General features: G+C 48.3%; 2 protein-coding genes and 1 long non-coding RNA gene across 4 annotated transcripts; 2 read left to right on the forward strand and 1 right to left on the reverse strand.

The window, feature by feature from the left end:
• Nucleotides 1-17,579: 17,579 nt before the first annotated feature.
• On the reverse strand, nucleotides 17,580-217,397 carry CPS1 (carbamoyl-phosphate synthase 1). The gene is given in 35 exon segments (XM_077324194.1): nucleotides 17,580-18,303; nucleotides 28,041-28,139; nucleotides 38,629-38,703; nucleotides 41,690-41,779; nucleotides 42,316-42,440; nucleotides 48,655-48,715; nucleotides 52,564-52,639; nucleotides 54,946-55,013; nucleotides 56,526-56,648; nucleotides 56,651-56,725; nucleotides 62,004-62,185; nucleotides 64,031-64,094; nucleotides 69,109-69,174; nucleotides 76,494-76,519; nucleotides 77,994-78,233; nucleotides 78,634-78,809; nucleotides 97,680-97,734; nucleotides 105,026-105,220; nucleotides 107,218-107,378; nucleotides 109,653-109,733; nucleotides 109,735-109,849; nucleotides 110,845-110,989; nucleotides 112,973-113,123; nucleotides 113,546-113,730; nucleotides 121,315-121,410; nucleotides 123,253-123,351; nucleotides 129,580-129,657; nucleotides 132,135-132,276; nucleotides 133,486-133,592; nucleotides 134,064-134,084; nucleotides 134,794-134,883; nucleotides 150,364-150,426; nucleotides 164,965-165,223; nucleotides 165,634-165,740; nucleotides 216,319-217,397. Coding segments are annotated over 35 exon segments (3,909 nt in total). The 5' UTR covers nucleotides 216,322-217,397; the 3' UTR covers nucleotides 17,580-18,093.
• On the forward strand, nucleotides 206,017-209,961 carry LOC143828603 (uncharacterized). The gene is made up of 3 exons (XR_013227757.1): nucleotides 206,017-206,314; nucleotides 209,120-209,227; nucleotides 209,801-209,961. It is a non-coding gene; the product is annotated as an uncharacterized LOC143828603 (long non-coding RNA).
• A 15-nt stretch (nucleotides 217,398-217,412) lies between the features above and the next one.
• LANCL1 (LanC like glutathione S-transferase 1) lies at nucleotides 217,413-243,572 on the forward strand. 2 transcript variants are annotated; one of them, XR_013227989.1, is made up of 10 exons: nucleotides 217,413-217,589; nucleotides 220,168-220,285; nucleotides 224,430-224,637; nucleotides 231,374-231,509; nucleotides 232,507-232,653; nucleotides 235,156-235,338; nucleotides 238,212-238,388; nucleotides 241,458-241,530; nucleotides 242,224-243,153; nucleotides 243,271-243,572. XR_013227989.1 is itself a non-coding variant. In XM_077319334.1 (9 exons), the coding sequence occupies exons 1-9, from the start codon at nucleotides 217,503-217,505 to the stop codon at nucleotides 242,298-242,300; spliced, it is 1,206 nt and encodes a 401-aa protein (XP_077175449.1). In that variant the 5' UTR covers nucleotides 217,413-217,502; the 3' UTR covers nucleotides 242,301-243,196. The 2 variants fall into 2 exon arrangements, 1 of the variants encoding a protein (XP_077175449.1); XM_077319334.1 differs by lacking the exon at nucleotides 243,271-243,572 and having other exon boundaries at nucleotides 242,224-243,196.
• The last annotated feature ends 16,681 nt before the right edge of the window (nucleotides 243,573-260,253 follow it).

The following is a 260,253-nucleotide window of genomic DNA, read 5'->3' on the forward strand; positions in this document are numbered from 1 at the left end:
ATGGACTTCAGCAACATCACTTATTCCAACAGAACAGAAGGAGAATTCTTAATCTCTCCGTCAACATGAAGGAGATATGTACGACATCTGTTGGGGCAGAGGTGGGGGTGGGGGGGAACAAGACCATCAGCCTGGAATCATGGGTAACCATCAAATTCTGTTCCCCGCATCTGTAGATTCCCTTGACTTAAATCCTACCTGGCAGATGGTGATTCGGCCTTCTCATGAAAGCCTCCAATGAAGAGGCTTTCATTTTTTTTGCAAGCAAGTTGTTTGATTTCCCCTTTATTCATAAGGCCAGGAACAGCAACACAAGAGGACAGAAAGAGCCCCTTGTGTCCCTGCATCCTTGTTCCAAAGGTGGATGATCAGGAAACTGAGAAACCGGTTGTGAAGATAGCAAACTGTTTGTTTGTTTTTTTAATCTCTCAGCAACTGATATTCAGGGGTTAACCTGTCTTTGAACATAAAGGTTCCATTTTTTATAATCATAGAATCCAAGAGCTGGAAGGGCCCATAAAGGCCATCTAGTCCAATCCTCTGCTCAATGCAGGATTAGCCTAAAACATCTGTGATAAGTCTCTGTCCAGCCACTGCTTCAAGACTACCAGTGAAGGGGAGCTCACTACCTCCTTAGGCAGCAGATTCTACTGCTGAACTACTCTAATGATGAATTTCCCAGCTGTTGCCTTCTCCCTGATTCTGCAGAGCAGGGGTAGTCAACCTGTGGTCCTCCAGATGTTCATGGACGACAATTCCCATGAGCCCCTGCCAGCATTTGCTGGCAGGGGCTCATGGGAATTGTCGTCCATGAACATCTGGAGGACTACAGGTTGACTACCCCTGCTGCAGAGGACCTCCCTGCCAAAGGGCTCTCGGCAAGCTTCCAGCTATCCCCAGTCACCCCCCCCATTGATACAAGCAAATTAATTGGGGGTGGTTCACATAAAAATTACACACACACACACATACACACAAACACCATCTCAGATAAGGAGCTCTCCTCTTACCCTGCCTCCTTTGCTGGGCCAGAAATGGAGAAAGGAGGGCAGGAGCAAGGGTGGGACAAAGCTGAGCAGCCTATAGCAGCTCTTACTCTTCCTATCTCCTCTCTGCTGGTTGCAGGCTGGCTTTACACTGGGAGATTGTGCATTTTAGGGTGGTGAATGCACTTTTTGGGATTCCCGAAGTCGCAACTTAAAATGGAAGAAATCGCAAGCCAGCTGCTGGCTAGCCTCTGGAGGTAGATGACATCATGTGGATGGGCCAGAACATGCCACCTACCTCCAGGGGCTCTCCAGCTACATTTCTTGCATGCAGAAAGTCTCTCAGAGTTCTCTTAAGGGGATAATCCCCATAAGCATTGCACTCACTGGCGGTCTTCAAGCAGTGGCTGAAAAGGTACTTATCATGAATGCTTTAGGTGGATCCTGAATTGAGCAAGACGTTGGACTAGATGGCCTGCATGGCCCCTGACAACTCTATGATTCTATGATTCTATCACAGTTATTCTCTGGCTCCTTTGATGAATTAGGAGACTGCCTATTTGGGTAACAATTTGTCTGCATTTTACTCCAAATCTGGTTTTCAACCAGAGGAAGTTCTGCTTTCCTGAACATTCTGCTAGCCTGGCGTGACATTTTCTGCTCATGGCTTGGGAAATGCCTATTCATTGCAAAGGGTGACGGAAGATCCGAGGCCCGCTTCTAGCAGAGGCATGGAGCATGTGGGACTTGAGAAGCTTAATCTTGAGTGATGGCAGCAGTTTAAGAAGCTGTCTTTGAATCTGAGGACGTCCCTCAGCAAGCGACACACCTGAGAGGTTCTAGTCTTTCCTACAGCGTTCGGTTTCAAAACCTATACATCTTAATAACACAGCTCTCCGTTGCAAACAAGGCAGGAAGGCTATACATCTTAATAAGGCAATGCAACCTCTCTTTAAAGAGAGAAAAAAAAGCTAACCTAGAAAATTTATAAAGTCATTCAAATCCTATTATAGACTTGCCGGCTATGCCCACTCTGCCACATCCCTGCTTATCATTCTGGGTAGGGCTGACGTTGCACATTAGCTTGTAGGTGCCTGCTCTCAATCAAACACCTCTGCTGCCTCCTGCCTGCCCAGCAATGCAGACAGAATCAGGCTGGTTGGCCTCCTTGAGGGGCAGTTCATTTATTTCTTTATATTTCGATTTCTAGGCTGCCCCTCCCACAAGCCTGGGGTGGCTTGCAACATATAATACTTTAAAACCATCTTTAACCGCTCCGCGGGAGCAGTATAAATAAAAGAGTAAGGGCCCTTAGGGTGGGCCCTGTCCGGGATGAGGAAGGGTGCCCATTGGCCACTTCCCCCGGACTGACAATCGTGGGCCCTCCAAATATCAGTCCAGCGCCAAGGGCCCAATTGCCAGCTGTGTACAGTGCGGTTCGCGATTGGTCCCTTGGCCCCGGGATAATGAATTGAAAGGCGCGAAGCACCTCCCGACCCGCCCCCCCCAACGTCAGCTACCTTCGGCCACCTTCGGCCCATGGCTGCCATTACCCGCTTACCCGCCGACACAGCAGGTAGGTGCTGGGCCTCGGCCGGGAGGTGGCGGGGGAGGGGGAAGCGCACTGGCCCTGACTCTTTCCTGGGCCCGAAGCAGGCTCCTCGGATGCCCAGGAGAGGGGAAAGCCCTTCCCAGCTGGCCGGCCAGAGCGATCGCCGGCTCAGAGAGCCACCAATCGCCCTGCCCGGCCAGGTGGAAAAGGCGGCTGGCCGGAGGGGGGGGGAGAGAAAGCCATTCCCAACTGGCTGGCCAGGGTGATCTTCCCACCCGACCCCATAATCCCTGCTCACCTCCGCTGCCCCGACCAACCCTCCCTCCTCCCCCCGTGCGATCTCCCCCACCCGTCCCCAACATCCCCGCTCACCTCCGCTGCCCCGAACAAACCCTCCCTCCTCCCTTACTGCCTTTCTTCCTTCCAGGATTCCCTTTGTCCGTCCGTCCGTCCGTCCTTCCTTCCTTCCTTCCTTCCTTCCTTCCTTCCTTCCTTCCTTCCTTCCTTCCTTCCTTCCTTCCTTCCTTCCTTCCTTCCTTCCTTCCTTCCTTCCTTCCTTCCTTCCCTCTCTCTCCTATCTGCCTCTTTCTCACTCCCTGTTTCTCTCCCTCTTCTTTTGTCTCTTTCTGTCTTCCTCCCTTTCTTTGTGTCTTTCTGTCTTTCTGTCTTTCTCCCTTTCTTCCTTCCTTCTGCCCATCCATCCATCCACCCCTCTAGCGCCCACTGTATTTTGGGTACAGCAGGCTTAATGTCTAGTCTTAAAATATAAATCATTTTAAAATTCTTAACATGTAGATTACCTCCTCCACAGCCCCCATGCCATTTTAATTATGTGGGACACATCCACTGCCAATTTCCCTATCATGGAAATGATAATGGAAGTGACGTCCATTGCCCTGCCTTAGGGGGTGCACCAGTAGATGGTGGCAGTGGTACTGCACTGGTGGCAGAGCATCAAGGCTCAGGCCTGGGCCCCACAAAGTGCTCTTCTGTGGTGTTGCCCGTATTTCCAAGCTGGTTCCACCCTCAGGAGAGCAGGACTGGCCTTGGAAGAGGGGAGCCGCAGCTGGCAGCATCAGCTGTGAGGCCAAGCTCTGAACTTCGCTGAGTGCTCTGCCACACTGCTGCTGGAGCCCCAAAGGAGCCCCACAAATGTCAGCCATGGGTGGAGAGCTGCCAAATACGGTGGCCCTCCTGTTGCAATAGGTAAGGAGGGGGGAGGAGTCCACTGGTCATTTGTGTTTGGGTTTCTGGGGGGGAGCTTTACCTTCCATGGCAAAGTTTATGCATAGCATGAATACGCATTGCCACATGTAAGTTTCAATTTTTAAAAAGCTAGGCCAACAAACCTCTGATTGGTTACCTCCATTGGTTGACAGGCCGTGGAGCGGCGAGTGAAAGAGTGCGATGCTGTCTCTTTTGCTTTATGCACAACATGTGAGGAGGTGAAAAAGGGGAGACACAGCAGCAGGAAGGCTTCAAAGTGTGGAGGGGAGAAATTGCATGATTTATTATCCCGCTCTAATTGGTAGGAGACATTTGACCTTCTGTGTGGAAATGGTCTGGCTCTTTCCTCCTGCTTCAGACAGACTCATATGGCCACACATGTTGATCTCTCTGAAGAAGTCAGCTGTGACTCAGGAAAGCTCTTCCCCTGCCCAAAATGTTGATAGTCTTTCAGGTATTCCTGGACTCTGGCTCTTTCCGCCTGCTTCAGACAGACTCATATGGCCACACATGTTGATCTCTCTGAAGAAGTCAGCTGTGACTCAGGAAAGCTCTTCCCCTGCCCAAAATGTTGATAGTCTTTCAGGTATTCCTGGACTCTGGCTCTTTCCTCCTTCTGCAGACAGACTCACAGGGCCACCCATCTTGATCTATCATTCCACAATGAAGTACATAGCTTGGCCAAAGTTTTCCAGGATCCATTGGGTTCCCTGGAATGCTATTTGAAAGGCACTGCTTTGCTAAAAGGAGGTGCTGTATCAAGACAAGGCAGGTAGGCTAATTTAGGCACTGGCTCATTTCCAACTATTAACGTTTTAAAAACTTGGGGGTGGGGGCAGGAAAATCTACACTCCCTGAACGAAGAAAATATTTGGGACAACAGTAAAAAGATAAGCCTTGCTGCCCTCCAGGTCTTTCTTTTTTAATGGTCGTTCTTTGCAGGTGGCTGGGAAGCAGAGGAATAGCAAAAGAGGGAAAGAGCCCTTAATATCTTTGGAGGACAACCGCGTTGCCTTCACCCCAGAGTTGTTTTGTTTTGAGGCTTTCACACATTAATGTTCTTCAGGTGTCGAGCCAAAAGCCCACAGGTGCTTTTGACATAATGCATATCACAACGTGGGGGGGGGGGGGTTGCAGCTGCTAAGCCTGTGTAGAAACTACACTGTACAAGAAAACATTCCTGGCTTTAAAAAATGAAACAAAACAGTCACAGAGTTCAGTCACGTTTACAGAACAAAACCTGCTACTGAACTCCTAATGCTCAAACTCAGTGGTCCCCAACCCCCGGTCCGGGGACCAGTGCCAGTCCGTGGATCAGTCGATACCGGGCCACGGCTCCTCCTCGTCCTCCTCCCCGGCTACTGCTCACCTTTGATGCTCTCTGGCGGCCGCCATGGCTGAAGCAGCACCCCCCAGTGGGCGGCAGGAAGTCAGGGGCGCCAGCGGGAAAGCAAGTGGAGCAGGGGCTCAGACGGTGGCAGCGACGTCCCTTGGCAAAAGACTACCCTCCCGGGCCTCAGTAAAATTGTCAAGCGTTGACTGGTCCCCGGTGATAAAAAGGTTGAGGACCACTGCTCTAACTCATGTTCTCCTGCTACATTTGCAGCCTTGACTCGGAGTCTCCCTTGGACTCTGAGATCTGGTGCTAACCGTAACTCAGGGATAATTTAAGTGTGGTCAGATTTAAGTGGGTCGCCATGTTGGTCTGAATTAGCACAACAAAACTAGAGTCCAATAGCGCCTTTAAGATGAACAAAGATTTATTCAAGGCATAAGCTTTCGAGTGCATGCACTCAAAAGCTCACACCTTGAATAAATCTTTGTTCATCTTAAAGGTGCTATTGGACTCTAGTTTTGTTAAGTCTGATCAGTTTGCCTGGAAAATCTCCAGGGAGACCCCTGAATGGAAGGGTTAAGGGTATAGTTGTACCCATAGTGAAAGTTAGAGGGAAAGGGCCATAGCTCAATAGTAGAGCATCTGCTTGGCATGCAAAATGTTACTGGTTCAATCCCTGGCAGTGTCCCCGGTGAAGAAGGACAAGGCCGCAGGGGGCAGGGAAGTCCTCAGACCCTGCCAGGCAGAGTAGGTAACAATGGTTCAGTGTGTATATGTCAGAGACTCATGTCTCCGCCCCCTTTTCTGGGGCTCCCCTTTATGATAGCATGCACTCGATGGTGAAGGTCTATGTGGTACAGAGAATCACTATCAGCATCCAAAGTTCGAAAGTATTTATTCAAAACAACATATTTTAGATCCTCTTTCAAACCACATTGACCTGATTGCAGGCACACAGCAGGCAGATAGAAGTAGTCAAAATCTCATTCCAAAGTCCAGATATCAGTTACAGCACACTCACAGCTCCAAGACCAAAGGGAAACCCAAAAGCAAAGCACAGGCCAGAGTCAGAGATGAGGGAATCAATCCAGAACACAGACTGCAAAGTTGTGGTCACTGTGAGTAGGGAGGTAGTTGTGAGATCCTGCATTGTGCAGTGGGTTGGACTAGATGACCCTGGAGGTTCTTTCCAACTCTATGATTCTGTGAAATCAGAAACTAACAGACATCCTGTTTCCAAATGACTACTCTCTTGTTTGCTGCTTTTATACAACAGGCTAAACACCTGTCCCAAACCAGTTTGCAAGCACTTTTCCCTTCCTCTTCCCACAACAGACACCTTATAAAGTAGGTGGGTCTGAGGGTGATCTCTACAAAAACAGCTCTCAGAAAACAGCCAAGGTCTGCAGCTGGCTGTTTATGGAGGAGTAGGGAATCAGACCCTGTTCTCCAGATTACCAGGGGTAGTCAACCTGGCAGGGGCTCATGGGAATTGTAGTCCATGAACATCTGGAGGACCACAGGTTGGGTCTCTGTGTATAAGAGAGGAGAGTGATAGTCCTGTCTAACTGACTAAATGTTCTTCTGGAGAAAAACAGACAGGAAGACTACTCAAAGGAGCAAGAAGCCTCCAATTAAGGCAATCAGGAGGAGATTATTTGAAAATGCTAGGAAATTCTCAATCTAAATATGCCAACTAGACATCTCCTCTGATGCCCCCTGTAGTTGTAGTCAGATTGATGGCTGAGGAATAGGTGTCATGTAATTGGCTCACCTTGCATATTCAGAATTCCTGGAAGGGGCTTTTGAGGCAATGCAGGCAGTCTTAGCAGGCAGTGCAATTCTACTTATATCATTATCTGAGGTCTATTAGTCCTGTGGATTCAGGGGAAAGCAACGTTTTCTCTCTCATGCAAGTGTTTAAACAAGAATGGAAATCATTAATCCTAATAATTTATGAGACAAAAGTCTAGGCTCCTTGACAATGAAAGAATTAACCATTACTACTTTTTCTCGATGACAGTGAAACAAAATTTGCTGAAGCACTTTTCCCCTGTTTTCTGCTAACGGTTCCTTCACTTGACATTAATATATCTTAACAGTCCTGTATCAGAGGGAGTATTCATCATTTATTTATTGCCTGGAAGGAAGCATATACTAATTAAAAATATATAGCTAGCTGGGTGTAATGGACAGACGGACAGACAGACAGACAGACAGATAGGCAGACAGACAGATAGATAATTTGTTAAACATTTACTGGGTCATATCAACCCACTCAAACATATATGGTCATATCACCCCCTTAAAATGGCCAATGAGGGGTCTGGAGGGGATGGGAAAGGGGCCCTGGGTAGGCGTATGTGCAGCTATGCTTCCCAAATATATTCTGCAGGATTGCTCCTGGGGTTTCTTGAAGCTGGAAGAATGTTTCAGGGGTTTCTTGAGAGTAAAAATGTTGAGAAAGGCTGCCTTAAAGACTAATATCTAAGTTTTCAGTCCATTCAGTTGCAGCTGAGAAGAGTACAAAGAGCTCCATCACATCTCCCTGGAAAGCATGATGCTCACATTCCTGTGCCAGATGGGAAATAGATTGATAGGCTGCACCACAATCACATTTGGGACCCTGATATTTTGCCCCACTTAAATAACAGGTCTGCACAACTGCTCAAGCATGTGCATATCCTATTAGCCATCTTCTATGCTTTATGTAGCAAGTCAAATCCTGCCGGCCTCCCACGGGTGTTTATCAGGTTATGGATACCAGGTGGAACTGACTGCATCTATGTTTGCAACAATCCCTGCCCTAGATCGAAATTTTGTGACTCCGGGATTTGTGCAGATCTTATTGCACAAGTGTTGGACATTTAGACTGGATAGACCCATGTCAGCCATGTCTTTGTGGAGGGGCAGCTCTCTGTTTTCAGTGTTCTTTCTCTATTCATGCAGAGGATCCTCTTCCCTTTGGAGATGTGGGGAGATGATGTGGCACCTTATAGGTCGCCAATAGTTCAGAGTGTCTCTAATACTCTGCTTATAGTTCTCAGGGTTGTAGTGAGTTGGACATTAGGCATGGATGATTCAGCTTGGATAAGCTGAAAAGTGCCCAAATCAATACTGATTCGGGTACTTTTCAGATGTATTTTTAATTTTTATTTATTTTTATTTATTTATTTAGATTTTTATACCGCCCATTTCTTTGCAGCTCTGGGCGGTTTACATTGAACATTATATAATACAAATTACATGGGACGATGTATAGTACCAACAGTATGTAACATAAACTTTCATAAACAGTATGTAACATAAGCCACATTATAAATAACAATTAACAGTAACATTGGGGGTTGATTATTTCATGGGGTGGTTCTTTTAATCTGGGGGTTCAGCAGCTGTTCTACGTCAGTCAGCCTCAAGTGAAAGCCTGGAGGAAGAGCTCCCTCTTGTTAATCAACCAAATCACAGAACCCCAAATCGATTTGGACTTGATTTGTCTGACTCAGTTTGGCATTGTCAAGGACCCTGCCAAACAGCTGATCCTGATGATCAGCTGCTTGTCAGGGTCTTTAATTGCCTCCTGGGCTGGCCTTCCCAGGTTGCATAGAGCTGTCCACAGCCTGGGAAGGGGAGCAAAGAGTTGCCAAACAGCTGATCCCCAGGAGAGTTTGCCAAACAGCTGATCCCCAGGAGAGTTCTTTAAATGACTACCCATCCCACCCAGACCCTTCCCAGGCAGCGGATGATCAATCTCTGCCGCCTGGGCAAGATCTGTGGGAGGAATGAACTGCCCTCCCCAACCCTATAAGAGCTGGTGGGCAGCGGAGATCGGGCAGGGTGAGCATTGGGTTGACATGTCCACCCCATGCCCACTCTCCTGAACTTCTGGATCCAGATGTAAAATGGAGTTCTTCCATCAGGCATTAGTTGAGGTCAGGTGGTAGAACATCGGTCCATTGAGTTGACAGGAGGGGGGGAGGAGAAGGGGGATGGATCGGGGTTGTCACTTGGGTTATTTTAAATCGCTGTATTTTATATTGATGTAAACTACTTTGAACTGGCTGGCCGGGAGTGGTGGTGAATAAATGCAACAACAAATAAATAAAATCCTGTGCCTAACTAAATTGATGCTTAAAGAGCTGGCTGCCAGCTTGATTCAGGGAGGGGAGGTGCGGGGACTGGAGGCATGCAGAATGCCATCCCCAACCAATCTGGGTCCTGTCTTATGCCAGGGAAGGGAGGTGCAAGGAAATGCACACCTGCCCTCACTGATACATTTAAAGAGCCAGCTTTGCATTGGGGAGGGGAGGCACAGGGAATCCCCGCCTGCCCCCCCAAACCCTTAATGAACTGGCTGCCAGCTTGTGCCAGGGAAGAGAGATTCAGGGAACCCCATTTCTGCCCTCCCCAATGTTCAAAGAGCCACAGGGAGGGGAGGCATGTCCGCCCTTCCCAGTCCTGGGGTATGGGGTTGACATTTCAGCCCCACGTCTAGCTCACCAATTCAAGTGCACCCCCCCAACATCTCAAGCCAATCCACAAAGAGAGGTCTCTTTCCAGATCAGCTGGCTGTCCACCTCCAAATCTGACAAACTGCTGATTCCTCGGTGAGACTTCTCTCATTGGGATCAGCTGTTTGGCAGGCTAGGAGGCATTTAAGGCCGTCTGGGTCCCTCTAATTGCCTTGGGGCCCATATTTACTCTGATGTTCATGAATCTCCTGAATCTAATTGCCTTGGGGCCCATATTTACTCTGATGTTCATGAATCTCCTGAATCCCTGTAACAAACCTGGGATTTGGGTGGTTTAGCATAGCTGAATTATTCCTGCAACCCCCCCCCCCCTAAAGTGTACTGGATTTTACTTTGGTGCACTTCACTATCAATGAACATTAAGTTTGTGGGCCTGAGGGGGGGGGGCTGTTGAGCCATACTGAAGCACACTAACAAAGCTACGTGTTGAAGTAGGCTCACCCCAAGTTGCACCACATAAATTTTGAAGGATGTTGATTCGTGTGCATATTTTTGCTGCTAAACTGGTAAGGCGGTGTTTGTAGCTCAAGGTCCTGTCCAGGGTAATGCCAAGGGACGTAGGTTCGTGGTTGTGTGTAAGCTGGGTGCCATGAAGGTTGACATTCAGTTCACAGTTGGCAAGATGGTTATTGAGACGGAAACAGGAGCCTTACGTTTTTCCCAGACTTCAGAGGGCATCGTTTCGAATTGAATCCTTGGACGCATGTTCATCTAATTGCAGCTCTTCACTCTATTGAGGCATCACTCCTAATTACCTCTTCACTGAAACAGCATCCCCTGTCCGTTTCTGGCAGTCTCAGGTTTGTTCGGAAAGACAGAAACACACACACTCTCTCTCTGTCTCTCTCCTCTCTTCCCTTCTCTTCCCCCCTCTCTCCCCTTTCTCCCTCCTCTCTCCTCCCTCTCTCCTCCTCTCTCTTTCTGCATAATCATCAATGTCCATGCACCCGTTTATTTGGAGAATGTGTATGCTGCCTCACCAGAGCCTGATCAAGGTGGCTCAGAACAGGGTTTTCAAAGCAAGAGATGAAGAGAGGTGGTTAACCACTGCCTGACTCTGCATAGTGACCCTGGATTTCCTTGGTGGTCTCCCATCCAAGTACTAAAACAAGGGCTGTCCTTGCTTCACTTGCAAGGTCTGATGAGATAAGGTCCTGGAAGGAGGACCTCATAACCAAGGAGGGATATAAACAAATAACCAATGCTTGTAGGGAGAGTGTTAGAAAAACTAAAGCTCCGGATGAGCTTAGGCTGGCAAGAAATGCTAAAAACAACAAAAAAGGGTCATTTAGTTATATTTAAGGTTAAGAAAAGTATAGGGAAAGGTAAGACCATTGCGGGATCCAGAAAATGACATTGTAACAGGTGATGAAGAGAAGGGTCAATTGCTCAATTCCTACTTCTCCTGAGTCTTCTCTTTTAAGGGGAATCATGCTCAACACAGCAAAATCATTTCACGGGATGAGGGAGGGGAGTTGTGGCCCAGGATCACTGGAGGGTTAGTCCATAAACATCTAGTTTCTTTAAAAGAAACCAAATCTTCTGGGCCAGATGAATTAAATCCAAGGATACTAAAAGAACTTGCAGACGTAATTTCTGAGCTTCTGTCCATATGTTCTTTGACCATTCTTGGAGAACCCGTGAAGTGCCAGAAGATGTAAAATGTAAAGTTCTGCATTTAAGTAGGAAAAACCAAGGCGTCACTATAGGATGGGCAAGACTTGTCTTGGCAGTAGTACGTGTGAAAAGGATCTGGGGATCTTAGTAGACCAGACACTGAAGAGTCAGCAATGTGGCTTGGTGGCTAAAAAGACAAATGGGATTTTGGGCTGTATCAAAAGAAGTATAGATCATGCAAGGTGATGTTGCCACTTTTCTCCACTCTGGTAAGACCTCACTTTGAGTACTGTGTTCAGTTTTGGGCACCACAACTGAAGAAAGATGTAGACAAACTGAGGCGTGTCCAGAGGAGGGTTAAGATGGTGAGGGGGTTAGAGGCCAAGTTGAATGAGGAGAGGCTGAGGGAGCTTGGTCTGTTTAGCCTGGAGAGGAGACGACTGAGTGGTGATATGATAGCCATCTTGAAATACTTGAAGGGCTGTCATAGAAAAGATGGCGCAGAGTTGTTTCCTGATGCCCCAGGGGGTCGGCCCAGAACCAATGGGTTTTTTTCAGATAAACATCTGGAAGTTCTTGACAGATTCGTTTCTCAGTGGAACAGGCTTCCTCGGGAGGTGGTGGGTTCTCCTTTGGGAGTTTTTAAGCAGAGGCTAGAGAGTCATCTGACCGAAATGCTGATTTTATGAACTTAGGCAGATGGTGAGTGGGTGGGCAGGAAGGGATGTGCCAGTGTTTGTCTCTTGTGGCCCTTCCTTGTGTACCCAGGGGATTGCTTTTCCTGCGGGAGCTTTTGGGATTCCACAGGGTCTGAAAAAAGGAGCTCTTTTGCCAGGCTTATGGTTGAGGCTGGCACGGTGAGGAAGATCTGATTGGGCTCCCTGATGTTAAGCAGTGGCTTGGCTAGGTGTCATCTGTTCTCCCTCTTCCCACTTCCTCTATTAAAGGAATAATAATAATAATAATAATAATAATAATAATAATAATAATAATAATAATAATGTTGTTGTTGTTGTTGCCGCTGTGGGATGGTAGGTGAATTTTCTCCAGGCCTGGCTGGAATCTGGAGATTTTTGCTGGGGGGATCACTTGGGTATGAAACTGGCGTCACTGTGGATGGACAGGTAGTTCTGAGTTGGACTAGATGGCTCTGGAGGTCCCTACCATCTCTGATTCTATGATTCTAATTTCTAGGAGGTCGCCAGAAAAGTGTCTCTCAAGTGGCTGCTGGATAATCCTCAGAAATCCTGGCCATACTACACACCCGTGCCACGCGATAACGAAATAAATCAGCCGTCCCAAAAGTGTGAGCCAGAAGAAGTTGAGCGCAGCAGAAAAGAGGGTGTGATAAAGAGCTGCCAGTTCCGCTTCTGACACATGTGTCAATCCTGACAGCTGCAGGTACTTGAAGACTTTTCTTTGAGCGTGCCTGACCCTCCTGAAGCCTGCGGGGGCCGTGGGAGGCAGAGACAATCAGCGTTCCCAGCGGCGGCAGGGAGCGGCCGGGTCTCTCATCAAGCCATCTGAGATGGCTTCACAAAAGGTGAGGGGGGGGGGGGAGACAAAAAAGCAGAAACGGCCACAGAGAGCAGTCAGATCTCTGCTACTGCAGAGCCCTTGGCGGTCTGGGTAATTAGTGGGATGATTACATATGGCTGGCGTGCTGATGGCACCTGTGCCTGCGGGAAACTTGGCACTCGTAACGGAATGGCAGTACCGGCGTGCAATTAGCAAGCATTTAGTGTGCATTCAATCCCGGCTTGCTGCTCAGCTAATTTCCTCTTTCATTGTACAAGAGGCTCCGGACACGGCCGGAAGGGAGGCTGGAGTACCTGCAGCTGTGGAGGTGGATCCAGGCAGGGGTCCGGGCAAGTTCCGTCTTCCAAGCGAGCAACATCGGCAGCCTCCGGAGGAAGCGGGACAGAAATGGGGGATGCTCCACTGTGATGCTCTGTCCAGCATGCTTAACAGATGGGGAAATGACATTGCTGAGCCTACGAGTACCTTGAAAGTCCCCTCGGCATTAATTACGGGAAGGCCAGCTGTGGGGGGTCACGGTGAGAAGATCAGGGCACCCATCTGGAGGATTTCCTGATGGCTTGAGCACTGCAGGCCGCAGCTTGGTGTGCCGGTTCAGAAGCAAGGCCTGCTGGAGCTTGTTGTTTCCTGACACCATTAACCTCCGGCCCCTCCAGACTCGCCCTCTTTGGACCTCTCCACGTTCAAAATTCCTCCTACCACAGGAAAACTCGCATATGAAAACTCCCATGAGTGGTGCTTACGTGCTCATGTGACGGCGCACATGCACAGACGCCACTGTCACTCTCGCTGTAGGGGGTGTGGAGCAGCATTGGAGGCGGCCAGAGCTGTGGCAGCATGGTGCTGGCCTCCTCCGCGCCACCTTGGTTAGCTCCAAGGCGGGGCGGAGGAGGCCAACGCCACGGCAACACCGCAATCCCCGGGGAAAGGCCAAATGACCCCCGCGGGGGCTCACTACCCCCGGGTTGAGAACTGCTGCTTTAAGCTGATCCTGCATTGAGCAGGGGGCTGGGCTAGATGGTATGTAGGGCCCTTCCCACTCTAGGATTCTAGGATTCCTTTATGTTCTTGTGATACCACTGGGGTCAGGTTAGCTCATGGGTCTTTGTAAAGCACACACACAACATGGCATTTTATCACCTTGTTCTCTAATAAAAGCTCTCTGATGTGGATTTTTGGTGGCTAGAAAAGCCGAAGAGTGACTCACAGCAGCTCTCCTGCACTGGGTCACCAAGCAAAGTAGGAGCTGCCTTCAAAACAGTGGGTCAATTGAGGGTGGAGAACAAACAGGAGGAAAAGGCACCTTATTACAGAAAGCTGTGAATTGTCGTTCTCTTTACTTGAAAGAGTCCCTGTCACCTTCATCATATTCAGTAGCTGAGTGACTGTGACATCACGGAAGTAAATCAAGCAAGGGAAGGCTGATTACTGTAAAGGAGAGGGCAGGAAATTCAGCAGAATGAGAGGCGGCAGGAAGGAAAGAGATAAAGAGCATCCAACAGTTCAGTGATGGGGCTGAAACAGACTTTCACGGGGATTTGTGAATGCATCCTTCATGAAGAGAGGCAGATATCAAAAAGGGGAAGCCACAGATGCAATGACAGGAATCCACGGGAAGAGTAACCGACTTTTTCTCCTCTCTGGAGGGAGTCTACATTGCCCTGAAAGGGGGAACATCTGGTTTGTTGGTTTAAAACCTGCTTGGTGTAGTGGTTAGGAGTGCGGACTTCTAATCTGGCATGCCGGGTTCGATTTTGCGCTCCCCCACATGCAATCAGCTGGGTGACCTTGGGCTTGCCACAGCACTGAGAAAGCTGTTCTGACCGAGCAGGAATATCAGGGCTCTCTCAGCCTCACCCACCTCACAGGGTGTCTGTTGTGGGGAGAGAAAAGGGAAGGTGATTGTAGGCCACTTTGAGACTCCTTCAGGTAGGGGAAAGCAGCATATAAGAACCAACTCTTCTTTTTCTTCAGTAATATCAGGGCTCTTGTGATACCACTTGGGTCAGGTTAGCTCATGGGTCTTTGTAAAGCACGGACACAACATGGCATTTTATCACCTTGTTCTCTAATAAAAGCTCTCTGAGGTGGATTTTTGGTGGCTAGAAAAGCCAAAGAGTGACTCACAGCAGCCCTCCTGCATTGGGTAACCACTGAAAGTGCATTATCCAACATGTACGGAATGGGCCAAGCTTGACTTGTTTAATCAGGAAGAGCCCGCTGTAATATCCAAGTAATTCTAATGGGTAGTTGGTTTTAATAATGAAGCCAGCTGGAGCGAACTGAAAACAATCTCTCCAATAAAAGAAACTGACCCTGCTCAAGATGCCTCCTACATGCTGTCTTTGACAGTGTCTGCATCTCTATCGCAGAGTCATAGAAACTGCTGAAAAGGACCTAGAAACTTTTATTGACTCCAAGATGGGGAAAAAGAAAAAAATGATCCCGTGACCAACGAGAAACTACTCCTCCCTGCAAGATACCTAAACAATGATGCATCAAAGCTATGCTGTCTACTCAAACTTCATAGAAACAGAGTGAGTAAAAGAACCGGGAACCCAGATATAAGCCAGTTTCGCAAGTCTTCCTCAGCTCATATACCAGTTACAGGTGACCACACAAATTTAACTGAGCACATAGCCTCTTAGACACGCTTAGACTGAACTACTTCTAGCACAGTTGAAGTCAACTGGGTTGGAACGTCAGTGATTGCAACATCACCATGTAGAAGAAGAAGAAGAAGAAGAGATGGTTCTTATATGCCATTCTTCTCTACCTGAAGGAGTCTCAAAGTGGCTTACAGTCGCCTTCCCTTTCCTCTCCCCACAACAGACACCCTGTGGGGTGGGTGAGGCTGAGACAGTCCTGATATCACTGCTCAGTCAGAACAGCTTTATCAGTGCCATGGCGAGCCCAAGGTCACCCAGCTGGCTGCATGTGGGGGAGCTCGGAATCGAACCTGGCTCGCCAGATTAGAAGTCCGCACTCCTAACCACTATACCAAACTGGCTCTCTATGATTTCTCTCTGAGATGGTTGGAGAGCAAGGGATCCAGCACAGGACTTGGCCCAGGTGCCCAGGCCTACTCTCCCCGCCCCCCCCCCCCCAAGTGCCTGGAGACTAGCGGAAGTGCCATGCTACAGGAGATGCTGCAATGCCATTTGCGCTGAGCCACTGAGATGTCGCTTCTGTAGCATAAAGCTGCAGGAGGGAGAAAAATCTTCCGCTGAATAACGCATTGCTAATTTATGTATTCGGGGATTTGCATTCTGTCCTGTCTTTGGTAACTTAGAACGGATTACATTGTGCACTGTAGATAAAATCCCTATATAAAATTCAAGTTAAGTCAAAGTTAACAACCATAAAACATTTGCATTAAAATTGACCACAGTACTTTTTCTCTGGGGAAGGGAGAAGGGACTGGAGTACAAAGTCTTAGCCTGGAGAGGTCAGGCAGAGACAGTAAGGGTGTGAGGTGTTACTTTTGGCCTGGCAGAGCAGCTGTGTCTTCCAAGCCCTGCAGAATTATCAAAAGTCCCACAGACAGGGGTCTCATGTCATCTGGCAGAGCATTCCCCCAGGCCTCTGCTTGAGGCCAGTTTGATTTCCTTAGGCCTGGGGACCTAAATCAGACTTTTCTGACTTGAATGTAGCATCCTATGGGGTGTACTGAGAGAGGCAGTCCTGCAGATACAGTCCCAGACTGTTTAAGGCAGCAGTTCTCACCCTGGGGATCGGGACCCCTTTGGGTATCGAACAACCCTTTCACACAGGTTGCAGCAGGGTGAGCAGCTTGGCCAGAGGGGTGCCACCATTGTTGCTGCTCCTCCTTCATGTGCCACACAACAGCCTTGCGGGGTAGATCGAGATAGAACGTTCATCTGTCTGGAGCAGCGGAAAAGAGCAAGATCGGCATGGTGGGTCAAGAGGCAGAAGTGAACTGAGAAACCCCGGGGAAAAAACAATTTATATACAATCCTGAACAATGGATCTTCACACCATTGGTCAGTTTGGGGCTAATTTCTGTGAAAGAACACTTGCATAGTTGGGGGTCACCACAACATGAGGAACTGTGTTAAAGGGTCGTGGCATTAGGAAGGTTGAGAACCACTGGGTTAAGGCTTTAAAGGTAAGTACCAATACTTTGAATCTTAGGATGTGCTGGCTACATTGCACATATGTGCCATATGATAAATAAATGCATTGGGGTTTTTATATCCCCCTATAAACGAAAGCATTATCCATGTATGGTCAGGCAATGCACCCGTCTCCTCTTCTTTCCGTGGTGGGGGGCTGCGGTGCCCTGGCAATATCCCCCCTTGGTGTGTTTGTTCCCACAAAAGAGGGGACAAAGTAACAATACCTGTGTGTGTAAGTTAGGAACCTAAAAGGTTGAACAACAGCAGAATAGGTATAAGTATAAAAAAAATTAAAATGTAAATATTTATTACATGTGCACATATAAAACTTTAAAAACATCAATGTATATCACGCTGTAATGCACAAATCCAAAACATTGCGACACATGGATAAATGACCAAAGCACCAACCACGTTTCAACCCTCTCTGGGGTCTTCTTCGGTGGTTTAAAATTTAAATGCACTCCTGTGATGTAAGGGGGAATATAAGGTGGTCAGCTATCTTGTAGAGCAGGGGTAGTCAACCGGTGGTCCTCCTGATGTCCATGGACTACAATTCCCACGAGCCCCTGCCAGCATTTGCTGGCAGGGGCTCGTGGGAATTGTAGTCCATGGACATCTGGAGGACCACAGGTTGACTAGCTCTGTTGTAGAGGCCCTCTCAGGGCCTGACTGTATTCTCATGTATTCTCATGAAACTCAGTGTGTGTCGGGGAGGACAGGAGCTGCAGTGGTGGAAGAAGAAAGCTAAGAGTAGGGAGAGATCCCTCATCAAGTCTAGTGGGTCTCCACTTGGATATTCTTATCCCCACTCCACTCATATATATTTCATGCTGCTGCTCCATGACCACAATACATTATTGATGGATTGAGCAGCAGACACAACTCCAAAAGAAATCTGTGTCTAAGCCCAGGGACTAGGCCTTGACTCACCCTTTCTCTTCCAGTAAACTGAAATGCCCGGCATGATTTCACAGGCAGTAAATTCTCCTGCCCCAAACATGGAAGCCAGAGATGAGGAGCGTGACTGGGGAATGTCACAAGAAGGCCATGATGCCAAAGAAGAGCGAGGAGGCCCTGAGATGGCTGCTATCCTCCCCCTCCTCCCGCCACTCTCTGCCACATCGGTCTCTGACAACATCGCTGCGTGGCACATCTCTCTCGCTTTTCAAAGATAAGTCACAAAGCAATTGCCAGCCACACTCTGTGTGCCAATATACAGAGGCAATTCCCGGTAAGATTCCGACAACCGTGCTGGGTTTGTAATCCTCCCACCAAGCACAGATGGTCTCCAAGTTTCATAGATACAGCCGCGTACCTTGAAACCTCGCTTCTGCAGCCGCCCAGCTTCATCAAGGATTTCAGGATGGAAGGACTTCTGCAAGAAAGATGAAGAGAAGTGGGTCCCAAGGCCCAGGTTTGAGGAGCAGACGCCCCTTTTGCAGCCACCTGTTTGCCCTGTGGGTTTTTCATCACCCGCAGTAAATCTCTGCGATTAGAGTGAGGCATGTAGGAAAGCTCTGAGTTAGCTGGAGACCTCTCCCACGTCCTGAAAGTGAATGCCACAGAAAGCTATAAAGGGCTTTACTATAGTTGGCAAGTTATTGTAGATTAACAAGCTTCAGAGCCACTGTTTGCCAGGTTTGTTTCTCAGGGTTTAGCACAGTAGGGGTCACTGGGCTACAAAACGTGCAAATTTGGAATGAAATTTTGCAGTCAGGATGGATCACGCATGATGGTCAAATTTGCACAAAAATGTATTCCTCATTAACAAAGTAATACCGGGGGGGGGGTGGATTTTGAAATCTGCTTCGTTTTGGGGGGGGGGGTCTGGGTTGAGGTGATGATGGAGGAGGACAGAAAGCTGGGTGTGCAGAAATGAAAGAACAGGCTGGTACTGAGTGGAAAAGCCCACTTGGATTTGAAACAGTTCAAAGAAACAGTCAAACCAAGGACGAATGTTTCTCCACTGCCATGAAAGCCCTGATTCTCCTTCCTTCCTTCCTTCCTTCCTTCCTTCCTTCCTTCCTTCCTTCCTTCCTTCCTTCCTTCCTTCCTTCCTTCCTTCCTTCCTTCCTTTCTTTCTTTCTTTCTTTCTTTCTTTCTTATCAATTGCTTTATTACGATCCAAGATCAGCACACAGACACATCCAAAAATGAACACTGGCCGCCACTCCCAGAATGATGATGGAAGTTGCCAAAATGAACAGAATAGGAACACCCTGAACCAGGTTACTGTCATGATAGGCCTTATTTAATAAGAGAGATTGTTTTTACTACTTGGTTAGATCATGGGGAAAATACTAACGCCTGCCTTTCATAAATTAACAAAGGTTTTACAAGAGGGAGAGAAATTAAGCAAAAGAGAGGGAAAGGTTGTTTCATTTTGCTGCAAAAGCCTAACTAACATTTTGCAAGATCTAGCTGTATTGGGTGCATAGAAAGGAAGAGAGAAAGACTGGATGATTGGAGAAAATGACCTGCAGGCTGGGTATTATTTTATCATCCATCAACATGCTACCATGCCCTACTCCGTTGCTGGCTGGATTTAGTGAGATTTAGTGGCCTTACCTGGTTTAGCATGATCTGTTAGGCAAGTTTGCTTCAGTTGCAGAGAAAGGGCCCCTTGTGGATGCAGCCAGATCTGCATTATTATTGTTGTTGTTGCTGGATTTATTCCCTGTCGATATCAGTAAAGCTGCCTCGCGATGGGTTACATAGAGATAAAACCCCACATTCATAAAATTAACAATTAAAATCTTATTCAATCCCCCAATAAAAGAATAAACTGGCAGCAAAAAAGATCCCACCCCCAAGTTCAAATAGCCCTCAATCCAACTGCATAGATGACTAATCTAATCTGGAAGGGCCCCTCTGATCTTCCGCGCCCTGGCCTCAAGCAAAAACCTGGTGGAAAAGCTCCATCTTGCAGTCCCCACGGAACCGTGAGAGCTCCTGCAGGGCCCTCAGTTCTTCCAGGAGCTCATTCCAGCAGGCTGGGCCCTGGACCAAAATGGTCCTGGCCCTGATTGGGGCCAGGCGAACATCCCAAGGTCCAAGTACCACCAAGAGATTAGTATCCGCAGAGTGCAACCTTGGCCTCAACCAAATGCCTGGAGAAAGAGTGCCACCTTGGAGGCCCTTCAGAACTTTGGGAGCTGTGTAAGGAATCACAGAATCAGAGTTAGAAGGAACCTCATGGGTCATCTGGTCCAACCCCCTGCACTATGCAGGACACTCACATCCCAATCGCTCATCCACTGTCACCTGCCACCCCCTTGAACCTTCACAGAATCAGCCTCTCCGTCAGATGGCTATCCAGCCTCTGTTTAAAAATCTCCAAAGATGGAGAACCTACCACCTCCCAAGGAAGCCTATTCCACTGAGAAACCACTCTAACTGTCCGGAACTTCTTCCGGATGTTTAGACGGAATTTCTTTTGAATTAATTCCATCCCATTGGTTCTGGTCCGTCTCTCTGGGGCAAGAGAGAAGTTTTTGAGATTCTGCCCTAGCAATGTTAGTTCCATCCTGATTTCACAAAACTTCCCCAAGCAGATCTGGGGATGCGATCCCAATAGGAGCTGCCCTCCCTGACCATGTCAGAAGGCTCTGAAGCAAGAAATGGATCCACCTATAGCTTTGAGGCAAGAACTTTGGGGAAAGCCGCATCTGGGTTCTGAGTGCTGAACGGAAAATACAAATATGGGTCTGGCCCGCTCCCCAGCTGCAGAAGCGTTCTGTTTCCTTGAGGTTCCGGTTCTCGCAGCAGCCTTGCAAACTTCTATCAAGCCTGTTATTGAGCTCTCCTGACATACAAAACAATGCTCTCTTCAAAAAGAAATTACACCTGTCAACATTCATGCCAGCTGCTGCAGATGTCGAAGCTGGGGACAAGAAAACAGTTTGCCTCAAAGAAGTAAGGAGTTACCAGCTTATTTACCGTCAACTATCAAAGAGTTCAATTTTGAAATGGATTTTCTCATTTCCTGTAACATGTTTTTGTGCGACTGTACAATTATGCTTTGAATACAGGCTCAGCCCCACAGCTGATGCGCAAAGCCATTGATTTTTAGGGAGCTGAACCAATTCAGCTAATATAAAAAGTATCGGAGAATTTCCTCAACCTGCTATTTCTGTAGCGTGCAAGCAGCTCTGACCTGGACTGAATGCGAAAGCAAGGGGGAGTCATCTGAGCAAGTCTGTTTTAGGGAAACCCAAATCCTGCACTTACCTATTTTAAAAATATGCCTCACATTCCAAGTGAACCCTTAAAAAGACAGATCAATTCTGGCGGGTCTCCATGATGATCTAGGGAAGCACGCCGAAGTTTGGGTCCAGGGTCACCTTGAAGACCAACCATGTTTTATTCATGGCACGAGCTTTCTTGTGCAAGCATTTCTGAAGAATCATAGGATCATAGAGTTAGAAGGGACCTATGGGATCATCTAGTCCAACCCCCTGCTCAATGCAGGAACTTACAACTCCCTGCCAACCCACAGGGGCACCAATTTCATGTCCAAGTGATCCCCTCCCCACCCAAAGCCATGACGCCAACCAACAGCCATGATGTGGGATCACTGAACACTGCCTTTCTCAGCCTTTCTATTCATTTTGGCTTCTGGCACGCTTCCGGTAGAGCTAACCTGTGAATTCATGGAACAGGAAAGACCTGTCATGTGCGTGATTCAACAGCGTATGAAGAATATTCTGCAGGGGGCATTGTGGGAGATGCGCAGGTCCGTTGGATCAGGAACCTCCTGGCATTTTTCAACTAATCTCCTCTTGGCTTAGATGGAGGCTTCCTCCCTGCTTGTCCCGCGAACAGACGGGATGAATGCCGAACACAGTCCGTTAGCACTCTCTCTCCACTTTCTATGCAAAGTTGTTTCTCTCTTCTAAATAAAACTCTCTCATTCTTTTAAGCCGCTTGGTGCTCCACCACCTGCATATTTAAACTCTGCCAACACAAATCACAGCTCAGCAGTTGGAATGTGCAAGACCTGCAGTGTGCATAACTGAGCAGAATATCAAGGATGTCCTGCAGGAGGCATTTGATGAACGGTATATTCAGCACAGATAGCAAAGGGCTTTTCTGATGGTTTGCAAATTACCCCCCTCCCCCAGTGTCCAGATTGGCTCAACAGAAGACTTCCTGCTTTTTGAGTGCACTTCCTCCCTGCTTTCCTCTAGGACAGGAGTTGAACAGAAGAATGACTGCAGACAACTAGCTAAATCAGCCTTCCTCAACTTTTTCACCATTGAGAAACCCCTGAAACATTCTTCGGGCTTCAAGTAACCTCAGAAGCGGGGTGATCATGCAGAATATAGTTGGGAAGCATAGCTGTGGACATGCCCACCTTGTCTGGTGCTCTGCTCACTCTGCGTATCCAAACGCTGCCAGTATCACTTGCAAGGGGTGCCTATGTGCTCTGGTCTGCTGGAAACCTTTGGCAGATTCCATGCAGAGGTGTGGGCACAAGCAGTCTGGCCACAGGGAGCGCATAGAAATCCCCCACACACAGGATCTCCATTTGCAGCCAAGTAAGTTTGCTGTCAGGCTTTGCTCTTCACCTCAGGCGTGCTTTTCTTCAAATGCAACAAACACATAAGGGCAACTCTGAACTTCTCACTACTCAAGACAGAAAAGGCACCGCCAAGACGCATTCCGGGCCCACGGACACCCAGAATGCACCCCCCACCCCACCCCAGGGTATGAGGCCACCAACAAATTGGTCCGTATTAGCTGCAATCCAAAAATAAAGCACTCCTTGAATGCTCTTGGCATTTTAGGATATTCAGCAGTTCCGCACCACAGATGTCAGGCAGATGCACATTTCCCAACAAGGATCACTAAATAGCCCAATCAGGAAAGGAATGAAAGGAGCTATTCAGCTAATGTGGCTTAATAGAAAATGCCGGGTGCCAGCCAAAGCCCTTTCATTAGCATCCTAAAACGGGCTCCCACCTCCTCCTTTTTTCCTAACAAAACAGTGTCATCTGAACTTCCTGATGCGGTGTCACTCTTGAAAAAAGGAGAGATCTCCTTGACCATGAAGTCCTTGGGTGCCGTCAGGACTGGATTGGATTCAAGGGTGCACAGAACAAGCAACGTCCAGAGGATTGAAGCACCTTGAACTGTATTGATTCCTATTGTTTATGCCCCACTTTTCTTCCCAAAGGGGGCCCTAAAGGCGCCTACATCGTTCTCCTCTCCTCACATCAACCCTGCAAGGTTGGCTAGGCCGAATGACTGGTCGGAGACCACCCAGCAAATCCCCATGGCCCAAGCAGGGGTTTGAACCTAGATCTTGCAGCTACCGGATGAACACACTTAACAACTTTTCTTTATAGCCTGTCCTCTGTTTGATCCGGTAAGACTCACCTTGCTGCTCACAGAGAGCCACACTCTCAACAACCACAAAACCAAAGTGTCACATTGGCTTCCATCTCTGGCAGGAGGCCTGCTCCTTACTGGAGGTGGGCTGTGTGTCTCTGCCGACCCCTTCCTCTGGCACAAGGGCTGTTTCAAGGTGGGGAACAACTGCAGATCACAAGCCCTTCAGGGTAAAGGCCTGGCACACTGGACGGTGGGAGGAGGGGCAGAGTGCCTGCCAGCGCTCCCCCACCCCAAAAAGGCCCACTGAGGTCTTTTGGGGGCTGCAGGGGGGAAAGGACTTCCCCCCAGCACCTCCTCCCCTGCCCCAAAATGCCCGCTGAGGCCTCTCCAGGCCTTGGCTGGTCTACCTGGGGTGGGGAGGGGGGTGATCTAGTGCCCGTTGTATTCAGATATACAATGGGCCTTTCTGCTAGTAATAATATAAAAGATGTAGCCAAGTAGGTACAACAGGCATGATGCACACCGATGGGGCAATCCCCCTAAAGACTAATGCCTAAGCTTTACACCCACTCAAATGTAGCTGGGGAGCATTCAAAGAGCTCTGTCACATCTCTCTAGAATGCACGCTGCTCACTTTCCTGTGACAGATGGAAATAGGGTTGCTGTCTGAGTTTCTGGTGCCAAAGGGCGCTGGGGTGGGTGGCGACCTGGGAATAGCCTTATAGTGAGGTGGGCTTATGCTAAGCTTTAGTTGCAGCAAAGGGTTTCAGATGCCTGCTTTGTTAACCTTCCATAAAAAGATTTCTTCAACCAAGAGTCTGCTTATTGGGGAGCTCAACTGCAGTGTGACAGTATTTAGGGTACGGCGGCCAGGGCACATGCCTTGGATGCCATACAGTACTTGAGGGGACCACTGGTGGGTTCCGTCAAACCTCCTTGGCACTAGAAGACACACATCCAGACTGGCTTATACCCCTGATACCCACCCTGGTGGGCATCAGGGACAGTTCAGAGGTGTGCACACTGGCCGCAGGTGGGCCAGCTCCCAGAAACTGTGGACCTGAGGCTGGGTGTAGAGGCCTCTTGTGATGGTGTGACAGCCAATGACTGCCCAGTGTGAATCCTTATGGTCTTTGCTCTGGATTGCGGGGCATCTGCACCCCAGCCCCCTGACCTGTTACTCAGCCCCCACCGCCCTCGCACAGGCATTGGTGTGGGCCAGCCCAGTGACTGCCAGTCCCCCCTCCCCCTTCCTGATGGCGGCAATGAGCCAAGGGGGCCATGGCCTGAGGTGGCCAGTCCCTCCACCATGCCTACCTGGAAGTCAGCGGGACTTCCAACACTGGGTGGTCCCACTTTCCAGGTGGGTATTTCTCTGAGGAGGCCCCACCCCAGCCCCTGCGTCACCTGCCCCAGGCACCAAATAGGGTAGGTGTGCACTGACCCCTTGCATACCTTTTCTAACCCCTCTCCTGTCCCTCCTTAGTCATCTCCTTGTTAAATGGAAAGTTCCCAGTCTCTCTAGCCTTTCCTCAGAGGAAAGGTGCTCAAACCCCCAAATTATTTGGGTTGCTCCTTCTCCTCCTTTTAGCTCTGCAGTAGATACAGTGGCCAGAACTGGGCACAGTCTTCCAAATAAGGCCACACCCCAGATCTACACAGGGGCTCTGCCATCTCAGTCCCTTCCCTAATAATCTCTGACATACGTTTGCTGTCAGGTGGGTGGCAGAAGCAGCAGGACAACGCTTGAGTCCAGTCCCACAAGGCTTTAATGTATGTGAACAAGAAGGCTTGCCTTATTGATTTGTTTGTTTGTTTTTGCATTTATATACCACCACATTCCATTCGGACTCAGGGCGGACTCACAATAAAACCATAAAAACCAGTATGACCCCATTGAAACCCGTTAAAAATTAACATTAAACAATGGACATTAAAAAGATGGCGAATACGGCATTCTAACCCTTCCCCCCCACTCTCCCCCTCTGTCCAACTGTAGGGGGCCAAGAGCCCTTTCTCATTGGGATCGAGGATCCTGATGTACCAGTGTGAAGGGATCCACCCATGGAGACTCCGGGACGCACCCTGGCCTCAACCATACGCCTGGTGGAACAGCTCCGTCTTACAGGCCCTGCGGAAAGCTGACAGTTCCGACATTTCACCTTGAATAAAACCTGGTTGGTCTCAAAGATGCCTGGCTGGACTCAATATTTGTCCTGCAGTTTGCCTTTTTCCCACGCGGGAATCCCCATAAATGAGTTGCAACGTGACGCCGCACACCGCTGGGCCTGGCGCAATTGGGGGCACTGCAGTCCTCCACCCACGACAGCACCCCTTCTCTCACTTGCATGCTGGGTCAGCAGGCAAATGAATGGACAAGAGTGAATCTGATTTGCATAGGGCTATTCATTCTTTTCTAGGCCTCCTGAACTGGACCCCAATGATAGATTCCTTACACCAGTGGTCTCCAACCCCCGGTCCGGGGACCGGTGCTGGTTCGTGGATCAGTCGGGACCGGGCCGCGGCTCCTCCTCGTCCTCCTCCCCGGCTGCTGCCTCGGGGGCTGCCCTGCCACTTTGCCGCCAGCTCACCTTTGGTGCTCTCCGGTGGCCGCCATGGCTGGGGCTCCCCCTCGGCATGGCACTGTATAGCTCTGCTGGCAGCGCCCCCCTGCGGGCAGCGGGAAGTCAGGGGCACCGGTGGGAAAGCAAGTGGAGCAGGGGCTCAAAAAGCAGCGGCAACATCCCTCGGCAAAAGACTACCCCTCCCCCGGGCCTCAGTAAAACTGGCAAGCATTGACCGGTCCCCGGTGATAAAAAGGTTGGGGACCACTGCCTTATACCCTTTGGGTCCCGCCCCCCCCCACCCCACTCACCCTTCCTCAGGCTCACCTCCTTGTGCTGCAACCGGTGGACCCAATTCCTACGCAGTGTCTCCGCGTCTGTAATAATCACTCACAGACTGGGAAGCTGGTTTTGTTTTTAATTATTTTCTTATTGACTTTATGCAGGGCGTAAGCTTATTACAAGCACAGCAGGGGGATTGAAAAAGGCCATCCATTGTTTTTATGAGACCCCTCGCATTTTCCAATCTCAGACGTAGTGAGGGATCATTTGGGGAACAGACGGGCAGGCCTTGAGGAGATTTATGAACGGCTCACACACTTCTGTATCTCCTGCAGCTTGTAATTACCCCGAGGCAGAGAAGAAGCATTGCGGGGAGAAGAGCGGCTTGCATTTATTTTATTTTGGGGCTGGAGGGGGTGGGGGGAGTTCCTGCTTGCTTTTATTGTTCTGAGAGGCATATTCCCAAGTCTTATTTCCAACTCCGAATGCATCAGGGTGTGCTTTGCTGCTTTGCAATGCAGAGGCCTCCCTCCACCCAGTTATTGCTTCCCATGCATGGAAGAGGTATTACGAATGACAATGGCCAAGAGGCGATGGCTCTCCTCGCCTGGGACAGCCAAAGGTGGAATCCGTTCAGTTTCCAAAGAGGCAAAGAGAAAGATATCAAAACCTCGTCAGACAACTGAGCTGGCACCAACAGCCAGTGGCTCCCACAGGTTGTGCCCTGTGTGATGCCTTTTGCCTCAGCCTGCAGCAGGGGAAGGTTCCTTCCCACAGCGTCAGGGAGACAGACAGGAACCCTTTCTGCTCTCTCTGGTGCTGTCCCTCTGAGTCTAGGGCTAGGTGGAGTCTCCCAGGGACACCTGCCTGCTTCCTGCTTCTTCTGCATCTTGCCTGCTTGCAGTGTGTGGGGGGGATAGAGATGCTTCCTAAGTCTCCCTCCCATCCACCCAGCAAGATCTGACTGTCTTCTTACCTGGCCTGTTTAGTGTTCCCTAATAAATAGCTGTTACACTAGTTTATTAACACAACTAGAGTCTGGGACTGCTTGCACACTAGCAATATCATTCGGATCTGCATTTTTAAAGGGACGGCTTTTCTGTCTTTTTCTGCATTAAAATTTGACCGTTCAGCCGCGGTCTCAAATTGCCATCTGACCTACAGCAATTTTGTCAGTCAACGCAGAGCCTAATCCAGGCCTGCGTAATGCAGAAATTAGTGCAATAGTGTTTTCCCCGTGTCCCACAATTTTGGGTCATTTGGCCTACCCCCTTCCTCTGCTGTCCTCCTGCCCCCTTCCTTTGTCCTCCTCTCCCACCCTCTATTTAAAAAATACCTTTAAAAAGGGGAGGGGGGTGATCACGTTACAACGCTGTTTCTAAGTTTTTTTTAAAAAAAAACTATCTTGCACAGTAGCATTATAACCCAGGGTTTATTTTTTAAATTATATTCAGGACACTTTGGGGGGAAGAGGGAAGGTGATCAAGGGCACAGGATGGTGTGACTAAAACAAAGGTCCAAGCTGTCACCATTTTGCAAAAGAAAAAGACCACATTTTTTGAAAAGGGGAAGGCAGCAACGCATGATGCTACATGCACTAGCGGCCCTCCAGATGTTCATGGACTACAATTCCCAGGAGTCCCTGCCAGCTTTCCATGGACATCTGGAGGACCGCAGTTTGACTACCCCTGCCAGCATAACAAAGCACTCTGCTAACTTTTCTGGCTATTGCAGGCCCGTGCCGCTGGGCCCACCACTCCATGTCCCTCATTAATGGCCACTTTCCCCGGTGAAGGAGAATGCAAGGAATGGGACTTTCTGCATGCAAGTATAGGTCCTCCTTTTGAGCAATGGCACTTCTCCACCCACTGCATTCTAGCAGGGAAGCCACCAGATCCCTCCCTGGTTTTGTTCCATCACGACAGCTCACTTGGATTTCAAGTAGGATTCCTTTCTACTGGACCTTAAATCCTGCCGAAAGCATTGCTTTCATGAAGGCAGCATGGACGTTTTCTCCAAAGCAGGCCACCTAAAAGGGGGCGGGGAGAGGGGAGAGTGGAAAAAAGTAATTCTGGTTTGATCCTTCCATACAGCCACATGTCTCTGCAGGCCTCTCTTGTAGAGGTAATGCATCCCCTATAGAATGCCAGACAAGTGGGCCATTGTGATAGTGAGAGATTAGGGCCATTCTGCACACATAGGATAATGCACTTTCAATGTGCTTTGGCAGCTGGATTTTCCTGTGCACTGCTAAAGTGCATTGAAAGTGCATTATCTATTGTGTGCAGACTAGGACTACGTTTCTCTCTCTCTCCTTTCAGCTGTGAACTTGAACTACTTGAATAAATGTAAACTTGCCTTTTTTGCAATATCCTTCTTGGGAGACTGATTTATTGCACTCAGTGGCACATTTCTATGACGGGGCAAATTCAGGTATCCCAATACTTGGAATCCAAAGCAAAATCCAGTCACCATTTGTTTGAAGGGAAGGAACAAAATGCTCTTGTTTAAGGAAAGCCTCTTGTTTGGAACCCAGCTGGGAAAATGGCAGATCGACACAGGCAAATCCTATATTTTAATTAAGCAATAAAGAAAGAACAAGCAATGCTTTACTCTCAAATAGCACACCACGGAGCTCCAGAAATAGATCCTGCTAGGAATTATATGGACACCAAGTACAGCTTCTGGTTCACGCAGTAGGCCTGTGTGTTGCAAAATGTTCATAACACTTAAAGTTTAAATAATAGCTGGGGCTGTGAACACCGCGCTTAAATCAGCACCACAGCCAGCTATGGCTTGCCTGGCATGAACGTCTAGACATTTCCGGAGGACCTGGAAACCCTCCAGAGAGCCTAACCAGAGAAATATCAGCTGCAAACAAGTCAGAAAGGAAGAAAACTAGAAATCTAGTAACATCTATCATTTTACTAACAGTTCCCTAGAAAAAAGCATTGCAACATCGTTAGTGGGGACAAAACAAAATGTCACAGGAGCGCATGTTAGCTTGCAAATTCTTCAGATCTCTTCAGTGTGTTGGGGTGGGGTGGTGCGCTGGAGAAGAAGGCCTGTGTTGTTTCAGGGTACAGAGGAAGGGCCACAAGTCTAGAACAGGCCATCTTGAAGCAGAATAGAAAAGGACTTGCCAAAGGGATTGGATGGCTCTGCACATTTTTAACCAGGTGTTTTCAAGAAGTACCAATGACTCTGGGGACAAGGAAGAAGGGGGGGCTGGCTTTGTGCAAATACAAAGGGCAGCAGTAAATCCAGTGCACTTCCAACACCAAGTAGAACATACAAGACCCCCTGGAAACCAAAAGTATAACAAATTCCATGTGTGCACATGTGGTACTGGGCTTGTAGTCAGCATGGTGGAACTAAAGCTGCCCAGGCCAGCCAAAATAGTTAGGGATATCAGACACCCCCCACCCAGATGAGGCAGGGGTCCCCTGGTGTTGGGTGCTTCTCTTGGCCATCAGCCAGCTGGCCAGATTGGGAGGAATTACCCCACCCAACAGGCAAGAAGCCAGAAATAAATGCAATGTGCCTACATCACCCCGAACTGATGGGGCGGGGGGACGTTCTGTTTTTTGGGCAAAACAGTATGGTGGAAGCTAATTACACCATAGAGGTTTTGCCCACAAATGATGGTGTGATTGTTTTGGCCTCCCTCTGTACAGGGTTCTGCCCTTAGAGAAATGGAGTTTGTTTAAGGCTGAACAGAGCTGGATATCTGCAGGTGTCCTGGCAGTCTCCCATAGCATTGTACAAATGGGTCGCCGTGTTGGTCTGAAGTAGCACAATAAAATCAGAGTCCAGGAGCACCTTTAAGACCAACAAAGATTTATTCAGGGTGTGAACTTTCGAGTGCAAACACTGGAACCTTCTGCACACCAAGCTGAGGCTCTGCCATTGATCCATAGCCTCTCTCCATGGCTCTCCAGGGTCACAAGCAGAGGTTTTTCACATTACCTACTGCCTGGTCCTTCTATATGCCGGTACCAAGGATTGAACCAGGGACCTTCTGTGTGCAAAGTGAGCCAAAGCCCCTCCATACTGGTGATCTCCCAGGTCCTGGCCCTTCTTCACTTCTGAGATCTAAGAAGATCTGACGGGATCAGGCTGCACAGAACTGCCTTCCCTTTCTAATAAAGACTTAAAAGGTAAAGGTAAAGGTATCCCCTGTGCAAGCACCAGGTCATGTCTTACCGGGCTGTTATTGAACTGGTGATGTTAGGAAACTCACAGGAAACTTCAGCTGCCCACTTCCACTGGATCTATTTCTCCAAGCCTACTGGCAACCTGAGCCCTGACAGCTTCCACAAATCCACACCCACTAAGAGCTCTGTGGGTCTTTGAAATACAGCCATAGACCAAGCGATTGTTTTAATAGTAGAGAAATTTTAGCCTCTCTTCACTTGTAAGCAAGAACTTCCCAATTCTCCTGCTTTACAGCAATTGTGAATATGGATCTTTTGAAGTCATAAAAGTTAATAATATCTCTTTTATGGCTAAACTATTATCTCCCTTCATCTAATGCACAAAAAAGAAATCCTCAGCCCTTGCCTGAACTCTATTCCTTTCACTCATGAAATCCTTCCCCTTCGGAAAGTCAGGAGGGGGCAGAAAATCAGCTTTTTCCACACTTAGCTAAGCTGAGCTCTTCGGTTTAGCTTTTCATTTATTTATGTGGGCTGTATTTTAGTCTTATTTGTATTGTGTTTTTAATTGAGATCAGTAATACTTTAGCTGCTGTTAGCCACCTCAAGACCACTTGGAAGCAAAAGAAGGCATATGAATTTTAATTATGAATAATAACAACTTTCTCTACAGAGTTTGTTTCTCTTCACAATAAAGCTATCTTATTCTCTGAGGCAGCCGGGTGCCTCTACTAGAATCATAGAATCATAGAAACACAGAATCGTATTGTTGGAAGGGATCTCCAAGGTCATCTAGTCCAACCCCCTGCACTATGCAAGACACTCACAACACTATCGCTCATCTACTGTAACCTGCCTCCCGTTGAACCTTCCCAGAATCAGCCTCTCCCTCAGATGGCTCTCCAGCCTCAGCTTAAAAATTTCCAAAGATGGAGAACCCACCACCTCCTGAGGAAGCCTGTTCTACTGAGAGACCGCTCTCACTGTCAGGAACTTCTTCCAGATGTTTACATGCATTTCTTTTGAATTAGGTTATGTCAGGCATACCTCCCTGGCTCATGTCAAGTTGGTTGTTTCTTTCATTCTGGAGCTGTACTCCTTAGAGGTTCTCCTTGCTGGACTTTGTCTCTTGGCAAGAGCCAGCTACAGACTGTCAGTCAAAGGGTTAAACTATTTGTTTACACTTGTTACTAGGGGGACAGGCAGAGTGGGTCAAATGGTCTGTTTTCAGATGTAAATTTCCTAGCTGCCCGGCCATGGCCTGAATCTGGTTTGTCATGTACAGAAGTTGGCAGGAAGAGAAAGAATTCTACTTCCTCCCATTGTTTGAGAAGCTTTCTGCTTTAGGCAGAGCAGATCCATCTTGAATCTCAACCATGTAGCAGCTAAGGTAGACAGCTCCTGTAATGAGCTAAGTATTTTCTTGTTTTTTGTCTTCCAGTTCCCTTAACCCTGTTTAGCTAGTAAAGTTTGTCGTTTTATATACAGTAAATCTGCCTCGTCTGGTCTCATTATCTTTACACCGCTCTGCGGTATAAATAAAGCAGTAAGGGGTGTGGGGATCGGCACTGTCCAGGATGGGGAGGGCAATGATTGGCCCCTTGGCCCCGGACTGACAAGTGGAGAGCCCAATTGGGAGGTGTGATTGGCCTCTTGAGCTGGGGCTGACCAGTTGGGAGGCGCAAAGCGCCTCCCAAACTGCCCCCCCCACGTGGGCCACCTTCGGCCCATGCCCGCCATTACCGCGCTGCCCGCCAACACACCAGGTAGGCCCTACGGCTCCAGCGTCAGCCTGTAGCCAATACCCAGCTCCTTTTAGTGTCTCAAGCCCATCAGTCCTTGCCCTTCAAGCAAAGCCTTCATTGTTGCCATAGGGATGATTATGCTGTAATGCTGAGTATCCTGCTAAATGATGTCACAAACATCTTCAGACTACATTAAGCTTGCCTACAGTGGTTGCTGTGCAGTCTGCAAAGACCCTCTCGGTGGCATACACCTTGCTGATATGGCTTATGCTTCCTCTTCCTTTGGATGTTCCTTGTGCCTCTTATGGGGCTAGCGGAAGCTCAAGGGCCTTGCCCTACCTCCTGCCACCTCAGAGGCAACATCATTGAACAGATCACTGAGGAACATTCTGGGCCTGGCATGGCATGCAGTTTTTGCTCAAGGTGGATCTCAGCCACAATCCCCTGGCGGTCATTCAGGATTCCTTTTTTTACAGGCTGCCCTCACTGAAGGTCCTAAACCTTGATGCCCCTGAAGTGACGACTGGGATCCTGGAGAACCTGCTGCAGACCTCTCTGCAGTTGAGGACACTTGTCTTGCCGAAGAAGCTGTCCTGCTGTATTTGCCGGATTCAGGAGGACATTGATGTTTTGGGTGACATTGTCAAGTTGGAGTGCACAGGGTCATGTGATAAAAATTTAACTCCGTGTGAAAAAGAAGAGCCTCTGATGCAAGAAATCACAAAGGCATTAGAAATGAGAAAACTGCTTAACATTTTGCCATGGCAGAGAGAACTGAACGCAACACTCTGGGTTTGGCCCAGAACTACTCCAGCTTAATTTCCAATTTTAACCTGTTAAATTTCATCAAACAGTTAATGCAGAAGAAGGCAAATGAGCCTTTGGACGTAAACGGGGCAGACAAAACTGAGTTAAAAAACCTTTTCTTTCTCACCAGTCTGCTGCGAGCAGCGCTGAAAGAACAAATTGTTGACCTCAACAAGGTCAGTACAGAGACAACTGTCCAAAATGAGCAGTCTGACCAAGTTTTAGGGAAGCCAACGAACGAGGCCAGGAAAAGGTCTGCAGATAGCGGGAGGAAACTAGCAGAAGGCCCAGAAGCTCAGTGCACCCTTCTGTTTCTTCAATCCCGCCAAGCAGCTCTTCCATCCTCTTGGAAACGCTCCATTTCAGACTCTCAGACGAATGTTCTAGAGCCAAAAGGCTCCATGGAAGTAGACAGTGAAGACCTCCCTAATGGTGAAAACTCTGTGGTAGTCATGAAGAAGGTACTTGGGTCACAGATACTGACTAAAGAAGAGCTGCTGAAACCGCTCCTACAGGGAACTACACGTGTTGCAGGAGAAATCTTGGCAGGTGACTCTGAACCCTCCTTGAATGAGCCCTCAACTCAGGGGACTTCTGTTTCTCCCCCTTCGGGCTTCTTTCCACGTCAAGATGACAACATTCAGGGTGAGGGTGAAGTCTTTGAAAACAAGCTGAACGAGAAGTTGACTGACCTCATCCCAAACACACCGGTGAGGAAACTCATCTCTCACATGATCCGCATCCTGAAAATAGATTGCACGTCACCCACACTCCAGGTGGCTTGTGTGAAACTCATCACTGAAACAGACCTCCTCATGAAACTTCTCAGTGGACGCATCAATGAAATCTCCTCCCTATGGAATATTTGGCCCTCCTTGGATGCAGCTAATATGACCTCAGCAAGCACAACAAAACTGGAGAAGCCTTCAGGCAGGCTAGCAAATGAGGGGATTCCAGCATATAGTTATGGACACAAGCTGCTCTTGGCTGTTTCAGGGACCACCGTCATTCTGATTATCTTGGCTGTTAGCTGCCAGCATTTTGCAGCCGAGGAACTTTCTGGGCAAAGAAAAGAAGCGCCTGCCAGATGAAGAGCTTCCCAGAACACCCTCTCCATTGAGGGATAAGCCTTTTTGGATCAAATATATATATTATAATCTGGATGAACGGGAGAATAACACACTGGACAAACTGCATGATGAAGAATACTTGGAGGAAGTGGATCTGACCAGTTGGTGCATGGGAACCCCACCGTTACGAGAGCCCAGTGTTGAAGAATTTTTATTTGAATCAATGTTGGAACAACGGATTCCCCCTGTTACTCCACCTCCATCACCAGCAGAACTTGCTCCTCCTCCTGCACTACCTCCACCACCAACACCTTCTACTCCTTCTGATGTCCATTGAGAAAAAGAGTTCAGGAACAACAGAGGCCACCAGTCCAAAAGCAGCATCTTCAGCAGCAGATGAAGACAGAGAAAGCTCTGCTGAGAAATCGGAGAACCCCCCTTCAACAGAAGTTATGAGTGAAGGACCAGAAAGTGGAGAGGGGGATGATGGAGGTGAAGGTGAAGAAGATGAAGAAGATGAAGAAGAGATTGACTGATCTCTCTCAAGTTTCAGTGTTGCTTCTATTAAACATGTGATTAAAACCCACCTCTGACATAAAGTGTTTTGATTGGGTTTGACCGAAAATCTGCAGTCATGTTTCCATCTGTAGAAAGAGCAGTCATTCATTATTTATAGATTTGTTTATTAATATTAAAATGTTTTTATTGCCCTTCCCTGTGGGCTCTTATCTAATAAGAATGCTCCTGACTTCTGAGCCCTTCATTGTGAAGTGAAGAAATAGATGAGCCTTTGGGGAGGGCGGTATATCAATATAATAAATATAATAATAAATAAATATAATAAATATAATAAATAAATGGAGTGAGGAGCTTCTTGCTGCCTATTCTCTAACTCGATAATTTTTTTCAATCCAGTAAGGTTTAGCTGTTTAGTTACCTAGAAAAGCCATGCACTTTACTGTGGAACTGAGTGATCAGAACTAGGTATTTATACAGTCCAATCCCTTGCAGACTACCCTAAATGCATTGGATTGGAATCCAGCCAGTTCATCCCCTCCACCTGCCAGAGAAGGCCTGCTGATGCACTTCCTTTTCATTCCATTGTGGATCCTGCTTATTTCAGATCAATTTGAACTCGGGTCTTTCTCTGTCCCCCCCCCCCCCCAATGAAACTGAAAGTGTTCTGCACTCGACTGTAGAAGCTTAGAACGTGGGGGGGGGGGGGAGACAAACACAGCAGGAGTCTCTTTACTTGAATAGAGGAGGATTGGAGACAGCAAAGGAGGGGGGAAAAACCAAAAGGGAAATCTCTGATGAGAGAAGTTAGGGCTTTTGGAGTACAGTCACTTTAAGGGAAGCCTTGCAACCAGGAACCAGGAAGACTTTGAACTGACGCCCTGGCCAATCAGGGAAGACTTTTTTGTTCAGCATTGGAGGCATGAGGCAGAATTATTTCGCAAAGAGCTGATATCTGCACTCATCCTAGTGCCAGTTTTTCAAATATTGAGGCTTATATCAACTCCAGGATACTGTGGGGAAAAAGGTAGGGTCACCACAAATTAATCATGCTTGTTGCAGAGGGGAAATTTAAAGTGTCCAAAATCAAAATACAAATCGAATTCAGTGTAGATGGGAGGGATTAATTCAAACTGGAACTGGTTAAAAAGCCCCGCGCAGAATACACACTGGTGTTTTGGGTGGGCAAAGTGATTACCACTCTTATCCAGCAGAAAAGTTGGTTGGATCTACTGGGTAACTCTGCTTAAGTTTCTACAATTAATGATTCAACTGTAGTATAGTGCCCTAACCTCCATAGCTCAGGTTACTTGATTTTGTCAGATTTTCTGAAGTTTATAATTTAAGGATGAGAATATGAAAAGATGGTCAATGGGTAGGAGGAACAGGAACAAAGAATATTAAAAACACTCAAGTAATACCTTCAGTTATCAAGACTTAAAATTCACAGAGTGGTTGGGTGAATCTGAGCAGAAGTAAAGATCACCATGGGCAATGAACAGACTTCCTTGAAGCTGAGGATGAAGACTGCGGACAGACATCCTTACCACAGTTCCTCTATATATTTTTGAAAGGGCCATCTGGGCGGCTTTGTCTGAGATGTACAGCCACTTCCTCTGAATCTGAGTCTGAGTTAGACTCCTGTTGAGGTCTGTTATCTGCCGGCTGCCGGGAACATCCCTCCCCCGGGTCCATCTCATCACTCAGATACTGTGTGGGAAAGGTAGGGTCACCACAAATCAATCATGCTTGTTGCGAATTTTAAAGCGCCCAAAATCAAAATGCAAATCGAATTCAGTGTAGATGGGAGGGATTCATTCAAACTGGGTCTGGGTAAAAAGCTCCGTTCAGACTACACACTGGTGTTTTGGGTGGGCAAAGTGATTACGAAAAAGCTGGTTGGATCTACTGGGTAGTTCTACTTAAGATTCTACAATTAATAGTTCATCTGTAATATTTTAAGTGCCCTAACCTCCATAGCCCAGGTTACTTGATTTTGTCAGATTTTCTTATAATTTAAGGACTAGAAATTAAGCCCGCTGTAAAAAGAATACAGCGGGCTCTAGTGGGTAGTGGGTGGGTGTGGGAGGGCCCCCCTGAAAGGGAGGGAGGAGGGAAGGTAGGCAGCTAGGCAGGCGTAGAGAAAGGGAGAGAGAGGGAGAGGGAGAGAAAGTGAAAGAGAGAGAAGGGGAGAAAGAGTAAGCTTGGAGAGAAAGAATGGAAGAAAGAAAAGCAGAAGAGAAATGGATCGATGGGAGGAAGAAAGGAGATTAAGGGGTCAGTGGATGGATAGAAGGAAGGAAATTAGAAAGAAAGCCAGAAAGACCAAAAGAGAGCAAGCGAGACGGAGAGCAAGAGGCAGAGAGAGGCAGAAAGGAGAGGAAGGAAGGAAGGAAGGAAGGAAGGAAGGAAGGAAGGAAGGAAGGAAGGAAGGAAGGAAGGAAGGAAGGAAGGAAGGAAGGAAGGAAGGAAGGTGGGTGCCATGAAAGAGGATGGGGCAGGGGGGGAAGGAGAGGGGAAAGGGGCGTTTCCAAGAGCAATGCAGGGGAGTCTGAGGGCATGGGTGTGGGCCTTCCTTTTGAAGGAGGGAGCTTCCCCCTCCTGCCAAACCGTTGGCAGACAGGGAGGCCACAGAATAGCCCCTTCTCACTTAAAGTACTGCTGTGGCTGGTCATGCTGCTGGAGGGGAGAAACAGCCAAGCAACTATCTGCAGAGACCTACCACATAGGGTTGTTGTGCAGGTGAAACTGGAAGTTGTTGCAGAGGTTCTTTTGCCTCCTCTTTCATCTGCACAACAACCCTGTGCAGTAGGCCTCAAGTGTTTCATCTCCATAGCAACCTGCGTGGGAGACCTTAAATGTTTCTTCTCCTCAACCATTTCCAAACTCCATAGGTGCCCCTTCTGGCTGGGAAGCTGACCTTTATACTTTGCAGATGAGCTGTAATTCCAGGAGCTCTCCAGGCCCCACCTGGAGGTTGGCTACTCCTAGGTTCGAGATATTCTTAGAGGTTTGGAGGAGGGTCTTAAAATCGTACAATGCCTCAGAGTCCGGCCTCTAAAGTAGCCATTTTTGCCTGCAGAGCTGATCATTATAATCTAGAGATGAGCAGCGATCTAGAGAGGATGGTAGAGGCTCACAGACTGTGGTTGGGGTGTCCCTCTTGGGCTATGGGATTTGCTCAGCTCTTACCAGCAACTTTGTATTTTGGGGTGCAGAGAGACATACAGACAGACAGACCAATATCAATCCTGCAAGTCTGGAAAGTTCAGGAAGATCCAAATAAAGAATATTTACAGCCTGAAAGTGTAAATAGTGAACAAGTAAATGGCTGGAGAGACATGGGAACTTTGACTACCTGACTCCTGGTTTTCTGATCTCAGCTTGACTCCTTAACAATGCTCCCGGCTCCAGACCCACAGCTTTGACTTCTGATTTTGGTTTGGCTTTGACTGCCTCTTGACCCTGGTTCAGCTTGACTCCACTCCCGGCCCCGTCTACTCTGTGAACTGTCCCTCTGGCTCCCGACCTCCCAGACTGGACCCTGGTTTCTGGCTTGGTCCCCAGGCCCCGGATCATCCTTGTCACTCTCCTCTAAACCCTCTCAATTTTGTGCACATCCTTTTTGAAGTGAGGCCTCCAGAACATCACACAGTACTCCAGGTGGGGCCTGACCAATGCGGTATACAGTGGGACTGGGACATCTTGAGATTTCGAAGGGACTGCATTGGCCTTCTTTACTGCTGCATCACACTCTGTTCATATTTATCTTACAGTTCACAAGAACCTCAAGATCTCGTTCACATACACCGCTACCTACAGGTGTATCTCCCATTCAGCATGCATGCTTCTCATTTTTGTGAATGAGAAGAAGAATCTACCTCTGAAAGATTTCTGTAGACTGTGACTTTGTGTCTCACAAAGGAGGTTATCCTACAGTAGTAATGTGGATTACACCCCAAATAGTTGAAGAGATTTTTTGAAAATATTTTTCATTGCATCAAATGGTTCCACATACATATTGCAGCCTGGAGGTTGGCAACCTTAAACCTATGAGTCAAAATTGCCTTACTGGTCCAAGAGGAATCCTGGTCAGTGGAAAGGCTGTAAGAGTCTAGTGTGGAGCACAGTGGAAGAGAGAGACGGAAAACATGCAAGCTCACGTTAGCTTGAGACCATGTTGTATTGGTGCCATGAGTTCAAAATTCCTAATCATTAGATACCTCCCCAGTGGATGCCATTTCACAGCGAAGGACAGGGTCAACATCCCTCAGGCGAGGCCAGGAGAACATCGGAGCCTGGACAAAAACAAGGAAGGGGGGGGGGGAAGGAAGATCATTAACTCGATGAAATCATAACCTTCACAATCTCTGTCTTGCTGAAAGGAGAATAAGAGGGTTTAGGCCACACCATGTGATGGTGATAGTAACAACAGAGGTCCTTCTAGGTCCTCCCAGCTCTCTCGCCCTTCTCCTGCACCTTGGATCTGTAGTAACCAGCTGTTCCCTGGACATGCCTAGTGACTAGAGTCCACAGGCTGCTGTATAACCTGCCTAGGATCAACCCCATCATTCAGGAACAGTTGCCAAGGTGATAACTCTTACTGTTAAAAAGAATCTCCATACTGAGAATAGCAAGCAATCACTGAAGAAGATTCAGAAAAACAGGTTTATTGAATACCTGGGACCCCGTTCTGATTGCTTAAGTTTTTCAAAGTGACCTTAATAATAAAAAAATCTTTGGAATTATATACTTCAGATATCAGTCAACATTTAGCCTTTTCTATCCCTTTATGTTCAGTTTTGGCTATCTATAAGGAAAAGACAGTTCTATTATCATAACCTGTTCTGCAGTGACTCAAGCAGGTGGGTCCCAGGTCAGGTTTTTCTTCTGGGTGGAGAGAAATCAGTGACTTTTCTATCCCTTTCAGTATCATGTGTGAGGCTTGAAGATGTTCCTCAAAGAAGCCTCTCAAGTAAGATATGTTGGTATTGCTGGATTGAGTGACCCAGCATGCCTAGGAACAGTGGCATGTGCGTGTGGGGGGGAGGGGGGGTTACATCTCTCTAAGTGAGTCCAGGGCTGAAACTGCACAGAGCTTTTATTCCAATCGCAGGTCAACTCAGTCCCTGCCGTCTACACTAAATGCAATTTCTATTTTGATTTTGGGTGATTTAATTTTTTCATCTGTAACAAACATGATTGATCCAGAGTGACCCTACCTTTTCCCCGTGATATCCTGGAGTGGATATCACCCTCGATATTTGAAAGATCGGCATGAGTAAAGGTGCAGCTCTCTGTTTTTCCCAAACTAATTTGCTGCCTGGAGCCTCCAATGCTGTAGAAAAGTCCTGATTGGTCAGGTGATAGCTCAGATAGTTCAGATTGGTCAGTTCAAAGACTTCCTCATTCCCAGGTTGCAATGCTTCCCTTAAAGGGGAAGCCCTAACTTCTCACATCAGAGGCTCCAGAAATCCTAACTTTTTTCCTCTTGGATTTATTCCCACTCCTCTGCTGTCTCCAATCCTCTCCCCCCCCCACCTTCAAGAAAAGAAAGAAAGAGGGTCCTGCTGCACTTGGCTCCCCCCCTTCTGAGCTTCCCCAATCAAGTGCAGGACACTTTTCTGTTTCAATGGCGAGGGGGGATAGAGGAAGACCCAAGTTCAAATCAATCTGAATTCAGCAGGATCCACAACAGAATAAACAAAGTAAGTGCAGAATCAGCCCAGGTGTTCTCTCCATGAATGGGATGCCTCTCTCGGTCATAATCTGGGAGCTGCCCTCTGATTCCTCCTCTCGCTTTGCCCTTGCCCTCTCTCTGCATGGCCTTCCATAGAGACACATGTCTCTGCCGGTCATACTTCCCAGCACATGCCCTCCTTTGCTTTTTACAAGCTTGACCTGAGGCTCAGTATTTGGGGGCAAACGACACCATCCCAGAAAGAAGATTCAGCTAGGGCACTGCAGGGGAGGGGGAAACCAGTTCATCATAATGAGCCTTCTCTTCAAAAGGTTCTGGGGGTTCCCCCAGGAACTATTCAGAGCATTTTAATTATTCCTGACATTTTCATAATCATCCCTGCCATAGGGATCAAACATCATTTTGTTGTCGCCTACAGGGATAAACTCTGTACTTCTGATTTCCATGCAAATGACTAATATCAACCAACCCAGGTTTGCCTTTCCTTCCTTCCTTCCTTCCTTCCTTCCTTCCTTCCTTCCTTCCTTCCTTCCTTCCTTCCTTCCTTCCTTTGGTGTAGGGGGAACATGGACCAGGATTGTCTCCCCTTCAGCTATTAGGCCTGGTCTGAGGATTCCAATGTCCCCCCCCAAAAAAGCCAGAATACCCCAAAATGCATCTTTGTCCTTTACTGTACAACTTAAACATTCCACTGGTGATGAGCTTATATCAGAATAAGCAAGATCTGTAGGGTACCTGATTCAAAAACAGAGAAAGAATATCCTCCAGGAGGCATCGGAGGAGATGTGCAGTTAGATGTTTTCCTGATATTTTCAAATAATCTCCTCTGTCCTGATTGGCTTAATGGGAGACTTCCTGCTCCTTTGACCACACCTCCTCCCTGTTTGCCTCAAGGACAGATAGCGCTCTCTCTCCCTCCCCCCTCTTTCTATATAAAGTCATTTCTCTTCACAATAAAACTATTTATTCTTTTAAGCAGCTGGGTGCTTTATCCCCTCTTTGCATATTTAAACTTTGCCAACCGTTTCTACCCTCCTCCCCTTCAAGACAAAACCATGCAGATTTGTGGACCAGGTTCATAGAATCATAGACTTGGAAGGGGCCTCCTGGGTCATCTAGTCCAACCCCCTATACTATGCAGGACACTCACAACCCTATCACTTATCCACTATAACCCACCACCCCTTTGAAGAACAGCCCTGCTGGATGATGCCAGTGGTCCATCTAGTCCAGCATCCAATCTTACACAGTGGCCAACCAATTCCTCTGGATGGCCAACAATAGGGCATAGAGGCTGAAGTCCTGCTTTGATGTTGCTTCCTGGCTCTGGGATTCAGAGGCTTAATGCCTCTGAACATGAAGGTTCTCTTCAGTCACTATGGCTAGTGGCCATTAATAATACTTCTCCTTTGAAAGCTGTTTATTTCTGTGGCCATCACAACATCCTCTGGTCATGAATTCCACATTTTAAGCAATCTCCTTGTAGAGTAGTATTTCATTTTGGCCATCCTAAACCTGTTGCCCATCAGCTTCATTGGATGTCAACATTCATTGATTCAGACAGAACTATCCAATGGTCTTACCAAAACTTCATTTCCCTGGATGAGAAATTGGACATTGAAAGGCCCAGAGACAGAGAAGGCATTTGCAATCCTTCTAGTTGCATTTCTCACCTGCAAAAGCAGAATGCAAACATGCGTACCTGAGATTGAATTCTCTCTCTGCTACAAAAGTTGTTGGGTTCAGCCGGTCACCTCCTCTCTGTCTAACTAACCCCAGCGGGCTTTTGAGCGGAAGAAGACGAACACCACGAATGCCACGCAAAGCGGAGAATAAAACTGCACAAGGTAGGGAAAAGCAAGCCCCCTTCACTCATCTCTTGCCTTGAAAACCCCATGAGGTGGAACTTCATGGGGTCTTGGGGCGCCAGCAGCAAATTGGTGGCACGTTACCCCTTTAGGTAGTGAGAATCCTTCAAAATGGGCTGGGCAACTCTGGATCACTGGCTGCTCTGTTATTAGTTCATATAGATGCAGAGGTTTCTGCCATGAGTCCCTGAACAACTGGAATACATATTTTCTTCTCTTGCAAGACATAATTCAAGGGAGCCTCCAGATTCCACAAAAGGAGGCTGTCCATATTTGCAGCTTAATCTTTTTTTCCTGGCATATATCTTCCGTTGTGCACAGCGGTTCAGAACAACACTAACCTTCTCCAGAGCTCCTTGGCTGATGGACTGGGCCAGAAACATCAAGGTGGCATCTCCCGAGTGAACGCCAGCATCTTCCACATGCTCAGAGGTAGCATGACAGATCACCTGTCCAAAAACACGTAGGCCCGGGGAGGGAAAGAGAGTTTATTTAGAATACCCTGTAAACTCTTTTCCAATTATGCAAACTGCAACAAATGAATTGACCATTGTTCATCTAGATGCTGGGAAATCACCCCCAAGTCTATGCTAGTCCTCTAGAGATCAATAAGCTGTGCTAATTGAGGGCATCGGGTTATTTGATAAATATTTTAAAATATTGTCTATTTTCCCTCCCTCTTTCTAAGCAGAACATTAAAGATCATTTTCTAAAAAAAGGTTTCCTTGGGGTATCATTACAGATGAGGGACTCCAACCTAGTCATTCATTTAAAATCTTGAGATCTATTTGGGTTACTTCTCCCAAAATTGGGGAGAGACTGTGTTTGTACTTATTTTATTATTTATCATACGGTGGAGTTACGTACAGGAAGCAGATAATAACATACAATACATAACCGAGTAGATAAAACAGGTATGCAGACCAATTGGGCAATCCCCCTAAATACTAATATCTAAATTTTCAATGCGCTCCATCACAGTTGAGGAGAGTTCAAAGAGCTCCATCACATCTCCCTGGAAAGCACAATGCTCACATTCCTCTGTCAGTTGGGAAACAGTTGGATGGGCTGCACCACAATCGCATTCGGGTCTTGACATTTTGCCCCATTCAATCAACAGTTCTTTATGACTGCCAAAGCTTTCTTCATCCATACCTTGATGCCCACGAAGTTTGTATAATTTTGTCTTCCGTACTTTACGTGGCAAGCCAAATCCTGAGAGCCTCTCATTGGTGTTCGTGCATCTGGGTGCACAACCATTCCTTCCAAGATGGAGATTTGGGGATTGCAGGATCTGTGCAGATTTTACTGCTGATTTTTGGGGCTTTAGTCTGGAAAGACTCATGTCAGACATGTCTTTATGGATGGGCAACTCTCTGTATTCACAAAGAAGAGCATCTTGTCTTCAGAGATGTGGAGGACTGATCTGGCAGAATGTAGGTAGCCAAGGGGTCGAAGTGAGTTTGCATCTGCAGATGAAACACCGTATCCTGCAATACTATAAGCCAGCCCCAAAACGGAGCATCAAGGCGTTGAAGTAGATGCACCCCAAGTTGTGATACATAATTTTTGGAGGATGTTATTTTGTTTGTGTATTTTTGCTGCTACATTGAAAAGGTGGTGTTTATAGCTCAAGGTCCTGTCCAAGGTACTTAGGCGTATGGTTGTGTGTAAGCTGAGTGCTACTAAGGCCGACATTCAGTTCACAGTTGGAAAGATTCTTATTGACATGGAAACAGGAGCACTCTTTTTTTCCCCCTGGATCTGGGATGAGCCACCGTTTATGGTAATAGGAAGCCAAAATTTTGAGGACCCTAATCAGTATTTCCTCAGTCCTTCCAATTGATTTGTGCCTTACTGCAGGGGTAGTCAACCTGTGGTCCTCCAGATGTCCATGGACTACAATTCCCATGATGCTGGCAGGGGCTCATGGGAATTGTAGTCCTTGGACATCTGGAGGACCACAGGTTGACTACCTCTGCCTTACTGTACACATCATGTCATCAATGTAAGCAACCTTCTTGGTCTTCACAACTATGATAGGGTCTAAATCCTGCTTGTTGTATGGGGATCTGTTCATCAATTCTGTCACTGATTCTGTTCAGGATTAACCTCTCAAGGAATGTATAACAGGAGCTCAGAAGGAAATGACTCTTGCCAGATGTTTTGGTTTCCCAGGTATCAGAGCAGCGACTATCTTTGCTTTCTTGAATTCCCCCAGGAGTCTTCCTGTTCTCATGATCTCAGCAGCTAGCGACTTCCTAGTGAATGTGCCACTCTTGATCAGGAATTCATTATGGATGCAGTCAAGTTCTGTTCCCTTTCCACTTTTGATATCCTTCGGTGCCTTGGAGATGTCATCAGCACTGAAGTCTTTGGCAGATATGGGCAAGGCCCTGGCAGCGGTCCAGCCAACCACGTGTGCTCTTGACCCGTGTCCAAATCGGAGGTGGCAGGACAGCTCCAGGGATTTTGGAGGAAATCTCAGCACTTGATTCTTTCCAGTCCGATTTCCAGCCTGGCCATGAAGTGGAGACAGCTCTGGTCACCCTGACAGATGACCACCAGAGAAAGCTAGATCTAGGCAGGTCAATTGCTGCTGTTTCTATTAGATCTGACAGCAGCAGTCAACAAGATCATGAACTTCTGACCATCTGGAATTGTAGGCACAACCTTGAAATGTCTGGAGTCTTTTTTCAAGGTCAGGGACAGAGGGTGGTATTGGGGGGGGGGTAGAAGATATCCCAGCATAGGGCCCTCAATTTCAGGGTCCCACAGGGAACCATACTTTTCCTGATACAGAGTTTCAGGCTGGGTTGTCATCTATCTGCATTCCTGTTAATGGGTGGCCATCTGTCGACACCACCAGATGGACTGACCAGGTGTCTGAAGGCCATGGTGGACTGGCTCAAGCAGAGTCAGCTGAAGTTGAATCCAGACAAGACAGAGGTCCTCTGGCTGGGCCGGTTTGTGGAGAGACAGATGACTCAGCTCCCAGCCCCTGACAAAGCCCAATTCACACCGGTGCCTTCTGTCAAGAGCTTGGGCATGATTGTGGGTGCCTCCTTATCAATGGAGGCCCAAGTCATGAAGGTAGCCCACCTGGTATTTTTCCACCTGTGACAGGTGAGGCAGCTTGCACCTTCTCTGTCAGAGTCAGATCTAGACAGATCCATGCGACTGTCACCTCTGGATTAGATTTCTGCAATTCACTCTATGCAGGCTTCCCTGGAGACTGCTCTGGACACTCCAACTAGTTTAAAATGCAGCTGCCTCAGCTGCATGCAAGGACTCAATGGAGGACACACATGACATGACACCAGCACACTCCCATCTGCAATGGCTCCAGATTCAATGTTTTGGTGCTAGCCTTTAAAGCCCTAAACTGTCAGGGACCAGCGTATCTACAGGACTTCCTCTTCCCTTACATCCCTCTAAGAGCGTTAAGATGAGGGGTAGTCAAACTCCAGATGTCCATGGACTACAATTCCCATGAATTGGGAATGGTGGCTCATCCCAGGTCCAGGAAAAAAAAAGAAATGGGAATTGTAGTCCATGGACATCTGGAGGGCTGCAGTTTGACTTCGCCTGGTTAAGATCTTCAGAGCAACATCTGCTCAGGGTCCCTGGCTCCAAGGGAGTGAGATTGGCCTGAACTAGGGCCAGGGCCTTTTCATCCTGGTAGAATGCTCTGCTGAAAGCCTGTATGGCACCTTCCAACTCTATGGTTCTATTATTCTATGTTGGGAGTTCCAAGAATGGCACACTGAGGAAGTGTTTAGTTGAGGCTGTCATTTTTGTTTTACTCTAGAGAGCCAGCTTGGTGTAGTGGTTAGGAGCACAGACTTCTAATCTGGTGAGCTGGGTTTGATTCCCCACTCCCCCCCCCCCACATGCAGCCAGCTGGGTGACCCTGGGCTCGCCATGGCACTGATAAAGCTGTTCTGACCGAGCAGTGATATCAGGGCTCTCTCAGCCTCACCCATCTCACAGGGTGTCTGTTGTGGGGAGAGGAAAGGGAAGGTGAATGAAAGCCACTTTGAGACTCCTTCAGGTAGAGAAAAGCGGCATATAAGAACCAACTCTTAAGGTCTGCATAATCTCTTATGGCCAGCTGAACATTTGAAACCCAAGAAGGAAACACATTTTATAAAAGCAGCTCTAATGAAAGTTTGGAAGAGGTACAAAGAGAGAATAAGCCCTCAAACCTCTCTTCTGAAATCACCGGTAGAGGCATATACCAAACAGAATAAACAACAAAGACTGGGACCATTAAGATATCTGAACTTATTATCACCTCAAGGGTCAATAAAAGATTATTTTCAGATGCAACTGGAGCATAAAGAACTTGACTGTATGACACATAGCTAATTTCAAGATTTAAATTAGAAGTGAGAGGATCAAGAAGCCAACCTATTAACTGCACTGAATTCGAAATGCTAGTAAAAACAAATAAACCTCACTTGTTAGGCCAAATCTATAAACATGTTAAAATTAGATACCAAGGGAGAACAGATAAAACACTGCATGATTAAGTGGATGCAAACTTTTGGGCAAAAAATTATGTTAGAGGAATGGGAGGAACTTTGGAGAAAAAACATCAAACTGACAAAATGTCAATCCTTGAGAGAAGGGTGGTTCAAAATGTTTTTTTCAGATGGTATGTTACCCCCAATATTCTAGGTAAGATGTCAACTAATGGGGATAACAGGTGTTGGAGATGTAAAAATGCAACAGGTTCCTTCTACCATATGTGGTGGACATTTGAAAAGATCCAAAAGTTTTGGTGTAAAATACACGGGCTCATGCAGAAAATTATGAAGTGTATGTTTCCTATGTATGCTAAACATGTGTTGTGTTTCCTCCCAACTAATTTACCAAAGCAACTAAAAGAGTTCTTTTTTTATGCACCCGCTGCAGCTAGGTTATTAGTAGCAGCAAAGTGGAAGCAAACATCAGTTCCAGAATTTGAAGAATGGGACACTTTGTATCAATGGCAAGACTGACTAGCATGGCATGCAAAGAACCTCCAGAAAAAATTCAAAACCATTGGAAATGCTTTCTGGATTATTAAGAAACATAATTATCCACAAAAACACAGAATCACAGTAATTAGCTAACTAGTAGATAATGTCAAGGTGAGACTGTATTTGAAAACTGACCTGTTTCCCTTTCCCTCTTTCCCTGCACTATATACTGTACATCAATTCCTTCACCACCACCACCCGCCCTTTCCATGAAATAAATAAAATTATATTTAAAAACAACAACAACCCTTCTTCTTCAGCAATATCAGGGCTCTCTCAGCCTCCCCTCTCTCACAGGATGTCTGTTGTGGGGAGAGGAAAGGGAAGGCAGTTAGAAGCCGCTTTGAGACTCCCTCTGGTAGAGAAAAGCGGCATATAAGAACCAACTCTTCTTATTACTTTTCTAAAAATAAGGTGCACAGCAGCCAGAATCTTACCCTAGTAAGAGAGAAGGGGGTGAGGTGGTTTTCGACCTTCTCTCCATACTGTTTGCTTGCCCTGGAATGTCCTCAGGGAGATGGAAAGTTGGCTCCAAGCGAGCCTCAGCCTTCTATTAAAAACGACAACACACCTCTTGTGTTATGACACCCACAAGAGGAAGCAAGCAACGTGCTCCCAAATGCTCATTATGCTGAAGTGCAGGTGGTTCTGCTAGGTCAGGGGTAGTCAAACTGCGGCCCTCCAGATGTCCATGGACTACAATTCCCAGGAGCCCCCTGCCAGCGAATGCTGGCAGGGGGCTCCTGGGAATTGTAGTCCATGGACATCTGGAGGGCCGCAGTTTGACTACCCCTGTGCTAGGTCTTGACATGTCCTTTCAGCATCCATCAGAATGGAGGCCTCTGGTCATGCCATGCTGCTGAGCGTGACTGAGAACCGTCGGACAGCCGGGAGAAGCCATCGGGGGCGTGCAGGTCACACGCCAGCCTCAGTGGCAATCGATAACTATAACCTGCCCAGGAGGAAATCATGGTCTCGCCGACTAGTTCTGGGCAGTAAATCTTGCTCCTGAGCAAAGGTCTGCTGAGAAGTCCATTAGAATGAGGAAAGGGCGTTTATCATCTCTGCGGGATTCTATTAGTTTAAGACAAACCAGGCACCTCTCCAGGTAATAGAGCCAGGTAACAGGGGGAAAGTACAGAGCAAAGGTCACCGTTATTAAATCTACTGTTCTTTGTCTACTCTCAGATTTTTTAATAAAAGAGAACAGTTTTTTAAAAATGTAGGGAGGAAAGACACAACAGAAAAACAGAACATTTCTCAGAACTAATTCTGTGAGCTGTTAGTCCGTTGTCGTTCAAAAACTGCCTTGCAGTCTGGTAGGAACTTAAGCCCTGGGATGCTACTGGCTCGTTAAAGTTGCTACCGGATCCCTGAATCGTTTTGCTCTCAGAATCTGTAGGAAACCTTCTTCAAGGCTGAGGAATTGTAGTCCAGATGTCCACGTACTACAATACCCATGAGCCCCTGCCAGCATCCTCATGGGAATTGTAGTCCATGGACATCTGGAGGGCCTCAGTTTGCCCACCCCTGCTTTAGATAAACTGAAACGTTCCTTTATCTGGAGCATGAAATGGAATATTTTTAGAGGCCCTGAATCATTCAATAGGTAAATCCGAAAGGGGGAGGGAAGCATTATTTTCAGGAAGCATCTTGTATCCATTTCCACCTCTCGAACTCATTTAATGCATTTAGTGAGTACAACAGGGTGTTCCTGGTTCCACAAGGGGACAGAAAAATAGACATCTGGCATGATTATTTTTGACATTCTGAAAAGGGCCAGCATAAATGCAAAATCTGGAAATATTGAGGGGAAAGAGGCAAGGTGAAAGATATATATGTATACATAGAATCATAGAATCATAGAGTTGGAAGGGGCCATACAGGCCATCTAGTCCAACCCCCTGCTCAACGCAGGATTAGCTCTAAGCATCCTAAAGCATCCAAGAAAAGTGTGTATCCAACCTTTGCTTGAAGACTGCCAGTGAGGGGGAGCTCACCACCTCCTTAGGCAGCCTATTCCACTGCTGAACTACTCTGACTGTGAAAATTTTTTCCCTGATATCTAGCCTATATCGTTGTACTTTTAGTTTAAACCCATTACTGTGTGTCCTCTCCTCTGCAGCCAACAGAAACAGCATCCTGCCCTCCTCCAAGTGACAACCTTTCAAATACTTAAAGAGGGCTATCATGTCTCCTCTCAACCTCCTTTTCTCCAGGCTGAACATTCCCAAGTCCTTCAACCTATCTTCATAGGGCTTGGTCCCTTGGCCCCAGATCATCTTCGTCACTCTCCTCTGTACCCTTTCAATTTTATCCACGTCCTTCTTGAAGTGGGGCCTCCAGAACTGCACACAGTACTCCAGGTGTGGTCTGACCAGTGCCGTATACAATGGGACTATGACATCTTGTGATTTGGATGTGATGCCTCTGTTGATACAGCCCAAAATGGCATTTGTCTTTTTTACCGCTGCATCACACTGCCTGCTCATGTTTAGTTTACAATCCACAAGTACTCCAAGGTCTCGTTCACACACAGTGTTACCTAGAAGCGTATCCCCCATCCAGTAGGCATTCTTTTCATTTTTCTGACCCAGATGCAGGACTTTACACTTATCTTTATTAAATTGCATCCTGTTCTCATTTGCCCATTTTTGCATTGTGTTCAGATCTCATTGAACTGTCTCTATCTTCCAGAGTATTTGCCAGTCCTCCCAATTTGGTGTCATCTGCAAACTTGATTAGTCCCTCCACCCCCTCATCTAGATCATTAATAAATATGTTAAAAAGTACCGGGCCGAGCACCGAGCCCTGAGGTACCCCGCTACTCACCTCTCTCCAGTCTGATGAAACACCATTGACAACAACTCTTTGAGTGCTCTAACCAATTCCCTATCCACCTAACTATCTGAAAATCCAGATTGCAGTCCTTCAACTTATCCATCAGAACATCATGGGGAACCTTGTCAAAAGCTTTACTAAAATCCAAGTAAATGACATCAACCGAATTTCCCCAATCCAGCAAACCTGTTACTTGGTCAAAAAAGGAAACTAGGTTGGTCTGGCAGGACCTGTTGGAGACAAATCCATGCTGACTTCCTTGGATCACCAAATTGTCCTCCAGATGTTTGCAGATTGCTCCCTTTAATATCTGCTCCATTATTTTCCCCACAACAGAGGTCAGACTCACTGGTCTGTAGTTTCCCGGGTCATCCTTCCTCCCTTTTTTGAAGATCGGAATAACGTTTGCTCTCTCCTCCGGGACATCTCCAGTCCTTAAAGAGGTTCCGAAGATGATGGACAAGGGCTGTGCAAGTTCTCTGGAAAGTTCTTTGAGTACTCTCAGGTGCATTTCATCCAGACCAGGGGATTTGAACTCATCCAGTGCAGCTAAATGCCTCTCGACAACCTCTCTATCCATGTTAACCTGCCACCCAGACACTATCCTTTGGCTACGGCCATCTCTAGATGTGCCTAAACACTTTGACCTGTGGGAAAAAACAGATGTAAAATAGGCACTAAGCCTTTCTGCTTTCTCTGCATCTTCCATTAGAGTTTGTCCATCCGCACCCAACAGTGGGCCTATTGCCTCCTTTACTTTACGTTTGCTCCTCACATAACTGAAAAATATTTTCTTGTTACAATGGGCTTCCCTGGTCAATCTTAGCTCACTCTCGCATTGAGAGCTGGGTTTGAATCCTCATTCTGTAATGGAAGCGGACTGGGTGACCTTGGGCCAGGCACACATGCCCAGCCTAACCTCCTGTCGAGGACCACGGTGAACCCCAAAGGAAGGAGGAGAGAATAAGGCCAGCTGCTGCTTTAGGTTACACCTGGGAAGGCCAGTGAGGAGTAAATTACTAAAATATACAAATAAACCACCCGACTGGTGAAGCTCCATCCCATGTGCATGGGTATCTCCAGTCTACAGCAATCAGTTCCGCTGAATTAAGAGGTCACAGATGGAGAATTCGTGGTGACGGGTATCCACATCTGGATGTGGCATGTTACTAGGTTTGCCAACCTCCAGGTGAGGCCTGAAGATCTCCTGGTATTACAACTGATCTCCAGAGATCATTTCCCCTGGAGGGTGGACTCTGTGGCATTATACACTGCTGCAGTCTCTTCGGTCCCGAAACCCAATAATTCTCAAGCTCCACCCCCAAACCAGAGCTGGAACCTGTATATGTCCACCTGCAGGTGGACATGGGGACAGTGGATTCTTGGTCACTGTTATGAAAACTCTGCATCCCATCCACACAACCTCTGCATTCCCCCCCCCCCTTGGCCCACATAATACATATTTCTCTTGTATCGTACTACGCTGGGCATTATGAACTTCCTTGGGGTCCCTAATCTGAAATGCAAAAATGTTCTTCTATATGTGGCAACTTTTTATACAACATAGTATGGCCAGTTGCCCCCCCCCCTTCCTTAGCCCCCGATGAGTTGGCCAGCTGGAGGGACTTCCCAAGAGGAAAGAAAAGGTCTAGATGTTGTCAAAGGCACTGCACAGGAAGTGATGTCATCAGACCAGCAATGTCCAGGTGACTCTCTAGAATTTGGGCAAAGCTATGGTAGAAGCTAGATTTCTCTTTCTCCTCATAAATCCTTTCCATTTCCCACAGGTTGCCAGGAGGGACATGGAGAAAGAAAGAAAGAAAGAAAGAAAGAAAGAAAGAAAGAAAGAAAGAAAGAAAGAAAGAAAGAAAGAAAGAAAGAAAGAAAGAAAGAAAGAAAGAAAGAAAGAAAGAAAGAAAGAAAGAAAGAAAGAAAGAAAGAAAGAAAGACATGTATGAATTGGAAAATTTTAAAGACGTTATTCAAATTCTCAAAATTATATTTTGAATTTGAATCAACTCCAAAGAACTGAGCTAAGCCAATAAACAGTTTAGCTTTGAGATGTTACATGCTTACTGAGGGTAAAGCCATATGGTGATCAAGCCAGCATGTATAAGTAAGTCTTTACCACTCCCTTTATAGGAGCAGAGGAATTCTTGGCATACAAACCTCATACAAGAGAACAGAACGCCCCTGAACCTACTGATCTTTGGGTCATGTCTATGCTATTTACCTACTACAAATATTTCCACAAAACGTGGCAACATAGCAATACTTTGACCAAAACCTACATAAGAACACAACATTCTGAAATTCAAATGCCCTTCATCCAGAATAAGACAAATGTTTCAACCACAACCTGTTAGAATTTGCTCAAAATGTACTTATGTCCAGTAGGGTTGAGTTTGGAAGGTAACATGCAAGAATTCTTGTTAGTGTGCAAGGAAAAGTAAAACAGTTTAAAAGCAAAGTAGGATGCCACTTTCAAAATACATGCTGAAAAAGACTCAGAATGTTGTAAAATAAGATATTATCTCCTTCAGACGCTAGCAAAATATGGTGCTAGAGGAAAATCTTCAATTTACCTCATTTCCCAAACAAACAGAAAACACCAACCACATCCAGCAATGTGTAGGGAAATACTGAATGGAAGGATTGGATAACTGGAAGAGCTGAGGTAAATATCATAAATGTGAGGAGAAAGAAGACCTGGTATAGTACCTGTGAAACTCTAGTTGCCTCTGCCAACAATTTCTTCACCTCTTTTTCTGTATATGCTACATTCCTTGCTGAACCACTATAAGGAAAGAAGGGAAATTTTTGAGTTAAACATGTTGTCATGCCAACATTCAAGACAAAGATCAGGCCAACAGCCCATCTAGTCCAACACTCTGTGTCACACAGTGGCCAAATCCCAGGTCCCACCAGGAGGTCCAACAGTGGGGCCAGAACTTCAAAGCGCCATGAATACAGAGCATCACTGTCCCTGACATAAGAACATAAGAAAAGTCACGTTGGAACCAGCCAATGGCCCATCCAGTCTAATATTATGTGTCCCAGTGGCCAAAACTCAGGAGCCCTTAGGAGGACCACCAGCAGGATCACAACTCCAGAAGCCCTTTCACTCTTGCCCCCCAAGCACCAAGAATACAGAGCATCACTGCCCCAGACATAAGAATATAAACTAAGCTATGTTGGATCAGACCAACAGCCCATCCAGTCCAATGCTTTGTGTCACACAATGGCTGAAATCCAGGAGATCCACCAGCAGGGCCAGAACTCAAGAAGGCCCATCCTCTGTTGCTTCCAAACGCCAAGAATAGAGAGCATCCCTGCCCCAGACATAAGAACACAAGAGAAGATATGTAGGATCAGGCCAGTGGCCCATCCAGTCCAACACTGCCACACAGAGGCTGAAAGCCAGGGACCATCAAGTTCTTGCATTCAGAACCCCTCTTCCTTTCACACCACTGGCCCTGTTCTTCCTGAGGGTGAATGGATGAAGGGGCCATTCTCCAAAGCAAACAAGGACTTCGTGTGGCCCCCAAAAGTGCTGTGCCCCCAAGAACATTCTTTTAAAAATTGTTTTTGAATATAGTTTTGTAAAAAAAACCCGAAACAAACACAATGTGCTGACACTTTTCCTTGTGCATGCCAAGTGTTTTTAGAAAGTGGGCTGGCCCAGATGGAGAAGTTACCTGTCAGGGCTTCTGATTGGTGATGGGAGATTTGATTGACTATACAAATTTTTTTGCATGTTGCTTCGGCGGTAGCTGCCACTACAACCCAAAGTTCTTCACTGGATGACTGAAGGTTAAATGGTGAGGACAGGCAAAAACGAATACTTTAAAAGCAGAGCTGCCATATGCTAAAGGCCTTCGAAAGCAGAGCATATATTCTTGGGCACAAGGTTCTCTTTTTAAATAATTTAAGTCCACAGAACTTTACATGCCTTGTGTATAATATTTAAAAAGCCCAATGAATGGGAAATGAAGCACTTAATGAACATTCCTCAATTAATAATTACACCGTGAAGGCCTTTTGCGCTTCTACTCATGGCTACATTATGTCGGAGATCTTGTTTTTCTGGGATAAATGTCAACTCTGCTCCATTCAGTGTCAGGCTTCCATCATTCAGATGGAGTGCTTCCCCTTTTATTATCCGGCTTCAATTCCATTTCCATTTACACCAGAAAACTGTGCTCAGTAAACACGCTCCCTCATCCTTCCCTCTCAAATAAGCACTTTGCCACATTAAGCTTGGGAGAGGGGCATTTAGGATGGATTCAATTCATTTCTAGTTCCCTTTGTTTCAATTTAATAGCCATGTCATGATGGAGAAGCAGCTTGCCAGGTGGGACTTCAGAGAGTAGCCAAGAGAAGATTGACGGTCAAAGTCACCGTCAACAGGAGACCAGCTGTCCTGCCTTTTACGGAGAGTAAAAGAAGGGACTGTTGTTTCTGTTTGCAAGATGGTTTCCAAAATGGTGTTTTTCGGGATCTGCTGCTTCATGAATAAGTCATTTTGTTTAAGAAAAGAACCAGACTCCAGCAGCGCCTTCAAGACCACTTTTGTGGCAGGGGAGGAGCTTTTGGGAGTCCCGGCTCCCTTCTTCAGATAGATCAAGGTGGGTGGCTGTGGGAGTCTTTCTGCAGCAGGAGGAAAGAGCCAGAGTCCAGGGCCTAGTCTGCATACAAAGGATAATGCACCTTCAATGTGCTTTGGCAGCTGGATTTTCCAGTGCAGAACAGGAAAATCTACTTCTAAGGTGCATTGAAAGTGCATTATCTATTGTGTGCAGACTAGGCCCAGGAGCCCCTGAAAGACTAAAATCATTTGAGGCAGGGGAGGAGCTCTCCTAATCACTGCTCACTTCTTGTTTATTTATTTGTTTTTAAATTTATTTATGTTTCAATTTATCTACCGCCCCTCCCACACAGTGGCTCCTGGCAGTTCACAACATAAAATCCTCTAAAAACAATATACCCCTATAAATCTACCCTTGCAGTGACAAGCCCACCTCCCCCCTGCTCAACAGACCTTTTCAGTAACCAGTGTTCCAGGGGAGGGAAGGGGGGGGCTGATGGATTAAGTAGACTTACCTTAAAACATAGGAAGGTCTCAGAAAACATGGATAGCTAACCAAGTCTGCAAATTGAACAGCATCTTCCTAAAAGGGAAAGGAAGAGGACATGGGGCACATCATGGGATTTTACCATCTGTAGAAGCAAAACGTGTGCTCATTCTTTGCTTGCCTTTCAGATCACTCCCTTCCTTCTTTTGTTTTCAAGATCTGTTTTTCCTGAGGGTGGGGCGAACTAAGGACCCTGCTGGAATGAAAACTCTCACCAGGCCACATGACAGGGCATGTAGCAGATTCCCCTCCCTCTTGATTTTGTTTATTATATATGCTAGCCCGTTCTTAAGGCTGTGGTTTCTTTAACTAGGTTCCCTTCCACAGGCATGTGATCATTCTCTTCCAATCAACGACCAGCTAGTGATTGAAAGACCACTGCCTGAGACCCTGGAGAGCTTCTATCAGTCTCAGTAGACAAGAAGGACTTTGATGGACCAACCAGAGGACTGATTCAGTATAAAGCAGATTCACATGTTCAAGTTCAGGTGTGAGCATTACAGTCTGAAGTGGGGCAGAGCAAACCCTGATTGACCCTCTCTGTGGAAGCTGGATGATGCTTGCTTCTACAGGATGGAATCCTGTCCACTGAAGGCTCTCTTCCACTTATGATGTTTTCCTTCCATCCCCAGACCTCTACTCCATACAATAGATGGGGGATAACCTTACACTTCTATAATTTGAGGGCTGGATCAATGAGGAAGCCTCCTTTTGTATAGTAAAACTTCAGAATAGTGCCCACTAAGCATGTTGCAGAGGCTCTAATGATGTCCAGATGAAGTTTCCAATTCAGGCTCTCACTAAATGTGATACCCAGATATTTAAATGAATTGCACTGGCTAACAGAATTTCCACGTATGCTCCAAGATAAATTTTTGGCCCCTTTTTTAAAGACCATTACTTTTGTCTTATCGTCGTTTATTTTAAGACCTTCTTCATTACAATAAGCACCAAGTTGTTGTAATAGTCTTTGCATCCCAATCTTTGTGAGGGAAATTAGGGCCATGTCATCCGTGTGCAGTAAAATAGATATTTTTGACCTCCTAGTGTAGGAGAAACAAATTGTGGACCAGAGAGTCTTTCTACAATGTTGTTTATGTATATGAAAGCTACAGAAAACAGTGGTGAGTATTCATTTCCAATAGATATGTGTTTGTGAAGCCCAGGCAAGCCCCATCAGATCTTGGAAGCTAAGCAGGGCTGATCCTCGTTAGTGTTTGGATGGGAGACCTCCAAGGAGTTGGGTGGTAGCTCCCCCAAAGAACATTAGGGGGTCATGACATGGAAGCAGGCAATGGCAAACTAGCTCTTAATATCCCTTTCCTGGGTGCCAGACAATCCTTGGATCTTCTAGCTCAGGGGTAGTCAAACTGTGGCCCTCCAGATGTCCATGGACTACAATTCCCATGAGCCCCTGCCAGCAAATGCTGGCAGGGGCTCATGGGAATTGTCGTCCATGGACATCTGGAGGGCCACAGTTTGACTACCCCTACACGACACACACCATGTGACTGATTGACTGATAGAGAAATAAATAGATCTACAAACCAAAGAATCCACTTCTCTCCAGGGTGCCTGAGCCACCTGCAGCTTGTCAAGAGCAGCAGAGAAGACAGAGCGTTCCTCTGCTCGGTTGATCTGCAGGGGATCAGTGCCCATAATTCCCCCCCCCCCCCATTCTCGTAAATGTGTACAGCCAGATTGTTTGGAATTTGTCCTCCCACAGAGATGATGCAGCCATCACAAGCCTGGAAGGAATGAGAGAACAAACAGTGAGACCCAAAGAAATCCAGTGGGCTCCCACGAATACATACAATGCTGCCTTCTGCTGAATCAGTATCTGTCCATCAAGGTCAGTATTGTCTACTCAGACGGCAGCAGCTCTCTAAGGCAGCCTTTTGCAACCTTTTGACTGTGGAATGTCCCCTGAAATATTTTTCAGGCATTGAGTAACCCTGGAAGTGTTTGCCAGCTGGCCACACCTCCCTGCCATGGCTCCAGAAGTCTTACATTTACAGTATGCATCATCACTCATAAAATAAAATGCTAGAAGAAGAAGAAGAAGAAGAAGAAGAAGAAGAAGAAGAAGAAGAAGAAGAAGAAGAAGAAGAAGAAGAAGAAAGAAGAACGAAGAAGAACAAAGAAGAACAAAGAAGAACAAAGAAGAACAAAGAAGAACAAAGAAGAACGAAGAAGAACAAGAAGAACAAGAAGAACAAGAAGAACAAGAAGAACAAGAAGAACAAGAAGAACAAAGAAGAAGAAGAATCCAGGACCAACAGAAATGGAGAGAAATTAGGGTCTTCTCCTTTAAGGCAAGCGTGTCACATGACCAGGTGTAGCCTATCAGAGGTTCTCTACCATGGACCTTTCTTTCCCAAATGGATATTCAGGATTAAAAGCAGTCTGAGATATCGCACAATAAAGGTAGGGTCACTCCGGATCAATCCTTCTTGCTGCAGAAGGAAAATTAAAATCGCCCCAAATCCAAACGGAAATCACATTCTGTGTAGAGGGCAGGGACTGAATCAACCTGGGGTTGGAATAAAAGCTCCATGCAGTTTACACCAAGGACTCATTCATCTCAGCTGTTATAAAGCCCACCATGCAAAGCAGCAATTCTCCTCAGGGGAAACAAACTATATTATTTGGAGATCATCTGTAATGCCAGCTTCCAGCTGGGACCTGGAGATCCCTTGTAGTTACAGCTCATCTCCAGACTACTGAGATCAGTTTCCCTGGAGAAAATGACTGCTTTAGAGGCTAGACTCTGTAGCATTGTACACAGTCCTCACCTGCTTCAGTCTTTGAATCCCTTAATTTACAGCAGCCTTCCTCCAGCCATTCACACAATGGAAAAGGAATGGGAGGGAAGAGCTGAATCAGCTGCACTCTCCCATTGGATCCTCCCACTTCTCCCCACTCAGAATTTCTTCTCGAAGCCCCACCCACAGAAAATTCTGAGTGGGGGGAAGTGGGAGGATTCCTTTTCCATTGTGTGAATCCAACAAGGCCACCATAGAAAGCCACTCTGTCCACCTGAACCCTCTCATTGGGTTTGTTTTTTAAAAATCTACCTACAAAGATTCTCGCCCCATATGTGGAACATCCATATAAGGGGTGAGAATTCCTGTTCCGTGCACTTTAGTGCTCTGGTGCTGCTGCCACTGTCCATCCACTGGCGCAGTCCCTGGGGACAGGACTACAGGTGTCATGTCCATAGACTTCCGTTTGGGGTATCACACCAGTAGATGTTCTCACACTTGCAGCTCGCATTTGGTCCTGGCCCTCACCTCTAAACATTCTTTCTTGAGAACATTGTCTGGTGACAAAATGTCTGGTGACAAAATGTCAGCCAGATGCTGTCTCAGATTCAGCCATTCCCCATGAAATCTGGGTGCAATGAACCATTAGAATAGTGAGTTTCAATAAATGTCATGTACCCTCGTCAATGAACCAGAGTTGGCTCAACAGCAAAAGGTGGCTTATTGATGAAGCAAAGCAGAATACATGAGGTTTCTTACTGAAACTGATTTGTTAGTTGTGTACAGGTCAATATATTCCCCAGTCATTCCACCCCCATATGACCCCGCAAGGGAGTAGCGGGATATAAATATAATAATAATGATGATGATGATGATAACAACAACAACAACAACAACAACAACAACAACAACAACATGCCCAATTTAGAAAAGATGTCTCCCTACTTTCCCAGGAGAACAACTGGCTACAGCTACACTCAGGTATTATTTTCAGCACCCAAGGTCAAGCTCCAGGTAACACACCAGTTTCCTGTGTCTCCCGGTGTCTCTACCAATTAATCTCCCCAACAGATCCAACAAGGTGACCAACAGACCAAAAGATGCCTCTGCGCACAGGCCACAGCAAAAGAAGACTCTTCCCGCTGAAATTACAGTGGGATGCCACAGGAACAGGTTGGCAGGTCAGTTGCAACTGACCTATGTCAGGTCAGCTGCAACTTGATGGCAATTATCCTTATCCATTGTTGTTCCTCTATATATTTCTGAAACAGCCTAGGGGGTGGGACATGTCCGGCTGTCCAAATTAGAATAGGGCCAATCAGGGTGCAGCCAGCTTTGCCCTGATTGGCCCTGCCCCTGCAGCTCCTGCCCTCCGTCCCTGGACTCTAGCCTCTTTGCTCACAGACACCTCAGTGCCTGGAGCCAGCAGCAGGTGAGGGGAGAAGCCCTGGGCAAAGGATCGTGGTGGAGGGCTTGCTAACGAGGGAAGCCTGCTGACTGACTGCTAAGGAGCTCTGTTCCGGCCCTGCTAATGAGCTGCCCAGCCCTCACTCACCCCACTTGATCTGGCTGTGAGCTGCGGCCCAAAGCCACCTTAAGCTGCCTGGCAAGGGGCCAGGGGAGACGACCCTTTCAGGGCCTGTTCTTAAGAATGGGCTTTGAAGCTAGTAATTATAATAATAACAATAACAATAAGAATTCTATTTCTATAGCCCTTGTCCACCCAATAGCTACCACAGGCTACATGGAAGCCAGCTTGGTGTAGTCATTAGGAGTGCAGACTTCTAATCTGGCGAGCCGGGTTTGATTCCCTGCTCCTCCTCCACATGCAGCCAGCTGAGTGACCTTGGGCTTGCCACGGCACTGATAAAGCTGTTCTAACTGAGCAGGAATATCAGGGCTCTCTCAGCCTCAACCTGCTTCACAGGGTGTCTTTTGTGGGGAAAGGAAAAGGAAGGCAACTGTAAGCCGCCTTGAGACTCCTTCAGGTAGAGAAAAGCAACATCATATAAGAACCAACTCTTCTTTTTCCAATCCCAAAGAAGGGCAATGCCAAAGAATGTTCAAACTACCGCACCATTGCACTAATTTCTCATGCTAGCAAAGTTATGCTCAAAATCCTACAAGCTAGGCTCCAGCAATATGTGGACCGAGAACTTCCAGAAGTACAGGCAGGATTTCGAAGAGGCAGAGGAACTAGAGATCAAATTGCCAACATACGCTGGATCATGGAGAAAGCTAGGGAGTACCAGAAGAACGTCTACTTCTGCTTCATTGACTATGCTAAAGCCTTTGATTGTGTGGAGCACAACAAATTGTGGCAAGTTCTTAAAGAGATGGGAATACCAGAGCATCTTATTTGTCTCTTGAGAAATTTATATGCAGGTCAAGAAGCAACAGTGAGAACTGAACATGGAATCACTAACTGGTTCAAAATTGAGAAAGGAGTTCGGCAAGGCTGTATACTGTCGCCTTGCCTATTTAACTTGTATGCAGAGCACATCATGAGAAATGCGGGATTAGAGGAGTCACAAATTGGGATCAAGATTGCAGGGAGAAATATCAACAACCTCAGATATGCAGATGATACCACTCTAATGGCAGAAATTGAAGAGGAACTAAAGAGCCTGTTGATGCGGGTGAAGGAGGAGAGTGTAAAAGTTGGCTTGAAACTCAACATCAAGAAAACAAAGATCATGGCATCCGGCCCTCTCAGTTCCTGGCAAATAGATGGGGAAGAAATGGAGATAGTGACAGATTTTATTTTCCTGGGCTCCAAGATCACTGCAGATGGGGACTGCAGCAAAGAAATTAAAAGACGCTTGCTCCTGGGGAGGAAAGCTATGGCAAATCTAGACAGCATACTAAAAAGCAGAGACATCACCCTGCCAACAAAAGTGCGTTTAGTCAAGGCTATGGTCTTCCCAGTTGCAATGTATGGCTGCGAAAGTTGGACCATAAGGAAGGCCGAGCGTCAAAGAATTGAGGCTTTTGAACTCTGGTGCTGGAGAAGACTCTTGCGAGTCCCTTGGACTGCAAGGCAAACAAACCGGTCAGTCCTAGAGGAGATCAGCCCTGACTGCTCTTTAGAAGGCCAGATCCTGAAGATGAAACTCAAATACTTTGGCCACCTCATGAGAAGGAAGGACTCCCTGGAGAAGAGCCTAATGCTGGGAGCGATCGAGGGCAAAAGAAGAAGGGGACGACAGAGAATGAGGTGGCTGGATGGAGTCACTGAAGCAGTAGGTGCAAACTTAAATGGACTCCGGGGAATGGTAGAGGACAGGAAGGCCTGGAGGATCATTGTCCATGGGGTCACGATGGGTCGGACATGACTTCGCACATAACAACATAACAACTTCTTTTTCAGTAATCTCAGGGCTCTCTCAGCCTCACCCACCTCACAGGGTGTCTGTTGTGGGGAGAGGAAAGGGAAGGTGATTGTAAACAGCATCTGAGACTCCTTTGGGTAGAGAAAAGTGGCATATAAGAACCAACTTTTCTTCTTCAGCAATATCAGGGCTCTCTCGGCCTCACCCACCTCACAGGGTGTCTGTTGTGGGGAGAGGAAAGGGAAAGTGATTGTAAGCCACTTTGAGACTCCTTTGGGTAGAGAAAAGCAGCATATAAGAACCAACTCTTCTTCTTCATTTGCAGCAAGGGGCAGTCTAAAAATTGAATTAAATGACTAAACAGGTGAGGCACAGGAGTCAAGGTGTTCGTGACAAGGTGTTCGTGCCTACAAAGTGCTTTGTAGGCACTTTGCAATCTGAGAAAAGGGCCATGGGGCCGAGGGGCCAACATCACAGGGATCTTCAAAGGTCGCGACCAACTTTATACGAGGCCTGTGTCCACACAGATAGGTGCCCCCTCCTGAGCGCCCTTAAGTCGATGTTTAGCATTTGAAAAATGGCGTTGGCTTCAGCCACACTGTCCTCATGCATAAAATTAAGCATGTGTGTAATTGCCTTCACGACCACAGGTTAAAACGCCGCTTGGCAAGGGCAAGGCAATCGGAGCCATAAATAACTGAAATAAATTAAATTGGCTCGTAAATATTGTGCAATATGTCACCTTTGGGAAAAACAATCCTCTCTTATTTTGGCATTCACGACTGCCCAAGCTGCTCCCAACCACAATGCCACATGCAACATCCGGCCAAGGTCCAGACAGGTGGTGTCAGGAGGCGGCCAGCCAAAAGAGGCAGAGGCGCTCGTTTTAGGAGGCCTTCCTCGCAAGGCTGTTTAAGATTCCTTTTTACCTCCTATTGGTAGATGTCCAAGATCCTCTCCAGCGACAGTTCATCGAAGTACAGCCTGCCGCACTCATCGAAATCGGTGCTCACCGTCCCTGGGTTGCAGTTCAGCACCACCGTCTTCCTGCAGAGCTGGCGCGAGGTGCGGGTGCAGGACACGGCACACCAGTCGAATTCCACACTGCTGCCTGCCGGCAGGAGAGCAAAGACAGGCAGCGCTTCACGAGGACGCATCATTGTGCAGGCAGGCTTAACAAACAACAGCAGGGGTCAAGGGCAGGGCAGGGCATCTAATCTAACAGAGAAGCCAAGAGGCGTTTGGCCATAGCGCACGCTGGCAGTTAGCAGACAGTTGTGCAAACATCTTATTAGGAGGAATCGCTCTCAGCTATAACTGTGGCGCTGCTCGTGGAGGGGGGGATTAATGGATCCACCAAGTAGCTCTTTCATAGAATTATGGATCTGGCTTAGCCGTTCACCGGTCCAGCCAGGAATCACTCGGAGGAAATGTCTTCCCACAGGAACGGCTTAAAGATAAGGAAGGTTTGGAATCAGATTCTAGTGGGCAGCCATGTTGGTCTGAAGCAGCCACAAATTTTGAGTCCAGTAGCACTTTCAAGACCAACAAGGTTTGGTCCAAGCTGTGTGTGCATCCACGCTGGCCGGCCTCGAAAGGTCCCTTGTTTTCCCCTGTGTGCAAAAAAGACGAATTGCCAGTCTTGAGTGTTCCAGAGCATTTTCTTTCTCCTAGCTTCCCCAACACATAATTGAGCGAAAATTGTGTGCAAACGGCATGAAATAAACCGGCAAAAGGAAGGCCAGTAGGGAGAATGGGCAGAGCAGAAAGGTCCAGAATGACAACAAAGCCAACAACAACAAAACCTCCTAAGGGGCACCTTCCCACACCCCTTTTTGGTCATGGCTTCAGGCCTTGAATAAGGGGAGATCCCTGAGCAGAGGGGCTGAAGGGATGCTTCAAAAACAGTGAACAGTTCAAGGTGAGGCATTTGTCCTCAGGAAGTGGGGGGGGGGGCAGGAAGAGGAATCTCTTGGTGGAAAGTTGCAATCAATTTATAAAGACTCCATAAGGTTTTCAAGGCAAGAGACATTCAGGTGGGTTGCCATCACCTGCCTCTGCATAGCAACCCTGGGCTTCTTCAGTGGTTTCCCATCCAAATACTCTGGGGCTGACCTTGCTTAGCTTCTGAGATCTGCTGAGATGAAGCCAGCCTGGTCCATCCAGGTTACAGCAAAAGGCACACAGAGGTGGTTAGCCATCACCTGCCTCTGCATAGCAACCCCGGGCTTCCTCAGTGGTTTCCCATCCAAATACTCTGGGGCTGACCTTGCTTAGCTTCTGAGATCTGCTGAGATGAAGCCAGCCTGGTCCATCCAGGTTACAGCAAAAGGCACACAGAGGTGGTTAGCCATCACCTGCCTCTGCATAGCAACCCCGGGCTTCCTCAGTGGTTTCCCATCCAAATACTCTGGGGCTGACCTTGCTTAGCTTCTGAGATCTGCTGAGATGAAGCCAGCCTGGTCCATCCAGGTTACAGCAAAAGGCACACAGAGGTGGTTAGCCATCACCTGCCTCTGCATAGCAACCCCGGGCTTCCTCAGTGGTTTCCCATCCAAATACTCTGGGGCTGACCTTGCTTAGCTTCTGAGATCTGCTGAGATGAAGCCAGCCTGGTCCATCCAGGTTACAGCAAAAGGCACACAGAGGTGGTTAGCCATCTGCATAGCAACCCAGGGCTTCCTGGGGGGTCCCCCATTCTAATACTAACTGGGGCTGACCCTGCTTAGCTTCTGAGATCTGATGAGACTGAGCTTGCCTGGGCCCAGTCAGCATCCCTTAATTGTGGGGAACTGTAGTAATCACAGTGGCCCTTCCTAGGAGGGCAGGTCTTGGGACAATGCTCCGGTTTCCTGCATAGAATGCCCCCTGATCCTGCAAGAGAAGGCACAGAAGGAATGACTTTCCCAAGAACCTCTTGGCGGGGGGAAACCGAAGAGCAATACGGAAGATTTACTGATGCGATACGGTCCACAGCCCAGCACCATCGTTCCGTGATCATCAAATTTTACATCGTGCTCCTGGAATAGAAGTCAGTGGGAATTATTTCCAACAGCATCCGTTGCGCTCCTGAGAATAAACCATTTATGGCACCCAGTTCTTCAGCCAAGACCGAAGCTTCTCCAGGCTCAGAAAGGAACACGAGGCCTGTTTGGACTCAACGGGTTGTTTTCACTGTGGAGAGTTGGTGAAAACAGGATTCAGAATGACCCCAGGTGACCCCACCGACCTCAACAAAGACTTTTGTCACCTTCCCTCCGTAGCTGGGCAGAGCAGAGCAGGGCTGGGAAGGAGCTTGAAGACGGACCCTGGAAGCTGGAGCAGAGTTGTTTTCTGTTGCCCCAAAGGGTCACACCAGAACCAATGGGTTGAAATGAATTCAAAAGAATTTTTGGCTAAGCATGGAGGAAGTTCCTGACAGAGCAGTTCTTCAGTGGAACAGGCTTCCTTGGGAGGTGGTGGGTTCCCCTTCTCTGGAAGTTTTAAAGCAAAGGCATCATCTGACAGAAATGCTGATTCTGTGAACTTGGGCAGGTTGTGAGTGGGTGGGCAGAAGGGATTGTGTCTGAGCTTGACTCTTGTGGCCTTTCCTTGCATACCCAGGGAATTGCTAGGTTGGACTAGATGACCCTGGAGGTCCCTTCCAACTCTATGATTCTATCATACTGGGGGCACCCAAAGAGGGTTTGGACTGTTTGAACCCATCCAAATTCCAGTATTTCCTATGGTAAGAATTTGCAAACAGACCAGATAATCTGTTCCTATTTTCTCATCATAGGAAATAATGATCAGGTGGGGCACCCTAAAATTGAACTCCCTGGTCCAATATTTTTGCAATTGAGGGGTTCTTTTTGAGGAGAGTCCTTGCAACTATGTTGCAAGTTTGGTACCTCTGCCTCAAACCCTCACCCTAGCTTGTAAATGACAAAAAGGGAAACTTCTCCCCTTTTTCTCTCCCTTTAAAGTTTAAATGGCTCCTTGTTCAAATCACTGAATTGCACTGGATCATGATTCAATGATTCAAACAAGTTTGATTCAGCCATTTAACTTATTTGGACCAAATTCAGCCAATTTGTACCCAAATCAAGGCTGATTTGGTTATTTTTTTTTTGGCCCGTCCAAATCAAATTGCACATCCCTAGTCAGTCTTACAAGAATTCAAACAGCTGCACAATCCAAACACTCTGAGACTTTCAGGAATGTACTTGGGGAAACTCACTTGCCATTCCTTATCCTTCTGTGACAAGGAATAAGGTGGTCTTTCTTTGCTTTTGAAATGGTAATAGCCGGATCATCAAGTTTGGGAATGAACCTAGACTTCACTTGGTAACAGTGATCTTCATGTTTTTAAATTTTACAAGACTTATTAGCTTAAAGAATTCTACCTGAGTATGAATAGAATCATGCTGTGGAGTGGGAATAAAAAATAATCCCAAACTCAGCACCTTGCTATCATCTACTGAGAGTATGTTTAGAAAGATTGACAGCTACATTCTTCTCTTTTGTCCCTTCTTGGGGGCCACCCCAAAAAAGGTCACTCTGTTAGGAGTGTCTCCTATATTCTTCAAATTATTTTCTAGCTCCAACATTTTAGAGTCATAAAATGCCTTATCACTAGCCTCTTCTAACTTATTTATTTAGACAAGGATATGGAAAAATTAAAAAAATAACTTGGAAGAGGCTGGTGATAAGGCATTTGATGTCTCTGAAAGAGCGGAGCTAGAAAACAGTTTGAAGTTATTTACAGAAAGGATTAGGGACATGAAGATTTTTAAGTTTCACAGGGATGAAAGGGATTATTCTCAAAACGAAGTCTTACAGATGGACTCAAGGGACAATCCTGTGGGTGACTCCCGTCTCATTTGAAGTTGAAACGTCAGACGGAGAAGAAACAGCATCGACCTCAGCTGATGAAGGTGCTCTCCGAGGTGACCCCAAGAATAAAGGAGCTAGAAGTACACATCTCCTTTTTTTCCAGGTGGTCTGAAACCAGGGCAAGTTCTGAGGATTAAACCTACTTCTTCACTCATTTGTTTCAAAGATTTACATTCCTGGCTGCCCACACAAGCTCCTTGTGACTTTGATTTTTAACTCTGATTTACCGTGAACTCCTTTTTTTGGTGTCCAAACCAGGCAATCTGCAAGAATCCCATTGTCAGAATTCTCCCTTCACCACTTGTTTAAGGTTAAAGGGAGGGGGTGGGGTGATAGGGGAAAATCTGATCCAGGAAACAGTTTGAGACTGTTTAAGCCTTTCCTTTTTTCTGCCCTTGCTGACTTTAATGCACTCCTGAAGCCAGGAAGGCATATAGATTCCCAGCTGCACAGAGCTTAACTGTTTAATGTTGGAAGAGCTTGGATATGCGAGAAAGGCAACAACCTACTTCATAGAATTAAATACATTTTATTGAGAAGAGAAACAACGTTGTCTAGAAAGAGGATAGACATAGAGCCCTAGTTCTCTGACTAACTAGCTGTCTGTAGTCATTTTATCTGTTCAGGAGGCAAGCAGGGAGGAAGTGTGCGCAAAGGAGCAGGAAGTCTCCATTGGAGCCAATCAGGACAAAGGAGAAAAATATCTGAGAAAATACCAGGAAGTTCCTAATGGAAACATGCTAAATACACATGTCCTCCAATCCCCCCTGCAGGATGATGTTGAATCATGTACACTGAAGATCTTACATACCCAACATTGAACAAATTGATGCTAGGATCACATTCTTGACCCAGCTTAGGCCCTTCCTGGTTGCTTTGGCTGTGGGCAATTTATCCATAGATTTCCTGCTGCCGTGGATACTTTGAAGTTGTCTATATTGATAGAATCTTAGAATCCTAGAGTGAAAAGGGGCCAAGCAGGCCATCTCATCTAACCCCCTGCTCAGTGCAGGATCTCCCTCAAGCATTCAGGAGAAGGATCTGTCCAGCCACTGCCCATGAGGGGGAGCTCCCCACCTCCTTAAGCAGCCCATCCCACTCCTGAACTAGACTCACAGAATCTTAGAGTTGGAAAGGGCCATGCAGGCCATCTAGTCCCACCCCTGGTCAATGCAGGGTCAGCCTAAAACGTCCAGGATAAGGATCTGTCCAGCCGCTGCTTGAAGACGGCCAGTGTGGGGGTGCTCCCCACCTCCTTAGGCAGTCTATTCCACTGCTGAACTAGACTCATAGAATCTTAGAGTTGGAAGGGGCCACGTAGGCCATCTAGTCCCACCCCCTGCTCAGTTCTCACCCCATCTGTCTGGGAATCCAGCCGCCACTTTTTCTGCTCCCTCTCAACTTTGGCTGTCAAAGCCCCCGGAAACTAAGTGTGAGTCTGGTCCTTCTCCTGCCTTTCCTGTGGAATGAACGGCCTATTCCCTGCAGGAAGTCGGTTAGGGCAGCTGCCGGGGCCAGGGCTTTCATGCTCTGCTGCAAACACGTCCTGGAGCCTCCAGGGAAAGGTCTGCAGGCAGCTGTGAGACTGGGCAGATCAGGTTGTCAACCTCCAGGTGGTGGCCAAAGACCTCCCCTTATTACAACCGATCTCCAGGCAACAGAGGCCAGTTCCCCTGGAGAAAATGGCCAGTTTGGAAAGTGGACTCTCTGGCACTGTTGCCCATTAAAGTCCCTGCCCCTCCCCAAACTCTCCCTTCCTTCAAAGTCTCCAGGTATTTCCCAGCAACCTCTAGGCACAAGCCAGGAGGAGGCAAGCAAGGGGGGGAGAGGGGGGGCCCTGGGAACAATTCACCTGCCTCTGCTCAAAAAGCTCTCCTGAGCCAAGCATGCTCTGTGCCATAAAGGTGCATGCCTTGCAGCGCTTCTACATCTCTCAAGGGCATTTGATCAATTCTAGAGCTGCCAGGATCAGGTAGGGCCTGAAGAACTCCTGCAAATGCAACTGATTTCCAGACAACACAGATCAGGCAGCCCAAGCAAAGCAGATCTCAGAAGCTAAGCAGAGTCAGGCCTGGAAGGGCAACCTCCAGGGGATCCCAGGGCCCTGACACAAGGGCAGGCAGTGCCCCCCCCCAAAAAAAACCCATCTCTTGCCTGGCTGCCAGACAGGATCTCCTGGCTACATTGCACACATGTTGTTGTTGTTGTTATGTGCGAAGTCGTGTCCGACCCATCGCGACCCCATGGACAATGATCCTCCAGGCCTTCCTGTCCTCTACCATTCCCCGGAGCACACATGTAGATAGGAATAAAAGTAAATAATAACAATAGTTCTCCCGTAGAAAAAGATGGTTTGGGTAGATAAACTCTGCGGCATGGGTAGTCAAACTGCGCCCCTCCAGATGTCCATGGACTACAATTCCCATGAGCCCCTGCCAGCATTCACTGGCATTTGACTACCCCTGCTCTATGGCATTACACTCCAGGTCTCTCCCTGCCTAAGGTGCTGCAGTCCTAGGATCCTCTCTCTAGGTATTTCCTAACCCGGAGCTGGCAACCCTATACACCCCAAATCTGATGCGTTGCTGGCCAACCCATGAAGTTCCCCCATGCCGTTGTCTTTTTTGGATTCATGTGCACCGTGGAACAACATATTCACATGTTCATACAAAGTGCGGAACAAGAAAGGACGGGGATGTCCAGCATGCTCACGAACGCCACACATTTCACAAATCAGATCTCGTAGTAAGAGGTTATGTATCAGAAGGGGGAAAAAAATCTCCCGCTGCGTAAAACTGCCAGCAAAGCTTCCATTGATAAAATTCTCATTGGCAGTCCAGGGGAGAGTGCCCATCAGTTGTTCACAGACATTGGGACTCAGGGAGCAAAACTGCTGCTCTGTGGGTAATTCCCCCCAGCTTTTTTCTGTGCTCTGTCTGCATCAAAGGACTTTTAATACCGTCGGCTAGATATTTCCACCTTCTCCTTCACAATAGCCAGGAAACGTTTCCACCTGGGCTCCGGTGGGATTCTGGCACTGCCAGCTGCTGGAGACCAGAGCTGTCTCAGTGCGTTTGAGCTGCAAGGTCAATAGATACTAATGGGAGAAAATACATCATAAGACTCAATAGCTCTCCAGCAGTCAACAGGGGCACTTACCTGGCCATTATAAGTGACATAGAGGTAATTAGTTACAGCAGGGGATTCTCCCACCAGGGTGTTGATCTGTGAAGGAAGGCAGAGGGAAATGATCAGCACACACAACTTCGGGGATTTCATACTCATCCCCTTGCTTTCGGCCTCCCTATAACCTCCTTTTCCGGGTGAAAACTACTGGGGGGAGGGGGGCTAACCATTTTTCATCATCAGTATAGATTCAAGTGGTAGCCCTGTTGGTCTGAAAAAGCAGAACAAATTTAGAGGCCAGTCAGACACCTTTAAAGCCAACCAAGTTTTAATCCAGGTATGAGCTTTCGTGTGCAATGTCATTCGTATGGAATAGGAGTAGTCAGTTCAGACTTACAGGCAAGTGTGAGGATAAATTAACAAACAGCATAAGGAAAATGGTTGACAGATTCCAGAGATAAATGGGAAAAAACAGCAATTTGGATTTGTTCGCATTCACCTGAGATTGAATTTCAGAGGTTTGCTCCCCAGAACTTGTGAAAGAGAACTGTCCTTTTCCAGCAGGGGTTGTAAGTCGCTGATGATGCACTGAAATGTTTTGGGTTGAGAGCTGGATGGGGCCACCAGTGGTGTTCTGTTATTGTTTCTTTGAGGCCTGTCTTGTAACAGGTTTTCTGCTTCTTGCTTCTTGACTTTAGGATGCTTAGGGCTGATCCTGCGTTGAGCAGGGGGTTGGACTAGATGGCCTGAATGGCCCCTTCCAACTCTATGATTCTATGATTCTACGACTTCTTCAGGTGAGTACTTAAGTTCCAAAAAGGTTTGTTGTAGATCCCTCAGATGAGAATCCCTGTCTGTAGGGTTGGATTCTCCTCCCTGTGGACAGGGATTCTCATGCTTCCATACCTGAGAGGACAGGCAGGGGGCAGGAAGGCAAGGTCTCAGCTACCTGCTGTCAGCAATTGATGATCTAATTGCCCATTAGCCTCTTAATGTGGACATATATATTTGTATGCCAAATTTTTCCTATGCAATTCGATCTCCAGTGAACACAAACAAACCCATATTGCTGTTTTTTCCCAAAGTATGAACTTTTATTTCCATTCCATGGTACTGTATCTGAGGAAAGCTCATACCTTTGTTGGTCTTAAAGGTGCCACTAGATTCTAAATTTTTTCATCATCAGTGTTATTCTTTGCTGAGGCAGATGGAGCAACACTTAGCAGAAATGGGGAGAACCACCCCTGTGAGTCCTGTGCATCTCTGTGCCTGCATTCACCTTTGTGCATGAGGGGGGTCATATGCAGATAACACCCAGATCTATATTTCATTCTCTAAGCCTCCAGGTGTGTCTGTCTTGCTTCTGAGGCCATGGCCAGGTGTTGCAGGAAGAACAACCTCAAGCTGACTCCAGACAAGACTGCTGCCAGGAAGGAAGAAAACCCACTTGTCATGGGTGGAGTAACACTGGCAGGATGAGAGGTTGGGGGTTGGGGGTCTTCAAGGACCTCTCCTTGCTGTTGAAAAACTGGTTGGCCTGGTGGCCAGGAGTGTCTTCTATCAGCTGCATCTGATTCTCCAACTTTCTCATTAACTAGACTCCACTGATCTGGCCATGTTGATTCATCGTCCTGAAGACTCACAGTTGGATTACTGCCATGTGCTCTCCGTGGGGCTAACCTTGAAGACAGCCCAGAAACAACAACTGGCCCTGCTGCTATCAGGGGCTAGTTGCCAAGAACATTGGTTGCCCATTTGGAAACAGATACATTGGCTGCCAATCTGCTCCAAAGTTTAGTTCAAGGGGCTATTGTATCTTTGGTTGTAGCCAGAGGTGTTTCAACTGCAATTGTAAGCTGCAATTGTTAGCTGTAATTGTAAGCTGTAATTGTAACCATAAGAATGGGTAGGATACAAATGATAAAAATAATAAATAAGATTTGTTTATTATTTATTATTTTTAAAATTATAGAATTATAGAATCATAGAGTTGGAAGGGGCCATACAGGCCATCTAGTCCAACCCCCTGCTCAACGCAGGATCAGCCCTAAGCATCCTAAAGCATCCAAGAAAAGTGTGTATCCAACCTTTGCTTGAAGACTGCCAGTGATATCTAGCCTATATCATTGTACTTGTAGTTTAAACCCATTACTGCGTGTCCTTTCCTCTGCAGCCAATGGGAACAGCATCCTGCCCTCCCCCAAATGACAACCTTTCAAATACTTAAAGAATGCTATCATGTCCCCTCTCAACCTCCTGTTCTCTGGGCTGAACATTCCCAAGTCCCTCAACCTATCTTCATAGGGCTTGGTCCCTTGGCCCCAGATCATCTTCGTCGCTCTCCTCTGTACCCTTTCAATTTTATCCACGTCCTTCTTGAAGTGAGGCCTCCAGAACTGCACACAGTACTTCAGGTGTGGTCTGACCAGTGCCATATACAATAGGATTATGACATCTTGTGATTTTGATGTGATGCCCCTGTTGATACAGCCCAAAATGGCATTCACCTTGTTTACCGCTGCATCACACTGCCTGCTTATGTTTAGTTTACAATCCACAAGTACTCCAAGGTCTCGTTCACACACAGTGTTACCTAGAAGCGTATCCCCCATCCAGTAGGCATGCTTTTCATTTTTCTGACCCAGATGCAGAACTTTACACTTATCTTTATTAAATTGCATCTTGTTCTCATTTGCCCATTTTTCCATTGTGTTCAGATCTCGTTGAACTTTGTCTCTATCTTCTGGAGTATTTGCCAGTCCTCCTAATTTGGTGTCATTTGCAAACTTGATGAGTAGTCCTTCCACCCCCTCATCTAGATCATTAATAAATATGTTAAAAAGTACTGGACTGAGCACCGAGCCCTGAGGTACCCCGCTACTCACCTCCCTCCAGTCTGATGAAACACCATTGACAACAACTCTTTGAGTGCGGTTCTCTAACCAATTCCCTATCCACCTAACTATCTGAAAATCCAGATTGCAGTCCTTCAATTTATCCATCAGAACATCATGGGGAACCTTATCAAAAGCTTTATTAAAATCCAAGTAAACGACATCAACCGAATTTCCACGATCCAGCAAACCTGTCACTTGGTCAAAAAAGGAAACCAGGTTGGTCTGACAGGACCTGTTGGAGACAAATCCATACTGACTTCCTTGGATCACCAAATTGTCCTCCAGATGTTAGCAGATCGCTCCCTTTAATATCTGCTCCATTATTTTCCCAACAACAGAGGTCAGACTCACTGGTCTGCAGTTTCCTGGGTCATCCTTCCTCCCTTTTTTGAAGATCGGAATAACGTTTGCTCTCTTCCAGTCCTCCGGGACATCTTCAGTCCTTAAGGAGTTCCCAAAGATGATGGACAAGGGTTATGCAAGTTCTCTGGAAAGTTCTTTGAGCACTCTCAGGTGCATTTCATCCGGCCCAGGGGATTTGAACTCATCCAGTGCAGCTAAATGCCTCTCAACAACCTCTCTGTCCATTTCAACCTGCCACCCAGACACTATCTCTTGGCTACTGCCATCTCTAGATGTGCCTAAACACTTTGACCTGCGGGAAAAAACAGATGTAAAATAGGCGCTGAGCCTTTCTGCTTTCTCTGCATCCTCCGTTAGAGTTTGTCCATCCACACCCAACAGTGGGCCTATGCCTCCTTTACTTTACGTTTGCTCCTCACATAACTGAAAAATATTTTCTTGTTACAGTGGGCTTCCCTGGCCAATCTTAGCTCACTCTCAGTTTTGGCCTTTCTGATGATTGATCTACAGTGCCTAGTAACCTGTAGGTACTCTTCTTTAGAGCTTATATTTATATACCGCCCTCCCCAGAGACTCAGGGCAGTTTACATAAAATGTATAAACAATACAAGTCTTGGAACCATCACCAAGAAAGACTCTGGGACTTCTTCAAGATATATGTGCCCAAGGCCAAAATGGAGCAAGGAGGGGCAAAAATCTTTCCAACCATCTTTCTGAGTCTTTCAGTGGATCCAAAGCAACTATTTTAGATCAGAGCCATTATGCCACTCATGAATGCTATATAACTGGTGCATAGCCCAGTCCTAGGAATGTGAAAGTAAGACCACTGATTTCAAGGTGTTTACTTCTATGTAAGTGTCCAAGATGTTCCAGTCGTGGGGTATATGGAGAAGACCCTTTCTTTGTGATCTGTTGCTACTCCTGATTGGATTGGCTGATTCTCCTGCATGGCATCTGGTGTCTTTTCTATTTACTGTTTGGGATATGCGACATAATATCCAAGGTCTTGATACTTAGCCAACTGTTGACAAGTCTGAGAGTGTGTCTTCAGGCAGTCCCATGTCAACACTCTTAGGAGTAGAGCTTAAAGAAACAATGATTCAGGGGAGATATGATAGAAGTTTACAAAATTATGCGTGGGATAGAGAAGGTGGAGAAAGAGGTACTTTTCTCCCTTTCTCACAGTGCAAGAATTGGTGGACACTCAATGCAATTGGCTTAGAACAGATCAAAAGAAGTCCTACTTCACTCAAAGGGTAGTAGACATGGGCCCATTCCACACAGGTTTAATGTAGCAGGAGTGTGGCAAATTGTAATCGCTACTAAAATGCAGTTATGCACAACGTCATACACAATCTGCCACACTCCTGAAACAGTCCCGCTAGAAGCGCTTCATTGTAGTGCTTCCAGGGTAATCCCAAAAAGTGGATTCACCCTCTGGAAAGCACTACACTCTTGCAACCAATCTGCAACACTAGCAAAAAAGTTCTGTGCGTTACCATTGTTGCAGTTTCAGCAAAGTCCCTCCTCCTGGCTTTCTCCTCAGATTTTCCGGCGAAGCGATCGCCATTTTTTTCTCTCGGAGCGAGCGGAGAGCAATGAACCGGCGAGCCTTCATTCACCCAGTGAGGCTTCTCCGGCTGCAGTCCCTCCACAGAGCTGCTTTAAGTTACCAAGCACAACACAGCCCGTTTGCAAGTTCCCTTTATTTATGTTAGGAGGAAGCAAGGAATCAAGGAATCAAGGCATATTCGTAGCAACGTGTGTTTTTCTTTTTTTAAAAAAAACATGTTCTTAAAGGCAAAGAGGCCTTTCGGGAGCATGGTAACAACTGCCCATTGGCTGCTCATTTGATTGACAGCCAGGGGCGGGCCAAAGCACGGCGATTTTTGCCGAGACCAGAAACCTGTGGGAAACGATTGAAACGCAACTGGATTCCACTACAAAGGCAGGTATGCGTTACGCTGAATTCCACTATTTTAAATTGCGTTTTTTCTTTACGTAATCAATTTGCCACATTGATCCTGGTGCGGAATGGGCCATGGAATTCACTGCCATAGGAAGTGGTGGTGGCTACAAGCATGGATGGCCTCCAGTGGGGACTGGATAAACACATGGAACATAGGTCCTTTGGTCACTACAAGCAACAAGGTAGAGATGGAACATTCTGTCTGGGTGGTGCTTGGGAGGAAACAGTGGGAGAATTTATGGAGTCCTGGCCCTGCTGGTAGACCTCCTGATGGCACGCCAGACAGAATGGTTCTGTTAAAACTGCCTCACAGGGAACCTTCCCTAGGCCTGGATGATGCAGACTCAAAGTGCCTGGAGTGCCACACTGTGGCGCATAGCATTAAAAACCCACCCTGCAGCAGCTGAAGTTACAAAAGGGCACAAATTACAAACAACTGTTCTTCCAAAAGACTGACCTGGGTACAGTGATCCATGCTCTGATCACATCCCAGTTAGATTACCAGTAGTTATCTAAATACATAAGCAGTCACTCCCAGCCGAAGGCCCCTCCTCTGCAATAAATGATTTTAATCTTGAACGTGCCCCTGGACTCTGGCTCTTTTCTGCCGCTGCAGACAGACTCACATGGCCACCCATCTGGACCTATCTGAAAAAGGGAGTGGGGACTCCCGAAAGCTCCTCCCCTGCCACAGATTGGGGGTGTTCCGCCCTATCCGGGCACCCCCAGGCAGAGTCCAGGAGCCAACACCCTCGGCCAACAAGCTAAATCCCAAACACGTTTCAAGCGTTAAATCAAAGTCCAGTTCGAGTTCTAGTTACCAGCCGAGCGAGTCCATGCCCAAGGGTGCAGCAGAAGCACAGTCATGTGGCTGTCGGTAGACGAGTCAGGTGTCCAGACAGTCATCAAGGAGGCATATGCACCACCCCGAAAGCCATAGTCTCTGTATGTTGTTGCACCTGGAGGAGCAGAGGTTGGGTTTCCCATTTTACCCAACCAGCTTCGATTAAGTACCCATCAGTCACCTCCACTTTCAGGGGGACTTCCTTCTTCCTGATGGGCACAGAGTTTTGCCTTTGAAATATTTTGTCCATGTAATATGGGATTGTCCCAGAGTCAACCAGCATGTGCACCTGCAGCCAGTGCCCCCCAGGGAGCAGCAAGGGCATCAGTCACGGGGTGGGCTCTTTGGTTCCTCCCAAGTGAGCAGACCCAATGATGCTTGGGGGAGCAGGCATTTCCCACCTCTGGTTTGGATGGCTTAGCTTTTTCTGGACATTGTCCTGCATAATTCCCCCCCCCCCTTCAATACAGGCATGAGTTGGGTAGGCACCAGCGAGCTTTTCACTGGGGTCCAGCCAAGACCAGGCACTCCTCAGCTGAATCGGCTCCCACAGGGGCAGCATCTTAGGAGCGAGGCCATGGGGTGGGGACTGATTCCCTCAGGAGTGAGTGCATGGCCGTGCCAGAGCAAGGCGGTGCTCAATTGTCTATGATGTACCATAGTTGCACCAACACTCGCAGGCCAACTCAGTCAGGACGTCGTCAGCGAGCCCTGCCACAAACTGGTCAACCAGGAGGGCTTGTTCCAGTCCAGGTCCTGAGCAAGAACTTGACAGTCTGCAGCATAGTCCCAGACAGACCTCGTCCCTTGGCTGCAGGCTTTGTTCTGGGCATCACCAAACACCTCCTCTAGCTTGGTGGCACATGTTGGGAAGCTCGAGAGTTCTGATGCATTGGCAATCAACAGGGGAGTTGTCCAGCCACATTTTGGGCTCAGCTTGTTCGATTGAGGGTAGTGGGTCCCTGGGGCACCCAGGCAGGGCAGCCCAGGAGCCAAAACAGGAGTCAGGGACCAGTAGACAGCTGGGCAGAGCTTTGCTGAAGCAAGGTCGAGGAGGGCACCAAGAGCAAGGCAACGGGTTGGATTGATGCTCAGATTGCACCATAAAGAAGCGTAGGAATTGCCCTCCTCAAATGCAACCCGCTACAAAGCCGCACCTGCGGCCTCAGGCATCATCCCCTGAAGTGCCTCCACCTGGGCACTCTGGTGGCGCGTTGTCAAATCCACCTGCTGGCACTGTCTTCTGTGCTCCAGCGATCTGTCCGGGTTGGACTGAGGTGACAATGCTGACGGGGCTGTTGCTGGAACAAAGGGCAGAGTGTCCGCCTAGCTGGGACCCAGCTGCTTGTCTCATCCAGGGCTTGGACCGCTCTGATCACACCCTGACTCCTTGCCACTCAGTCTTGCCTCCTCAGCCACATGCTCTGACAGCGGAGAATCGTACTGAATGAATGAATGAATGAATGAATGAATGAATGAATGAATGAATGAATGAATGAATGAATGAATGAATGAATCCTCAGGTGCTTACCAGATGTTCTGACCATAGAATTCCTGACCATTCCCAGAGCTATTTGGAAATAACAGTAGCTCTAGAAATTGCAAATACTATAGAGTTTCTGGTGATTGCAAGAGACCCTGTCATACTTGGCTAGTTCTAGGAATCATCAAGAACTCAACGGTCAGAACTTCCTGAAAGTACCTGAGTTTTTAATTTATCACTTATGATATTGCCCCCACCCCCCACGTACACATACACAATCCTCCCACCACTTGCTGGGCACTGCTTGGCCACCCTACTCAGAGCATGGCCAATCCATGCGCACCCAGCTTAAGATTCAGGCTGTGGGGAAGCAGGTCGGTCCATGCCCAGACAGTGGCAGAGGGAATCCAGAAAGCAGCTCACCATGGGAATCAAAGGCTCTGAAGCCTGCCCTGTTCTCACAAGGACCCGTGACTCCATGGCATCCCAGGCAAGGGACTCCGTTTGGGATCCCTGTTCCAAAGCCAGCTACGAAACTCTGCCAACCATCAACCTTGGACTGCACCCTCCATTGCCTCTGCAGTGGTGCTTTTGCACAATCATGGTTCTACTTCTGTTCCAAAGGGAACCATTTATGATCTCCTTATCATGACAACCATCCCTGCCTGCAGCCATTCCCTTCGGTGCATCAATGTACCTGTTTTACGGGACAGACAACAACGCAGAAGGTTGGTCCACCTCCTCTACAGGATTGTGGCACTTGCTGACACCCGGGCTCGTTCTGCACTTGTAAGATAATAAACTTTCAATGTGCTTTTGCAGCTGGATTTTCCTGTGCGGAACAGGAAAATCTACTTCTAAAGTGCATTGAAGGTGCATTAACCATTGTGTGCGGAATGGTCCCTGGATTGAAAGGTGGGAACTTTCAGCTTTCAAGGACTAGGCTGCAGCTCTTCCCCAGCCCTGCACCCCAGGCCTCCCAAATCCAAATTACAAAACTTCCTACGGTTTGTAAGAGGCAACTGGGAATTGTAGTCCATGGACATCAGGAGGACCACAGGTTGACTATCCCTGTTACAGAGGGTTTTAGGGGTAATTTTATTGGGGATTTTATGCACCTGTGTAACCTGCCACGAGCCATCTCGGGAGTAGTGGGCTAGAAATTTAAGAAAGAAAGAAAGAAAGAAAGAAAGAAAGAAAGAAAGAAAGAAAGAAAGAAAGAAAGAAAGAAAGAAAGAAAGAAAGAAAGAAAGAAAGAAAAGGTGTTGTGCCCACTCTTCAGAGCTGCCACATGCTCTGGGGAAACTGCTCTCTCTTGTCTGGAGTCCCGTTGTAATTTTCCAGCAGATCTCCAGGCTCCACCTGGAAGTTGGCAACCAGGATTCTCGTGGAGACACAGAGTGAGAACGTCGCTGGCCCCCATCAGGACGGCGTCTTGCTCCCAGCCGTGGTTCTCTGTCTCTCCCATCTCCCCACGTGCCCACGAATATCCCTCCTCGCCACACAGCCGACACAATACAGCCGACGCGCACCCTTCAACCGCCTCCATAAGGTTATCTTCCCTTAATGCCACCCGGCAACTAAATTCAAAGCGCCGAGATTCTAAGGAGCGAGTGATTAGCATCTTTTATCCTGTCCCACGCGTGAGACTTGCTGCCACAAAATGACAGTGTGAAGTTTTCAGGCAGGGACAGGAATTGTCTCCGGGCCAGACAATCAACCTTTGACGCGCTGCCATAATCACTTAACAGCGAGGCAGCGCCACTTGCGTCCTCGCAAAACGGAGTCCCCCGTGTTTTCGCGTTTATAAACAATAGAGGCGTCTTCCCTCCCTCGGTTTCGGGCTTCCAGGGTGGATTTTTGTTGCAGGGCTTTTGTGTGTGTGCGTGTGTGTGTTTAAAAACCTAGCCTGTGAAACTCCATCCACTCCACATATCTTCTTCTTTAATAATAAATGATACAAGGAAATAGAATAAATTCCCCTTAATGAGGAAATTTTCACCTGGCGCAGGGAACTGGGGGGATATATTAGCTGACTGGCAGAACTCCTCCTGCATGGCAACTGCCTGGGGACCCCCGTTGGCCCTCATTTCCACTTGACTGGCTTCCTGGCCCATGAGGAAGACTCCACCAGAGGGCTCTTGGAAAGCGCTTTCTCCGCAGTGCCGTTCTGAGCAACTGAAGGTCCCCACAAAGTTATTTGCAGCACAGAGCAAACAGAGGAGAAAAGCTACTGTGTTTATGGCTCACAGGCAAACAAGAACACAAGAGAAGCCATATTGGATCCGGCCAAGGAGCCCATCCAACGCTCTGTGTCCCATAGTGGTCAAAACCCAGGGGGCATCAGGAGGTCTACCAGTGGGGTCACAACTCCAGGAACCCCCCCCCCCATGGTTGGCCCCCCGGCACCAAGATTATGATCATCTATTGCCCCAGAAAGAGTGTCTACACCACTGATGAACCTCTACTCCAAATGTTTATCCAATCCACTCTTAAGAATATAAGAGAAGCCATTTTGGATAAGAGCCTCTGCTTGGCACACAGAAGGTCTCAGGTTCAATCCCAGCAAGAGGGGATGTGAAAGACCTTTCTCTGCCAGAAAAAGAATTGGTTTTATACCATGCTTTTCTCTACTAGGAAGAGTGTGAAAGTGGTTTAAAAACCCCTTCTCCTTCACGCTTCCCCTTCTGCCATGGAAACTTGCTGGGTGACCTTGAGTGGTCACACACACTTTCAGCCTCGCCTACCTCAGGATACAACAGGAGAGAGGAGAATGGCGCCAGCAGAGTTGTGTCCCTATTGGGTAGAAAGGCAGGGTATAAGGGGACTAAATAAGTAAACACATTTGGGGGGTCCTGAGCCCGAACAAGGCTTTGGCCCGACTTCTCAAATCACAACAGCACAAAACCCTGGCGGGGCCAGCCCAGAAAGCAGAGGCTCTGGGATGATAACTGGAGCCCACATTTCAGTTACGCGCCCTTCATCTGCACAGTCTCTCTCTCCCGCCCTTCCCCAGGCTGGTCTCAGCTGTTTACCCACAGGTGGAGTTTGTGTCACCTCTGCCACCACTGACTCACGTCCCTGAAACAAATTTGCCGGCTCAGCTGTTTTGCCCCTCTGAAGCCAGGGACTCCTTCTCACAAGAAGAAAACCCCACAATGGGGAAAACGTCCCTTTTGAGGCTTCTTTGAAGCCCCTGGAAGGGCAGGAGGGAGAGCGAGGGCTGCAGGCCCTCGATTAGGCCAGGGGCTGCATGTCCTCCTGGCATCTCCTACTGGTTTCGGGGGGGGGGGTACAAAGTGTGCATTTGATGCAGCAAGACGATTCAATTTGCTTTCCTCTTCTGCGGTCATTATCCACACACACACACACACACACACACACACACTTTATTAGCACACAGCATTAGAAAGGCATATTCTTCGCTCCAAGCGTAATGGTAAGATCTCAGAGCATTTTATCCTCTGGGACAGAGCTGGATCTTTTCATTGTTGGCTCGGTGAGAATTTAATGATTTTTGAGGCAGAAAGAAGGACACTAGCAGGGTTTGGCTAGCTCTGGTTCAGAACCTCGGCCAAGGTGCACCTTTCAATCTTATGCTACTTCTCCTCTGTGAGCAAAGAATTTGGCGGCTAATGCAAAGAGAGCAGCAAAGAGCTGGAGGGCTGTCCTCCTGCCCCTCGGAAAGAGAGGTTTCCCTTTTATTCTTCTGGCCAAAGCATTACTGCGAGAGTCCTGGAGATCAAGTCTGCAAAGCAAAGGGCTGAGAGGACCAGGAGGCACTTGGACCCAAGAAGGGAAAAGCATTAGGACAGGAATAGGAACAATGCAAATCGGGAGTCTCGCTCTGGTAAACTGCGCACGGCAGCAACCGTCTGGCCACCAAGCAACCCGGGTGATTTGTAGGACAGTTCAAGAGGGGCAGAGAGTAAATCGTCCCCAGTCACAAAGGCTATCACCGTGCCAGTGAAGAAAGAAAAATTCTCCCTCTCCTGCTCTTGTGTAAATTAAGGAGCAGGAAAGGTGGGACTGAGACTTCTGAGCCCTGCCTGTCTCTTTAAGGTGATAACCCGAGTGGAAGAGAGCACTTGGGACTGTGTATGGGAGACTCCCACAGCGCTTTCCCAGTAATGGGGGTCCTCTTTGCTTTCAAGGGAAACATAAACTGACAATTGGGGGGAGGATTAAGAAATGGCTCACTACTTGCTACTCCATCTTCGCCACTGTAATTTTCCCGGGTTACCTTTCTCCTGCCAACCATACTAGGAGGAATTTTTTACTGAGCAGGGCAAGTTTTTTGAGGAGCAGGAACCTGAGGCTGCATGTCCAGATCCTCGCCTGGTGCACTCCCCTCCCCCCTCCCCCAGGACATAAGGCCTTTCTGTCCCCCTCACCCCAAAAGGGTGTGTGAGCCCTGCTGCCAGTTCCCACCCAAGCTGGCAAAGAGGTGGCAGACGTGCAAGAAGTGAGCCAGGCCAGGCGTTGGAGACTCAGATGATGACAAGAGAGTTTGGGCGGCAGTAGAAGCCCCAGCAGCCAATTCCTCGTCCTCCCATGAAACCGGTGGTGAGACAGCAGCTCCTTGTAACACTCAGCAGCCATGCAGCTGCTGAGCTCGGCAGCGGCCTTGGCAGGTGATCATTCCCTGCTGCACTGGCTGCACTCATTGGTGCCTGCCTCATGCCCAGATGCGCACCGGAGCTACTAGGACACCACATCCTCCCCACCCAGCCCTGCCTTCTCCACTGCTGTGTCAGGATCAGTCCCTGCTCTCTGCCATGCTTGAGTTTCAGTGAACCTGAGAGACTCCATCTTGGTGTGCTGTGTCTTTGCTAAAACGTTCCCATGTAACCAGAATGCTTATGCCTGAAGTTTTCTTTTGATTCCCCCCCATCTTTGATCTTTGCATTTTCACACTGCATAGTCTCCCTGCTGTGAAACATTGTTACCGGTGTTCCTGTAAACATCTTATCGGCTAGCCTGGGGCACGGGCCTGACCAAGGCCGTGCTAACCTCAACACCTTGGCAGGAAGCCCGGGATGGCCCCCTCCCTTGGGAACGCTTGTGTTTCGGCGGGAGAATTGTATTGATAACTGCCTGCTTTTCCGATATTGACCAGTCTTGACTTCGAATGTTAGAGTATTCAGATCTACTTCCAATTAAAGCTTTCTTCCTATAGAAGTTTGTTTGTGAATTTTGTCTGCGCCTGACACACCAACTCCTACAGCAGGTTTTGTGAAACCCTCGGGTTTCTTGATAGCCCTGGAAGGGGTTCCCAATTTGGTAGGAATTAATTAATATATATTTTTAAATTTATTAAAAACGTTTATTGGGTGATATGACCATCTTTAAGGGCATTTGGGGAGGAGTTAGGGCGGGCCCTGTCCGGGATAAAAACTTGGGGGGCCCAATCAGGAGCCGCTTTGCAGCTCCTGATTGGGCCCCCTGAGTGTCCATCCAAGGCCAAGCGGCCAAGCTTGCCCAAGCCTCACTTGCCCTCCTAGTATGGTTGGCAGGAGAAAGGTAACCCGGGAAAATTACAGTGGCGAAGATGGAGTAGCAAGTAGTGAGCCATTTCTTAATCCTCCCCCCAATTGTCAGTTTATGCTGGTTTATTTTCCCTTTATTTTTCACACTGTTTTCGGCCGAAAATCGCGCCCATGAGGGGGGGGGTTCACTCGGGGGGAGCGTGGCAGCTCAAACACCACCTGCTAGCTGGATGGGTCTCTCCGTTGCAACGAATCAATGCATATTCGTTGCAATGGGTGTTTGTGTGTGTGTTTTTTTAACCTTCCTTAAAGGTAAAGGGGCTGTTTGGGAGCATGATAACGGCCGCCCATTGGCTGCTTGACAGCCAGGGGCGGGACACAGCTCAGCAATAGCGCTTCCTGGCTAGCGATTTTTGCCGAGACCGGAAGCCTGTGGGAAACGATAGAAACGCAACTGGATTCCACTACAAAGGCAGGTATGCATAACGACGAATTCCACTATTTAAAATGGCGATTTTTCGTTCCACAAACAATTTGCAACATTGATCCCGGTGCGGAATGGCCCCTAATTTAACCCATATCATTTTCATTTTAATATTCTATTATAGTTTAGGATTAGGCCCTGGGGAGCAAAAGGCCACCTGGGCAGTTGCTAAATCTGCTCACATGTATTGCTAGTTGCAAGAGCCCCAACTGAATACAGTTTACCAAGTGAAAGATTTGTAACTTTCCTTGAGCTAAAAGACCACTCAGGAGAAAGCATGGCTGATTTAGCCTTTAACCATTTAGTGTTTAACCATTTCACTACTGGGCTTGAAACTGACTTTAGAACAGGGGTGGGCAAACTGTGGCCCTCCAGATGTCCATGGACTACAATTCCCATGAGCCCCTGCCAGCATTCGCTTTAGAAAATGCTGAGAGCAGTCTTGCAACAATGCCGCATATTTATTCCACGCGCTGGTCACTCTTTAAATCCGGCGGTCCATTCAGCCGTTGATTGCTGCCTTGATGCACTGAAGCGTTTTGATATCATCAATGAAACGTACACCTTTTCATCCTCCACTAATAGATGGGCAATTCTAAAGTCATTTTGCAACCTCAGACAAAAGTGCCTAAATATTTGTCAAACACTAGATGTGAGGCACATGGAAAAGCCACCGAAGCTATTTTGGAAAGTTACATAACTACTATCAATGATGCCCGAAATGGGTCTTGGAGGCTGATCTGAGTCATAAAATGGCTGCCCTGGGCCTGTTTTCTCAAATGGCTACCAGGTGGTGGAGAGGCTGCAATTTCCTACACTTCCCTGGGGACTTAGGGAAGGGAGGAGATCCCATGCCCCAGTGGGGATGGAGGAAACAGGCTTCACCAGGGGAAAGAACTCAAGGGTATTTAGGCTCCAGCCCTTCTGGGAGAGGGGAGTCTCTCCTGAAACCTGCAGGGTGACGTTTGCAAGATGCCTTCTCCAGAGAAGGTCCTGATTGACCTAGGGCAGTGGTTCTCAACCTGGGGGTCGGGACCCCTTTGAGGGTCGAATGTCCCTCTCACAGGGGTAATGACAGGGCAAGCAGCTGGGGGGGGGGGCAACCACTGTTCCTGCTCCTCCTGCAGGCACCCATGCATGGTGGGACAAGAGGCAGAACTGAACTGAGAAACTCCAGGAAAACCCCAATTTATATACAATCATGAACAATGGATCTTCACACCATTGGTCAGTTTTGGTTTAATGTCTGTGAAAGAACACTGCCATAATTTTATGGTTGGGGGTCACCACAACATAAGGAACTGCATTAAAGGGTCACGGCAATAGGAAGGTTGAGATCCACTGCCCTAGGGTGAGGAAAGGGCCTTGCCTGGCCACAAGAGAAATTGGGGGAAGCCGGAGGAGTAGCCAGCAAGGAGCCTCACCTTCTGAAGTGCAGGAGGCTGATGGTGAGACCAGGTTGGAAGTGGCAAAGGGAGCCTCTCTCCCTCTTCAGTAACGGAGTGTAAGGACAGAGGAGTGCATCTTCTCACCCAACAGACATCCTGTGAGGTAGGTGTGGCTGAGAGAACTGTCACTGAACCAAGGTTAACCAGCTGGCTGCATGTAGAGGACTGGGTAATCAAACCGGGTTCTCCAGATTATAGGCCACCAAATCTTTTCCCTGAAAAGCCACCTCAGGAGATGGTAAATTACAGTACAGTAGTGGTGGAAGGGATTCTAAACCTCCTACCCGCCCACGGTTTCTCTTCCTCAAACTTCACCACCCCCGCAACTTGTTCCAAATATGTTTGCCTTACAGATGCTCTCTGCTGCGGTGCCAGAGGGAAAACAGTGTTAACTGTGTGTGTCATGTTGTGGATGCACGCTGGCAGGCAGACAGAGACGTGCATGGCTTGTTTCTTTGCAAATGTCCAACCTTTTAAGCTTTATTTCTGAACACTATCCGTACTTCTAACTGTGCGCTCACATTGCTTTTAGCGAGTGTCGGTGATGGATGACATCTGGATTCCTAGAGGTCGCTCTGTAGTACAGGACGGCAAATTATAATTTTGCCCCACAGAAGCATTATAGCCTAGTTCCCAATAAAGCTGCAGAACTCTAAAATGCCAAGGCACACAGAGCACAGGAGCTGCATTTCAGGTCTAGGGGGACAACTGCATCCTGCTCGTGTGTTTCACACAAAATAAGAAAGACAGGCAGATACCATTATTGGGCGTAAAGTGAAAACTTGATTTTTTTTTCTTTTGAGAGAAAGTATAATCAACTTTCTGTCGCACCCTATCAAAATTTCGTAGGCCAAAAGAAGCCAGATAAAATTGCTGGGGGGGGGGGGATGCTCCAGTGGCAGGATCAGGCCCAGGACACCAGCTAGAGGGGAAGGGTATCAACTCTGGCTCAGGAAATCCCTGGAGAGTTGGGAGTGGAGCTTAGAACAGGGAAGGATCTCACAGGGTTTAATGTGATAGAGTTGATCCTATAAGTTATTCATGTTCTCCAGCAGGGGATCTATACGGCATTGCCTGTAGATCAATTACAATTCCAGGACATGTCCAGCTGCCCTCCCCCCATACACACACCTGTAGACTGGCAACTCTACCAGTTCACTGCCCCGTTACCTGAACAAATATGGATTGGTTATAGAATCCTAGAGTTGGAAGGGGCCATACAGGCCATTTAGTCCAATCCCCTGCTCAACGCAGGATAAGCCTTAAAAGCATCCAGGAGAAGTAGCTGTCCATTGGCTGCTTGAAACCCTATTGAAAACTATTTTTAGGGTACAGTATTCTAACCAGTTCCCTATTCTCCTAACCATCCAAAAATCCTATATGCTGTCCACTAGTTTCCCCATTAGAACATCATGGGGTACCTTGTCAAAAGTTTTACTGAAATTCAGGTAAACAACATCAGCTAAGTTGAATAAGCCCGTCACACAGACAAAGAAAGAAACCAGTGGCTTATCTGCACTGGGCTTTTAAAGCTCCTTGGGCTGGGTTTTAAAAAAAGCCATCTGCACCTGTTGCCGATTTCCATTCTGATGCTGGTTTTTTTCCCTCCCATCTGCACAGCTGGAGATTGACTCTGCAGTCATATGGCTTATTATTCCCAGCATACCATAGAGTGTATTCTCAACTTCAATGAGGGCAGTTTGTTCCAGGTGTAGATCACCAATGCCGCCAGCAGGGGCATTGTGCCAAGGTCTATGCTGATTGCTTGTTTCCTGGCAGCAGCAGGCCCTTTCACTTCCGGTGCTGCCTAAAATCTTTCTGAGCTAAGCTGTTTCTCCTAATGTACAAATCCTCTTTAAAAGTAATCTGAGAAGCACTCGGACAAGAAACAGTTAAAGATCAGCCCACATGTGCTTCACAGGGAGGGGGGGGGAGGAGAAACTGGTTGCTCTCTCTTTCCAAGCTTGGCAATTTGTTTCTTAAAGTGAGGGGGAGACAAAAAGTTAGCGAAAACACCAGGCAACCTGGCATAGAGACTTTGAATGCAGGATGTCTATGGTGGTTTATCAGTAAAGACTTTTGAAAAGTGTTTCTCTCCACCCCACCACCCCTTGCAATCATTATTTAAAGAAAGTGTTAAGCATCCCCTTAACTTTAAAACAAGAAGCACTGAGGTGCTCCTGCTTGAAACCAATCAACAGACACCAATTAACATCTAGGAGCGAAGGAGAGACTTGGCAATCCAGGTTTTCTTATTAGCATACAGATTTAAATGCTGCGATTAGAAAGACCATAGGTGCAGAGGGCAGGAACAGATGCGAACAAAATGAGGATTAAAGAGATACTTCAAAGTGAACTTAAACTCTGAGTGCAGACAGGACCCAGGCTGTTTTGGCAGGACCTGCTGGAGACAAATCTGTGCTGACTTCCCCAGATCAACAAATTGTCTTTCAGATGTTTGCAGATCCCCCCCCCTTTAAAATCAGCTCCACTGTCTTCCCTGCGCCAGAGGTCAGACTCACTGGCTTGTGGTTTCCCGGGTCATTTCTCCTCCCTTTTTTGAAGATGGGGATAACCTTCGCTCTCCTCCAGTCTTCTGGCACCTCTCCAGTCCTCCAAGAGGTCCTAAAGATGATGGACAATGGTTCCACAAGCTCTCCAGAAAGTTCTTTGAGCACTCTCAGTTGCACACTATCCATCCCAGAGGATTTGAACTCATCCCATGCAACCCCTCTGTCCATGTCAGCCTGCCACCCAGACACTATAATTGCATACTATGCCCTGCATGGTACCATTTCTTCAAACTGCAATTTATTTAAAAGAGTTTAATCACACTGCAGTCTCTTTATTTGCCTAACCGATTTAGCCGAATAGAGCATCTGTTTTTTTTCAATATGTTCCAGAGGCACAATTCACAGCCTGGCTTCTGGGCACTTCTATAACACAACCAATTTATAATCATCGTAAGAAGGACCTTGCTGTTTGCAGGAGTGCATAGCAAGCAGCGAGGAAGTTGCCAGTGTGCATCTGGTCACATTAAAACATCGCTCAGAGATCTAAAGTCAAAGGGGTTTATTTTCCAGCTGAAAAGAGTCCTGCAGCACAGCAAAACCAGCACAGGGGAGCAGAAGCGGACTGGAGACTGGGAAGAACGATGGGGCTCGTGCAAAGTTGCCAAGACCCATTTCCTTCACTCCACCAGCTTCCCTTTGGGCAGCATCGCAGGAGTGCCCCTTGATGCAGCGTATGGGACGATGCCCTGAGCGGAAGTCAAAGCCTATGTTCTTATCCTCTTCATTTATGCACTAACGTAAAAAGTCAAGAAGGGCCTGGAATTCTATATTTGCAGGTTGTGTTGTTTTAGAGGGGGGGGGTTGCTTTTACTTGTTTGACTTCCTGACATTTACTCCCATTTTGGCACAAATTATTTTGGAATGTCTAGAAAAAGGGAAGCTATCAAGGCTCGAGTGGTGACCTAACGGTGAGCAGTGGACTAACTATGATTTAAAGTGGAAGTGAAGAGAGGGCCGAGATTCCACTCCAGCAGAGAAAACCATCCCTGAAGAACTTAGGATTTGCCAGGTTAACATCTAAGCAGGCGATATTATTATGCACAAACAGAAAGAAATTTCCAAGCTGGCGATGGCAAAAAGCTTTATTCAGAACGAGTTCCTAGGTATAAAACCTCGTTTTCACATTTTACTTCCTCAGTAAACGTATTTCTGAATTGGACTATTAGTATCAAAGGTCCAAATTATATGACTTAAAATATAAAATATAAGGTATATAAAATATAAGAATTAGGTAGTGGGTTGAAGACTTTGTTTGTATCCCTGAAAAAAAAAACAATTCAGAAATAAGTTTACTGAGGAAGTAAAATATGAAAACAAAGTTTTATACCTAGGAACTCGTTCTGAATAAAGCTTTTTGCCATCGCCAGCTTGGAAATTTCTTTCTGTTTATTCATCTTCGGCTGATGCGTCGCCCCTGCTAATATTATTATGCACAGCTGATTAAAATTTATTCCTTCTCTTAATCTGAAATCACCACCTTCCCAGCAGGAGGTCAAGGATTCCTACACTAGTTAGATTAGTCAGCCTAAGAGCTGTACTGCAGGAAGACTGGAGTTGTTAGAAATTGTATTTTTTTCTAGTCTAAGATGTAGAAGAAGAAGAAGATAGATTCAAGTGGGTGGGTAGCCATGTTGGTCTGAAGCAGCAGAACAAATTTAGAGTCCAGTCAGGCACCTTTAAGACCAACCAAGTTTTATTCAAGGTATGAGCTTTTGTGTGCTCCAGTGTATCAGACGTATCTGAGGGAGTGTGTGTGCACACAAAAGCTCATACCGTGAATAAAACTTTGTTGGTCTTAAAGGTGCCTGACTGGATTCTAAATCTGTTAAGAAGAAAAAGAGTTGGTTTTTATCCTCTACTTTTCACTGCCCGAAGGAGTCTCAAAGCGGCTTACAATCACCTTCCTGTCCAGAAAGAAGGGAAAACAACTAATGTCTCCTTGTATTCCTTTTGAAGAAAACACCCATCACTATAAGCCTTCATAGAACTGGAAGAGACCCCCCCCAGGGTCATCTAGTCCCACACCTTGCTCAATGCAGGAAATTCACAACTACCTGCCCACCCACAGTGACCACCATTCTATGTCCGGATGAGCCCCACCCAAAAAAACCAGAATCCCTGGTTAGTCTGGTCTGGAATAAATTTGCCTTCTGTTCCCAGAGTGGGAACCAGCATTTCCCATGCAAGAAAAGGCCACAAGAGCCAAGCTCAGACACAACCCCTTCTGCCCACTCACAATCTTCCTAAGTTCATAAAATCGGGCCTTTCTTTCTGATGATTGTCTAGCCTTTGCTTAAAAACTTCCAAAGAAGGAGAACCCGTCACCTCCTGAGGAAGTCTGTTCCAGTGAGGAACCGCTCTAAATGTCAGGAACTTCTTCCGGATGTTTAGCCCAAAATTCTTTTGAATTAATTTCATCCCATTCGTTCTGGTCCGACCCTCTGGGGCAACAGAAATCAACTCTGCTCCATTTTCTATATGACAGCCCCTCAAGTATTTGAAGATGGCTATCATATCACCTCTTAGTCACCTTCTCTCCAGGCTAAACAGACCGACCTCCCTTAACCTTTCCTCTTGGTCTCCAAACCCCTCACCATCTTTGTTGCCTTCCTCTAGACTCAATCCAGTTGTCTACATCTTTCTTCAATTGTGGTACCCAAAACTGAACACAGTACTCTGAGGTCTAACTAGAGAAGAGTAAGGTAGTACCATCACCGCTTTAGTTTTCATATGCTAGCATACAACGAGGAACCAGATGAGCATTATAACTGCAAATGAGCACATAGAATCATAGAATCATAGAGTTGGAAAAGACCTCCTGGGTCATCTAGTCCAACCCCCTGCACTATGCAGGACACTCACATCCCTATCGCTCACCCACTGTAACCTGCCACCCCCTTGAAGCTTCAAAGAATCAGCCTCTCTGCCAGATGGCTCTCAAGCCTCTGTTTATAAATTTCCAAACCTGGAGAACCCACCACCTCCCAAGGAAGCCTGTTCCACTGAGAAACCGCTCTAACTGTCAGGAACTTCTTCCAGATATTTAAATGGAATTCCTTTTGAATTAATTTCCTTTTGAATTAATTTCATCCCATTGGTTCTGGTCTGTCCCTCTGGCCTGCGGTATTTGTGCCTAATGTCTATAACAGGGTCACAGTCAACAGCAGATGCCACCTCTTGCAGCACAAGGAAAGCTGTTGTGTACATCCTCCCAGAATCATTTGAATATCTGAGAGCGCAGAATCGGAAGCAGAGTTACACCTTTCTACACCCGTTGAAGCCAGTGGGTTTGTGAGGGTTTTGAGCTGCGTTCAGGATCAGCCTGCCGGCCGACCAAGTCATATCTTGAGTGTATCCAAAGAAAACAGCGAGGAAAACCGGTTTGTTTCGGCATCCTGTGGCTACCAAAGACATGCATTCATTTGCTTCGGAATGGAACCCTAAAACATAACAAGGAATTTCGAGGGGAATTATCGTCTCTATCCCAAACTGTAAGCAATCAATTGCAACCCTTCTTCTCTTCTCCCATTTATCCTCGTTCTTAGCTCACATTCCAGCTGACTTTCTGGCTGAGCTGAGCACTGCTCAATTAAAAATTTACAGATTGTCAAAGGGAGCAGAACAAAGATAAGATGAAAGGCTGCTTCCTAACCGTCAGCAGAGCCTTCCCCCCAGTTCTTTTTCCACAGCTGGGCCTAAGGTGAGCTTCGAGCACCCTCCCGTGGCCGAGGAGAGCGCACAGAAAGCCACTGGAGCAAACCGTGAAGACAATAACTTACAGGGGAGGCTCTGCCGGCCTCGTAAAACGACAAAGAGAATGCGCGTGTCAGCAAAGCTGGGCGCCTGGCAAAACAGCCTTGATCTTCAATTTACTGCCATCCATTGTGCTTTATTTAATGCCGTCACATTACAGAGTGAAGCCAATTTATATTCCAGCGCTCCGAGAATCATCGCTTTTGGAAGAGAGGAGGGTCACATTGCGATGTATGGGCAGTGGAGTCAGCAAATTGGCGAGATATTTTTTTTTTCATGCTGGGATTCTGGGTTTGAAAAAATAGTTTGTAGCTAGAGGAACTCCAGGTTTTGCAAGCCAAACAACAAGCCTCAAAGGCTATTAATGATGCCGGTTGCTGCGAAGCCAAAACTACTCTGTATAGGGCAGGACACGGTGGGACGTTTTTGATAAGGAAAGGGGTGGGCGAGTTGTTTCCAACCATTCCCCTGTCTTGCTCTGGACCCACAATTCACTTTTTGTCCTGTTCCTCAGAGCATGGCTGGGCCAAGGATTTCTGATACCCTATGAAAATGACTTTCCCTCCAATGGAGAAGGGGAGAAGAGATGGGTTTAGTATCCTGCTTTCCTCTAACCAAAGGAGTCTCAAAACAGCTTGCTTTCCCTTTCCCTTTCCCTTTCCCTTTCCCTTTCCCTTTCCCTTTCCCTTTCCCTTTCCCTTTCCCTTTCCCTTCCCTTTCCCTTTCCCTTTCCCTTTCCCTTTCCCTTCCCCTTCCCCTTCCCCTTCCCCTTCCCCCTTCCCCCTTCCCCTTCCCCATATCAAGCTCCTTGTGAGGTAGGTGGAGTTGAGAGCTCTGGGAGATCTGTGACTGAGCCAAGTTGGGGTGCCAGGTGCCCCGTGGTAACCAGCGGGGGGTTGGAGAGTAGGGTTGCCAAATCCAGCTTGGGAAACATCTGGAGATTTGGGGATGGAGCCTGGGAGGGACAGGGACCTCAGTGGGGCCCAAGGCCACAGAGCCCCTCCCCCCTTCAAAGCAGCCATTTTCTCCAGGGAAACTGACCTCTGTAAGCTGGAGATGAGCTGTAATTCCAGGGGATCCTCACAGTCTTCATGTAGAGGAGAGGAGAATCTCACCTGGCTCTTCAGATGAAAGTCTGCCACTCTTAGGCATGACACTACACAGGTTATCTGAGCACCAGGGCTGCTTTGGGTACCCCTCCACCTACAGCCCCTCAGCAATTGCCCAGGCCACCCTGCCCTGCTTTAGGCCCCCTTCTCCCACCCCCACCACCAATGGGGTGGGAAGAATGTTCTGTTCCCTGATCCGTCTAGAAAAGGGAGCCACATGAGACACTGAGCAACAAGCCAAAGAAGCCTTTGGGGAAGAGTCAAAGACAACGTTTGGGCCCCCTGACGAAGACGCTCGGGAAACCTGTCCTGTTCTGAATGAGCTCCTTCCCCCCCCCCCTCCACACCCCCAGCAGCAACGGCTCTTCTTTGTCCCCCTGACAGAAAGCCCTTCTGTCCACATGGCTGCCAACAGGTAGGGCTCAGAGATCTCCTGGGATTAGGATCTCCAGGTGACAGAGGTCCTTTCCCAGGAGAAAATGGCATCATTCCCAACTGAGCTCCTTCCTAAGCTTCCCCACCTCCAGGTATTTCCCACCCCAGAGGTGGCAGCCCTGCATCAGCAGGACTCAAGGCTGAGCTTTTTCAGAAAATGGTTTACATCGTTTGCCTCCATTTTTCTCCTCACAACAACTCCGTAGAGCAGGGGTAGTCAAACTGCGGCCCTCCAGATGTCCATGGACTACAATTCCCAGGTGCCCCCTGCCAGCGAATGCTGGCAGGGGCTCCTGGGAATTGTAGTCCATGGACATCTGGAGGGCCGCAGTTTGACTACCCCTACCGTAGAGTAACGTAGACGAATAGTGTGCGTGGTCTGAGATTACCCAACCAGCTTCCATGGCAGAGCAGGGAATCGAGCCGGGGTTGTTTCTAGTTCATCACTCTGGCCATGACACAAAGGGTGGGACTGCGGGGTTCATTGGACCAACCGATGGCAGATGGAGCAGGGAGGGAAGAATCCGGAAAGAAACGCAGCATGCCTACATCACCTGGAAGTGGTGCAGGCCCATCAAGGGTGACACTCTGGTTTGTGGGCAAAGCATCTATGGTATGTAAGCTAAACATGAGCAGGCAGTGTGATGCAGCGGTAAAAAAGGCAAATGCCATTTTGGGCTGTATCAACAGAGGCATCACATCAAAATCACAAGATGTCATAGTCCCATTGTATACGGCACTGGTCAGACCACACCTGGAGTACTGTGTGCAGTTCTGGAGGCCTCACTTCAAGAAGGACGTAGATAAAATTGAAAGGGCACAGAGGAGAGCGACGAGGATGATCTGGGGGCCAAGGGACCAAGCCCTATGAAGTTAGGTTGAGGGACTTGGGAATGTTCAGCCTGGAGAAAAGGAGGTTGAGAGGGGACATGATAGCCCTCTTTAAGTATTTGAAAGGTTGTCACTTGGAGGAGGGCAGGATGCTGTTCCCATTGGCTGCAGAGGAGAGGACACGCAGTAATGGGTTTAAACTACAAGTACAATGATATAGGCTAGATATCAGGGGGGAAATTTCACAGTCAGAGTAGTTCAGCAGTGGAATAGGCTGCCTCAGGAGGTGGTGAGCTCCCCTTCACTGGCAGTCTTCAAGCAAAGGTTGGATACACACTTTTCATGGATGCTTTAAGGATGCTTTGGGCTGATCCAGCATTGAGCAGGGGGTTGGACTAGATGGCCTGTATGGGCCCTTCCAACTCTATGATTCTGTGATTCTATGATTCTATGGTAGAATTAGATTCTTACCATAGAGTTTTGTCAAAAACCAGCGCATCCCCCCCCCCCACTCTGAGGTTAGCAGCTGACCAGTGGTAGAGAGGAGTGCCTGAAACCAGAGGGAAACTGCTCGGACCACGATATTTGGCAGTCCGGCCAAAGAGTCAGAGCTACTCTCAGTGGCTTCAACCAGAAAATCTACGGCTGCCACTTGAGGGTCTGGTTATCTCTGGAAAAACAGTTCTTCTCCAGTACCATCAGTGCATTAACCAGCACCCAACTGCCTAAAATAGATAAAGGTAAAGGTAAAGGTATCCCCTGTGCAAGCACTGGGTCATGTCTGACCCTTGGGGTGACGCCCTCCAGCGTTTTCATGGCAGACTCAATACGGGGTGGTTTGCCAGTGCCTTCCCCAGTCATTACCGTTTACCCCCCAGCAAGCTGGGTACTCATTTTACCGACCTCGAAAGGATGGAAGGCTGAGTCAACCTTGAGCCGGCTGCTGGGATCGAACTCCCAGCCTCATGGGCAAAGCTTTCAGACGGCTGCCTTACCACTCTGCGCCACAAGAGGCTCTTGCCTAAAATAGATAAATTAAGTGAAATATATATAAACTAGTAGTAAAGCCCGCTGAAACAAAAATTCAGCAGGCACTAGGGGCCTGGGGAGTGTTTTTCCTCCCCCCCCCCAAATCTTTAAAAACGCTCCCCAGGCCCCAGGGAAGGCGCTGGGTGGCTCAGGGAGCCGGCCAGTGGCCTCCCCGGGGTCTGGGGAGCCGTTGTCGGGTAGAGGGTGGGGGCCAGCGAGCGTACCTTCGCTCTCGGCGGCCAGCAGAGTAATGGCCACCGTGGAGCGAAGGTAAGCTCTGGTGAGCGGTGGGGTGGGGCAGCTTCGCGCCTCCCAATTGGTTGTAGTCCTGGCAAACAGCCAATCAGCAGCCGCGCTGTGCATATTATTTTAGATTGTGAACTTCATGTGAGTCTTCGCAGAAAACCTCTGGATCCTCTACACTCCAGTTTCTGCTTAATGATCTTTCTGCAGAGACCACATTGCATGTAGCTGAATTTTTAATGGCTGTTTATCAAGCTAGAATTAAGATGTTTTAATCAGTTGATTTTACTGTATTTTAGTATATAATATTAGCTTATTTTACTCTATTATAATTTTACCCTGCTTGGCTATATTTGCCTCTTATTGTCATGCCAATAAAGGTTTATATATACTAAGGACCCTCATCCTTTAGCCCTTCCACAAACAGGTTTCCAAAAACATATTTCATCAGTGTGCAGTCAAAATAAATTATTTTGTTTTGGTTCTCTTGTTGATATTCTCAGAAAACACCTCTGTACTGGACAAGCTGGAAAAGTTTCCATGAAATTAGAATGCTCTGGATACACATACTACCTTGCAGAACTAGAATCATAGAATCATAGAATCACTAGAAATATAGCCCATTGCAGTCCGAAATGCAATGGGCGCTAGCAGCCCCCAGGAGTGAGAGTGGGTATGGGGGGGGAGTACCTGAAGTCCTTGCTGGAGTCCTGGTCTTTTGGCGGCGGCGGGGAGCGGCTGGTGAGCGGCTGCAGTCCTCGCTGGAGTCGGCCGGCCCGGCAGAAGCCGGGAGAACGTCGGAGGTGGGCGGGAGGGGCTTCTGGCGGGGCCGGGCCGGGGCCGGGGCGGCAGCGAAGGAGCGCCTGGGCCGGCCCCGGCAGAAGCGTCTGCCGTTGGTTCCGTTGGTTCCCTCGGGCGGCGGCCTGATGTGGTAAGAGGCGCAAAGCGCCTCTCACTGCATCAGGCCAAGAGCAACTGCGTCAGGCCAAGAGCATCAGGCCAAGAGCAACTGCCTATATCGTTGTACTTGTAGTTTAAACCCATTACTGTGTGTCCTCTCCTCTGCAGCCAATGGGAACAGCATCCTGCCCTCCTCCAAGTGACAACCTTTCAAATACTTAAAGATGGCTCTCTCAGGGCTCTCTCAGCCTCATCTCCCTCACAGGGTGTCTGTTGTGGGGAGAGGAAAGGGAAGATGACTGTAAGCCGCTTTGAGACTCTTTTGAGTAGAGAAAAGCGGCATATAAGAACCAACTCTTCTTCTTCTTCTTCTTCTTCTTCTTCTTCTTCTTCTTCTTCTTCTTCTTCTTCTTCTTCTTCTTCTTGGGAGATGAGCTGTAGTTCTGGGGGATCCCCAGGTCCCACCTAGCAGCTGGCCTCCTTGCTCCAAGGGCCCAGGCCTTGCTCCCATTTCTGGGGAGGAATCCCCTCCTTCATCCAGGACACGAAGCCAAAGCTCTGCCTTTTAAGCGTTTTGTCCCCCTCAACATCTTCATGCGCCTCTCCTTCCTCCCACCGCCCAGGAGGCGCGTCTCTCGCGAGGGTTGCAGCCACAGATGTCTCCTCGGTGCAAGCAGTCATTACTTCCATCAACTCAGCCCTCTAAATTGACATATCCTGACGGCAAGGAGGGCTGAAGGAGGTGTTTTGACAAGAGGCACAACATGACTGAGCCGGGCTTTGCCTTAATAGGAATAAATTGTTCCTTCTTTAAGTGTCAGGCCCATGTTTCAGCAGCTTCTGACCAGAGCCGCTACCGCTGCCTGAGATATATTTTAACAAGCAGAGAAAACGGGACTTATTTTTTCCCCCTCTGACACTGATTTGAATAATTTGCTTCTCATGTCAGCTCTTCTTAGGCTGAAGGATCAGGGTTAAGACAACAAGGGCTTGTATAATGGTTAAAAAGAATGTCAGCTCCTGTTTTCTGTGATGTTCTCCCCCCCACCCCAACTCCAGTTCCTACTTCTTCATTACGAGAACTTGTCTAAAGCTGATACCATGTCCAGCTATGACTTGATCCCTTGTTCAATTGTCCATTTAATCTTTATAGTATCAGGTATAGAAGAAGAAGAAGAAGAAGAAGAAGAAGAAGAAGAAGAAGAAGAAGAAGAAGAAGAAGAAGAAGAAGAAGAAGAAGAAGAAGAGTTGGTTCTTATATGCTGCTTTTCTCTATCCGAAGGAGTCTCAAAGCGGCTTACACTCACCTTCCCTTTCCTCTCCCCACAAGAGACCCCCTGTGAGGGAGGTGAGGCTGAGAGAGCCCTGATATATATTAACAAACATGTAGCAACGAATCCTCGAAAATTTATTGGCACAGACGGACCGGGTTTCCAATGATTTCTATGAAAAAAGATTTTAAGACAAAAACATGTACCCCGCCCACAGTACACGCCCACAGATTACCTGCCTATATTTACCGAGACGCACATGTGGTCGACCTCACTCTCTCTTCTCCTTGTCTCGTGGCCCCCCCACAGCTTAACGTAGACAATGTGCATATAGACCATGTGACACCATTGATCATCGCATGTGTCATCTTGCACAACATCTGCGAGGACAAGGGACATCACATCCCCTTCCCCGTGGCTGAGCCAGAACCTGTGGGCCTTGAGGATGCGGCACCCATCCCTCAATCCAGAAAAAAAGGATTTATGCGGAGGGGTGCAAGGTTCGGGACGCTATAGCCAGTTACCTTTACCGAAATAGGGGAAGGTTTTGTCTTGGCTCTTTTGCTTATGTTTAATCTGTTTTCAATACATTTTGATGTTCTTGGGGCAACCTCGTCTTCAGCTTCTTGCTTTTTAATGTCTACCAAAGTTGCCGTCTAACAACCGGCGAGTCTCTGGTTCCAAAGGTATTTTAAAGACTTCACTGCCTCACTGGAGTTACATCCCAGTGAAATTGACGAACACGTTAAGGAAACGCTCTATGGGCTAGGGTTGGGGAGGCGGCTAGCCAGGAAGTGTGGGCGACACCTATACCACTGGAGGACATAGGCACTTTTTTTTTTTCTATGTCCCAGGGAATAATTCCATTGGTGGACAGCATTGATACATTTGGACTTTTGGAGGCTGGTAGAAGCAACGCATATTCGTTGCCTAACCGTCATTTCCAAAATGTCGAAGCCGAGGAAGGGGTCGTTTTGGCAGCGAGCCGAGGCTGAGGCACTTTTGGAGCTGGTGCTCCAATCGAGGAGCATAGGCCGCCTCATGGCCAGCACGCACTGCCTCACTAAGGGGGCATATCAGGTGCTGGCCACGAAGATGAGGGAGAGGGGGTACGTCCGGACCTGGGAGCAGGTCTGGACGAAGTTCAAGTGCATCAAGCTTGATTTTTTAAATAGCATAGAGCAGAGTGGGAGGGTTCTGCAACCAAGTGGGAGGACAGTCTTTCACGATTCCATGATGAAGATATGGGAGAAGGCTGGGAAGCCCCCCCCCCCTCGAGATTCAGAGACATATGGGTGAGTTCTGTCTTCCTTCTGATTCTAGTTTACCTGTGGTGGCTATGAGAAACCTCTCCCACTAAATGGTTTTGTCTACTTGGAGACAGCAGTATGTTGCTGTTCTTTCCCAGAGAGATTACCAGCCACTAATGTAAAAAGTGACAAGACTAAAAACATGTTGCCCTGTTGATGCTTGATGAGTTGACCATAGGTCTAATGCTATCAACCTCAAGGCTCTGATTGCAGTGTTGTCTTCAAGGGTGTGCAAGGGAGGGTCTGCGTGCTGAAATTTATGAGACCTCCTTTCTTCACCACAGCCACGCAGTCACCTATGAAAATGTCACAGCCTCCAGTTCAGGGGGAAGGAGCCAGCCAGCAGGAAGGGGGGAGAGAGGAGGAGGAGGAGGAGGAGGAGGAGGAAGAGGAGGAGGGTCCATCCACCTCAGCCAGAACCACAGGTGAGAACTGTAATACTTTAAGAAAAACCCTTCTCTGTGCACACCCCATAAAGACTGGATGAGGAAGACCTTTGTAATCCTTCTTTTTGCCTTTTACAGCAGAGACACTGAGGGCCAGGCTGGCAACTATGGAGGCTGTGGTGGAGAGCCAGAGGGCGAGGCTGGCAGCACTGGAGGGTCTCGTGGAGAGACAGAGGCATGAGTGTGAGTTGTGAACCAGTGCTGTGGTGTGGGTTGCAGTGCGAATATGTGTTCATAATGCAGGTATATGGCTTATCATGTGTTTCCCCACCATTTGCAGGGCAAGCAGCGGTGGCAGATTTCCGCGTGGAGCTGGACACCCAGAGGCAGATCACGGCCGAACTCAGGCAGAAGGAGGAGGATGCATGTAGGTTCAGAAGCCCCCCCTTAACCCCCCCCCCGCTTCACCACATACTGCCCCTAAGTTACCTGCAAATGATCCTCATCTAAAAACTGTCTGTGGCATTAACGTGTGTGTGTTTTTCCTCTCTACACAGTGAAATTGAAGGAGGAGGAGGAGGAGGAGGAGGCGAGCTGGAAGAAACAGGCTCGGGGGACCATGACAAGGCTGGGTCGCCAGCTTAGGGAGCTGCAGGAAGAGAGGGAGGGGGGAAAGAAAATTTCCTTAGAAAGGAAGGTTGGTGGGAAGACAAAGGAAGGCCTTGGAAAGAAGTTGAAGAGAAAACGCACTGGGGGAGAAACAGAACAAGGTGGGCGGGAGAGGGGACGAGTTATCAATAAATGTGTGGTTTTGGGTGGGGCGGGGGTGGGGGGTTCCCTGTTACATTGGGGGGGATTCAGTTAAAAGAAGTTTTTTACACAATGTTTGTTCTTTTTTATTCTTAATAAAATGTGTTTTAAATTTTTGCACAAAAGTCTTTAGTGTAACTCCTTCAACACCCACCCCTTTCACCCCCCAAGCACAGAAAACATTGTTAACCCATTCACCAGAAAGGCTGACTATGGCCAGCCTTATGCTACAGTAAGGGGCATAAGAGACAGGAGGCAACGTTAAAACTTTATTTATTAAACAGAACACAACAGAGAACACATACAAAATTTTCAGCTATTTTAACTAAGAGGGGGAGTATTTGTCTGCAGGCTTCACCTTCCTCTTTCCCAAAACTGTCCTCCTCCTTGTTTGTGTGCCCGTGCTCTGAGAGGGGGTTAGTGGAGTCTGTGGTGGTGGTGGTGGTGGGGGGGGGGTCATGTTGACATTAATCTGAGGACGGTTGGCACTCTCCCTGTCCTCTCTTGCCTCCATCACAAGAACCACCCTCTCCACAAGTCCCCTTATCAGCCTCATCTCTTCCACACTCCCCCTGAGTGTTTCATTGGTCTCCCTGAAGACCTCTCTCATGAGCCTACTCTCCTGGAGCTCCAACTGAGTACACTCTCGCTCCCAACCCAACATAGCCTCCTCCAAGGTGCTTGAACGCCGCATGTCCTCTTCACATTGTTCCAGGGCAACGTTCCAGGCCAACGTTTGTGAGCATGGATATGCGCCTCTGCCTCCTACACTCTCTCTGCAGTCTCTCCTCCTTGAGGGACATCACACAGGGGGCTGGCGGCACCCACCGGTGCTTGATCCTCCTCTGAAAGGACCTCTGTTGAAAAAAAACAGAATATGAACTGTTAGTGATTTCTCCTTCAATAATACTCCCTACAAGGCCTAGTGAGGGCATGGTTTACAGGTTTTCAGGACTCATTGTCCTGTTGTTCTTGCTAGAAATGGACAGATTTCAGTCCCGCATCCTTACTCGCTTGAATATCTCTGGGCATGTGAGTGGTTGTTGGTCTTTGAACCGTGCGCTCTTCCTGTGTGCCCAGGATGAAGTCTGGAAAAACATGAAGAGAAATGGTTTTATAAACAAAGGGAAGTAGGTTTAGCTTCCAAACTCACCACCAGCAAGATAGAGGTACCTTCTTCTTTCTCCTTGCAAAGTAACAGCCTCCTGCACAAACAACAAAGCACAAAGCAGTTTACACAGACCCTTCCCGCCCCCACACACAGTTTTCACAGAAATACTAACCTAGATTTGTTGATGCACCTGAATCACTATCCAGGTCGACCCCAATGGCTGTGGACTCACAAGGAGATGGCTCATTGGCTGGGAGCCGAGTTTCTGTGGACAACAGGAGATAATAGTAAAAAAGGAGCAAGCCCACAACCCACACTACACAGCAGGCTCTAGCAGTAGTACCCAGAAGAAGTGCAGCAGGCCTATAGGTGAGGCATGCTGTACATCTCCCGGGGGTTATTTCAACAGTAGCTTTGAAAATTTATACTATCATAACAAGCAAAGTAGTCTAGATACGGCGTAGCATATTAAGCATTGCAACGAATACACATGAAAACGAATCCTAACCATCAGCACACAAAGACCATACATTTCGGCAATGCTTCCAGTGCTTACCCGAGGCAAGGGGGGTCTGCTCCAAAACGTTGGTCTCCTCGTCAGGGATTATCGCCAGCAGGTCCAGCGTGACGAGGTCTGCCCCACATGGCTGTTTCTGTGGGGGAGGCCGAACAGTCCCCGTTGAGATGCTATCTCCCGGGTCTTCCTGCAGGGCTGGTTCTTCCACCAGAGCAGCTGGTCGCTTGATCACCTTAAGGTTTCTCCCGACTCTCTTCTCCCGACTCTCCATCGCTGTCCCCCTCACCGTATATCTCGTGCTGAACCTCAAAATACGGGCAAATCACGTGAGCATTCCCCGATTTCTTATTGTGAGCTACGCACCTCATGTACTCGGCCCGCATGGTTTTTGTTTTGGAGGGGCACTCCAAGCCGGTCCTCTGGTGGCCAAGGGCTTGCATCCTAATGGCCACCTCTTCGAAAACCTCCCTATTTCTATGGGAGGATCTAAAGGCATCCTGAATGCGCTCCTCAGCAAAGATTGCCATCAAATCACAGATCTCCGCGTCCCTCCATGTGGGTCCTCTGCCGGTTCCCTGCACAGACAAGGACCGTGAAGTGGAGTCCAACATGCGCTCACAAGTGGATCAGTAAAATGGAGGTGCGACGTGCAGTGTGCCACTGGTCATATACCCTCCCGCACACAAAGAGAGAAGGAATTCTCGCCTCCTGATTGGATGGGATGCAGTCAGGGATACGTAGATTGGACACCTGAGGTCACATGTCACGTTCAAAACTTCTCACGCGGGAAAAGGAACCGGCCCTCGTAGCCAGCTTGGCGCTGAAAATGGTTGACTTACTGCATGCGCAAATGCGTTTCCACGCGAGAAGAGCACTATGGACATGCACGCGCCATTTTACGGAAATGTCCGCCATCCCTCAATAGCATGCCGGTGGTCTACCCAGAGCAAGCACAACCACAGTACACAAACGTTCCCTCATCATATTCGCCTCCCCAAGCACATAAGTCAAAACAAGTTCATAAACTGTGGTCAGCGATAATTCGCTAAGACGCAACAAAATAATTTTTTAAAAAGTCTCCTTGAATGGTGACTCTGCAAGGTGAAGGTCTAGCCGATGGTGGCCGGGGTTCTAATTTGTGTACATATTTTGGGACCATGACGGTGTGTGCTATTGTGCTTTTCGGATACAATTGTTGAGCATGATCATACTGGGAAGCCAGGCGCTTTCACGCTCATTCGTTGGTATTGGTGCCCGCAATGAAAAAAAAAATGGCGAACAGTTCACCAGAAGTTCGGAGGAGAGAGCCAGGGGGAGGGACTTTGTTGGAACCGCTACATTGAGAAGGCACGTGTCTTTTTCGCTAGTGTTGCAGATTGTTCGCAAGAGTGTAGTGCTTTTCTCAGGGTGAATCCACGTTTCCCGATTTCCCTAGAAGCGCTACAATGAAGCGCTTTTTGCGGAAGTGTTGCAGGAGTGTTCCAGATTGTGTGCGACGTCATGCGGAACATCAAATTTGTAGCATTTACCAAATGTAAGAATTCTGCTACTTTTAACCTGTGCGGAAGGGACCGAAGAATTGGTTCTTATATGCCTCTTCTCTCTACCTGAAGGAGTCCCAATGTGGCTTCCAATCACCTTCCCTTTCCTCTCCCCACAACAGACACCCTGTGAGGGAGGTGAGGCTGAGAGAGCCCTGATATTCCTGCTCAGTCAGAACAGCTTTATCAGTGCTGTAGCAAGCCCAAGGTCACCCAACTGGCTGCATGTGAAGGAACGGGGAATCAAACCCGACTTGCCAGATTAGAAGTCTACACTGCTAACCACTACGCCAAGCAGGTGCATAGCATGGTGGGTGCAACCTGTACTGGCTTTTTCACGTAGCTCTTGTGGCACATGCTACGGGCCCTGCGGTCCAAGGGGCCCTGCCGAACTGAGTGACAGACAGCTTGCAAGAGAACGCACATGTAGAGAGCTTACGCTTGCTCTTCTGGCCCACTGGCTTTGACTCAGGCAAAGGGCCTCATTGCCTGGGGCATCAAGTTGGAGAGTGCTTGGCTGGAGAAGAGGCTGTGCCAGGTGGGAGGGGTGAGTCAGCTGGCCAGATCTGGGGCAGTTTTTGGATTCCATCCCATTCAGTTCTTTGGAGGGATTTGTTCACTGCAATGTTGCAGAAGATGGGCTTTGCAGCCTTCCTTTTGCAAGAAGTCCTCCCCCCCCATCTTTAGGTGCTCCCCCCCTTTCACCTCAGGAACACCCGGACTTGCAAAACATACAAAACAACCATACTTCTAACATGTGTCCAAACCGGGCCCCTGCAGAAGCTGATCCAGTTTCCAAATGCAAAATGTTTGGGAGGAAACCCCGCAGGAAAGCCTGGTTTTGAATTCTGGTTTCGGCTAAGATTCCAGAAGAACCCCAGAGGTTCACTTTTGTAATCGGGGGGGGGGCAACATAAGACCATTTGCATTTCAAACTCTAAGGCCTTCCTCTGTGCCCAAATGTCCAAACTCATGACCATCTTAACACAGCCCACGGCACCGCGGGCGGCGCGGACTAAAAGCCGTAAGGGCTTAGTGGGAGGAGTTAGGGTGGGATCTGTCTGGGATGAGGAAGGGTGCCGATTGGCCCCTTCCTCTGGACAGACCATTGGCCCGGCCGATTCCCGCCCTGCCAACAAGGAAGCAATTGCAAGCCGCGCGGAGTGCGGCTCGCAGTTGCTCCCTTGCCGGCGACCTGACGCGGCGGGAGGCACGAAGCGCCTCTCACCGAGTCAGGCCGCAGGCCAAGAGAGCTCCCGGCAGTTGCGCAGAGCGCGGCTGCCGGGGGCTCCCTGTGGAGAAAGGCTAGCGCCCATTGTATTTTGACATACAATGGGCTTTGCCTCTAGTTTGATTATAATTGCTGGTCGATGACACACACATCAAGCAGCACTGGATATTTTATATCAGTTTATGGTGCCAATGAAGATGTTTGTGTGAATGCAGGTACCATGTGGAGGGACCCATAGCCTGCTTTATAAATTTACTAGCAAGAAAGCCCATTGCAACCAGGAATTCAATGGGCCCTAGGACCCAGGGGACACTGGGATGTGCAGATCTCTCTCTGTGTCTCTTTCTCACCCTCTCTCGCTGCATGTCTCTCTGTGTGCCTCACAGCAGGAGGCATAGCAGGTAATCAGGGCTAGTTTGTAGGAGGGAAGCAGGGCTGGTGTGCAGTTTGGGTCAGCTCTCTCTGTGTCTCTCTCTATGTGGCAGCAGGAGCCATAGCAGGTAATTAGGGCTCATTCTTAGGAGGGAAGCAGGGCTGGTCAGCAGCTTGGGGCAGCTCTCTGTGTGTCTCTCTCTGCCTCCCTCACAGCAGGAGCGATAGGAGGGAATGAGGGCTTGTGTTCGGTCTGGCAGGGCTCTGTGTGTCTCTCTCTGTCTCTGGTGCGTCTGAGAGGAATGTAGCTAGCATCCAGGGAAGGAGGGAGGGAGCTGTAGGGGCAGGGCTGCACCCTGATAGGTCCTAATCCAACTCAGATAGCCGGGCACGTTCCATCCCCCAGGCTGTTTCACAACTATATAGAGGAACCATGGATAAGGATATCAAAGCATGCAATATACGAGAAAGCAATACCTAGTTGGGATGACTATATAATATTCTCCGAATGTTTGTGTGTTCTGAATGAGTTTGTCTTATGTTGGACATGCACATCAATTCATCCAGCTTCCCTTCAGTCGCGCAATGAAGATCTCTGTGCTAAGGTTGCCACATTTGAATAAATCTACCCACGTAATGCCAAAGCCACGTTTGAAGAAATCTACCCATCCAATTAAATCTCCAGTGGCCAATCAATGCTGGGCAAAAGCAGCATCTGGCCTGCCCACATTCTAAATATATTTGGCAAGGACCAAAGAGACCTTGGAGGTCTCTTCCAACTCTATGATTCTATGACCACAATAAGTGTAAGGGGGGTGCCATGTCAGTGGGCACCAGGTAAGTGAGTGGCAAACAGCCCGCTCTCGCAGGCCTGGCATGAACCTCATTCTTGCAGTTTGGTTTGTGGTTCATGGCAGAATCATAAAACAAATCACAAATAGATATGCTCATTTGAAAACGGAACCAGTTCATATCCATTCTTGAACCATTTAAACCCCTGACTTCTGACCTCCATTCAAAGTGAAAGCAGGGGGTTGGATGATTTCTTTTTCCTCAGGAACATTGTTTCGTGAACTGTGAACCAGCTAAAATTCACAATGATTTACGATGGGTGTGCCCATCCCTGCGCCCTACCTTAACCCATCCACGTTAATTTTGGTTCTCTAAGACAGGGGTAGTCAACCTGTGGTCCTCCAGATGTTCATGGACTACAATTCCCATGAGCCCCTGCCAGCATTTGCTCATGGGAATTGTAGTCCGTGAACATCTGGAGGACCACAGGTTGACTACCCCTGCTCTAAGACATGGGGCGGGAAGGGGGGACGCAAAAATTGAAAGTAGAAAAAAAGATGAACCGCTGAATGTTACTCATTTCCCCCCAGGCCTTCACATTTCTAGGCTGACAGCAATCAGGATGTCCTGACCAGTATTGTCAGATTTCAGAACAGCCAGCAATCTGATGAGATGCAATTCAGGCCCTGACCCCCGTCCCTGCAAGGAATGATGGTGGGGACTGCCGAGGCCTTTGAGCAAAGGGCTCCTGCCACTGTACCTTGGCGACTGCATGCACACGAATGCTGGAAGGCTCCGCCAGCTCTATCCTGAGATCCACGTCGGCAGCCCACTCTTTGCTCACTGGCAGAAGGGGCGTGAAGCCGTCAATGGAGGGGTGGCACATCCTTAGGGCCTTCTGGAAGCTCTCTTCAAACGTACGCCCGATGGCCATTTCCTGTGAAGAAGAAAGCTCTTTCCATCAGCAAGTGAAGAAGATGCCAGCGCATGAGAGCCATGACTAGAGTACCCAATTAGGATCTGGGAGACCCCGATTTGAATTCCCACTCTAACATGGAAGCTGGCTGGGTGACCTTGGGCCAGCTGCACATGTTCAGCCTAGCCTACTTCGCAGGATTGTTGTGAGGGAAAAAACAGAGAAAAGGAAGCCCACGGAGGCTGCAATGGCCCCCCCCCTGTGGAGAAAGGTGGGATATACATAAACGAAATAAACTAAAAAAAAATAAGGTGTTCAAGCTGTCCTCATAAGGATCATTTAAGAGAAAATGCTTATGGATGTATGACCTAAGAGTGAAATAGCGCATGGACTCAAAGGGCAAGGACTTGCGTACATTCTTAGTGTGAAGAAGAAATCGGAACAAAGGTTGTTAGGCCAGCCCGATCTCGTCAGATTTCAGAAGCTAAGCGGGGTCCACTCTGGTCATTGTTTAGATGGGAGACCACCAAGAAATGCCCGGGCGGCTAGGCAGAGGTGGGCAATGGCAAGCCACCTCTGAACGTCTCTTGCCTTAGAAACTGCAGGAGTGCCAGGAGTGCCTTGCAACCTGACCCTGTGGACCAGCATTATTCTTCATCCCAATGAATAAGGAAACGATTTCAAACCCAGCAGGGCTCCTCCCTCCATGGCTAGCACAGCCCCGGGACCCCAGGTGCAATCTACCCAAAGAACCAGGTGACTTCTGAACAGCCAAGAGGTGGAAAAGCAGCCTACAGATCTGCTGAACAAATAAACGTATAAGCCACTTTTGAATCTGGATCCTAATTTTTTGCAAGGCTTGTAAAATCCATCTATTAAGAAAAGGGTGTTGATTACAGGACCGTCCCTCTAGCCTTCCTCCTCATTCATAAGGGAATGGTGTGAATTGCAGTTTTTTTCTGCAAGGAGGGAGAAAATAAGTCAGCTAAAGAGAAACTTGAAAAACACCAGGCAAAATGAAGCAAGACAATCAGCAAATATATAGTTAATTACTGCACTCTGGGGAGTTGATGGGTGATTAGCTCATTGGCTGCATAATTTCCCCATTTTGCATCAGTCCGTTCCTTTTGAAAGCTGGAAATGGAGATGTCAATATTGTTTCCGAAGGCTTTAAATGAAGGCTGTCTTCGCTCCCTGATTGGAGAAGACCAGCCCTAAATGAGCTCAATAATTCTGAAGGAAGTCCTCTCCAAGGAAACAAAACTTCCTGCTCGATGGAGAACAGGTTACTATTTAGCAGCAGGTAACAGCATCTGCTGCCTTTGACTTTTCTGCTTGGCTGTTATAGCAAGAATCCTCGTGTGTCTTAAAGCAAAAAATGTTTTAAAATGAGGAACATGATAAAGAACTTCGTCCAACTTTCTCCCCTTAAGATTCCCCTTAAGATGCTAGGGCCACATCTAGGTTCCACCTGTAGCAGCCAAGACCCAGGTTTGCAACTTCAGTTATTGCTAGAAATTAGGGCTGATAATCCAGGTTGAGAAATTATTGGAGTGATCTTTCACCTACTAGAGAATATAGATAGGCACCAGGCTCCACAAAGGCTCTGTGGGGGATGGGAAGAGAATAGTTTATAGAGTGCCTTTTAAATAGCTCATGCTAAAAGTAACTCGGAATAAACTGGGGGATATTGAGACTGAAGGGTCACTTTAACTTTACATGTCTGATAATGCAGTGCTTGTCACAGACTGGTGCCGTTGGTAGGGATGTGATGGTGGATACGCTTTGTTTAACATAAACCTGGAAGCTGAGTGCTGACCATCAGGACTCCAGGGCTAGCCTGGAGACTTTGGGGGTGGACTGGGAGATAGAACGCGGGAATGGAATGATGGCCTTGGGACAGGGGATGTAGCCAGCCTCTGAGGTAGCCAGCCTCTGAGGGGATGTAGCCAGCCTAAGTATATAACCCGGTGTTGTGTCATCTGCACTGGTTACCAGTCTGTTTCGGGATCAAGTTTAAGGTATTGGTTTTAACCTTTAAGTCTATACGCAGCTTGGGCCCGGCCTATCTGCAGGACCGCTTGTCTGTCCAGGCTCGGCTCAAAGCAAGCCGTGGTCTTTCCGGACACCATGTTCTCAATTTCTGGCAACGGGATCCCGAGGGCGATTTTGGCAGCGATAAATGCCAAAGGATACCTGGCATCGACACACAAAGATTAGTTTCTTTTCAAGGCACGGGTTAGAATGGCACACTGCACTGTGAAGCCCTTGTTCATTAACATGGCACAAGCAAGCACAATGCATCCTGTAAATATTACTTTGGGCCTGGAGAAAAAGTAGGAGAACACCAGCAAGGGAGAACTGACCAAACCATGGCAGACTGTCAGCAACCAGTGCCAATTCTGAATTAGAGAAACTGAGACCAACCTGCAAATAGAAAACTAGTTCAGCAGTACCGGCTCTTTGCCTCCTGAACAGAAGAACACAGACTGTCAAGACTTTCCCCTACTGCCCGGGAGATGGAAATGGTCAGGCAGAACCCAGCACCTGACAGGCCTTCTCACAACAGAGAGCAGACAGAGAGCTAGATCAAATGCCATTCTTGTAATTAAGTTGGGCACTAAGCATTTCAAAGTGCTTCTAGTCAAGGCTATGGTCTTCCCAGTTGCAATGTATGGCTGGGAAAGTTGGACCAGAAGAAGAAGAAGAAGAAGAAGAAGAAGAAGAAGAAGAAGAAGAAGAAGAAGAAGAAGAGGAGGAGGAGGAGGAGGAGGAGGAGGAGGAGGAGGAGGAGGAGGAGAAGGAGGAGGAGATTCTCATATACCACTTTTCTCTACCTGAAGGAGGCCCAAAGCGGCTTACAGTCGCCTTCCCATTCCTCTCCCCACAACAGACACCCTGTGGGGTGGGTGAGGCTGAGAGATCCCTGATATCACTGCTCGGTCAGAACAGCTGGCTGCATGTGGGGGAGTGCAGAATCGAACCTGGCATGCCAGATTAGAAGTCCGCGCTCCTAACCACTACACCAAACTGGCTGAGCGTCAAAGAATTGAGGCTTTTGAACTCTGGTGCTGGAGAAGACTCTTGCCAGTCCCTTGGACTGCAAGGCGAACAAACCGGTCAGTCCTAGAGGAGATCAACCCTGACTGCTCCTTAGAAGGCCAGATCCTGAAGATGAAACTCAAATACTTTGGCCACCTCATGAGAAGGAAGGACTCCCTGGAGAAGAGCCTAATGCTGGGAGCGATTGTTGGCAAAAGAAGAAGGGGACGACAGAGAATGAGGCGGCTGGATGGAGTCACTGAAGCAGTCGATGTGAGTTTAAATGGACTCCGGGGAATGGTAGAGGACAGGAAGGCCTGGAGGATCATTGTCCATGGGGTCGCAATGGGTTGGACACAATTTCTCACCTAACAACAAAGCATTTCAATGTGCAAGAAAAGCCACTAATCTCAATCCGGAGAACCCAGCACCTTAGAGAGCCAGTTTGGTGTATTGGTTAGGAGTGCGGACTTCTAATCTGGCAAGCTGGGTTCGATTCTGCTCTCCCCCACATGCAGCCAGCTAGGTGACCTTGGGCTTCCCACAGCCCTGATAAAGCTGTTCTGACTGAGCAGAAATATCAGGGCTCTCTCAGCCTCATCTCCCTCACAGGGTGTCTGTTGTGGGGAGAGAAAAGGGAAGGTGAATGTAAGCCACTTTGAGACTCCTTCGAGTAGAGAAAAGCAGCATAGAAGAACCAGCTCTTCTTCTTAGAGCTTACTGTGCCCATTTGAACCAGACAAATAATAAATATATTCTTGATTCTGGATACACAAATCACATCTTCAACACTGCATAATTTTTAAATGAACTGTTTAATATCCCTGAGAGCCCCTTGTGGCGCAGAATGGTAAGGCAGCCGACATGCTGTCTGAAGCTCTGACCATGATGCTGGGAGTTTGATCCCAGCAGCCGGCTCAAGGTTGACTCAGCCTTCCAAGTTTCCGAGGTGGGTAAAATGAGTACCCAGCTTGCTGCTGGGGGGTTAAACAGTGATGACTGGGGAAGGGAATAGCAAACAACCCTGTATTGAGTCTGCCATGAAAACGCTGGAGGGCGTCACCCCAAGGGTCAGACATGACTCGGTGCTTGCACAGGGGATACCTTTACCTTTTTAAAATATCCCTGAGACATCTGTGTTCTGAGATGGACTTTGTCTTAAAGCAACTAAGAAAGGAAATGTTGTTTTGCCTTGTTGACTACCAGATGGGCGTACATATGAACTGTACTGAAGAAAGGTGCTGCTGACTCCAGGATGTACATCTCGTCTTCTATCAATATCTCAGTTGAACAAAGAGGGATATAAGGCCACCTTTGAAAACGGTGAAAGTTGTGTATATAGAAATAATCAGCTCTGTCTTACGGGATATGACTGTAAGTGATGGCAAACTAAACTCCACGCATAATTTGATGAGCCTCCACACACACGATGCCAAGGCAGAGCTCCAAGAGAGCCGGGCGTTCACTTCAATGATGCAGTACTCCAGAGATGTGGGGTGCAAGGCATACGATGTTGCACTCGCCAACAACGTTCAGGTGGCCCATAACCTTGATGGTCGATTCCCGCAACATCTGCGGCTCTTCGTTGGAGAGGATCTGGCTGGGCGCCACCACAATGGAACCGCCTGTGGGTTAAAGCATTGTTATTTTCAAATCTGCTTTTGTTAAAGGCAGTCCTAAATAAAACCATCTTCCACTACCTCCTAAAGGTCAAAAGTGAGAGGGCCCAACACACCTCCCTGGTGAGGTGGTCATGGGGTTGCCACTGAAAAGGCTCACTCTAATGCAGAGGTAGTCAAACTGCGGCTCTCCAGATGTCCATGGACTACAATTCCCATGGGCCTCTGCCAGAATTCGCTGGCAGGGGCTCATGGGAATTGTAGTCCATGGACATCTGGAGGGCCGCAGTTTGACTACCCCATCTCTAGTGTATCCAACCAATCTTCTTTGATTGATGGGGCAAATCAGCCTTTTCCTGTGATCTAAATTCCCAGGCAGGAATGGATGAGAGAGGAGGGTCCCTCAGAGACCCGGGTCCCAAGCTACATAAGCCTTTAAAGGTCAAATCTAAAACCTTGAATTGGGCTTGGGAGCAGATCAACAGCCATTGCAATAATTTTAGGGGTCTTGTCCTCCCAATAGCTGGTCCCAAACATCAATCAAGTTAGAATCATGGAATCATAGAGTTGGAAGGGGGCTCCTGGGTCATCTAGTCGAACCCCCCTGCGCTATGCAGGACACTCACATCCCTATCGCTCATCCACGCTAACCTGCCACCCCCTTGAACTTTCACAGAATCAGCCTCTCTGTCAGATGGCTATCCAGCCTCTGTTTAAAAATTTTCAAAAATGGAGAACCCACCACCTCCCAAGGAAGCCTGTTTCACTGAGAAACCGCTCTAACAGGAATTTCTTCTGGATTTTTAGACGAAATTTATTCTGATTTTCTTTCCATATCCTTTTCATATTTCATGCTGCAGAGGAAGGGAGGAGGGAGAAAATTTGCACTGTCCAGGTGCAATTCCTTCAATCCATGGAAATGCTGAGCAAGGTCCAAGCATGTATCATCACTCTGTTCCTGTGCCATGCAATTAACACCATGGTCACGCAAGCGGCCCTACCTGTATGAACTCCCATGGCATCGACATTTTCCATATTGCAGACTGTGATGCAGTTATCAGCAGCATCTCTCACCACTTCGTACTCAATCTCTTTCCAGCTCACAAGTGATTTTTCCACAAGGAGTTGGTTCATCACGGCAAAAGCCTTGAAGTTTGGAGGGGAGAGATGAAAAGAAACGTCTTGTTAAAAGCAAAGAGCTGAAAGCCACATTTGTCCATCCTTAGAAATGTAACATGACTCCCCATTCCCCTTCAGTACTATCAGTATATCTAATTCTTAACATGGACTCATCCCTGGATACTTACATCTGAAGACTGGGGCCATGAGCAGACAAGACAGACTTTTCTGCAAATCTGAGACATCCCAGGTTTGCAGAAAAATCTGCAATTGGAAGAGAATACATTGGGAGCTAAGTCTGAATTATAGAGGCCTCTATAGCTATCGCTGGAGGCCTTGCTAAGATACAGCTATACGAAGGTGGTGACCCTGTATGTAACTTCCTTGCATTTCTTTGTAAATAAATACAGGTATTTTTGTACATAATAAAATTTTAAATTTTGCAATGTATTGCACTTACAATATCAAGCCACATGCTCATAGTTCTTTAAACTGTTTTGGTTTCTCGATTCAATTTACTGGGTTAAGTCTTTTCCTAATTACAGCCCTGCAGTGTGGGAGCTGCCTGGGTGAGAGAAACTAATATGACCACATGAGAAGGGTCGAATGGTTTGGTCTTTCCCACAGATTCAGCGACCTGCATGATTCTAGGGAGGAAAATCTTGGTAGATGTTTGTGTCTTACTTTGGCTTACTATCACTTTGTGTGGAGAGATTGGATTTAAATGCCTCTAGGCCTTTGATCTAAGCCACTTCTGGGAGCAGCAGGCTAAAAATCCAATAATAAATAAATAAAAATTTTAAAAGGGGAGTACCAAGGATCTTGTTCCCGTAGGTTCCCCTGAAGATATCAAAGTATCACTGAATGTGAAGAAAAGGTTTCCTTTTTTGACCAAGTAACAGGTTTGCTGGATCGTGGAAATTCGGTTGATGTCATTTACTTGGATTTTAGTAAAGCTTTTGATAAGGTTCCCCATGATGTTCTGATGGATAAATTGAAGGACTGCAATCTGGATTTTCAGATAGTCAGGTGGATAGGGAATTGGTTAGAGAACCGCACTCAAAGAGTTGTTGTCAATGGTGTTTCATCAGACTGGAGGGAGGTGAGTAGCGGGGTACCTCAGGGCTCAGTGCTTGAACCGGTACTTTTTAACATATTTATTAATGATCTAGATGAGGGGGTAGAGGAACTACTCATCACGTTTGCAGATGACACAAAATTGGGACGACTGGCAAATACTTCGGAAGATAGAGACAAAGTTCAACGAGATCTGAACACAATGGGAAAATGGGCAAATGAGAACAAGATGCAATTTAATAAAGATAAGTGTAAAGTTCTGCATCTGGGTCAGAAAAATGAAAAGCATGCCTACTGGATGGGGGATACGCTTCTAGGTAACACTGTGTGTGAACGAGACCTTGGGGTACTTGTGGATTGTAAACTAAACATGAGCAGGCAGTGTGATGCAGCGGTTAAAAAGGCAAATGCCATTTTGGGCTGTATCAACAGAGGCATCACATCAAAGTCATAGTCCCATTGTATACGGCACTGGTCAGACCACACCTGGAGTACTGTGTGCAGTTCTGGAGGCCTCACTTCAAGAAGGACATAGATAAAATTGAAAGGGTATAGAGGAGAGCAATGAGGATGATCTGGGGCCAAGGGACCAAGCCCTATGAAGATAGGTTGAGGGACTTGGGAATGTTCAGCCTGGAGAAAAGGAGGTTGAGAGGGGACATGATAGCCCTCTTTAAGTATTTGAAAGGTTGTCACTTGGAGGAGGGCAGGATGCTGTTTCTGTTGGCTGCAGAGGAAAGGACACGCAGTAATGGGTTTAAACTACAAGTTCAATGGTATAGGCTAGATATCAGGGAAATAAATTTCACAGTCAGAGTAGTTCAGGCGTGGAATAGGCTGCCTAAGTAGGTGGTGAGCTCCCCCTCACTGGCAGTCTTCAAGCAAAGGTTGGATACACACTGTTTTATTTTCACCACGACCGATGCCACGTACCGATTCCACAGCGAAGCTGGGGGCGATCTTCTCATTAATTTCCTTGAGCTTGTTGGAAAACAGCTGCCGATCTTCTCTGGCCATGATGGACTCCACAGACGTTCCCAAGACCTTCACTCCAAACTCCTGGAGAATGCCAAGCTTGAAGAAGCTCCACTCCTGTACCACCACACCCCCCCAAAAAAAAACCTCAGTTGGCATCGTCAGCATGAAAGGAGGGAGAAAAATAAAACCATCTGTGGAGAATCAAGATGCTTAGCCAGCCGTGCATTTCCCAATGCAACCAAGGAAGCCACCACCACCCAACTGCAGGATGTGCACAAGGTCCTGCATACTGAGGGCATTTGGGAGGCCATCCATTCACAGGGCTGCCGTAAGTTGGAATCAACTTTCCAGCACTTAACATGCACATAGGGGGAGGGCTGGATGGGTTATAATGGGACGGCCAGCGCTGTGGCACAGAGAGGAGGGGCGGCGGTGGTGACACACCAGTGTATTTAAAAAGTGGTGTATAAAAAAACAGCTCTTCTTCTTAACCACAAGTGCAGCAGAAAAGACTGTTCCTACAAGGACTCACCACAGTTGAGAGCCGTCTGCCCACCCATGTCAAGAATGAGACCATCTGCTCTGATGACCCCTGTGACAAAATAGGGAGTGATGGGAAGGAAATAAACTGTGTCCACCTGCTTCACACCAGCTTCGTTGGTCTGAACTGAGGCAATATTGGGGTTCATCAGGACTGTTTTCACATTTTCTTCCTCGGGAAATAATACGAGGCACAACAGTTTCAATAAGTACACTCCAGGCAGCAAAAAAAAAAAAAAAAAAACAGAAACAGAAACAGAAACAGAAACAGAAACAGAAACAGAAACAGAAACAGAAACAGAAACAGAAACAGAAACAGAAACAGAAACAGAAAGGAGCCCCAAAGAAACCATCTCTTTTTCTTTGTAATCATCACTAGTTTATTCAGAAAACATTTTGTTGTAGTAATATTCGGAATCAAATATTTATAAATAACCAAAAAAACCCCCCTACACAATTTGTTAGACACAGTTTCAAATTGCCACAATGCCCTATGCATAGATCTTTAAGCCAGGGGTCCCCAACCTTGCTGAGCCAGTGGACACCTTTGGAATTTGGATATAGCGTGATGGGTGCCAAAACAAAATGGCTCCCACAGGAGCCAGCCACAAAATGGCTGCCATCGATTACCTTCAGTCTATGAAGATCCTTGTGTTGCGGTGGCCCCTGCTGGCAAAGTCTTAAAAATCTGCCAATTGAACTTCCCATGGCCTCTCAGAAACAAAGCAGCCATCTTCAACACACCAACTGGGAGTGGCCTTCCTTTGCAATAAGTGGGGCCTGTCTTTCCATTTCACCTGTGGAGAACCGACGTGCCCCAGTAGTTCTTCTTTTGAAAACTGCAACAAAATGTCATGGCTCCAAACCCATTAAAGTGAGGGATGAATTTTGGTTGAATTCTGGATCACCTTTAAGGCTGTACATGGTCTGGGCCTAGTGTACCTGAGGGATTGCCTCTCTGCCTACTCCCCTCAAAGAGCCTTATGCTCCACCACCTCCAACTTCCTGGTGATCCCTGGCCCCAAGGAAGCTTGCTTGACCTCAACCAGAGCCAGAGCTTTCTCCATCCGATCCCCGAACAGGTGGAACAAGCTCCCAGAGATCAGGGCCTGATGGAACCCATACAGTTCCACAGGTCTTGCAAAAGAGAGCTCCTCCACCAGACATTTGGTTGAGGTCAACCTGAACCACCACTTCCTATTGGCCCTCCCCCAGAGCCTCCCTCCTATGGTAACCACTGCAGTTACACCCAACCCACTGGGCCATCAGTATGCATTGATTTAATGATATCCCTATTTTTTATGGTTCTACTATGCTGCTTGCTATTATCACTGTATTATTGTTAGAAATTGGTTATCTGTATCGTTCCTGTTTTATGTAAACCTCCCTGATCCTTCAGGGAAGGCAGTATATAAATATAATAAATAAACGTCCCTGAAACAAATGGAACACATAACTTACAACCGATTTGAGCTCCACTACTTTTAATGGGACTTGGTGGTGGAGACTGCCATCAAGTCACAGTTGATTCATGAGGACCCCATAGAGTTTTTGAGGCCAGAGACATTCAGAGGGGGTTTGCCATGGCCTGCCTTAACCCTGGCCTTACTTGGTGGTCTCCCATCGAAGTACCAGGTCAACCCTGCCTAGCCTTTGAGATCAGGCAAAAGTGGGCTAGCCTGGATTATCCAGGGCAGAAATTAATGCACAGAAATTAATTAAGCAAATTGCAACCATCTACAATGCAGTGCATTGTGACTTTGGGGGACAATTTTTTAAAAATTGAACAACATAAATTGTAATTCTCACTGGTATGCCCCATTCTGCACATGTTGGACAATGCACTTTCTATGTGATTTTGCAGCTGAATCTTCCTGTGCTGTACAGGAAAATTTACTTCTAAAGTGCAATGAAAGTGCATTATCCAACAAGTGCAGAATCGGCCCTGCTTTAGCTCTTATGTTTTAGCAAGAAAGAAAAAAAAATAGAATTGGTCTCCCTCTCATTGACACTGCCTCTTCAATCTGTTTGCATTACTAGACCCGTATTAGTATGTGCAAGGGCCTCGAAGGATCCAAACAATCCCCCCTTCCTAATTTGGAGTGACTTCTTGGATTCTTCCATCAAAGAGTGGTAGAGAAAGACACTGGGGAAGGGAAATGCAGTGGGTCCTCCCATGGATGATTGCTTGTAAGTATAACCTCCCCTGGATGGCCCAGGCTAGTCTGATTTTGCTAATATGGCCCTGGTGAGTACCCGGATGGGAGACCACCCGGATGAGAGACCACCAAGGTCTCCAGTAGAGGCAGGCCATGGCAAACAACTCTTGTCTTTATAGCCCTACATGGTCAGCTTAAGTTGGCTGAGCGCCCCCTCCACCACCACCCCATAACTCAACCAGGGAAGCAAGAAACAAGGCAAATGTTTTCTCCACCCTCCTGAATCTCTTCAGTTCTACTTTCTCCCCTCTGGGCAAAGTGGAGGGGAGGGTCTTGTGAGAATATGGTCTTCCTTTTCTCCAGCAGTTCTTTACAGTATCGGTATGTGTATCCCTGGGTGCCAATGGCTATATGGTTACGGAGGTGGACTCATGTGATGGTATTATTTTAATGATCTAAGATCAATGCCAGTTTCATGCTAATGCTATATTACTCAAGAGAGGAACACAAATTCGCGATCAACCCCGCTCAGGACCCGCACCAGAGAGTGCGTGATAATTGTGGTCCCTGGTTGTGAATTCTGGGTGACGCTATTAATATTGCGGAAGAAAGCAGGGTAGGCAAGTAATCTGTGCAACCCGTACCTTTGACACATTCATGAATCTCTCTTTTTTTGGGGTGCGGGGGGGAGTTCTCACAGAAAAACTGCAGGTCCATTTTTCAAATGCAAATGGGCCCACTTGCTAATAAATGCACTGCTCTCGGATTCCTGCTTCCTGCTCATTCCATGGCCACCCTTGCAAATTGATGCCTGATTCCAGGGACTGTTGATGTTTTGCTGCATGCTAATCGCTGTGCTGAGCTGCCTTCCAAGACATCCCCCCCCCCCCCAACACAAAAGCTGGTCCCTAATGAACTAGACGGAAGTAGCATGACCGTCCTACAATGACGCCTTGCTCGAACAAACAGCCTGGGCTTTGCAGGCTTATTGTAAATGATGCTGCCGAAGGGAAGGTCGCGGAGAGCAGCCGTCTCCTCTGGAATGGCTGATGAGGCGCAAGATCAGCCAGCTGACAGTAGGAGAAGGAAGGCCATAAGGGGGCTGGGAAAGAGAACTTTCCTCAAATGTGAACGAAGCAGGGAAAAGGAGAACATCTCTTTCAGCAGGCAGACTTTCCTTTAGAAATCAAGCTACCTCCACTCTATTTTCCCCCAGGAGACGGTATTTCTGGATAGCATCATAGTCTAGCCGTGCTTCCAGTAGGCTGTCTCTGGTCTGAATTTAGACCCAGAGTGACCGTGACTGCCTACCCAAAGAGCCAGGTGACTAGGAGACACCCTCTGTGCCATCCCTGCACTCGTAACTGTACCAGAGACAAGGGGTGGGAAGTTCTCTCGAGTCACAGCTGCCTTATGGAGACCAGGTAGGGCTTCCAAGGTGGCTTATCATGGCCTGCTTCTGAGTTCAGCAATCCTGGGCCAGAGCAACAGCCAAGGGGGATGGCTACATCAAGCGATCATCTTGGATGGGTGGGGGCTCCTCACTATATCTATGCAGGACTGATTGGCAATGGTTTCTGGCGACCTTGGTGGTCTCCCATCCATGTTATAACCAGGGCTGACCCTCTTTAGTTTCTTAGATCAGGTAAGATTGGGCCATCCATGGGATGCTATGTAACTATGATGATGCATAAATATAATGATAAGCTTTTCAATTACCACAGTACTTTTTGGCTTGTAGGACTTTTAGGGTTGCCAGCCCCCAAGGGGGGGCTCGGGATTCCCCTGTTTAAAGCTCCTCTCCTACTTTAGGCTAGCGGGAAATAGGGGAAATTACCCACATACCTCCAAAACAAATCCAAACAGCCAGAAATAGACACCTTGTTCCTACATCCCATGGAAGTGATCAGGGGGGGTGACACTCTGGTTTTGGAACAAATCTCTGTGGTAATAAGCTATTTCTACCATAGAGGTGTTGCCCACAAACCATACCATTGCCCCTGATGTCCTAGACGTGCCTACGGCACTTCTGGGTGTTTATTTCTGGCTTCTTGGATTTAGGGGTGGAGGTAATTTCCCTCACTTCCTAACAGCCCTGAAGCAGAGGAAAGGCTCCAAACTGGAGGGAGGTGGTTAGGCAGTGGACTCTATTCAGAGCTATTGGAAAACCCATCCCACATCAAAGTTGTGTGAGCACAGGCCTCATGAGGAGGTACCCGTGGCCTTATATACAAAATATTCTTTGTCTAAACACACAGCATCGCTCCCATCATTAGGCTCTTCTCCAGGGAGTCCTTCCTACTCATCAGGTGGCCAAAGTATTTGAGTTTCATCTTCAGGATCTGGCCTAGGATCTCCTCCAGGACTGACCGGTTTGTTTGCCTTGCAGTCCAAGGGACTCGCAAGAGTCTTCTCCAGCACCAGAGTTCAAAAGCCTCAATCCTTTGACGCTCGGCCTTCCTTATGGTCCAACTTTCACAGCCATACATTGCAACTGGGAATACCATAGCCTTGACTAAACGCACTTTTGTTGGCAGGGTGATGTCTCTGCTTTTTAGGATGCTGTCTAGATTTGCCATAGCTTTCCTCCCCAGGAGCAAGCGTCTTTTAATTTCTTTGCTGCAGTCCCCATCTACAGTGATCTTGGAGCCCAGGAAAATAAAATCTCTCACTATCTCCATTTCTTCCCCATCTATTTGCCAGGAATTGAGAGGGCCGGATGCCATGATCTTTGTTTTCTTGATGTTGAGTTTCAAGCCAACTTTTGCACTCTCCTCCTTCACCCGCATCAACAGGCTCTTTAGTTCCTCTTCACTTTCTGCCATTAGAGTGGTATCATCTGCATATCTGAGGTTGTTGATATTTCTCCCTGCAATCTTGATCCCAAGTTGTGACTCTTCTAATCCCACCTTTCTCATGATGTGCTCCGCATACAAGTTAAATAGGCAAGGCGACAGTATACAGCCTTGCCAAACTCCTTTCTCAATTTTGAACCAATCAGTGATTCCATGTTCAGTTCTCACTGTTGCTTCTTGACCTGCATATAATTTTCTCAAGAGACAAATAAGATGCTCTGGTATTCCCATCTCTTTAAGAACTTGCCACAATTTGTGGTGCTCCACACAATCAAAGGCTTTAGCATAGTCAATGAAGCAGAAGTAGATGTTCTTCTGGAACTCCCTGGCTTTCTCCGTGATCCAGCGTATGTTGGCAATTTGATCTCTAGTTCCTCTGCCTCTTCGAAATCCTGCCTGTACTTCTGGAAGTTCTCTGTCCACATATTGCTGGAGCCTAGCTTGTAAAATTTTGCGCATAACTTTGCTAGCATGAGAAATGAGTGCAATGGTGCGGTAGTTTGAACATTGACTACCCCTGATTTACAAGAACAAATTTATTAACAACGTAATCTGATGACATCCGATAATCTGGCAGGATAAAAACGGTGGGTGTCCCCTTGGCCAGTGAGTAATGTACAGTATACAGTTCTGGTCACTGTATCTCAGGAAGGACATCACAAAGATAGAAAAAATACTGAAGAGGGCAATCAAGGTGATTTTAAGGTGGGTTCTAATGCAGATTCCTCCAGTGGAGAATTCCTGGTATTTGGATTTTATTTACCACCACTGCCGCCATTTTGGTTAGCTTGAGCATGCCCCCCTTCCACCTTATGTCCATCACCATCTTCCCTCCAACCCACCCTCTTGCCCTCCCGGAACGTCTTAAAACATATGGTGATTGCATTACAGCAGTATCTCTAAGCATATAAAAAGGTATCATTTTAATTTTCAGAGGGGGTGGAATTGTTGACTCCTTTCCTTGTTTGCTGTCCTTTCTCCAGCGATGTTATGTATTCCAGAGCATCATCCTTCCCCTGGTCTCTTGACTCTTCATTCAAGCATTTTTGAAAGGTTACTAGAAGGCTTGTGGCAGGTATTGCTAAGAAAGGACAGGCATTCGCTTGCATTATTTTTAAAGTTGGCTTTCCATTTATGGCTAATTGTCATTCAAAAAATACAAGATCCCTCCTTTGAAAGTTCTTCTTGGCATTCTAAAGACAAGACTATTCATATAATTTTGCATTACTTGTGTAAGTGAGCTGGTATTAGTGTACAATTTTGTTGTTGTTTTCAGATAAACGTAAGCAGACTCCAGTTCATAACGAACACCCTGTCTGCTTGCTGTTATGTAGTAGCGTTGTAATGCAACCAAGAGGAATCAAGTTAAAAGTGGGGGGGTTGTGCAATTATGTGGCTGATGGAGGTAGAGAACTATGGGGGAAAGTGGCAGAGAAACCCCTTAGTGTAACGTGACCACCTGTCCCGCAAATGGCAGGACTTCCCCCGGGTTCCCCCCAAATCTCACGCATCCCACCCGTGGTCTCCAATTGTCCCGCTGGTTGTCCCCTCCCCCGACTCCACAGTGGGGGGCATCCAATTTGGGAGTCGCTGGTGGGGCTGAGTAGGGTGGAGGGAGGAGGTCCTGAAGCGGTCGGCCCGCTGGCTCTTCCTGCAATCCACCGCAGGTCCTGCAGGGCTCGCTCAACCCCTTCCCGCACAGCTCGTAGGTGCGGCAGAGTGGCTCCGCTCATCGTCCGGAGCAGCAGGGCTCCTTTCTGCCCCCCAGCCAGGGACCCGGTGGCGGGAGAGAGGCGCCGCTGCCAGGATGCCAGGGCACCCCCACTGCTCAGCACTGCTTGCGTGGGGCTCCTTGCTGTGCCAGGCACCGAAAGTGGGTGCGCCCATTGGGCCGCTGCTACCCGGACTGGAGCCTGGTGTGCGTGAGCACCAGCTGGAGACTGCCTGCGCATATTGGACTGCTGCCACAACTACCGGGACGCCTGCCTTCTCTTCCGCCGGCGGGTGGGGGTGGGGAGGCAGGGCGAGACTTCTGCCTCTGCTCAGGAGACCCCTCCCCCCGCAGGAGCTCCGCAAGAAGTGCCAGGCGACCAGATTTTTAAAATGGTAATGCGGGACCCGGGGGGGCAGCAGAGGACGCCCCGCTAGCGAAGCCCGCCCGTGCCTCCACCCCCCTGCCCATGTCCCGCTTTACCATTTTTAAAATCTAGTCACATTACCATAGTGATGGGGGGAGATGGCAGAGCAAGGGGTTAGGGAGGGCAAAAAATGGCAGAGCTGGATGCTTCTGAGCTTGCTTCAGATTGTATAACACATGTGGACAAAAAAACTGCCCAGAAGTTGACTATTTCAAAGGCCATTGAGGAAAAAATATGGTGTGTTCAGGTCTAGGAGGAATAAGGAAACTGTAGCCAGGAAGCCCTACTGTGGAACACACAGATGACAATCACACCATTCAAAGGTACCTGAATTTAAAACAAGATAAGTCTTAAGCGCAGAAAAGGTGTCTGCCCTGTTGTTGGCCTTCCAGAGGAACTGCCTGGCCAGTGTGTGAGCTAGGAGGCTGGACTGGACCCTTCCTGGTCTGACCAAGCATACCTCTTCTGACGTTCTTAGCCAGTTCTTCCATCACTTAATTTGTAGGTGTGGTCAGATAAATGCATAAACAGTTGTGCCCACTACTATGTCCCAGGGACAGGGACAGTAGCAGAAGATTCAGAAATGTCTATTCCCACCAGCTCACCTTCATGGCCTTGACAGCCTGGGATGCTGAATAGTCAACTTCCCCCGCTTGACCAATCAACAACCCACCGGACCCCAAGATCAGAACCTTGGAAACCTGGAAGTAAACAGTCGATCAGTACAGGAGAGGCAATGTCAGGGTACTGGGGAGGCCCTTGCCACACCCGTTCTTCCTTGCAGGTTTTGTCCGGCATCCAGAACAGCCTCTTCTTGCCCTCCTTTTCTCCTGGCTAACTGCATGTTCCCCATCCACAGGCCACGACAAGAGAAGAACTCCTTATCATGTCCTCCCTGTACACCCTTCACTCTAAGGCTGGAGTTGCCAGCTCCTGCTTGGGGAACACCTGTTCCACACAGGAAAAACTAGCTGCAAAGGAACATTGAAAGTGCATTATCCAACGTGTGCAGAATGGGCATTCTGCACATGTTGGATAATGCACTTTCAATGTGCTTTTGCAGCTGGATTTCCTTGTGCGGAACAGGATAATCTACTTCTAAAGTGCATTGAAAATGCATTATCCAACATGTGCATAATAGGTGATGGAGATTTTGGGGGTGGGGCTTGTAAAGGGTGGAGCTTAGGGAACCGAGGGAGGGAGCTCAGGGGGTATAACATGGTGGGATCTACCCTCCAAGGCAGCCATTTTCTCCTAGACAAATGCTCTCTGAAGTCTGGAGATCAGCTGTAATCTCAGGAAACCTGCAGCCCCCACCTGGAGGTTGGCAGCCCTAATTAAGGTTCATTTCCTGGATGTTTCTCAAAACTGAAAGGACAGTATGAGTAGCATGTGGTCGTGGGGTAGGTGCTGGCAGTGGCACCCTGCTTGAGGGAGAAAGGCCAATTAATACGAGGCCTCTATTGTAAGGAACTTTAGCAAAGCAATACAAGTTGCTCAAGGTTGACTCAGCCTTCCATCCTTCCGAGGTCAGTGAAATGAGTACCCAGCTTCTGCTGGGGGGTAAACGGTAATGACTGGGGAAGGCACTGGCAAACCACCCCGTATTGAGTCTGCCATGAAAACGCTAGAGGGCGTCACCCCAAGGGTCAGACATGACTCGGTGCTTGCACAGGGGATACCTTTACCTTTACAAGTTGTTTATTGTAAGGCCTTGGACTCTCTGCCCTGTTCTTTGTCCTCCAGAGGAACTAGTTGGCCAGTGTGTGACAGCATACTGGGCTAGATGGACCACTGAGGTTCTTTTGAAGAACTCTCTGCCCTCTTCTTGCCCCTCCAGAGAAATAAGTTTGCCATTATGTGAGTCGGGACACTAGTCTGTATGGACCATTGATCTGATCCCCAGGGCTCTTCTGATGTTCTTATCAGGGGAAGTCTTTGCCTCTCTGCCCCGTTGTTTACCCTTCAGAGCAGGGGTAGTCAAACTGCGGCCCTCCAGATGTCCATGGACTACAATTCCCAGGAGCCCCCTGCCAGCGAATGCTGGCAGGGGGCTCCTGGGAATTGTAGTCCATGGACATCTGGAGGGCCGCAGTTTGACTACCCCTGCTCCAGAGGAACTAGTTGGCCAGTGTGTGAGACAGGAGGCTGGACTGGATGGATGACTGGTCTGATCTTGCAGGGCCCTACTTACGTTCTTCTCCTTGCACCTTTCCCTGTGTCCGCAGTGTCTTTCAGGACAACCCACCAGACCTCTCCAGGGGCCCAGGCTCTTCTGAGGATGCTTGTTTTCCAACCCCTCTGCAACACACAGGTCACCTCATTTCTTTTGGAAGGCTACTGCACCACATGGGACCAGCCTTGGTGGGAAAACCCCCACTAACTATTGTCCCCAAATTCCAAACTGAAAGGCACCCGGGAGTTTGGTTTTGTGAAATCCCTGGGACTTGTTCTGCAGACTGCCTCTGGCCTCCTCTCTTTCTGCACTGGCTTCAGTCGCTGCCTGATTGATGGCTACACAAAAAGCACATTAATAAACTGACCTCAGCTCTTGAAGTGGCGGCTTCAGCCTTGGGTAGCACTGAAGCGGTGCTCGTGCTTTCCCCCTTCTTGATTAGTGAGAGAAATGAATCAAATAAAAACTAGGGAAAGTAAAGAAAATGAATGTCAGCACACACAAAAAGAGAGAGAGGGGACTAAATCAGTATATTACAGATTCTTGTTTTAAAAGATCCCCACAAGGGTTAAATCCTTCTTTCTCATCACGGGTGTTTCACTGCTATCCTTTGAGCCATGGGAATTCCAAGGACCAAGCTGTAAAATAGGACCGTCCTGACCAGGATAGCCCAGGCCAGTTCAGCCTTGTGAGATCTCGGAAGCTAAGCAGGGTTAGCCCTGGTTAGGACTTGGATGGGAGACCCCAAGGAAGTCCAGGGTTGCAGCATAGAGGCAGGTGATGGGAAGACCCCCTCTGACCCTTTCTTGCCATGAGTGTTGGCCATAATCCGTCTGGGACTTGATGTAGCTTTCCGCTAGCAAAATGGTGTCTGTAAGAGATCAGCCGATTGCTCTCAAGGAGCAGACTTCATTGGAGAAAATCTCTTTGGGTGCAGAAGGTCCCAGGGTCAATCCCTGGCACCTTCAGCTAAAAGGAACAGGTGGCAGGTGATATGAAAGACCTCCACCTGAGACCCTGGAGAGCCACAGCCAGTTTGAATAGACAAGGCTGACTTGGACGGATGGGAGTTCTGAGTCAGCAGAAGGTAGCTTCACGCGTTTGTGTCTGGGTAGGTGATTTGGAACAAGATTAAGGTGCCTATTCTGAGGTCACTGATCTGGAAACAGCTGGTCTAGAAGTCCACAGTCAGAGACCTCAATGGACACAGAAAAATAAGGCACAGAAACAGTCTTTTGAATGGCCAATCTTTTTGTTTTATGAAGTCTGAAAATTTGTAGTATTCCTGATTGAACAGCTCTTACAAAATCACCAGCAGGAGACATTGGAGGACATGTATAGTTATCATATTTAGTTCAGGAAATTCCTAATGTTTTCAAATAGTCTCTTCCCATGTTGTGATTGGCTCAACTGGAGACCAGTGAGCCCATTTCCTCCCTGACTGCCTCCTGACCAACAGTTAGACAGTTAGAATTATCTCGCTTCACTCTTCTTTCCAAAAGTTGTTTCTCTTCTCAATAAAACTATTTATTGTTAAACAGCCAATGCTCTGCTCCTACTTTGAAGAATTGGTTTTTATACCCTGCTTTTCACTACCCAAAGACTCTTGACACGGCTTCCAGTCGCCTTCCCTTCCTCTCCCCACAACAGACACCCTATGAGGTAGGAGGGGCTGAGAGAGCTCTGACAGAACTGCTCTGCGAGAACAGAACTACCAGGAGTGTGACTGGCCCAAGTTCACCCTGCTGGCTGCACATGGAGGAGCAGAGAATCAAACCCAGCTCTCCAGATTAGAAGTTGCCACTCCCAAGCAGCGCACCAAGATGCAATGGAAGAGGGATGGAGTCCGTCAAGGAAGCTGCGACCCACACTCTGCAGGATCTGAGGAAGACTGTTCAAAGGATCAGCAAAAGGATGGAGGATGTAGAGCAGGGGTAGTCAAACTGGAGACCTCCAGATGTCCATGGATTACAATTCCCAGGAGCCCAGCGAGCTGGCAGGGGCTCCTGGGAATTGTAGTCCATGGACATCTGGAGGGCCGCAGTTTGACTACCCCTGATGTAGAGGATGGAGCAGAGTTGTTCTCTCTTGCCCCAATCAGATCCAATGGGATGAAATTAATTCAAAAGAAATTCCATCTAACCATCCGGAAGAAGTTCCTGACAGTTAGAGCGGTTTCTCAGTGGAACAGGCTTCCTCGGGAGGTGGTGGGTTCTCCATCTTTGGAAATTTTTAAACAGAGGCTGGAGAGCCATCTGACGGAAAGGCTGATTCTGTGAAGGTTCAAGGGGGTGGGCAGGTGACAGTAGATGAGTGATTGGGATGTGAATGTCCTGCATAGTGCAGGAGGTTGGACTAGATGACCAAGGAAGTCCCTTCCAACTCTGTTATTCTATGATTCTGTGAAAAGTGGGAAGCTACTTGAGGGCACTTCACCCACACAAACACACGTTGCTTCTTCCCTACAATAAAACTGCTATCTGGATATGCTTTGACTCACAACAGACATTCTCACTTGGATGAGATTAAATTGATGCCTGCCTATGAGGGTGTGGCACCCTACTATTGAGCGCACAAAGAGTTGGCTGCAAGACCTTTGTTAGCTTCTGCGGTGTCAAAAGCCTCTTGGTTGTTTGGCCTGCACGGCATTGACACCCAAAGGGGTGTCAGGTTACAGTAGATGAGCGATTGGGATGTGAGTGCTTTAGGATGCTTAGGGCTGATCCTGCGTTGAGCAGGGGGTTGGACTAGATGGCCTGCATGGCCCCTTCCAATTCGATGATTCTATGATTGTCCTGCATAGAGCAGGGGGTTGGACTAGATGACCCATGAGGTCCCTTCCAACTCTATTATTCTATGATTCTATGATTCTACGATTCTCCCTCTGGAATTTGCCTTCTTAAGCCATTGAAAACTCTCTCTAATTAGGTGGCAAACCTCTTGTATCTAATGAATAATTAACCTAATTAAGAGGTTCTCTCTTTGTATTTCTTCACAAACCCTCCAAATACCTGCGTAAAAAATCTGATCCAATTAACATGAAAGGCACAGATCAATGAACAGCTGTTCCGCCCAACATTTCCGTGTCATTTTCATACAAACTGTCTTCCTGGCATGCTTCCAGTTGACAGAACGTCGGCATTTCCCCAGAAAACCTAACTGCGGATTGTCTTTCCACCAAACTGGGTCAAAACCATGATAAAAGCGAGAGCAAAAACCAAAAGGGTAAAGGATAGAAACCACTTCTAGGTATCTAGGAGTTCTAGCCAGGAACCCAGGAAGCAAGAAAGTCACCTTCGCCAAGCCCAATTCTCCCAGTTTAGTGAGTGGAATAAAAAGTCCCCATCTACATCATAGGATAGCAGTGAAGATTACAGACCCCAGCCGGTGATCCTGAAGAGCCAGTGTGGCTCAGGGGTACAGCCTCTGCTTGGCCTGCAGAAGGTCCCAGGTTCAATCCCTGGCCTCTCTGCTAAAAAGGAGCAGGTAGAAAGGGATGGGAAGGACCTCAGCCCCGGGGAGCTGTTGCCAGTGTGCATGCACAAAGCTTTCCTTGATGGACCAAATGGTCAGATTTAGTACAAGGCAGCTTCAAGAGGGCGTTCCGTCAGCTGGAGGCTCAAGAGGTCTTTTGGTTGCATCACAAAGGACATGGCCCCTCCTGCTCAGTGCTGCCTCCTCCAACTGGCTCTCCGGGGTCTCAGGCAGAGGCCTTTCTGATCACCCCCCGCCTGGCCCTTTGAACTGGAGATGCTGCCAGGGATTGAACCGGGGACCTGCTGCATGCCAAGCACAGGCTCTTCCATTGAGCCACAGCCCCTCCTCAAAAGGGATAAGGAGTCATATGGACACTATATTGACCTGTCAGTCCACCAAAGGTCTACTCAGACTGCAGCAGCTCTCCGTGGTCTCAGGCAGTGCTCTTTCCCTTCACTTACTTGAGAGCCGGCTTGGGGAAGTGGCTAAAAGCAGCAACCTTTAATCTGGAGATCCAGGTTTGATTCCCCACTCCTCCTCCACATTCAGACAGCTGGGTGACCTTGGGCTGATCACAGTTCTCTCAGAGCTCTCTCGGACACCTTACAGGGTGTCTGTTGTGGGGAGAGGAAGGGGAAGTTTATTGGAAGCCGCTTTGAGACTCCTTCCATTGGAAGAAGTGGGGTACAAAACCACCAGCTCTTCTTCCGACAGCAATGTCTTTTAACTGGAGATGCCAGGAGTTGAACCGGGGACCTTCTACAGGTATCCAGAGACTTGTCTGCTCAGTCCCCAAGGGGATGGAGTTGAAGGGGTGCAGATGTGGGTAGGGGAGCAGGTAAAGCCAACTTTCCCTTGCCTGATACTCCTCACTTGCAAACTTCCTTCTCCAACATCCACAGCTTTAAAGATCTCCACCAAGGATTTCTAGACTTCACCCTGCTGTAGAACCTCCATTTTGGCCCACGGAGATATTCCTGCCTACAAATCATACATAAATATTTGGCTTTCAGTCTTTTTGCAGCGGATGCTATAAGTCTGTGAAAGGGAACCTGCGGGGTGTTTGTTCACTTCCTCGCTCAGTTTGGCACAACTCAAGCTTCTTGCCATCGGGTGAATTCCATTTCTGGATTTAATTAGCCCCCCAAAGCAACCGCCAACAATTAAAATGCAATTTCCCCCCTTAAGTATTCTTTCTGCCTCATCGCTCCCTTTTCAGGCATCCGGGTGCTCTTTAGTCACAGTTCCAGAGCGACAACGCTCCTGGGTGTAGAGACCATTGTGCGAAGTCACAGGCAGGGGAGGAAGCATTTCCGAAATCTGAGGACACGGAAGTGTTCGTGTGGATCGGTCTATAGACATGCAGCTGGATTGCTTCAGTCATATGCAAAAACATGTTTTTTAAAAATGTATGGCAATCTGAAACTTTCCATTGAATGCCAAATGTTATACACCATGCAAATCACAACAGGAGTCCTGCCAACTTTGGGGGTTGGGGGGAGAAGTCTAGGGGGTGGGGTTTGGGCAAGGGAAGGGCCTCGGGGGGGGATGAGTCCCCCCTCCAAAGCAGCCATTTTCTCCTGGGGGAGCTGATCTCTGCAGTCTGGAGAGGAGCTATCATTTGGGGAACCACCTGGTGGATGAAGAACTTCCGGACAGAACAGTTCCTCAGAAGGAGGTGGTGTGTTCTCCTTCTTTGGAAGTTTTTAAGCAGAGGCTAGATAGTCATCTGACAGAAATGCTGATCTTATGAACTTAGGCAAATGGTGAGTGGGTGGGCAGGAAGGGATGTGCCAGTCTTTGTTTCTTGTGGCCCTTTTCTTCATTCCTGCAGGGGGCTGGACAAGATGACTCTGAAGGTCCCTTTCAACATTATGGTTTTATGGTTCTAGTCCTGGTGGATCTGGTTGTCTGGATGCCCTACTGGTTTGGACTAGCATCCAACTGAACTCTGCTGGAAAGAAGACCAGAGTCACCTTGGCTGGCCTACTTGGGCTCTTTAAGGTGTAGCTGAGTCCCTTTACTGGCTAGGAGTGCCATTTTGAACATCTAAGCCAACTGCCCTCAGTGGACTGAGAACAACGTTTGGTTGTGGCAAATGGAGTCAATCATAAAGAGACCAACCCTGCCACCCCATATCTATGCTGGTTTCTACTATTAAGTCCTCTGCCAAATCAGCCCGTATCATAATGCCCCTGCATAAACCCAGACCTGCAGTGATTGCAGACTGAGTCCTGGATCAGGTTTAAGGTGCTGTTCCTCTAGATTGGCTTGCTATTCCATCTATACCCCCACCTCTAGAGCGGTCTGCTTGGGGGACTAGGGAAATTTGGCCGCCAATCTTGTGGCTTGTAGGAGGTTATACAGCCTCAGGGCAAAATGAGGTTTTATAGAGGGGGGTTTTATGAGGTTTTTATGTTTGTAAGCCACCGGAAGTCTTTAGAAAGCAGTGGGATATAAGTTCAATAAATAAATAATAACAAAGCCTTTTAAGGCCTCACACAGTCTGGGACCTGCATACCTGAGGGACCACCTCTCTGAATACATCCCCCAGAGAGCTCCCCGTTCAGCTATCTCCAACCTGCTGGTCATTCCCGGCCCCAGAGAGGTGTGCTTGGGCTCAATCAGATCCAGGGCCTTTTCAGCCCTGGCTCCAGCCTGGTGGGATGAGTTGCTGTCTGAGGTGCAAGCCCTCATGGAGCTCCTGACGTTTCAGAGGGCTTGTAAGGGCTTCTGGCAGACATTTGGTTGAGGCTAGGGTCCACCGTCACCTCTACAAAGACCTTTTCCATTTTATGCACTTCCCTTCTGCCTCATACCAAAACTCTGATGCTGAACAAGAAAAGACTGGGAGAAGAAGCTCTTTTTTGTTTTTGTTTTTTGCTATCCTGCTTTTCACTACCTGAAGGAATCCTAAAGTGGCTCACAAACACCTTTCCCTTCCTCTCCCCACGACAGACACCCTGTGAGGTAAGTGGGGCTGAGAGAGCTATGTAAGAACCGCTCTGCATAAACAGCCCTAAGAGAACTGTTACTAGCCCAAGGTCACACAGCTGGCTGGATACGAAGGAGGAATGGGGATTCAAATGAGGTTCTCCGGATCAGAGTCCGCCGCTCTGTAATCACTTGAGGAAGACGTGAGGTCCAAAGAGTTTGCTGCTCTTACTCTTCCACAAGCATTTCTTCAGCTCCTCCTGGGCCAGCCTCTTCACTGTACCTGTGTGTCTGTCAGCCCAGGGCTAGCTTCCGGGGAGAACTGTGCAGTGAAAACAGGCTTGGTCTCATGCATAATTCCCTGAAGGGCAGGAAAGATCTGCTTATTAGTTTCCCGTCTTGGAGAGTTGAGGACAATCAACCTGGGAAACCTCGCAAGCAATAAATGTTATGGAAAGAGTAGGATTTGGGCACAGAGTTGAAACTCATCATATTCCAGGGCTGAATCTGCACGGAGCTTTTATTCCGATCCCACGTTGATTCAGTCCCCGCCGTCTACACTGAATGCGATTTCCATTTTGATTTTGGGCAATTTAAATTTTCCCTCTGCGACAAACAGGATGGATCCAGAGTGACCCTACCTTTCCCCCGCGATATCCTGGAGTGGATATAACCTTCAATACTTGAAAAATCGGCATGAGTAAAAGTGCAGCTCTCCGCTTGTCCCAAACAGAACAGAATCCACCTCTCTTCACCACCCCAGATCACACCACTCTGGCTCTCTTTCGATTCGGCTTCTCCCCTTTAGCTTGCAACTTGAATGGGAACTGGATCCACTTGAATAAATATAAGTTGACCTCATTTTTGTAATGTTCCTCTTGGGAGATTTATCTACTGAACTCAGTGTCAAACGTCTGGGACTGAACAAAACTATGCTCTATTGACCCAATCTCCTGAGTGTTTCGACCACTCTGATTTTGAGGCACCCCCCCCCTTCCCCATACCCATGGAGAGCAGATTAACAGTTTTGAATGGTCTCTCCTTTTCCTTGTGCAATTGAACACTAGCCGAACTCAGTTGGACCGAGGGTTGCCAACTTCCCTTGGGAAAGTCCTAGAGATTTGGGGGGAGGGGGGAGCCTGGGGAGGGGAGGGCCTGGAGAGAGAAACAGCAGCCCAAAAACCATTTTCTCCAAAGGAAGTTGTCTCTGCCTCTGGAAACCAAGTATCTTAAACGCAGTGCAGGCGCCCAAGTGCATTTCTAATACCATTCAAAAAGCTGTCTTGGGACAGGCCAAACAAATGGTCCATTGGGCCAAATACTCAGGAATGTTTGAGGTTGATCCTGTCTTGAGGGCCTGTTTGGCCCCTTCCAACTCTATGGTTCTGTGATTCTAGGAGCCTTTGCATTAATGGGCAGCAGCCAATCTAGGAGCCTTCCCCTGCCCCCATGGTGGCATCCATGGTGCCAAAGCACCTGACAATGCCTTTCCTGGGGCACACCAAGTGTGCATGGCTGGGGGGGGGGCTTTGTGGCCAGCAGGGCTTCTGATTGGCAACTGGAGATCTGATTGGCTGTCCCATTTTGTGCTGGGGAAGCAGGCCAAGAAGAAAGAAACAAACCTTCCCAACAGCATTGATGCTGGAACAAATGCCCTGTGTGAGGCAGGAAGAACACCAAAATGAACTCCAAATTAATCTGAGAATGACTGGATTGGCATGTCTAAAACCGCCCCTACTGGGAGTATAAATGGAGCAATCAAAGAAAATGTTGATCCGACCATTTTTTTTCCCTCCTGGCCGTGCATTCTTGTAAGAATCAAGACAACATATGGAGCAGCTGATGGTGGGTTTGGGTGATGTCAATCAGATGGCGGGTGCGGAATTATCAGCAATTATCAGACAAAAAATCATTAGAACTATATAAAAGAGATAACAGGGCATTCAGCTTAGTGACTGCGCCAAAAGATATCAGTTGCTGAGTAAGCATGAAAAAATATCGAGACGTATGCAAACAGCTTCAGAAATGTGCCCGACTACGAATGAGAAGAGCAGGAACCTTATTCTTAGAAGAGGGACTGCAGAAGGTTTTGTGTCCTGTGGAAAATGTCAAGAACAACTAAATCAGAGTCCAATAGCACCTTTAAGACCAACAAAGATTTATTCAAGGCGTGAGCTTTCGAGTGCTTGCACTCGAAAGCTCACGCCTCGAATAAATCTTTGTTGGTCTTAAAGGTGCTACTGGACTCTGATTTTATTGTGCTACTTCAGACCAACACGGCTACTCATTTGAATCTATCCAAGAACGACTAAGACACTCACAAGAGATTGGCAGTCCCGGGTGCGTCGCTGGGGTGGTCTGAAGCAACAGGACAAAGTGTGAGTCCAGGCAGACCCCTTGAAGACCACCTGAGTTTTATTCTGAGTAGAAGTTTTCCCAGGTAGGCACCTCTATTTATTTATTTTTCACATTTATATACTGCCCTCCCCGAAGGCTCAGGTACACAAAAGCTCATACTTGAAATAAAACTTGGTTGGTCTTAAAGTTGCCACTCGATTCAAACTTTGTTCAAGAGTCTGGCGGTTGCTTATTTGTTGGGAATATCAGGAAAACACTGCAGGGTGTTGGTAGGCAAAGGTGAGCAGTCTTGCAAGTTCAAAGTAGGGAGATGCAGGTGGATGACCGTGGTGGTCTGAAGCAGCAGAACAAAGTTCCAATCCAGGGACACCTTCAAGCCCGACAAATCCCTGAAGAAGTTTGCCTGCACATGAATATATAAAACTTGGTTGGCTTCACAGGTGGCCTGCCTCATCCCATCCCAGCGAGAGGGAGGCTCACCTCGTTTGTTTGATCATTGGCATTCACAAAGAGAGGCTTCCAGCCAGGAGGGAGGGACTGGCTGTCAATCGCATAGCTGTTATTCTGAGCCACAATGAAAGCTTGTCCGTTTATCATGTTCACAGCTGGTTGGTTCTGTCCTCTAGAGCAGTGGTCCCCAACCTTTTTATCACCGGGGACCGGTCAACGCTTCACAATTTTACTGAGGCCCGGGGAGTGGTAGTCTTTTGCTGAGGGATGTCACCAGTGGCTGAGCCCCTGCTCCACTTGCTTTCCCACCAGCGCCCCTGAATTCCTGCTGCCCACTGCGGGGTGCTGCCAGCAGCAGCTGTGCAGTGCCACGCCGAGGGGGAACCCCAGCCACGGCGGCCGCTGGAGAGCACCAAAGGGGAGCTGGCAGCAGAGTGGCAGGGCAGCCCCCAAAGCAGCAGCTGGGAAGGAAGACGAGGAGGAGCCGCGGCTCGGTACCAACTGATCTACGGACCGGGACCGGTCTCCGGACCGAGGGTTGGGGACCACTGCTCTAAAGAGGGAGACGAGCAGGTTAAGAACACAGAGAAGCAGCCGGGTTGGAGAGAACAAGGGGAGGGGGCATGAAAAGCAAGAGAAAAGACCACATTTAAGTAATGCTCCAGTACATGCAGAAGTAACATATTGCACTGTGCAAGGACAGGAGATCTTCGAGCATCATGAGTCTCCAGACTTCAGAGGTCACATCTCCCGGCAGCTTCGGAGGGTGGACTCTGTGGCATTACGCCCCACTGAGGTTGCTCCCCTCCCCAAACCCTGCCATCCTTAGGCTCCAACCCCACATTTCCAGGACTGAATCAGAATATCGACCTCCAGAAGACTCAGCATTGCCTCCTCAGACTGGCAGTAGCTCTCCAGGGTCTCAGGCAGAGGTCTTTCACAATGCCTACTGCCTGGTCCTTTCGACTGGAGATAGGACCAGGGACCATCTGCATGCCAAGCAGAGGCTCTACTACTGAACAGTCTCCCAAAATACTAGAACTTGAGGACATCCAAGGGAGCCGATGGGCAGTAGGGTCAGGACAACAAAAGGAAGGAAATACGAGTTGATGTAGAGAGTGATCAAAAAATGGAAGTCGCTGCCAGCAGTACTGACCACAGGCTTTCAAAGGGATTTGATAGATTCTAGAACAAGCCTATCGGTGGATGAACGATAGGGTTGTGAGTGTCCTGCATAGTGCAGGGGGTTGGACTAGATGACCCAGGAGGTCCCTTCCAACTCTATTATTCTATGATTCTATTCTATGAAACAAGCCCTCTCCTTGGTTCTTGTGGCTGCTGTCTCCTATGTGGAGATGCACACACAGCAGTGTCACCATACCTGTTAGCCATGGGCATTTTGTACGAGGAAGCGCCAGCAGTTAGGCCAGTGATGAGATTCCCCAGACTGATGCCGAAGAGAGGCTCTTGACAGTCACTCTCGAGAACCTCTCAAAATCACAAGATGTCATAGTCCCATTGTATACGGCACTGGTCAGACCACACCTGGAGTACTGTGTGCAGTTCTGGAGGCCTCACTTCAAGAAGGACGTAGATAAAATTGAAAGGGTACGGAGGAGAGCGACGAGGATGATCTGGGGCCAAGGGACCAAGCCCTATGAAGATAGGTTGAGGGACTTGGGAATGTTCAGCCTGGAGAAAAGGAGGTTGAGAGGGGACATGATAGCCCTCTTTATGTATTTGAAAGGTTGTCACTTGGAGGAGGGCAGGATGCTATTTCTCTTGGCTGCAGAGGAGAGGACACGCAGTTATGGGTTTAAACTACAAGTACAACGATATAGGCTAGATATCAGGAAAAAAATTTTCACAGTCAGAGTAGTTCAGCAGTGGAATAGGCTGCCTAAGGAGGTGGTGAGCTCCCCCTCACTGGCAGTCTTCAAGCAAAGGTTGGATACACACTTTTCTTGGATGCTTTAGGATGCTTTGGGCTGATCCTGCGTTGAGCAGGGGGTTGGACTAGATGGCCTGTATGTCCCCTTCCAATTCTATGATTCTATGAACCTGGATGAAAGAAAGTGACCTGCGATCAGCAGTGACTCCGAGGTGGGTTCTAGCTAGATGGATCACAGCATGCAAAGGGGACAGCAGATACTCCCTTATTTGTAAAAATTCATTCCCGAACCATATTGACAGCTTCTCTTCTTCAAAAATTAAGGGACAGGAAGCAATGTCTCCTGGAACAGCTTTTTTCTCACAAAGAGCAACAGTAATTAGGGAAAGTGCATGTGATCAGTTTCTCTATCTTGTGCATTCTAAAGGTGTCTTAGATTTAAAGGTCTGACTGCTTTTGGACCTTTGGCTGGCCACTCTGTGAGACGGGACACTGGACCAGATACCCACAGTGGTCTGATCCAGCAGGGCTCTTTTGGTGTTATAATGAAGACCTCAGCCTCTGCAGCCTATTGTTGACCTTCCAGAGGAACTGGCTGGCCACTGTGTGAGACGAAATGCCAGACTAGATGGACCCAATATTGATTCAGGTACTTTTCGGCTTATCCAAACCAAAGTGCCTGTCCCTACTAACTGATCCATTCCGCATTCATCCTGGAGGCAAGCCACAGCATCAGCAACAAGCACACCTCTAGAAGCCACTCATTCGTTGAAGATGAGAAAGCCATTGAAGATCTACCTTGACGAGCAAACGAATCACATTGTGCTTTAATCCACAGTCCACAGCAATGACTTTGATGGGATTTCCTCTGCCGTACACTTTGACGTCCTGTTGAAAAGAACACATGGAGACGTCACGCTGCCTCATGATGAATCAGATCCTTGGTCCACCATGCTAAAATCAGAGTCCAGTAGCACCTTTAAGACCAACAAAAAACACTCAAAAGCTCACGCCTTGAACCAATCTTTGTTGGTCTTAAACGTGCTCCTGGACTCGGATTTTATTGTCCTACTTCAGACCAACACGGCGACCCATTGGAATTGGTCTACCACAATTAGTCTTATCTACTCAGACTGGCAGAAGCTCTCCGGGGTCTCAGGTAGAGATCTTTCACATCATCTGCTACCTAGTCCTCCTAACTGGAGATGCCAGGGATTGAACCTGGGACCTTCCTCATGGAAAGCAGAGTCTCTCCCACTGAACCATGGCCATTCCCCTGATGTTTAACAAATATGTTTGGAAAAAGAAAAACAAACACATTTATACAACAGTGATGGAGATGCCCAGATTTGGATAAAAAGCAGGAAGCATCAAATCAGTCAATTATCAAAGTGTAATCATTTTCGGCATACTTGGATTGCTTTTGAAAAAGGACCATAATGCCCCCTAGGTATATACAGGTACTCCTATATCATGGATTGCTAATCATAGTGATGATGATGCCAATTGGTCATTCATAACTGTCTGGGCCTGACATAGCAGAAGCCTGGCTTAGACTCATGATGCACAGAATTGCCAGACCAGAGACAGCTTGGCGTAGTGGTTAGGAACGCTGACTCCTAATCTGGGGAGCCGGGTTTGATTCCCCGCTCCTTCTCCACATGCAGCCAGCTGCGTGACCTTGGACTTGCCACAGCACTGATATCGCTGTTCTGACTAAGCAGTGATATCAGGGCTCTCAGCCTCCCTTCCCTCACAGGGTATCTGTTGTGGGGAGAGGAAAGGAAAGGCAAATGTAAGCCACTTTGAGACTCCTTCAGGTAGAGAAAAAGTGGCATATAAGATCCAACTCTCCTTCAGATCAGGTTTCCCTTATTTTTTGGCATTTACTGATATTTTTTGCAGTTTAGTCTGAAAGACCATAAATACATTGTTTGTTTGTGTGACTCACACCCAGCTACCCTCCCAGATTGACTGCCCATGCCCAGGCCTCCAGGTATCCCGCTCATTCCCTATTATCATCAAAGGAACCACAAGGAAAGATGCTATATTTCAGCACAGACATAAGAATCCAGAGCCCCCTTGAAACCCAAGGCCATGGGCTAGAGACAGCAAAAGAATAACATAGCTAGCAATTAACAAGCTCACAACTTCCTCCATTCCCCCTCATTCCACTGCACAACAACCCAGAGCCCCACTCCAGCCGGAGCAGATCAGGTCACTGGACAACACCCTCCCTGTAACCAAGCTGAAACAATGGCATGGATAGGGTAGCCTATGACATCTTCGTTCCCTACACCCCATCAGTTGCTCACTCTACATGTGGGGATCATGTGACCCTAATATTACAGCAGTTATACCAGCTACCAGTCCACTCCTGAGCCCAATTTAAGGCCTTAGATTTATCTTTTAAAGCCTAGCATTTTAAATCCCTTTAAATCCCTGACTCTGGATGCTTTGCAGAGTTTGTTGCCCAGCATACATCAGGAAAAATTGAAGTCACCCATAATTGCAAGGTCCTGATGCCCGGATATTCTATCAAGTTGCTCAAGGAGGGAAGAATCCACATCTTCACCCTTGTCAGGTGGTCTGTAGCAGATGCCAACCACTAAACTCTTTGTTTTTCCCTCCCTTATCTTCACCCAGATACTTTCCAATGAAGTGTCACTCTCCTCCTCTAATATCTTTTGACAGGCAAGCCTCACATATAATGTCATGCCATCTCCTCTGCAACCTTTTCTGGTTGTTTTGAACAATTCATATACATCCACTACTGCATTCCAGTTATCGGAATCATTCCACCAAGTCTCTGTAATGCCTACTGAATCAATTCTGTCTGCATAAGAAGCTCAAGTCCATCCTTCGGGCACCTGAAGACTCTTACCCTTGGTTCCATTTGACCCAGGGCCCATTCTGCACACATAGGATAATGCATTTCCAATATGCTTTGGCAGCTGGATTTTCCTGTGCAGAACAGGATAATCTACTTCTGAAGTGCATTGAAAGTGCATTATCCATTGTATGCAGAATAGGCCCAGCTTTCCCAGGTGAGCCGCTGCTATTTGCTCTCCTGCATTAGAATCCTTGCCTTGAACTTCTCCCTAGGTTTCTGCCAAGCACGCTCATCCCCAACTTGGATGAGTGAAGCCCTATGCTAGTAGGCCTTCTTCTTGTGGTCCCCGAGTCCAAATCCCACCTGCCGGCACCATCAATGCAGCTAGACCAGGGGTAGTCAAACTGCGGCCCTCCAGATGTCCATGGACTACAATTCCCAGGAGCCCCCTGCCAGCGAATGCTGGCAGGGGGCTCCTGGGAATTGTAGTCCATGGACAACTGGAGGGCCGCAGTTTGATTACCCCTGAGCTAGACGTTCATCTCCCAAATCGTTCCTCTTTCTCTGACATAATTTTAAAACTATGCCTATACATTCAACACCCTTTGCCACCTTGTGCAGGAATGGCTTAATGAGCCATGGGGCCCCTAGCACCAAAGTCGATTTAAGGATTTGCAAGGCCCTGTCAGAGTACAATTGCAATGGGAGCAGCCAGACTAGGTGCAGAGGGGCTCCCCCACAGTGGAAAGGCGTGTCATTTTGAATGTCCTTAAAGAAGGAAAATGGGGGAGGAGAAAGGATCCATGGGGGGAAAGGCACTGTTTGAGGTCCCTAGAAGTGCAGGGTCCGTAGCATGTGGATAAACCAGCCCTAGCCTTATGCCTCAGACCAGGACAGCAAGACCTCTTCCCTCCAGTGAGTGACTCATTCAATCTGCCAAACCCAAGACAGCTGCCAGGAGAAATGTAGGCTCTCCCTAAAGCTGTGTCTGGCTGACTGCTGAGCAGACTATTTTTATTCTTTTAATAACACCCCCCTCTAATTAGGCTCCTTTTGACACACAGATATTTCCCAGCTGGAAGCCTTCATGAGAATATGATTACCTCCTCATGGAATCATATCACAAGTGAACTCCCACGGTTTGGGAGAGAAACAGGACATGCGCTGAGGAAAACTGGACCGGAAGGATGACAGAAAAGAGGCACAAGTGCTTAATGAGGTTAAAATTCAATTTAGATGGGAGAAAACAGAACTGACACCACCAAACTTCCTAAATGCCTCATATTTCTTGGCAGGCCCAAAATACATTGTGGGGTGGTATTGTTGTTAGAGTACCCAACTGGGAACCAGAATGGTTTAATGGTTAAGAACTGTGGATTCTAATCTGGAGAATCATAGAATCATAGAATTGGAAGAGACTTTCAGGGTCATCTAGTCCAACCCCCCGCACTATGCAGGGCACTCACAACTACCTGCCCACCCACAGCGACCCCAATTTCATGCCCAAGTGATCCTCCCACCAAAATTCTTTAGAATGGAGCCTGGCCTGGAAGAAATTCCCCTACTATCCCACAGTGGTGATCAGCAATTCTCTGGGTATGCAAGGAAGGGCTACAAAAGACAAACACTGGCCCATCCCTTCCTGCCCACCCACTCACGATCTGCCTAAGTTCACAAAATCAGAATTTCTGTCAGATCAATTTCTGTCAAATCGATCTGAATTCAGCAGGATTGACAACGGGGGCGGGGGGAGTAAGTGCAGAACTAGCCCCATTTGGCTTTTTAGCTACTGAGTCACACTGCTGACTGATATTCGGTGTTTGGCTTACTTAGACCCCCAGATCTACTACAGATTTTCACACATGCTACTGCCAAGTCTCACCCAAGCTATAGTGATGCATACGATGAATATTCTTCTCCTTGCACTGGGTTGTTTCAAGCATTTTTCTTAAAGCCTGGCTCATTTCTAGTACTAGTTCTGGGGAAGGAGAGAGGATTCATTCCCCTTCCTTCATCTGAGCCCCTGAAGTCCTTTGAAATCAGAACACCCTTCCTCCATGAGGAGAAGCACCAATGTGAAGACCTTCCCCATAAAATAAATAAAAAGGTAAAGGTATCCCCTGTGCAAGCACCGAGTCATGTCTGACCCTAGGGGTGACGCCCTCCAGCGTTTTCTTGGCAGACTCAATACAGGGTGGTTTGCCAATGCCTTCCCCAGTCATCACTGTTTTACCCCCCCAGCAAGCTGGGTACTCATTTTACCGACCTCGGAAGGATGGAAGGCTGAGTCAACCTTGAGCTCCCAGCCTCATGGTCAGAGCTTCAGACAGCATGTCGGCTGTCTTATCACCCTGTGCCACAAGAGGCTCTATAAAATAAATAAATCAGCACAAATCCCTTTTCTAGGAGGAATAATGATGTTCCTGAAATAGAGAGCCAATGTGAGAACCTGGGTGGAACACAGTGGCAAATACCCTCTCACACACATGAACTGAATCAGACCACCAGTCCAAGTCAGTCAGTTATCTATTCAGACTAGTCGTGACTCTCCAGGGTCTCAGGTTAGAGGTCTTTCTCATCACCTACCAACTGGAGGTGCTGACCTGGGTGGCCCAGCCTAGGTGGATCTCATCAGAACTTGGAAGTGAAGACAATTCTGCGGGCCAGATTGGCTTGCTTTGGTGACCAGTTTCTGAAATGAGAGAGGAGGCCCTGGCTCAGCAGTAAGACATTGATTGATTGATTGATTGATTGATTGATTGATTGATTGATCGATCGATCGATCGATCGACATCTGCTCGGCATGTGGAAAGTCCCAGGTTCAAGTGAAGCAGTGTTGGCCCTGGTTAGTATCTGGGCAGGAGACCACAATGGAACACCAGGGTTGTTGCGCAGAGGCAGGAAATGGCCAACCATCTCTGAACATCATTTGCCTTGGAAACTCCAAGGGGAGGGGGAGGTTGCCAGCACTCCACCTCCCTTCCCGCTCACTAACTGTGAGATGCCAGGGATTGAACCTGGGACCTTCCACATGCCGAGCAGATGTGTTACTGCTGAGCCAGGGCCTCCTCTCTCATTCCAGAAACTGGTCACCAAAGCAAGCCAATCTGGCCCGCAGAACTGTCTTCAACAAATGTAGCCTCTTGCTGTGGCCTGGGGATAAGAAGAAAGAAAGAAAATCGATCCTGTCTAACCTACCCCGGATAAGAAAATATCTGGCAGTTCCCCCCTCTTGATTTACACGAAAACAGTCCTCGGCTGGGACACTGATTATAATGTCCTAGGATTACCACCAATTAAGAGTTTAGTTAATTGTCAGCTTTATTTGTGATGTTCCTGTAGAAGCCTATAAAGCCAAGTTAGAATGATAATGAGATCGCAGGAGTTCTGTTCGTCTTTCTGTATCTCTTTTTCAGAAGCTATTTTCAGCATCTTCATAGCAATTCTTTCTCGCTAATGGCAGAGGCGGTCGACAGCACCCCAGCCTCTGCGGATCATTTATTCTGCAAAACGGCGAAAACCCAAACTCTGTGTTAGAGCTTGAAGATCACAAAAAACAGACCGCGTCTTTATTCCAAAGCTGGCTGTGAACATTGAAATCAAGGGAGAGGGGAAAGAATCAAAAGCACTCCAGAAAAAGAAAAAGAAAAAATCCACAACTTTAGGATGCTTGAGATGCTTGCCAAATCAAGCCATCTCGATGGCACCAACTCCCCAAGAAGGCTGAGGACTAACCAGATGATTTTCAGCACCATTAGTAGCCTCTGAATAGATTGTTAGACCATTTTTCTCCATTATTTATTGATTATATTATATTTTTCTGCAGCTCTTCCCAGGGACTGTGGTTCTCAGTGGCTTGTGGTTTAGTGGCTTGTGTTTCAGGACTGTGCTTTGTAATTGTCAGCTGAGTTGAGCAGAACTGTGAAGAGGTGGTGCAGAAACGACTCAAATTACTACGCTTTAATGAAATTAACTTGGGGGACAAGATACAAGGATACTTGATTGACATGAGCTTCAGTCAAACGATGTTCGATATTTCAGAGAGCTTTTGACATTGGGCTGCAGTTCTTATTGGCAGCCCTACTTTCATCATGTCTAAGAACATAGGAGAAGCCATGTTGAATCAGGCCAATGCCCCCTTCCAGTTCAGCACTCTGCCTCAAACAGAGGCCAAAACCCAGATGATGGCCAAAACGCAGTGGCCAAAACCCAGGCCAGTGGTCCATTCAGCACTCAAGTGTCACACAGTAGCCAAAACCCAGGTGCATCAAGAGGTCCACCAGTGGTAACAGAACTGCAGAAACCCTCTCACTATCACCCCAAGCAGCAAAAAAACAGAAAATCACTGCCCCAGACATAAGAACATAAGAAAAGCTATGTTGGATCATGCCAATGGCACATCCAGTCCAACTCTTTGTGTCACACAGTGGCCAAAACTCAGGGACCACCAGGAGGTCCACCAGCAGGGCTATTTATTTATTTATTGTTTAGACTTATTGCCCACCACTCCCAAATTGACTCATGGTGGGTTATAACTGTCCGTATTAAAAGCCCCATTAAAACCCCATTAAAATAATTCCAGCTAGAAGCTGCAGTCCTCCACATGTGACTTCAGACAAAGGGAGGACAAAATCCTCCCTCCGTCACATGGCCTACCATGTGAGCAGCCAAGCAAACTAGAAGGAGCTCACTGGGGAAACTGTGGCCTCCACCACAAGCCTTCCTAGATCCCAGGTTAAGCCCATCCATTTCCCCACTGACTTCTTTAACTAAGCCCTGTTATGATGTAAAGTTCAACAAAGAAACTAGATGATCTAATGCAGCCTTTTTTACTGTTGAGAAACCCCTGAACTATTCTGCAGAAGTGGTAGGATCGTGCAGAATATGGTTGGGAAGCATAGCAGTGTACACACCCACTTGAGGCCCCTCCCCTTCCCACCCGCTCCAGACCCATCATTGGCCATTTTGCAAGAGGAAACGGGTTGACATGACCATATATCGTCGTATCTCCCAATAAATGTTTAAGAAATTAAAAAAATACATTAAAAATTAATTAAATCCCACCCATTCAGAAACTCTTTCCAGGGCCATCAAGAAACCAGAGGGTTTCATGAATCCCTGCTTGAGAAAGCCTGATATAATATTAGAATGGCATAGAAAACAAGGCAGAATGGCAAACTATCAAAGAAGAAGGAAAGAATGTATGCTGGCTAATTATCAAATAACTTCAACTGAGAGAAAAAACTGTCTTTGAAAAACAGATAATACAAAACACTTATTGGGCAAAATTTATAAATTGCTATTGCAGTATGACTTTGAAATAGAACAAGTGAAAGATTTTAAAATGAAATGGGCTCAAAACTTCAGAGAAAATATAAGTATGGACCCATGTGAGGCACTGTGTGTCAATGAAATGAAGTTTAGTGAATGTCAAAGAAAATTGCTATCAAATGCTCCCATTTATGGATGCTCCAAGAGGTACTGTAAAGTTCCATAAAAGCTATAATGAGAAATGTTGGAAATGCTATAAAATAAATTTGTCTTTTTATCGTATATAGTGGACTTGTCAGAGGGACAGAAATATTGGAATATGATTCATGGTGAAATGCAAAAAAATATTGAAAACCAGATTTAACAATGACTCACAAACGTATGTTATTAAATATGGTACCAAAAGTAATAAAATATATAGTGAACTTGTTAAATATATACTTACAGCTGCCAAGATTGTATATGCATCAAAATGGAAAAAAGAATCTTTGTCAGATCTTACAGAAGGGTCAAATACAATAAAAGAATAGGTGGGGGGAAGAAAAGAGTAATCACTTATAAAATCTGACTGGAAAAATCTGTTGAAATTAATTGGGGGTAACAGACCTGTTTTAAATTGATTGGGGGAAGGAAAAAGTAACTGAATTATTGAAATTGATTGGGGGGGGAGAACTGATGGCTCAAGCAGAGTCGTCTGAAGCTCAACCCTTCAAAGACAGAGGTCCTGTGGCTTGGCAGGAAAGGTCCAAGCGAGGAAGTGCGCCAACCCAATCTGGATGGACTACATCTAAAAGTGGTCCACTGCGCCAGGAATTTGGGAGTGATACTTGATGCCTCCCTCTCAATGGAGGTTCAGATCACGACGGTAGCTTGGCTGGCATTTTACCACCTTCGCCAAGCCAAGCTACTAGCGCTCTACTTTGCCCTAGAACTCCTGGCCACAGTGATCCACGTGATGGTCACCTCTAGGCTGGACTTCCGTAACTCACTCTATGCTGGCCTACCCTTATCCTTGATCGGGAAACTGCAACTAGTCCAGAACACGGCTGCCAGGATCCTCACAGCAACACTTCGGAAGTCCCACATCCAGCCCATCCTCCAGTAGCTGCGCTGGCTCCCGGTTGAATTCCGGATCAGGCTTAAGGTGTTGGTTATCACCTTTAAGGCCATACGCGGTCTGGGCCCAGTATACCTAAGGGACCGCCTCTCCAACTACACTCCTCAGAGCCCTGTGCTCTACTACATCCAACCTCCTGGTGGTCCCTGGCCCCAAGGAAGCCCGCTTGACCTCAACCAGGTGTCAAGCGTTGAAAGAACTCACAACTAGCTTCTTAATAATAAGAAAGCTTTATTGAGAAGTACTACAAAACATCAAGACTGGCGAAGTCAAATCTGACTTGAATACAGATTTGCTTCTCTTTATCAATACGATTCTCCCGCCCAAAACTTGAAAGTTCCCAAGGGAGGGGAGAAGGAGAGAAGAGACACATGCAATTAAAAACAGTGATACATTCTCATGACCTTGACTGGTTGATAGCAAAAACCTGGCCCAGCCGAGAGGCCTCAACAAGTGATAAGAGTTACAACAACATATATTTTACTTTTACTAGTTAGCATGATTACAGGACCTGAAGCAGCCAGGCGCCAAGCAATAAAACTGTCATGGAAGAACTCAGGCTAATTTATGGCAGAGATTCTAGCAATCCTGACATCCTTCCACCCTAAAAGGACCCTCCCCCACTAGCCCGCATCCACTGGTCGAGGGCAGTCAGGGAAAGCACGGTGGAAAGCTCGAAGGAGGCGGGGGGCTTTCACATTCTCCGCCTCCACCCTCTCCCTCTCCCCCGAAGGGAAATCTTTCCAATCCACCAAATATTGGAGGGGACCCTTGTGCACACGAGAGTCCAAGATCTGGTTGACCTCGTAGTGGGTGTCTTTATCAATATAGACAGGCACTGGTGTTGAGAGCGGAGGGTGCCAAACATCCGGCGCCGGGGCTCGCCGCAGCAGGCTGGACTGAAAAACCGGATGCACATTCCTGTAAGTTTTAGGCAAATGCAATTCCACAGTCACAGCATTGATCAGTTTTACAATGGGAAAGGGCCCCACAAATTTGGGACCCAGTTTCTTAGACTGTTGCTGACAGCGTAGGTTTTTTGTAGACAGGTAGGCAAGATCACCTACTTTCCAGGCTGGTGCAGGTGCGCGTTTTTTGTCTGCCTGAGACTTATATGCTTGTTTAGCCTCCTCAAGGCTAGAAACGATGTCAGGCCAACCTGCACTAATAGATGTCGCCCATTTGGTGACTTCAGGGGCTTCAACAGAAACTAACTCCCAGGTGGGTGCAGCAACTAGGTCTGTCCCGTAGACCACCTTAAAGGGAGACACTCCAGTGGAGGCATGCACCCCGTTGTTATAGGCAAACTCAGCAAGAGGCAAGAGGGCAACCCAATCATTTTGTTGGGTTTGATTAATAAAACAGCGCAGGTACTGTTCAAGAATTTGGTTCACCCGTTCAGTCTGCCCGTTGGACTCAGGGTGGTAGCCTGATGTCAGGGCTTGCTCTATCCCCAGCAACTTCAAAAGCTCCCGCCAGAACTTGGCAACGAATTGAGGGCCCCGATCCATGAGCAATCTCCTCGGAATTCCATGTAGGCGGATTATGTGAGTCACGAACATAGAAGCCAGTTTGGTTGCTGAGGGCAAGCCCGCACAAGGAATAAAATGGGCTTGCTTTGAGAAGGCATCCACCACCACCCAAACTACAGTCTTGCCCTGGCTAGGAGGCAGGTCCGTAATAAAGTCCATGGTGACATCGGACCAGGGACGGGCAGGAGTGGGCAGAGGCTGCAGTAGCCCTCGTTTCTTTCCTCCTGGGGGCTTGGAAACCAGGCAGGTAGGGCAGCCCTGCACATACTTCTCTACATCGCTCCTTAACGTTGGCCACCAATAATGTCTCCTGACCAGGTGCAGAGTCTTCACGAAACCAAAATGCCCTGCGGTTTTCGCATCGTGACAAAGTTTCAAAACGTCTCCTCTCGCCGCCGCTGGGACATACAGGCGCTCCCCCTTAAAAAACAGGCCCCCCTTGTCGACTAGGGCAGGGCGGAGGGAAGCAAACTCAGAGTCCCGTAACACCTCCTTCTGAACCCACCCACCGGGAATCGGGTTTCCTTTCTTTGTTTGACTGCGCGTCACTGCTGCCATCCCCAATTGGGCGGGGTGAAAACGGTATCCACCAATGGGTCGTGCTTACTGTTGTACTGGGGCAAGCGAGAAAGAGCGTCCGCCAAAAAGTTCATTTTGCCTGGCAGATGCTTAAGTGTAAAGTTAAAACGAGAGAAAAACTCCGCCCACTGCATTTGCTTGGCAGACAGTGAGCGGGGCTGCTTGAGTTCTTGGAGATTTTTATGGTCTGTCCAAACTACAAACGGGACGGCTGATCCCTCCAACCAATGCCTCCAAGTGGCAAGTGCTAATTTCACTGCGGCTGCCTCTTTTTCCCAAATCGCCCAGTTGCGTTCTGCCCCGGAAAACTTCTTTGACAGATAAGCTAAGGGGTGCAACTTCCCATCCTCCCCCTCTTGCAGGATCACGGCTCCCATTGCTACATCCGAGGAATCTACTTGCACGGTAAATTGCTTAGTGGGGTCAGCATGGGCCAACACCGGTTCAGATGTAAAAAGGAGCTTCAGATTCTCAAAGGCTTTCTGACACAAGGGGGTCCACTGGAGTGGGGCGCCCGGTCGATTTGCCGCCTTTCCCCCCTCCTTTGTTTTCAACAAGTCAGTGAGCGGCAGTGCCACCTTGGCAAAGCTGGGAATAAACGTTCTATAAAAGTTCGCGAAGCCTAAGAAGCTCTGGAGCTGCCTCCTCGTCCTGGGGGGTTCCCAGGCTAACAGGTCACGCACTTTGCCCGGATCCATTTCAATTCCCTCTTTGGAAACCCGGAACCCCAGAAACTCCACCGCATCCCGGTGGAATTCGCATTTTGAAAGCTTGGCAAACAGATGGTGCTTCCGCAGCCGGCTGAGCACTTCGCGGACTAATTTGGCGTGTTTGCCCGGGTCTTCTGAATACACCAAAATATCATCAATGTAAACCAGCACCCCTTGATACAACAAATCATGCATAATTTCATTTATCATGTTCATGAACACGCCCGGAGCGCCGGCGAGGCCGAACGGCATGACAGTATATTCAAATTGACCCAAGGGGGTGTTAAAAGCGGTTAGGTACTCATGCCCCTTCTTTATGCGGACCCTGTAATAGGCTTCTCTCAAGTCCAGTTTTGTAAAAATCCGGGCCCTCCCCAAATGTCCCAACAAGTCCTTAATCAAAGGCAAGGGGTAAGCATTGCAGGTGGAAACAGCATTCAGCCCTCTGTAGTCCGTACAGAGGCGTAGGGACCCATCCTTCTTTTTCACAAAGAGGACTGGGGCAGCCAAGGGAGAAGTGGCCGGTCTGATAAATCCCCTGGCAAGATTCTTGTCCAAGAACTCCCTAAGCTCCTTCATTTCCCTAGGGCTCATAGAATACAGTTTGGCTTTGGGAAGAGGCTCCCCCTTCTTTAGCTCAATTGCACAGTCTGTTTTGCGGTGGGGAGGAAGTTGGTCGCATTCGGTCTCTGCAAATACATTCTCAAACTCTCGATACTCCCGTGGGAGGGCAGGCGCCCTAGCCGCCCCCACTGCGGCCACGGTTTGACAGTCCCGAGCGGGTTGGGACCGCACATGCTGCTTGCAACTAGGTGACGAAAACTTCACTGTCCCTTTCTTCCACTTCACCGTGGGATCATGCTCCCGCAACCAGTCCAGCTCCAACACACACGGAAATGCGGAGTGGGGCGCTACCAAGGGTTGGATCTGCTCCCAATGTTTTTCAATGTCCAAGTCCATCGGGAGCGTTTTTACCGTGGCCTCCCCCCCTGGGGCACATTTCCCATCCAGTTGAGTAATGGGTAGGGGCTCCCCCAGAGGCACCTTCCCCACCCCCAAAGTCTCGGCTAGTGCTGGGCTAACCAGGGTTTTGGTACACCCAGAGTCCACTATGCAACGCACCCCCAATTTTTTCCCAGAGTTGGGCTCTGTGAGAGTTGCGGGCAAGAAGATCAGGGGAGAGTCACTCACCGCGCGTTTGCCCCTGCCGGAGACCTGCTGGCGGGGCGCCTTCACAGCAGGCCGTCTTCGTTTCCCGACTGCTCCTCCGATTGTATTTCTTCATCTTGGCTGCTGCCTTCCGATTCCTCCACCACAGTCGGAGCAAGCAGGGACTTGGCGGATTTCTTCGGGGCCACTTTCTTGGTTGTAAAAGTTTTGGCTGGAGTTCCCCCCGCTGGCTTGGCACTGGGCGAGGTCTTGGTTGGGCATTGGGCGAGAAAATGGCCAGCTTGGCCACAACCCAGACACAATCCCTTCTCCATGTGCCGAGAGCGCTCGCTTGGTTCCAGTTTAGCCTTGGGCTGGGCTTTCTTAGGGGTAGAGGTCTTTCCACCCGTCTTGTCAGGAATTCCTTTATATTCGGCCAGCCGCTCCAGACGGCTTTCCATCTCTCCTGCCAGCTGCACCCACCCCAACACGGTCAGTGGGTCTTCCAAAAGGAGGCACTTGCTGGACAAGTCTCCGGAGAGTCCCCCCACGAAAGCATGCACTCTCTGGGGCTCAGTCCAATCCGGCACAGCTGATGAAAGTTCCTTGAATTCCCTGGCATACTCCGCCACTGTCATTTTCCCTTGCTTCAGGGCCTTGAGTTTCTTCTCCGCCGTCTCCTTCTCGAAAGGCTCCACGTACATTAGGCGCATGGTTCTCAGGAAGTGATTGTAGTTACGGACGGCTCTCGGATTGTAACGATAGAGGACCATGAACCACTTTGCTGCCTTTCCTTCTAAGCACTCCCCCACGAAACGAATGCGCTCGGCATCGTCATTGAAGGTGAACCCCATGTCCATCATGTAGGCTTGAAGATGCACCAGGAAGGACGGGAAAGTTGACGGGTCACCCGAGAACTTGGCTTTGAACTTGTAGGTGCTCCGCATCTCCACTCCCCTGAGATGGGGAGGCAGACGTCCCGGACCCCAATCCATTGGAGCCCGCGCTCCACGACCGACACCTCGACCAACTCCTACCGCTGCTCTCGCCGCCGCCGCTGCTCTCGCCGCCGCCGCTGCTCTTGCTGCTCCAGCCGCCGCACCAGCCGCCGCTGCTGCTCCGTCCGCTGCCCCAGCTCCATCAGCAGCCGCCGCTGCAATTTGTAATCCACCGGCTCCCGCAGCCAGTTCTTGGGCCACAACTTGACCCAAACCCAGGAGTCCCGCTCCTCTCCCAGCATCGGCCCCACCAAGGCCGTTGTCTTCTTCCTCCTTCTGCAGCTGCGCTGCCGCTCTCGCCGCCGCCAGGGCTGCGGCTTCGGCTTCGGCGGCGGCATTCATCGCCACCTCCTCGCGCTCCCTCAGGGTGGGAAGATCCCCCAGCCTTTGGCCACCGGGCTCGCGGAAGTCTACTTGCAACTCGCGCAGCAAGCGTCTCGCCTCACGCTGCTCTTCCGGATCCAACCGTCCCGATACACCTTGCAGCCAACTGGTCACCTTGTCCAGTTTCTGCTGCAACTCCCGTACCTCGAGGGTGGACGCCATCCCTTGGCTGGGCATCCCCATGGGCAGTTGATCAGGCCACTGTTCATCACCCGTCAGGCGGTCGTACTTCGATAGACGCCTGCGTTCGGTGATGTGCTTTTCCAGGAAATCTGCGTGGCCCGGGGTCGCATCACCCAAGGCTCTGACCATGCCCGAACTAAACGAGCCCACGCCGGCCACTTCGTCCTGAGAGAAGTCCCACTCCAGGCCCTCTTCCTTCTCAGTATAGATATTGCCTTCGTCCTGCATGTTGGCAGGCGAAAGGTGTTGTGAGATTTGACTTAATGTCAAGCATTGAAAGAACTCACAACTAGCTTCTTAATAATAAGAAAGCTTTATTGAGAAGTACTACAAAACATCAAGATTGGCGAAGTCAAATCTGACTTGAATACAGATTTGCTTCTCTTTATCAATACGATTCTCCCGACCAAAACTTGAAAGTTCCCAAGGGAGGGGAGAAGGAGAGAAGAGACACATGCAATTAAAAACAGTGATACATTCTCATGACCTTGACTGGTTGATAGCAAAAACCTGGCCCAGCCGAGAGGCCTCAACAAGTGATAAGAGTTACAACAACATATATTTTACTTTTACTAGTTAGCATGATTACAGGACCTGAAGCAGCCAGGCGCCAAGCAATAAAACTGTCATGGAAGAACTCAGGCTAATTTATGGCAGAGATTCTAGCAATCCTGACACCAGGGCCAGAGCTTTCTCCATTCCGGCCCCCACCTGGTGGAACGAGCTCCCAGAGGAGATCAGGGCCCTGACAGAACCTAAACAGTTCCACAGGGCCTGCAAAAGGGAGCTCCTCTGCCAGGCATTTGGTTGAGGTCGACCAAACCACCACTTCCAGTTGGCCCTCAAGCTCCCCCCCCCCTCTACGACCAACATTAATCGGTTGCCCACAGGGTCCAGTAACAATTGAGCTGAGGCTCTTACAATTTCTATTTTATGTATCATTGTTATTATCATGTTAAATTATTGCTGTTATAATATTACTGCTGTTATTGTTACCTGTTACCATGTGTTAATTGTATCCTCCCTGTTTTCTGTAAACCGCCCTGAGCCCTCGGGGAGGGCGGTATATAAATATAATGAATGAATGAATGAATGAATGAATGAATGAATGAATATAACCAAAAAATGCCCTTCCTAGAACCACAGAGTGTTGCTGTTGGGGGGGATAATCTTGTGCCTCCCCCACCAGCTGATCAAGGCCCCATCATTCAGCAAATGTCTTCCAAATCCATGTGCATGACTCTGCAAGTCATAATGGGATTCTGAAAATCTGTCAGGGGATTGGGCCAGCCCTTCTCCATTCAGCCCCCTCTGTACCTTGGCTCGCCATCACTCCTTCCCAGGCCTCTGTTCTGTATTTGCCCATGAGCCAAAAAGTGCCACAAGATTTGCTGTAACAGATTTGGACATTGCAAGAGCTATCTCGCTCCCAATTATTTCCCCGCAAGCTCCCAAAACAAAGAGCAACCGCAGCTATGTGCAGAAGCTTGTCACTTTGAGTTGATTCAACGGGAAGTGGTAGATCCTACAACAGCCACATTGCTGTCAATTCGACAGACCTCCAAGAGAAGGTGCCAGTTGTCATGCTTCTGGAAGGAAACAGAAACTTTACCTTGGTTGAAACTTCAGCAACCAAGTTCCACTGGTTTGGATCCAGGAATTCCACTGGCTGGCCCTCAAAGCCAGTTTGGTGTAGTGGTTAGGAGTGCCGACTTCTAATCTGGCATGCCAGGTTCGATTCTGTACTCCCCCACATGCAGCCAGCTGGGTGACCTTAGGCTAATCATGGCACTGATAAAACTGTTCTGACCGGGCAGTGATATCAGCACTCTCTCAGCCTCACCCACCTCTCAGGGTGTCTGTTGTGGGGAGAGGAGAGGGAAGGTGACTGTAAGCCGCTTTGAGCCTCCTTCAGGTAGGGAAAAGCGGCATATAAGAACCAACTCTTCTTCTTCTTCTTCTTCAAACTCAATCTTCCCAAGAACAGTGACCTGATGGAAAGAAGGAATTAAACAGCTGAGTAGCATCCAGAAAGACAGTTGCACCAGGTGCCAACAAGAATTGGACCTTGGTCTGACTTCGTTATAACTAAGATGCAGTTGGGTGGTAATGTTGGTCTGAAGCAGAAGAACCATGTTTGAATCCAGAGGTACCCTTAAGACCAACAAAAGTTTTATTGTTATTGTGAGCTTTCATGTACAGGCACACTTCTTCAGATGCAATGAAATGGAAGGGTGAGAGCTAAAAGGCTCTTGGCTTGTGGATCAAGCCAGAGAACTCTTTAAGTGTTCCAGAGTTTTCAGAAGGGGTCTGGTTCCTCCTGCAATAGATCGAAGCAAGCTGTGACATGCACCGTCTGGGGCATGTTTGTATTTTTAACCTCAGGGTAACTTTAAATACACATGCACCAAGTGAAACTTAGTAGCACTCCTGGAGTAGAAGGTGCAGAAACTAGAAGACTGCCTGTCCACACTTTGTCCTATAAAGGAGGGTGAAGAGTTCTTGGAAGGAACTCATGCAGTACTTTTCAAAAGGTGCCTCACCAATTAGAGGAAAACCCAATACAAGGACAACAGATGGAAGAATGTTACCTAGAGGTAACCAGTTCCACAGTGGAGACCGAGATCTGATCTCTATTTCTTCTCCGTATGGGGAAAGTTGCTTGCTTGGTTAAGCTTTGCTATGTGACAATGGAAAACAACAAAATTGGTCAAAATCGCACTTTTCAGATCTGCTAAGGAATTACGTTTGGACTAAAATTAAGGGTCAATTAACTTTTATTTCTAATAGCTTAGCCAAGCAGGCATCAGAGGCAGAGGGTTGTTTAGGAAAGTGGTGGGTTCTCCTTTGGAAGTTTTTAAGCAGAGGGTAGATAGCCATCTGACAGAAATGCTGATTCTGTGAATGTAGGTAGATTGTGTGTGGATGGGCAGAAGGGATTCTTGTGGCTTTTCCTTGCAAGCCCAAAGGAAATACCTCGACCAGGGCCAGGGCCATTTAGGTCCTGGCCCCTACCTGGTGGAATAAACTCCTGCATGAGCTACGGGCCCTGTCAGGACTCTCTGAGTTTTGCAGGGCCTGAAAAACGGAGCTCTTCCTCCAGGTGTTTGGTTGAGGCCAGGTGGGGACCCTGGGGTATAAGATTTGGTCCTCCTCCCCTGGCTCCTACTGCGATCACTTGATGCACTAGTGAGCATACTGATGCAGCTCAGCTACTTAAACATCTTAAAAACAGCCCTTCAGGGCTGACTTCACCAAATTACTTGCTCATTGCAAAGACAAGACCCTGCCACAAATTTGGTTAGGGCACTTCCGCACATTAAAAAAAAATAGCGTTACTCCAGCGTAATGGCTAAGTGCTAAATATTATCACACCTCCAGCCATTCCGCACCTTGCTGTCTCGTTTCTGTCTCCCGCCTTTTCACGCTCCTTACATTTCACACTGCCTGCTGGAAATTTCGGAAGAGAGCAACGTACTTCACACACGACTCTCTTCCACCTGTCAATCAATCCTGGCAACCAATCCCTTTTCTCAACATTTTAAAGGGCCCGCTAATTTTCTTTTAATTCAATGCTTCTCCATTGAAATGTCAATGCATCCAATCATAGATGCATAGTGCTTTTTATTGCTACCCCTTATGGAATCATGGTCTTGATACTTAAAAAAAAAATCAGGTACTTTTCAAATTTTTCAAATACTCCCCTCCGGTGTCTTGATTGGTTCAATTGGAGACTTCCTTGCCTGCCTCCAGAACAAACAGAATGAATAAAGAAAAACAGTTAAACAGGACTCTCTCCTCCCCTCTTTATTTACAAAATAGTTTCTAGAATCATAGAATCATAGAATCATAGAATCATAGAACCATAGAGTTGGAAGGGGCCATGCAGGCCATCTAGTCCAACCCCCTGCTCAAGGCAGAATCAGCCCAAAGCATCCTAAAGCAATTATCTTCTAAATCAAACTATTTCATTCTTTTAAGCAGCTTGATACTTTGCTCTGTTGCATAGTTAAACTCTGCCAGCATACTAGGGATTATCAGATTACCATTCTAAACAGGATGTTATTTGTTGTTGGCCCAGTTTCAAGTAAAGTGATACAGGGATGGGAGTTGCACACAGAGATTCTCCCGATTAATGAGTCATCTCTGACGTGCTCTTTCCCCATCCTTTTTTGCCATGCAAGCTGCATCGGAGGTTGGGTTTTTGAGCATTCTAAGATGAGCACTATAGAGCTATAATTCTATGGAAGAAGCATTGGGATCAGTTGACCAGCTTATAAGAGGTAGTGAATTGATCCCACTGGTTCTGCTATAGCAAGGGTAGTCAAACTGCGGCCCTCCAGATGTCCATGGACTACAATTCCCAGGAGCCCCCTGCCAGCGAACGCTGGCAGGGGGCTCCTGGGAATTGTAGTCCATGGACATCTGGAGGGCCGCAGTCTAACTACCCCTGCGCTATAGCATTATAGGTCTACAGCACTCAGCTCAGAACATCCGCAAAAAAAAAACCAACCTCCAAGGCACCTCGCAAGGCAAAAATGGCTGGGAAAAAACAGCATTGCAAGAAGTTCTATGGACATTTTAGACAACACAACTCAGTAGTTCAGAGGGACAAAGAAGCAGTGAAAGTCAGAAGGAAGCAGTTTTCATCAGTGGTGGCTCAATCACACTTTGCTAACCCAACACAGGTGAGTTTGTCTGAACAGGTAAACGGAATCCTAGCAGCTGGTCACTAAAACGGGTCTGTCTAAATTGACAGGGAAAAAAATGTTAGCAACCAGTTACTTAAATAGAATACAAATCTTGCTTGAAAGCCCCCAATGTTCTTATGTTCTTAACTGGGCTGTAAATACTAGTCTATTTACAAGTCAGTCTTGTTCGGAGCTTAGCAACAGTTCTTAGGAAAATGCACAAATGGCCAGGATCCTTTCATTTAAACTTGACAAGCTTCACTGATGTTCACAGGGGTCCTCCCAAGAGTTAAACCAACAAACCACAGCAAAGCAAGGCGGCTCCCCTCTGGCTAATGAACAGTCACATAATACCTGTGGTGAAAGCAACAACATAAAAGCAATCACCTACAGCCGTCTTTTCCAAAAGTCAAGACCATAAAGCAGTGAGCACAGGCAAACATTTGAGTGCTTTAACAAATCAAGTAAAGCTGCACACATAAAAACCCAATCCATCCACAACTTCCTGGGGAAATACATTTGCAGGCCCTTGTCAGGTGGACACACCTGCATAGAGGACTTTCCTGGTTTAGGATGTGGAAACAGAGAAGGCCTTGGGGCCCTGCTCAAGCCAATTCACCCTCAGGTGATTAACCCTCAAGCAGGTTCATATGGGGGGAAGGTTTGGTTTTAGCTATTATTAGCTATTAGCTGAGCTATTATTATTGCTGTTGTCAATTCTGCACCCACCCCCCACCCCCACATGCAACCAGCTGGGTGACCTTGGGCTCACAATGGCACTGATAAAACTGTTCTGACCGGGCAGCGATATCAGGGCTCTCTCAGCCTCACCCCCCTCACAGGGTGCCAGTTGTGGGGAGAGGAAAGGGAAGGTGAATGTAAGCCACTTTGAGACACCTTTGGGTAGAGAAAAGCAGCATATAAGAACCAACTCTTCTTCTTCAGTAATATCAGGGCTCTCTCAGCCTCACCTCCCTCACAGGATGTCTGTTGTGGGGAGAGGAAAGGGAAGGTGATTGGAAGCCACTTTGAGACTCCTTCGGGGAGAGAAAAGCAGCATATAAGAACCAACTCTTATTCTTATTCTTATTCTTATTCTTATTCTTATTCTTATTCTTATTCTTATTCTTATTCTTATTCTTATTCTTATTCTTATTCTTATTCTTATTCTTATTCTTATTCTTATTCTTATTCTTATTAATGATATTTCTAGACTGCCACTCTCTGCTAGCAGGCTTGGGGCTGTTTACAACATAGGTCAGAACATTCATAGTCAAATTAAAAAACATCCCAAAATTAAAACTTAGAGCTCCACAAGATTTGCAGGGCATAAAGCTCCCTTTGTCAGAGCTCAGGTTCTGACTCTTGAAAGCTCACATAATTCCACCACCATCTGAAGACAATCCTAAGACTAAAAGAACAAAACATGATGCTAAGCAGGGAAGGGGGGGGTAACCTACTGTGAAACATACTGTCAGAATTGTCTCTTTCTGCCATATATTATGTCGCCTTCCCTTTCCTCTCCCCACAACAGACACCCTGTGAGGGAGGTGAGGCTGAGAGAGCCCTGATATTACTGAAGAAGAAGAGTTGGTTCTTATATACTGCTTTTCTCCACCCGAAGGAGTCTCAAAGTGGCTTACAGTCGCCTTCCCTTTCCTCTCCCCACAACAGACACCCTGTGAGGGAGATGAGGCTGAGAGAGCCCTGATATTACTGAAGAAGAAGAAGAGTTGGTTCTTATATACTGCTTTTCTCCACCCAAAGGAGGCTCAAAGCAGCTTACAGTCGCCTTCCCTTTCCTCTCCCCACAACAGACACCCTGTGAGGTAGATGAGGCTGAGAGAGCCCTGATATTACTGAAGAAGAAGAAGAGTTGGTTCTTATATACTGCTTTTCTCCACCCGAAGGAGGCTCAAAGCGGCTTACAGTCGCCTTCCCCACAACAGACACCCTGTGAGGTGGGTGAGGCTGAGAGAGCCCTGATATTCCTGCTCGGTCAGAACAGCTTTATCAGTGCTGTGGTGAGCCCAAGGTCACCCAGCTGGTTGCATGTGGGGGAGTGCAGAATTGAAGCTGGCTCACCAGATTAGAAGTCTGTACTCCTACCACTACACCGTTGGCTTTCTGGAGTACCAGATTTCAAGCCGGGGGTTGGGAATGGAACCTGCCAAAGTCTAGGATGTGCTGGGGTGGTCCCCATCTCATACCAGGTGTCAATTGCAGAGTTTCCTTGGATTTGCAATTTCTACCTGGATTTTTGAGCCAATTTTACTCAGATCACCCTCCCATTAACAGACCTCTTAAAAAGGAAGCACTCGAAAGCTCACGCCCTGAATAAATCTTTGTTGGTCTTAAAGGTGCTACCGAACTCTGATTTTATTGGGAAAAGGATTGTCAAGGTGTACCAGGAAACAATTCACAATTCTCATGGACTGTGTATTTTGGGAGCATATTGTGAAGCTTCAAGAGGAGATTGCAATGCCAGATGGCTGAAGCTGAGTTCATTCACAATTTCAGAACAGTGCAATTCCCTCCCCCTGACTGGGGACATAGGATTCTAATCTTCACTACAGATCATAATGTTCTACCCCTAAGCATTTTTGCTATGTTCTGCTCAAGCTGCTTCAGGTGGGCATTGTATCTTTGCATCCTGGATTTCTGAATTTCTCCTAGGATGTAGAGTCCAGGACATTCCAATTTAGAAAAGAGACAGCAAAGGAGGGACATGATAAAGTTTTATAAAATTGTGCATGAAGTGGAGAGAGCTGACAAGGAGAAATTTTTCTCCCTCTCCCAAAATACTAGAATTCGTGGGCATCCGATGAAGCAGTAGGTTCAGGATGGGCCAACAGGAAATACTACTTCACACGAGAGTGATTAAAATTGTGGAATTTGCTTTCAGACGATGTTGTGATGGGCACAGGAATAAACAGCTTTCAAAGGGGATTAGGTAGATTCATGGAGGACAGGTCTATCAGTGGCTACTAGCCATGGTGACTGAGAGGAACCTCCACATTCAGAGGCCCTAAACCATCTCAGAACTGGGAGGCAATGTCAGGGGAAGGTCTCGGCCTCTCTGCCTGTTGTTCGCCCTCCAGAGGAACTGGTTGGCCACTGGTTGAGAAAGTATGCTGGACTGGATGGACCCTCAGTGGTCTCATCCAGTAGGGCTGTTCTGATGTACTTACCTCCACCCCAAATGGGATAAAAGACTCAGGGATCTCCATTTCCAGTTACACCTGATGAAGGAGCTTTGATTCTTAAAAGCTTATTTTCCAAATATCTTGTTGGTCTCTGAGACCCAAAGCTCCCTGCAGGCCAAGACAGCCACCTTACGAAATGATTATTGTGGTTGGATTAAACTATGCATTGGGGTAATTGATGACTGAGTTTATCCACATTCCTTGTGAAGTCATGATTTCCTTTGCCATTAGCCTCACCTTTGATTTAAACTCATGCCTTAGAAAAGATGCCAGAGAGAACAAAACCGCAGCAAGCTGGGTTTTCAAAAAAAAACATCACCATCCATTTCTTTGTTGAAAATAAACAGTTTACCCATGATGCCCAACTACAACATAGCAATCTGATTTACCCCCTGTCCTCCTGCTCATGCCTGGACGCCCTCCTTTACTTCCTAGTTTGTGCCAACTGAAGTTTAAAAGACGATCTGCACTGGCAAATGATGATTACAATCATAGAATTCTAGAATTCTAGAGCTGGAATAATCTTTACAAGCCATCTAGACTGACCCTCCCTGCTCAACACAGGATCAGCCTAGAGCAGTGGTTCTCAACTGGGGTCGGGACCCCTTTGGGGGTCTAATGACCCTTTCACAGGGATCGCGGCAAGGCAAGCAGCTTGGCTGGGGGGGCACCATCTACACAACAGTGTTGCAGGGTAGATTAAGATAGATTGTTCATCTGTCTGGAGCAGCGGAAAAGAGCAAGATCGGCATGGTGGGACAAGAGGCAGAACTGAGCTGAGAAACCCCGGGGGGGGGGAAACAATTTATATACAATCATGAACAATGGATCTTCACGCCATTGGTCAGTTTCAGTTTAATTTCTGTGAAAGAACACCGGCATAATTTTATTGTTGGGAGTCACCAGAACATGAGGAAATGTATTAAAGTTTCGTGGCATTAGGAAGGTTGAGAACCACTGGGCTAGAGCATCCAGGATAAGAATCTGACTAGCCACTGCTTGAAGACCACCAGTGAGGGGGAGCTCCCCACCTCCTTTAAGCAGCCCATTCCACTGCTGAACTACTCTGACTGTGTAAAAAGATTCCCCTGATATCTGGCCAGTACTGTTCTTCATGTGGTTTAAAGCCATTACTGTGGGTAACAGCTGCTAACAGAAACAATCCCTGCCCTCCTCCAAATCACAGCCTTACAAATATTTCAAGAGAGCCATCATGTCCCCTCTCAACCTCCTTTCTCAAGGCTGAACATTCTCAAGTTCCCCAGCCTTTCCTTCTAGGGCTTGCTCATCCTCATTGCTCTCCTCTGCACCCTCTCAATTTTGTCTCCAAAAAACCCTTGTGCAGGGCTCAAACTTTGAACAAAAAAAAAAAATCCTTATTTTTAATGTGAGTTCAATAATCAATTCTTTTTTAAAGCTGAGTTTATTGGAAGTTGTAGAAAACATGTAGAAAAGAAGGAATATGTAAAATGGGCTATGTAGTAACAATAAAATTAATAATATAGCTGTAAAATGTGACATTACAAATGGAAATTTAAAATATCTGAGGTAAGAAATACGGAACCTGAGCCAGTTTGGGAGGATGGTAGAGAAAGTTAATAAATATTATATAATGATAAATAATATTGCCCTTTATAGATAATGCTTTGAGGATTATAATGAAGACGATGTTGGGGGGAAATTCTGTTCTTGTTTTATCCTGGGTGTAAACTGCACGGAGCTTTTATTCCAACCCCAGGTCGATTCAGTCCCTGCCCTCTACACAGAATGCAATTTCCGTTTGGATTTTGGGCAATTTAAATTTTCCTTCTGCAGCAAGAAGGATTGATCTGGAATGACCCTACCTTTATTGTGCAATATCTTAGAGTGCTTTTAATCCTGAATATATTATAAAATCGCATTGTTTTGAATCTGGGCTCTCCTCCGTGGTAGAGGACCCGTGATTGGCCACAGGTGGTCATGTGATGAATTTGACTTAAAGGAGAAGCCCCTAATTTCTCTCAACTTCTTTCCGTCCTGGATTTTTTCTCCCTTCTCTGCCTTTTTCAATCTTCTCCCCCTCCCCTCCAAGAAAAGAAAGAGGCTCCCTGCTTGGCTCCTCTCCCCGCCTCCCCTTCAAGAAAAGAAAGAAAGAGGCTTGTCTCTCCCCCCCCCTTCTGAACTACCCTAACCATGTGCAGAAGACTTTCCTGTTTCAATGGGGGGGGGGAGAGGAAGATCTGAGTTCAAAGCGATCTGAATTCAACAGGATTGACAATGGAATAAACAAAGTAAGTGCAGACTCTACCCTGGATAAGGTATGATGATATTTGATGTTTCTGATTTCCTATGTATCAACTTTTTCTTCCTTTCTGTCCCCTCTATGTCACTATCTTGTTGTCTTTTTCTAAATAAAACATTTAACAAGTCGGAAACTTGGTCCCCCTAACCCACAGACGGGGAATTCCGAGGCTAACGCAACATTCTGCCGATGAGAGCAAATAGATATTTTGAAACATTTCTGAACGGACTTGATTTCATTTCAACGGTGGGCATCCATCACACCGAAAGAGGACAAAGTCTTCCCCGGGAGTTGTTTGCCAAGCGCATTTGGCATTCTTCAGGATGATTTACACAAAGCGAAACCTAATTTATTGGCTTGCTGTTGTTATTTAAATGATATATAATTGAATAGCGATACAGTTTTTCAAATATCAGCCAGTCGCAAGAAGCAATTTTATGGAACACCAACATCGCTGTGAAAAGATGAATTGTCGTGAACTGGAAAACACTTTAAATGATCCAGAATGGTTGGGTGAAGATATCAGTGTTTAAGTGTGAGGCCCAATTGAGAAAAATGATGTGTCAGATTAAACAATTGGGGTGAAATATTCCGAAGTGGTGTGTTTTGCTCTCTGAATGCGCATATTTTGCCACAGATGAAAATAAATTAGGTCCTTAATTTTAATATATAATTTTCAGAAACCTGGACCATGCATAAACATGCACAACCAGGTTTCAATAATTATGAAGTAATCCTATTAAAGTCAGTGGGGCTGCTCTGGAATAAGCAGGTAATGGATTGCAGCCACAGAATCTAGCTAAGTGCAAATGCTGGAGAGTGCTACTGCTAGAGATGATAATGATATAAAGATCAAATAAACACCTGCCCTTTCTCATTTCTGCCAGGCATTTTATTGCACAAAGGTTCTTCAGGACAGCAGACTGCAACTAGGGTTGTGTGTTTTGGCGGCCGCTTTGGCCACCGAAGCGCACAACCCTAATTGCAACACAAAAAATGTTATGCTGTTGTAACCCTTTCTGTTGTAACCTGCGATCTGCAGGGCCTGCAAAACAGAGCTCTTCCACCAGGTCGATGGTTGAGGCTGGGGTTGGCAAGGTACATCTACTGCTCACCCCGAGCTTTTGGAGTGAATATCGTTGGGCCACCTTCTCCACCCCCCTTAGTAATAGGGGTAGGAAGGGGATTTTTCTGCCATGTTGGGATGGTTTTTAAATCTTTTAATGGGAGTTTTAATGGGGTTTTAAGACATTGTGACCTGCCACGAGCCGTTTAGGGAGTGGCGGGGAAATAAACCGAAAAATTAAATAATTAAATAATTAAATAATTAAATAGATAATAGGAAGGAGTTCAAATCAGTAAATGACAGCACCTTTACGGCTTGACAAGATGGGAGATTGCTTCAGAAGTGTAAAAAAACCCAACATTCCAAGCATTACATAGTTTCCAATATAACAATATTTGTGATCAAGCCCAGAACCTCACAACTAGATATCTAACAAAACCACAATGGCTATAAGCATAGCAACATGAATGGAAACAAAATCTTCAGTGTCCTTCCAAAAGGGAACTCAGAATCGACTCAGTCCTAGCAAACAATGCCCAGTAACACAGGAAAAAGAGAAAGCCCAAACTTGAACTTATAGAAGTGCACAGCAATGCTTCTTATCTGCTGTTTCAAGGGATTCAAGACAGATTACAACAGCAATCTAACCCCCGGCCTTCCTCCCAGGCAAGAAGCACATCCGCAATCTCTTTGAGGCCGCCCTGGGGGAAAGCCTCCTCCTCCCCGCCCTGCAGCAGCCCGGCCTTCCCAGCCCGGGAAGCCAACCCACGGCCTCAAAGAAGTCACAGGTGGGCTTCCTGGGCCGGGGGAAGGCCTCCTTCCCCCCTCCCCCTGCTTCCCCCCCGGTCCGGGAAGCACACCGGCGGCTTCTGATTGCCAGTTTGGTGTAGTGGTTAGGAGTGCGGATTTCTAATCTGGCATGCCAGGTTCGATTCTGCGCTCCCCCACATGCAACCAGCTGGGCGACCTTGGGCTTGTCACAGCACTGATAAAGCTGTTCTGACTGAGCAGGAATATCAGGGCTCTCTCAGCCTCACCCACCTCACAGGGTGTCTGTTGTGGGGAGAGGAAAGGGAAGGCGACTGTAAACTGCTTTGAGCCTCCTTTGGGTAGGGAAAAGTGGCATATAAGAACCAACTCTTCTTCTTCTTCTTCTTCTTCTTCTTCTTCTTCTTCTTCTTTGAGGCTTTTTGGTCAAAGACCCTGACTATTCTTATTTCAGCCAAATCACCTTTTTCAGTGGTCAAGCACAGTGGCTCCTTACTTTGCAATACTAATAGGTTCCAGAAATTGGACCAAGTTGAAATTGTCATAATCAGTATCTTTGACACAAGACAGATATATAATTTCAGAGGCCTCATAGGCATAAATCTCTGCCCTGGTTAAGTACATGTGACTGGAACGATATTGTCATAGTATACCTTCCTAGCCTGTTCCAAGGAAATAGAGATGCTGTATGAAGCTAACATTTTGCATGATTTTATTCAGATTTGGGGTTATTATTTGGACCTACCGGTATGTTTTTATTTTAATTTCATTTGAACAAAGACAAGTATTTCCCTATATTTCATAACATATTTGTTAAATATTGAGATACAGCACATTGGGCCCATAATTCAATTTTGAGGTTAAGTTTCTACTTCCTTCCTCCCCTCCTCCCTTCCTCCTTTCCAGAGAGCCAGCTTTGGTGTAGTGGTTAGGAGTGTGGACTTATAACCTGGTGACCCGGGTTTGATTCCCCACTTATCCACACACAGCCAGCTGGGTGACCTTGGGCTCACCACAGCACTAATAAAGCTGTTCTGACCAAGCAGGAATATCAGGGCTCTCTCAGCCTCACCCACCTCACAGGGTGTCTGTTGTGGGGAGAGTAAAGGGAAGGTGACTGTGAGCCACTTTGAGACTCCTTCGGGTGGAGAAAAGTGACATATAAGAACCAACTCTCCTTCCTTCCTTCCTCCCTTCCTTCCTTCCTCCCTTCTTTTTTTGAATTACTCATGTTTATGCAGCTTCTTTGATACATATGTATCAGAAGCTGTATATGCATGGAAAAACCACGTGTGGCCTCAAATGAAATGGTGACTGTGTGTGTTGAGTGTACTGAAGGGACTACATGCTCCTCAGAAGGCATTTGGTTGTGAAGCCCTCCCCTTCCCCCAATTTGCATGGATATAATACCTGAAGAGGGTGAACGCCATTGTTTAATTGTGGTGGGTTGCGACGAGGACGGTAGGCATTCCACACATAAACCGCCTCAAAGAACGGCCCGCAAATGAATAAATACAGTTCCTGCCACTGAGCTGCCACTGCTCAAGAGGAATTAATCCATCAGGTGCCGCTCGGTGTTTGTGATGTGACAAGATTTATTGCCCATAATCTATCACAAGGAAGAAAACGCGCCTGCCCTCCATCATCCTGATCTATATTAAACAGCTGTTTGCTGGCAGGTATATTAAGACAGCTAGTAATTAGTGTTGTCAAAAAGTATAAATAATCGCCTTCAGACACAGAACTTCAGGGAACATTTCAAGAGCTCTTGTGTTGTGGGGGGTTACTCATTAGGAGGCCAGTGCGCATGGGATCCGCACCAGTGCTAAAGCAGTGCTCTAGACTGGCCAATATTCTTGATCCTGACCAACATGCTGAAGCTCCGTAAAATGTCTCCTACAAGGCAGAAGTCCACTGTGTTTGTCTGTTGATTGTAACCCTAAGGAGAGCCCCTTATGGCCCATGGGATCTGAACGCTCCAGCTCTACTTAGGGTGGCTCTGAGAGTCACTTTACTGGCATCGTTTCATGGGTGAGAGGAGGGAACCTACCTGGTGACATCCAGACAGAGATGATATTTTGTGTCTTAAATATAATTTATTAAATTGTAGACTGTTCTTTGAGGTAGTTTGTGTGTAGAATTGCTCCTGCAGGAGAGCAGAACATAATAACTTCGGGAGGTGGTGGGTTTCCTTGGGAGGTGATGGGTTCTCCATCTTTGGAGATTTTTAAGCAGAGGCTGGAACGCCATCTGATGGAGAGGCTGATTCTGTGAAGGCTCAAGGGAGTGGCAGGTTACACCGTATGAGCGATAGGGTTGAGAGTGTCCTATACAGTGCAGGGGGGTGGACTAGATGATCCAGGAGATCCCTTCCAACTCCATGATTCTATGATTCTATTAATTACATGCACTATATCAGGGGGAATGGGGAAGCCAATGGACGGCACAGAATGCTTGACTAAAGTGGTGTCAGGAACCAAGCGGTTGAGACCCAGCAGATTCACACAACAAATATCACTCTCGGGTTTCTGGATGAAGCTTTAAGTAGAACTCTTTATTTTGGGGAAGTAGGACATAGATCAGCAATTCGCAAACAGCTCATAGACAGGAATCTTGACAGAGCCGTTAGGGAAGGGGGTTACATGGCTTATATACCTTGGAGGGGGAAAGGGGGCACAGGGGCTGCTTTTGGCAGGAACACCGATTCACACAGAAAGGGCCATACAGTTTCTTCTGATCTAAAAGGTGCCAAAACAGCCCATCTGGTCATCTGGTATTTAGTCTGAGCTCCCAGCAAGGCCATCCTTGCGAGAGGTGATAAGGGAGGGAACACGGGAGGATGCTTTGAAATGCAAGAGGGAGATGGGAGAGGCACTTTCAAGCGGGCTCAGGAAGGTGCCACAGCTTCATGGGAGATCCAGGAGCACAAAGGAAAAAGCCAAACATCAAAAAGGACAAAAACTATATGTCAGGGGTTCATGACAAGTGGCACACTTAAAAGAAAGGTGCAAGCAGGTGCCATTTTTTCCAAGCTGTCTTTGAATTTGTGTTGCACCCAAGAAGGCTGGGGGGAGGGGGGGCATGAGCCATACACCATATGGAAAAGAGGAGCACTTGAGCACCTTTCCCAAGGGAGGGGGAGGGAGGATGGTGATGAGGATGGCTTATTGTGCATGTTCAGATTTTTTATTTTAAGGGGCTAGGCAGGATCCAGAAACACCAACTCTCCTCATGGAAGTGTAAAATGCAAACTGCACATGGACTCCCAGAGGCCCTGGAGAAACCCAGCAACGTAGAATGCCAGGTGCAAAATCAGGGTCATAATCCAGAAGTCAATGCGGCGGGAACACGCAAGCAAATAATAACGGCAGAAACAGAGTTAATCACTCACTGTCTAAAGGCGCATGGGCCCATGAGCTTCATTGGAGTTATAGATTGGGAGAGGGATCTTTAAGACAGAAAACCAATGGCAGAACAAGAAAAGGAGGGGCTATAAGGCCCCAGACACAAGGTTAGCAGATAATGCAGATAAATGACTGGTGTCATCGGGAAAGGTTTGAGTTTCTGAAACATGGATTACGCTACTGTGATGAGATTTTTCTATCGGGTCATGGTTTGTACCTCATGTTGGTGTGGAAAATGTCTTTGTGAAGAGGACCATGCAGACCTGGTGAGGAGGGCTTTAAATTAAGTTCAATGAGGGAGCAAGATGTATATCCAAAGCCTAGTTCAATGGCGATCACTGTAGAAGAGGACACTACAAGGGGGAGGAGTAGCACTCTATGTTAAGAATATATATACTTGTGAGGAAACGCATGTGTCTGAGCATGAGAATTCAGCTGAGAGTCTTTGGGTAAAAATAAAAGGAGTAGGAAATAACAGTCGTATTATAGTGGCGGTCTGCTATAGACCACCAGGCCAGGCGGAAGCCTTGGATGAGATGCTCCTAGACCAGAACACAAAATTCTCAGGGAAACAGGACCTAATGGTCATGGGAGATTCCAATTACCCAGATATCTGTTGGAAGACCAGCACTGCTAAAAATGAAAAGATCAATAAATTCTTGACTTGTCTTACTGGCAAATTCATTTCCCAGAAAGTGGAAGTCTCAGGGAGTGGGACTGGAGGGGGCTTTCCTGCCTGCCTGGCAGCCCAATGCTACCAACAGCAGACCTCTGGCCTTTGGGGCAAGTTCTCTCACCCGGTTCAGGGACACGGTGGTCTGGCTGTTTCCTGTCCTTGCTCTGCTCTGGGCTGGGTGCACAGCAGCCATTTCTGGGCCTGTCACAAGGTTCAGCAGTATGGCTGGTGCCTGAAAGGACGGGGATGCAGTGGCTGTGGCTGTGACTGTGACTGTCTTGAGGCCCGGTGTCACAGTTGCATCCTCTGAGGCTGGGTATGCAGCTGTTGGTGTCGGGGGTTCCAGCAATGCTGCCTCAGCCACCACCCTCACCTCTACCCTGGTTGGGGCCAGGATTGCAGCAGCTGTGGCAGCTTGCTGTTCTCCACTCAGGGCTTGGAGCCTGGCAGGCCTCTCCCCTGCCCCTGAGCAGGGCTTGGCAGGCTTTGCCTCGTGGTCCCTCAGTACCAGTCAGCATCCCAGACATCCTGGGCACCGCCCACGGGCCCCAGGAGGGCAGGGCCTCCAGGAACACCCAGACAGATAGAAAAGAAATACATTAAACAAGTAGGAGAAGACAGCCAGATTTTGAAGAACAGAATCAGAAGTAAATGAATAATTCCTCTTTCCCTCTCCCAGTTCTCCCAACAGTTTATAAGCCTATCATCCCATTGCATGAAATAAAACAAGACAGTGTTTTATTTGTACTAAAATATAAGAGCATTAATCTGAATATGATTAACCCCTTACCCAGTAAGGCCAGTATTGAATACAACTTCTCCAGCAGCGGACAGGTGGCCGAAGGAGAAGCCCTTCATCTTAGTTCCATCTTCCAGCACCAAATTGGCAGTCTGCGCCTAAAGAAAAACATTTATAAGTGTGTGCAATGCCTTCGACCTAATACCGTTTTCTGTCATCGAGATTCAGACCCAGAATTGGGGTTGGCATTAGTTGCCTACTTTGGAAGAACATATATTCAGGTACAAGGATGAGAATGAGAGGTGGGCACTGGGGAAGAAATATCATTATTGTAATTCAAGAAAGGGAAGGTGTATTGGTTTTAAGCATTCTCAGAGATATTGTTGTCATATTGCGGAAATACGTAGCTTTCTGTTTCCATTTACATTACGATGGGATGTTTCTCATGCACTGAAAATGGCAAAGTTCCTTGAGCAGAAAAAGACACTGTGAAAAAAGTTTCACCACTCCTGTAAATATTAAGTTAAAACACACCTTCCCATTTTTCATATACATTATTATGGAATATCTCCCTATTGGTTACTGCTAAGAAGTGATAATAAACCTTCCTAAATTGTTAAAGAATAAACTAACCTAGTGTGTTAAGATCTGACCCCCTAACATAAACCATTTTGAGGCTATTGAATTAGAATGTTTCAGTGTTTATGGAATTAATATATGAATTTATATTTTTACTGATAATTGATTCATGTTGTTACCCACCCTGAGTCTTCAGGAAGGACACAATATAAAAATAAAGATTTATTTAAACACCAATACTGCAGTGTAAAAGCATCACTCCATGAGACACAGAAGAACAATTTCAGCAAAAGAATAGCAAAGAAATTCTCGGACATTTATCACTCTTAAAGGAACACACCAGTCCACAGTCCATAATTTCACAACAATAAAAGAATAAAACACAATAAGACCGCATAAAACTTCCCTTATTATAACCAACTAGTACTATTACTACTAAGACAGCAGGCAAAAAATACACTAAATGTCTCACCCCCTCATCCAGCCAGGAGCCAACCTTCCTACTGTTCTGCCAGTGGAAGTGAGGTACCAGATCAGATGTTACCATAGGGGAATCCTTAGACTGAATATCAGGACCCCGCCCTGGCCTCAACCATATGCCTGGCAGAAGAGCTCTGTCTTGCAGACCCTGCGGAAAGCTGACAATCCTGACAGGGCCCTTAGCTCTTCCGGGAGCTCATTCCACCAAGTTGGGGCCAGGACCAAAAAGGCCCTGGCCCGGCTCGAGGCCAGGCGAGGATCCCGAGGGCCCAGGACTACCAGTAGGTTCATACCCACAGAGTAAAGAGCCCTGCAGGGGGTATAAGCGAACAAGCGGTCGCACAGGTAAGTAGGATCCAGACTGCCTATAGCCTTGAAGGTCAATACCAAAACCTTGAACTTGACCCAGAAACAGACTGATAACCAATACAGATATCAGAGCACCAGCTGAATATGGGCCCTTCATGGGGTTCTGGTGAGGAAACCTATCAGCCGTGTTTTGTACCAGCTGCAACTACTGGATCAAAGACAAGGGCAGGCGCGTGTAGAGTGAGTTACAGAAGTCTAGTCTGGAAATGATCCTTGCGTGGATCACTCTGGCCAAGTGGTCCGAGGACAGGTAGGGCGTTAGTAGCCTGGTTTGGTGAAGATGGAAAAATGCCATCAGGGCTAGTTTCATGACCTACCCTTCATCAGATTCTCATTAAGCACTTTCCATGGGGCTTCTCCTGGTACAAAACAAAGCAGTCCAATACAGGGGCTGGATGTAGAGCTGAAAGAACCACACCTATTTAAATGCATGGTTGTTTACCTTGATGGTATTTTGATTTATTCTGAGACACATGACGAGTCTGTAGCTCTAGTGCACACTATGTAACAGAGAAAATGAGAAGGCACAAAATGTATGTCAAATTGTCGATGTAGGGATTCCATAGTGACAAACAAGATTTTCTAGGAGACAGAGTCTCAGCCTGGGGCTGGAGATGGAACCCACAAAGTTTCAGTCTGCAGACAGTTGTAGTCATTAGCATCTGCAAATTTCTACAGAGATTTCATTACCTTGTGCACCCAAATAACTTTTCCCCTAATGGGAAAAAGTTTAATACGAAGGGCAAAGGAGCAAGCACTAAGGCTCCCAGCCATCAACTGACTTGGACAGCAGAATGACAGAGTGCATTTGAGGAGCTCAGATACTGCTTCATTAATGAATATGTGTTAAAACATGCAGACCCCACAGCCAATTTATGCTCCGAGTGGATGCAAGTGATATCACAGTTGGTGCCATTCTATGCAGCGAGGAGATGGCAACAAGCTGCAACCATGCGCCTATTTCTCATGGAAATGAATCAAAACTGAACAAAATTGGGCTGTGTGGGAGAAGGAAGCCGCAGGGATAAAACACACACTGAGCACTTGGAGGTACCTCTTGGAATGTACCGAGGTGCCTTTTGAGATGTGGACCATTCATAAAAACCTGGACGTTCTAAAAACCAAGCAAGTTCACTGGACTGAGTTCTTCTCTCAGTTTCACTGTATTAATCACCTCCTGGGCAAGAGGAACTTTCTGAACGATGCCCTGTCTAGGTTACTGCAGCATAACAGTAAAACAGGGGAGGTTCATGACTGTGCATTTTCTCAACAGCAATTGGGAATGGCAACAGTGACCTGCAGCCAAACCAGACAAGTGGCCCAAAGTCAGGATCCACAAAATCAGCTGCCGCCTCAGCAAGGGTGGGGTGCGCCTGCCTTCCCATGGCTCAAGCCAGATCATTGGATGACAGGGGGTTTAAAGCAGGGGTAGTCAACCTGTGGTCCTCCAGATGTTCATGGACTGCAAATGCTGGCAGGGGTTCATGAGAATTGTAGTCCATGCACATCTGGAGGACCACAGGTTGACTACCCCTGGTTTAAAGAACGAAAACAGATGTTTCAGGGAAAGGACTGACTGTATTAATGGTGGGAGCAAGTGTACGGGGGGAGCAAGTGTAAGGCTAGGAAGGGTGTTTTACAAATGTGCCACAATACCAAAGCAGCACTTTGGATTTGTTAAAACATTGCATAACATCCACAGGCTGTTCTGGTGCCCAGGCCTGCAGAGGCGTGGAGAAGAAGAAGAAGAAGAAGAAGAAGAAGAAGAAGAAGAAGAAGAAGAAGAAGAAGAAGAAGAAGAAGAAGAGTTGGTTCTTATATGCCGCTTTTCTCTACCCGAAGGAGCCTCAAAGTGGCTTAGAGTCGCCTTCCCTTTCCTCTCCCCACAACAGACATCCCGTGAGGGAGAGGCCAGGCTCCCCTAAGAGGCTCCCCTAAGTCTCCAAGCACAACACAGCCCCCTGTTTGCAAGTTCCCTTTATTTTCGGCCGAAAATCGCGCCCGTGCGGGGGGGGGGATTTTTTTTTCACTCGGGGGAGCGTGGTAATGATGACTCGCCAACTCACACGCCAGCTAGATGGGTCTCTACGTTAGGAAGAATCAAGGCATATTCATTGCAATGTGTGTGTGTGTGTGTGTGTTTTTTTTTTTAAACCTGTGCTTAAAGGGAAAGGGGCTTTTCTGGAGCATGATAACAACCGCCCATTGGCTGTTCGTTTGATTGACGGCCAGGGGCGTGACCAAGCATAGAAAAAATCGCTTCCTTTCTAGCAATTTTTGTGAGACCGGAAACCTGTGGGAAACGAATGAAATGCTACTGGATTCCACTACAAAGGCAGGTATGCGTAACGCCGAGATTGGACTTTTTAAAATAACGTTTCCACTTTGTGGAACCAATTGGCAACATTGGTCCCTGTGCGGAAACACCCAAGATTTTGGGCTGTATTAAAAGTGGTAGAGCGTCCAGATCATACGAGGTGATGTTACCATTTTACTCCACTCTGATAAGACCTCACTTTGAGTACGGTGCTCAGCATTGGTCACCACAACTGAATAAAGAGGTAGAGAAACTGGACTGTGTCCAGAGGAGGGCTACGAAGATGGTGAGAGGTGTGGAGACCAAGTCGTGTGAGGAAAGGCTGAGGGAGCTTGGTCTTTTTAGCCTGGAGAGGTGAGACTAAGAGGTGATATGATAACCATCTTCAAATACTTGATGGAGCAGAGTTGTTTTCTGTTGCCTCAGAGAGTTGGACCAGAACCAATGGGTTGAAATTACTTTGAAAGAATTTTCAGCTAAACGTCCAGAAGAAGTTCCTGACAGTTAGAGCGGTTCCTCAGTGGAACAGGTTTCCTCAGGAGGTGGTAAGCCGGAGTATATTTTGAGAGAGGCATATATTTCCGTGTTCTTGATTTATCGCAATCATTATTTAAGAACAGTTTTGTTTCTGCTGCACAACTAAAGCAATTATTTGGACTCAAATTGCAAGAGTGGGCATTATCACCCATCCCTCAACAGGGCGGCTGCTATTTCCCTAATGCAAAAATGAAAAAGATAAAAAGAAAAGAAAAAAATGATTTACAAGCTATTATAAAAGGCCACTCGGGCTAATCAACTCCCTGTCTGAGAGATTTCAGTCTGAAATTGAATTAAAGAGGCCTTCATCCATCTTCAAGTAGCAAAAGATTCCGGTGGGCAGTCACGTTGGGCTGATGCAGCAGAACAAAGTTCATGTCCAGGGGCACTTTTAAGACCAACAAAGTTTTATTCAACAGAATTAGAGTCCAGTGGCACCTTTAAGACCAACAAAGATTGATTCAAGGCGTGAGCTTTCGAGTGCAAGCACTCGAAAGCTCACACCTTGAATCAATCTTTGTTGGTCTTAAAGGTGCTTTTGGACTCTATTTTTGTCGTACTACTTCAGACCAGCACGGTGACCCGCTTGAATCTAAAGTTTTATTCAAGGTATATGCGTGCAGGCACAGTATCCAAAGACGTACGCTTATACACAAAAGTGTATACCTCAAATAGAATTCTGTTGGTCTTACAGGTGCCACAGGACTCAAACTTTGTTTTGGAGAATCCAGTTTGAGAAATCAGGGTTCCTTCTGCTCTACACACCTTTCTTGACAGACTAGGTAATAGGCACTGCCATATCCACAGTCAGAGTAGTTCAGCAGTGGAATAGGCTGCCTAAGGAGGTGGTGAGCTCCCCCTCACTGGCAGTCTTCAAGCAAAGGTTGGATACACAATTTTCTTGGATGCTTTAGGATGCTTTGGGCTGATCCTGCATAGAGCAGGGGGTTGGACTAGATGGCCTGAATGGCCCCTTCCAACTCTATGATTCTATGATGCTGGGTTTTTGCTGAACTGTTGCTAACTACATGTCTAGCTGAGAGACAGAGACAGAGAGACTGAATTGTGGCTTCCAAGAAAAAGCAATGTGGAGACAAAGAAGGACACTTAGCAGGAGAGAAGGTCTTAACTTCACTATCCTATCTAAGCCTTTTCTTGCTGCCCTCTGCAGTGTCTTCTTCTCTTCTTCTTTGTACACATTGCCTATTCCAACACATTGCCTATTCCTTGAGTCAACCAGCACTGAGTTGAGTATTTTATCCAGGCTGAATCACCCCTCTCAGGAGAAACATAGGACAACCCTGTTCAGCTTCTGAGATCTCATAAGATTGGCCTAGCTTAGTTCATCCAGGTCAGGGGTCACGCAGAAATTTTTGTTGCTGTTAATTCGAGAGTTGCCAAACCGCAGGTAAGGTCAGTTCCCCTGGAGAAAATGGCTGCTTTGGAGAGGGGACTGCAGTGAGCCAACCTGGCCATTTAGGCCTGGTCACCTGGAGAGGGGAAGTGCTGGGCTGGCAGTGCTCCTCTCCTTCAGCCATCATAGACTAGGGGTGTGCGAGCCGGCTGCTGAAACAGCCATTCCCACCCATAGCAGCCAGCACTGTGCCATGGGGGGGAGAGGCACGGGCCCGGGCACACCGGTCGACGCATGCACGCAGGCGCAGAGCACCCGTGCCTCTCCCCCACACACATACACCGTGGTGCTGGCTGCTATGGGTGGGAACGGCCACTTCGGTGGCCAAATCACACAACCCTAACACAGACCATTTGGATGCCCCTGAGGTTCTGACTTTTTTGTTATTATTATAGGTACATGTATTATCTGCCCTGTCTTGCAGGTCACAGTATGAGTAAAAACATACACATTTTTAATAAAATATACAGATTTAAAATTATAAACAGCTTGGTGTAGTGGTTGGGAATACGGATTTCTAATCTGGCAAGCCAAGTTTGATTCCTCGCTCCTCCACATGCAGCCAGCTGGGTGACCTTGGGCTCGCCACAGCACTGATAAAGCTGTTCTGACTGAACAATGATATCAGGGCTCTCTCAGCTTCACCCACCCCACAGGGTGTCTGGTGTGGAGAGAGGAAAGGGAAGGCGAATGTAAGCCGCTTTGAGACTCCTTCGGGTAGAGAAAAACGGCATATAAGAACCAACTCTTCTTCTTCTTCAGTAATCTCAGGGCTCTCTCAGCCTCACCTGCCTCACAGGGTGTCTGTTGTGGGGAGAGGAAAGGGAAGGTGATTATAAGCTGCTTTGAGACTCCTTCCGGTATATAAGGCATATAAGAACCAACTCTTCTTCTTCTAATTATTTGCCCACTCTTCTATCATGGGAAAGAGGGGGATCATAAAGATCGCTTTCTGACTTAGTGGATTCTGACTGGGAGGCCAACTGGTCAGATGTTTTTTAGGCCTCAACTGTAGGCCTTATGAAATAGCTTTGTCTTACAAGCTCTGTGGAATTTTTGGAGACTCCTCAGGGCTCTCATTTCAGTTGGCAGCAGATTCAACCAAGCCAGAGAATCCAATCTGTTCTTTTTGGGGCCAGAGATTTTGAGCATGTTCTGCTGGCTAGATCTTATAGCTTTCTGGGGGACGTAGTGGGAATGGATAGGTACAATGATCCCAAATCATTTAGGTGAGTGTCAAAATCATGTTATCAGCTTTTGCCATGTATTCTGGGACCTGGCTTTTGAGGCTTATGTGGCCTTTGATCCCTAATACACTTCATCCCTTTGTCATTGATCATTGTAGGCGTGAAAGTAGCTAGCTAGCCTAGAGCTTTATGGCCTCCTTGTGTTTTGAAGCTGTGGGAACAACTATCTTTTCCACAGCCTTCGAAGACTATCAGATGATTCCAGACAGGGACCGCCTGTTTCATCAATAAAGTGCCTTCATGCCTGAAACCATTGCAAAAGGTGTAGTTAGGGTAAATAAGATAGTAGAGAGGTTAGAACCTTTAGTCTTAGCAAATAAGTCCATGATTTTCAGTTTGCTAACTTTGCAATAAAGAGATTTTATTTCAATGAGGTCTGTTTATTGGGAGTAATCAATGGGACTCTCATAGTGAGAACTAAAACTTTGAACCTGATCAAGTCTTTAGTCTGGAGCCAGTGCAGCTAGCCGAAGACAGGTCATATATGGGCCCTCCTTCAGTTTCACAGCTCAAAGTCTCTCCACTCCAAAAATTCCTCCCTCACCAGGCAGGTGAGAACAAATATGGCTGCCACCTGTGACAGCATGGACACTATAGATAGGCTTATGGAGAACAATTACCTCATCTGGAAGGAATGAATAAAGACAAGTCTGCTTGAAGCTGGAATATACGATGTATTCCAGAAATCTCACTAAGCAATGTGATCACAAGGACTGTTTGTTAAAGTGGCACAGACGGTTGGGTCACAGAGATAATTATGCAATTAGCCAACTTGAAAGCCAGAATTTAACTAAATGCATGCAAATAAGCAAATGTGTTGCTGAAGACAATGTGTGTGCTGTATGAAAGTGAAAGGGACACAATCCAGCTTTAAAAACCAAGAAAGCACAAGCCAGACATGGCACCCTCCAGAACTGATATTTGAGGTCCAATGAAGACAGCAACTCCTAGTGGAAACAGATATATTCTGAACTGAAAATTCAATGTATCTTACCTAATTAAAAAGGAAAGTCAAATGCTGGAAAAATTTAAAGCATATGTGGCAACTTTCAGTAACAGATTTAAAGGAAAGCCATTAGCAATTATTACAGATAATGGAGGCAAATATGTAGGGCATGAAATAAATAGCGGCCGCGAATTAGCGCGGCCGCCGTTGACGCGGCGGTGAGCGCCCCGGATCGGCGCGGACCCGGCTGCGTCAGCAGCCGCGCCGCGGCGCGCCAGGAGAGGGGCGGGGCTGCAGGCCTTAAAAAGGCCGTGCGCTCGCAGCCCGCCCTCTTCCCCGTCGACCTCGCGCCCGGACAGCCTGCTGTTCGGGGCGCGCTCAGGTAGGACAGGCCCAGCGGCAAACGGCGCTTCGGGCGCTTGCCTTCTTGCTGGGCCGGGGAAGACAGGGGCCTCGCTCGCCGGGACAACTTAAAAAAAAAAAAAAGAAAAGAAAAGAAAGGAAACAAACAGCGGCGTCCCGGCGAGGGAGGTTTTTTCAGGTCGGGGGGGCAAGAGGGGCGGCGCGATGCCTCGCCGCCCGAAGTCGGCCGCTACAGCGGCAGGGGGGTCCGGCCACGCGGGCGGGGGAGCCGAGTCCGGCGGAGCCCCGGCCGCTGGGGACGGGCGTGTCGGCGGGCCTGGCCCTGCCGCTCCCGAGGGACGGGAGGCGGCGGGCGGGCCTGCTCGGTCTGCGGCGGCGGCGCGGCCGCGAAGGAGCTGCCGCGGCCCGGCCCGGACGTCTTCTTCGCCCGGCAGGGGAGGCAGGCCCCGGAGGGGCGGGGGCGAGGCACGTGCGGCCCGGGCCTCGCCCGGCGCCAGCCGGGCGGGGTCAGGGGCCTCCGGGGCCGGATCCGAGCGGCGCCTCGGGCCGGGTGGCCGGAGGAGCGGGCGAGCGCGGGGGCGGTCCGGGTCTCGGGGCCGGTCCCCGCGCAGCCCGCAGCGTTTGCGGTCCCCGTCCCCTGGGGCTTCCAGGTCCGGGGGCGGAGCCAGGAAAAGGGCCTGTGCGTTGCGGGCCAGCCGGGCTTGGGCCTCGGCCATCCCGGGATCCCGCGTCCGGGGCTCCAGGGCCGGGGACGCCGGGAGCTCCGCGGGGCGGGGCCACGGGGGGTCCGGTTCCCGCTCACCACGGGGCGGGGCCGGGGGTAGCCCCCGGGTGGAGTCCCGCGCGGTGAGGAGTCCGCCGCCATCCAGGTCAGGGTCGGGGGGGGCCAGGCAGGCCCGGGGCTCGTCGGGGTCCGCGTCCAGCGGGGGCGCCCGACGCCGCTTGGGGGGCCCCAGGGACCGGGCCAGGGATGGCTATAGGTCCCCGTCCCCCTTGCGCCGTCCGAGCCGGCTCCTCCGGCGGGGCGCGGATGGGTCCAGCGGGTCCTCCCCACGCCCTTCCCGGGGGTCATCCGGGGGGCAGGTGGGGGGCACGCGACGAAGGCGACGGCGCTCCAGTCGCAGCAGAGGGCGGAGTCGCCGGTCATCTCGTTCCACCTCGTCCGGCCCCTCCATTCCTCACCGGTCCTCAGAATACCGGGCTGGGTTTGCCGAGGCCAAGGCGCTTTACGGGGCCCGGCGGTCACACCGGCACAGCAGGGGAGCGAGTAACCTGTCGCTTTCCGGCAGTGCTTGGGGAAGCACCGAATCCCGGACTCCTTCGCCGCGGCATGGTGAGAAGCGGAGGCGGAAATCGCAGAGGAAGGCCCATAAGCGGAGGCGCACGTCCCGGCACAGCTTGCCCTCGGGTGAGAGTTCCTCGTGGGAGGAGGGTGACAGCACCATCCATGATGGATGGTACTGGATCGAAGGGGCATACGTCCCGGGGATTCCGTCCTGGTTGAAGAGCAGGCGGCGGAACATGGTACGCATGCTGGATGAGGCCGGCATCAGCTTACGGCGGAGGGAGCCCCCCGGCCGATTCAGGGACGGCGAGGCTCCCCCCGGGGTGCACCTCCCGGTGAAATTGCGGGAGAGGGCCCTCGACGGGTACTTCGTCGATTTCTTCGAATTGGTGCAGTGGCGCCGGAAGGGTGCCGATACGGGGAAAAAGGCCGATAAGGACAAGGCTCAGTCACAGCCATGCGAGCGGACAATGCTCAATTGGCTCAAGGGCTTCGCCGAGTTTCAGGCGCTGATTTGCGGGGGGTACCCGGAGAGGGGTTGGCACCTCGCCCGCTACCTTTACACGGTGCTCGAGGCCTGGGAGGTGGGGGGCGAGGAGTCAGCTTTCGATTACGATCGCGAGTTCAGGGAACTCGCTTCCCACAACGCTTCAACGCGTTGGGACCTCCGGCTGCATGACGCGTGGTTCATGCAGGTTGGGCCCAGCGCACGCCAGAGGAAAGACCGTGGGAAGAGCGGTTCTTCGGGCCCGGTGCGGAAGCTGCAGGGCCTTGTATGCTGGGACTATAATCGGGGTGGTTGCAAGCGCCGCAGGTGCCGCTTCGAGCATCGATGCGAGACCTGCGGGGGCGGCCATGCCATGGCGGCCTGCACGCAGCCTTCCTCTTCGCAGCCCTTTCGAGGCACCCGATCCTCCGGAAAAAAGGACGGGGGATCGGGGACAGCAGCTCCTTCCACAGCCCCGAAGTCCGGCTAATGCCTCGGGGCTGCTCCGCTCGATCGCTCCCACGCCGGTTAAGCTGCCCGTTCTGCTGGCTTGGCTGGGTCGATACCCGGACAGGCCGGCGGCCGGTTATTTGGCGGCTGGGTTTTCGGAGGGTTTCCGGATCCCGTTCACAGGCGAGCGGGTGGAGTCGACGAGCGGGAACCTGAGGTCTGCCCGTGAGCTTCCGGACGTGGTGGCCGCCAAGCTTTTGAAGGAACGGGCCGCGGGACGCATCGCCGGACCGTTCAGCAGGCCGCCTCTTCCCAACTTGAGGGTTTCCCCGCTCGGCGTCGTGCCGAAGAAGGCACCCGGGGAATTTCGCCTCATCCACCATCTGTCGTACCCGAGGGGCGGGTCGGTTAACGACTTCATCCCTCCGGAGCTGTGTGCCGTACGGTACACCCCGTTCGATGAGGCGGTTGGCATGGTGCGCCGGTGCGGCCCCGGGGCGCTGCTAGCGAAGTGCGACGTGCAATCCGCCTTCCGGCTTCTGCCCGTCCACCCGGACGATTTCTGCCTCCTGGGTTTCCGGTTTCTCGACGGATGGTACGTAGACAAGGCCATGCCAATGGGTTGCTCCATTGCATGCGCGGCCTTCGAAGCGTTCAGCACCTTCCTCGAGTGGGCCGCCAGGGTCCAGGGGGGGGTCCGGGAACTGGCGCACTACCTGGACGATTTTTTGATGGCTGGCCCGGCGGGCACGGAGATTTGTTCGGTCAGCCTGACGGCGTTCCAAGGGGTTATGGCCGCGCTCGGCGTCCCCCTGGCCGCTGACAAGACGGAAGGTCCCGCGACTAGGCTCACTTTCTTGGGGATCGAGCTCGACACCGTGGCGGGCACGTCACGGTTACCGGCTGGCAAGGTGACCTCCCTTCGGGGGCTCATACAAGGGATCCTGGCGAAGCGAAAATGCACGCTGCGGGACGTTCAGGTGCTGATGGGCACTTGAACTTCGCCTGTAGGGTGGTCACCCCAGGCAGGGCGTTTTGCTTCAGGTTGTCATTTGCCACCCGCGGTTTGTCCCAGCCTTTTCACCACCTTCGTGTCACTGAGGACATGAAGGCGGACCTCCGCGTGTGGGAGCGGTTCCTGGAGGGGTTCAACGGTGTGGCCATTTGGCAGACACCTTATGCTCCCAGGGAGCTGCTACAGGTCCATTCCGATGCCGCAGGGGGGTGCGGGTTCGGGGTGTATTTTGACGGGGAATGGTGTGCTTCGCGGTGGCCAGACGCCTGGGCGGCGGAGGTTCATCGCGACTTGACATTCCTGGAATTATTCCCGATCGTGGTGGCCGTCCGCATTTGGGGGCCCCGTTTCGCGAATCGCCGGGTCGAGTTTATGTGCGACAATCAGGCCGTGGTTCAGATCGTGAACAAACAGTCGTCCAGATCCTCCAGGGTCATGCGGCTGGTCCGGGTTTTCGTGCTGGCCTGTCTGTCGCACAACGTCTCTTTCCGCGCACGGCACCTCCCGGGGGTGACCAATGAGTTGGCCGACGCTCTCTCTCGGTTTCAGATCGAGAGGTTTCGCCGCCTCGCCCCTGCAGCGGCAGCGGACCCAGCAGAGTGCCCGGCAGACCTGTGGCAGCTTGGCGTCGGCTGATTATGGAAGGGGTCCTGTCGTCCTTGGCGGAATCCACGCGACGGGCGTATCGGCAGGCAGCCAACCAGTTCGTGGACTTCGCTCGTCTGGCTGGGCATTCCTCCGGCTGGCCCATGAGGGAGGGTCTTCTGCTCCGCTTCCTGGCTCACCTCAGGGAGCGGGGACTTTCCTTCCGGACCTTACGGGTCATACTGGCAGGCCTTTCATTCTGCTCCAAGGCCGTGGGGTCCTGGGATCCCGGGACGTCGTTCCTTGCCCGGCAGGCCGTGAAGGGCTGGGGACGGCAGTGCGTACGTGGGCCGGACCCTCGACGCCCCATCACCAGGGCCGTCCTGCGTCAACTGCTGGGGCACTTGCCGGCCGTGGCCAGTTCTCAGTACGAGCTGGTTCTGTTCCAGGCGGCCTTCACGGCGGCTTTTCACGGAGCGATGCGGGGAGGCGAGTTGGTGGCCCAGTCCCGTGCCGCACGGTTTCCAGGGGGCCTGACGTTCTCAGACGTAGAGCTGGTCGACTCCGGAGTTCAATGCTTGGTGCGCCGATCCAAGTGCGATCAACGGGGCAAGGGGGCCCACGTGTACCTTCCGGCTTTCCGGGGGGAGGTCGACTGCCCACGACGGGCCATGGCTGCTTATCTCGAACTCAGGCCGCCAGTGCCAGGGGCCCTGTTCGTGCACCAGAACGGGACATGCCTGTCACGGTATCAGTTCGTTGCCGTCCTTCGGTCCTGCCTGCAAGGGGCTGGGCTTCAACCAGCATTGTATGGGGCCCATTCTTTTCGTATCGGGGCTGCCACTGAGGCATACTTGGCTGGCGAGCCGCCCAGGGCTATCAAACGGAGAGGGCGATGGCGTTCGCAGGCATATAAGTTGTACATTCGACCTCAACATGCTGTTTGATTTTGGTTTTTCCATAGGTGTTCCTTCGGCCACAGTGGTGGTCATGGTGGTGGGGCACAGTATTCCGTACTGGGCCGGCAGGCATGCAGCTTCTACCGGTTGGGGAGCCGAGCTGGGGCTGGAGGACGTCTGCAGGATTGCATGGTCCGGTCGGAGGGGACTACGGTGGTCGTCCTTGCTGCGGGTCGTGGCCGATGACGTCCATCGATGGGGCATTCCCGACGTGCTGGTGATACATTTGGGAGAGAACGACCTACCTTCCTTGACCGGCCGTCAATTGAGTGCAGCCATGACGGAGGACCTGCGGATCCTGCGACAACGCCTGCCGCGTACCATGTTGGTATGGTCAGCTATGCTGGATCGGTTGGTCTGGCGGGACGCCAGGCGGTCCGACCGGGTGAACCTGGCCAAGCAGAAGGCAGACAAGGCCGCGTCGAAGACTGTACTGTCTTTGGGGGGTGCGGTGATTCCACACCCCGGCATAACTTTTCGTTCCCCGCTGCTGTTTCGGTCGGACGGGGTCCATCTTTCCGAGCGAGGGTGTGACCTATGGCTTTCCGACGTGCGGGACGTTTTGCGCACAGTTTTGGTGGAGGGTTGGCGGGAACAGGGACTTAAGGTTCCTGTCCAGTGGCGGGTTATGCAAGGCAGGGAGCCCATTGGCAGGGAGCCCGTCTGCGTACGGGACTCCCTGGATTAGGGGGTCTCGTTAAGGAGACCGGCCACAACCGGGCGCGGCCTACCCGGCTGGGAGGCCAGGGGCCCGGGGCCAAGCGAGGGGAGGGGGTCCCTTGGAGGCGGACGCCCGTGGGGCCCCCTGTGGTCGCTTCCCAGGGATCCCGCGGCGGAAGGCATCCCATCCTCCCGGCTGGGAGTGAGGCGAGGAGCTGGAACGCCGCGGGCATGGTGGTCAGCCGGCCGGTTGACAAGGTGGGGCTCCCTTACCTGGCATACGGCCAACCCTCCAGTTGGGAGGGTTTATGGTTAATAAACGGCTGCGGCCGATTTTGTTGCCAAGTTCGGGTCTGCGTCGTTTCTGGGATAGTCGCCACCTGCCAGTCAAATAGCGGCCGCGAATTAGCGCGGCCGCCGTTGACGCGGCGGTGAGCGCCCCGGATCGGCGCGGACCCGGCTGCGTCAGCAGCCGCGCCGCGGCGCGCCAGGAGAGGGGCGGGGCTGCAGGCCTTAAAAAGGCCGTGCGCTCGCAGCCCGCCCTCTTCCCCGTCGACCTCGCGCCCGGACAGTTACCCTCCCTTCCCGCCCTGTTTCTTTTCGTTTTGTCGCAGTCGTAGGGTTATGCAAGGCAGGGAGCCCATTGGCAGGGAGCCCGTCTGCGTACGGGACTCCCTGGATTAGGGGGTCTCGTTAAGGAGACCGGCCACAACCGGGCGCGGCCTACCCGGCTGGGAGGCCAGGGGCCCGGGGCCAAGCGAGGGGAGGGGGTCCCTTGGAGGCGGACGCCCGTGGGGCCCCCTGTGGTCGCTTCCCAGGGATCCCGCGGCGGAAGGCATCCCATCCTCCCGGCTGGGAGTGAGGCGAGGAGCTGGAACGCCGCGGGCATGGTGGTCAGCCGGCCGGTTGACAAGGTGGGGCTCCCTTACCTGGCATACGGCCAACCCTCCGGTTGGGAGGGTTTATGGTTAATAAACGGCTGCGGCCGATTTTGTTGCCAAGTTCGGGTCTGCGTCGTTTCTGGGATAGTCGCCACCTGCCAGTCAAAGAATTGTTTGACTGAACAAGGAATAGATCACCATCTTACAGTTCTATACACTCCAGAGCAGAATGGTGTAGCAGAAAGGACGAACTACTCTCTCACCCCCCACAAACACCAGTAAAGCTGCTGCTCCCCAGCACTGATAAGCAAAGTCTGTGAGTGTCTCTCACCCCACACAAACACCTTTGTAGATGGCATTGACTTTTCTAGATAAGACACCCCCTGAAAATAAGCCATAGTGTGTCTTCTTGAGGAAAAATAAATATAAGGCAGTGTCTTATTTTCGGGAAAACATGGTACCTAATTTCACACTTATAGTGTGAGAGTAAATTAACATATAGCATAATGAAAATGGTTAATGGATTCCAATGATAAATAGGGGGAAACAGCAATTTGGATTTGTTTGTATTCATTGAGATTGAACTGCATGGGAAACATTTGGCGCACAATATGTATGTCCACATTAAGACAGCAGTTAAGACAATTAAGACAATTGCTGACAGCAGTTAGCTGAGACCTTGTCCTCCTGCCCCCTGCCTGTCCATGGAAGCATCTTAGGGTATCATCTTCGTTGAAGTAAAGCATTCGGCTGTCTCTGTTCACAGACCAGAGAAAAGCATACATGCTATTCCAAACTGAATTGCATTATACTAGTCATAGATACATTACAATTTACTTGTTCAAATCAATTATTATTCCAAATAAGAGATAAACTAAAATACAGTGGAAATTAGGCCTTTCTGAGGGCTTGCTAAGAATGCAGGTTAGCATATATAGTGAGTTTAGAAACCAATGTTAAGGGTTATTCCTTGTCAGTCTCCAGATTGTTACTCTGGGAGTAATTTCCTAAATAAGGTGAGTAATTTCACCTTATTTACTCTGCTAACACCTCCATAGAGCTGTTATAGCACTGAACTGCTCTTTTAGTTTAGCACTATAGCATTCAACTTAGAAATTTTTTTAAAAGCCCACAGAAGAGTGCATGGTGGAAAAAGGGTGAGGGGAAGTGGCATAGTGGGAAGCACTAGGGACATTTTAAAGAACATATCACAGGAATTCAGAAGTACAATGAAAGGAAATGGAACGAAGCACTTTTCCTCCAAAACAGCTCAATGACACTTTGCTAACGCAGCGCAAGTGAGTTTGTAGGAACAGGTAAATAAATTTAATAGCTAGCTACCAGACAGACCTGTCTGAAATGACAGGAAAGAAACCCTTTATCAACCAGTTTTTCAAACAGAATACAAAGACAGTTTCAAAACAGCCACTGCCTCTTGCCTTGAACACCCTCCAGGGTCACAATAGGTCAGCTGTGATTTAATGGGGGGGGGGGTTTGCTTACATGATACATTGCCTAGCAGTCCAGCCCAGACCCTGTTTCCCGTCCTTTCCTGAGGTCTTCCTGCATTGGAGGAATCTCCAGCAGATTATTCCCTTCCATCCAGCCCTTTGAAACAATCCTCCCCAACCGGACTGACTTTAAGGCTGCTTTCCCCTTCAGCTGTCTCTCCCCTTCCAAGGAAAGAATGTTCAGATTAATTTTCTACCCACTTCAAATACATCACCAGAGTCCTTTCACGGTGACCCTGAAAGTTTTTAAAGGTAGCATCCAATATTTTCCTCCCCCTTTAATTGCATTTCCCCCTCCTCCTTCGCTCCTGGGGCTTTCAGAGCTCTCTTGGTCCTCTCCTCTACCCACTGGGCCGTGGTGGTTACAAACTCCCGCTGGATTGCTCCGTTCAATTTGCTCTTTGTAGCCTCCCCCTCAAAAAATTTCAAGGCTCCAGAAGGGTATTGGGGGCCTGGGCTTCATCAAGAGAGGCATCTGCGACTCCCCACGAGCAGGGAAGCTCCACAGCAACCTTCTCCCATTCCTGGGGAAAACCCTCTTGTTATGAATAATTCTCCAGTGCATGCAATTTATTAGAAATCTCTGCTGCCTTCCCAAGGTACCGGCAAATCAGTTTGGTTCCATTTGTGATTGGAGAGGGAATTTGTTTTATTAGCAGCAGATGCAGAACTTGTACACAGCTGGGTTGTAAACTTGACTGGATGACTATAGAAATGGAAACTAGTGAATCGACTTTATTATTGCTCTCTTTCTACCAGCCATTAAGAGTTGGCTCCTTGTGAACTGAAAGGCTCGTGTTTTTAGCAAATTGTTTAATGAATGTGGAACTTTATTAAAGCTAAAAACTTGCTAGTACAAATTCACTCAAAAAATACACCTTATTGTCCTTGTAGCAAAATGCCCCCTCTACGCTACTTCAAAAGAACCACTGGGAAGTGGATTTTTTCCCTTTGAGCTTCAAAGAGAGGGGAAGGACAGTCACTTGCCCACCTTCCTTCAAATGTTAATTGATCTTGCCAGGAAAGAAAGGGATTCTCCCAGATGATTCCCCTTCTTGAAGGCAGACATCTGGGAAGAGGGACGAGTTTCTTCTTCCCAGAATTCCCTGGAATGGGTGAGACATAGAAGGTAATTTTAATACCCTTGACCCAGAGCTCCTGGGGTTTTTTTGCCTGCTGACCAGGAGGTGGGCAGCTATCATGGACTGTGTGGCTGCTAGGTGAGCTGATGGATATCCACTAAGAACTTGTAATCTCTGAAGAAAGGTGCCTACCTACTCTGTATTTAACATTGGGTAGGGTATGTTCTAGTGGAGGTACAGAAGGATTGCAGTTTACCCAATTTCTTTTGACTCTTCTGCTTAAATCTGGGCTGTGCTAAATATATGGTTATAAACCTTACCCTTTTAATAAACCCTTTATAAATTCAAAGCTGGCCATGTCTCTCTGACCCCATCAAGCTCCCCTGTCTCAGAAATGCTAGCCCAATACAAAGCAAATACCCAGGGACAAAGGAGGGAACTTGGCAAGCTGATACTCCTCTGCCGTAGTAAAATCTCTGTAGTAAAATGTCTCAACAATGCTCATGTGTTGGGCTGTGGGAGAAAAGGAGGTGAGACCATGAGAGGGAAAGGGAAGGTGAGAGTTCTGGTCCCGCTAGCAGACAGCCCTATACAATGATCTACTGATGGTCACAGTTGCCCAGACAGACCCTTTTGCAGTCCTCCAGGAGTTGGCAACCTACCAAAAGGGGGCTGGGCCAGATGGAATGCACATAAGTTTGTCTTTGTTTCCGGTCAACTGGAGCAGGCTAGCTAGGATGGACTTGGCAGAACAAGTCAGCTGACCAAGCAAAAGTTGTAGGTGTGGGACACAGATTATGAGAACAAGGCTCTCCTGCTAAGATGTGGTCAAGGGAAAGGGGCCGCTCAAGCCAGCAGGATGGAATCTGTCTTCAAGAACTAGAACTTGAGAGGCTACATTGGCAGGCACAGAAGGCAGGGAGAGAGGCCCGCACACAAGAGGCTGAAAGGCTGAAGGAGAGGAGGGAATGGAGGCAGGCAGAGCAGGGAGAGGAGCAGCAAAAGGGGGGGGGGGCTCCAGGTGATGCACCTGCAGACTGAGCAAAGTAGCAAAGTAAAAGGGATCCCAAAGATTTTGCTCACTACAAGGAGGGGGAAGACCCCTCAGTGTCTCCCTCATACTTTGGAAAAAGCTGCTATGCAGTGGGCTGTTATTGATGCAGATTATATGTCCTACCTGCACAGCATCCTAACTGGTGAGCTTGCAGCTGTGTACAATAGTGCACTTTTCAAAATGTTCAGACTGGAGGCTGATCATTTTTCTAAAACTGCACTTTTCTGCACTGCACTTTTCAAAATGTGCACTTTTCAAAATGTTCTGCACTTTTCAAAATGCACTTTTCAAAATGTTCAGACTGGAAGCTGATCATTTTTCTAAGCAGTTTCGGATCTTATCCCCACGGCACTGCAAAACCTACTCGGAATATGTGGCAATTGGGGAGGAGATAGATGGGGGAAAGAAACCAAAGCTGGGAACTTTGAGGCTTTATTTCAGCTAGTGGTGCTAGGCCAGTTTTATTCAAAACTCCCCCAGGAGCTAAAATGCCTGGTAGAGACCTGGGGACCTGAGAGGGAACCAGTGAGGCTGAGAGACCAGGAAGTCTGGGGATACACAGGATCCTCTGTAACCCTGATCAGGGCTGATCAAGTGGCACAATCGGATCCTATGTCCAACATGGCGTTCAGAATCTGCAGGGCTGGTGGTGTGGCCCTAACTGTTCCTAACATCCTTTCCTTTGGAATGGAGGGGGCCGACAGGCCTCACAGTCATGGCGGGTATGGATATCCAGCCCTGTATTAATCTTCTTGGCAGCCAGTATTCTGTGAAGTATTCTGTGAAGAGTTTGATTCTGTGAAGGCTTAAGGTGGTGGCAGGTTACAGTTCAATGGCCTCTCCATGCTTAAAAGGCGGCTGCTAGGGTTGTGTGCTAGGGTTGTGAGCGTCCTCAGGGGGTTGGACTAGATTAGCGATCCCCAACCTGTGGGCCACAGACCACATGTGGTCCTTCGACTAATTGGAGGTGGGCCCCAAAGGACGCCTTCTCCCCCCCCCCCCGGCCCTTTACTTCATCCCCCCGGCCCCTTACAACACACTTCGGGTGTCATTGTCTCCCATCACCCCCAGATGGGACCATCTCGTTGCAGAGAAACAAGCTCAGGGTTCCCATTGATTTGTCATTGTCATGAGTTAAAATTTCCATGAAAATAAAATGTTCCTTATGTTCATTGTTGTGGCGTGTCTGTATCTTATTTTGAAGGGATGTTTAAACATTACCATAGTGACCAGAGAGCGTTAGGGCAGTGGTTGAGAGTAGAGGAGTAAACTACCCCCCCCCCCACCGAGCCTCAGTAAAAGGCGTTGAGTGGTCCCCGGTGAGTGGTCCCCTGCGTTGAGTGGTTCCCGGTGATAAAAAGGTTGGGGACCACTGGACTAGATGACCCAGGAGGTTCCTTCCAACTCTATTATTCTATGTTTCTATGATTCTAAGGTGGTAATGTGCAGCCAAACCCTAGAAGGGGAGGCAGAAGTCTCTACAGAGGAGAAGGGGAGGAAGTGGCTCAGAAGGAGAGGAAGAGAATGGGGAAGGCTAGCCCGTCTCAAACTCAGAGGGGGAGCTGCAATTTCATTCATATCCAGCAGGTGGCTGAAAACCTTCCTTGCAAGGAAGGCCATCTGTCTCACCTTGACACAGTGCCGGCTGAGGGGAGAGAGGCAGGGAGGGAGGGGGTGAGGATTCCACGGGAGTTCCTGAGGAGAGCAGGGCTAGTGCTGGCTCAGAGGAGCAAACAGCAAGAGTCTTGGGGGAATTGGAGGTAGTCCTGGAAGAGGTTCAGAGCGACCTTAGGCAGGAACCAGTTCACCAAGTCGCTGGGAATCAGGAAGTGGGATTTTCTGAGGGCAACGGCAAACCACCTCTTTGACCTTTGCCTTGAGAACATCCTGGGTTGTTACCATAAGTTGGGTGCAACCTGGTAGCCCTTCTTCCGCTACCGTGAATATTAAACTCTCATAAAATCATGGTGCTTATCAGTGTATTGAATGCACTCATAAAGAAATTCAGGAAGGGTCCCTTCATCCATGGTTATTAGCCACATTAATTCAACGGCCTCTCCATGCTTAAAAGGTGGCCAGTAGGGTTGTGCGTTTCGGCTGCTTCGGGGGCCGAAACACACAACCCTAGACTGGCCAACATAGGTCGCTGGGAAGGGGGGACCAGTAATCAGGGAAGGCTTGTCTTCAGGACTCTCTTGCTGGCTTCTGGAAGAGACCTGGGATTCGCAAAGGCACAAAGGACAAACGGTTTAAAGCAGGGGTAGTCAAACTGCGGCCCTCCAGATGTCCATGGACTACAATTCCCAGGAGCCCCCTGCCAGCGAATGCTGGCAGGGGGCTCCTGGGAATTGTAGTCCATGGACATCTGGAGGGCCGCAGTTTGACTACCCCTGGTTTAAAGGAACAAAATAGTTTTATCGATAACAGAAATAAATCTTTGCTCCAGGTGTCTAATAATTATCTTTTGCTAAAAAATTTAAAAAAACTGCTGAAAGAATCAACGTTACAATGCTTGAGTGCAAGGCAACACCCACTTTTGGAACTGTGCCAGCCAGCAGACAAGAGTGGGAAAGTCATTGCCTGTCACACTTAACAATCAAATAAAGGTATTGGGGCAGGGGGGGGGGGAGATCCTCAGCCCAGGTTGCTCTCTACACACTGTGTCAGACCCAGGGGTTTCTTGACAGGGGCTTTCCACATCAGCATTCAGGAATCCCACGGATGTGTCAAAGTAGTCCGGTTAAAGCAAATGAACCTGACCTGCACACTAATATTAAGTTGCAGGAGAAAAGAGCCAGAGTCCCAAAGCACCTGAAAGACTAACAGTATTTGTGGCAAGAGAGGAGGTTTCGAGAGTCACTGCTGACTTCTTCTGCTAGATCAAGGCCTGACCAAGGTTGTGACACCCGGCTCCTGATCCAGTGCTCCAAATTGCACATCCAGCAAGACTGCCAAAATTGTCCCGTGTTCTCAGCAAAGCCAACTGTGGCTCTCTTCTGCCCCCTTGTGGATATCGGAACACATTTCCAGGTCAGGCTTTTGTTCTGAGGATCCCTTCTTTGCTTAGGCCTGTAAAGATATGCCAATTTCCAGGTGGTGCCTGGAGATCGCCCAGAATTTATCTGCAGGCTAGAGAGCCATTCCCCTGGGGAAAAAATGGCTACTTCAAAGGATAAACGCTATGACAAGACAATCCTGCTTATCTCCCCCCCTCCCCAAATTCCACAATCCCAGTCTCCCCTCCCCCCAGTCTCCAGGAGTTTCCAAATCTAAGATCACAACACCATTTTAGTTTGTCCTAATGTAACTCTGAGTCAGTATTACCAGTGCAGGGCAGTTCACATCATTAAAAACACAAAATAGTAAATAAATAATCAAAAACAATTAAAAGCAGTTAAAAAGACTCCAAACCCACATCAGCTGAAAATTTTAGTTTCTGCATTTCTGCATGCTATTCAGGGGTGGTGCTATTCTTAGGGAGAGCCCATTCAGATGGTATCGTTTAGTCATTGACTGGTCCCAACCAAAAGCCTGGCAGAAGAGCTCCATCTTGCAGGCCCTTTGGAATTGAGGAAGTTCCTGTATGGCCCACAGCTCTCCCGGGAGCTCATTCCACCTGGTGGGGGCCAGGACCGAAAAGGCCCTGGCCCTGGTTGAGGCCAGACATACTTCTCTAGGCCCGGAGATTACCAGCCAGTTTGTCTTAGCTATGCAAAGTACTCTTCAGGGGTATAGTTAGTGAGGTGCTCCCTCAGATACACAGGTCCCAGATCACAGATGGCCTTAAAGGTCAAAACTAAAACCTCGAACTTGATCCAGAATTCAACTGGGAGCCAGTGCAGTTGCCTAAAAATAGGCCGAATATGGGCCGGCCAAGATGGTTTCGTGAGGACATGTGCTGCTGTGGCGGCCCTTCTACTCCCATAAACATGATGTCCGGTAGACAAGGTGGTCACCTGTGATAGGGGAAGTCCCTCTTAGATTAGGTGTCTCTGTCTCCTTACAACTGCTGCTCAAATGTGAGCTGGATCTACTCAAATAAATGTAAGTTTAACTTTTTCCTGGGAGATTTGTTTTCTGCAGTTAACCCTGCTCCGTGGTCAGACAACTTTGCACTGAAGGCCCAACTCGGTCCTCCACCCCCTCCCTGTGTTGGCGGTGGGCTTATTTATGCCTTATGGATCCTATGGGATTCCTGAATGCTCTGTGGGATCCAGTTCCCCCAGCAATTTGCTGAAGGAGTTAGCCAATGTCGGCAGTTTTCTCTGTGCTACACTGCTATGATGGGGCAAAACCCTGCTCTCTTGATCAAATATCCCACTGCCTCCACCCCGGACTTCCATCTTTCTGGGCTACAGTCTTTCCCACGCCTGTGCTGTGCTGGTCATTCAGTCTTACTCATAGAAATGCAGATGCTTGCACACCCCAGCCTTTCTTTTCCATGGTAGTTTGCAGGGTTGGGGGCAGAACCGTCAAGTGTTGTGATAACAGACCCAACGTGGACTATGAAGAAGTCATGATGAGACTGATAAATGCCTGAAGTAAAAAGTATTGTATTGTGTAGAGCAGGGATAGTCAACCTGTGGTCCTCCAGATGTCCATGGACTACAATTCCCATGAGCCCCTGCCAGCAAATGCTGGCAGGGGCTCATGGGAATTGTAGTCCGTGGACATCTGGAGGACCACAGGTTGACTACCCCTGGTGTAAAGAATGAAAAGGATGCTGGGGGGGAGGAGAGACTCTCTCCCTACTTGAACTAGGATTTCCAATTCCAGAACGGGACATTTCTGGAGATTTGAGAGGGGGGTGCTAAGGAGAGCAGTGCTGGGAGAAGGGAGCTAACTCGGAATAATTGTAATGACACTCAAGAACTTGTGAACTTGTGTTGCTCCCTACATTCCACAGTGTACCATAGAGTCCACTCTCCGAAGCTTCCATTTCCTCCAGGGGAACTGGTCTCTGACACTTGGGAATCAGTTGGAATTCCAGGAGACCTCCAGGCTCCAACTAGAGGTTGGTAACCCTAGTCTGAGCTCTACTGGCAGTGCTGAATTCACATCTCAGGGCATCATGCTCCTTGCGGTGTCAAACTCCATTAACATTTACACCTTAGCTATTCTGAAAGGTTACAAAAGAGTGAGGGAGTCTACATAATGCAGGAGAGACTGCTGGAGATTATGGATCTGACGCCATGATGTGCGCAGCATCAGAAATGGAGCATCGCTCCTAACAGGGCTCGAAAAGCGGCTCCCACAAGTCATCAACTTCTGCGAGCAGAGTGATGTCAGGCCAAGCAGCTGAGCCATGATCGCCCCTCTTCTCTTCTGCCAGCTGGGAAATCCCCACTGACGCAAATGAAATTTGAGGTGGCCCCTGGACCCATTCTGCATATAGCGGATAATGCACTTCCAATGCACTTTCAATGCAGATTATTCTGTTCCACACAGGAAAATCTTGCTGCAAAATCACACTGGAAGTGCATTATCCAACATGTGGACCAATTAAGGCATACCTTGATGAAGCTTGGTATTCATCCCATTCCGGTCCAGTTTTTGCCCTGGTCACCGGTCATTCCGACAGACAACCTCCAAAGACTACTGGACCGAGTAGAGTCAGTGCTGCTGGGATTGTTAGATTTTACCACGGTGTTCAGTGTATAAGATCATGAGCTGCTAGCTCACTGCCTCGTTGATGCAGGGATATGGGGTTCAACCTTACAATGGCTGATCTCCTTCCTCCAAGGTTGGAGACAGAGAGTGGCCACCAGGGAGGAATAATCACACTGCTTTGAACTCCAGGGCGGGGTTCTGCACAGTCCTATTCTCTCCCCAATACTTTTTAACATCTTCATGTGCCTTCTAGGCTAGCCTGTCTGGGGCTACGGGCAGGGATGTCACCGGTCAGCAGGCAACACCCAGCTCTACCCAATAATGAGCTGCTGGCCAAACACTCCTCCTGAATCATTGACTGGGTGTCTGGGAATCATGACAGAGTGGCTCCAGCAAAGCCACTTGAAGCTCAATCCCCTGAAGACGGAGGTCCTGTGGCTGGGGAGGAAAGGGCCAGATGACGAAGTGGTTCTTCTCTATCTTGATGGGGTGAAGCTTCAGGCTGCACATACTACCAAGAATCTAGGATTGGTCCTCAACAGGTCACCTGTTTCCCATTTACTCCAGGGAAAGCTACAACTGTCCTATCTAGCCACAGGACACCTAGGTACAGTGATCCATGCGATAGTCACCTCCAGGCTAGATTATTGTAACTCGCTCTACATGGGCCTTCCTTTATCCGTGACCTACAACTGGTCCAGAATGCAACTGATTGGGTCCTTACATGGAGAGCCCACATCTGACCTGTTCTCCAGCAGCTGCACTGGTATACAACAAGATATAAAAATACAAATTACAATAAATAAAAAACTAAGTTAAATAAATAGTGAAGATTAAAACAGCAGCAATACATTCGTAGAATGTCTATTGTGGGTGTTGAATTCTCCCAAAAATTCAGGAAGATTTGGGGTGGAACGATGCATAGATAGATGGACAGCTGAGTAGGTGGGTTCTTATATGCTGCTTTTCTCTATCCAAAGGAATCTCAAAGCGGCTTACAATTGCCTTCCCTTTCCTTTCCCCACAACAGACACCCTGTGAGGGAAATGAGGCTGAGAGAGCCCTGAGATTACTGAAGAAGAAGAAGAGCTGGTTCTTATATGCCACTTTTCTCTGCCCGAAGGAGTCTCCAAACAGCTTACATTCGCCTTCCCTTTCCTCTCCCCACAACAGACACCCTGTGAGGGAGGGAAGCCTGAGAGAGCCCCGATATTCTTGCTCGGTCAGATCAGCTTTATCAGTGCTGTGGGGAGCCCAAGGTCACCCAGCTGGCTGCATGTGGAGGAGCAGGGAATCAAGCCCAGCTCACCAGATTAGAAGTCCGTACTCCTAACCACTACACCAAGCTTGCTCTCTGGCCTTGTGCCCCACAGGGGTCCCTGTCCCACCAGGCTCCACCCCCAAATCTCCAGGTATTTCCCAACCTGGTGTTGGCAACGCTACCCACCACATCCTGCCCTTAACTGGGGACAGGGGAGGGGACTGGTAATCTCACTGACATAAGATCTAAACACTTTTTGTTATTTTTCCCAACACTGATTTTCACACACACCCTTTCCTCCCCACACTTTTAAGATTACAGCCAGAAACCTTTTTTATTATTATTTGAATGGTCCTGGGAGTGGGGCAGGTCAGAGTCTAGCTGACAGCACACATCATTGACAAGAATAAACCTTAGGTAAATCTACGGGGAAATTTCACTGCTGGGGATTCAGGGCATTGGGGCTCTTTTTAACACCTCCCAGGCCAGGCCAGGCCAGGCCTTCGGGCCGGTGATGAAACCGCCAGGCCAGGCCTCAAGAACCAAAAGGCTCTGATTTGAGTACGGTAAGTCTGAGAGCCAGAAGGTCTGAAGCAGGGGAGCACACTGAAAAGCAAATAAGGAAACGAAAACACTTGCTGCGGTTTAGTTGCCGTATTAAGAGATATTATTTTACGGATTCTGTGAGAAGGCAGCACTTTATTTCTGTGGAAACAGGCAAGATCCACAGCGTGATTCAAAAACATGAGGAATATCCTACAGGGAGCATCAAAAGAGAGGTGTCGTTGGATCTGGAATTTCTTGATATTTTCCAGATAGTCTCTTTCGGTGTCTTCCCCCTGTTTGCCCTCAAAACAGAGAGAATGAACACAACTTAGACAGTTACGACTCTCTCTCACACCCCTCTTTCTACACAGAGATTGTTTCTCTTCATAATAAAAATATTTTTATTATCTAAGCAGCCTGGTCCCACTTTGCATATTTAAACTGCCAACAATTTCACATTGACCTAAAATAAAAAAAGAGAGAAGATATGTGTGCATCCTAATTTCGGTTCACACATCAGGATACACGCAGGATTGGATGTTGGCCTTGGGCAGAACGTAGGTTTTGGACAATTTTGATTCGTCATTGTGAGCTCCACGCCTGGAATCACTATTAAATATTATTGAGAGCTTCACATTTTGTGATTCTTATGCCACCGACCAGGTCTTATTGTAATACTAGGGATAATGCCCATTGTATCCAGGAATACAATGGGCGCTAGAGCTTGGTGGTGGGAAGAGGACGGGGAGGGATGTCCTGCATGCAAGGGCATGGGGTGAAGGGGTGTGTTGTGTGGGGGTGTTATGGTGGCCTGGCGGCCAATGGGGGCATGGTAGTGGGGACATGGGTGTGAAGAAAGTGTAGTAGGGAAGTTTGGATGGGAATGATTGCTGGCTTCGAGTGGGCTGGGTGGCAGGGGGTGGTGGGGAGGGCTTTTACAGAGAGGGGCCAGCAGGGCTCCAAGGTGCCCATCTTGGGGTCCATGGCAGCATTTTGTTGGAGTAAGGGGTCCGGGGCCTGGCCGTGTTAGCTGCGTTGCAGGTAAGCTTGGTTGGGGAACGTTGGAGGGGGGGAATGCAAATAGGAGTTGGGTTGGTTCCTGGGGGGGAAGGTCTTACTCTCCCAATAACAGACACCCAGTGAGGGAGGTGCAGCTGAGAGCCACCAGTTTAGAGGCCACCATTCCTTAACTGTTGGCAGGGGCTGGCAAGAGATTATGGGAATTGTAGTCCATGGACATCTAGAGAGCCACGGTTTGGCCACCCTCCCCTAGAACAACCAGGAGGACACTGGGGCAAGGATGCACCCCAAAATAATAATCTACAGTACCAGAGAGTTCTCCCTTCAAAGCATCCATTTTCTCTAGGGGATCTGATCTCTTTAGTCTGGAGCTGTCATTCTAGGGGATCCCCAGGTCCCGCCTGGAGACTGGCATCCCCAATTACAGTACCAGAGAGTTCTCCCTTCAAAACATCCATTTTCTCTACAGGATCTGATATCTTCAGTAATCCTAGGGGGCCCTCCCCTCTCCTTGGCATTCCCCCTTGGCCCTCCCTTCTGTTTGTGGTTTAGGCCGGGGCCATCAGGCTTTTCTCGGCCTGCATGCATGAGTTGGCAGGAGGCAACATGGAGACACATCCTGGTGGCCACCATTTAAGGCAGGTGGGCAGGACATTGGTGGTGGGGTGGGCACTCCCCCTCAGACAAGACACAGGCTGGCTTCCCTAAGCTCTGTTGGCAGGAGCCAATGCCTCAGGAGGGCGAAGCTGAAGAGCCCCCAGGCACCCCTGGCAGCTCACTCACCTCAGGAGAGGTGTCTAAGTTGTCTGAAGGGCCAGAGACTGTGGAGAAGAAGCAGAATTAGGGGCAGGAGTTCTAATCTGATTGGGCAGCTAGTGGGTAGACGGCCAATCAGAGGCATACAGGCACCAATGATAGACCCGATTGGCCCATATCCCTTTAACACCAACTCCTCCCAGGACACCTTACAGATTTTATTTTTAAGCTCACAGTTACAGATTATATGTGTGCATTTTAACCCGCCTGTGGAGATTTATGGATCTGGATAATTCCAGATCAGACTCCTGGCGCATCACTGGTCACCTTGGGAGGGGTGGACATGAATGAACATGACCATATATGCTCATATCACCGAATTAATGTTTAACAGATTTTAAAAACATATATAAAAAGAATTCACTTCCACCCATTCAGGAAACCCTTCCAGGGCCATCAAGAACCCCCAGTTTTTCACGAAACCCTGGTTGAGAAATCCTGCTCCATGGTCATGACATTAAGACTGTGTAGGCCATCTTGCAAGGATTCTTTTATATTTCAAATCTCTTTTCAGTCTTCTTAGTGTGCATGAAATGATATATATTTGTATTCTAATTTGAATAGTTTTTGTTCAACCTTCGGGTTCCTGCTTTTGAGAGTTCTCATAGGGACAAATACATAAATGAAGAAAGGCCCACACAATCTAATCTTGCCCCCCAAAAGTGTGATAAAAGAACTGGGTGATGGAAACAGATGACAGTAGAAAGAGACAAGCCATTCACAATTGTTTTTATGGCTCTGTCGTGGTTCTAAACATCCTTACTGCTTGGGGAGGGGGGGGTCTGGCTGATATTTATAATAGTAATTTCTTGGATTGCTGGACTACAAGCCAGTGATATCTGATACTTGGCGAGCACTTTGCTGATGGATATATTTCCACGATGTTGCCAGGTTCCCTACGCAAATTCCATGATGTATTGCATGCAGTCCCAAGGTTTTTTGCCTCCAGCTACCAGTATTCATACTCCCTCTTTAATCTTCTCGGCGGGCTGCATGGATTCATTTCGTTTTCTTCCTGTTAGGAATCTGATATCGATGACAGAATGAAGCTGCTCTCACCAAAACAGAGAGTAGGAAAGGTGTATGAAAGGAATCACAGAGGATTGTGGGAGTGCTAATCCCCAGGGAGCAGGATTCCTGTGGCCAGTTCAGTGCTACAAGGGTGGGATGGAGGAGAAAGGGTTGCCAGCCTCCAGGGGGAGCCTGGAGATCTCCCATAATGACAGCTGAGCTCCTGATGACACAGATCAGATCCTCTAGGACACTGCTAGTCAACCTGTGGTCCTCCAGATGTTCATGGACTACAATTCCCATGAGCCCCTGCAGAAAACGCTGGCAGGGGCTCATGGGAATTGTAGTTCATGGACATCTGGAGGACCACAGGTTGACTACCCCTGCTCTAGGACAGTAGTTCTCAACCTGGGGGTCAGGACCCCTATGGGCCAGGGGGGGCATCCGCACAACAGCCTTGTGGGTAGATCAAGATACAGCCGTTTGTTTGTCTGGAGCAGCGGAAAAGAGCGAGATTGGCATGGTGGGACAAGAGGCAGAACTGAATTGAGAAATCCCGGGGGGGAAAAACAATGTATATGCAATCATGAACAACGGATCTTCACGCCATTGGTCAGTTTTCGTTCAATTTCTGTGAAAGAACACTTGCATAATTTTATGTTTGGGGGTCACCACAACACGAGGAACTGTATTAAAGCGTTGTGGCATTAGTAAGGTTGAGAAACACTGACTTAGGAGAAAATGGAGCCTTTAGAAAGTGACTTCTGGCTCAATACCCCACAGAGCTCCGTCCCCGAGATCCAGCCCCGGAAGCTCCAGGAATTTCCCCAACCCTGAGTTGGCAACCCTGCACCATGTCTCTTCAGAGCCAGTTTGGTGTAGTGGTTAGGAGTGCGGAGTTTTTATCTGGCATGTGAGGTTCGATTCTGCACTCCCCCACATGCAGCCAGCTGGGTGACCTTGGGCTCACCAGGACACTGATAGAGCTGTTCTGACCGAGCAGGAATATCAGGGCTCTCTCAGCCTCACCCACCCCACAGGGTGTCTGTTGTGGGGAGAGGAAAGGGAAGGTGACTGTAAGCCGCTTTGAGCCTCCTTCGGGTAGGGAAAAGCGGCATATAAGAACCAACTCTTCTTCTTCTTCTTCTTTTGATAGAAATGTGGGTGTGACTGGAGCTCCATGCAAACCGCTCATTCTGCAGAGGCCATGCCTGGGCAGCTTCCTCACTTTGGGAAGAAGCAGCACCACCTGGACAAACCTAACCTTCACAAAGGTTACAATTCAGGGGGAGGCTCTGGCTTGGCCAGGAGGAGCTCTTGGTAATATCTTTTTAAAAAATCATAGTGTATTTTTAGAAAAAAGATAAAACTAAGATAAAATATTTTTAAAGGACACAAAGCCAAGAAAAAAAAACAAAGGAAAATGGATAAGAAGAAATATACTGAGATATTTTTTAAAAAGGCTTATTGCTTACTTAGCCAGCAGGGTGTGGTGCTTAAGAGTGGGGGCTTCGAATCTAAGAACACCCCCTCTTCCTCATGCAGCCAGCTGGGTGCCCTGAGGCCATTCACAGTCCCCTTAGAGCTCTCTCAGCCCCACTTCCTTCACAGGGTGTCTGTTGTGGAGAGAGGAAGGGAAAGGTTGGGTGTCTTTCGGGCAATGAAAAGTGGGGTATAAAAAAACCCTGTTCCTCCTCTTCTCCATCTTCTTTACAATTACAGTAGTCTTGGTAGTATCTTCCCAGGTCCTCCCTAACAGGCCCAGGGGCCTTTTTTCTCTATCATATGTCACTTCCTCTCTGTTTTCATTCAGGAAGGTGCTTGGGCTCAGATTCTGGTCAGCCTTTCTGGCTCCAGGATGGAAAGGGAGGTCCTGGAAAGACTCTCTATGACCGTTTACGCACTGGGAAGAAGAAGAAGAAGAAGAAGAAGAAGAAGAAGAAGAAGAAGAAGAAGAAGAAGAAGAAGAAGAAGAAGAAGAAGAAGAAGAAGAGTTCATTTTTATTATGCTGCTTTTCTCTACCCGAAGGAGTCTCAAAGCGGCTTCCATTCGCCTTCCCTTTCCTCTCCCCACAACAGACACCCTGTGAGGGAGGTCAGGCTGAGAGAGCCCTGATGTTACTGAAGAAGAATTGGTTCTTATATACCGCTTTTCTCTACCTGAAGGAGTCTCAAAGCAGTTTACAGTCGCCTTCCCTTTCCTCTCCCCACAAGAGACACCTCGTGAGGGAGGTGAGGCTGAGAGAGCCCTGATATTCCTGCTCAGTCAGAACAGCTCTATCAGTGCTGTGGCGATCCCAAGGTCACCCAGCTGGCTGCATGTGGAGGAGGAACATGGAATCAAACCCAGCTCACCAGATTAAAAGTCTGCACTCCTAACCACTACACTTTGGAGCCCATTTGGCTTCACCCCCAACAGCCATGTCACATTTACAACATATCCCTCCTGATCTAACAGATCTCCCAGTTTGGCCCACAGTTTCAGAGGCTGAAATCAAAGGCCTGATCTCCTCATTGACATCTGGTAAGTCCCCAGGGGAAGATCTGATCCCTACAGATCTTTATAAAGCCTTTCCATCATGGTGGTCTCCTATATTAGCAAAAACCTTCTCGCAAATTAACAATACAGGCCAAATCCCCCCTGGATGGAAACTTAGCATTGTTGTGCCCATTTACAAAAAAGGGGACAAATCAGCTCCAAATAACTATAGGCCTATTAGTTTGTTAGACATAGCAGCAAAACTGTACAGTAAGTACTTACTGATTAAGCTGGAGGAATGGGCAGATGAAAATCATATTTTATACCCACATCAAGCTGGATTCAGAAAGGGCTTTAGTACTATTGACCAATGTCAGATACTTCAGCAACTGGTCTATTCAGGGATAAATGGCCCTAAGAAAGTGTTGTACGTTGCATTCGTTGACTTGGCCGCAGCTTTTGATTCTATAGACAGGCAGCGCCTATGGCAAAAATTAGCAGACTTGAACATTGATAGGCGGCTCCTATTTCTGCTGCGGGAGTTGCACTTTGACACTTATGCTCAAATTAGAGTGGGAATTTCTGGCTCCCTAACCAACAAAATTCCAACATGCAAGGGCGTCAAGCAGGGATGTGTGTTGGCTCCCCTGCTGTTTAATTTATACATTAACAACATTGTAGAAAGACTCTCTGGCCCACAATTTGTTTCTCCCATACTAGGAGGTCAAAAAATATCTATTTTACTTTATGCAGATGACATGGCCCTAATTTCCCTCACAAAAATTGGGATGCAAAGACTACTACAACAACTTGGTGCTTATTGTAAAGAAGAAGGTCTTAAAATAAATTACGATAAGACAAAAGTAATGGTCTTTAGAAAAAGGGCCAAAAAGTTCTCTTGGAGCATATCTGGAAATTCTGTTAGTCAGTGCAACTCATTTAAATATCTGGGTATCACATTTAGTGAGAGGCTGAATTGGAAACTTCATCTGGACACCATTAGAGCCTCTGCAACACGCCTAGTGGGCACTATTCTGAAGTTTTATTATACAACAGGAGGCTTCCTCATCGATCCAGCCCTCAAATTATACAAGTGCAAGGTTATCCCCCATCTTTTGTATGGAGTAGAGGTCTGGGGATGGAAGGAAAACTTCATACCTAGGCTAGAATCTGTTCAAAATATATTCTTAAGGCGAATTCTAGCCCTACCTAGGGGAACTCCGGCTGTTTTGATGAGGGCAGAAACAGGTCTGCCTTCTCTTAGTGCCCGAGTACATTTGGCAATTTTAAAACAGTGGAAAAACCTCAGGTTAGCCAACATAAACAAATTTAGTCATCAGTCCTTTAATATAATGTTATCTAAGGATCCAGCACGGCACTGCCTTATTAATAGCCTTATTGCACGCTACTCCATCCCCGATGACCTCCTAAATCCTTCAGCTAATAACTCTCACCTTAGAGACTGGATCTTCAAAAGTGATGCCCAGTTAGACAGAATGCAAATTTTGGAAATTAAGACAGCAACATGGTTTAAGCGGTTTAAATATGACCATCGTAGATCCTCTTATCTAATGAAAATCAGTAACCATAATCTCAGAGTAGCTTTTACATCACTTCGATTCGAAACGATGCCTACAGAGGTACTGGCGGGTCGATTTAGCTGTACGCCAAAAAACCAGCGTTTCTGTATTTGTGGTGCACAAGCTCTGGAGGATTTACCCCACTACATCTTTGACTGCTTACTTTATGCCCAACCCAGAGCCAAATTCCTCAATGAGACCTTACGGGGTTCTAAACTTCACTCCGTTGCTGAAAAGATAATCTATCTTTTATCTGACCAGGTTGATGATGTAACATATAAAACCGCCCTATTTGCCTTGGCTGCAAGGAAAATAAGGGCCAATGTTACAACCACTAAGGCAGCCTCTTAACACTCTTGCACTTTGTATGCTGTTTCAGTTTTTTGGTCTTAAATTTTATATTTTTATACAGTTCCTTTTATTCTATTTTACTGTTTGTAAATTTGTATTTTATATTTTGTAAAGGCCTATGGCTATATACAAATAAATGTATCTTATCTTATCACTACACCAAGATGGTTCTCAGTGGCTTGGAGTAGCCATTGATAGACATCCTTCATGAATCTATCTAATCTCCTTTAAAAGATTTTTGTTCCTATGGCCACATTTTAATCACTCTCTGTGTAAAGTAGCATTTCCTTTTGTCTGCCTTGAACCTATCTGCTTCATTGGATGCGCTGGAGTGTTAGTCTTTTGGGAGAGAAAAATTTATTTTTGCTCACTCTCTCCACCCCATGCATCATTTTGTAAACCTCTAATGTCCATTCCCACCCCCAGAAATCTGTTTTCTAAACAGAAAAGCTCTCCTGCCCTCTTATCCTCTCAGTTGCTCTCTTCTGGACTTTCCCCATCTCTGCAATGTCATTTTTGATATTTCTGCCACTGAGGAAGCAAATTAATAAAATAGCCAAGGTGATGCAACCATCAGTAAGCAAACAGCAATTCCAGACAGGACAAAAAACAGCCAAATTGCCATCCTCCATCTCACCTCTGCAAAGTTTCTTCCTATCCCTAAATATGGTCATTGCAGATAAGGCTGTCCCTTTGGACCACACACCAGGTATTTGGCAGTTCCTAGCATCAGAATGTTTTCCGTTCATTTTTGCCGCAGACTCCGTGTTTTACCTCCTGTATGCCGATACAGGCTAAGCCGTGCATTTTAACCATGTTAGAAGTTCCCAGCAGCTTCTTGAAGCTGTCTGATTTTGCCCCCAATCAGTGATAATTAGCGATAATAGTGATTCATTTAAAACCGGCTGCGTTCTGCTATAACACTGTGCATGACCTTTCTCTCCCGATATGAGCTTATCTTGAAAACAAGGACTTTACTCAAGGAAGAAAATGAGGGGACTGGAAACATTCTGTATGCAGGGCTTTAAAAAAAAAGAAAAAAGAAAAAAGATGTCTGCCCGGAGGCTACACAATCCCTTTGACACTGTAAGAGTACCATGTCCTTCCTCCGTCTGGCTCAAGGTCTGGACTGTTCTGTTTCCTTTCCCTTAAGTCAGTGTTAAGGTTTTGGAAGGCTGTAATGAACGACTCTCCACCGCCACCCCCACCACCCCAGCTTGTTTGCTGTGGCGTGGAGAAACAATATAATCTTACCCCTGATGACTTGTCAGGAAGCGGGCACTGGACTCCCGTCATGACCAGTGCGTGCAACGTGAGCTGTCTCCAACTAGACCGGTGCCGGGCCGCGAAGGCCTTGGCGCCAGGCCGTGGCTCCTTCTTCCCTCCCCCCCCAAGCGAGAAGCTCGCCAGGCCGCGAGCAAATCGGCCACCAAAGCAGCCGATTAGCTCGCGGCCCGGCAAGCTTCTTGTTTTGGGAGGGGAGGGGAGGGAAGAGAAGCTTGCCGAGCCACAAGCTAATCGGCCGCTTTAGCGGCCGATTTGCTGGCGGCCCGGAGGGGCGGGGAGGGGGAGCCGCGGCCGCCAGCATGGCAGCGGCGCAAACGCGCATGCCCGGACTGCCGCGCGTGCGGGCCGCCCCCCCCGGGCCGCCCTCTCCCCCCACTCCGGAGCGGCGGTCCGCAGCAGGCGAAAGCTTGCGGACCACTGAACTAGACTGCAAAGATGGCTCCAGTTCAGGAAACTCTCTTCTCTCGCTTCCCTTTGCACCTATGGGAAGAACGGGACAGGAAAACTGGGGGAACCCAAGGGGGGGCCTTAAAATCGTACAATGCCTCAGAGTCTTTTTTTTTTTTTGCCTGCAGCCATTTTTGCCTGCTGAGCTGATCATTATAATCTAGAGATGAGCAGCGATCTAGAGAGGATGGTAGAGGCTCACAGACTGTGGTTGGGGTGGAGTGCTTGCAGGTCTGTCCCTCCTGGGCTATGGGCTTTGGCCAGCCCTTACCAGCAACTGTTTGTATTTTGGGGTGCAGACAGACAGACCAATATAAATCCTGCGAGTCTGGAAAGTTCAGGAAGATCTAAATAAATAATATTTACAGCCTGAAACTGTAAATAGTGAACAAGTGAATGGCTGGAGAGACATGGGAACTGAAGTTACTTTTTCAAGCTTGGCCAGGTAAATAAAAACTCCTATGAACTCAAAGACATATGTGGCCCAGAATTTTAAATGTAGTTAGCTTTACAGGAAAGTAGACAGCAAGACTTTGGGGGAAACTAGGTGATCCACTTTTATTAGGCAACGACTTGGGCTTGCAGACAGCAACAGGGACTGCAGTTGCCAGCAGTAGGTCTCAGGCTTCAGAAGGGCAGACATCACCAGCCAAGCAACCAAGTGGATTCTGGGGCCACATGCATTCCTTTTGAAGGGATACATGTGAGGGGAGAGAGCTAAGGTTAATAATGATTAATATACTACTTGTATTATACTTGCAGGTTTAAGTTCTCAATACTTATTGATAAATATACTGAAGACTCAGAGGTAGGGAGCTCTCTTTACTTATTGGATTTATTGTCATAATTTCTTTTGATATTGTAATAATAATTCTTATTTAATGTTCAGGACTTGTCTTTATTATTACGGTACTAGACCAGTAGTCAAATTACAAAATACATTAAAACATCTGGCATTAACAGGACTTGTCACTGATGAATCTCACTGAAAACGGATATTACCTGGATTCCGTTTTGACAGAAGTCCTACAGAATAAAGAAATAAGGAAAACTACAAAAAAGGACAATTTTCTTTCTTTTATGAATATATTTATTGTACTGCCAGTGGATTGGTCTTTTTCTCTGTTTGGTTTACTTTTTAGACTATCATTCTTATACTCTTGTATAAACCTAACTAAGAACAAGACTGCTGTGCACAGAGGGATGCCTCTTAGGGTTGCCATCTTCCAAGTGAGGCTCTCTACCCCACCACCCTCACCGGGAGTCTGTTATGGGGAGAGGAAGGGAAGGCAATAGGAAACTGCTTTAAGGCACCTGAAGCCTGTTGAGTCACTGCAGCCCATTCCCAGTTCTCTCAGACCTCTCACAGCCCCACATACCTCACAGGTTGTCTGTTGTGAGAAGACGAAGGGAAAAGGTGTTTGTAAACCACTTTGAGACTCCTTTGGGTAGTAAACCGCAGGGTACAAAAATTCTTCTCAGGAGCAACCGTGAAAGAAGCATTTGGGCACATAACATTTTATCAACAGTAAAAAAAATGGAGACAGAAGAAGCAGGGTAGACACCTGTGTACAGTGACTACCCCATGTGTATAGGGCAGGGGGTCAAGGAAGAAAATGATGTTGAATGCAGAACTGGGAGGAATTGGTTGCCATGTAATCTTCCCCTAAGAAGAGTCTCCAGTCTGATTTCCCCTTCACATATCTGAAGACATGCCTCTGGAAAGCTCATCTGTAACTACTATGCCACAACTCCCAAAGGTCAATCCTCTCCCATACTCAATGAATATTCCACACCACAGGTTCTTGACACCCATATCTCCACACCCATGCCCTCATTTGTCTCCACACCACAACCTCCCAAACAACACATACATTCAACCCCATGCCCTTACAGACTGGACAACTCCTCCCCTTCCCACTGCCAAGCTCAAGCACCCGTTTTATTCCTGGATACAATGGGCTTTGCCTGTAGTACCACATAAAAGGGAACTTGTGATCAAGGATAGCTCACCAGTTCACCAGCATGCCCTGTGGTCCAAGGGATCTTCCCGGCAACCACTGACAAAAACAGACTGCTTTTTCTCTATTGGTGGAATATCCCCCTCTTGGGGCCAATTGTAGCTCTTGCACAGGATTCCACCCTTCATCCCGCTTCCTTTCCTGTCTGCAGTGAAGGGAGCCTCCAACAGGCACGGACTGAGGTGAGGGACACCATTCTCTCTCTCTCGCTCTTTCTCTATTGCATGGAGGGGCAGTAATTACTGCCATTCTTCCCAGAGCAACACAGGGGTGTCTGTGGGTGTGTATGCACATTTCTTTTAAAGGGGCAGGCATGAGGGGGGAGAGCCTTCCCCTTCAATCTAAAGGTCGGCAACCCCAGGTCTGCTGCTGCCACTCCTTTCTTCCCCCAGACCACAGGGTTTACAGTAGACAGAATCACCTCAGGTGGGGGCTTCATGGAATTCCCTCACCAGGATCCTTGCGGTTCAAGCTGACTCAGTCTTGGTTGCATGGAGCGGGCTCCTGGGCAGCTCCTTCCACTCTTGGATCCCGTGGTCATCAGCATTACTGCATGGTGGCCACCTATGGTGGCCCTGGGTCAACCACTTTTAACTTGTAGTCATTGACTTGGTTGAGCCTCCTCATGCTCCTTTCACTACCTGGCTCTCCAGACAACTGCAGGCAGGTCACAATTTGCTTGCTTATCATGGGGGAGCTCCAGCCAATTGCAGTCCTTGATCACCAATGCTCAGTTGGTCAGCTGGCAGAAACTGGGGCCTCAGGAGAAAAAAAAGAAAAAGACACAGGAAGCTCTGACCAGCGATTTCATGACCATTTCTAGAGCTATGCAGAAGTGTCAAGGGTACTCTAGGAATGGCCAGAAACTATAGTAATCTTACCCTTGTCACATTTGGGTAGCTCTAGGGGGCTTTTCGCACGCCTTCAAAATCGCACAATGGTTGCCAATTGAAAACGCTATTGATTTGCCGTTATGCACAACGTCGTAGACAATCTGCCACACACCTGAAACCGATCCGCAAAAAGCGCTTCCTTGTAGCGCTTTCAGGAAAATCCCCAAAAGTGGATTCACCCTCCGGAAAGCGATACACTCCGGCAACCAATCTGCAACACTAGCGAAAAAGACCTGTGCGTTAACATTGTTGCGGTTTCTACAAAGTCCCTCCCCCTGGCTCTCTCCTCTGATCTTCCGGCGAAGCGATCGCCATTTTTTTTCTCCGAGCGAGCGGGGATAAACGCACCAGCGAGCCTTTCTGTTTAGAGGCTTCCCCGGCTTCAGTCCCTCCCCAGAGTCACTAAGCACAAACAACACTTTGGACACAAACATCAGAGAAGCCCGTTTGCTGATGTATTTTCCCTTTATTTTTTACACGAAAATCGGGCCCGTGAGAGGGGGGGGGATTTTTTTTTTCACTCGGAGAGAGCGTGGCAACGATCAAACGACAGCTCAAACACACCGGGCAGCTGGATGGGTCTCTCCGTTGCAACGAATCAACACAGATTCGTTGCAATGGGTGTGTTTTTTTTAAAAAAAAACTTTCTTAAAGGGAAAGGGGCTGTTTGGGAGCCAGGAAGTCTATGTTCAGCACTTGTGGTAAATACCAAAGTTGTTATTTTTCTTCCTAATGTTTCTACTGGCATGCCACCTCTCCTCAACCCTCTTATGGTTGCCGGGCACAGCTGACTGTTCAACGTGTTCAGAAAGAACCACCATATGACAAAATTTTATGTGATTCCATCACCCGAGGAATCGTTTTTGCGCGCAGTATTTGACTGGAGCCTTCTGTGGGTTGAATTCACAAAGAGTATCCTTCTGGGCTCCCCAATATACATAACAGTGTGACTTTCCAATTAACTTCTAGCCCAGTTTATTTTCAGTGCTCTGGAGAAGGCAAGACGCCGACAACACTCTATTTGCTTTCTTGGGCTGCCCCAGATAACGCACACAACAAGCGCCGCTGTGGTTCAGCGTGCATGCATCCAGCTTGTTGGTTTAACTCACAGATAAATACACAGCAGGCTGAGAAGCGCCTCGGGCAAGAGGCAATTGTTTAAATGGGACAGCACAATTCTTGCTGCACACATCCCATTACCCTGCTGTTTACCAGGAAAGGAGGTGAATTTTGATCGGCCAGTAAAATGCTCTCAGGGGGGAAACGTAACAAATCTACTAACTCAGCCAAAAGGGCTGCTCCAGTTTTCAACCTGAGAAATTCATCTTCGTCCCTTCGCCAAGAAGTTTCAACACAGACAGGTAGAGCCACCTTGTGTGCTTGAGGATCTTCATGTGACTCTCCGTCAAAGCATCAGGTTATTACCTGGGTTTTGCAAAGACACCCTCCAGCAAGCTGGGTACTCATTTTACCGACCTCGGAAGGATGGAAAGCTGAGTCAACCTTGAGCCGACTGCTGGGGTTGAACTCCCAGCCTCATGGGCAGAGCTTCAGACAGTATGTCTGCTGCTTTACCACTCTGCGCCACATAATAGCATAGCAAATAATAACATAGCAAGATGGCGAACAATAAAATACCAACCACTCCTCCGTTCAGCATGGGTCAATAACTCTTTCTCTCCCTGGAAACAAGGAACCTAGTTGACCTCAACTTAGAGATCCTCAGATGACAACACTGGGCACCACTCTGGCCTCAACCATATGCCTGGCGGAAGAGCTCCATCTTGTAGGGCCTGCGGAAAGCTGACAACTCTGACACGGCAATGCTCTGGCACTTGGGCAAAAATTGGATAGGCAAAAGCAGCTTCTATCACAGAATTTTTGTCCAAATACTGTCAGGTTTCTGCAGATTGCCCAATATATAAACCATTGACTTGTGCAAAAAAAATTGAGTTTATTGATAACCTAAACAATAACTTGTCAAAACTGTGGTACAGCAAAGCAGATTCAACATATAACTCTGCAGACAGCCCCACTCCTGTGAGAACCCGTGAAAAATTAACCCCCACTTTCCATAGATTCTGGAGAAGCCTTATGGAGATAGGAGGAAGGGAAGTCCCAGACAAGCTTAGGTGTCTGAATATGGGCAGTGTCCACACACTCTCAATCCTTCACCAGGAACTCTTTCCAGTCCACCAGGTACTACAAGTTCCCCTAGTGCACTCGGGAGTCCAAGATTTTATTGACTTCATAGTGGGTGTGTTCATCCATGTACACAGGTACTGGAGTGTCAAGTGCGGCATGCCAGTTGTCAGGATCAGGGGCTTGGCGAAGCATACTGCAGTGGAAAACAGGATGCACATTTTTTAAAGTCTTTGGAAGGGACAGTTCAACCGTGATGCCATTGAACAGGCAGTGAAAGATCCCACAAATTTTAAACCTAATTTGCGGGAGGGCTGCTGACAGCGCAGGTGCTTAGTGGACAGGTATTATTATTAATATTTTATTTATTTATTTATTTATTTATTTATTTATTTATATCCACCACTCTCAGCTAGGATTGTGCGATTCGGCCGCCGAAGCGGCCGTTCCGTCCGGGCGCAGCCAGCGCCTGCGTGGTTGCGCCCGCTGTCACGCCGCTACCGGCACCGCCCTCCCCCCCCCCGCGGCGCGGCGCTGGCTGCGCCCGGACGGAACGGCCGCTTCGGCGGCCGAATCACACAACCCTACTCTCAGCATGCTGTCTCACGGTGGATTACAGATAAAACCCACAATAAAACATAAAAGCTCAATCCTTCAAAGACGGAGGTCCTGTGGCTGGGTAGGAAGGGCCCATGCGAGGAAGCGCGCCTGCCTGCCCTGGATGGAGTACAGCTCTCTACGGCTCACTCCGCCAGGAACCTAGGCGTGATTCTGGATGCTTCCCTTACAATGGAAGCCCAGATCACAAAGGTAGCGCGGCTGGCATTTTACCATCTCCGCCAAGCCAAACTACTAGCGCCCTACCTGGCCCCGGAACACCTAGCCACAGTGATCCATGCGACGGTCACCTCTAGACTGGACTTTTGTAACTCGCTCTACACAGGCCTACTCTTAGCCTTGACCCGGAAACTACAGCTGGTCCAAAACGCAGCGGCCCGGATCCTCACAGCAACACCGTGGAGATGAGTGGTTTGAGATGTGAAAAAGGTAAAATATTTGAGTATTTGGCTGACTAACCAAAATATAACAGTGTTTCATAATAATTATGAGGAAGTATGGGAGGGGATTAAGAAATATTCAAATTTATGGAATACAATTAACTTCTCTTTGCTAGAAAAGATATCAGCTATGAAAATGAATGTGTTACCAAGGATGATGTATTTATTTCAATTGATTGCAATTATAATGAAGAAAAAATTGCTTCTTGACATGGCAGAAGGATATTCAGAATTTTATTTCGGCAGGAAAAAGACCAAGAATTAGTTTTAGGATCTTATCAGACTTAAAAGAAAGCGGTGGGTTGTCCCTCTCAAATTTGTATTTATATCATGAAGCTGTTAAACTAGTATGGTTTAAAGATTGGATGACACTACAAGATACTAGACTATTAGACCTAGAGGGTTTTGGTAGGTGATTTGAAATAACTTGCTTATATGTGACATGACAAGGAGAGGGCACATAAATAATTTAAGAATCACTTTGTCAGGAGAACCTTACTTCAGATTTGGAATAAATATAAAACGAGATTGGAGAAGGATACATCATCTGGCTTTCACCAAAAAAGATAGTTAAAAGATCAGAAAAGAATATGAGGAATCAGTGGATTAGATATAGAGATATTTTGTTCAATTCAAATGAAGACATTAGAATTTTGAGGTGGGAAGAAATTTCTGATAAATTGGATGGATGGTTTCAGTATCATAAGATTTATGAATCTTTCAAGAGGGACAAAGCAATGGGTTTTACTATAAAGCAGGGGTAGTCAAACTGCGGCCCTTCAGATGTCCATGGACTACAATTCCCATGAGCTCCTGCCAGCATTCGCTGGCAGTGGCTCATGGGAATTGTAGTCCATGGACATCTGGAGGGCCGCAGTTTCCCTGCTATAAAGAATGAAACACTGGCCTACCTGAAGGTTTCTTCTCTTCAGTGGGGTGAAATCCTCCATACTGGTTAGGTCATGCCTCCTACTGCTACACAGTGCTTTGCAAATTAACATGCCTTCTGGGATCATGGTAGGCTGACCCCTCCAGGCCTGGAATAGCCAAGCTCCAACCAATAATGTTCTTATCCAAGAAACTTGATGAATCATTTAACCTCTTTAATGGTTGAACATTAACAACAATATTAACAAGAAAACCAACTCCTTTTCATAACATATCTGCTTTTCACAGTTATTGTAAAACAGCATATTGAGAAGAGTAAAATATATTGGATATTTTAAAAGTGTGTTGGATACACACTTTTCTTGCATGCTTTAGGATGCTTAGGGCTGATCCTGCGTTGAGCAGGGGGTTGGACTAGATGGCCTGTATGGCCCCTTCCAACTCTATGATTCTATGATTCTATGATATTGGAGGACTTTGCCCCACTGAAGAGAAGAAACCTTCAGGTAAGCCAATGTTTCGTTCTCCTTCAGTGGGGGAAGTCCTCCATACTGGTTATGTAACCAAGCTAAATAGGGTAGGCATATATATACATCTTACAGATTCAGCCCGACACCTGTGTTAAGACTCATCTGCCAAAGTTACCAAATCCTCCTCCTGAGCCTCAATTTTGTAATGCCTCACAAATGTAGTAAAGGAGGACCATGTCGCGTCCTGCAAATTTCTGGTTCTAAAGGCTGCCAAGATGGCTGCCGCTGTGCTTGAGTATGCCATGATATTCTTTGGACAGCTCAACCATTGTGAATCACAAGCCTGTTTGATACACAGTCTTATCCAATTACCCACTGTAGACTTTGATACCTTATTATCTATGTTTGTTGTGCTGTAGGCCACAAATAAGGCCTCAATCTAAAGGCCTGAGTCCTTCTGATATAACACCTCAATGCCCTTCTGACGTCTAATTTGTGCCAGTTCTTTTCTGTCTCCCCTGAAGGGTTTGGAAAGAAGGATGGAATTTGTTGGTTCAAATGAAAACCTGAATTGACTTTTGGCACAAAGGAAGGGTCTGTACATAACAAAACAGAACGTTTACAGAAAATACACAGATCTTTAGCAATTGATAGGGCACCCAGTTCAGACACCCTTCTTGCTGATGTAACTGCAATCAAAAAGGCAACTTTCCAAGACAAGTACTTTAATTCTATTGATTTTAGAGGTTCAAATGGATGTCTCCTAAGCGCCTGTAGCACTTATGAGAGGTTCCATGTCGGAAGTCTATGTTGTACAGCTAATTGAACTGTCCCTTTGAGATATTTTCTGATCAATGTATTGTTTGCAAGGCCTTTTAGACCTTTGAACTCCAACACTGCTACATATTAGGAGTGTAAGAATGCCAAGATATCTTATCCATCTGGTGCCTCTTAATAATTGTGAAACAGCCTTGGGGAACAAACGGTCCGGCCTCTCCGGGGCCAATCAGGGTGCAGCCGGCTGCTCCCTGATTGGCCCTGCCCCTACAGCCCCCACCCTCCCTCACCAAGCCCTCACCCCTTGTCTCACAGACGTGCCTGGCTGTTAGAGCCAGGCACGTCTGTGACTCTGCTGCTCCACATCCAGGGCCCCACATAAGGGCCCTGTGACTCTGCCGCTCCACGTCGGGGGCCCCAAGCCGTGGGGGGGGGAATGCTTCCCAAAGGCCTGGAATGCACACCTGGGGCCTCGCGGATGGCCTGGTTGTGCTTTCCAGGCACCTTGGAAGTTGTCCGGCTACGGGGGGCAGGAGCACTTCCCGGGGGCCTGGCAAGCGCACCCGGGGCCTCTGTCCTTCTTGTAATATTTATTCGGTCTCCTGCTAGAGGAGGACACTGCTCTCCTAGATTCTAAAAAGGTTTTTTTTCTCTTTCAGGAGCATTTGCTGGCAGGGGCTCATGGGAACTGTAGTCCATGGACATCTGGAGGGCCACAGTTTGACTACCCCTGCTCCAGTGGATGAGGAATCCGAGTCTTCACTCGGGTATCAGGGTATGCATCTATTTTGAGAGGGTGGGAGGGACTGTAACTTCTTTTCCTGCACCCTGGCTACAGTCTGGGCTTCTGGAGGAGCAGCTGATGACTGTGGGATCCAAAAGGCTACCGTTGCTTTCCCCCTCCCATTCCGCCAGTTAGGGCGCTAAAACGGCAGGGGGAAATGGCATGCTGGTGTTGTCTGCGGTCACCATATTTTCTGTTCTCACAAGGGATGTTTGTTAAAAGAGGGGCCCCGCCACCCAGCCACAGTTCCTGCTACAAGCACATTACTAGCCTGCTCTCTCAATGCTGGTCCCAGGTGGGGCTGTATTCTGCCCGTATTCGTCGGGTCTGTAAGGTTGAGATGACCCGCTGGCTATGATGAAGGCTGCTTCCCTGAATCATGCATAGTTGCCCGTTTCTGGGCTTTTGTAGCCTCTTTCACCTCCAATTGTTTTGATCTTTCCTTCCTTCTAGATTCTGCCCTCGAGGCTGTTTTCCTCTTAGTAGGGGGATTTTGCATATTCCGTTTGCTCTCTCTCTCTCACATGCACTTCTTTTGCTTTGTTTTGTTTTGCAGATCAAGGAGCTCAGCTTCTAAGATCCTGCTCTGAGCGTGCAGGGCAACAGTACTGGACGGGTCAGCCTACCACAATCCCAGAGGCATGCTAATTTGTATGGCCCTGCAATGAGCAGTAGGAGGCCTAACCAGTATGGAGGACTTCTCCCACTGAAGGAGAAATCCCGATCTGAGATGGAGATATGTTTTTCAGGTGGTCCTTAACTCCATTGAAACTGGCAAAATGATCCCAGAAAGTTGACAAGAGATGTTGGAAGTATGGGATAAATGAAGGTTGCTTTTTCCAAATGTGTTGGAACTGTGTTTGGAATAAAAAATATATATAACAAGAAAATATTGAAAGTTAACCTCAGAAAGAAACTAGAATTATTTTTATTAGGCATAATGAGTGAAGAAATATCTAAATAACAAAACATAATGTTGTATGCTTTAATAGCAGCCAGAATGGTGGTAGCAAAATCTGGAAAACAAAGGAGATTCTGTCTCTGAAGGACTGGATAATGAAATTATTGGACTTTTAAAAAATGTTTAAGGGCAGAAATTTAGAAATGTATAAAATTCAATGATTGGTTTGGAATTATATTGTTAATCTGGACTGGGAAAACTGAGATTTAAACGGGTGGTTCAAGGTTTGTTTATATGAACGTATCTCAGTGTGTGAAAATTTTACATTAGGATTGTATGATGTAGTATTGATGAGCACTTGGTGTCATTTTTAAAGGTGGTGGTTTGTGACATGTAGAGCCAGGTTTGATTGCCCCCACCCCAGTGTTCAATGTGTGGAGGCTTTGCCTAACTTCTGCCAGAGCAGTTCTCACAGAGCAGTTCTGGCAGAGCTCAGAGGCATGAGAACAGCAAGAGAGGAAGATTGTAAGCTGCTTTGAGACTCCTTTGGGTAGTGAAAAACGGGATACACAAACCAACAGCTAGTCTTCCTCTTGAATTTTCTGTATTTGTTTGAGGGGGGAGGCTGGATGGGAGAGGCTGTAATTATGGGAGCATGGGTTAAGCACTTTAGGCCACCCTGAGCTCTTCCACTGGAGGATAGTAGGGTTGGTTCATGCACTAATCCTGCTTTCCCCCTTGCTTTCTGAGGCCTCCACGTGGCTAATGGGTTGTCTGTTGGTGTGGATTTGTCACATCCCCCCCTCTGATGTGGTGTTTGGTGGGCCTCCAGGTCCCCCCTGGAGACTGGCATCCCTAGATGCTGTGCAATTTCCTCCCACACCGTTGCCAGACACCCCTCCCTCTCCAGGGAATTCAGGTGAGCTCTGAGTGGACTTCAACGGTTCTCCAGTTCTTACCTGGAGGCTGATACCCAAGCATTGCTTAGGCAGCCAGCCACAACTGTCCCCTGCAGCTCTGGCATGCAGTGTCCCTTTTCCCCAGGGAAGGTGATGGGAATGGGAAGGATGAGCAGCAAATCCTGTTTATTCCAATCATCTCCTGCCTGGAGGGTGGCATCTGCATGCTAGACCTGATTGAGAGACTATCCCTCCTTGGTTTTGGAAATTTCAGGATTCTGCCATCTCTGAGGGGTGGGGGTTTGAGTTAAAGGCTCCAAACTCCTGAAGGGTAGCTCTGGAAGCCTCTTCTCTGACTTCCCCCGATGTTTCAAGAAGATTGGACCAGGGATCAAATTCTAGGGGCTCCCCAACCTCTCCATTATATCCAAAGGTGAGAAAAAAGAACATTTGAAGTAATGGGCCCATAGGATATAATGAAGAGAATGGGGGCACCCTCTTAGAGAGCCCCTAGAATTGGACCCCCTGGTCCAATCTTTTTGGAACTTGGGGGAGAATCAGAGAAGAGCCTCCTAAAGATCCCCTGAAAGCTTGGATCCTGTAACTCTACTCCCCCCAGGCCACAGGAAAGGCAGAAAGCTGAAAATCCCCATTATAGTCAATGGCACCATTGACTACAATGGGTTCCAAAGCACCACCTTTGAGATCTCCAAGACTTCAGAGTACTCTGATACCAAGGCAGCTTCCCCTGAAGCCAAGGTGGACCAAGGCGGCTTCCTCCGAATCCGAGGCGGTCCAGGTTTTCTCCCTAGCACATCCCTACATCAAGATACATTTATAGTCTGCCTCTGCACAGCTACCTGGGGACTTCATTGAGGGTTGCCCATGTTTTTATGGCAAGCGCTCTTGCTATGGGAAAGCAACCCCCCTAAATGATTTCTTGGCCTATGTGGGCCTTCAAAGTGTCATGGTAACCTCATGGAGTCCTCAACCGTCTCCACCACACAACTAAGAAAGGCTCACCTATGGGGCAGCCCTCTAACACAGGGTGGAAAACTTCCCATGTTAATTTTGGCCACCTCCCACTTCTGCATCCCTCTGGAATCCTCGAAGTGCAAGAGATTCACCTGGATAGTTGACTAATCAGGGGGAAATAAACCTCCTTGAGGAGCAATGGGCACCTCTATAACCCTCTCAAGGAGCCAATGTTTTGGGGTACCAGCCAGAATTCTGAATTGGGTGCCAGAAAGTTTTTGGCATTCCTATCCAATTTCTAGTCCACATGCTCTCCAAGCACCTCACAAAGAATGCCATATTGTTCCTTTCTTAAATTTTATAACTCTTTTACTCAAAATCTGATCTCACCATTTTTCCCAAGGTTGCTGTTGGTGTTTAAGTAATGTCTGTTTTGCTGCCTCTGTATTAATATCTGATTATTGATCCTTCTGTATATTGCTTTGTCTATAAGCTTGCTTAAGCACTTCTGGTGGATGGGGCAGGACAGAAATGAGTCAAACCCATAAATAAGAAATAAGAATCAGCAGATCAGGAGTTGCATTTTCTTTCAGGACACGTGCCTGAACTACGTCTTTCATGCACCTGGACTAAGAGGCCACGTTCAGAACATCAGATGAGTCCTGCTGGATCAGCCTCTAGTGATGGATCCAGTCCAGCACTCTGCCTCACACAGGGGCCAGCCAGTTCCTCTGGAGGGTCAGCAACAGGGCAGAGAGGCCAAGACCTTCCCCCTGAGTTTGCCTCCTGGCTCTGGGATTCAGTTTGATTATCTCTAAACATGGAAGTTCCTCTCAGTCACCATGGCTAGTAGCCACCAACAGAGCTGTCCTCCAGGAGTCAGTTGAATCACCTTTGAAAGTTGTCTATACCTGTGGCCATCAATACTGCAAAGTCCACATATTAATCCCAACTTGCTGAGCTCTGTCCCAAAGCACTGCTTCACGGGTTGCCACAAAAGACACTGCTGCTCTTTGGCTTCCTTCACATATAGCTACATAAACATGGACCAGTTGGGGGTCAATCTGCCCCCTTGCAGCCTTCCCCAGGATTCCCATAATGCAAGCCAAGGGAGGAGGGCAATGTGGCAAGGAACTGAAAATACCAGGCCGGTAAACCAAATGACATTCTCCTTGACAGCCTATTCATCCGTTGAATTAACTGCCAGACAAAGAGATGGTGGCCAAGAGCATTATGGGACCGGCTGTGGCTTGACATGTGGAACGGGAGAGGTTCAATTCGCAGCAGCATCTTCAGCTAAAGCAGGGGTAGTCAAACTGCGGCCCTCCAGATGTCCATGGACTACAATTCCCAGGAGCCCCTGCCAGCAAATGCTGGCAGGGGGCTCCTGGGAATTGTAGTCCATGGACATCTGGAGGGCCGCAGTTTGACTACCCCTGAGCTAAAGCAACGAGGCACTAATGTGGGAGGCCTCCACCTGAGACCCTGAAGAGCCGCTACCGGTCTGAGGATACAGGACAGGGGGAGGGTCCATAACTGTGCCTGATGTGGGCTCATTCTGCAGTGTCCCATCTGGACAGGTCCCTGCTTCCCAGAAGAGTGCTTCTCAACCAGGAGGGTTTCTGGTGCTTCTTCCTACTCATTGACGGAGGACAGAGAGGGTTGAGAGAGACAAAGCTCCCCAGGGCTGCCAGCCTCCAGGCAGCCCCTAGAGATCTCCTGCTGTCACTTGATCTCCAGAGGAGCAAAATGGCTGCCCTAAGAGGAAATGGCCGCTCTGGAGGGTAGATTCCGTGATACTCTCCACAAACCCCACCCTCTCCCAGAGCTGCCGACCCCACCTGATGGCTCAGGGCCAGAGCTGCCAACCAGTTCTTCTGGGCAGCCAACCACAGGTCAGAGAGGCCACTGAGGCCTTCCCCTGAATAGACTCAAGGCCTCTGGGCAAGAGCCCTAGATGGCCTCAGCTGTGTCCCCAGGAAGGGAAACCAAGCACCCCCCACATTGACTCCATCCCCGACAACGGAATTGTCTCTCCAGCTCCTAATCCCCAGGGTGATATTTGCTGGCCCTGAATATTTAGCTGAGATCAAACAGAGTAAATCACCTTGCTAATTAGTAAGGGCAGCGGAGCGACTCATACCTCCACTATTTTATGGCACCTAACAAAAGAGAGAGGGGTGACAAGGAAAAAATTGTTTCTTTCATAGAGAAAGAGAGCACATTTCTCGGGGGGATTGCTCAAAGCCACTTTGGAGTCTCAGCCGCTTCCAAGGAATTCTGAGGTTACGGATTCCTTCCTTCTCTTCCCCACTGCCTCCTTCAAATTCGGAGTGAGAAGGAACCAATGAACAACGCCCAGCTGTCCATCCAGAAATGAGGGCGTTCAGCTTGACTGAGCTCCATGTCACAAAGAGAAATGACCATACTCAGAGTTTGGGCAGCTTAATGGAATGTTTCAAGGCAGAGGTTTTGTTCCGTGACAGGCTGGAAAAAAGGAAAAGAAATGGCATTCATAGAGATCCCCACATTTTAAGAGAGGATTTTGAGAAGACAACAGCCTTAACAACTCTAGGCCAGTTCTGGTCTCCCTTCCCTCACAGTACTTACTGAGAATCAGAGTCCAGTAGCACCTTTAAGACCAACAAAGATTTATTCAGGGCGTGAGCTTTCGAGTGCAAGCACTCTTCTCTGACGAAGAGTGCTTGCACTCGAAAGCTCACACCCTGAATAAATTTTTGTTGGTCTTAAAGGTGCTACTGGACTCTGATTCTATTGTGCTACTTCAGACCAACACAGCTACCCATTTGCATCTATCAGTATTTACTGAGGTTTGGGAAGAACACTTATGCCTAACCAGGAAATGTCATTCCAGTCCCAGAACAAATTTAAATTCTAGTCAGGCACCTTTAAGACCAACAAAGTTGTATTCAAGGTATGACCTTTCATGGGCGTGCACTTTGTTGGTCTTAAAGGTGCCTGACTGGACTCTAAATTTGTTCTGCTGCTTCAGACCAACATGGCTCCCCACGATTCCAGTCCCAGAACACTTTCACCGTTCTGAGATGCTTTTTCAGAAGGATCTCTTACTGGGACATTTGGTGCTATATAGCCAAGTTCTGCCCAGTCAGAGGCTTGATCCTGAGTGAGGCAAATGAATCTGTCAAGAACTATTCAGCAAAAAAGGAAAACTTACATTTTATTCAAGTAGACTCAGCTCACATTCAGGTTGTCATCGAAAGAATTGAAAGAGAAGTCTAATTTTAAGAGTGCTTTCCCTGTCTCAGCATCACATCTGTTGGAATATGAGGGTATTGTCTCTACAGGAGAGACCTGCAGAGATGTGTGTCTCCATGAAAGGCCATGTGAAAAGACAGAGTGGACAAAGGGAGAGGGGTCAAAGGGCAGCTCCCAGGTTAAGACAAAGAAAGGCTTCCCATTCAAGGAGATAATTCCTAGACACACTTAGAGGGATGAAGGCCCCCCCCCCCCCAATGTCCAGGAATTCTGAGTTCCTCACTCTGACACTTCCTCCCCCTATTCCAGCAGAGGAAGGCCTGGTTCCCAATTGCACTTCTGGTGGTGCTTGCAACAATCCATGGCAACGGTAGGAACTAACTGCCGTCAAGTCATAGCAGACCTCCCTCGCCGAAAAGCTGTTGGTCAGTAGGTTCAGGGCAGGCAAAAGGAAATACTACTCTACAGATAGTGATTCAGATGTGGAATTTTCTGACAGAGAACATCATGATGGCCACAGGAATGAACAGCTTTCAAAGGGGATTCAATCAATTCAAGGAAGACAGGTCTATCAATGGATCCAAGCCATGGTGACTGAGGGGAACCACCATGTTTAAATGCACTAAGCCTGTGAATCCCAGAGCCAGGAGGCCACCTCAAGGGAAGGCCTCAGCCTCTGTGCCCTGTTGTTGACCCTCCAGAGGAACTGGTTGGCCAAAGTGTGTGGCAAGATGTTGGCCTGGATGGACCACTGGTCTGATTCAGCAGAAATCTACTGATATTCTTATAGATTCATGGAGAGGTCTGTTGGTGGCTTCCGGCCATGGTGACTGAGAGGAACCTCCCCATTCGGAGGCACAAAACCTCTGAATCCCAGAGCCAGGAGGCAACATCAGGGGAAGGCCTCAGTGGCCTCTCTTACCTGTGGTTGGCTGCCCAGAGGAACTGGCTGGCCACTGTGTGAGACAAGATCACTGGTCTGATCCAGCAGGGCTCTTTTGAGGATATAAGGAGGATAAATGCAGGATATATGGAGGATAAAGTCTACGAATGGCTACTCACCATGGTGCCTTAGGAGAATCTTCACATTCAGAGTCCCTGGACCTCTGAATCCCAGAACCAGGAGGCCACGTCAGGAAAAGGCTTTGGCCTCTCTGCCCTCTTGTTGGCCCTCCAGGGGAACTGGCTGGCCAATGTGTGAGACAGGATGCTGAACTAGATGGACCACTGGTCTCATCCAGCAGGGCTCTTCTAAGCTTCTTATAAACAAATTTTGAGTCCAGTCACCTTTAAGATCCTCAAAGTTTTATCCCAGGTATGAGTTTCCGTGGACACGCAAACTTCTTCAGCTACAATGTCAGGGAATGGAAGTAACTGCGGAAGTGTGCGAGTCCACGAAAGCTCACGTACCTGGAATAAAACTTGATGGGTCTTTAAAGGGCCTGACTGGACTCTAAATTTGTTCCGCTGCTTCAGACCAACACAGCTCCCCACTTGAATCTATCTTATAGATTTCTGGAGGACAAAGTCTATCAATGGCTCCTCACCATGGTGCCTGAGGAGACCCTCCACATTCAGAGGCACTGGACCTCGGGATCCCTGCCCTGTTGAGGAAACAGGTGGGCTGCTGGGCTGGTCTCCTGCAGGTGGACCTGCCTCCAGGCCAGGGCCTTGGTGATCCTTGGAGGCCTCCTGTCCCAATGCCAGCTCTGGGGGTCCAGCAGCCCAAGTGGCCTGGGGGGGGGGAGGTGATGAAGAGGGCCGATGCCCCTGGTTTTGCAGGGAGCCCCTTGGCCGGCATCCGCCCTTGCCAGCCCTTCCTCGCAGGCTCGTTGTGCGGCTGAGGCGAGGGCGAAGGTTAAGCCCAGCTTGGGCGCACGGGAATGGGGGTTGCCAACCTCCAGGGGGTGCCTGGAGATGCCCCCCACCCCCCACCTTGCTCCCTCTGGTTAATCGCGTTTTCAGCCTTGCTTGCGGGCACACGGATGCTGAGGGAGGGGACCTGGGGGTGATGTCAGGTGTGACTTTTGGGCAAGCCTCGCAGGTAGGACGGGCTCCCGGCGGCGCCTGGGGCAGGGTAGGCGGGGCCGCATTGAAGCCCCGCATTTCTCCCGCCTTTCCAGAGCCGGCCGGGGGCGGGGCCTCAGTGGGCCCGACGTCACGGGGTGCCCGGATCTCCCCTCCGCGCGCCCACGAGGGGGAGGCACTGCGCATGCCCGTCCCGGCCGGCCGGTGGGTCCCCCGCCATGGCCCAGCGCGCCTTCCCCAACCCCTTCGCCGACCACGACAAGTCCCTCGCCCACGCCTACTTCGACGCCGACGCCGCCGGCAGGGTGAGGGGAGGGGGGGAGGGCGGTTGGGAGCCGAGAGGAGGGGAGGGGCGTGGGGTGGATCGACCGGGGGGAGCGCGAAGAGGAGCCTCCCCAGTCAGGGGCAGTCAACCCTCTGGCCTGCTCTCATCCAGACTCAGGGTCGGCCCAGACTCGTCCTTGAATGGGAGGCCGCCCGTGGAAATCTGCTAAGCCAGGCGTGCGCAAACTGGCCTTCCAGATGTCCATGGACTACAATTCCTATGAGCCCCTGCCAGCATTCGCTCATGGGAATTGTAGTCCATGGATATCTGGAGAGCCACAGTTTGCCCACCCCTGTGCTAAGCAGAGGCAGGCCACGGCAAGCCCCCTCCGAATGGCCCAGCCTGGATGGGCCACCCGATGGCAGGACAAATACAGTTCTGTGTGTTGGGGGGGGGGCGAGGGGGCCTCGGGGGCACAGAGCATGCGCGGGCAGGGTGGGATTCCCCCCCCCCCGGGTGAATCTTAGATTTGGCCCTGGGGAAGGAACAAAAGGCGAGTCCAGACAGGCACCCTGAAGACCAATGGAGTTGAATGCTGGCTATGATCCTTCGTGGGCATGCCCACTGGCACCCACAATTTGACTTTGTTGGTCTTCAGGAGGCCTGGCTGGACTCCAGCTCTGTTCTGTCATTTCAGACCAAAATGGCTGCCCACCTGGATCTTTCTCCGTGGAAAGGTGGGTCCCTGGAACGCTGGGAACTCCTGAACACTGGATTCTTGTGCCAATGCCCTTAGGTTAGACGCCAAGAGCCAGCGCTGCACCCACTCCCTTGATGCATCGCAGTAGGATATTTGTCCCAGGGAGCAAGTATTCGCTGCAAAAAATGTGCAGGGCTGGGCACTCCTGCCCCACCCCCCACCCCCATCACATCTCTGCTTACTGGAGGCAGGAATTCCTTCTGGCAGCTGCAGACTGGCAATTAAGGTTGGATACGAGAGGTTTATAAATCCATTCAGGGTGCCATGGGACTTCAGCTTTGTTCTGCTGCTTTACTTCCAAGATTGGGCTTGCCTGGGCAGGGCAGATGAACAGAGGTGGCTTGCCCTTGCCTGCCTGTGCGTTGCAGCCCTGCACTTCTACAGTGGTCTCCCATTGTAGCATGAACCAGGACTGACCCTGCTTAGCTTCCCAGATGTGATGAGGTGAGATGCGATCAGGCTCACTTGGGTGGCCTTTTCTCCCCGGCATGAAAGGCTTAAAAACCCACTGTGTGCTCCTTGTACAAGATGCTACATTTGGAAACATATAATCACAGAAGACAGTATAGCATTATTTGACTTACAACAATTATACCGCTTCCAAACCCAATTTGCAGAGTTGGTTTTGACCTTTAAAGCCCAACATGACTTGGGATCGGGGTCGCCTAAGGACCACCTCCCAGAGGTCCATGCCCAGGAATTAAGATCACAGGGCTCATTTGGTGGGTACACAGTGTAGAAATCCAGAAGCCCTCCCATTGTAGCCCCCCACTCCAAGAATACAGAGCATCATTGCCCCATACACAAGAACATAAGAGAAGCTATGCTGAATCAGGTCAATGGCCCACCCTAACAATACTCTGTGTCACACAGTGGCCAAAACCCAGGAGACATCAGGAGGTCCACCAATACGGTCAGAACTCCAGAAGTCCTTCCACTGCCCCAGGCATAAGGACATAAGTGAAGCCGTGTTGGATTATGTTACAAATACCTGTTGAGTCATCCATTTAGGATGTGTCTCAGTCCCTTCACCTAGCTGTATTTGTCCAGTTGCATTCATGACATAAAAGCATGACTGTAAGCGGGGAATCTAGTGGTTCTCTGCCCTGAGTTTCTGATCTACTGTGCTGTTCACCACCCTGAGGCAATTGAACAAGGAGGTAATAGAAGTCATATAATAAATAAATAAAAATAACCGGATCCTGGATCTGACTTCATCCTTTTCATAGAAGCCTAGATGTGTCTGGGCCATGCGGACACACTTCCAGGCACAGAGAGGAGACACATTCCCTGCTGTGCTGTGGACTGGCTGTTGGGTTGGCTGTTGTTTCCTGGCACACGCTGGCACAGCCGCCCTTCTGCTTTTGCACACCGGCCCACCCACGGCATTTGGCCATCTCGGTAGCCTCTTTGTGATGCGTCAGCACCGGCTGTCAAGTGGCCTCGGAAGGGTCTATTTCCATCTTTTCTCTCCACCTTGGTGAGGGGGCTGAAAAGCTAAGCAGCCCAGGAGGTCCCCTCTGGGGAAAAAAGCAGCAGTGGTCTAGCCTGGAGGTAATCGAGGCACGGAGAGCCGTGATGCTGACGTGGGCGCGAGCCGAGCTGTTAAAATATTGAAGGCCAGGAGTCTAATCAAAACAAGCAAGTCCCCTTAAAATGCTCAGGCCTGCCCCTCCAAGGACGAGTGTCTGGGGGGTGCGAGGCACAGCAGGCCTTTGGTTAGTAGAATTCATAATCAGTTTCTGGAGGCACCTGAACAAAAACTGCCATGTGGGGGGAAGTGCTAAACAAAAGCATTCCTTCTGCTGGCCGTGTCCATCGATACATGATGCTCATAGCTTTCTGTTCACATCCACAGCTGACTCCAGAGTTTACACAGCACCTGAACAATAAGATCCGGGAGCTTCTGCAGCAGCTGGAAAAGGGCCTGAAATCCGCCGACCCCCGAGACTGCACAGCCTACACCGGATGGGCAGGTAGGCCAGGCGGAACCCCGAGAGCATTGGGATGGGAACACACGAGCTGAGGATCTGGCTCTGGCTTTGTGGCTGCTCTCATGCGCTTCCAGGGCCAGTTTGTATGGTTCTGGACAAGCAGAAGATCACGCTCTGGTGTAGAGAGATCTTGTTGACCATCAGACTGAGGAGGGTGGCATAAGCGGGGTGAGGGGAAAACAGCTGGGCTCCTGAAGCACGCTTTCCTTCTAGAACAAGGGTAGTCAACCCGTGGTCCTCCAGATGCCCATGGACTACAATTCCCATGAGCCCCTGCCAGCGTTTGCTGGCAGGGGCTCATGGGAATTGTAGTCCATGGGCATCTGGAGGACCACAGGTTGACTACCCCTGTTCTAGAAGAATATTTTTAGGTCCAGGCCTTTCCAGAGGTGACTGATGAGAGCGTCCGTCTCTGCACTGCCCTCATTGGAACTGCTAATGCTGCGCCTGCCGGCAGAGTGGACAAGGTTATTAACTGCGGCTGGAAATGGAAATTTGTCCTTAATAGACATGCAGAATGGAATGTTGTCAATTGAAGCTCTGGAGATTACCCATGCAAAATGAGAAAAGGATCTAAATTTCAAACTATCCCCAGTACAGTGGAAAGTAATTTAGCAGGCCATTCTTTTTTCCTCTCTGTTTGATTCTTTAAAAAAAAAAAAAAAAACAGCAGTGAAATCCACCAGCATTAGCTCTGTGACTCTCATCCTCAATGTTGGACCCTGGGCCTTCTTGAGTAATGAGATGGAAAGCGGGGGGGGGGGGGGGCAGCTTTCTGGAAATGAGGCAGGCCTCTGGGCAATGTGAGGCACTTGGGGTGTCTGGGCCATGCAAGGCTTCCAGGGGGCTTCCTGCCAGCCAGTTATTGGGCAGAAGGTCTCCATCTCCTGCAAGTGGCATTTTGCATAAGACCATGCTGACAGTTTCTTGGTGACGCATTGCACCAAGGGCTAATCCTGCGTTGAGCAGGGGGTTGGACTAGATGGCCTGTATGGCCCCTTCCAACTCTATGATTCTATGATTCTATGATTCTATACCCTGTAGCTGGGCCTGTCTGTGCTAAATCAATAATTTGGGCTTTCAAGGATTTTCAAAAGGAATTACTTTTAAAAGAATTGTAGTTGGTGAATTCCGTACCTTCCGTCCCTAGGCTTCTGCCTAGCAGGGCTTCTGACTGGCCACTGGAGATTCATTGGGCTGTGCAGATTTTTAAAATCATTGCTTTGAAAGCTGCCGCCACCACAGCCCAAGGACCTTCTGCACATGACTGAAGGGAATTGATGGCAGCCATTTTGTGGCTGGCTGCACCTCCTGCAGTGACCATTTGGCAGCTGTGCCCCCCACAGCTCTGTGTCATTCCACAGGTGCCTGCAAGCTCACAAGGGGGGGGGTGCTGCTCTACCAGTTAAAGCTGTGGGATAGGGCACGGGTAGACACTGATCCTTCAGTGCGTGCATGTGTTGCAGAAATACACAGCATGCCTTCTGCTTTTCCACACCTGCTGCTGGCTCCAGGCACTGAGGCGTCTGAGAGCAAAGAGGCTCCAGGGCGGGAGCCACAGGGGCAGGGCCAATCAGGACACAGCTGGCTGCACCCTGATTGGCCCTATTCCAACTTGGACAGCCGGACACGTCCCACCCCCTAGGCTGTTTCAGAAATATATAGAGGGGCAACAATGGATAAGAAAGAAATATATAAAGGAACAACAATGGATAAGGATATGGTGTACACAGTGGTGATTGAAAACCTAAGGTCTGAATATCAGGCACAGAGCATCAAAATGAGGTTTCCATAAGCTGTGGTAATTTCACATTCAAAATTGGCAATTTCACATTTACAGTTGATTAATATATCCCATGATCACAGGGCTTCCAGCCTCCAGGTGGGACCTGGGGATCGGGAACCATAAAAACCCATCTGGTGACAGTTAGGACCTTCATGGGTTGAATGTCTGTATAAATATTAAAATTATTATTTAGAATTAAAAACATATCCAGCCCATAGACCAGGGGTAATCAAACTGTGGCCCTCCAGATTTCAATGGACTACAATTCCCATGAGCCCCTGCTAGCATTTGGTGGCAGGGGGCTCATGGGAATTGTAGTCCATGGACATCTGGAGGGCCACAGTTTGACCACCCCTGCCATAGGCTATTGCAAAACAGTATGCTATGCACTAGATGAACCACTAGATAGACGCGTTTCAGCCCTTATAGGGCCTTCTTCAAAGGTCTGACTTTAACACACACCAGTTATTAGCACATTTAAAATATGTACAGCAGCCAATGAAAGCTTCAAAGTAAGAGCTGTAAAGCAGTGGTCCCCAACCCCCGGTACGGGGACCGGTACTGGTCCGTAGATCAGTCGGTACCGGGCTGTGGCTCCTCATCCTCCTCCCCGGCTGCTGCCTCAGGGGCTGCCCTGCCACTCTGCCACCGGCTCACCTTTGGTGCTCTCCAGTGGCCGCCATGGCTAGGGCTCCCCATCCGCGTGGCAGCTGCTGCTGGCAGCGCCCCCCCCCCCAGCGGGCAGCGGGAAGTCAGGGGCACTGGCAGGAAAGCAAGTGGAGCAGGGGCTCAGGCGCCGGCGATGTCCCTCGGCGAAAGACTACCCCCCCCCCCCACCGGGCCTCAGTAAAATTGTCAAGTGTAGATCGGTCCCCGGTGATAAAAAGGTTGGGGAGCACTGCTGTAAAGTATCAGAGTCACTTAATGAAAGAAGATCTCTATCAGTCATTAGCTCTCTTCCAAAGGCTGCTCAAAATTTTCCATGGTGTGTTCTCTTATTAGTGCATGTATTGCAATGAGTGCGATTACAGGTCATCTCCAGATCAGCTTCCCTGGAGAAAATGGCAGCTTGGAGAGTGGGCTCTGTTGCCATGTATTGCAGTGAGGTCTCTGTCCTCTCCACCCCCAAATCTCCAGGAGTTTCCCGACCTGGATCTGGCAGCCCCACCCCCAATCCCTTGCCGGTGGCCAACCCTCCATGACCAACCTGGCAACCCTCGACGATCACCAAGACTATCCACATTCGGGCTCTAAGGCCTTCCTCGGTGGTCAGTAATATATACTAGTTAGAAAACATTTACACATTCAGAAGTTAATGCATGCATCCAGACTAGGAGTTGCTTTTGAAATTTCAACCAAATTCTAAATATAGGCTTTATAAGGGCGACTAGATTTGTTGTGGGGGAAATGGCTGCGTTCAGCCTACAGGCATGTCCTTTTCAGGAAACAGTGGTTGCGTAGAATAGCGATCCCCAACCTGTGGGCCGCAGACCACATGTGGTCCTTCGACTAATTGGAGGTGGGTCCCGAAGGACGCCTTCTCCCCCCTCCCTCCCCCCCGGCCCTTTACAACACACTTCAGGTGTCGTTGTCTCCCATCATTGCAGAGAAACAAGCTCAGGGTTCCCATTGATTTGTCATTGTCATGAGTTAAAATTTCCATGAAAATAAAATGTTCCTTATGTTCATTGTTGTGGCGTGTCTGTATCTTATTTTGAAGGGATGGTTAAACATTACCATAGCGACCAGAGAGCGTTAGGGCAGTGGTTGAGAGTAGAGGAGTAAACTACCCTCCCCCCACCGGGCCTCAGTAAAAGGCGTTGAGTGGTCCCCGGTGATAAAAAGGGTGGGGACCACTGGCGTAGAGAATGAGGCTTCTGCATCCCAGGGAAGCGGGAGGGTCAGGCCTCGCGAAGCCTTGCTCTTTTCAGGTCAAGTGTTGGGAAGTGGCATCAAAGTCTTGAAAAGTGTGGGGAAGGGGGGGGGAGAAGACCCCCAAAAGAATGTCCTTTGAGGGTCTTTCGTGTCTGTGTGAACCAGGAGCTCTCTGCATTGCAAGCGTCTGCAGAACTTGAGAAGACTTCTGAAAGCTGATATTGCCACAACACAAAACCTGGCCATGACTGCCAGGTGTGCAAAAGGAAATCTTATCTCCCACCACCACCACCACTGGAGACATCAGTCAATATTGCATGCTGATGTTCTCCTTAAATGAGTTACCCCATTTCCAGGCCCCCGCGAGCTCGTCCGTCACGTTCCCAGATGGACGTCAGTAAACTTCAGTTGGTAAACAGGTATTATAGTGCCGTACGGAACACTGAAGAGGCTTCCTCTTTTCAGGCATCGCCGTGCTCTACCTGCAGCTGTTTGATGTCTATGGCGACCCATCTTACCTTGAGACGGCCCACGAGTATGTGAAGAAGAGCCTCGGCTGTCTGACCAAGCGCTCCATCACTTTCTTGTGCGGAGATGCTGGGCCTTTGGCGGTGGCCGCCGTCGTGTACCACAAGCTGCGGAGTGACAAACAAGCTGAAGATTGTATCGCACGGTAATGGTCTGGGTCAGGGGTAGTCAACCTGTGGTCCTCCAGATGTCCATGGACTACAATTCCCACGAGCATTGCTGGCAGGGGTTCATGGGAATTATAGTCCATGGACATCTGGAGGACCACAGGTTGACTACCTCTGGTCTGTGTGAGCTGGTTGGAGCAGGGTTGACAAAGAATGAGCATTTGGCCGTGGTATTTAGCACTGGGTGCTGACCCAGATGGTCCAGGTTAGCCGAATCTTGTTGGACCTTCATAGCTGAGCACGGTCAGCCCTGGTTTGCACCACCAGGGAGACCACCAGGATAGTTCAGAGTTGCTTTGCAGAAGCAAGCTGCATTTTTATAGATGCTGGTATTTTTAGAAACAGCTATAAATGACACACTTTCCTTCTGCTTCTGGGCTGGAACCATGGGTTAAAAGAAATGCATATTGTCCTTTGCCGCTGTTGCTGATGCTGCACCGAGTTTAGGATTACTCGTCCAGTTTGGAATGAGTCGTCCAGCTCATCATAGCCAGTTCAGAATTAAACTGAATGTTGCAAAGTTGAAAGCTTTTCCGTGATTGTCTTAAACGGCCCACCGCCTCAGAATATAGGTGGGACACTTTATCTGGAGCAGTGATTCTGTGTGTTTTTGGTGCTGGGACTCAGGTCAGAGGTAACATCTGTGTTGACCCTGAGACTCCTTGAATTGCATTTCTGCCCTCTGGAGAATATAAATGCAGATTAAAAAAAAATTAATTTGATGATCTTTGAGTTTCATATTCCTCTAATGCAGGGATAGTGAAACTGCGGCCCTCCAGATGTCCATGAACTACAATTCCCACGAGCCCCTGCCAGTGAATGCAGGCAGGGGCTCATGGGAATTGTAGTCCATGGACATCTGGAGGGCCACAGTTTGACTACCCCTGCTCTAATCAATTGAGCAGGGTTGAACTAGGTGGCCCCTTCCAATTCTTGTGATTTTTTTTTGTACTATTTGGACCACTTGTAGTTACATCACAAATGTTCTTCAAAATGAGAATTTTGTTTTACTTCCTTTTCCAACATTCATATTTCCTGTCCATATTTCTACTTATATAGATTTAATTATTTCCATCAGTCTTTATTACAGCCCACAAGCCATTCAGAAGCAGAAATACAATATTATAATAATAACTTGCGTATAATCCCAACAAAACATAATTTATCCAAATATAGTGAACAGTTTGAATCAGAGTAGTTTTATTTATTTATTTATAATTATATAATGGGTTTCTATACCCCCCCCGGCATTGCCAGCTCAGGGGAGTTTACAGCATTTAAAATCTATCATAGCTACATTTAAAATAATAAATTACAGTTAAAACGGTGAAAATTATTCTGCCTGCATTGGCCATGAGTCCTGGTTTCTGCAACACGTCTCCCGTTCAGGGGGTGGGTTAATTTTAGGGAGGGCAAGCTCAGGGGTGTCACGATCAGTTGTTCACTGACCCCAACCAAAAGCCTGGCAGAAGAGCTCCATCATGCAGGCTCATCTTAGCCGAGGAAGTTCCTTCACGGCCTTCAACTCTTTCGGGAGCTCGTTCCACCAGGTGAGGGCCATGACCAAAAAGGCTCTGACCCTGCTTGAGGCCAGACATATTTCTCTAAGGCTGGGAATCACCAGATGGTTCGTATTGGCAGACTGGAGCATTTAGGGCAGGGGTAGTCAAACTGCGGCCCTCCAGATGTCCATGGACTACAATTCCCAGGAGCCCCTGCCAGCATTCGCTGGCAGGGGCTCCTGGGAATTGTAGTCCATGGACATCTGGAGGGCCGCAGTTTGACTACCCCTGATTTAGGGTATAGTCAGGTGGTCCCTCAGGTATACCGGGGCCAGACCACAGATGAGCAAGGATGGGGGTGAAGACAGCATTGGGAAGTGGTCTCATTGATGGTGGCCAGCAGTCAAATGTGCCAGTCGCTGACCAAGCCATCTAATGAGGCACCAGGAGGTATCAGATCCCACAGATAATTCAGGAATCCATCAGGATCCATAAGTCTCAGTGAGTGGGCTAAAATTAGCCCTCTGTCTATACAGGGTGTAGGTGGCACATGGAGCCAGCTTGTCTGGGAGTGGTGGATAATAAAGGAAGGAAAGAAAGACAGAAAAGGCTTTTCCTCATCCGAGTCATGCACGCCAGGTCTACCTTGTGCCCTGCAAAGTATGGCTGCAGGGTTGAGGATTTGTTGGTCGATCTGGCATTCCACAGCATCAGCATCAGAGTTGAGTTGATCATCCTAGACTCCACCCCTGCATCTCTTGGGATGGGTCAGAGATTAGAAGGGGTTAGAGCAGGGGTAGTCAAACTGCGGCCCTCCAGATGTCCATGGACTACAATTCCCAGGAGCCCCTGCCAGCAAATGCTGGCAGGGGCTCCTGGGAATTGAAGTCCATGGACATCTGGAGGGCCGCAGTTTGACTACCCCTGGGTTAGAGCATAGCTGTATGATGCCTGAAATCGAGGAGACCAAGGGCAAGCACCGTTTGGCAGATAGCATCTCCTGCCTCCTCCGTTATAATGTCCCCTCCCACCCCCATATCCACCACACCCTCTGAGGGTTGGTGCCCCCGGCCCTATAGGGCCCTCCCTTATTTCATCCCTATTTCCCCTGGTTGTTTGAGGTTCAGCTCCCAACTCATTCTCCCTAGCCAACCACTCTTTAAAGTCCTATTTTCCACAACAGTTTCAGCAATAAACTATAAGAGAGCCAGCTTGGTGTAGTGGTAGGGACTGCGGATTTCTAATCTGGCATGCCGGTTTCGATTTTGCGCTCCCCCACATGCAGCCAACTGTGTGCCCTTGGGCTCGCCACAGTACTGATAAAACTGTTCTGACCGAGCATTAATATCAGGGCTCTCTCAGCCTCACCCACCTCACAGGGTGTCTGTTGGGGAGAGAGGAAAGGGAAGGAGAATGTAAGCCGCTTTGAGAATCCTCCGGGTAGAGAAAAGTGGCATATAAGAACCAACTCTTCTTCTTCTTCTTCTATATAAATTAAAAATTATAAACTCCCACCCTCCCTATCCTCCCCTCGCCAAGACTTAATCGATATTCAAGGAGAGCAGTACCCTGGTCATCTTCACCATGCCAATTCTTGGGCTCCACTCCCCTCTATCCAGATCATTTAATTTGGGGGGGGGGGAGTGGTAGGCTAGGTTACACGAAGGGTGTTAGCCTGGCCCGTTTTTTCATAGCAGAGGACAGACACCTCAGATACAGCAGCTCTTTGGTCAAGCCCTATTTAAATATTTGCTATTGTCTGTGCACCTTCTGAGCAAACTCTCCAGTTTATCTCCCTGTGGCCTGGCCATCCAATTTCATTACTATTCTCATGGTGGGGGGACACTTGAACATGAGCAGGAGCGCATAGCATGCATCTTTTCCCCCAGGGCAAATCAGGGCCCCAAAACTGTTGGGGACAGAATTTTGGCCCTGATGCAATCCCTCTTGTTTGTTTCGCTTTGAAATGGGTCCTTTTCTTCCTGCTGCTTTGAACCTCTTTTATATTTGAGAGGGAGTCCAGTCTGATCCCATGCTGCCATCTAGCGGCAAGAACAAGACGCGGGGATCGTAAAAATGTTCATGCAGCAGACAGCCGAGTTCCTGACTGGATCCCTTAATCCACATTTCTTCTGATGGTCATCAGTGGTGCTCTTTAAAGCCTCCAGAGAAGGAGAAATCCCACAGCGACTCGATTTCTCATTCCAATATGTCATCTGGATACCTTTCCTGATTTGAGAGTTGCCGGGCTCCTCCATGTTCTTCCTCTTCAGGGATGGTGGTTCTTAATAGCATTTTTTGTTAGCAGAGTTAAATTTGCACAGAGCCGCCGCGCATGTGTGTATGCGCCACCGCCGGGAGCAGACGTGCATGCGCTTCAGGTCCACGCATGCGTGTTTGCGCAGGGCTGCCGTGATTGCGCGGGGGGGGCAGGTCGCTCTCTCCCCCCACCCCTTGTCAACAGGCCACAACCTTAAAAAGGTTGCAGACTGCTGACATAGAGGAGGACAGGGAAAGCTTCCTTTTCTCAGCAGAGGACGAGACCCACAGTAATGTGTCGAATGGTACTGGCTAGATATCAGGGGGGGAATTTTTCACAGTTCAGGGGTAGAATGGGCTGCCAAGGAGGTGGTGAGCTCCCCCTCACTGGTATTCTTCAAGCAGCAGCTGGACAGAGACTTATCCTGGAGGATTTAGGCTGATCCTGCATTGAACAAGGAGTGGGACTAGAGGGCCTGTATGGCTCCTTCCCACTCTATGAGTCTAGCTCAGCAGTGGACTGGGCTACCTAAGGAGGTGGTGAGCTCCCACTCACTGGCTTTCTTCTAGCAGTGGCAGATGCTTCTCCTGGATGCTTTAGGCTGATCCTGCCTTGAGCAAGGGGTGGGTTAGATGGCCTGCATGGCCTCTTCCAACTCTGTGATTCTATGCCACAGTCCTTCTGTTCTGAAGGCAAGCAAGGAGGAAATTCCAGCTGTGCTACTCTTGTGACCTGTGTGTCCGTAGAGAGCAAGTCATCCAGGATCATGCCTAAGTTCCTGGCAGAGTGAGCTACTGACAGTTGCTCCCCATCCAGGGTGGGCTATCACACTTTCTTGCTAGGACCCTTTCTGCCGACCCACAGGACTGCCATCTTTGAGGGGTTGAGCTTCAGACAACTCTGCTTGTGCTATCCTGTCACTGCTTCCAGGCTTCTGGCTAAAGATTCTGGGTGTGAATCTGGGCAGCCATCCATCAGGAGGAAGAACTGGGTGTCATCTCCATATTGATGACACCCAAGTCCAAACCTTCGTACCAGCTGGGCAAGATGGTGCACAAAAATAAAGATGTTGAATAAACTGGAGAAAGAACTGCTTCCAGTGGCACTCCACATGTGAGTTGGCAGTAGTTACAGTTGTTACCCTTTTTCCATGACCCCGGAGAAAGGAGATTGCCATTGGAGGACGGAGAGGCAGCAAGCTAAGAGCTTATGATTGACTGTATCAAACATCGGCTGTAGTGTCACGTAACACTAGCCTTGCTGACCTGCCCCAATCTGACTGGGATGGATTTAAGACTGAAGCTTCATCCAGGAATGCTAATATAAGGTCTGCATCTGCCTTTTCCTTTACTTTCCCTAAGAATGCTAAATGCAAGATGCAGTGGTAGTTGGTGGGCTCCCGCATGCCCAAGGATAGTTTCTTATGGCCTCTCTAGAAAGACCCTCATGCCCCTGTTTTGATGCCCCCCCTTAGTCTTATGCTGTGAGTTTCTACCTTCACTTGCCCTCTCCCAGAATCCTTTTATCCCTTTGGGTCATTTATTTGTCTTTTGTATCATCTCTCCTACAGATGGCCATACAAAGTCGCCATTTCTGTTCTCTTTTTTAAGTGGCTTCACTTAGTGCCGTTAGATTCGATTCTAGCCGCTCCTTAGAGACCCGCATAATTTTCTGATATTGATTTTTGTTGGACTGAAATCTGCCGAGCATTCCAGTCCAGCAGGGGCACCTTGAAGACCAACAAAGATTTATTCCAGGAAGAAGTTTCTGTGTGCAGGCACACTTCCTCCAATACATTGAAGGGAATGTGGGCATTAGACCCAAAACATCCTTAGAGATGCACCGCCAGTGAGGTTCCCAACCCTGAACTTCCCTGCTGATTGAGCTCCTAAGGGGACCTGGGTTTTGGACCTGGGTTTTGGCCACTGGATGGCACAAACTGGATGGACCACCGGCTTGACCCAACATGACCTCTCTGGTGTTCTATGGAGCTGAGAGAGAGAGAGACTCTGATATGGAGGGGAATAATCAAGGATTCCTTGTGAGAAAAGGCTAAAGTAGTTGGGTTTTCCCCCAGGTTGAGAGTAGCAGCTGATGAAATGTTGAATGGTAGGAAGAAAAATGTCTCCCCCTTCCAATACTAGCATGTGTACCTCCCCCCAATTTATTAGAAAGAGTCTTAGGAGTCAACGAATGAGGCGATTTCTGCACATTCTAGGGAATTCGCTGCCCTCAGTTTTGGATGATGGGTTGGTGGAGTCAAACTCAGAGAATTTGATCAGCTGGTCTCCGAGGGAGGGAGGCAAGGGGGTCAGTTGCTTACTTTGGTGGATCATCAGCTCTTTGTCATCTTTTTGAAAGCCAGCTCATGGTTAAGACCAGTGGCCTCTAATCTGGAGAACCAGGTTCGATTCCCCACTCCTCCTCTTTCACATCCAGCCAGCTGGGTGACCGTGGGGCAGTCACAGTTCTCTCATAGCTCTCTCAGCCCCACCTCCTTCACAGGGTGTCTGTTGTGGGAAAAGGAAGGGAAGGCGATTGTAAGTAGGAGTGTGCACTTCAGCTCGGTCTGGGTGCCTTGGCGATCACCAAAGCCCGAGGCAGTGCTGGCCTCCTATGCACCGCCTCAGGCTTCAGTGATCGCCAAGGCGGCTGAGCCAAGCCAAAGCGCACATCCCTGATTGTAGGTTGCTTGGAGACTCATCCAAGTAGTTAAAAATCGGGGCACAAAACACCAACTGTTCTTCTTTCTTCTCATTCCATATTGTATACTTTCCCTTCGGTCGTTTTCTAAAATTCATTGACTGTCTGTTCTCACAGGATACAACTAACTCCCAGGAATTATCGTTTAGCCTTATTGATTTACAAATGTGGGACTGCAGGGTTGGGTGGGTGAGGGCATTACAGAATTGCCAAAATACATAAGCAATTTCACAATGTCTCTCCTTCCAGGTTGCTCCATCTGTCCAAGCTTGACCCGCGAGTCCCTGATGAGTTGCTATACGGCCGCATGGGGTACCTATATGCTTTGCTCTTTGTGAACAGGCATTTTGGAGGAGAGAAAATCCCGCAGAGTCACATCCAGCAGGTGCGGTGCCCAATTCTTCTCCCCTCAATGCTCCTCTTCCATACCCTCTTAAGTTTCCTGAACCTCATGGCAGTGAAGTGGCACAGGACTTCCCATCCCGCATCAGCCCTGAACATGCTGCCCCTTAGATCAGGGGTAGTCAACCTGTGGTCCTCCAGATGTTCAAGGACTACAATTCCCATGAGCCCCTGCCAGCAAATGCTGGTAGGGTCTCATGGGAATTGTAGTCCATGGGCATCTGGAAGACCATAGGTTGACTACCCCAGCCTTAGATGTACCCCTGTTCATGGGTGTAAAATTACATCAAGGCACAGCCAATTTAAAGCAATCCCAAATGGGGGCTTGCAACGCACGTGAGAGGCAGGGTCTACCTTGGAGCCTCCCCAAGACTTACGGTGAGCCCAGCCAGGCAGGAGAGGTGGTTGGCCCTTGAACTCTGTAGAGTCTTGGCAGCTGATGTAGTGGACAGTCCCCTTGGGTGACCCATGAGCACAATGAGTGAGCAAAGAGCAGCAAAGAGCGGTTGCCAAGAGCAGCCTGGTTGTTCAAAGTGATCACCTCGGGTGGGGGGGGCACCTTGATATACGCAGGCCAGATTGACGACTAAACTTTGTAACAGTTATTCAGAGCAATACTGTTCCGTTGATTCATGCACTGCTTGCCTGGCCTGGAACGGATTTTACAATTTTGGTGAGTATTATATAGATCACTAAAGAAGGAACAAGGGCCGAAATGCTGTATGCGTAACCAGTATTTTGGTCTAGTGATTGTTGTATATGTAACTTATTACAACACTCAGGACAATTGTCACAAATATCCTTTGTTTTGGCTTCTCATGGACCTGGTTCAAAATGGGCAACACCCACAGCTGACAGCTCAACCCTTCTGGGTCAGCTGCAGATTCTGGGCTGCCTGCAAGGACACGGCCTTGCAGAATCCATTTGGCCAGTGGGGTTATGGGTGAAGCTGCCGCTGAATGTAGATTATTTTCCTACAGGTCTGTGAGGCAGTTCTGGCCTCTGGGGAGAGTCTGGCCAAAAGGCGGAACTTCACCACAAAGAGCCCCCTAATGTATGAATGGTACCAGGAATACTACGTGGGAGCGGCCCATGGCCTAGCTGGGATTTATTACTATCTCATGCAGGTAAGAGGGCATCCTGCCAGGAAGACATTGTATGTGGAAGGGCCGTTTGGGTCAGAGGTCCAGGGTGTGGCTCTTAGCCACAAGGGAGGGAGGGAGGGATAGATGGAGGAGAACACACTATGACTGTGGTAGTGATTCTTGGTACCTGGGGGGCAGCAGATGGGGGGCTTCCGGAATCCTGGCCCCACTTGTGGGCCGCCCAATGGCATGTGGGTTTTGGCCATCATGTGACACAGATTTATGGAATGGATAGTGCGTTGGCCTAATCCAACATGACTTCTCGTACGTGCTTAAGTTTTTTTTTACTAGAAAACAAGTTTTCTCTTAATGTGACCATACACTTCAGTTGATTATATGTTTGATCATTGATCATATGTTTGACCATTTAGACTTTATGTTATAACCTTTTCACCTATAAACATAGAGAAGACTACTGCATCATTGTGCCTCATGATTTCCTTTTTTCTTCTGCATACACTTCAGTGGCAGATCTCCTGACTTTTTTCATGTAAATGCTCCAGGGCTGGCTTGTCAGTTTATCCCTGCATGTTTGTTTATTCACATCATTTATTCTCTGCTTCATCCCCAGTTGGGGACCCAGAGTGGCTCAACTAGTTCTCCTTCATTTTGTCCTCCAGGGATTATCCACCTGTCCCTGGGGGACAAAATGGAGGATCCAGGTGGGGCCTCAGGTTAATTTCCTGCAAATTTGAGTGATCACTTAAGGCTATGGATGTGGGGTGCCCTGGAGGGCTGGATGGAGAAACCTTGGCTACCATTCTCAGGCATATAAATCAAGACCTGTGTTAGTCTGTCTGTAGCAGCAAAAAAGAGCCAGAGTTCAGGAGCACCTGAAAGACTGATGTGGCAGGGGAGGAGCTTTTGGGAGTCACTACTAACTTCTTCAGATGTCTCCAGTTGTCTGCAGAAGTGAACAGTGATTTACAAAAGATGCTCTTTTCTGCTCTTCTCAGGCAGTTGATACATTATATTTTTATTGTTAGACGCCTGAAGCTCTGTAAGGAGAAAAGGCAGCTAAGAAAAGTTTTAAATATCTCAGTAAGATCAAACTTGATGCATTGCATCCCTGCCCCTTTGCATCAGAGACAAAAGGATATGGGCGTTCAGATGGCACAGATCTTTGCGGGAGGAAAATATGTAGGGATGGCCACAAACTGGGAAAATATTCATGGTTCATGGTGTGCTCAGTTTGTGAACCATGAACCATCACTAGCTTTTAGCCAGATAAACCAGCCGGGTTCCTGAGGTTCTTGCCATGGTAGTAAACTCTCCCTCCGCCCCCCTCATGTTAAGAGTCACCAAACTCGCTGGGGATCCCAGACTGACTCTCCTCTATCCGCTCCCCCAAGCTTGACGATTCGTGGGAAAGGTTCATGCAGTTCTGTTATTCTCTCATGTTATTGTTATTATCATGTTAATTGTTATAATGTTATTGTTGTTATCACCTGTTGTTACCATATGTTATCTGTATCTTTTTCCTGTTTTCTGTAAACCACCCTGAGCCTTCGGGGAGGGCGGTATATAAGTATCTTTAAACAGCCCCATGGCGCAGAGCGCCACGGACAATAAAGCAGTAAGGGCACTGTGGGAGGAGTTAGGGCGGGCCCTGTCCGGGATAAAAACTCGGAGGGGCCAATCAGAAGCCGCGAAGCGGCTCCTGATTGGCCCCTCCGAGTGTCGCGCGGTTCCCCATTGCCTACTTCACCCGCACAGACAGCGACGGGTGAGTGGTGGGCCGCGCCGCCTTCTCCCAGCTGGCGGAGCGGCCTCGCCGTGTCAAGGCTGCTCCGCCGGCTGGGAGAAGGCTCGAGAGAGCCTCGGGGGCCGGGTGGGCCTGGCCGCCTTCTCCCGGCCGGCAGAGCGGCCTCGCCACGTCGTAGACGCGTCGAGGGCGCTCCGCCGGCCGGGAGAAGGCTCAAGAAAGCCTCGGGTGGGGGGTGGGCCGGCCAGCCTTCTCCCGGCTGGCGGAGCGGCCTCGCCGCGTCAGAGATGCGGCGAGGCCGCTCCTCCAGCCAGGAGAAGGCTCCAGAGAGCCTCGGGTGGGGGGTGGGCCGGCCACCCTTCTGCCAGAGAGCCACGGGTGGGGAGAAGGCTCCAGAGAGCCACGGGTGGGGAGAAAGTGGGGAGAAGGGGAGAGCCATGGGTGGGGAGAAGGCTCCAGAGAGCCTTCTTCCAGCCCATCTAGCGCCCATTTCATTTGCATGTGAAATGGGCTTTAAATCTAGTAAATTAATAAAATAAATAAAATTCCAGCTAACCTGCTATGAACCAAGAACCAGCCAAAATTTGTCATGCATATTAGTTCATGAGCTGGTTCATGCCCATTCCTGGGAAGAAGGACCCATCAGCCCTTGTCTCGTGCCCATTCCTGAACATGTGAGCCCCCCCCCCGCCCCCACTGCATATAAAAGGTTCATCATTGCTAGAGGAGGCCAGGAGGTTTCTCCCTCTTCTAATCCTGCATTTGTCTGTTCCTTTCAGCCTGGCCTCGGTGTGAGTCAAACCAAGTTGCACAGTGTAGTCAAGCCAAGCGTGGATTACGTCTGCCAGCTGAAGTTCCCCTCTGGCAATTTCCCTCCGTGCATTGAGGACTCCAGAGACTTGCTTGTGCATTGGTGCCATGGTGCACCTGGTGTCATCTACATGCTCCTTCAGGCCTACAAGGTGGGCAGCAACAGCCAAGCTGGGGTTCATCCCCCACTATCTTGAGAGCCAGTTTGGTGTAGTGGTTAAGCGTGCGGATTTCTAATCTGGCATGCCAGGTTCGATTCTGCGCTCCCCCACATGCAGCCAGCTGGGTGACCTTGGGCTCCCCACAGCTCTGATAAAGCTGTTCTGACTGAGCAGGAATATCAGGGCTCTCTCAGCCTCACCCACCTCACAGGGTCTCTGTTGTGGGGAGAGGAAAGGGAAGGCATATGTAAGAACCAACTCTTCTTCTTCTTCTTGAGAGCCAGCGGGGTGTCATGGTGAAGAGCCTCTGATCAGTAGAGCCAGGTTCAGTTCTCATATGCAGCCAGCTGGGTGACCTTGGGCAAGTCCCAGCTCACTGAGCATTCTCAGCCTCACCTATCTCACAGGGTGTCTGTGGTGGGCAGCCAATTGTAAACCGCTTTGAGAATCCCTCAGGTAGTAAAAAGTGGGGTACAAAGAAACAACTTTCTTTCTTCTCCCTACCCCCAAGCTTGATTAAAACATAGAATCATAGAGTTAGAAGGAGCCATGCAGGCCATCTAGTCCAACCCCCTGTTTATCAATCAGTTAGTTGATTTCACTACTCTGATTGCAATTTCTTTTCCTATTATCTAGCCGGTACCATTCTACATGTAGTTTAAAGCCATTGCTGCATTCTGCCAACAGAAACCGCTCCCTGTCCTCCTCCATGTGACAACCTTTCAAATACTTAATGGGAGTAATCATGTCCCCTCTCCATCTCCAGAACAATCCCAAGTTCCTCAGCCTTTCCTCATAGGGCTTGGTCCCCAGGCCCCAGATCGTCCTCATCACTCTCCTCTGCACCTGCTTCATTTTGTACGCATCCTTTTTGAGGTAAGGCCTCCAGAACGGCACACAGGACTCCAGGTGGGACTATGACATTCTGCAATTTTGATATGATGCCTCTGTTGATACAGCCCAAGACTGCATTCGCCTTTACTGCTGCATCCCACTATCTGCTCATATTTAGCTTACAATCCACAAGTAATTCAAGATCTCATTCTCACATACTGCTACCCAGAAATGTGTCTCCCATCCAGCATGCATGCTTCTCATTTGCCCACTTTTCCAGCATTTATTTGCTTATTTGGACTGGTAGGCCACCACTCCCAGCCTGTCAGCTCGTGGTGGTTAACATCAGACTTCAGAAATACAGAATGTAAAAACAAGAAACATAACAAAATGGTTAACCCCCCCCCCCAACTAATCCCCCTCCCAGCTGCCAACAGCCAATGGGGGGCGATTTAGGAGGAGGGGCCAACAGATGTCCCCTCTTCACCTGGCCTCAACCAAAAGTCTGGTGGCTTATAGGCCCTGTGGAACTGCATTTGTCCCTGCAGGGCCTGTAGCTCTTCTGAGAGCTCATTTCCTCCAGGCAGGGACCAGTGCCAGAAAAGCTCTAGAGTGTGTGATCTTGCAAGTATCCCATGTGGAACACAGAAGTCACAAAGATGAAAACAGGGTTGCACTTACCTGTAACACTTGTTCCTCAAGTGATCTTCTGTGCAGTCACACAGCCCTCCCTCCTTCCCCACTGTGGGCTGCTGATAATGGATTGACTTGCCTGTTCCGGTGGCAGGAAGGAGAACTGAGGGGAGAGTGCTAACCCTTTCCACATCACATGACTTTGGGCGGGAAAGTCACCCACTCTGAGGGGAGGGGTGAACACTCTTGGGAGCTTCTAAATTTTATATATATAGCTTGCGAGTTCTTCCCTAAGGCAGGCCCTGCATCAAATGCAGATCGAGGTGATCTAGGCCAGGTGGACCTTACGCCTACCAGGGATCACCAACATGTTCTGGGGCCAAGGGACCAAGCCCTATGAAGATAGGTTGAGGGACTTGGGAATGTTCAGCCTGGAGAAAAGGAGGTTGAGAGGGGACATGATAGCCCTCTTTAAGTATTTGAAAGGTTGTCACTTGGAGGAGGGCAGGATGCTGTTTCTGTTGGCTGCAGAGGAGAGGACACGCAGTAATGGGTTTAAACTTCAAGTACAACGATATAGGCTAGATATCAAGAAAAAAAATTTCACAGTCAGAGTAGTTCAGCAGTGGAATAGGCTGCCTAAGGAAGTGGTGAGCTCCCCCTCACTGGCAGTCTTCAAGCAAAGGTTGGATACACACTTTTCTTGGATGCTTTAGGATGCTTAGGGCTGATCCTGCGTTGAGCAGGGGGTTGGACTAGATGGCCTGTATGGCCCCTTCCAACTCTGATTCTATGATTCTATGTTGGCATTCGCTAAGCGAAGCACTGTGCGTGGGGCACAGGGAGTAAGACCGTCCCTCAGATATGTACATAACGCCATCTTCTCCCCCAGAGGTGGAAGATGTCCTGGGTGTTATCCAAACCTGGCTTCAGGGAGGCAGAAAATGCTTTTTTCTTCTCTGCTATCCATAGAGCGCGTGGCTTCTTCCCCAGTTCTCGTCTGCCTCGAGCCCAGTGGCACCCCACTGTTCACCTCCCTCAGATCCAATGAAACCCTATTGGCGGCAATAGCTTCCACCCGCCACTAAAATGGAAATGAGCCTTTTACAAATGATCCCCCCAGACACCCTGTCCTGCCTGCTGAATGTGGGGCATCCTCCTTGCTCACAGCGGTGACTGACTAATGGCAGCAGTCAGTAGTGGCTTAAATAATGACACCGTTTTGTTCCATTTATCACTCCCCAAAATCGCTGGAGGCAAACGGCAAAGTCATTGTGCTCTTGGCCAAGGGAGGGAAGGGTGCACCTCGATAGAAGGGCCGTCCCTGTCCCAATGTCAGATGATGCACGAGCCCCCAGCCACTGAGCTACAAAAGACTTGGCTCCTTGTCTGCACAGGTGTTTGGGGAGCAGAAGTACCTCAGCGATGCCTTGCAGTGCGCTGACGTGATCTGGCAGTGGGGACTGCTGAAGAAAGGCTACGGGCTGTGCCACGGGACAGCTGGCAACGCATACGCCTTCCTGGCCCTCTACAATCTCACGAAAGACATGAAGTACCTCTACAGGGCTTGCAAGGTGAGCCGCAGTTAGGAGGCATCCACACAAGTGCAGGGGAATGTTTCTTGTGTGCATGTAGGGAGGTGGGAGGAAGACTTCTCAAGTGGATAAAAATAGTTCTCTTTAAAGAAAAGGGTATCTTATTGTCCTGATAAGAACAGAAGACGAGCACTGCTGTATCGGACCAATAGTCTTTCTAGGCCACCATTCCGTCTCATAAGCAGGGTGGACACCCAGTGCCACTGGAAAGTCAACAACAGGGCAAAGAGGCCACGGAGTCCTTCATAAGAACATCAGAAGAGCCCTGCCAGAGAGTCCATCCAGTCCACTGTCTCCCACAGTGAAATACCAATTCCTCTCGACAGTTTTAAAAAAAGGGTATATGGACTGAGGTTTCCCCCTGATTTTGCCTCCTGGCTCTAGTATTCAGAAGCATAGTGCCTCTGAACACGGAGAGTCCTCACAGTTACCAAGAAAAGTGGCCATTGGCAGACCTCTCCTTCATCAGCCTATAAGAACGTAAGAACAGCCCAGCTGGATCAGACCACTGAGAATCCACCTAGTACAACAACCCATGTCATGCAGTGGCCAGCCAGTTCCTCTGGAGGCCAACAACAGGGCATAAAGGCCGAGGTCTTCATAAGAACATCAGAACAGCCCTGCTGGATGATACCAGTGGTCCATCTAGTCCAGCATCCCGTCCCGCACAGTGGTCAACCAGTTCCTCTAGAGGCCAACAACAGGGCAGAGAGGCCGAGGTCATCCCCAACGGTTGCCTCCTGTCTCTGGGATTCAGAGGATTAGTGCCTCTGAACATGCAGGTTCTCCTCAGCCAGGAATCCCTCTCTAAGAACCTCAGAAGTGCCTACTTCCTACTTCCCATCAGCTTCACGGGATCCCCTCTGGGTGTGAAACAAAGAATTACGTGCTGTGAATGTCGATAATTCTGCATAGCAGAATCGTTTTGATGGCGGATCACAAATCTAGAAAGTCAGTGCCTGCTTTTAATTGGGAGGGAGTTCATTTTCACGTATGCGCTCCTAGGGTTGTGCGATTCAGCAGCCGAAGCAGCCGTTCCCACCCCTAGCAGCCAGCGGCGCATGGCGCTGACTGCTACGGATAGGAACGGCCGCTTCGGCTGCCGAATCGCACAACCCTAGCACTCACCTTTTTGCATTGTTTCACGTATGCACTCACAGATGGTCCTACCCTGCCACAGAAGTTGTTAGTCTTTGCACACTAAAGTTTGCACGTCGCTGCCTCCGTTTCACAAACAAGATGTTTGTTTATTGATAATTCATAGCAGGTGCTAGCTGCCCCCTTTCCACCCCGTTCAGATCCTCTGATTCTCTGTCTCTTGTTTTGTGGGTTTTCCCCTAACCTGGAAGAGCACAAACACCCTGTGGAAAGTCCGCCTGTTGCATGTTGCAAAATGCATGCATGGGAAGCTCATCTGTTTGTGAATTCCTTGTATGCGTGTCACGGCAATTAAGGCGGATGATCTGTGGCTTTGTTCTCTGGCACTCGCATCCTGCTGTGGGAGCACTTGGAGATGAGTGAAGAACATTGGCCACCTGTCCACCTAGGCTGTATCCTTGGCCTGTTGTTACCCAGCATGCTCTGCCTTCCTTCCTCTCTTGGCAGCTTCTGCCCTAACGCTCAGCATCTTTGCTGTGATTTTCTTAACCTTCCACCGTCAGGCCAGATGTTCCCAGGGCACAGTCCTTGCCAGGCCCCAGCGGGGCTAAATACTGACCGCCCCGTTGCAAGGACATTGCTCTGACTTGGAATACAGATATCATACGGATATTTGTGACAGAGCAAGATGGGTGGCCGTGAGAGTCTGTCTGCAGCAGGAGAAATGAGCCGGAGTCCAGGAGCGTTTGAAAGACTAACCACATTTGTAGCAGGGGAGGAGCTTTCAGGAGTCACTGCTCATGTCTTCAGATTTCCTTGTAGGGATTTTGTAATGTGCGCTTATAAAGGATAAGAGTCATTGCTCCCTTCTTCTGGTGGATCGAGATGGGTGGCCCGTGAGTCTGTCTGCAGCAGTAGAAAAGAACCAGAGTCCAGGAGCAACTTCAAGACTAACCACCTTTGTGGCAGGGGAGAAGCTTTCAGAAATCACTGCTCACTTCTTGTGCAGCAGAGGTATTTCCCAGCTGGTTTTTGGGCAGCACATTCTTAGGAGAGAGATCAAGATTTCTAGGCAGCCACAGTGTCTCACGCTGTTAATATTAAACTTTTGGCATCTCTGGCCCTTTCAAGAACCAAAAAAGGGAACACAACCAACCCAACCTTTACAAGTGGGAACTCAGAAGTTGAGCTGTACAATCAAATATTATAAAAACGGTAATTATTTATTGTGGTGCACAATTTAAAAACAGAATAAAAACTACATAAAAACTATACAGAACTAACTACACAGAAGACAAAACGCGTTTTGACCCTACTGGGTCTTCTTCAGTGGTCAGAATTATAACAATACACTCTATATGCAAAGTGTGAACTCATTATACAGTGTAGCTGAGTGGGATCTGTAGATTATGGCTCCAACCAATATGTAAATTTTTTTTGACTTTTTGGAGACCACCTCCTATGGCATATGCCTAGGCTCACCACTCTTCGCTATCATATAATTCTGTGCTGAGAGTGTATCTCATGTATATATATCATATAGCTTTTTTTTCTAACGCACATGAGATACACTCTCAGCACAGAAACGCGTTTGGTCTTATGTGCAGTTAGTTCTGTATAGTTTTTATGTAGTTTTTATTCTGTTTTTAAATTGTGCACCACAATAAATAATTACTGTTTTTATAATATTTTATTATTGTACAGCTCAACTTCTGAGTTCCCATCTCTGGCCCTTTCCTCATCAGCCCCCTGCCCCTTCATGTGGGTTTCCCATCTTCAGGGCTCACCTGCCCCTTGCTCTCCCAGAAATTAAGGGCCTGGGCTGGCACGCAGAATGGGATGCCAGAGCTCTTCATAATGTGGTTGGTTCGTTGCCAGATGTTGTCCGATACCCACAAGCAGACCTTCTAAAACTTGCAGGGTGACTTTTGCCCACTTTCCCTCTCTTAGTTCGCTGAGTGGTGCTTGAGCTACGGACAGCACGGATGCCGAACGCCGGACACTCCCTTTTCTCTCTTCGAAGGTAAACTCTGCTCTCTTGCTTAGCTTAACTGCTGGCATTGAATGTGAAGACGTCTGCTGGGGAGGAACGTGAAGGATTAATTACCAAAGAAGCTGTTTTCCTGCTGAGTTGATGCAGGCAGGGCCAGACAGACATACCGTTTGTCCCACACCCTTGGGTATTTTGGGGAAATCCAGAATCTCTAACCTGATGCTGCCTATACCAATTTGGTTCTGTCCTTAACGAGGCCCAGGCCTCTGGTTATGTGTTGCCCCAGCATTTGTCTGAAGGCAGGGAAGGCAGGTGCAGATGGTGTGGAAAGAGATGGTCCTTTAGGCATTTAAGAATATCAGAAGAGCCCTGCAGGTTCAGACCAGTGAGATCCATCTAGTCTGGCAACCTCTTTCTCACAAAGGCTGGCTGGCTCCTCTGCAGGGCCAACAATAGGACAGAGAGGCTGAGGCCTCCCCCCGAGGTTGCCTCCTGCCCCCCTCCCCAGTCAGCATTACTAGTAGCCATTGATAGAATCTTTCCATAAGAACCTCAGCAGAGCCCTGCTGTCAGCAGGGAAGGATGGGGGTTATGTCACCATCAAGCTCCCCTCTTCTGGCTGCTGCCAGACTCGGGAAGGGACCCTGGGAAGGCTTTTGCAAGCTCCATTTCACCTGCTTTGATGCTGTCCGATGACCCAGCACTTCTTGTCTGTCTCCCCAGGCATGGCGGGCACCATCTATTTCCTGACAGACCTGCTGGTCCCAACCAAGGCCAAGTTCCCGGCTTTCGAACTGTAGAGCTGCACCCTGCAGTGACCGGCACGCCGCTTGTTGCGCTTCACTTTGCCGGAAGAGGCAGATTAAAGGGGCCGTCATCTCTTCTCCTGGCTAACAGCAAAAGCTTTAGGGCTCCCGTTTGTTTTATGTTGTTTCCTTTGTCTGATCTTCTTAAAGTTGAATTTGCTTGCCTTCCTTCTTCCCTAAGAGCTCTTTAGGTTTCACAAAAGAAGAAGCTGGGTTCTTACAGAAGGGAAATGTACAGTATTTTAAAAAGTATATTTAAATTGCAGAAGGTTGGTATTTTGGATATGAGGTGGAGGGGAACTGTTCTTTTGCCCTTGGCTTGGGTTGGGTTTTTGGAGACGGTCTTTGGCAGAGGTCAGCTCCAAGACAGAGACTTCCTCAGAAGCCTGTAAAGTGGGCAAGAAGGTGTACCAAGGAGATCTCTCCCGGACTACGCAGGCCACTCTAGTGGCAAGAACATACCAAAGCTCATTCTTGGGCTTGCTTTATTGCTGCATGTTCTGTCTGAGGTGAGGCTGGGAAACGGCCTTGAGCTGAGACGCCATCTGCTCAAGAGATACTGGGACACCTCCTTGCCAGTCCAGGGGAGGGAGCACTTCCTCGGCACTTTTAGAGCTCACGGGTTCCCTGGAGCTCAGCAGTGCATTCTGGGAGCACTACAGAAAATATAGTCACAGCCTGCTGTTAGATAATTCAGATCCACAGGGGAAGCATGAACTCAGTGTTCAGCACCAAGTATTGAGCTGATCTTGGGCCAAGTTAAGACCGAAACATCGTCGGTGGCTAATTTGCTATTCTTAACCCCAGTGGGTTTTTTAAAGGGACTAGTCATTCCTCTGAGCCAGGGGTAGTCAAACTGCGGCCCTCCAGATGTCCATGGACTACAATTCCCATGAGCCCCTGCCAGCGAATGCTGGCAGGGGCTCATGGGAATTGTAGTCCATGGACATCTGGAGGGCCACAGTTTGACTACCCCTGCTCTGAGCCTTTCCTCCACCTCTGGCAGGAGCATTTTCGGTCCATCCAGTGCTGGGCAGCTAAAAATTTTGAGAGGAGGCTGGTGTTGGAATCCATGCCATCTCATTTAGAAAGCCATATTGAAACGCATTTAGGCGAGTCTGTACCATAAGCCAGGTGGGGCAGGCATTAAAAATTCACTTGGACGTTTTTACAAGCCATTTGTACAGGCAACTGATTGTAAGTGAGGCTGTCCCACCTGTGGCTGAAGCGACATAACTTGTAGAAATTAAACCTGTTTGGACCAAATGCCTTGTTTTGTATTCTTTTTAAGCATCGCATGCCCTGTGAACAAAGGAAAATAGCCCTTTCTGAGTAGACGGTTGGGATCAGGCAAAAATCTGTCCACAGAATGTCTGTTCCTCTTATTCTCCCAGCAACTTAACCCACACTGTTATTCCAGGGGGACCCTCACCAACCATATTAGAGGCAAACGGGGGTCTGCTGCAGGATTGGGGGAATTGCCCCACCCTTCTCTTCGCAGGGTATATTTTAAGAGAAGACTAATTAGAGCAACTCATCATTTTCTGCATTTTGCTTTTCAATCCAAAATTCCACGGCTTATAAACAGAGAGAAATCTTTAACCGCTCCTGCGGAGCAGATTAAATAAAGGAGTAAGGGCTAAAGGGGAGGAGATAGGGCGGGCTCTGTCCAGGATAAAAACTCGGAGGGCCCAATCAGGAGCGTCACTCGGCCAAGCAGCCAATGGGGGTCCGCGCAAAGCGGTCGCCTGGTCGCTTCCGCAGGGTGGCGGCGGAGCCATGGCACTAGCCCCCTACATGCCGCCTCCGTAGCACTGTGCATGTGCATCGCAGTTGGAGTTGCGGCATTACGGCGGTTGAGAACCGCTGCTCTACAGCCTCCCACTAGAGATACTAGAGATGACAGGGGGTCTCCAATGCTGACTGTATCGGAAGGAGTATGCATTGCTTCACCAAAGCTCCTCCCCTGCCACAAATATTATTCGTCTTCCAGGTTGCCCTGGACTCTGGCTCCTTTCCCCTGCAATGGAATAACGTGGGAGGCAGCCCACAAAGTACCACCTCAGCGTGCATCCTCCTCCCCCCCCCCCCGTGCATCATACAGCATGTAAACAAGATGCTAATAGGTTTTCAGCCCCTGGAAAAATGCTTCCAGTCATTATCACCTGTTATGGGCCACATTCTGAATAAGCTTTCTGAAAGGTATGCTCCCTCCCTCGCCAGAGACTCAGAGGGTTTGTGGCCTATTAAGTAGCTGAGCTTCCCCCGTTCCTCTTGCCCTAGGAATGTCTCCCGTTAACAGCTGCATACAGATGACGGAAGATAGAGCAAATGCTCAAGCCCTTGACGTCCCCGTCTTATTTTAGACCCAGCGTCTTCCCTCCAGTTCACAGAAATGTGCTCCGTATTGAAATGCAGGAGAGAATGCAACGTTGGAATGCAGAATTTAATGCATGTTGGGATGGAAGCTTGAAGTTATTCTGTGTCTCGAGGCTCTTCTGGCCAACAAGGAGCTTTGGCCTTTAACGGCTCTGAAAGAAATTCAACAGGTGAAGGCAGACATTTTCAGAAGCACAAAATCCACCTACACTGCAGAAGGATCCTACTGTTTGGGGGGGGGGGGGAGGTAAGATAAAAGGTAGGTCCTTTGGACTATAAGCATTGAAGAAGGCCAGCAAAGAAAGATAAAACCTCAATGACTTCTATGCCCACCTAAGCATCCAAGCAGTTGAATGGAGAGAAGATGTGGCATTACAGAAGAAACCTCACTGGGGGACCACCTAAGGGCACCTGGGTTTGCGACACTGTTGAACTGGATGGGCCACTGGTCTGAACCAGCATGTTCTTATGTCAGGGGCAGGGATGCTATGTCTTGGTGCATGGGGGGCAATAGTAGGAGGGCTTCTGGAGTTCTGCCCCCTCTGGAGTTCTGCCCCGCCTCCTAGTAGCTGGGTTTTGGCCACTTTGTGACACAGTGTATGGGATTGGATGGGCCACTGGCCTGACCAAACATGACTTCTCTTATGTTCTATCTATCCATCTATCTACCTGTGTGTGTTTGTGTTGCCACTGTGTGACACAGTGTGGGACTGGACGGGCCATTGGCCTGACCCAACATGGCTTCTCTTAAGTTCTATCCATCTATCTGTGTGTGTGTGTGTTGCCACTGTATGACAAAGAGTGTTGGACTGGATGGGCCATTGGCCTGTTCCAACATGGCTTCCTTTATGTTCTGTTTATCTATCCATCTATCTACCTGTGTGTGTTTGTGTTGCCACTGTGTGACACAGTGTGGGACTGGACGGGCCATTGGCCTGACCCAACATGGCTTCTCTTAAGTTCTATCCATCTATCTGTGTGTGTGTGTGTTGCCACTGTATGACAAAGAGTGTTGGACTGGATGGGCCATTGGCCTGTTCCAACATGGCTTCCTTTATTTTCTGTTTATCTATCCATCTATCTACCTGTGTGTGTGTGTGTGTGTGTTGCCACTGTGTGACACAGAGTGTTGGACTGGATGGGCCATTGGCCTGATCCAACATGGCTTCTCTCATTTCCTTATGTTCTTTAATGAAGGTTTCTGAGCTCAACTAGAGCGAAGAAGAGGCCTAAGCTTTCTCCAAAAGCACTTTCCTCATGCCTCAAGAATTTCCAGTCAGCGGTGGACATTTGGACTGGGCTGCAGTTGTGCCAGTTCAGTCTGCAGCCGGTGCCGTTTATCACCGCTTCCAGAGGGACTGGAATTGAAACCATGGGCAGCTCCTCTCCTCCTCCTTCATCATCGTCCGCAAATCCGGTTGGAGCCAGGCCCATAAATAGTCCATCTTCAGCAGGCAGCAGGAGAACGGGAACAAGTGTTTCGCATAACGGCTGTTGGCCCAAATCTGATTTGTGGTGGCGTCAATCATATTTGCAGCCTTGGGTGGTTCTCACATTCCATCCCCTCGCCTCAAGTGGTCTCAGGACAGGGGAGGGACGGATCAGCAGCTTCACCGCAGAGCTGCTTTTCCTACCCAAAGCAGTTACAGTCTGCTGAAGAGCTTCTTGAATGCCAGGAAGGCAGCTGAACCTGTAGGCAGTGGGCCCACTCTCTGGGTAGTCAAACAGCAGCTCTGCAAAACAACCTACAAGGAAATTCAGCCACGCAAAAGGGGCCAGGGGACACCCATGGCCCACTAACAACAAAAATGGACGCAAGGTCTAGCTTGACAGCACAAGAGCCAGCGTGGCTGAGACACCTTCGCCAATATGAAAAGAAGGACCTCATCAGCTTTAATGCCCTTTTCTGTGTTTTTGTAATGCTCTTTTCTGTGTTTTTGTAATGACTTTTTCTGTGTTTTTAATAGTATATGAACATATGAAGCTGCCTTCTACTGAATAATGCTCAGTAGGGCCTCCTCAGGCTGGCAGCTGCTCTCCAAGGTCTCAGGCAGCAAAAGGCCTTTCCCGTCATCCCTGGCCAGGTCCTTTTTGTCAGAGATGCCGGAGATGGAACCTAGAACCGTCTGCATGCCAAGCAGAGGCTCAATCAGTGAGACACCCCTCCAGAAAAGGAAGCCACCCGTGAACTGCCTTATACTGAATCTGCCTTATACTGAATTGGCTCTCCAGGGTCGTTACCTTCACCTTCTACCTGATCCTTGTAATTGGAGAAGTCAGGGATTGAACCTGGGACTTTCTGCATGCCAAGCAGAGGCAGTACCCCTGCATCACGGCCCCTACTCCACTCATGTGAGTGTACATGAACACATGAAGCTGCCTTATGCTTATGGACCTTTGGTCCATCAAATCAGCATTGTCCATTCAGACTGGCAGCAGCTGTCCAGGGTCTCAGGCAGAGGTTTTCTCATCCCCTCCTGCCTGGTCCTTTTAACTGGAGATACTGAGGATTGAACCCGGGATCATTCTGCATGCCAAGCAGAGGCTGTTCCAGTGAACCACAGTCCTCCCTAGCGCTGTTGTTTGTCCGTGTTTTACTTGCGTGTTTTGTCTGCTGAATGGTGATAGTCTTTGGCCACATGCCATCAGCACTCTCGAGGCAGCTGAAGCATCTATGAGAACCAGGTTCAAATCCCCACTCCGCCATGGAACCTCCTGAGGTGACCTTGGCCACGTTCCAGACTGCCTCGACTGTCCCACAAGGTTGTCATGACAGCCCAATGAAGGAGAATAATGGAAGCCCCATTGGCCAGGAAGGGGTCGCATAAACGGAGTAAATAGTAAATAAAAGCATATAGCACCCTACTACATACTATATACCACCCTACTACACCAGTTTGGTGTAGTGGTTAGGAGTGCGGACTTCTAATCTGGCATGCCGGGTTCGATTCTGCACTCCCCCACATGCAGCCAGCTGGGTGACCTTGGGCTCACCACAGCACTGATAAACCTGTTCTGACCGAGCAAGAATATCAGGGCTCTCTCAGCCTCACCTCCCTCACAGGGTGTCTGTTGTGGGGAGAGGAAAGGGAAGGCGACTGTAAGCAATGGCATTGTTGTAAAGTCAACCAAAAGTCAACCAAAATCCAAAATCTGGAAGTCCAATGAACAACACATATTACAGCTACTAACAGGACGTTTTGGATTATCAGACAAATATTACTCTTCCAATGTGAAGCTAGCTTCCTTCCTTCCTTCCTTCCTTCCTTCCCTCCCTCCCTCCCTCCCTCCCTCCCTCCTTCCTTCCTTCCTTCCTTCCTTCCTTCCTTCCTTCCTTCCCTCCCTCCCTCCCTCCCTCCTTCCTTCCTTCCCTCCCTCCCTCCCTCCCTCCTTCCTTCCTTCCTTCCTTCCTTCCCTCCCTCCCTCCCTCCCTCCCTCCTTCCTTCCTTCCTTCCTTCCCTCCCTCCCTCCCTCCCTCCTTCCTTCTTTCCTTCCTTCCTTCCTTCCTTCCTTCCTTCCTTTTCTTTCTCACAGGATCACCAGCTGGATGCTGAAGAGACCAGCCAGGCTCTCTGCCAGACTCCTCCAGTTCCTTGCTTACACAGTGGCTATCCACCCACACTACCACCCTTCCCTCAACTGGCCCACGGTCTGCAGCCTCAACACAAGGCTCACGAGAGCACCCTCTGAGCACATGCAAAGTTAGGAGGAGGGCATCTGCCAAAGAAGATCCGATATGGAGTTATTTGTGGCACCTTTATGGCAAACAAATCCTTATTCTGGTGCAACCGTTAGTTGACTCCGTTCCACTGTCCTCTCCAGTTGTTCTAGGGTGGGGGGCTGTGACACGCATGTGGGGGGGGGGGGGATACCCTTGACAAGCCTGGCCTGGTTCCATGCCTCTACAGTCGCTACAGCTGGATCTGCAGCAGCTCCAAGGCTGCATCGCCACCAGCTCTCCAGAAAGGGCGAATCCTTTGTCTCTGTGTGTGCAGACAATACTCTGTTATTGGGATTCAGACAAATATTCTGTGGCTGCGTGGGAACACATGTGCTTTGCACGCAGAAGGTCCCCAGTTCAATCCCTAGCAGCATCTCCAGTTAAAAGGGTCAAGGGTGTGATTTCTTACTTCTACTTGGTGTCTTTGCAGGCGCCACTGAAGTTGCAACCAGTAAATGAGAGTTGATTGGAAGAGGCCTCGTAGTTTCTGATGGAAAGCGGGTGGAATTTAGGGCAAGAAAAAAACAAAACAGGAGAGCTAAAGGAAGCAACAAACTCCTCCTGGGAATTCCCAGGCAAGAGATTAAGAAGAAGAAGAGTTGGTTCTTATATGCCACTTTTTCCTACCTGAACGAAGTCTCCAAGCGGCTTACAGTCACCTTCCCTTTCCTCTCCACACAATAGACACCTTATAAGAGAGCTCTGGTATTCCTGCTTGGTCAGGACAGCTTTATCAGTGCTGTGGAGATCCCAAGGTCACCCAGCTGGCTGCATGTGGAGGAGGAGCAGGGAATCAAACCTGGCTCATTAGATTAGAAGCCCACACTGCTAAACAATACTCCAAGCTGGCTTTTCCAAAAAAAAGTTTCCTGTGTTGGGAAACGCTCCCTTGCAATTCTGCAGATCAGTCGAGATCTGTTTGAATCCCTCATGCCACCATTTTTCTTTGGAAAACATGTTTCCATCTTTAAAAACGTGAAGAAAGAGAACCCCTTTAGGAAAAGAATATCTCTGTCGGGCAGGGGACGGACTCATGGCTAACATGGAATGAGGCACATGAAATTTCACTGGACTGAGACGCATATCCTTTTTCTCTAAGCCACCGAGTTGGCTTTTTGAGAGGGAAAACTGGTTGGAAGCCACGCTAAGAAGGTCTCCTCAGAATCCTCCTCAAGTCTATTCTGTGGGTCATCTGAGCCCCAGAAGCTGCCGAATTTAGACTTCTTGATTGTACGAGTTTCGGTCAACAACTGCAGCTGTAAGCAGCCCTTGGCCTTCTAGCCAGTCCTCTTGAGAGGGGCTCCGGGGCAGAGAGATGAAGGAGGGATAATTTGCATTCCTCTGCAAGGATTGCCTGGAGACGCTAATATTGCCTGGAGACAAAATTAGAAAACCTTGAGCCAGAGGGCAGTGAGGGGCGAGTGCAAAGTCAGCCTTCCGCTATAAGCGGTACAGCATTTGGCGTTCAGCCTAGCGGGTAGTGGACACACAGCCACACATGCATCACATAAAACCCCGCACCTCCAAAGGGTCCCCCAGAAGACAGTTCTTCTCCTTTCCCTGCCCTGTGTGTTTTCTATCCTCCTCTCTCAAGCCCTGGATTTGAGTCCAGTTGCAACTCAGAGATCAAGACTTTCAGGAGACAAAGAGGGCCATGGCTTGGGGCAGGGCTTCCACTGGGTGGGCAGAAGGTCCAGTGGCCCTACACCTCCACTTGAATGGATCAGGCTGTCCATGATGCATAAGCCCTCCACCTGAAACACTGGAGGGCAGCCACCAGCCAGAATACACAAAGCTGCCCTGGATGGATGGACAACCTCATCTAGCAGAAGGCAGCGTCAGGTGCTCAGGAGAGCCGAAGGCACGTTCATCAAATGGGATGCCATATGGATGAGAGGAAAGCCAAGAGGTGATAAGAATTTGATGTCATAGTTAAGAGCAGCAGCCTGTAGTCTGGAGAACTGGGTTCAATTCACTGCTCCACCTCCACATGCAGCCAGCTGGATGACCTGGGCCAGTCCCAGTTCCCTCAGAGTTCTCTCAGCCTCACCTGCCTCATACAGTGTTTGTTGTGGGGAGAGGAAGGGAGGGCAATTGTGAGCCACTTTGGTCTCCTTCACATAGTAAAAAGTGGGGTACAAAAAACAGCTCTTCTTCCTAGATAAATTTCACCCTGAGTTTTCAAAGATAGGGTGAAATTTAAATCCCTAAACAAACAGAAAATACGCACCCCTGGCCTGTGGCCCTTGTGAGTGCTGGCTACATCAAGAGCATAAATCATAGTTTTGAATCTTCTCTCCCCTTCCACTTCCCACTTGATATTAAGATCCAGTTTGGTGTGGTGGTTAAAGAGAGGCAGACTGTAATTTCAAGTTCCTGACCATTAGAGCGGTTCCTCAGTGGAACAGAGTTCCTCAGAAGGTGGTGTGTTCTCCTTCTTTGGAAGTTTTTAAGCAGAGGCTAGAGAGTCATTTGACTCATTTATGAACTTAGGCAGATGGTGAGTGGGTGGGTAGGAAAAGATGGGCCAGTGTTTGTCTCTTGTAGCCCTTTCTTGCACACCCAGAGAATTGCTAATTGCTTATATGGGATGGTAGGTGAATTTCCTCCAGGCCAGGCTGGATTCTGGAGATTAAGAAGAACAACAACAACAAGGAGAAGGATGGAGGGAGCGCAGGGAGCACTTGGACATGAAACTGGGCTCACTGTGGGTGAGCAGGTAGTTGTGAGTTCCTGCATTGAGGATAACCCTGGATGTCCCTTCCAACTCTATTATTCTGTGACCATTCCCGCATGAGGAATATGTTCCTCAACAGCCTTTGAATGTTGGCGGCTTTTAGAGCCCCCCTCCACTTGATGTTGCCTGAATCCCAAGGCAGTCCAGTAGCTTTGTCGAGATTTGGCCATTTTAAAATCACAATTAGGGGGATCGCCAGAACTGGATTCACCACACTAAATCATGCGTCCCATCAGTGAGCAACCAGGGATAAGACTATATGGAGGGGGAAATGCGCAATAGCAGCTTTGTCCTACCCTCGCACCGACCCTTCCCTTTTCTTTTCCTGCTCTGAGTGATTTTTTTTATGGCACAATCCACAAAGGTACATTGTCAAAGGTAAAATAAAATCTTTTAAAAAGTGTACACCGTCTTTTGGGGATCAGGCAGGCAAAGCACAACCCCTTTTCTGTTTTCTGGAGGTGGGGAATGAGCTGGGAAAGGGGGGGGGGCGTGGGTGATTTGGATGCCTCCTCCCAGTCATACAGGGGTCTCAGCAGCTTGATTTAAAGCCAACCATTAGCATAAAATGTCTTCTCGTACTCCAAGGACTATGTTCAGCATCTCAGAAATCCATCCAGACAGAAATAAACTGCAAAAGAACACGAATTCCAAAGGGGGGGATGCTGTATCATTCTGGCGTTTTTCCATAGCAACAGAGCAGTCTTGATTTTTATTTAAAATGCATCTGCTTTAGGGCATTATCGCATAGCAATGGGGAAGTGCCTTTTAAAAAATAATTAATTTCAGATCCGGGGCAGGGGAGAATGTTCAGACTACAAGATAATTGCTGTGCTGTGATTGGTGGCTTGCTGTGATTGACAAGCCAAGGAGGGGAGGGAGAAGTTTGGCTTGCTTTCCCTTGCACCCTTGTCAGGAGGCAAAAAGCTGCAATAGGGCAGAGGGAAAACACTGGAAGGGTCTCCCCGTGAGCCATGCTGTAGACACAAGATTTACCATCCCACGTTTGCCAGCAGGAAGCCATTCACGTTTTACCCCTCCATGCGGAAATGGTCTGTGAGTCCAGGAGCACCTTTAAGACTAACAATATTTGTGGCAGGGAGGAGCTTTCCTGAGTCACAGCTGACTTCTTGAGAGAGATCAAGATGGGCGGCCTGTGTTAGTCTGTCTGTAGCAGGAGAAAAGAGCCAGAGTCCAGGAGCTCCTGAAAAAGTGAGCTGTGACTCCGGAAAGCTTTTCTCCTGCAACTAGATTAATTTTCATTAAAGGCTTTTGATAAAGCCCTGTTTCTTTCCTGCAGCTACAGAGAGACTTATAGAAAGTTTTGAATATTCAGGTATCCTAACTGCATCTGGGCCAGGGGTCCCCAACCTTTTTGAGCCTGCAGGCACCTTAGTAATTCTGACACAGAGTGGTGGGTACAGCCACGGAATTGCTGTAGTATATCGGTCATTCACTGTAGATCCTGGTGGCAGCTGCTAACAAAGCACTTCTTCAAAAATATTTACCCAGCCAATCAGAAACAAAAGCCCCACTTGGACCTTCCCACTTTCTAAAAACAACTTTCAGTGGGTGCCCCGTTGCCCCTCCCCCCCCCAGGGCCTAGGTGCAGAACCCCCAAAAGAGTCAGCTGCTGCTAAGAACCTGAGTCGTCCATTGCCGCCTCTGCTCTCCCATCCAGGTGCTCTTGGTCTAGTCCAGGGGTAGTCAAACTGCGGCCCTCCAGATGTCCATGGACTACAATTCCCAGGAGCCCCTGCCAGTGAATGCTGGCAGGGGGCTCCTCGGAATTGTAGTCCATGGACATCTGGAGGGCCGCAGTTTGACTACCCCTGGTCTGGTCTTTCCGCCAGCAGTTAGAAAGAAACCAGTGCTGGAATTGTGTTTACAGAAATACTTGTGGTGTCAAAAGTGGACGAGGAATGTTGCTTTAATACTTTTTAAAAAACTGGATCCACGTCTGCCCACAGCCACTGAGGTCACGAGGAGAAGCTGTCAGGGAAACTGTTGCCCTCCTTTCTACCCCCGCCAAGACTGCAGCAATGGCCAGGAGATTTCTCCTCCAGTCTGTTAGACATGACCGCCTAAATTTGCAGCTGTTCGTCTCATTAGCTTGACGTAGCGAACTATTCAGTGTGAAATCCTCCATGGCGTCAAGTTTCTTTTATGGATTAGTAATACGGACCAGTGTGTCGGCTGGGGACTGAGAAGACCGGGGTTCCGATCCCTACTCAGCCACAAAGTTCACCTTGGGGCAGTTATTTCTTTCTCCGCATGAGCTACCTCGCAGGGTTGTTTTCAGAAGAAGAAGAAGAGTTGGTTTTTATACCCCGTTTTTCACTGCCCAAGGGAGTCTCAAAGTGGCTTATAATAGCCTTCCCTTCAGTTCCCCACAACAGACCCCATGTGAGGTAGGTGAGTCCAAGACATTTTGGCATGGAGACTGACAATGTACACCACCTCGTGCTTATAAAAGCTCGATTGTAAACCATGCATTTAGCCGCTTCCTGACGGGAGACCCCTCCTGTGTTATCTCACCATCTTGTCATGGCTTTTGCCTTCCCAACGATGTAGTGAAGAAGCCAGAAGTGTGGACAACGCGCAGGTTTCTCTCCACTTCTCAGGTTGTCAATCAATGTAAGCCACCAATCCTCTCTCAGTGGTAGTTTTGGGGACTCAAACACCCCACCCCACCCATCTCGCACACCTTCAGGTTTTCCTGGACAAGGTCACTCCAACTGTGATTGTCTGCAGGACATTGCACAACATCTGTGAGGAGAGGGGGCATGAGATACCTGTGGACACTGAGGAGCAGGACACAATCGTTCTGGGTGATGAGAGAGGCCCCATGCGGCAGAGTAGAAGGACGATTTAAAAGGAGAGACTGAGGAATAGAGATACTCTGGCTTCATTGATGTTTAGACAGTCTCTGGAGAGATAGGAAGGCGCCTTTCCACCAAATCCCAAAAATAAAGTTTGCAATGATTTGAACCGTATGCAACTCTCTAGACTGTCTTTGCTGGTCTAGCAGGGAAGGGTGGGTGGACGGTTCATGGGCCTTTAATTCTTGGTCTGCGGTCATGGCAGTTGTGTGGGAGGGTGGCATGCTTAGAATCCAGTATTGGATGGAGAAGGGTTGCCACCATTCATGCCCTCCAACCAGGAAACAAAAGCAGGAATGGGTTGCTGGCCACTGCCAATATATGACTGTGCACTTTGAAGAGAACATGACAGCACATTTCATTTCCACAGATACATGGACATGTCGATTTGCATTCCCATAGCAACATGGACCGGGACTTTCTTTTTTTAATTTGCCATCTGGAACTGTAGAGGGGAGGGTGTATGTGAGGGCGGGCAAAATGCTACCGCGACTATCATGTGTTTCTTCTTTCAGACAGGCTTGCCCCAGTTTCCACCTCGTTGTACGCCGCAACAAGGAAGGGGAAGCAGATTTAACCGCTTTCCCTCATCGAGAGACAATGGGGCCGCAGTTTGCTGTCAACGTCATGAGGAAGCAGCATTAAACCCGTGAACAATGAGAGGCTGGACAGGGGCAAATTCCTCATACAGAAATGGTCTGAGACAGCTCTGGCAGGACTGCTCTGTGAGAACAACTCTAACAGGACTGTGACGAACCCAAGGTCACCCAGCTGGCTGCATGTGAAGGAAGAGTGGGGAGTCAAACCAAGCTTGCCAGATTAGAAGCCCCACTTTTTACCACTACACCAAGCTCCCTCCTTCTAGAATCATAGAGTTGGAAGGAGGTGTGCAGGCCAACTAGTCCAATGCAGGATGAGAGGGGGGAGTCCGTGTGTGTTTCTCTACCTTTGAGGAAGGCCAGATTTTTAAAAATATGATAGAACACCTGAAGGCCAAGTCTCCTTAATTTTGTATTTCCTCCATTCATAACCTGCTTTTTATCTGTTCTAAAATTCACATCAGAAGATTCTGCTTCCAAAAGCTGGCCAAACAAAGACCTGCTTTCCTACAGCCCATATCCGTCCATTCCCTGAGACAAAACTATGTCTAAGCAAGGCCTTTTCAACAATGAGAATTAAATGTTTGGGCGCTTCCACTCATACAAAAGGCACTTTCAATCCACCTTGAATGCACTTTGCAACCGGATTTTACTGTGCGGAATGGCAGCATTCAGTTGCAAATGGTCACTGGAGTGGATTGAATTGAAACTGCATCATTTGGCATATAGGAAAGTGTCCGTAATCACCATTAAAATCGTAGCCCTTTTGCGTATCGATGTGAATTGATTTGTGCATGTGGCGTGCCCTCTTCATTGTTGAATTAATGCATGGCGGTTGGGAAGAAGCACGGTTCTTCTCTCTGACCCTATCGACATCTGGAATTACTGGCTCAACGGCCATCTTATTGTTCCACGTAATTACAAGGATTCCACACAAAAATCTCGCAATTCAGGCACAGTGCCAAATGCACTCCCTGTTTGCTGCGCGGTTTGGGAACGCTGCTAAATCTGGATTCCCCCAGTACCCTGGGAGGGAATGTGCAGTAGGCTAAACTGGAAGCTCAAAAGTGTCATGTTGGCTTCCTCCACTGCTTCCTACCTCAAATGATGACATTTGAGGTCCAAGCAATGCTCTATATCTCCACCCACCTTTTTCTTCCCCTCCATGCTGGATTTTTAAACATTTTGATCATGATCATGTTACAGTGTGATTCTGCAGTAGCACAAGCACCACACAGAGACCCCACCTTCCCTGTCTCCCCCTTCTGCATGACTGACATTTCAATGACACAAAGCAAGCAATGGGGCACAGGGGTTCCAATGTGGGACATCAAATATTTCAATATAATAAACAGACGACCAGGGAGTCTTCAAGCTTCAGTTGATTCTTTAATGTACAAAATTCTAAATAGATCACAATATGTTTTGCTGTGTAGCTTTAACAAGGGAAGTCAATTTCAAATTGTTTTCAACTGGAAATTTCAGTTTAGAAGAACCATCTCTTAACAGAGAATAAGACTATTAAAACAATTCTATAAACAGCTACTTGTAGCTTAAGGCGTCCCACCCTGAGTCAGCATGCTGGGAGAAGTGGGATATAAATTGAAAGATGAATTAAATAAATAAATAAATAAAAATTGATTATTGTTATTATCATTATGATGAAATTTAGATGCCATCTTGCCACCAAGCGGTCTCAAGGAGGCTAACATCGGTTAAAGTATTAAGAGATATCAATCTAAAACATCAGTAAATCATATATTTTACAAAATGACATTTCACTCACTACCTGATTGGTCCTCAGCGAGGAATGGTCCTGCCCTGTAGCTTAGTCCCCATTGGGAGGGAGCCCTCGGCCAGAAATGACTGATAAGGAGCCAGCTCTCTGCCCCCAACTTCCTGCCACCTTTGGAACACGCTAGGTGGAAGCAGAGCCAGCCCTAGTGAGTAGCTTGGCCTTGAAAAGGGGGGAGAAGCAGAGCCAGCCCCAGTGATTTGCTCTGGTGTAGAAACTGGGGGGGGGGGGGGGAGAAGCCAAGCCAGACTCAGTGGGTAGCTCAGCTGTGAAAGGGGGAGAGAAGCAGAGCCTGCCCTAGCAAGTTGTAGTGGTATAGAAGGGGGGAGGGGAGAAGCAGAGCTGGCCCCAGTGAATTGCTGTCAACCAGCCCTTTTCTCCAAGGGAACTGATCTCTTCAGTCTGATGAAGAGCTGTCATTCTGGGGGATCCCCTAGTCCCCCTGGAGGCTGGCATCCCTAGACAAATAATACCAAAGCACAGTGGGACCTCAGTCAGCTGTCCCAACAGGGCTGAGGCCAGAAGGGATACCTAAATCTGTACCTGCCAAACAATGTCTGAGGCCAGAGGTAAAGGTAAAGGTATCCCCTGTGCAAACACCGAGTCATGTCTGACCCTTGGGGTGACGCCCTCCAGCGTTTTCATGGCAGACTCAATACGGGGTGGTTTGCCAGTGCCTTCCCCAGTCATTACCGTTTACCCCCCCCCAGCAAACTGGGTACTCATTTTACTGACCTCGGAAGGATGGAAGGCTGAGTCAACCTTGAGCTGGCTGCTGGGATCTAACTCCCAGCCTCATGGGCCGAGCTTTCAGACAGCATGTCTGCTGCCTTACCACTCTGCGCCACAAGAGGCTCCTAAATCTGTACCTAAATTTGTACCTGCCAAACAATAACCCCCCCAGTGAAGGTTGTATTATGATGACTTCCCCTTTTCCAAAATGATCCCCAAATCCTCATGTGCAATATTAGTTCTCAAATTTTATGTTTTACATTTTAATTTAGATTAATCTAAATTTCTATTTTTTATTATTATTTTTAGAATTGTATATGTTTTACCTCTTGTAAAGAGCCTCTTGTGGTGCAGAGTAGTAAGGCAGCAGAAATGTAGTCTGAAAGCTCTGCCCATGAGGCTGGGAGTTCAATCCCAGCAGCCGGCTCAAGGTTGACTCAGCCTGCCATCCTTCCGAGGTCGGTAAAATGAGTACCCAACTTGCTTGCTGGGGGGTAAACGGTAATGACTGGGGAAGGCACTGGCAAACCACCCCGTATTGAGTCTGCCATGAAAACGCTGGAGGGCGTCACCCCAAGGGTCAGACATGACTCGGTGCTTGCACAGGGGATACCTTTACCTTTACGTTTTACCTATGTTGTAATCTGCCCTGAGCCCCTAGAGTTAGGGCAGAATAGAAGTTCAAATATAAATAACATATAGAAAGCCCTCATCCTGATAGGTGCCAGGCAGACATCCTGAGGGCCAGGAGCCACAAGTAGGTAGTGGGCCGAAGAGAGACAACTGGGGGGAGGGCATGTTGGAAGAGGCAGTCTACCCGATTTAGAGCTTTAAAAGTAATCCCCAGCCCCTTGAATCCCATCCAGAAGGCAATCAGCAGCCAGCACAGCTGTTCCAAGACAAGACAGATATGATCTCTCCAAGGGGAACCTGGATAAACAACCTGCCATGTTCATGGATGACATTCAGTGTAGCCCACGTCCACATTGGATAATGGAACTTTGATGTCTTGGATCATTATTTTGATCTAATTTGCATGATCTATTCTGCATGATTGCGGTTCACAAAATGGCCATTTTCAACTAATGTTCTTCCTCATTATCGAGGGCAATTTCAAACAGTGAAGTTGCAGCCACAGCGGAATAGGATTCCCTCCCTCCCGCCCTCCCTCCCCCTACCCCCGGCTCCTATCGTCAGATAATTTCCTCAAGCCCCAAACTACAACAGCCTGTGATAACTCACTGGGGACAGTCAGTTTCATATGTTGAACATATCAAGTACTAATCGCCACGATGGCCTCAAGGGAAACAAACGGAATGGCTGCCATCCAAACAGCAGCAGTAACATAATATTTATTAGGATCAGTTAAAGGTCACTGAGGAATAAGCGAGGCTCTTTCCCAGTTTCACAGATTGCTCCCTCAGGCTGGACAGAGGGGGAGAAAACGTAGGGGAGGAAGCCCATTTACAATCTTCAGATGGCAACTGAGGACACCCTTGGCAAAGTTACAGAGATCTCTCATTACACCAGAACAGGCCGGAGCCATCGAGTAATAAAGCTGATATCTGTAAGTGAACATAAGAGAAGCCATGTTGGACCAGACCAACAGACCATCCAGTCACACAGTAGCCAACACTCAAGGGTCATCAGGAAGTCCACCAGTCAAGCCAGAAATCCAGAACTCATCCTACTGTTTCCCCCCAAGTACCAGATCATCACTGTCCCCAAGATAAGAACCTAAGAGAAGCCATATTAGATCAGTCCAATAACCCATCTAGTCCAACACTCTGCGTCACACAGTGCCAAAACCCAAGGACCATGAGGAGGTTCATGGGCCAGGACTCCAGAACCCCCCCCCCACACACACACACACTAAGAAGACAGAGCATCACTGTCCCTGACATAAGAACAGAAGAGAAGCCAAGTTGAATCAGGCTACTGTGTGTGATGCTCTGTGTGACAGTGTGGCCAAACACTTTAGAACAAAGTTGGGTTTCAGGGGAACAACTCCTTGCCAACTACGGTTGTCCCACGTGAGTCTGGAGACCAGTTCCCCTGGAGAAAATGGTAGCTTTGGAGACTTGACTCTATAGCACTACAACCTAAAGTCCATCCTCTCCAAGCTCCATTTCCAAATATCCCAGTATTTCCCAGAGTCAGCAACTCTAGATGCCAATCTGGTAGTTTACCTTTGTCGGTTAATTTGGTAAGAGACGGACACTGTAGGAAACATGGCTGGAAAAAATGACAACACTAAAAAAAAAACTGAGGACCCGGGGGATTAGAATAGATCTGACTACGATGAAAGAAGTCAGAAAGAACAGAAAGTCTCGACTCAGCTATGACCTCGGAGATCTACGAATTGGTATTCTGCTATCAGGGTCTCACAAGCAGAGGAAGCCCCAGTGTGGGTGGGGCTAGGTGTGTCCCCCATACTGTTTTCTCAAACCCACAATTGGTGGTTTCCCTCTCTACCCGAAAGCTTTCTATGTAATCTACATAGAGTCATAGAATTGTAAAATCATAGAGTTGGAAGGGATCTCCAGGGTCAAGTAGTCCAACTCCCCACACAATGCAGAAAATGGCCACAAAAGCCAAGCGCCTACACAGTCCCTTCCTATCTACCCACAATCTGCCTAAGTTCATAAAATCAGCATTTCTGTCAGATGACTCTCTGGCCTCTGAATAATAACTTCCAAAGCAGGAGAACCCACCACCTCCCGAGGAAGCCTGTTCCACTGAGAAACTGTTCTGTCAGGAATTTCTTCTGGATGTTTAGCCGAAAAAATGGAAACATGGTAGGGAATCAAAGAAGCCTATTTGAATGAACAGAGAAGTCCAGGTGGAGCTGAGGAAGAAAAAGGAAACGTTCAAGAAATGGAGGGAAGGACAGGCCTCTAAAGAAGAGTATCTGTGGGTTACTAGGCACTGCAGGTCAGCCATCAAAGAGGCCAAAGCTGGAAGTGAGCTGAGACTGGCCAAGGAAGCCCACTAGAACAAGAAAAGCTTCTTCAGGTATGGGAGGAGCAAACGTAAGGTAAATGAGTCAACAGACCTGTTGTTGGGTGAAGATGGAGAGATTCTGACAGAGGACAGAGAGGA

The sequence above is a fragment of the Paroedura picta genome, chromosome 2 (assembly GCF_049243985.1).
Source record: "Paroedura picta isolate Pp20150507F chromosome 2, Ppicta_v3.0, whole genome shotgun sequence".
Classification (NCBI taxonomy): Eukaryota; Metazoa; Chordata; class Lepidosauria; order Squamata; family Gekkonidae; genus Paroedura; species Paroedura picta.

Bases quoted from the DNA above. Each gene is read 5' to 3' on its own strand.
- LANCL1 (XM_077319334.1), top strand. From the start codon at position 217,503: ATGGCCCAGCGCGCCTTCCCCAACCCCTTCGCCGACCACGACAAGTCC. The intron at 217,590-220,167 runs GTGAGGGGAGGG...TCACATCCACAG, and splicing joins ACGCCGACGCCGCCGGCAGG to CTGACTCCAGAGTTTACACA. The intron at 235,339-238,211 runs GTGGGCAGCAAC...TTGTCTGCACAG, and splicing joins TGCTCCTTCAGGCCTACAAG to GTGTTTGGGGAGCAGAAGTA.